The following is a 288,358-nucleotide window of genomic DNA, read 5'->3' as shown; positions in this document are numbered from 1 at the left end:
AGGTCCTTGAACCACACTTAAGGGATAAGACCAAAGTGTTATCTTTCCCAAGGGTGCTTGAATTTAAATCTTGGCTCTTTTAAAGACTGAAAGGAATGACTTAAATTGTGGACTTTGGGCAGCTCTTTGGGTGTGGTATATTAGAGGAGGTGTTTCCAGGGGCATTCAATTATACATACTACCTAGTGGCTATTTTTCCAAGACTAGCATTAGGCAATATTTTCAAAATGAAGATTATGGACATAATCTTCAGAATTTTAATGACTACTACTGAAAGTTAAGAGGGGAAAACATTTTATTTTTCCTTAGTGGATGAACAAATCAAATGGAAGATATAACACAGCTAATTATAGCTAATTCATATGCAGAACATTTAATTTTGTTTCTGTGTTTCTTATTGATGACCTCATGAGAAGAGGAAGGTAATAAATCATAAAAACTTCATATGTGATGTAATCTAGTATTTGAGATACAAGATCTGGTATTAGTCATACTCTTCTACTTTTTCCCCCTTTGAAAATTACAGTGGTTGCTTCTTGATGAGGAGATAATGGAATAAAGAAAAAAATTATAATAGCACTGTCTGTTTGCCTAGATAAAAAAGAAAATATAATTAGCATTGACATCAGGATGTTAATTACAAAAAAAGAAGGAGCTTGCTAAATCCTCACTTAAAGGAAGAAACACATGCCACACACAGTGGAGGCTAAATCATTCTGCCTGGATCCCTTACTACTTAAGTTTAAAAATCATGTTAACCCAGGACTGGCTCAATATGTTCAGATGATTATTTACTATTAAAGGATTTTGGGATTCTTTTCCACTTTAGGATCAGTACGACTTCGTGGCAGCAAAAATCAGTTTGAAGGCACAGTGGAAGTATATGCGAGTGGAGTTTGGGGCACTGTCTGTAGCAGCCACTGGGATGATTCTGATGCATCAGTCATTTGTCACCAGCTGCAGCTGGGGTGAGTGTACCCATCCCTGACCAAATCAGTCTGTTAGTATTTGAGAATAATGCTGGGTGCCTGTCATTGCTTTGTAAAGCTTGTATCTTTGTTTCTTACTGTCACTTTCCTCCTTCTCACTTTTCACAAAAGAACTATAAAGAAAGGGCCCCAAATGGAAGAAATGAATTCTCTCACATGCAAATGTACTTCACATATTACTACCTGGGCTGAACTAGGAAAATGGGCAAATACTAAGTGGGCAAATTTAAAAGCATCTTTTGGTCTTTGTCTTTAACAAAATACAGAGGCCTTTGAAGCAAGTTTTGCCTTTACAAATTCCAAGAATTTGATTCTAAAAATTATAATTTCTTAGAATTATAATGAATTAATTATAATTATTCTAATTATTAATTATAATTAATTAATTAGCACAGCCTTAACTTGTTGTTGTCGTTTGATTTTACCTTTCTACTTTTATGCACACACGAGTTCCATTTGTGTGTGAAAGGGGCAATGTTTACCTGTGCCCTTGTCCTTGATGGGGAAGTGGTGATGTCCTAGGCCTTAGGTTTTGTTGCTGAGGAAGTCCTGTGGAAGATGGCAGCTTCTGTCAGCTCTGGCAATGTCCTGCTGTCCTGAGGAGCTGCCAGCTTGGGAACTGGCTCCACTGTAACCCTAGGCACTGTCTTTACGACAAGTCAGTGTATTTTGAATTCATCAGTCCCAGCATCTTTATTCCTTGTGCCATAGAGTTTCACCAGGAGCAGAAGGCTTCTTTTTGGGACAACAGGTTTTATTTTTGTTTTTCTTATTCTTTTGTTTTTGTGTCTCCTTTATATTTTCTAAGAGCACCTAACATATGTTTTTTCTTGGCCTTTATCACCAGAGATCTTTAGAAAGCATGGAAAATATTTTGTTATAAAAAAATACAGTCTAAAAGACTGAAAAAAAAAAGAAGTTTGCAGTTTGCAAGTATTTTGCATTAATAATCAGAGTGGTAATATGATGACACAAAAGGAAGAAGTAGAGCTTTAATTTACCAGATTTCTCTTGTCTTCCCACTAGGAAGCTGAGGAATGAGTATTGAGTAGAGGCAAAGCTTGAAGGCCTAAATTTTGCTTAGATTTTTGATGCTGTTAGAGCAATAAATAGGGTTATTATAGTAAATTAAAATTAATTATTTTGATGAGTTGATATAAATCAGGATGAAAGAAGGAGTAAGGCCAGAGCCTACAAAGTGTTATGGTGCTTGGAAATGTTAATTACTGATTTTATCATGAATACTTAGTCTGGCAAACAGACATTGGCAGGTGGGCAGGTCACAAAGAATGTTGATTTCATGCTTTTTCCTTTGAGGGGCAAGAGATGTAATAAATTTGTAGGCTGATGTCAATGTCTTCCTTTATATACATACCTATTTGTGCTTTTATTATCCCGGAAAATCAGAAAGGAATAAAATTTTCTGTGAGATACAAAGAAACAAGAACGCTGTAGTGGAGGTGTGAACTACTGTGTGGTTTATTAGTCTTTTGATTGATGAAAGTATGTAAACTATTATTCTGCAAACAAACTTCAGATAAGCTGATCCAGCTGCTTATGTAGTATCATCTCTCAGTAGTCCATTTTAAAAAAAAGGAATTGCACGATAAAATCAGAGAAACCCAGCTTTATTGCTGTGAAGACACATTTACATTTTAGATATACTCCAAATATTTACAGTTTGGTTGATGGAATGCTGCAGCATGGAGACAGTTGTAGAGATTACCATGTTAATCAGATAAGCATTTCATCTTTTTAAAATTTAATGCCAGTTTGTACACAGCAGAGGTTACTTACAAAAATATGTGGATTAGATGAGCTAAAAGCAGAGCCCATCTGTATGCTATTATTTTCATTTTTTTCTTTTAAAAATACTCTCCTGGTATTTGGAAAGAGATGCATGTTGCTATTTTATTAATTGGTTTCAAAGTCATGCTGGCAAATACTATATACAGTGTAAGGTTTTAAAAATTATAAATGGATTGCCTCCCGTGATATTATTGTGCTTGATGTAGTAATAGTAATTTTGAAAATGCTAGCCTGGAATATTACAGTCATAAAGAATCTTCAAGCATCCAGATTTTTCTTTTGACACATTAGAAGACAAAGCCTTCAAGTTACTTGCAGCTTGGCATGACTTTTAGCTGAGTCCAGACTGGAGTCCAAGCCTCACTGAAGCTCGTGACACACCTCTTGCACACAGCCTTACTTTTTATGTCTGCAGTACTTGGCCATTTTCTTCTAAATCAGTCATTGATGGTAAAGGCACATAAAGTAGTTATTCAAGATTGATGAAAAGAATTCCATAGGTAGGCAACCCATATTGTGATCTGATGTTTTGATTTCCTTGAAATTTATGTAGTCTTTTGTGTTTTTCTTCTTTCTTTCTTCTTTTCTTCCATATTCATCTTTGTTGATTTCTTCCATTTTTTTCAAACCCAAATGTTTTGATAAAAAGTTTTGCCTACATTTGATAAACCTAATATCTCTCATTGTACTTCCAGAGGAAAAGGAATAGCAAAACAAACCCCGTTTTCTGGACTGGGCCTTATTCCCATTTATTGGAGCAATGTCCGTTGCCGAGGAGATGAAGAAAATATACTGCTTTGTGAAAAAGACATCTGGCAGGGTGGGGTGTGTCCTCAGAAGATGGCAGCTGCTGTCACGTGTAGCTTTTCCCCTGGTAAAAAAAAGAAAAAAGCTCTGTTGTTTTACTTTCATTATGTTTTAAACATGATTCCAGATGATGAAAGTATCTTAGTTAAATCATTTCCTTAAAGACTTTAATTATAGAAATAAGTCTGAGTCAAAATGTTTTACCATCTAATTAGTCTTCAATATGAGTACGGTTAATTTGAATTCCATTTGATTTTCCAATAGTATCTCATTTTTAACATATTTTCTATTTTATATAATTTGCTTAAATAAATATTGTATACTCTATATGTTATATATATATACTGTATAATATATTGTATATGAAACACATATTTTAGTCGTGGAAAATTATGATGGAATCAAGCTGGAAAGTAATCATGAAAGCAAATATAGAATACAACAAATACAACAAAATATTTTCACTTTGTGTAATGCAATATAATTATGGCATCAGTGTTCTTGGGACTGTAGAGAGCACCTTCCCTAAAAATGGGTTGTTGGCTTGAATGAGGGCTTCTTCCAAGCTCCATAGAGTAGGTATGTGGTAATTATCAGTATGGGTTCAGTGTACAGATATGTTTATATTCATGGAAGTAGAGGAAGGAACAACTGCCTTTAAGATGGTGAAAGAGTTTTCTGGGTACCATGGTGTATTTTAATGAATGATCACAACCTGAAGCCCCCATACTCTCACGGTATCCGTTTTTGCATTTTCCTTGGTGATAGCGGCATGACCAGGACTTGGAATGGTAGCAGTCAGCCCAGGGCAGTGGTTTTTGTTTGAGTACAAGTATCAGGGGGAGGAATAAGGAAGCTCCTACCACAAAACAGAGAGAGACCCAGTTTGGAGTAATTCCTCTGGATTGGCTGGAAGAGCCAATGGAGGGATATAGTCCAGGTGTATGCTCTGAGAGCTGTAATCCTTTTTTTTTTTTTTTTTTACTGGGAGAGGCATACGTTAAACCTTGATGTCTTGTAAGTTTTCCCTTTTCTTCTTTTGGTTCTCTACCTTTGGGTAATGCTACTTTTGCTAAATCCAATGCTGCTTCAAGGATGATGTGAACTGGGCCCAATAATTTATTGCTGTTTGTAGATTATTGGTTTTACTCTATGCTCAACCTGATTGATAAAATGTTTTTCAAGTAGTAAAGTAAAAGATTTTAAAAATAATTATAATTTTTTTTCAGGATATCTATCTACATTTTTTACTCCTTCCACCTTCTATAATCTATTCATCTGTTTATATTCTGGTTGCAAAGATAATTTTATGGTCATCTATAAACATATATAAAATATAGAAAGTTATGATAAATTAGAAGTGAGAATTTAAAAAGATTCTCTCATGGTAGATTAAATGAGAATGTGGAGTTGTATAGCTGAAGTCAGCGAACATTTGAGTTCACCTTAAGGGATAGTGATAGATCTTTAGTATACTTCCCTGAAATCTGGGAATTACACTTAGTATCTTGTCATTCTGTATTTGTAGCTTTTCCAACATTTGCAAAGTAGAAGATTGCATACAGCTTGGAAACAGAAAACAGCAGCAATCTAAATGAAAACATGTGGGGAGTTTAATTGTCTATAAGCTAAATATGAGTCCATTGATTTACTGAATTTTCTTTCAAATGATTTTTGTGTTTGTTGGAAGGATGGGGCTGTTAACTAAATCTTGTCCTTGTGCTTTTCTGTATTTTTTATACTTTAACAGTCATCCAAAAAGAAAAGAAACCACATTTTAAAATAAAACACAACATAGAAAAGTGAAAGGTGGTATGCCATAAACAGTCTAGGTCTTAGATGGTTTTCAATTTTCTCTTAAAAATTTTTGTTTTTCTGTTTTCTCCAAGCTTAACAGGTGGGGAAAAATATATTAAGAAATGTATACATGTTTTTCTGTATTTTTTCTCTGTATTTTGTAAGCTTTTTAAAGGAAAAATAAACATCATAATTTGTGAGAATTATATTACCATCGTTCAGCCATATATATTAAACCTGTCTTTATCCATTAACAAATTGTAAGTGCTAGTTAACTTATACAAGTAAACAGTATATGCAGATAGTCACTAATCTAAATTTCTGCAGCAAAACTCAAATATGAGTGCTTGCTTTGGCAGCACATGTACAAAACTCAAATATGATATTTGAATTTAAGTGTGAATATCCAAATGCCGTTTACTGACTGCTACACTGTGGAAAATTAGAAACATATTTCATACAGATAAATGATTAGTATTTGGCAAAAAGTACAACTAGACTTCATAATAGAGGACCAACCTGTTAATTTTTACCATATTACATCCTTTATTCTAGTAAAATTAGACTGCCTTACTCTTTGCCAGACACATTCAGCTTTGTGCGTCTTTCTTTTGTTCATAATGTTCAAGTGGCCTAAACACGCTTCCCTCATCTCTGACTTCCAAATCCCATCTATCTTGGCCCTCTTAAAAAAACAGCTTTTTCACAAGTGATTCCCTAAGTACCCCCAACCATGAGTAAGGTCCTTTGCTTCTGAATCACTGTAGGGTTTTTTGATAATCTCTTGTCTGTACTCCTTTTATTAACGCCCTTAGGCAGTAAACTTCCTGAGGGCAGGGTCTGTCTAGTGTCCCTTCGAATGCCCTGCAGCACTGATCATAACACCTTGTACAAGGCATATGTCTGATACCTGTTTGTTAATCAGAAATTAATGAATGGATATTGCCAATTATTTTTTCTTGTTTGGGGTATCTTTTATAGGTTTATTTAGCATTGCTTGTCAGTTGAGGCAGTCAATAAATAATTATTATATGCCTCTATATACTAGGTACCTGAAATACATAGGTGTAAAGGAACACAGTATTTCTATCCTCATTCTAGTCAAGAGGAGCGAGACAATTGACATGTAAACAGTAAATCAGTGACTATTTTAGATAAAAGTAAAAACTCTCAGGAAGACAAAATTAGGCAATGTAATAGGAAGTCCCTTAGTATGCTGTCTTATCCAGGGCAGAGAAGAGACAGAGAAGTTCACAGTCTGACAAGGGCTAGCTCAGGGCTGTAGATTATGAGAAGGTAGTCACATCTGATGGTCCTTATCAGCGAAAATGGATATGAGCTGATTCATGCCCAAATGAAGTTTCAATATTGTTCTGTTGAGGTACTGGCCATGATGTCCAGCAACTTGTTATAACGAATTAGATATTAACTTTGACTTGATTTCTACAAATACATAAATAATTCTATACTGAAAACAAGTATGTTATAGACATAAGTGTCATTCTTAATAATGACATATTGGTAATGCTCAAGTTACTGTAAATAAAAACAATGCCACCACCATAATACTGTAAAAATCAAACACGTTTCCAGTAATGCGCAGCTTTTGAGTGTGCCTTTTCTAGTTTCTGAGGTTGTTGGGGAAAAGTGAATTTAAACACATTTCTTCCTAAGAGTTATTTGTATTCATATAATTCAATTTGGGATATTTTAATTGGCCAAGATTACTATAATATATTAGATATATATATGTATGTCCATATCACTGGTGTGGCTTAATAAATATTATTTAATTATTGAGAATGGCAAAAAATATAGAATATACCTAATCTTATCAATCAATGTAAATGCATAGGTTTTGCTTATTTTTAATTTCACATTCCACAGGCCCAACGTTCCCCATCATTCGCCTTGCTGGAGGCAGCAGTGTGCATGAAGGCCGGGTGGAGCTCTACCATGCTGGCCAGTGGGGAACCGTCTGTGATGACCAATGGGATGATGCCGATGCAGAAGTGATCTGCAGGCAGCTGGGCCTCAGGTTTGTTTTTACTACTCTTGTTTTGCTTAAACTTTTGAATCTTATTATTTCCATACCCAAAGGCAGTTGCTGTTTGTTTAAATTGCACATTTCCTTGAACAAATAGAACAAGTTACCTTTTGATCTTTGTAGTAGGGCTGTAGGCTTCCTGAAGAGCAGTTACATGTACTCTCTGTAGGTTTAACCTGCTTGTATCTGAATTAGGCTGATTTTATGTCACTAAGAATCTAAGCTTTTACTACTTCTCATTAGTAGTCTTTACGTTACTCCCAGGTAGTAACCAGCACTGTAAACTATAGTGACTTAATCAAATTCCATATGATGAAAAACTAGTTGTTAGCTTGTAACTCAAATTTAACTTCTAGTCATGAAATATTGTCTAAACTTTTGAACTACACTTCCTTGTTAGGTATGTGCTTAGAACAAAGGATATTTATTAATGTACAAAGGAAATAATTCCCCTGTAGGGTTGGAAAGGAAGCCTATGTCATGAAAACAGCAGTCTGAAAATCAACATTCCAAGTTGACTCAGTTGGGATTATTCTGGAATATTATAATTTTAGACCTTCTAATCCCTCTGTTTAGTGATTCTGAACATTGGTATAACAAGCCTCAAAGTTTCTCTAAAATTATGTTGGGGGATCTTTTAAAAGTTAATCATTTTCTTCAGATTTTTAAAAATATTTCATTTAGTTAATCATTTACTTCAGAATTTAAAAATATTTCATTTAGCACTGAGGGAGCCAATGATGGGAGGCCTGTTCTTCCCTGTTCATTGTGTTCAGTTAACCATAATCCTTGACTGGAGCATGATTGTTGAACCTTGAACAGTTTTTACAGTTCAATTTTTTTGTAATTTTTTAAAATAATTGGCTCTCTTTTTCAAAACTCTGTTATATTTGAAGTATTTTAAAGTAAAATATAGACATTTTAACACTTTGTAAACACTTCAGCATGCATCTCTTACAAATAAGAACATTGTTCTACGTAGCCAAATTATCATTATCACAACTAATTATTGGTAATCATTTTTAATATTGTCTAATACTTCATCTTATTCAAATTTTCGGAGTTGCCCCTACAGTGTCCTTGACAGATGGTTTGTCTGAAGCAGAATTTAGTCCAAGACCAATCTGGATGTTATGTTCCTTAAGTCTCTTTTACTCTGGAAAGGCCTGGGTTTTTTGTTGTTGCTGTTTTTTTGGTTTGGTTTGGTTTTTCCATAATGCTGACTTGTTGAAGAGCCCAGGCCAGTTGTTTTGGAGACTGTCCCATCTTCTGAATTTGTCTCATTTTTTTCCTTCTGGTGTCATTTAGTTTACTCTTCTGGTTCTTATAATTCATAAAATTATAAAGAGTTTAGGTTTAAAGGCTTGATTAGATCAAAGCAAACATTTTGTCTGGAAATCATCACAGGTGATGTATTCTCATCTTGCATATCACCAGGAGTCATGAAAAGCTCTAGTTTTCCCCACAAATGAAGCTGAAATTGAGCACTGGTTTAAGTGACATCAGCCTGATCCTTTACTGTAAAGTTAGATTTCCCCCTGTAACTGACTGTGGGACCTAAATGCTAATTTATAGTTCACATGTGGGACAGGAACAAACACAGCAGATCCTGTGTCAACAGGTTTTGCTGTGATTACTGGCATTGTGTACTATGGTATGATCATTTTCTTTGGGTTGGTTAGGAATATGGCCTCTTGGTTTCTTTTGAAAAAACTAACAAGTACGTTTTCGAGACAAGATTTTTTAAAAGTGTTTTGACTGGGTATCAATTTCAAGAGCAATTTTTCAAAGTTTCCCGGTGCCTGCTGTTGGAGTCAGCATAGCATATGATTATGGGCATGTGTTCTGGACGCTGAAAAACCTGCATTTAAATCCCACTTTTGGAGTTGAGAAAAGCTACAGAATATCTCTTAGTTGCAGTTTTCTCATCTATAACGTATTTCTTAATTTATAGGGTTTTGTGTCTACAAGCAGTTAGCACACATAGTAAGTACCATATACATTGGCTATCAAGGGCACTCTAATTAGGTACTGTTATATTTTAAAGATGTTGTTAAACATCTTTATTGTTTACATTCAAAGTAACCAGCATTTGGTAATGACAGAACATCAAACACTATTCCTCCATCAGGAACTTCTATTTAGTTAGCTCTGTCTATGAACTATATTTTTAAAACACTCTAACGTGTATATATGTGTATTCACTGGGTTATCAGTTATGTGTTCAGTGATATGCTAATTGATTTTCATGTGAGTTACTAAGAAACCTATGTCTTTGCCAAAAATATTAAGAACTTTTAGGGTATAGTAATAGCATTTTTTAATATTACCAGTTACAATATGGGTTATTCTAAGTTTAAGGTAAAAGGCGTTTTTGATTATTAATATATTTGTGGGTAAAGGCAAGCTTTTGTTGCTTAGAAAAATCCATAGAACATTTAAGTGACACACTGAATATTAGTTACATTGCAGTTATTGAAGTGATTCCAAAAATTCATGTTGTGGCCAGGTGCAGTGGCTCATGCTTTAGGAGGCCAAGGTGGGAGGATAGGTTGAAGACTAGCCTGGGCAGTATAGCCAGATCCTGTGTCTACAAAAAAAAATTTTTAAATAGGCTGGGCACGGTGGCTCACGCCTGTAATCCCAGCACTTTGGGAGGCCGAGGTGGGTGGATCACGAGGTCAGGAGTTCGAGACCAGCCTGCCCAACATGGTGAAACCCCGTCTCTACTAAAAATACAAAAATTAGCTGGGTGTGGTGGTGGGCACCTGGGATCCCAGCTACTCAGGAGGCTGAGGCAGGAGAATTGCTTGAACCCAGGAGGCAGAGGTTGCAGTGAGCCAAGATTGTACCACTGTACTCCAGCCTGGGCAACAGAGCAAGACTCCATTTCAAAAAAAAAGAAAAAATTAGCCAAGTGTGGTGGAGCACAACTATAGTCCCGACTACTAGGAAGGCTGAGATGGGAGAATTACTTGAGCCTAGGAGGTTGAGGCTACTGTGAGCCATGATCACATCATGGTACTCTAGCCTGGATGAGACAGCAAGACTGTCTTTCTAAAATATAAAAATAGAAATTCATGTTGTAATGTAGAGTTCTTTTTTTTGTTGTCGTTGTTGTAATGTAGAGTTCTTTCTTGAGAGATAAATATTTTTTTCACTTAAATAGAAACAGTTTTTAAACAAAGGCCATATTGACAAGGATAGTCAGTTACATAGAAAAAATATAGAGATAGAATCCCAAGGAAGGCCATATTAATGTTGAACACACTCATGGGTTAAGTAAAGTATTAACGCCTTTCTCAAACACTAGCTCATTGCTGCTTTTCGTATGAGGGGATTCTTTGGAAAAGTGATTAAAATATACAAGCAAAAATCCTCCACAAGCACTTGTAACAAATAACAATCCAGCTTTATAGAGATTTGTTTTTATTATAAGTACTCTGATGCTCTGAGCTGATATTCTTCGTTTACTTTTCTTGCACTTGATTTTATAGTTCTTTCATAAGTTTGCATTAAAGCAGTACTCTATGACTCTTCTTCCTCTATAATTTGTTTTGCTCATTTAAAGGCTAAGTACTTTCAGATGAGGATCGTTTTTTAATGGCACAGGGTTGATAGCAGACACATAATTGTTGCTTGTCTCAATTTATGATTCATTCTTAAGCAAATTTCATCTCAGTTTTATCTGCCTTGTTGAATTCCCACAGGGAAACTACATCATGCTTTTCTGGAGTAGTGGTTACAGTTTCTTTATGAGATGCTGTCATTGTTGTCCTTCATCTTTTAATGGTGTCTGTATATTTTGGTAGCTGGAAAGCTTCCTAAATACAAAAGGAATTATTATACTTAAGATACTTAAATTTTATTAACCCAGAACATGGAGAAAGATGAGCAGCGGGAAAGGTGGCAGCCAGATGTTAGAAAATTAGATAACTTGAGAACGCATATGTACCCAGTGAAGTTTAGTTGGAGACATTTTAATTAAAGTTCCTTTTTATGTTCTTAACATTAAAAGCATTTTCCATGTCTTTCAAAAACTCTTAAAAGCATAGCTTTGTACTGTGAGATCATATTTTATTTTGTGGATGTGCCATAATGTACTTGGGAATTTAAAAATTGTGGATACTTTCTTTCCTTTTAGGGTGCTTTCATTTTTACATTTTTGCTCTAAAATTATATAGAACCATATTATTGAGTAGTAGAATACAAATTCTTCCCATATAAATTACTCTTTAAAAATTGTTTTTTGTCAGGCATGGTGGCTCACGCCTATAATCCCAACACTTTGTGGGGCTGAAGTGGGAGGACTGCTTGAGGCCAGTAGTTCCAGACCAGCCTTGGCAACATAGTGAGACCCCCATCTCTATAAGAAAAAAAAAATTATCTGGTTGTGGTGGCACGCACTGGTGGTCCCAGCTACTCGGAGGCTGAGGTGGGAGAATCGTGAGTCCAGGAGGTTGAAGCTACAGTGAGTTGCAGTTGTACCACTGCACTCCAGCGTGGGTGACAGAGTGAGACCCTGTTTCAAAAAAAATTTTTTTTCTTTGCTCTTTTATTTTACTGTTCATTAAATTTTAAAAAACGTTGTATGAACCAAGCTTGTCCAACCCACAGTCCGCAGGCCATATGCAGCCCAGGACGACTTTGAACGTGGCCCAACACAAATTTGTAAACTTTCTTAAAACATTATTTATTTATTTATTTATTTATTTATTTTAGATAATTAGCTATTGTTAGTGTTAGTCTATTTTATGTGTGGCCCCAGATAAGTCTTCTTCTTCCAATGTGGCCCAGGGAAGCCAAAAGATTGGACACCCCTGGTATAAACTTTACAACAAAGATAGCCTGGTATATGGAATTACTGAGCAGGAAAGATAACTTATTTAACAGTTGAGGAAGTTAGGCCCACTGAGATTACACAGTATTCCCGAGGTGTGGGAGGCAGAGTCTTGAGGTTTATGGCTCCCAATTTAGGATTTTTTCTGTTATGTTGCATTATTTGTAAAATGGCGAGGTGTTAATAAGAATAAATACAAATAGGGCTGAAAGAAATAAGGAAGTCAAGAGAGAAAGTTAAATTTAAGAAGAAAATGATACTGACCGTGTTTTAGATAGACTGTATTTGAGGTGCCATCAGCCATCAATTGACAGCGTTCCAGGAGGCTACAAGAATGCTCAGTGTTTCGGTCTGCTCTGTAGTCAGACAAACTTTACCATTTAGTAGTAGTGTAATGTTGGACAAGTTATTTAACTTTTGAGCCTCAGTTTCCTTATCAGTAAATTTGGTATAATAGCATCATTGGGTTGCAAGGAGGAAGAAATGAGTTAATATGTCTAAAAGCACTGGTAGACCAGTGCCAGGCATGCAGGAAGCATTTGATACACATCAAACATCATTATTGGAGATGGCGGGGATTGTTTTCTAGAGAGAAATCTAGGATATTAAAAATGAGTTTTTTCATCCATAGATTACAAACTCTGGATATGGCACAAACTGATAATTGCAGTTAAAGAGCCAATCTTTTATAACCTAATAAATAATTATGTTGTACAATAGAATGGCCTAACTCTATTCTAGGTCTACCTCAAAGCAGTAGCTAAGCCTGGGGATTGAGTTAGTCAGATGTTGCCATTTATTTGGCCTTTTTCTGTGTATGTAAGGGGGAAACAGAAGCAAAAATTTTGTATTAATACAATTTGATTAGCTAAATAGATTTAAGAATGTTTTGAATAGGGATCGGAAATAGAACCAGTTCAGTAAGTGTTTATTGAGGATTGCTGTTATGTAGGTCAAATACCTTTACACAGAAAATAATTCAGGGTATTAGATCAGAGTATCTCTGCCCAAAAATTTATTTACAGATTGTCAGAGGGTAAAAAACTAAGCAACAGTAGAGCTTTTATTACAGATGAACTGCTGGGGCTGGTGTGGAAATAATTTCCATAAAGGACAGAGAACACACAGCTTTATCAAATTCACATTTACTTGAACAGTTCACGAGTTTTATGTTGATTTCCTCAGTATTGTAATTCATGACTCTTTAAAAGCAGAGTCATCAATTATTTTGGTATTCTCTTGAAAGCCAGCACAGTTCTGAGTACCAGAAAATGCTAGTGACTGGCTGAAGAAATGTGTGAATATGTAAATACTATTTTCTTAACTTAAATAAACTAAAAAGCCAGAAAACCTAATTTTGTGTTACATTATAGTTTCCTGGTTAATGTTTTTTGTTGTTGTTCTCAAGTTTATTCTGCTGGTTATTCTGATTAGTTTATTTTAAACATTTTTGTATCATTAAAATAATAAAAATACAGAAATGGATGAGAAGAAAATAAAACACCCAGGTAGTGTTTGTTTGTTTGTTTGTTTTTTTTTTAATTTTCAGCTTTTCATGGATATATTGGACCCATGTAATGAGCATGGAACCCACAGGTAGTTTTTCAACCCACATCTCTCATACCCCGGTAGCCTGCAGTGTCTGTTGCTCTCATGTTTATGTCCATGTGTGTTCAATATTTAGCTCCCACTTATAAATGAGAACATGTGGTACTTGGTTTTCTGTTCCTGTGTTAATTCACTTAGGATTGTGGCTTCCAGCTTTGTCCATGTTGCTGCTCATCAATGGTGGATTGGATAAAGAGATATTGGCATGCCTATACCGTAGGATACCATGTAGCCATAAAAAGAATGAAACCGGGCTGGGCGTGGTGGCTCACGCCTGTAATCCTTTGGGAGGCCGAGGCCGGTGGATCACAATGTCAGGAGTTCGAGACCAGCCTGACCAACATGGTGAAACCCGTCTCTACTAAAAATACAAAAATTAGTGGGCGTGGTGGTGGACGCCTGTAATCCCAGCTACTCAGGAGGTTGAGGCAGCAGAATCGCTTGAACCCAGGAGGCAGAGATTGCAGTGAGCCGAGAGTGTGCCACTGCACTCCAGCCTGTGTGACAGACTCCATCTTCAAAAAACAAAAGCAAAAACAAAACAAAAGAATGAAACCATGTCCTTTGCACCAAGTGGTGTTTTCAGAGAGGATTTAAAAATACATAGCATCCCCAGAGTCAAAGTTTGGGGCTTCTACTCTCTTATCTTGTAACCTCCTTTAAGGAATGGGCCAAGTTCAAAGGCAATTAACCAGAACTTTTGCTTTTTCCTTGAATGTGTGTCACATAATAATTAATGTATTTGAAACACAATATACTTCAGCTCCCCTTTCTCCGCCTATCAGAGTATTCTCTCTCAGCCAAAGCATGACTTTAGAGTTTGTTTGTTACTTTTTCTAGGGAATTAAAAAGCCTTCAGTTGGTTGTCTTTCTGCCTAAAAATTGTATGAAAGTGATATTAATATTTTAAATCTCCAAAAATGTGATAGGTAAGCATGCATTATTGTTTAATTTCACCACTAGTGATCTTGAGCATCTTATCCTGTGGTCGTTGGCCATGGATATTTCTTCTTCTGTGCACAGTTGGATCCTCTCTATTGTCTATTTTTTTAAGTTGATTGCTTTGTCTTTTATTAAAATGTAATAATATCCTAGCACTTTGAGAGGCTGAGGTGGGCAGATTGCTTGAGTTCAAGAGTTTGAGACCAGACTGGGCAACATGCTGCAAAAAATTTAAAAATTAGCCAGGCATGGTGGCATGTGCCTGTAGTCTCAGCTACTGGGGAGGCTGAGGTGGGAGGATGGCTTGAGCCTGGGAGGCAGAGTTTGCAGTGACCCAAGATTGTGCCACTGGAATCCAGCCTGAGTGACAGAAGCAGACCCTGTCTTTAAAAAATTATCTATCTATCTAGATATATACACACGCACATATTTATATAAGTAAACTGTAACTGAAATGTGTGTGCATGTGTGTGTATATATATATAAAACAAGTTATTACTATTATTCATTTCTAGTTTTTTTTTTTTTTTGCAAATTGCAACTGTTTCTTCCAGCCTGTTGGTTTGCATTTTGACTCTGATTATGATGTGTTCTGCTGTATGGTAGTTTTCAACTTGTATGTGGTTGAATTTAACTTTTTTAGTTTTTGTTTTCTGACTTCTGGGTTTCCTAGGAATTCTCTCTTACATCCAAGGTTGTAAAAACTATGTTCCTATATTTTAGTCTAGTAACTTTTTAGTTTTCTTTTCTTTCTTCCTTCCCTCCCTCCCTCCTCTTCTCTTCCTCCTTTTTCCTTTTGCTTCTTTCTCCCTCCCTCCTTTCTTTCTTTTCTTTTTTTTCCCCATATTTAAGCCATCTGGATTTCATCTTTTTGTTAACTGTTTGGGATCAAATTTTATATTCTTCCATATTGGTCTCAGGTTTCCTTATAGCACCTAATCATGGCTCAATGAATTATACCCATTGAAATTTTCCTTAATAGATTTTTTTTTGGTGGCATTTATCTCAGGGCAAAGATCCAAGAAGGCTGTTAATCTGCCTTTCTCTAGAGCTTTCCTATCTGGCTTCTCTGTCAGTCATCCTGTCTCCTCCTGTTTTGTCCTTCAGCTCTCAGTGTTCTCAAAGTCAGTTTCCATATTTGCTTTCATTAATCTCTTTCCTCTAGAGCAGGGGTCTGCAGACTTTTTCTGTAAAGGGCCAGAGAGTAAATAGACTTTGCAACTACCCAGCTGGGCCATTGTAGCATGAAAGCAGCCATAGACAATAACTTAGGAATTCTTGTGGCATCATTCCAATAAAAGTTGGTTTCTGGACAGTGAAATTTGGCTCTCACTTGATTTTTCACATCACAAATTATATTCTTATTTTGATTTTTTTTTCCTGGTGTTTATAGAATTTAAAAACCACTCGGCTCACGAGCAATATAAAAACAGATAGCATACCAGATTTGGTGCACAGCTCATATTTTGCTGACCTCTCCTCTAGGGGGTAGGGCTTCTTCTCTCCTATCCTGTATCTTCCCTGTAAAAAGGAATCACAGGTCTCAGGCACACAACTCCAAGCAGTTTTCTTCTTTCAACCAATATTAGTATATTCATAAACATATTACAAATAATACATTTCAGTAACTCACCCTCCATCCCGAAATTGTAGGAATTACAGCTTTTACATGACTTTTGAATTTTATTTTCTGTGAGCATTAAACTGTTCCCTTGTTTAATTTATTGTAATTTTTTTTTTTTTTTTTTTTTTTAAGATGGAGTCTCGCTGTGTCACCCAGGCAGGCTGGAGCGCAGTGGTGCAATCTCGGCTCACTGCAACCTCCACCTCCAAGGTTTGAGTGATTCTCCTGCCACAGCCTCCCAAGTAGCAGGGATTACAGACACCACCATACCTAGCTAATTTTTGTATTTTTAGTAGAGATAGGGTTTCACTACATTGACCAGCCTGGTCTCAAATTCCTGACCTCAGGTGATCCACCCACCTCGGCCTCCCAAAGTGTGGGGATTACAGCTGTGAGCCACAGCACCCAGCCTATAGTAAGTGTTTTATGAACATATTTTCTCTGGGAGAGGATATTTTTTCTACTATAAGTAATCTTTAAAACAATTGAATTTTTTTCATAGCCTTATACACTACTATTGCAAGATCATTTTGGTTTAAAACATATTTTTTTAGAAACATCAGTGCTTTCATTGCACAAAACGTTTTATTTTGGCACAATAACCTTTTTAAATAAAATACTTCATGTGCATTCAAATATTTGAAAATGTTTGCCTCTGATTAGATATATCTCTACCACAGGAAAATCTGAAGTTTAGTGATGCAAGTCAGAGCTTACTTAATAGTCTTCTGGGCCGTAACCTTATAATCTATAATAAAAAATAACACATACATGCATTTGTTCAGTCTCTTATAGGCCATAAATTACTTCCATAAGTATTTCTTTGAAATTTACTTTAAAATAAATAAATAAATGAAACAACATTAAAACCAGAAAATGTTAAGATATTGATTGATTCTCCCTTCCTTACCATTCCCCCAACTTTACTTTTTGGGGATGAAGGAAAGTAACAACCATGGTGTTTGTTTAAACTAAATACCAAATGGTCTTTAGATAAATTGCTTAGCAGTGAAAAATATGTTATTTATCAACTGTCAGGGGTACGTGGGGATTCCTTAACAGTGCCAGAAGAGGGAAGGGAACCAGCATTTATTGAGCTCCTACTTTGCATCAGTTTAATTCCTACAACCCTGCAAGTTAGCCATTATCATCCCTGTGTTCAGCTTTGCATCCTAAGCCTGGAAGGTTTTAGTAACTTCCCCAAGGTAGCCCAGCTTGTTGAAGGTAGAGCCCAGATTGGAAGCTCAGAGTCTGTGTCCACATATACTTCTCCACTTCAAAGATTGAGCTTGGAAAAAATAAGCTTTTTGATATGGTCAGTAATATACAAATATTTATACATGATTAGTGCACTCTTCTCTAGGCATATAGACATACTTTGAAACAACTGAAAACTTTATTTAGAACAATCCTATTCATTGAGCATTTATTGACTCTTTCCAGAGTAGACATGACTTTGTTTTGTCATTACATTTCCCTTAGCAAGACAAACAAATTCACTCACAAAATTGTCATTTTGACAGTATCATTTGTGTTAGGATTCCTTTGTGTTAGGACTCCAATATTATTTGTGTTAGAATTCCAAATGTTTTCCTCACATTTGTCCTATTAGTTCTAGATATTAGTCTTTAATTTTTGTTGGGGCAGATTGCTCAGAGTCCACTGTGTTACAAATATCAGATAGTGATTCAAGTGCCAGGATTCTAAATTTTAAAATGTTAACTCCATGAAAATATTTTGCTTAAGCCGTCTTCTTTTCCTCAGCTTCCTCTATACCTCCTATGATATTCTTTATCCTTCCTCTTAGCACACTCTTTGAATTTTAAACTCAAAGTGAGTCAGGTGATGACAGAGCATTCCCTAAGCATTTGCTCTAATGATATTGTTATTATTATTATTATTTTGAGACAGGATCTCTCTGTGTCACCCAGGCTGGAGTGCAGTGGCATGATCATGGGTCATTGCAGCCTTGACTTCTTGGGTTCCAGCAATCCTCCCACCTTGGCCTTCCGAGTAGCTGGGACCACAGGTGTGTGCCACCACACCTAGCTAATTTTTGTATGTTTTTGTACAGATGGAGTTTTGCCCTTTTGCCCAGGTTGGTCTCAAACTCCTGAGCTCAAGTAGTCCACCCACCTTGGCTTCCCAAAGTGCTGGGATTACAGGCATGAGCCACTGTGTCTGGCCCTTTAATGATATTAAAATAGGTGTTAACTTTTAGATATTTTTGTTTTCTTAGATGTGTTCTTTTAAAAGAAACTTCCATGTTATCTAGTAGAAATAGTCAGTCAGGCTCCTTTTTAGCCACAAAATTGATATCTAAGACTTTACCATTACTGGGGTATTACAGCCATTTAGCACACTTTTTTTTCTTCAATATATTTTTGTTGTAAATTCTCAAGTTATAATGTTATAAGAAAAGAGCAGCTAAAATATGGGGGAATAGATGCAGTATCATTGAAAAACAAACTAAAAATATAAATGCTATAGTCTAAAAATTAAAAGCCTAAAAGGGACTGAAGATGCAATATCTGAAATTATTAATCACTTTGACAGGTTTGTGATCTTCACTTCAATCTGGGGTTCTAAGAATATGCTATTGCTTTGAATTGTGGGAGAAGTAAATTAACTACAGATCAACTTCAGTAAAGAGATGTTTTTGTTAGAAATAGACTTGGCTGTCAGGCATGGTGGCTCATACTTGTAATCCCAGCACTTTTGGGAGGTTGAAGTGGGAAGATTGCTTGAGTGCAGGAGTTCAAGACCAGGCTGGGCAACATAGTGAGACTCCATCTCTACAAAAAATAAAACATTCATTGGCACGGTGGTATGCACTTGTAGTCCCAGATACTGAGGAGGCTGAGGTGGGAGGATCACTGGAGCCCAGGAGGTCAAGGCTGCCTTAAGCCATGATCACGCCACTGCACTCCAGCCAGGGCAACAGAGTGAGACCTGTCTCAAAATAACAACAACATCAAAAAAGAAATAGATTTGGCTGTGAGTAACAAAGAACTGAAAATCACAGCAGTTTGAACAAGTTTAGAGTCGAGTGCATTTTATGTTTAGGAAAAGAGACTAGAGGTAGCCAGATCAAGAGTAGTTTGGTGGTTTAGCAATTATTAAGGCCCCGAATCTCTCTTGTTTGCACTTCTGTCATCCTTAGTATGGGACCCTATGGCCCAAGATAACTTATTAGACTCCAGCCATCCTTGCAGTCAGGAGAAGGAAGTGGAACAAAGATACTTCTATAAGTAATACATGGTACTTCCACCTAAATATCACTGGTCAGAACTTATGGCTGGGTGCGGTGGTTCACACCTGGAATCCCAGCACTTTTGGAGGCTGAAGCGGGAAGATTGCTCGAGGCCAGGATTTCAAGACCAGCCTGGGTAACATACTGAAACCCCACCACTTCAAAATAAAAAATTAAAAGAAAATTAGCCAGGTGTGGTGGCATATACCTGTATTCCTAGCAACTCAAGAGTCTGTGGTGAGAGGATTGCTTAAGCCTAGGAGTTAAAGGTTGCAGTAAGCTATGGTCATGCCACAGCACTCCAGCCTGGGCGACAGAGTGAGACTATGACTCAAACATAACAAAAACAAAAACAAAACTTAGGCGTCTAAAATAGGAGCACAATTTTATTTGGGGATGATGAAAAAGTTCTGGAGATGGATGGTGGTGATATTATACAATAATGTGAAGGTGCTTAATGCACTACAAACCAAAAATCTTTTAAATGGTAAACTTTATGTTATGTTTATTTTACCACAAACAAACAAACAAACAGTCATCAAGATGGAGGGGAGGCCAAAATGTGATCTTAATTTTGGATAGCCATTGTCCTCCTAAAAATCTGAGATTCCATTACTAATGAAGAAAAGGAGGTTAAATATTGGGGAGTACCTAGCTTTGAAACATGTGTAGTACGGCTGAAAATATAAAGGACAACAAACAAATACACAAAAAAAGAAATACAGAAAGTCATGCATGACCTATGAAGTGAATTAATAAGTGGGGATTAATAATAATGCTTTTACTAGGGACAAAAAAAAATAAAAGACCAATCTTTGGTATCTAATCCAGAATCTTTATATTCTTTTATTTGTTCAGTGGCATTGCCAAAGCATGGCATCAGGCATATTTTGGGGAAGGGTCTGGCCCAGTTATGTTGGATGAAGTACGCTGCACTGGGAATGAGCTTTCAATTGAGCAATGTCCAAAGAGCTCCTGGGGAGAGCATAACTGTGGCCATAAAGAAGATGCTGGAGTGTCCTGTACCCCTCTAACAGGTAAGGATTTCACTCCATTAGTATACCAGTTCTTGCCCCCAGTACCATGTGGGCCTGCCACAGCTTCCCTTCTCCTTAATTTCAACAACATTACCAAATGAGCATACAAATAAATACACCAAATAAAACAAACAAAAAGAATGCAAACCGTATATTAAAATACCATCTTTTTATTCATAGTTATCCATGAATTTTTCAATTTAAGGCTATATAGTCTTGTAAAGCTAGATCAGAAAATAGGACTTTGTTGCAGTATATAGTACCCAATAGTCAAAATCAGTGTGCAGTGATGCATTCCAGATATTAGGTGTAATAATTCCATCTTTAGTCCATTCATCTATTAACGTTTCTTGACTCAGAATGTGTTTAGAGCTGATATTGATGCAATTGTTGATTAAAGCACACTGTGAAAGAAACCAAGTTAACTTTGCTGTGCACAATTTTCAGACTATTCCAAATGACAGCATGCCTGTCAAAATGTGTCCTGTGTTGTAAGAAGGGCATATATGAGTACAAACTGGTGTGCGTGTATGTACTTACATGTTTAGGGAGAAGAAGAAGGAAATGGAAAAGGCAAGAGAAATTGACTCATCAGAAACCATTTAGTAAAAAGAACTTGAAGAAAAAAATGTTTTGTTTACAAATTTCTTTAGTGAAAATCAATAACTTGTTAGAATCTATGAAATACCAGATTTATGTCTTTCTCTTCACATACTTCTATACATGCAGTTGTTTTTATTAGCAGATTAACACATTAATACACCATAGAAATATATGTACGCCAGATTTTTAGCCAGAGCACTTCATTTTCTTGAACTGCCATTTTCCCCTCCTTCAAATGAGGATAGTCTTGTAACATTGCTGTGATGCTCAGATGAGATAATACGTGTCATAATGCTTTGCAGACAGTAAAGTATTATATTAATAAAAGGTTTGTTACTCAGAGACCTTTACTTTAAAAGATCCCTGAGACTCATGAAAAGTATGACCCTTACCCAAGATTATTTATATGTTTCATTAAAAGTTTTTGGATTATTTTGGATGGAAATGGCTTTTAAATCTACTTTTTTTGGAATTAAATTTATTGTACTATTTATCTGCTTAGAAGCTCTTTATAGAATTACAGGCAAATTAATTATTATTTGAGTTAATAAGATTCAAATTCAGATCTGTATTATCAATAAAAAAATAAAGGCGAGACATATCTTCCAGTTTTTATAATTCATGAATGCCTAACAAATAATATATGCATTGACATGACAGACTGTCTTTTATCCAGAATAGTTTTTTTCTGTCATCCTATTTCAGTATTTTTTTCATTTGCAGTTAAAATTCTGAGCTATTTCCAAGTTACTATATTTTCTTTTTAAATTTAAATGACATGTATTGCTCTGACTTGAGACGAAAGTTATAGGAAATTTCCCAAATATTATTTAATCTAGAGAAATCTAAACAGATACTTTGGAATTATATCAGGATATATTTTTCTACATAGAGAATAGGAGTACCAATAAAAAGGGAAGAATATATGTATATATATGTGTGTGTGTGTATATATATATATATATATATATTTTTTTTTTTTTTTCCGTGAGACGGAGTCTGACTTTGTTGCCCAGACTGGAGGGCAGTGGTGCGATTTCAGCTCACTATAACCTCTGCCTCCTGGGCTCAAGCGATTTTCCCGCCTCAGCCTCCCAAGTAGCTGGGATTACAGGTACGTGCCACCACACTCAGCTAATTTTTGTATTTTTAGTAGAGACAGGGTTTCGCCATGTTGGCCAGGCTGATGTTGAACTCCTGACCTCAGGTGATCCACCTGCCTCAGCCTCCCGAAATGCTGGGATTACAGGAGTGAGCCACCGCACCCAGCTGGAAAGAATATTTTATTAGGACAGAAATGTGTTATGTCAAACTTCAGAAACAACGTGATAACCTCAGAGGGTCATTTAGCACAGATGTAATATAAGTTTAACAAAAGGCCTAGAGTGAGGCCTGAATATGGTGATATTTCTTATGAAATACAAATGTTGTTTTGCCTTTTTTTGAAAGTTGATTTGCTTAGTCTCTGTATCTCCTCCTTATCACAGATGGGGTCATCAGACTTGCAGGTGGGAAAGGCAGCCATGAGGGTCGCTTGGAGGTATATTACAGAGGCCAGTGGGGAACTGTCTGTGATGATGGCTGGACTGAGCTGAATACATACGTGGTTTGTCGACAGTTGGGATTTAAGTAAGGTTCATTAATATAAAGGCAGTTAAATGCCAGATTATATTGTTAAAAGTCTTATTATGTTAATCCCTACTTGTAATTTTTATAATAATAAAAATACCTGTTCTCTCCTACCTGTGTATGGAAGTACAATAATGAAAAATAATGACATTTTCTAAGATGATGAGTAACCACCTCTTGCTGTTTATTTCATTTACCTTTCCTGCCATGACCCCTCTTCTTGAATAATTAGTTGAAGCCAGGGGTGACCTCTAAGTCCCCTTGTGTCTATTCAAGTAAGACTTTGAATGCTCGTTTTTATTCTGACACGTCATTACTATTGGATGTTTTTCGTTTTGACATCATTGTCTAAAATTGCAGAGAAGTCTAGTGTCAAATGCTTTGGTATTACATTATTCCCTTTCTCAGAATGTGATGATAATTATCACTTTTATTTGAGAAAAACAGCCCTCTTGTTAGGAGATGACCTTTAGAACTTGCTTTTGACCTCCCTCTCTTAAAAGCTGAGTATCACACTTTGGGACATATATTTTATGTCACACACATAATGCATTCCAGAGTGAAGACTTAAGTTGGTCGAAGTAACTGCAAATGATGCTTTTGAGTTAAATATTTGAATGAAAGCTGTGAATGCCCATTCTTTCTTGTTTTTCATATTTCTCTGTCATGCTTGAAGTAATCATCTTATGCTTAAAAAAACTGGCAAAATTATTTCATTTTAGCTTGATTAGAGCTGATTGCAGATATTCACTACACTTTAAAAACATACCTTCATTCAAGCTAGGCAAAGCCATGTTAAACATGTATTTTAAAATTTATAAAAGTAATGTAAAACCATTGAAAAATGATGAAAATAAAAAACTCCATAATTTTTTATCCTTATGCTATCATTATAATTTGGGTACATAACTTCATATCAGCTCTAGTAATGGACATGTAATTTTTATCCACATTTTTAACCTTATATTGCTACAAACTCACAATTTTTAATGATAACAATATCCGTAGAATTTTCATACTGTAATTTACTTAATATTAGGTCAGCTTAATTTTTCCTATGATAAGTAATGCTATCATGAAGATACAATATTCATATAATTTCCCCCTATTTTGTCTTTTCTTGGGCAGAGAAGTTACTGTAATTTTTGTGTAAAAGGGTATGATATGACAGCCAAATAAATACAATATACTGACAATTGATAAGAATTACTTAATAAATATCACTTTATATTTAAGTGGATCTCTATTAGACTGCCAACTATACTCTGTTTTCACAGATTTAGAGAGATTCATAAAATCATGTTATTTCTATTTTCACATTTAGAGAGATTCATAAATCCTGTTATTTCTATTTTTCGTAATTTTTTCTTATTAATGAAAACAACACTGATTTTTTTCTCATATTTTATTTTGTTTCACAAATCTATTCAGAGTATTCACATTTATTAGTTTTAAAAATGTTCTCAATAATGTGTGTAAAAAGCTCTAAATGATTGTGTTAGAAGGTAGTCAAAGCATGTGCTACATTTGCTTCTAGTTTACAAAGGAATTTTTGAAAAAGAATATTCTTTTGTAATGAGAAAAAGTAAACTTTGGGTTTCTTTGTACAAATGCAATTCCAGAGTAAAATGACTTCCTGTTAACTGTTATGTAGTTGCTATGGACAGATGATAATCTAATGTATTTCGTGAAAAAATGGTCTATAAGTTAAAAGTGAGCAATATGCGATTTAGGCTTATTACTTTTCTAGCCAAGGCTTGATTAGTCAGCAAAATAGAAGGAAGAAAAGCCATAGAATAATTTAAAAGTTTCATTGTTTTAATTTATTAAAATATTCATTTTGTCAAATAAATTTAATAAATACTTGCATAAAAAATGACGAAAATTTGTCAGATAGATCTCTTCATATTCTTAGTACAGAAATAATAAAAACATCAAGTAAGAGAATTATTATTATGAGTAAGAGTCGGATCTTACAGACTGTTAGAACTGAAAGACGTCCTAAAGATTTTTAAGCTCTGATTTCTGGAGGTTTGGATTTTATGGAACAAAAGGAAATAAAATTGGGAGGATGAAAGAAGGTGCAGATTGACTTAATTTCTAATTAAAAAAATTTTTCAGATCTCCTATTTCTGCAGCGTATATATTTATTATACATTTAGGTTTTGTTTCTGTAGTGCAGTGTTACACTCAATTGGCACACAAATATAATTGATAAAAATTTTAAAGTTGAATTTGTATACCTTATGAAAAGCTAAGAATATTATAATTCTGATTTTGATGGGCTGAAATCTAAATTTAATCATGGATTAGGTATAGTGCTTGAGCGATCACTAAACTAATCCACACTTTATTTCGAAAGAGAGAAAATCAAAGAGAAGCTGCTAAAATCAAATGAGTTCAGAGGGAGCATCAGAAGCAAAATGAGACAAGTGTTCTCACTTTCTGGTCACAATTTCTATGGTTAGGAATTTGAGATTGATCTCTTTGCATTCTCTCTGATTGGTTTTGTAGACAAAACACAAGAATGAATGGAGAAAAAGTATTAATTTTTCATTTGTTATTCGTTGAAATAAACATTTTTAAGGTGATTAAAACATGTGATGGGCGAACATAGCTCTAAACTGCGTCCCCAAGGTAGGAGAAAGAACAGATACTTATCCTCTTAAGTCATGTCACTGAACTAAGTTGCTTGTGTTAAATGTTTTGTGGTTCCCTGAACCAAGAGACAGAAGTTCTATACATAGTGTTTATTCAATTGTCACAGATACGGTAAACAAGCATCTGCCAACCATTTTGAAGAAAGCACAGGGCCCATATGGTTGGATGATGTCAGCTGCTCAGGAAAGGAAACCAGATTTCTTCAGTGTTCCAGGCGACAGTGGGGAAGGCATGACTGCAGCCACCGCGAAGACGTTAGCATTGCCTGCTACCCTGGCGGCGAGGGACACAGGCTCTCTCTGGGTGAGGACTGGCTGCAGCTCTCAAGTTTCCATCGTTCAGTAGCCATTGCACCTCTAACCAACGGCCTTGAATATGAAGTGTTTCTCATCTTTGGCTTTTTTTGGGGTCTATTTCCCATAACTGTCTAATTTTTAGTAATTTTTATGTGGAGAAAAATAATCTTTTGAGTCTGCACCAACATTTTGAAATTTCTACCCCTAAATTGTTTTTCTTTACTTAGAAAATTAAGTTCCTCACTAACAATGTTTACAATCATCTGTATCTGAAAAGTGGAATAAAGAAGCTGCAATATCTATTCCCCTTACTCCTCGGTCACTTATTCTGATTTTCATTTACCTTGAATTCTAGTGAGCTATTTGGGACAGGATTTAAAATAAGAATATTCTCCTCTCCCTGTCTCATGGTTCATTTCTTCTGTAGTCCTGAAGCCTTGTCATTTGTTGGTCACCAACCATCCTTTGCTCTTTTAAGTTTCTCAGTGGTCTTTTAAGTGGATTAATTAAAGTTAATAGCTCACCCATCTTTCTAGTGTAACTTGTTATTTTAGAAACCCATCAGGGACCTCTGTTACTCTTCATTTACATTTTTTTAGACTGTTTGGATAAAAGGTAACTAGCTCCTCTAACTGTATTGAAATAATTATAGATAAAGATCCTCTTGAGAGTAGATAGCAGTTAAACATTCTTGATAAATTTCTTAATGTCTGTTGAGGAGGGCAGAATATATATGAATGAAAAATACAGAGGGAAATGTTCAAAATACTTTGTTGTATGCTATTACAGCTTTATTATATATCTATCTGTGTGTGTGTGTGTGTGTGTGTGTGTATGTATGTATGTATGAATAGACGTTAAAATAGCCTTAGGTGGTCTTTACTTTTAACCTTGGACTGAATCAACTCATTTGTATTCTCCTGTTTGGAGACTGTGAAGCTGAAATCTTCATGTTATAAAGTAACAACTTTTTGAATCTCAGAGTATTAACCATATTACATACTTTAAATTTGTCAGAGTCTGTGGCTGATTCCTCATTGTACTCTACACTGTGAGAGCTTGGTGACACTGCATTAATCTAGCATTATACCAAGTTGAAATACATGTTTTTATTCCATCTCTTGCAGGCCATATTTCCATTTTTCTTTCTTTTCATTTTGTTCTCCTTTTCCCTTCCCCCTTCTCCTTATGAAAGATTTGTGATCCTCCCAGGATTATGTGGTGGATGATTACATGTGGTTGAGGGAGATAGAACTTGTTTGCTGGAAATGGATTCTGTCAGCCCCAGATAGCAGGTGTTGGAATCGTGGGATGATCTACGCAGATATGCTCTGTGAGCTCCCAGTGATGAAATACTATGTGACCTGAGTTCTCTGTAGGCCTGTGTTGTTAAATATATCATATGGTTGAAATAACTAATCTTTTCTGTTCCCTTGAAAATCTTTTTAATTCTAGGACTTTAGATGTGTTTTTAAAAAATTTAAAAACCTGAGGGTGATAATTATTAATAAAACATATGATCATTATTATGAATCTCTTTGGTTCTAATCTCAGTAATGTGTCTATTAACTAAAGTCATTTGTCCGGAGAACATTATGTCTGAGCCAAATATCCTTTTGGGATAGAATCATATTACTATTGGTTCATTCATAGATCATTACTTCCACCTACTAAAAACTACTATATATTTAAAAGGGAAGCTTAGAGGAGGAGATAACAGAATAACGATATAAATAACAGCATTTAGGAAACAATGGAGATTTTTTACTTCTTTGGCACTGCAATGATGAGCTCTTGGACTACTGCTGTTTTCAGCTATTTGAAGGCTAATTTCTGGATCTTAACTTTATATGTCAAGGGAAACTTTTCTCAAAATTAGTTGTAGCCCTATAGACACTCTTTTGGGTCTGTGGTAGGTGGAATGCTCAAAAGCAGTGTTCTAGATTAGTAAAAGTAATTCTAGTAAGAATACAGTTACTGCGTATGTGAGTTGGCAGAAATTTCTGGGATGGTAAAAATATGGATTTCTCATTGTAATATTACATTAATTCTAAAGTTTAGAGTATTAAGTCCTGGCAAAGATTTCTTTCCCAGTGAGGTTGTTGCCTCTTACTCAATTTTAAAGTATAAAATTAGGCTTAATTAATTAATTAATTAATTAAGACAGAGTCTCACTCTGTCACCCAGACTGGAGTGCAGTGGCGCAGTCTCGGCTCACTGCAACCTCCACCTCCCGGATTCAAGCAATTCTCCTGCCTCAGCCTCCCAAGTATCTGGGATTACAGGTGCCTGCCACCATGCCCGACTAATATTTGTATTTTTAGTAGAGATGGGGTTTTGCCATGTTGGCCAGGCTGGCCCCAAACTCCTGACCTCAGGTGATCTGCCTGCCTTGGCCTCCCAAAGCGCTGGGATTACAGGTGTGAGCCACTGAGCCCGGCCTAAAATTAGGCTTTTACTGTGTATGTATGCAAGTTAGAATTTATCTTTTTTCTAAAAGACAGTATTATTTTATAAAAATAATGTATTATGTTACAGGAAAAATTGAAGAAAACTACTGAAAGTCAGCTTGAGATATATATTAAAGATAACTGTATACCAATAGGATTGTTTAGCTTTCCCAAAAACTTTATATATTTAAGATTTTAGAAATAAAACATGCTATGTATTATTATTTCTGTAACAACACAAACTTAATAGTGACAATGTATGGATGGCATGACTTTTGTCATCCAATTTCCCTTCAAGAATTAAGAATTTAATGATTTTGTAGAATGGCTAAAATTAGGTTCAGAAATATTGTATGCATTATTTTTACAAAGCCATGCAAGTTATACTTTAAAAACACTTCATCATTTTTATTTTCAGAGTATATGAAAATGTGCCTATAAAACTACCAGAATGGAACATGTAGATCTAATTTCATGTGCAAATGTTTTCTTAATTTTGAACCAAATATCCAAAAATATAAAAAGTGAAAACTTTAATAAAAGAATTTCATTTATTTGATTTTGGTATCTGAGGATCACTTCTTCACTTTCTGTTCTTGCAAAGAACTCCCAAATTTCAGATATATTAATGAGAAATACGAAGTTTCAATATTGTGTTTTATGACATAGCTAAAACTCCAAGTTTTTATCCAGCTAATAGTAAGCAGTGCATACACAGAGTGCACGCCATAAACATTTGTTGAGTTTGATTTTGCTCTGTGATTCTGCTATACTGCCTTGTCCCATGAAGTGAACATGATTAGGTCTAGACACTGGGGAGCCAGCAACTCTTGGGGCAACACAGAAGGATGGAGAAGTAAAAAATGGGTCAGAGGAATAAAAATAGAGTGTGTCCATCTTGCTAACAATATTTTCTTTTAGTTAACCAATGTTGATTTAGTAACTTCACATATTGGTTTAAACATATATTAAATAATATATTGTCCATTACCTGCAGACTTCTACCTCCTTAGTTCTGCTGATAATTTTACCATGCTTTATTGTATTCCCTAAATCCTTACCAGCAAATCTTGGCCCTGAAGCTGGAGACTCTTCTAGTAACTAGGTAATCAGATGTGTGAGTATGGGTTGCTATAACAAAGTTCCACAGAGGTAGCTTAAACACAGATATTTATTGTTTCACAGTTTTGGGGGCTAGGAGTCCACAATCAAATGTCAGTAGGGTTGGTTCCTTCAGAAAGAACTGTGAGGGAAGGGCTGTGTGAGAGAGAGATGCTCCAGGCCTCTCTCCTTAGCTTGTATATGGCAGTCCTCTCCCTGTGTCTCTTCACATCATCCTCTTCATGTCTAAATTTCTCCATTTTTGGGGAATACCAGCATATTTGATTAGGGCCCACCCTAATGACCTCACAATTCAACCCATGCAAGTCACAGTGAGGAGTTTTGATTCAACATCATAATTATTGGTGTGGTGATATGTGACACTTTACAAATCCCTTCATTTGTGTTAACTTAGATAAATCTTAATTTGCTAGAGTTCAGTTTCTCAACTTTTAAGTCAGTGATTTTTGTGACTTAATTCTTTCCCTTAAAATCAATAGAAAGCCTTAGATGAAAATTGTTCTTATTTACTGCTTTCTTTTTCTTTTCTTTTTTTTTGCCTCCTCCAGCATTAGACTTGAATCAAGTTACCCAACTACGAATGCCAAGGTTGTGTCTATTTATATCTTTCTAAAAATCTTGTCTTCGGCCTATAAACTTCTAGCTCTGTTCATGGATAAATGAACAGACATGAAGCAAAAACAAACTCAAGTTAATGTTCTTTTACTATTTAGAAGTAAGGTGTAATAAAATAATTCACAGTTTTATAATGCTATTCATTCATCAACAAACAGCAATTGCATATCCTCTCTATATGCCAGGCACTGTTCCACAGTCTGGGGATACAAGGTTGAGCAAGGCGAGCACTTTGAATTCAAGGCTGCAAGAGTGGATAAAATTTTACAAAAGTGGATAAAATTTTTATTGATATATCTCCTCTCTCTCAAAAAAGTATTTCCCATCTGATTTTATAGCTGATTTAAAAAGAACAATTGTGTTTTGTAGAGTCGCTCATGCTTTAAAATCAGTTTGCTTGTTTGGGCTGTTCTAATACTTTTGAATCATGACTTAGGTTTTCCTGTCAGACTGATGGATGGAGAAAATAAGAAAGAAGGACGAGTGGAGGTTTTTATCAATGGCCAGTGGGGAACAATCTGTGATGATGGATGGACTGATAAGGATGCAGCTGTGATCTGTCGTCAGCTTGGCTATAAGTAAGGAAAACCTAATTATTTGGGATGGTTACTGATGAGCATATCTGAATTTTTAAGCTTATTCTAATGAGTTATTTCTTACTTAAACAAGCTTCTGTCATTCATTTGAAAATACTGGCCGCATATTGATTTGATCCAGAATTATAAAGAAGTAATAAGTAGAGCCTATTCACACTTTTCTACTCACAAGAAATATTATGTCACATAAGAAATGTAGCTTTTTATCTAATAACAAAATAGTCTAATAACTCTGACTAGTCATAATGCTGCTTGTATCAGCTTCTATCAGTTAACCTTTTCTCTGTGATTGATGTTTCAACACTGTAGCCTTTTAAGGGACTTTAGAGTTATTGAAATTACTATTGGCTCTCATTTTTCTTGGTAGTTATGAAGTCGCTGTGGACACTGAGTTAGCAAATGCTGAGCCATTGCTCCTAGAGCTGAGGTCACTGCTCTCCCTTCTTGTTTCAGCTTTCATACTTGTAAACAGTTGTCCTCTTTTACAGTCTGTGTGGTGCCGATTTTTTTTTTTTTTTTGCATTTCTGTGCTTTCTTTGCTGATGACTTCACTGTTTAAAATGGCCCCCATTTGTAGTACTGAAGCGCCGTGTAGTGTTCCTAAGTGCAGAAAGTCTGTGGTGTGACTTAGAGAGAAAATGCATGCATTAGATAAGCTTCCCTCAGACATGAGTTACAATAAGAACATGGCACTAAATAGAATATGAAAAGGACACTTTTTACAGTATGAGAGGAGCAAAAAAGAAGGCAGATCATCTGTTCGTTAGACCTCAGCTGGGTAATTTAAAATTTTACTGGCTCTGCATATGTCATGAATGACTGTGAAAGCACCCTAAGTAATGATTTTGAAGTAACAAAAATATGACAAATGTTATAATTCAGAGGGTTATACATTTAAGATAATATATATATAAATTGCCTAGCTCAGAGTAGATTACTAATAGTAATTTGGATTTAAAACTATATCCTTAATTATATATCTATGTGCATCTTAAATATTGAACAGTTCATATGGTTATTTTCTATAAAGAATACGTTTATTTTAAAAAGCATTTCCGTTTTAATAAAAGTTCACATGTTGGGGGTAAACTTCAAAATCAAAGTTGTTTCTGGTTACTCGATATTACTTCAATTTATGGCTCAGTTTTGGACCCAGTTGCAATTCCAGTTGTCCTACATCCAATTAATCCTTCATTTGTGATATAAATTTTCAGTTTTCAAAATATGGGGCAGTAAAGTAGGGAGAGTCTACATTAATGTGAAAGTGAATTTAGTCAGTGGTTAATTTTAAATTTCTTTTGCTCGCTGTGTTTCTATCACTCCTTTTTCCATTTGAAAAAAAAAAATTATTCTTGTTCTTGCATTATATTCCCAGTACATTTCCTCACCCAAAATCAGCCATTAAAAGATACTGCTCTTTGAGACTGGTTTCTTGGCCGTATTTTAATTTATTGTTTTGGTGGAGGTGATCCAAGAAACCTAGTATTACCTTTGGAAATATAAAGGGAAAGATTGGCACCAAAGTTGATCTTCAAATTGTGTGTCTCAGCTAAGTTTAAGGAGAGAAAAATTTTCTAAGCATGTTCATCAAGCATCATCAACACACATACAGTTGTGTGTTATTACTTGGATTTCTTTCTAAATTGTTCATTGCTTTTTATTTATCATCATTGATGTAGTTTGGATATTTGTCCCCACCCAAATCTCATGTTGAGATGTAATCCATAATATTGGAGGTGGGATCTGGTGGGAGGTGTTTGGATCATGGGGGCAGATCCCTCATGAATGGCTTAGGCCATCCCCTTGCTGATAAATGAGCTCATGCCCTGAGTTCACATGAGATCTGGTTGTTTAAAAGTGTATGGCACCCTCCCACCCTGCTTTCTGCTGCTACTTTTGCTGCGTGACTTGCCTGTTCCCCCTTCACCTTCTGCCATGATTGAAAACTCCCTGGGCTTCAGCAGAAGCCAAGCAGATACCAGCACCATGCTTTCCTGTAAAGCCTGTAGAACTATGAGCCAATTAAACCTCTTTTCTTTATAAATTACCTAGTCACAGGTATTTCTTTATAGCAATGGAAGAATGGCCTAACACAATCATTTAGTCCATTTAACATTTAACTCAAAAGTAAGTTTAGCCTCATGTTAGGATGGCTATGATCAAATCAACAAAGGATAACAAGTGTTGGTGAGGATGTGGAGAAACTGAAACCCTTATGCACTGTTGGTGGGAATATAGAATGGTACAGCCACTGTGGAAAATAATATGGAAAATAGTTCCTTAAAAAGTTAAAAGTAGAACTACCATATGATCTAGATATCCCATTTCTGGGTATATGGCCAAAATAATTGAAATTAGGATGTCAAAGAAATATCTGCACTCCCATGTTCATTGCAGCATTATTTGCAATAGCCAAGATATGGAAACAGCCTAAATGAATGGATGAAGAAAATGTGGTATGTATGTATATATATACAGTTACTGAAAGACAAATACTACATGATTCCACTTATATGAGATATCTAAAATAGTCACACTTATGGAAGCAGAAATAGAATGGTGGTTATCAGGGGTTGGGAGGAGAAGAAAATGGGAAATTATTTTTCAATGGGTATAAAGTTCCTGTCATGCAAGATGAATAAGTTCTAGAGATCTACTGTACAATATAGTACCTATTGTTAACAATATGGTACTATATACTTCAAAATATGTTGAGGGTATAGATCTTATTTGTGTTCTTACCAAAGCCAAATGAAAATAGAAACAGAACATAACAAAACAAATCTCAGAAAAGAACACAAGGAAATTTTTGGAGGTGATGAATATATTTAGCACCTTGGTTGTGGTAATGGTATCACAGATACATACATATGTCCAAACTGATGAGGATTTTTTATATCAATTATACCTCATTAAAGCTAAAAAAAAGTGATTTTAGATGAGAAACACAATCTAGATTAAGTGAACAAAGTTTATTGGAGCTTTCAATATTTCTGTAATACTTATTAATCAAGAAAAGCATCAAAAGACTTTATAATTGCATTTTAAATAGTCTCATAAGTAATTCAGTAATTTAATGTTACTATAACAAATTGGATAACATAATCTGCAATTTGCCATCAAATAGCATTTAAATGAGAATTGTTTAGCTATTTGATTAAATATACTTGAATATTTTTATAATTTCCCACTGAAGGGAAATTGGATTTCATATAAGTACATGTATATATATTTTCAGTATATATATATAAAATTATAAACAGGTATGTGACTAGTGCAGAGGATCTTTCTTTCATCATGTCTATTTTGAATCACAAAAAATCTTTAATAAAGTACTTATTTGTAGAAATCAATACAGGAAACTTTGAAGCTATTATAAGGTTTGAGCCTCATAAATAGGAATTTCAGAGATCTATTCTCCAGCCAGTTCTGTGATGCATGAGGATTAGTCCTTGGAAACACTGAGAATCAAAATAGTATTAGAAAGCCTTTTCATAATGGGAAAGACAGAAATGAGATAATAAAAAAGGAAATGTGAATGGTAACTAGTACAGATATGCTTAAAGTGAACAGAAAGTAAAAGGCATTATTTATTGATGCATTACATAATGTCTGACAAAGTCCAGCATATGAGCATATTTTGTTTGTAGATTGTTGATAGAGAATGTGTTGAGATCAGTTAAATTCATTGAGATATACTAAGTAGTCATGTTGGAAATTCCATTCTATTTACACTTTATGTGGATCCATTAGCATATGTTCCAACATAGCATTGTTTTTTAACATGTTTGTTAGCATATTAATCCTTAAAAAAATTTTAAAAATTGTATATTCTCACTGCTTTAGTAGAGATCTAAAATTAAGTATATCTGATATCTATTTTACATTTCAATAGCTGCAAAGGACTTAATTTCTGGTATATTTGTATGACATTTGAATATAAAACAGTTACACCACTCTTAATTATATCCAGTGAAATATAAATATAGTAGTTTGATGCTGCTATCCATTTAAAAAAATACGTGAACAAAAAATACTTCTTTGACCAGAAATTTTACAGTTTTTTATTCTCCTCGAAATTGTATTTTAAATTTTCTTCCCCCACGGAATCTCAATGTTATTATGCCTTAAAAATATGTGTGTATATGTATATATGCACACATATATGCACACACATATACATATACACATGTATGCATATATACAGATATACACACACATAAGTACATGGAGAGAGAGAAATTATGTTAACAAGTTTCAGGTTTCTCTGGATTTTATAATTTCTAGTATACAACTGATAATAAACAGCAAAAAATTTAATAAAATTATTAAATAATTATTAAACATAGAAAATAAAAGTTTGCCAAAGCTCTCATTTCTTAATTAGACCTATGGGTTGGGTTTGTGTTGCTTGGATTAAGGAAGCTTCATTGCTATCATATATTTTGAAATTTTCTTTTGTCCCCTTTAGAGGCTTTCAGACTTTGGAGGAATGCACTGTGGTAGGATTTGGAATGAGTGCAAGATATGCTTTTTGTGAAGTGAGAGAAGGGAAATTTTGAAAGAGAAGTTTGATCTTGATAGCAGCAAGATTATTTTTAAGAAAGAATATACATGAAATTTGAGGATATAAAAATTGATTGCTTTAGAGCCTGTGTATCCCTTGGAAAGTTATTATATACCAGGAGCACTTGACATCCAGTTTAAAGACTAATTATTAGAAACTGTTGTGTCATTGAAATTTTCAGCTATGAATTACAAGATTCAGTAAACCAGTGAGAAGCCTTTCCCTTTTTTCTATGGATGGCAGAGTCCTTAATTGTTTAAAGAAAGAGTAGTCAAAAGAAAATGTTAGATTTCAGTATATCAATGAGAATTTATTTAATCATGTGCTGTTATTTGTTAAAATGTTATCTAATTTCTACTTATTGATATATCTAAAATGGTGTTTTTTTAGTCTGTAAGTTGATCAGTTGCTAAGAAATGATCCTTTTGGTTTATTTAAATAAGTTAAATTTTATTTTCTGTATGTCTGCTTCTACCTGCCATCTAGTTTTATGTTATTTATCATGCTTTATTTTCTGTTTTTTTGGGTAATCATCTGTTTTTTGATTTGCACGATTAATTCAATTTTCAATTTTCATTTTTTTCTCAGTGGTCTAGAAATTCAACATTCTTAATTGTTTTTCTAGAAGTTCTTTTTAAATTTTTAGCAAACATACTGTAACATATTTTCTTAATAATTTCAGAAATTATTATCTGTAACTTCCCCTTCCTGGAAAAGATAAAGACATTTAACATACTGTTGTTTACTTTCTACCTCCACCCATTCTCACCTCTGAAACTGCTGGGAATCATCTGGAATTTTTGTTTCCAAATTCTATTAATTTTTTATTGTCTTCAAATTATGCCGATTTGAATTTCAAATTTCTTTACATTATACCTATACATTATCAGCAATTATTTTTATTTTTAAAGGTTAATAAACAACAATCTCAACAATCTTATGCAATTTTGCCTAAGAAAAAGGAGAGACAATACAAATAAACATAGAGAACAGAAAAGAAATTTAAGCACAGATATATAGAAGGTTAAACAAAAACCTTAGTAGATTAATAATACAGCTGGGCACAGTGGCTCACACCTGTAATCCCAGCACTTTGGGAGGCTGAGGTGGGCAGATCTCTCGAGGCCAGGAGTTCAAGACCAGCCTGGCCAACATGGTGAAACCCAGTCTCTACTAAAAATACAAAAATTAGCCTGCTGTGGTGGCTTATGCCTCTAATCCCAGCTACTCGGGAGGCTGAGGCAGGAGAATCGCTTGAACCAAGAAGGGAGAGGTTTCAGTAAGCTGAGATTGTGCCATTGCACTCCAGCCTGGGCAACAAAGTGAGACTCCATCTCAAAAAGGAAAAAAAAAAAGATTAATAATACGAACTACTTTTAGCAAATACACTTGAAAATCTAGATTAAATGGATGATTATCTGGGAAACTACATTTTCAATAAAAATGTAATTATCAAAATTGATACAGGAGATAGAAAACCCAATTAGATTAATGGCTATGAAAGAAATGACTGATTTTTTTGCTGGACTTTTCACCAGTCCTTAAGGGACAGTTTCTGAATTACATGAATTGTTGCAGAGCAAAGAAACTTATGGAAATCTTTACATTAATTTTATGAAGCTAATTTAATTTGATTTCAAGACTAGGTAAGTAAACACACAAAAAAGAAAACTATACCTCAGTCTAATGAATCTACATACAAAGTTATTTTGCTAACAAAATGTTAGCAAATTTAATTCAACAATGTATTAAGAGCAATATACCACCAATAAGTGGAGTCTGTTGTAGGAATGTAAGAGTGATTCAAACTGAGGCATTCAATTAATGTAATTCAGTGTGTCACCCATAAATATACAATAATTTTAATAAATGATTAAACAAATATGTTCATCTTAATAATGTTGAAAAGTTATAGGATAAAATCAACATTCCTTAGGAAGCTGAGAACAAAATTAAACTGCTTTAATTTTATATCACAAATAAGCATTAAATAGGAACAAAAGAGTGCCTGCCATTACTGCAATGACAGCATTGTCTGGAGGTTGCACTAAAGCCTTAAGAATTGAGGTATCAGTATTGAAAAGGAAGGGTCAGAATATTTATGTGAATAATATAATTGTTCACCTAGAAAACCCAAGAGAATCAACTGGAAAGAGACTAGAACTAGTGTTTATTAATGTAACAAGATAAAACATAAACGCTTAAAAGGCAATGAATGGTCTGCCTATGGGATAAGTAGAAAATAAAAAGAAAAAAAGATTTGTAGAAGTTACAAAAACTAACAACAAAACAAAAACTAGGAATACACTTTGTGAGAATTGAGACCTATGTGAAGAACCTAAGTCTTTACTAAAGCTAGAAGACCTTATCAATGAAGAGACATACCGCAATCCTGAATGTGAAGACAAAATGGAAATAAATTTATACATTAAGTACTGTGCTAGTAAAAATCTTTCATTTTTCTTGGTGTGCATATGGGGTAGGGAGGGGGATTTGACTTCCAAATTCATCTGAAATCCAATCCATGTGGTACTGGCACAGGAATAGTCAAAGAGGTCAGTGACACTGCAGCAGTGGCTATCAACCTTGGTTGTAGATTGAAATCATTTTGGAACTAAAAAAATACTACCCATTCTACTTTAGTTCATGTGAGATGAGGTTCAGGTTTTGCTATATTTTAAGTGTTTTCAAAGGCAATTCTGATGGGTAGCCAAAGTTGTGAATTACTGAACTATAAAGACCAAGAAATGGCTTGTGCGTATATAGCATGATAAGTAAGAAAGCCTTTCAAATCAGCAGGTTATTGGGACAACTACTTTAGGGACAAAAATAAAGCTAGATTTCTTACTAACACTAATAGTAAGACAGAAATAAATTTCAGACAAGAACAGTGATATACAATAAATACATAAAATTAAAAAAGAATAATACAATAAATTATATAATTAAAAAATAGAAAAAAATGGAATAAAACTTTTAGGAAGAAATCTAAGCTGCCCACAAAGATTTATGTATAAGGATATATGTATAATTGTAAGAAGTCTAATAATTTTAAAACACATGTGCAACAATGGATTAATAACTTAGTTTTCTTTGCCAAAGTTTGATGCAGAACTATCTGCAGAAGAATCACCTAGAGCTTTGTTAAAAACAGATTACTTATTTTTTAAATGATTTCTTTGTATATCGTATGCCATTCTTCTCTACTAGAAAGTATATTTACCAACAAATATATTTCTACAAATATCAACTTTTAAATTGATCTTTTCACTTTCCTTAGGGTAGTTTTTAGTAAAGCTGCATTCTTAATTTTTGTTTATCAATTTTAAAATTTATAGTTTATACCCTCTATGTCCACTTTATTAAGTTTTTCCCTAACTTGAGATTTCAAGGGTAGTTTTCCAATAATTCATCTGGAAAGCTTTTGCCTTTGATAACTATTTCATTAATTTATCAGAAATTGAGGTCGAAATATGGCGTTAGTTTGAAATATTTATTTCATTTAAATTTTTTGTATTTGCATACTTTAAAATGTGTTATTAAAACAAAAAATTAATAAACTGAAAGTAAATCTGCCATCTAGTCATGATTCCTGTTTTTCTCTGTCTCTGTTAAAAATTGTACTTTTAGCCCAGGTGCAGTAGCTCACTCCTGTAATCCTAGCACTTTGGGAAGCTAAGGTGGGTGGATCGCTTGAGGTCAGGAATTGGAGATTAGCCTGGGCAACATGGTGAAACCCCGTTTCTACTACAAATACAAACAAATTAGCCAGGCGTGGTGGCATGCGCCTGTAGTCCCAGCTACTTGGGGGGATGAGGTGAGAGGGTCTCTTGAGCCCAAGAGGTCAAGGCTGCAGTGAGCCGAGATCACGCCATTGCACTCCAGCCTGGGTGACAAAGTGAGACCATGTCTTTTTAAAAAAGTAAATAAATATATAAAATTTTACTTTTTTTTTTTTTTTTTTTTTTTTTTGAGACGAAGTCTGGCCTAATAAAATAAAATAAATTAGCTGGGCAGGTTGGCCACCCAGGCTGGAGCGCAACGGTGTGATCTCGGCTCACTGCAATCTGCCTCCTCAGTTCAAGCCATTCTCCCACCTCAGCCTCCAGAGTAGCTGGGACTACTTGCCCAGCTAATTTATTTTATTTTATTTTATTAATTAATTTATTTTGAGACAGAGTTTTGCTCTTGTTGCCTAAGCTGGAGTGTAATGGCACGATCTCGGCTCACTGCAGCTTCCACCTCTTGGGTTCAAGTGATTCTCCTGCCTCAGCCTCCCAAGTAGCTGGGATTGCAAGCACGTGCCACCACGCCCAGCTAAATTTTTGTATTTTTAGTAGAAACAGTTTCACCATGTTAGCTAGGCTGGTCTTGAACTCCCGACCTCAGGTGATCCGCCTGCCTTGGCCTCCCAAAGTGTTGGGATTACAGGCATGAGCCAACGTGCCTGGCCTAAAAAAATTGTACATTTTTCTTCTAAAGGAGGCAAAAAATTAGTTCTTAGCTCTGTAGGTTATTATTTAATCTCATCATTTTCTTTGCAATATTTTACCAATATTAAGAGAGTATTGTACTCTTTAAGAGGGTAAGAAATTTAGAGGTGATTTTTTCCTGCTTAAACAAAAGTTAAAGACTATCATGACTTTTTGATGTGCCATTAAATGTGAGTTTCTTAGAAAAAGCTAAATTAGAGGCAAGTGATGTAATAAAGTAGCTGTGGAGTATGGCAACAGACAAGGTATAGTTATTACCTTTTTAAATTTTTTTAACAGTCATGAAACAAATGGTTTTTAGCACATGCAGATGCTAATTTTAATATGTAAAAATTAAGGAATAAAATTGAATACATGTTGTGATTTATTCAGATATATGATTGACTGATTCTTCACATCATTAAGAATGTTCTGTTTTCAGGGGTCCTGCCAGAGCAAGAACCATGGCTTATTTTGGAGAAGGAAAAGGACCCATCCATGTGGATAATGTGAAGTGCACAGGAAATGAGAGGTCCTTGGCTGACTGTATCAAGCAAGATATTGGAAGACACAACTGCCGGCACAGTGAAGATGCAGGAGTTATTTGTGATTATTTTGGCAAGAAGGCCTCAGGTAACAGTAATAAAGGTAAGTCACCTTCTGGAGCCCTCAAAAGTCAAGGAATACTAATTCCCATTGCATTACTATAAGCAGTACTTTGATAACAGAAATTGAGTACAACAAGAACGTATACAGGCCCATGTCTTGTGCTGTTACTTAGATCCAGTAGTTCTTGGCAAACTTGCCTAGGTGGGGCTGACAGGTAGAACAAGGTTCAGGGGTAGGAGTGGATTTACAGGGCCTTGTAATCTCTGGGATCATCCCCATTTCACTTTTGTAGCCATTTCTGTATGTCCTCTTTTGGATGTAATAAAGCTCTCATGCTTGTTGCTATCTTTGAAGATTCAGAATTGATATTTACTTCATAAAAAGGATAGAAATGAATTAAAGGCATTTCTAAAGTCTTACTAATATTTTAAACAAGGATATTTAAAAATGAATTTCAAAAAGAAAATGATCTTTTGTAGATTTTATTCTCTGAAATTTAAAAATTTAAGGAAAATGATAAGTAATCCTTTCGTATGATACAGTAATGTTTCATACTTTAAATGAATAGAGTTCTTGAAAGCTCTGTGTACATTTAATTTTTTTTTCTTTTTTTTTTTTTTTGAGACAGAATCTTGCTCTGTCACCCAGGCTGGAGTGCAGTGGCGTGATCTCGACTCACTGCAACCTCCACCTCCTGGGTTCAAGCGATTCTCCTGCCTCAGCCTCCTGAGTAGCTGGGATTACAGGTGCCTGCCACCATGCCCAGCTAATTTTTGTATTTTTAGTAGAGATGGGGGTTTCACGTGTTGTCTAGGCTGGTCTAGAACTCCTGACCTCAGGTGATCCGCCCACCTCAACCTCCTGAAGTGCTAGGACTACAGGCGTGAGCCACCGCACCCGGCCTATTTAATTTTTATGAAACATTCTTTAAATGACTGAGAGAATGAGCTATTTTGGAGAAATTTGTGGTACATTTTATGAAAACAGTCACCTCTTTATCTGGATTGAAAGTTTATAGTTCTGATACACTGGATTTTGTTAAAATCAGGTGCACCTATATTTGAGCATTCTCTTTTTCTAACACCTTTTAATAAATGAATTGGATGTTGTTAATATGATTCTTTGCTAAGGGGCTTCTGATTGTGAAAAGAACACTTACAATCCTTTTCACTTTATTTTCTATACATATATATTAAATATATATACATATTTTTATATATTTTTATATATGAACGTGTGTGTATAGATATATGTATATATGCAAATGATTTGGCCAGCCCTTTCCCCTGAATACTGATTATAACTTAATTTGCTAAATTCCCTTTAATAATTTAAATTACCATTACAAATGGGATATAAGTGATTCTTTGAATTATGTGAAATTCCATAAGTAGTTGAAAAACATAAAAAATTCATTATTTATATGTTTGTTTTTAATGCCTTCCTAGAATTATAGCAATATTCTTTTTGATACCTTTCCATGGTTATGGCAATGCTACCATACTTCAAGTAAAAAGATTTCATCTTAGCCTAGCTAGATTACAGAATCTGGCATATTAACCAGTTTATTTTATGTTGATACTCAGGACCTGGTGACATATATAATGTGATTCAAACTGAAGCCATTGGTTATTGGTCATCTGATGGGCTCCGTTTATAAATGAACTTCATTTTTCTTTTAAAAAATTTTAAATAATAGTGTATGACTTTAAATAGAGTTTACTTTCTTGCAGTCTGATTCTTTGCCCCAGAATGATGTAAACTTAAAATTTTGCTTGTTTTAAACATTACATCATTCCTTTTCTTGGCATCATATACATTGACCCAACTTGGAGCATTATTGGAAACATGTTTTTTCTAATATCTTACAATTTGCAGTGTCATCTAGAGGACTCATATTCTAAGAGATGAAGGTTAAAATTTGACAGCATACCTCTGAGATCATTTGGCAAATTAATCATCTTGGTACACATTGTTGAACCTCTTTCTCCATCAAGAAATAACTATTGCTGATTCCCTATTGGGCTCCCTTCTACCTGGTTATTAAGAAAGACCATTAGTGTTGATTAGGTCTTCCTGTTCTTGGCACAGTTCCCACCCTCCTCCTCTTAGATAGAAAAACAGTACATATCTATACTTTATACACATATATTTAACCAAAGAAACAAAGTACCGCTATATAAATTCTCCTATTTTCTCAAATATTTTTTTTCCTTTTATTTATTTATTTATTTATTTATTTATTTATTTATTATTATTATTTTTTTATTATACTTTAGGTTTTAGGGTACATGTGCACAATGTGCAGGTTTGTTACATATGTATCCATGTGCCATGTTGATTTCCTGCACCCATTAGCTCGTCATTTAGCATTAGGTATATCTCCTAATGCTGTCCCCGCCCCCCCCACCCCCCACCCCACAACAGTACCCGGAATGTGGTGTTCCCCTTCCTGTGTCCATGAGTTCTCATTGTTCAATTCCCACCTATGAGTGAGAACATGCGGTGTTTGGTTTTTTGTCCTTGCGATAGTTTACTGAGAATGATGTTTTCCAGTTTCGTCCATGTCCCTACAAAGGACACGAACTCATCATTTTTTATGGCTGCATAGTATTCCATGGTGTATATGTGCCACATTTTCTTAATCCAGTCTATTGTTGTTGGACATTTGGGTTGGTTCCAAGTCTTTGCTATTGTGAATAGTGCCGCAATAAACATACGTGTGCATGTGTCTTTATAGCAGCATGATTTATACTCCTTTGGGTATATACCCAGTAATGGGATGGCTGGGGCAAATGTTATTTCTAGTTCTAGATCCCTGAGGAATCGCCACACTGACTTCCACAATGGTTGAACTAGTTTACAGTCCCACCAACAGTGTCAAAGTGTTCCTATTTCTCCACATCCTCTCCAGCACCTGTTGTTTCCTGATTTTTTAATGATGGCCATTCTAACTGGTGTGAGATGGTATCTCACTGTGGTTTTGATTTGCATTTCTCTGATGGCCAGTGATGATGAACAAGAAATGGGGAAAGGATTCCCTATTTAATAAATGGTGCTGGGAAAACTGGCTAGCCATATGTAGAAAGCTGAAACTGGATCCCTTCCTTACACCTTATACAAAAATTAATTCAAGATGGATTAAAGACTTAAATGTTAGACCTAAAACCATTAAAATCCTACAAGAAAACCTAGGCAATACCATTCAGGCCATAGGCGTGGGCAAGGACTTCATGTCTAAAACACCAAAAGCAATGGCAACAAAAGCCAAAATTGACAAATGGGATCTCATTAAACTAAAGAGCTTCTGCACAGCAAAAGAAACTACCATCAGAGTGAACAGGCAACCTACAGAATGGGAGAAAATTTTTGCAACCTACTCATCTGACAAAGGGCTAATATCCAGAATCTACAATGAACTCAAACAAATTTACAAGAAAAAAACAAACAACCCCATCAAAAAGTGGGCAAAGGACATGAACAGACACTTCTCAAAAGAAGACATTTATGCAGCCAGAAAACACATGAAGAAATGCTCTATTTTCTCAAATATTTTAAAAATTAGTCATACCTGTTGTATTTGCCTTTCTTTCATATACCGCCTTTTCATATATTTTTGATTTAATTCTTCTTTTTTGTATGTTCTTGACAGAAGTCTGTTACCTTGGGAGGTTTGCCTGTATACCCTTAACCATAGTTTACCACTTAAATTGGCTTAGCAAACCCTTTCCGTATGTTGACATGCTAAGTAAATGTAAATTCAGATCAGAATTCTAGCCTGGGAATGTGCTTTGCTCTTCTGAGTTACATTTTCAGATGTGACTTAGAACAGTGTTGTGTGTGGAAAGTAAGTAGTTTAGGCCATTACTGCCTTTGCAGTTCTCTTATTTTGTTTAATGTTCTATACATGTTGTTCCATACATTACACAAAATAGCAGCAGGAGATATAGGCACCTACCAGGATAAAGTACTGGACAGAGTCAAACCAGTCAGCAGCCCATGAACCCTCAGAGGTGAAGAATGGGAAACCTCATAATGTTTCTTGTCTACTTGCAAATTATTGTCATTTAGTCAAATGAGAAAACTATTTTTGTTACAAGAAAAGTTTTAATTTGCAGAGAAAAGGCATTTTGACATAGAGGAGGAAGCATCAGTGGAGTATGTCACTTATCATCTTACCCCTCCATCAGCAATGTGATAGTTTAATTAATGACCTATTTCTGCTTCAGAGTCCCTCTCATCTGTTTGTGGCTTGAGATTACTGCACCGTCGGCAGAAGCGGATCATTGGTGGGAAAAATTCTTTAAGGTAAAAGTTCCTCCAAAAGAGATTTTTTATATTACAGAATTATTTATATACATCGAATGTTACAAACTGGGGGATGTTCTGTTATATAAGGGACTTGTACTCATTTTATTTTCTAAACTAAATTCAGATTTCACTGATAATTTCACTGTCCTTTGACCTATGTTTACTTTGTAAGACCATGTTCTTATACTAGCCTGATTTAAGAGATTAGATGTGTTGCTGAAAAGTTATATGGCAGAAACAAAATAATTTAACAGGATACCTGGAAGTATGTATAACTACAAAGATTCATCTAATTTAGAATGTATTTGTTTCAGACTTGACTCAGTTTAATCTAAGTTTTCTGTTTGTAGAATTTACTAATGGAAAACTTTATTAAATACTTCTTTAGACTGCATAGGCGAGGTAGAGTGAGGAGAGAAATTGCACTTTAAATGATGAAATATAAAGAAGATAACTTGTTTCTAAGAGTGTCAGATAGGTGGGATCTATACAAATGCCTATAAGCAAATCTTCAGAGTTGCTGATGCCGGGCCTGCTCAGAGTTGTGGGGTCTGCTTCTCAAAGTAGGAATGGATTGTATCCTGGAGTCCCTTTTGCTTTCCTTTTCCCCCACCTGCAAGGCATTAAAATTATTAAAGCCATTGCTTTAACCAGTGCTTTCCTTTGCTTTTTTGCCTTTTACTGACATTGATGTGTAGCTCATTTTCTTCTTAGGGGTGGTTGGCCTTGGCAGGTTTCTCTCCGGCTGAAATCATCCCATGGAGATGGCAGGCTCCTCTGCGGGGCTACGCTCCTGAGTAGCTGCTGGGTCCTCACAGCAGCACACTGTTTCAAGAGGTATGTGTCCACCTTCCCAAACAGCCCAGTGTAGCTTCTATTCATCAGTTCTTCCAATCCCCTCATGCTGTACAGCACTCAAGGTATCAGAGCCAGGCTATGAGCCTTCGCTGCTCGTGCCAGCAGCCCTGTAGAATGAGTGAGTGACAAAAGGAGCAAAGAGAGCCCTTAGAAAGCCACTTGCTACCTGGGTGTTAAAGCAAACTCTGGATTTAGGGAGAATAGAAGAAGAGGGGTTTATGGAGAGGAGGCAGCAATGTCAGTGCTCCCCGCAAGAACATATCTGAGGCTGAAATGATATCTTTGTAGCAGTAGAAGAGACCTCGGATTATTTAGTTATAAATGATAAGGAGTAGGGAATGCAGTTGTAGTGTTTTTGATCCTTTGAGTCTTGGTGTTTTGTACCTTTGAGAAAGGTTGCATCTGTTTCATTCTTGGTTTCCTATAGTTTAGTCCTGATTATTTCTTCTTGTCCCAAACATTTTATCAGTCCTTTCTGAAGTCTTCCTAGTTCAGAGGAGAGGTCATGCAGAGTCACCAGAGTCACAGAGCTCATGGTGGCAGATCCTGCAATAGAACCGGCTCTCCTTTCTCTTGTTTAGTGCTTTTTTGTGGGCCTTGGTTAATGGCCCTTTCCTCAGCATTAATTTTGGTATTTAAATATGTATACCAATGCTTGTCAAAATATTGATAATTATTAAAGCAATGTGTTGAGTACAGAGTTTCATTATAATATTTTAATTTTGTTTTGAACATTGTCACAATGAAGTTTTAAAAAAATGTGTACATTGTTGAAACATTTTTGCAAGCAGAAATTTTTCTGTTTTTTCTTATGTGGTATCATATGGTACATACCTTTACCTCATTATGTACTTGTAATCCATCCATGCAGATTTGTTCATTCACTTTAACTGCTGTATGAATTTTAACTGCTATTGAAAGACTGAACTAGTTTATTTATTCCCCTGTTGCTGCGTAGTTAGCTGCTTTCCATTCTTTCATTGATAGAAAACAATGTTGCAATAAACAACCAGGTACAAGTCTCACTGGGTGTGTGCACGTGGGGACATTTTTCTTGGTCCTGGAATGTGGATTCCCTTCAATTTTTCAAGCCTTACCAATTTATCCTTTGAAGAAATTGTGTCAGTTGATAACCCAGCAATGTGTAAGTTCCTGTTTCCTCACGACTCCACCTAAACCTGATACTATCAAAATTTAAAAATTTTGCCAATCAGAAAGTTTTGGGGTTTCTTTTTAATTGTATTTCCCTGACCAATGTCTTCCTCTTTCATGAATTCTTTGTTCATATACTTTGCCTGTTTTTGTATTGGGCTATTTGTCTATTTATAATTGATTTTTTAAACTTTTGGATATGTTTTGTGTGCTAAGTCTTTGTTGTTAGGTGTTACAAGTACTTTTTCCTAGTCTGGACCATGTCCTTTTACTTGTTTATGGTCTTTTTCTTACAAAACTATCTTAATATATTTAAAAGTGTCATCATTTTCTTAAAAGTTTTACAAAAGCTTTGTATTTCTTACTTAAAAAATCTTTGCTTTGCCCCATTTGGTGAAGATATTCTCTTTTTTTTTTTCCTAAAAATTACCTTTATAGTTTTGCTTTTAATATTTAGAAGTTTAATTTTTCCAGTTTATTTTTGTTTATAGTATATGGTATGAAGAAAGGACCTAATCTTATACTTTTCTTTATGGATAGTGTTTGTAGCATTTTTTATTAAATATTCTAGTCTTTACACACTGATTATGCTGTCATATGCCAAGTTCTCATATATCCTTGTTCCTAGGATCTCTGTTTTCTTCCATTTTTGTACTTCAGTAAATATTTGTGCAGTCATCTTCCACATTCAAGGTGCTGCAGAGAATATGTATTTTATTTATTTATTTATTTATTATTATTATTATGTTTTGAGATGGACTCTCACTTTGTTGCCCCAGCTGGAGTGCAGTGACACGATCTTGGCTTACTGCAGCCTCCGCCCTACCAGGTTTAAGGATTCTCCTGCCTCAGCCTCTTGAGTAGCTGGGATTACAGGTGTGTGTCACCATGCCTGGCTAATTTTTGTATTTTTAATAGAGATGGGGTTTCACCATGTTGGCCAGGCTGTCTTGTACTCCTGACCTCAAATGATCCATCCGCCTTGCCTTCCCAGCCTGACCAAACCTGTATTTTACATCACAGTGGCCATTTGGGGATATAATTGAGCTTCAGAGTCCACCTGTTTACTAGTGGGTTTAACACATTCCTGTGTTACCTGAGTGGCATAAACAATAAAGATCATATTAATTCATTCACTTAACAAATAATTATTGAGCCTTAATGTTCTCAGGCACCTGCTATGTACCAGAGATATAGTGGAGAACAAGTCAGATAGAATCCTTGCTACTATGTAGTTACAGGAACTGAGAGGAAGGAGACATTGACTTTGCTGATATGACCAGATAAAGTTTAGGGCACCATTTTTAAAGTGAGATATTTTTACCGCAATGTTAGATTCATTTAGCTTGTTAATAGTCCAGGTTCCTGAGCCCCTGCTCTAAATCTGCTGAATCTTTGGAGATGAGACCCAGGAGTTGCTTAGGTTGAGACCCACTTGCTTAGAGGAGAGATAGTTAAAGAATGATGATGGGGAAGATACGTGGAATTGACAGACGCTTATGTTTGTCATGTTCAACGTATTAATTGCTAAACTGATAAAGAACACTGATGGTAAATTGATTATATTTTTGGGTGCCAGAAGAAGGGGAGGGACAAGTAATATGTTGGAAGGTAGGATCATGATGGCAAAATATCTTTTTTTTCATATATGGGAAGACCAATTTTTAAAAATTCCTTCAAAAAAAAAAAAAAAAAAAACCAGAATACATGTGCAGAACGTGCAGGTTTGTTACGTAAGTATACGCTTGTCATCGTGGTTTGCTGCACTTAATGACTGGTCCTCTAAGTTCCCTCTCCTCACCTGGCAAAATATCTTGATAGGCTGGTTCTAACAAGCAATATGGAATAAGGATGAAATAAAATGCTGCCTTTAGTTCCAGGAAATTTGGCTGAAATACAGCGCAAGTGAAAAACTCACTGGTTTTAGCGTCCTGCAACTTTAGTAAGACTCAGCAATACAATATGGTTGCCCATGCAATTAATTCAGTCTTGGGTAGCACTGATGAATGGTGTCCAGACAAAGCAGTGAAGAACCTTGCTATTCTGTCTTTCTGTGCTCTGGCGACTGTCAGGGAGAAAAGCACTGTTTCCATCAAACAGAGAGAACTGTGCTCAGTTCTGTGTGCCACACGATGAGAAAAGGACATGGTGCTCTAAGAAGGGCAAGCAGAAAGGAAAGATTGTGTGGGTTTGGATTAGATTTGTTGGCTTTTGAAGATACCACAAATGTTAAAGGGAGGTAAGATAATTTTTGTTTTAACACAGAAAAGAGTTTTCTGTTGTTTATTTTTTATTTCTTTGACACGAGGACAGTTCAAAGATGGAATGGGCTATATGTGGGAGGAAAAGTGAGTTCTGTTAAGGAGTCTGTTTAAGCAGAGAGAGGTTAGGTTCATGTGAAGGTAGAGGCTGGTGGTAGATAAGATGTAGTGTTTAGAGTACTGTGGTGAGAAAGCAAAAGCTGTGTTTGAAGGATGGCAATTATTACCTGGAATACAGGATCTGGGATTTGTTAGTGAGCTTAGAAGAGAGAGACGAGAATGGCCTGGGATGCCAGGGTTGTGGATTTCTCTTTGATTTACTAGGCAGTGGGAAACCACTAAAGTATTGAGCCTTGAAAGATGATCAAGGAAGAGTTTTAGGAGATGAGTCATTTGGAGATTTATGGCATCTATCTGAGGGGGTAAGGCAAAGTTATTAATCTAGGGGGCGTCTGTGAATGGGCTTGACATTATGTTAAAAAAATCTTTGTATATGTTTGTACTTACATGCCTTTTTCTGGCAAATTGGTCTGCGTTACCAAATGATTTAAGTAGGAACTGGAGGGACTGTGAGGAAGGGACCTAATTTTATACTTTTATACTGGAGGGAGACCAGTTATAAGATTATTGTAATAATAGAAATAGGTGAAAAGGAAAGGAGGGAGTGAAGGTAGAGAGGCTGTTAGAAATCAGTAGAGCCTGGTACAATACAACAGAAGGAGACTTGGATCTGGCCACCAAGACCAGGGTTACAATTCTAGCTCTTCCAATTGTTAATTGTTTAACTTTGCAGAAATTATTTAACCTCTTGGAGTCTCGGGTTACTTCATTTTACCTCTGTAAAATGAAGATAATAATGTTCCACAGTGAGAAACAAATGATCTGCAAAGTATGTGAAAGTATTTTATAAACTGTAAAATTCAAAACAAACATTGGCTATTTTTATGTTGGAGTTTAAAGGCAAGAATTGAAGACTGTATTGGTGAAAGCAGGGAACTGAGGATGATTTTATTTCACTTACTAATGGAGAAGAATAAGGTATAAAACTGCAAAGAACTTGAAGAAGCCTATTTTGGGGCTTTGAATTTAAGCAAAATAATCTATTATCTTCCTGTTATTCAAGATTTCTTGTCTTTCAAATATCAGCCAAAAGTTACAGTCATAGGAGTTCAAGGCTTAAAGTATTAAAGTAGGAAGATTGCTCAAAAGTTGCACTTGAGGTTAAAAACCTTAACTTTTGGGTTCCCTGGATGGGCTTTTTTGTTGTTGTTGTTATTGTTGGATTTATTTGTTTACATGTCATTATTTCTCCTTTGGCCTGCTCTGTCTACATTATTGCTTAAAGTCAGTAATCGTCTCATTTTTGTTTATACACCAAGTGTCTACTGTATGACTTGGCACATATTAGATACTCTGAATGATTGTTGCATGATGAAAGTGGTGGCTCAGTTGCCAGATAGTGAATATATTTAAGAATGTTGGACTTTTTAGAGGATGATGATGTTTTTAAACCTAGATCAACAGATAATTCCTTCCATATGTCATTTGGAATTTCTTCTCATTATTTGCACAGTTTAAGATAAAAATAGTTGATTAAAGAGCAGAGGATATGCAGCATTTTGATATGCTTTGATATGCTTTGGCTATAATACAAGATTCTTTTAATGTGAGTAGGGAAAACTACTTTGCAAATGTGTTATATATCCTTCTGACTTGGTCTTTAACCTTTGCCGGATTTCATAGACTTCCTGTTTGGAGCGCCTAAGGAGGCTACAGCTCACATCTTTATTGAAGTAAGTTTATTAAAAGGCATACAGCTAGTTAATAGTGATTAGAACAAGCTCCAAATTTTGTTTTCCTAGATTTAGGAACTTTTGCTTAAAACAAATCCTCCTTTCATCATCAGAAACACTGAAATTTGCAAAATAGAGACTGTAATATAGAAGCAATGTAGTAGGGCTCTGAGAGGTTCCTGTCCTTTTAGATGCCAGGTGAAAGATACCTTAGTTTAATATAAGGCCTATAGGTAGGGGAACTGGATTTCATATTTTGAAATTAGCTTCCCCTCACCCCCTTTTGACATTTCCACTGCTTTATCAACTACTGGTCTTCTGTATACCTAAAGATTTCTTGTTCATCAGAGCTTCCTTGGTACCTAATTCTTGCAGTGATGTAGGCCAGTGTTCTTGAGCAGCCATTTCTGGACAATAAGGCATAGATTGTTATTACCATTTGTGTTATTTTATTATACAGGATGAGAACTTTTTATGCTCATTTGTTTGCTTCATAGCATAGTCACTGTTTTATATAATCTTTGTATCAGAATAATCTATGAATGATGGCCTGATGAGGATGAGATCAAAATGCCATAATTCCACTCTGCCATATTAATGCCATAATGCCACTAGCCTCAGTTACACTCATTTCATGTGGAGTAGTCTCTTTAAGGGTGCTTTATGTGAAGGCTGGCAAAGTTTTCATAACTCAACTCTTATTCCCTCATAGCTTTCACACATTTCCTTGCCAATGTAACAAGCACACCTGAAGTAGTTGGTAAATCACTATTTAAAGGCAATCTCATTTTTCACATTTTTCTTAATGTTAATGCAATACATATGGAATGCAGTATCCTGTTGGCAATTTGAAGTGGAAACTTTGATGAATTAAGTTCTTTTGTAGCTGGCTTGTGAATCTTACATAATATAAACTGCTAATTTTTGCTTTCTATTCTAGATTGTAACTAGAAGTACCATGAAATGACCTTGCGTGTCTATTGTGGTGCAGCAAAGTAACTGAGACAAAAGTTTCTGAATATTAATTTCTTTTAATTACTTATTCTGGTAACAAACATGATTTTGCAGGAATAAATGTACCTGAAACAAGGGCTTTCTTATTTCTGTAATTTTACTCCAAGTGGACTTGTTCAAGAATATAACTTTACCTGACTTTATCTCATTGACTTTTTGCCCTAGAAATGCAATAGTAGCTGGAAATTGTTAGAAATTACTAGATATTTCTAATTAGAGAGATGGCCACAGAGGTAATGGGACTTACTTTTTAAGAACACAGTGTGTCAGGTGCCTAATATATGTTTCATCATGACATAGTACATGGTAGAGCAGAGCTCTTGGGAACATAGTCTTTGGTAATACACATATCACCAATCATGCTAAAACTATTTCTGTAGTACACGTAGTATTTATGTGTAAGGGCTAATGCAAGATTCTACTGAGGTTTACTTCTCTGTAAGCAATTGGAACCATTTACATAAACAACTTTAGTCAACTACTTTTTGAGTTTCATCCAGAGAGAGGAAAAACAGATTTTAGTAGTAGCAGATGTGCACGGCCTGATGTAAAATATTGTTTTCCTGTAGAGACGAATCCATGTAGAGAAGAAACACAAAGAATATGACCCTGCAACCTGAATTAATTCTACTTTTAATTCTAGTAATTTGTTGTTGTTGTTGTTTACTTTAGCCTCAGAGTCTCAGAGAAACTTGGACATTGGATTTTAATAAACTACTGTGTCTCAGATCCTCTCTTGCTCAAGCTTGTCTGGGAATTTCATCCAATTTTTATTTGAGGGGGAGTTGAAGGCATTTCAGCAAAGCAAACAACTGAATGATGTGTCAGTCAAAACCTGAAATGTTTGTTTTAGAAGCATTTTTGGATAAAATAAACTCTATCAAAGTAACAAAAGTTCAACTAGAAAGACCTTAAAATACATTGCAAAAGAGGATTGCTTTATATGTTGTCTTGAGAAGCCTAGAACCGTAATAGATACTTCTGAAGTCCACACACATATTGAGTACTTCAGCCAAAGTGTTATCCCTAAAGCATATAATCATACCCACTAGGAGAGGTGACACTAGAAGACAAAAATTTGGTTGGAAAACTTTTCCAATCTTGTGTCAGATGCTCTTCAAATTCTAAGCACAAAATATATTCTAAGAATAATTGGAGTTAAAGGAGTGTGAGACTGCATGCTTAGGTTTAGCTGGTACATTTCCCTAAATTAGGACAACTTTAAAAGTATAGGTACTGACCGGGTGCAGTACCTATAATCTCAGCACTTCGGGAGGCCAAGGCAGGCGGATCACTTGAGCCCAGGAGTTTGAGGCCAACCAAGGCAACGTAGTGAGACCCCATCTCTACAAAAAATAATTTTTGAAAATTAGTGAGCATGGTGGCATGCACTTGTGGTCCTGGCTGCTTGAGTGGCTAAGGCAGGAGGATGGCTTGAGCCTAGGAGATCAAGGCTCGCAGTGAGCCGTGATTGCACCACTGCGCTCCAGCCTGGGCAACAGAGTGAACCCTTGTCTCAAAAAAGAAAAAAAAAAAAAGTGTGTGTGTGTGTGTGTGTGTGTGTGTGTGTGTGTATTCCATATATATATATATATGAACTAACAAAGAACTTCATTTTGACAAGAATGGTACTGTTTGCCTTTTTGTTAGGTAAATATTTTTATTCTCAGTTTAATATTAACTGCTGATTGGTGAGCATACAAATTCTGGGGTTTACCTGCCAAAATCTACTTGATCCAAGAACACAATGTATGTATGGAACATGTATGCTTTTTGCATTTTGGTTTCTATTAGTAATCTCTTAGGATGCTCACTTCATCCAGTGAAATTCTGGGCATGTACGGGCAGGAGTTATGCCCACACTTTTGAGTCTTTGGTTCAGTGGTTCCCAAGTCTAACTGTGGATCTGAACCACCTATGATCCTACACCAGCTGTATTAATTTATATTCTCAGAGATTGTATGGCTTGGACATTTATATTTTTTAAAGTGGTATAGGTGATTCTGATGAATAGCCAGCATTAACAAGAACATTGGATTTTCATGGGGTTTTTATATGAAATAGAAACTTGTTTTGATAGTTTTGTTACAATATGGTAATTGGTAAGATCTCTTTTTAATTTCAGTAAGTTAGGGATGAGAGTGTATGTTCGTGGACATGAATGTCTTTCAAAATTACTCATTCAGTATATATTTATTAAGCGCTTTCTCTGTGCCAAGCACTTTGCTGGGTGCTAAGGATACAATAGTGATCATGGCATGGTCCTTGCCCTTGAGAAGCCTTTAATTAAGTCCTAGAAACTGTTACATATGCATTGAGAGTGTTCAAAAGGATTGGCTAGCTTTCAGGAGAGCAGAGGATTAAGAGGAGCCTCCTAGGAGATCTCTGACTTGATCAGGACAAAATCAGGTTTTGCCATATTAGGATAGAGGGGATGAGAGAAACAACATTGCACATAGTTTGGATAATGACGTGGGTTTGTAAGACAGCTCTTCAAACGGTTTAAATGACAGGAGCACAGGGGCCAGGCTGGTATCAGAGAGGGGAACAAGGACCAGTTCTTAGATGGATTTGCGTATCATTTAAGGAATTTGAATTTCACATAGATTGGGGATCCCTTGAAGGGTACTCAGAAGGAGTTATATTATCAGGCAGAAACATCACTCTGGCGGCAGCATGAGGGATGGGTTGAAAAATTTAAAACTTGAAGCAGCAAGTCCATTCAGGCGACTACTGCAATAGTCTTGGCATGAAATGACACATTAAGGCAAGATTGCCCAGGGCTTTAACATTGATATTATTTTAAAAATAAATTGCCTTTGCTAGTAATGTCCTGTTTCTTTGCTTACTGGCTGAAGACTCAATTTTTATAGATAATGTGGAATAGATTTATACAGCCAGTTTAGCTGCAAAGATTATTTTAGCCAAGCGTCACAGCTGTTTCTTACAGAATGGAAAATATTGTCGCAATAAGACTTAAAACAGAGTGAAATCCTGTCTCAAAAAAAAAAAAAAAAAAGATAAAAACCAAACAGGTCAAAGTACTTTAAATAATATATTTAACATAGTGTATCTAAAATATTATCATTGCAAAATGTAACTAATAGAAAAGTTGAGATATTTAATATTCTTATTATCTATAGGGACAATATTTTAGTTTTTTTCATACTAAGTATTCAAACTTCTGTGTATTTTGTACTTTCAGCACATCTCAATTCAGACTAACAATATTTCAAGTGCTGCAATAACCATGGTTAGCTAGTGGCTACCATATCGGGCACTACAACTCTAGATAATTTCTTAAATTCTATTAAAAAGATAAATGCAACATTTCAGCAGTACTTTCAAGGATGTATTTACAATAATTCTTGTGGGAAAAGTGTTAAATCATTTGGGGTTTTACTTTAAATATGTGAATGTACTGTTAATAAAATTTGATGAATATACTAGTGATATTATTAGCACACAGAAAGTAGAAGTGAAAATAAGTACTTGATTTCTCTCCATGCCTATTACTTTTTACAGTTTCAGTATGTGAAATAATCCTAAATTTTACTTAAATTTTCAAGGAAGCTATAAGAGCATATACTTTAGGCACAATATATTTAAAAGCCTCTGAACTTTAAAGATATGTGATGATTTAAGATTGAGTCTTAAGAAATCACAGATTAACTATTAATATTAAAGATCAACAGTAGGTGGCTATATAAGCCAAATCATCTTTATTGCACTGTTTAGTTTTTGAGTGCTGACAGTTAATATACAAGATAGTCAAGAGTCCTACTTAAGGATTAGAATATTCAGGCATCTCATAACCTCCAGTAATTTTATAGAAGTGGGAAGTTTTATTTTAAATAGACACTAGAAAATGCCAAGCTTTTGAATACCAACTCAGTTCTAAGTTCATATTCAAGTACAGATCTTGTAAACAATAAAAGACCCAAGTTTCGGTTAAAAAAAAATTAAGGTGAAAGTTGTTACATGCATGCCTCCCCCCTTTAACAGTTAGATGCCGGCACAAAATAGGTAGAGCTGATGAAACCAGGCCTGGAGTTTTGGCAGGTAAAAGACAAGCAGGGTAGTTTTTCAAGAGTGATTGTTGTAATGGGCAGACGGTGGAATCCAAGCCAGATAATAAGGGAAGTCATAAAAGACTGAAATGAAAAAATAGCGGGGCCAAAGGATAGAAGTTCAATGGGTTTGAAGGATTTTAGAGCTGTAAAAACAGAAGGCAGAAATATGGTATGTGTGAAATCAAGATTTCAGAGGTGTGTGGTTATCTGGTGAATACAAGGTCTAGGTCTTACATTGTAAGTGGGTGGCTGAGATGAGGTGGAGAATACACGCATTGCAGATGAATAAGTCAGGGAACTACAAAGGAAAAGTTATTGGAAATTAAGTCTTAAGAACGTTATAAGTAGTGGAATGCAATGAGCATGGTGCTCTAGTCTTCTGTGAAAAAGAGGAAGTAACTAGGAGATGGGTTGTGTCATGCATTCTAGGTCAGAGGTTCTCAACTGGGGGCAGTTTGCCTAACGGAACACGTGACTATGTCTGGAGACATTTTTGGTAATCACAACTGGGGATGGAGGGTGTGTGTACCTTGTACCAGTGGCGTCTAGTGAATAGGGGCCAGGGATGCTTCTAAACACACTATAATGCACAGGACAGCCCTCACAACAGGTAATTACCTGGTCCAAAATGTTAATAGGTTCTGGGATTGAGAAACCCTGCTTTAGGTGGGTTCGGTATCAGAATTCAAGTATGATGGCTGAAAGATTGGCTGAGAACTATCCATCTGGTAAATATTGCTTCTACTTTAATGGAGTATGGAAAGTATACATTAATAATAAACATTCACTAACTTAACTAAATCAATTTTTTGCATTCCTAATTAATGGCACAACACTATTTTAGGTGTTTTAGATTAATCAGTGAACACAACAAAGATATCTCTGACCTGGAATAGCTTTGACTCAAGCAGAGAGAATAAATGTAATAAATTGTAAATTAGATAGTTTTGTTAGAAAGTGATGCTTAAAAAAGAGGAAAAGTTGAGATGAATGATATTGGGAGTGTTTGATGATGGGAGGACAAAGAAAGATGGGTTGCAATTTTAAATATGAGGGTGTCAAAGTAGGCTTCATTGAGGTGACATCTGAATAAAGATTTACAAGGGGAAAGGACAGAATGAATATATGTTGATCTGAAAGTATAGTTTGGGTTTGCATTCACTTTAGAGGAAAGGGAAGGAGTTTAAGTCCACCTTGCAAGAGTGAAGTGGATTCTACTAAGTACTTTGGGGGACACAAAGTTAGTTTCTGCCCTCACAGAACTTCATGACAAACTAACAATTCTTGGAAATAACAGAGCAACAAAAATGGCAAACACAGGACAATAATTTTGACCTATTTGTTCCTGTTTTGATCCCTTTTCATTTGGGAAATGACAGGTTAATGATTAGTCTTTATTTTCCACTCATCCTCCACATTTGCTCCTTCTTGGAGAACAGATTACATAGTGAAATGAAGACAAGAGGTTATGACAATGGGTTTGCAGTAGAGGATCAGGAATGGTCGGTCAGATAATGGAAAGGTTGAATTTACAAAAGGGGCTGATGATTTGGAAGAAAGGCTTGTATCTTCATTAGTCTTCCTTCTTGACAATCAATAATTTTCAGTATCTGAAGTAAGTCTCTCATTAGTACTCTCTGCCTCTCAGGTATGGCAACAGCACTAGGAACTATGCTGTTAGGGTTGGAGATTATCATACTCTGGTACCAGAGGAGTTTGAGGAAGAAATTGGAGTTCAACAGATTGTGATTCATCGGGAGTATCGACCCGACAGCAGTGATTACGACATAGCCCTGGTTAGATTACAAGGACCAGAAGAGCAATGTGCCAGATTCAGCAGCCACGTTTTGCCAGCCTGTTTACCACTCTGGAGAGAGAGGCCACAGAAAACAGCATCCAACTGTTACATAACAGGATGGGGTGACACAGGTAAGGCATAATCAAAAAAACAAAGCAGGGCACCTTTTTGTGTCTGGTATCATCCACATATTTGGGTGTGCAATGGGCAGTAAGATCTTACTTGGATTCAGACTTATTTGGAGAAATTTTGCTTAGTGTGAAATGCATGCATGTAATTGAGACTTATATTCTGGAGGTATTGTTGGTTCTAATGAGAACTTTAGCATAAACTGAGAACTCAGTTTAATTCAGTGAAGTATATATGAATTGATGTGCTAATGTGAAACCAGCATTAACGCAGCCTATGCTTTTTAATATACAGAATACGAAAGCCTGCACAAATGTGCTTTCTTAGGTCACCTTACTCTACAAATCCATAAATGTTATTCATTATTCCTCAGACAATTCGGTACTGAGAAATAAATTTGTAAAGGTTAAGATTGTGTCAACATTAAAAAAGCAGCTAACAACAGTACATACCAGTTAGTCATTGCTCATTTTAAACTACACTAATGCCACAACAGGGATTTTATTTTCATGACTATTACATGCTCAGTAACTGTTAAATGTTGTGATGGTTATCTGGAATGCCACTAATCAGGTGTTTGGTCTGAGTAGGACGAGCCTATTCAAGAACACTACAACAAGCAGCCATTCCCTTACTTCCTAAGAGGTTTTGTGAAGAACGTTATAAGGGTCGGTTTACAGGGAGAATGCTCTGTGCTGGAAACCTCCATGAACACAAACGCGTGGACAGCTGCCAGGGAGACAGCGGAGGACCACTCATGTGTGAACGGCCCGGAGAGAGCTGGGTGGTGTATGGGGTGACCTCCTGGGGGCATGGCTGTGGAGTCAAGGATTCTCCTGGTGTTTATACCAAAGTGTCAGCCTTTGTACCTTGGATAAAAAGTGTCACCAAACTGTAATTCTTCATGGAAACTTCAAAGCAGCATTTAAACAAACAAATGGAAAACTTCGAACCCCCACTATTAGCACTCAGCAGAGATGACAACAAATGGCGAGATCCATGTTTTTGCTTTGTGTTGTGGTAAAAAATTGTGTATCCCCTGCTGCTTTTGAGAAATTTGAACATTTTCAGAAACCTCAGTGTAGTGGAAGTAATAATCCTTAAATGAACATTGTCGTCTACCCTAATTTCACTGGAGTGACTTATTCTAAGCCTCATCTATCCCTATTTCTGAAAATCATTCTATGCTGATTTCACAAAAGATCATTTTTACATTTGAATTGAGAGCCCCTTATAATTGAATCAACGGTGTCTGAATTCATATTAAGTACCCGCATTTGACATAAATGCGGTACCCTTTACTACACTCATAAGAGTGGCATATTTATGCTTAGATCTTTTCAAAAGACTTGACAAGAAATCTTCATTCTCTGTAGCCTTTGTCAAGTGAGGAAATCAATGGTTAAGGAATTCCACTATAAACTTTTAGGCCTGAATAGGAGTAGTAAGCCTCAAGGACATTTGCCTGTCACAATATATTCTCAAAGCGATCTGATATTTGGAAACAAGTATCCTTGTTGAGTACCAAGTGCTACAGAAACCATAAGATAAAAATACTTTCTACCTACAGTGTATAAACTAGCAAAATTTGAAAGGATTTCTGGTAACTAAATGCCAGTTGGACATACAACCTAGTTTATCCAACACATTAACATACCTACTATATTTGCTTTTAACAAGTACCTCATCATAGTCCACATTCCCCGACCTTGATGTAAGAGTGCCATCTACTGACACTTCCTTGTAACTGACTTATACCTGCAGGTTTTCCCAAGACCAACCTGATACAATCCAATCTTAAAACATACTAGTCAAAATGCTTTCCCGGCCTACACATTGAAAAGTTCTAATACATACAGCAGTTATAACATATGCCAGGCACTGCATTAGGCAGCTTTGCACATCACTGACAATTTGCAAAAGGCCAGTAGATCTTATAGTAGCAGCCCTTGTTTTCAAATGGGGGAAAACAGGCTTGCCTCAAAGTGAGACCAGTTGGTGAAACACTGATTCCAAACTCCAGAAAAAATGCTGGATTTTTTCCCCATGGTTCTCCTACCTAAATGATTGGTTTCCCTCTGGCTATTTCTCTAAGAGTTAAGGGATAGCTGCTTAACTATGCACCTTTACAGAACATTCTTAGCAATAATGCTCAAATTTAAAAGGCACACTCAAGATACTTCAATGTCATGGATCCTTCCCCAGGTCCCAGTAGTATAAATATAGGTTAGCATGAACTTTCGAATTGTTTTAAGTAATCCTCTTGAATGCCAGTCATTAAAGGACTTTGCCCTTCTACATCAAATTACATCCTTTTCACAAATCCCCATTTCTGTAATAACTGGTGCAAACCTAAAGGTGCTTTATAGTTTTACTACTTTGCAGATTTGCGACGCTGCATGTAATGCAGAAGAGCGTTAAAAACTTTTGTAAAAACTCATGATTTTGATAAAACTTTTAAAGCAGCGTTTATATGTAAATAGAGCTACATATGGCACACACTTGCACAAGGGCTTCAGAAAAACGTGCAATATAGGTGAGAAAAATGTCTATTGAAACTTTCTCACAGGCTGCCCTTATAATTAAACTACAGTGCTGGAGCAAGCAACATCTATGTTTCAAGTAGATCAGGGACTGGCAAACCTAAAAGGCAGCAAACAGCCTGCAGTTTGCTCAATCCTTAAGAATACATGGTTCATACAACATGCTTTTACTATAACCAACTGTTTTAAGTATGACTTTTGAAAGATAAAAGTGTTCTGTGCATATTTGTGTAAATAAATACATAACTTTTCACCTTGTATAGCTGCCTTAAATTTTTGCATGGTTTAAAAAGACTGCTCTCTCCCTTGGGGGTAACCTAGTAATTTTTATATTTTACATTTTTCACAAAGGCTGCAATAACCTTAGAACTGTACGCATTCACACTACTTCCACATGAGCGTGTAACACTAAATAGGAGGTATTATGCTATTAACTACCTTTCCGTCTATTAATCACTCAGTCAAGGAACAATGAGTAGCCACATGAATTAAGCATTTTATTTAATTATCACGGACCACCTTAAATATTACTTTAAAAAATTCAGGCCTGTATTTAAAATACGTGTCCTGATAACTTCCAGGACATTATTCGGAACACCTGTTTCCCCAACTACGATAAGTCCATTGCCGGATGCTGAATAAACTTCGCCCATTACCACTTTGGATTTCTTGATAGTCTGCAAGAGAAAAAAAACAGTATAAAACTCCGAGCTGTGTACTTACCTCACTGTTTTGAGATCTTATCAGCTAATTCAGTTGGTTGTTAACTCTTAAACTACAAAGACAGCAAAACGGGCCAACTTTAGCTTTCCAACGTCCTGGCGCTAAGGCGTTTCAGATTAACTCAAGAATATGAAAAAAGAAATATACTTTATGTTTCCATCATCCATCGTAATGTGTTCAGCTTAGCTTCCTAGAAACATTTGAATAACGGTTTAGAAAAGTTTGCCCAATAACCCGGCACCCTCTAGGTTTTTAACAGTGAATAATGTTACTTGTGCAAGTCAGAATCTGATACCAATTAAATGGTGACAGCTTTGCCAATAAACAAGAATATGCTCTTCCATGGCTAGGAAGGGAGACTGCCACGGCTGACAGGTCCCAAAGATACATGGAGATTCACAATCCAGAATTAACCAGCAAGCAAACTGCTACAGGTTATTACTCACCATCTGGCTCAAACTGACGGTTCTCGGGGTGCCATGGCACAGGAGCGACAGAGTAGACTCAAGATGGCCACATGACACCGACGGCGAAACAGGCTTCACCGGAGTCCCCGAGTGCACGGAACGTTTCCCCGAGGGCCCACGGCCCACGCACGCCGGGGTTCAGGGTCCAGGGCTGCACGTGGCCGCCCCGCGACCTGATGAGCACTCCAGTGCGCGCATGCTTGAAAACTTAAGGGTTTCCAAAGCCGCCCCCGACCTACCAGTATCCTGACTGCGCTGCCTTTTAGGTAAGGCAGTAAGTTTCGGCCCAATTATCATTTTAACTTACGAAAGACAACTGCGTACCATCACCTAACCCCGACGCTTCCCGAATGTGAAAGGCCGAGGCCTTCGGCACACGCTCTCTTATAGAACTGATGACGCTATTCCGGGGGAAGCACCGCGAGGGGCGGAGCCTATGTTGTTTCACTCCCCGCCCCGCCTAGCCCCGCCTAGCCCCGCCTAGCCCCGCCTAGCCCCGCCTAGCCCCGCCTAGCCCCGCCTAGCCCCGCCTAGCCCCGCCTAGCCCCGCCTAGCCCCGCCTAGCCCCGCCTAGCCCCGCCTGGCGCCGCCGCGGCTCCACCTGTTCCTTCGGCCACCCCCTCCGCGGCTCTTTTCCCCTCTTCCCCGCCCGTGGTCCACGTCTGAGCGGGTCTCCTGGCTCCGGTTCCAGACGCATGCGCACATACGAGAGCCAAAAGGTTCTCGCGATAGGGAAACATCCTGACGCTTACCGGTGTAGGTCACGAAAGCGAGAGGGATTTTTTTTGGTGTTTCCTGTTTAGAATACTTATTTTAGACAGTATTAGAAAAAGGGGCCGAACGCGGTGGCTCACGTCTGTGATCCCAGAACTTTGGGAGGCCGAGGCGGGCGGATCACTTGCGGTCAGGAGTTGGAGACCAGCCTGGCCAACATGGCGAAACCCCGTCTCTACTAAAGATACAAAAATGTGAACGCCTGTAGTCCCGGCTACTCGGGAGATTGAGGTGGGAGAATCGCTTGAGCCCGGGAGGTGGAGGTTATGGTGAGCTGAGATCGCGCCACTGCATTCCAGCCTGGGCGACAGAGCGAGTTTCCGTCTCAAAAAAATGAAAGGATGTTAGACCCGATGAGCCCAGGAGACACCCGGTTTCCTGCGCGTGTGCACGTTTCCCATGTTGCAGTCTGACCCTGACCCGCAGTTCGTTGCCCACATCTGGCCGCTCTTGGACTCTTAATTCCTGAAAGCGGAACGCCTAAGTCTTACCCGCTGTACATTGCCTGGAGGATGCAATGAAATAGAGCTATCGCCATTGTAAAGTGGAATTTCCAACCTTTAGGAATAGTTTTGTTAGACACGTGCTTTTAAAAGAACACTGAATTTCTTTTCTGTTTTCGTTTTCCTCCTGTATGAAACAAACCAGGTGAAGTTTTTACTTAGTGCTGGACCATTTGGAGCAGCACACTGTAGCAATTGCTGTTAAGGAAAAAGGTATCAAGACGAGTGAATAAAGCACAGTGGAGATCTACAAAAACATGAAGTCATTACATACTTTTGGGGGGCAAAGATTTAATTAGAGCAGTAGCTGCCATTCGGGTTGGAATGGACAAGCTTATAGGAGACACATTTTTATTTGAGACAGTAGAGCTGCTTCTAAGGCTCACCATATTTCACCCTATCTTACTTTGTCTTCTTACTTCACTCACTTCATTCCACTAATGAACCGAAAAGATAACAAGGCTTGCATACTGAATCACAGGAGGGAGTTCTGCCAAGTTACATTTTATTTAAATCTAAATAATTATCTGTATTAGTTTTCTAGGACTCTCATAACAAAATACCGCAGACCGGGTGGCTTAAACAACAGAAACTTGTCACAGTTCTGTAGGTTGGAAGTCTGAGATGAAGGTGTCATTAGATTGTTTCTTCTGAGGCCTCTCTCCTTGGCTTGTGTATGGCAGTCTTTTCCCTGTGTCTTCATATCGTTTTCTTTTTGAACCTGTCTGTCTCAATTGCCTCTTCTTAAAAGGACACTGGCCGAATTGGATTAGGGCCCACCCTAATGAACTCGTTTAACCTTAATTACCTGTTTAGAGACCCCATCTCCAAATACAGTCATATTCAGAGGTACTGGGGGTAAGGGCTTCTACATATGAGTTTTGGGAAACACAGTTTGGCCCAAAACACCATTCATTTATGCTAACGTAAAAAGTCTGATTGAAGATTTGAAATTAATGTTTCCATTGGCTTAAGGTGTTAGAACACCAATGAACATGAATGACAGCATGTGTGCATGCACGCTTGTGTGCACCCGTGTGTCCTGGTCTTTGACTAGAACTTTGTGTTTTGTGTGAAACAGGACTCTAGAAAATCTGTTCTTTTCTACCCCCATATTTTATGATCTTTTCTCCATCTTGACTACATTCTCATCTATTTTTATCTGTCAAAATTCTACTCAGCTTTCAGTGCTTTGCTTAAATATCGCTTGTTCTATGAAAATTTTCATTACTTCAACTGAATTTGGTTTTTTCCTTTTTTTTAACATACTATAGTACCTAACTCACATTTTTCTTGTGGTGTCTTTATTGTAAATTGTGGTGAAGGACTATGTCTAATTCTTATTTAAAGTGCCTACCAGAATGACTTTCATTATATGAACAGTCAGTTGCATTACCGAATGCTTTGAAATACTCAGTATGTTTCTGAAATCAAAAAGGTTTTATGTTTACTTTAAAAAGCCATTTCTCTCCAGGAGATGGAGTTTAATTCCCCTTTCTGATCCCAGCACCAACTTTATTGTGGGCTGTGCTCAGTAACTTGCTTTCAAAGGGTAGAGTAAGGAAAGAGGAGAAAGCTGAGCTTTGGTGAAAAGTGGCACACATTACAGATTCCAGGTGATCAATATTTAACATCAGTGGTATGGCATGTTGATAATGTGTACTCTGTTACCATGTAATGAGGATACTTCACCTCCATGTTTTTCTTCCTCAAAGCCCATACCCTAGACTAACCATGAGGAAAATGTCACACAAAACCAAATTGATGTACATTTTACAAATTACCTAATACTACTCAAAAACAAGAAAAGTCAGAGAAACTATTATACCAGAGAAAATGATACGTAATGACTAAATGTAATGTGGTATCCTGGCTGGGATCTCCAGCAGAAAAAGGACATTAATGGAAAACTAGTGAATCTGAATAAAGTGTGGAATTTAGGTAATAGTGCCAATATTGATTTCTTTATTGTGACAGATATACCATGGTATTGTAAGATATTAATGGTAGGGGAAGTTGGATGAGGGGTGTGGGGGGACTCCATTTTTGCAAATTTTCTGTAAATGTAAAACAAAGTTTAACTTAAAAAAGCAATTATAACCTTACAGTCTATTATACTTTCATTTTAAGACAAAGTAGTGATTTAGTAGTGGTTTCTATCTACTTTAGTGTGAAATTTGTGGCTGAGATGACAGTATTTCTAAGTTTGACTTGAGATCAAACCCAGTGAATGTAGCTGTATTCAAACCAAGGCTTTGAGCCTTAGGATATTCAGGAGAGACAATGTGGTAACGAATAGAAGAATTAAAAATTGGTTGGTAAATAAAGATTGGCTTAAGGATTTTATTTTATGTATTTATTTATTTAGAAACATTCTTGCTCTGTTGCCTAGCCTGGAGTGCAGTGGCATGATCTTGGCTCAGTGCAACCTCCACCTCCTAGGCTCAAGCGAGCCTCCTGCTAAGCGTGTGCCACCACTTGGCTAATTTTTTTTTAAGATTTTTTTTTTTTGAAAGACAAGCCCTCACTATATGGCCCAGGGTGATCTCCTGTGCTCCTGGGCTCAAGTAATCCTCTTTCCTCGGCCTCCCAAAGTGCTAGGATTGCAGGTGCAAGCCACTGTGCCCAGCCTAAGGATTTTAAAGATAGAGTGCAAGGTGAACCTGTTAGAACTGATCAAATGATGGCTAGGTAACATTTCAGTTCTGCTTTTGGTACATGGAGTGGACAGTTCATTATAGAATATTTATTCTTCAACAATGCTTTTCCCTGCACTGTATCTTTTTTCCTTTTGTGGTTTAGTGTTGAAACTGGTAGTCATCAGAAAAACAAATTTAACATAGAATGGCACATCTGTCATATGAATGCTGAGATGAATAGGAGAAAATATAGTGAGGAAATAACCCATGGACTTATTTCCATCTTAAAACACTTAGGAAATCTAAACTTCCAGTGTATACTAGCAGTGTGATACTTCTGCTATAAAAATTGGTTTTGCTGCAGTAATAAAAGTATAGCGTATTGCAGTATGATCTAGTGTTAAAAAAAAAAAGCATAGTGTCCAAAAGAGAGGAGATGGACGTTCCCTCCTATCTATATTAAAATATTCTTGTCAGATCTGAACATCTTGTTCAGTTGTTAAACATTTACTAGACTCCAGCAAATGTTTATTGAGCAGACATGGCCTTTGCCTCAAGACTTGAGAATATAACTGAGTAACTTATAGTCAGTGCCATTACAATGTTTTCCAAATCATTCAACGTTCAAAGCAAAGAAATTAGTTTTTATTTTTCCCTATCCTCTATTTTCAGTATTTGATATATTTTTGTATCAACCATTGTATTAGTTATCGATTGCTGTATATCAAATTAGCCTAAAGCCTAGTAGCTTAAAAAAAAAAGAAGCACTTACTATCTCAAATACTTTTTGTGGGTCAGGAATCTAAGAGCAGCTTAACTGGCTCAGTGTCTCTTGTGAGGTTGCAGTCAGGATGTTGACTGGGGTTGCAGCCATCTGAAGGCTTGACTGAGGCTGGTATGGCAGGATTCTCTTTCAAGGTGGCTCATTCACAGACCCGACAAGTTAATGCTCATTGTTGACAGGAAGCCTCAGTTCCTCAGCATGTGAATCTCTCCATAGGGCTGCTTGACGGTCCTCATGATTCTCATGGCAGATGGCTTTCCTCAGAGTGAGTGACTCAAGAGAGGAAGCCCCAGTGCTTTTTATTATGGCCTAGTCTAGAAAGTTACACACCATCACTTGTTAGAAGTTAGTTATTAATGCCAACTCACATTCAAAGGGAGGGAAATTAGCCCCATCTTGAGGGGAGTATAAAATTTTGTTGACATATTCTACAAGTGTCACAGTCAGGATGGATGAAGTTGTGCTGCAGTTACAAAAGATCCAAAATCTCTGTGGCTTAAAACAACAGAGGTTTGTTTCTTGTCATGCTTATGTTCATTTTAGAGACCAGGCTAATGAGGCCTTCACCATTTGTAATGGTTCTAGGCAACATAAAGGGAGAAGGGAAAACAGTCATTATGTTCTTAAAGGATTCCATTCTGATGTGACATATGTTACATTGACTCATATTTATGGACTAAAGCAAGTTCCATGACCACACCTAACTCCAAAAGCCTGGGGAAATGGAATCCTACTGTGTGCTTAGAAGGAAGATAATCAGAAGCACTTCAATATATTATTATAGCACTAATGATTTCTACAGTGGCCAAGTTGCAACTGTTTACATTATTTTTATGGTTACCTTTTCTCTATTGTTATATTGTATATTAGTCTGATCTCACATTGCTATAATGAACTACCTGAGACTGGGTAATTTGTAAAGAAAAGAAGTTTAATTGGCTCATGGTTCCACAGTCTGTACAAGAAGCATGGCTGGGGAGGCCTCAGGAAACATTCAGTCATGGCGGAAGGGGAAGCAAGCACATCCTACATGGGCAGAAAAGGAGGAAGAGAGAGCAGAGGGAGGTGCTACACACTTTTAAATAACCAGATCTTATGAAAACTCACTATCACAAGAACACCAAGGGGGAATCAATGATCCAATCACCCCCCACCAGGCCTCTCCGCCAACAATGGGGATTACAGTTCAACACTGGGCAGGGACACAAATCCAAATCCAAATCATATCACACTGCTAATCTAAGAAAATATGTCTGAGCTGTCTCCCTGCATTTCTAATTCTCTCTTCCAATCAACTGAGTATATTATTGAAAGATTAAATTTCCTGAAATATTTTCTACATGTTAAACACTTGTTATAGAAAGTGTAATGACTTTCCTACTGATTATCAGGTAAAATTCCTCATCCCAGGCCAACATACAGTATATGTTACACTAAGCATGCTCATTCCTATTTTTGTTCATGCTATTTCATAGAATAGAATATTCTACCCATTCTTCCTACCCATCCTTTAAGATGCATCTCAGTTCTTATTATTTTTTGTAGTAATCTTTCTTTTAGAACATTAGAAAATGTTGGTCTCATCTCATTTTTGCCATCCTTAATACTTATTCTTTGTACTGTACCTTAAAAAAAATTCTCATCAATAAATAGTGAGTTTCTACTATATGCCAGGTCCTGTCATAGATGCTATGGCTAGAAAAAGTAAACAAAATAGAATTTAAAAAAATTTCATGGAGCTTACATTTAGTGGCAGAAAACAGATGCAAATAAGAGTATTAGAGTTCTAAAGAAAAAAAAAAAGAAAAAAAAAGTATTAGAGTTCTATCAGAATCAGAACTACTAGGAAATACATATGATTAAAATCATATATGTAGAATCTGACCTTACACAATTGTGGAGTGGAGGGACCAAGGAAAATCAGCATCTACAAGAATGAGCTGTAATCCATGAGAATGAACTAGAATCAGGACTAATCTCTTCCTGGTTTCAAGGGTTTAGCTTTGATGATGGGGGTGATCTGCAAGAGAAGCTGATGCCCTTTGTCACAGACTTAGGGGTTGTTGAAGCTGAAACAGAAGATCTGGGATGACTGAAGAAGCTATAGATCTGGCTACTGCTCCACACTTACAAGACGGTTAGTAGATAAGTGATAACTTGCACGATCTGCAACATTGCCTAATGCCCCACACTGACCTACCAAGTGTAAAAAGTGTATGCTGCTTTACTTTCATTTACCAAGTTTCATACAAAATGTCTCCTGTGGCCTTTTTGAACCTGGAATTATTCAGGGAAGGGAAGGGAAATGTAGGACTAGCTTAGCTAAACTAAAGTAGAAGCCAATCACAATATGTAAATTATATGGTATGTTAAAGTCAGTAAGTGCTGTGGAGAAAAACAGATCACAGAAGATGAGAAGTGTTTGGAAGGTAGGAATTATAATTTTAAAAAGGTGTTCAGGGGAAATGTCATTCAGAAAGTGACATTAGGTCAACAATTTGAAGAACATGAGAGAGCAAAACATGCAGACATTTGGAAGAGGAATATTCGAAGCAACCAATGCTTTCTCAGTGGGACCATAGTTGATACAGTAGGCCAAGTTCCCAGTGACCCCACCTCATGTTACTCCTTCTTTTATGTAATCTCTTGAATGGCAAAGTGGTGAAATGTGAGACCAGGTATAAAAACCTGACTTGTGTTTTGCTACCACTTCCTCTTGTGCCTTTCTGTATTGCTTGCTTTGATCTAGCAAGCTGCTATGTTGGAGAGGCCCATGTGGCAAGAAACAGAGAGTTGCCTCTGGCCAACATCCCAGAAGGAACTGAGGCTATCAGACCAGTAGTCCACGAGGAATTGAATTCTGTCAACAACCATGTGAATGAGCTTGGAAGTGGATTCCTACCCAGTTGAGCCCTGAAATGACTGTAGCCCCAGCTGTTGATGGCAGCCTGGGAGGGACACTGTAGCAGAGGATCCAGCTAAGCCACACATGGATTTTTGACCTACAGAAAGTGTGTGACATAATAAATTCTGTGTAAGCTACTACATTTCGGGATAATTTGTTATGTAAGAATAGATAACTCAGCTTGGCATGTTTGAAGAATAAAATTTGGACCAGTTTGGCTGGAATTAGGTAAGCAAGTAGGAAGTGAAGTTAGAAAGGTAATGATAGGCTACCTATGGCCTTATAGGTCCATTATACAGTTTTTAGTTTTTTGGAATAAGTTGGATAGCCTTTGGAGAGTTTTGAGTAGAATGACATGATCTAACTTAGGATTTATATGTTCTCTCTCAAAGCTCTGTTTAGAAAAATTCTAGGGTAGCGATGAGAGAATGGTGTTGGGTTAGTGGTAGCAGTGAAAGAAATAAATGATTCAATTCTGGAAATGTTTTTATGGTACAGCTGACAGTATTTGCTGACAGTTTGGATATAGTAAAGTATATAAGATAAAGGGATTATAGGCTATGAGAAAAATGACTAAGGTTTTTGATTATTTGCTGAGATGAAGACTGCAGGAAGAGCAGGTTTTCTGGGAGAAGTATTTAGGAGCACAGTTTTGTATGTTATGTTTGAGATGCTTTTTAGGCATCCGAGTGGAATTGTTGAGTAGAGAGTTCAATATATGAATATGGAGGTCTGGGGATAGGTTTGGGCTGAAGAAAGAAATATGTGAATTGTCAAACTATAGATGGCATGTAAAGCCATGAGATCAGATAATTGTACCAAGGGAGGATGGATAGATAAAAAGTAGGATAAGAGGCCAGGTGCAGTGGCTCACACCTCTAATCCCATCACTTTAGGAGGTTGAGAGAGAAAACTCTTTTGAGCCTATGAATTTGAGACCAGCTTGGGCAAATGGTGAAACTCCGTCTCTACAAAAAAAAATTTTTTTTAAATTAGCCAGATGTGGTGGCACGCACTTGTAGTCCCAGCTATTTAGGAGGCTGAGGCAGGAGGATTGCTTGAGCCCACGAATTCGGGGATGCAGTGAGCTATGCTCATGTCACTGTACTCCAGCCTGAGCATGAAACCGAGATCCCATCTCTTAAAAAAAAAAAGAAAGAAAAAAAAGAAAATAGGATAAGAAACTGAGCCTTGGAGCCTGTCAATATTAATCTACCAGGAAAAACAGTAGGAACCTGGAGCCTGTCAATATTAATCTACCAGGAAAAACAGTAGGAACCTGCAAAGGATGTTGAGAAGTAATTTAAGGAGAAAAGCCAGCAGAGTGTGATACCTTAAAAGTCAAAAAAGTTTTTCAAAAGAAAATGGTCAATTGTTTATGATACAAGTAGGATGGAAGTTGAGAAATCACCATTGGATTTAGCAATATGAGGGTCACTTGGGACCTTGTTAAGAGTAGTGTCAGAGAGAACAGGAGAAGTATTGGAAATCATGGATTCAGAACACCTCTTTTGAAGAGTTACACTGTAAAGAGGAAGAAAAATGCAGCAGTATCTGGAAAGGGATGTGAGATCAAGAGTGGGTCATTTTTAAAGGATAGGAGAACTTAAAGTATGTTTGTATTCTGATGGGAAAGATCCAGTAGAAATGGAAAAATTGATGATGCAGCAGAGATTTGATGAACTGCTTAGGAAATGAGATGGGATCTAGTGCACAAAAGTAGGGGCTACCCTAAGATAATAGTTTAGGCAGTTTATCTATAGAAATAGGAGTACATGGGTACAGGTGCTCGTGGATGAGTGGGTGGGGTGAACTTTGAATGTTCTCATCTACTAATTTTTTTTTCCGGGGTAATAGGAAACCAGGCCATCAACTGAGAGTGAGAATTGGGGAGAGAGCGTTGGAAATTTGAGGAGAGAGGAAAAAATGTAATTAGGAGATGGCATCAATAAACTTGGAAAAGTAGTAGGTTTCCCTGGTCACATTAGGAGCTCACTTGAGTTCTTGTAATGAATTCAAAGTCAAATCTCTAGCATGATTGCGTATTTTCTCCTCATCATGCTCAACTGCATAGGTGCTGGTATGGAGCTGACAGGGAGCTGGAGTTAACCAAGTTGTAGTTTGCCAAGAGAGTGAGTAAAGTGAGGGAAGGGAAAAGAAATGCATGCAAGGGACTGGTTATATTGATTTGCCATGGCATTTAAGTTAGACAAGAAGAGATGCTAATACTTGAGAACAGTGAGGGACGTTGAAAATGTGGTTTAAGTTGGATCCATGAATTTTGAGGTGATGATGATCCAAGAATTTTGGAGCTGGGATTTTAGAGTGTTTGACATTGTGAAACATTTATAATATAAATTTATTGAAAAGTTTGGCAAGCAACATGGTGAGCCTTTTATGGTTTAGCCTGAAAAATTGGATTGCCTATGTGTTCTATGGTCTCAAACTGGCCTCCAGCACTTTAAGAGTGAATGCCTGACTTGGTTGTAGAAACTTGCACGTCAGTGAGATTCCGCACTTATGTTTCATTAACTATTTAACATCTCAAAAGCTTGACTTTTTCTTTCTTTCTTTAGAAGATGGCTTGTGGTCCTTGCTTGAGTCTATTTCCTAGTGAGGCTTTTTTTTTGGCTTACTTGCCTTTATGCAAAATAAAATAAGAGTGCTATTTATTTTAACATTTAATATGGCATATTAAAAGAGAAGATCTTGTTTTGGAGTATTCATAAACTAACAATTTAAAAACATCTAATGCTTTCATCCCATATCTGTTAAGATAATTTGAAAATTTAATGATCACTTGTTAAAATTCTCCTTTTTCTACACACAATATAGATTATAGATGTCTTAGGATGTCAAACATTTACTCTAGTACCCCAGCTCCAAATTACTTTGGCCCATTATCCATAAGCATTATAAATATCTGTATTAGTGGGAAGATAAACTTATGTTTATGTAAAACTTGATGGAATGAAACAAAATCACATGAAACAACAGTTTTTATGTAGCCACTAGATGGCTCTGTAACATTATTATTTAGGTATATGTTTAAACCCCTTTGAATTTGTTACCTGATTAGGTATGTGTTTAAAGCCCTTTGAATTAAATACGTTTGTTCATTGTGCATGAATGTATTAATGTATATGTGGATAATAACATGAAAATGTCGGCATATCTAGTATCTCTAAAAGCCTATCCTTTGGACTCTAGGTTTATATGATGAATGTCTACAGTGAATATTGAAAACTTCAGGTTCTACCAGAAAGGAACAACTTTCTCCAGATGCATATTCTAAACATACCATTGGAATACACCGGACCTTTTTAATATGTGAACTTGATATACAGATTTTTAACATACTGAATTAATCAATTAGAGATTTAATTCATTTCCTACTGTCTGAACTATTTAATACACTGTTAATGTGCTATATATCAAACTAGACAATGATTCTGTTGGAGAAATAAAATATTTCTGCCCAGTCTACTGGAGGGCAAGAATGTAGTCATATTCATCTTACCTGCAGTAGTACTTTGGAGCATGCTCAATGAAACATTTGTTGAATGAGGAAGCCAGGATGATAAAAGTGAAAAAGAATTCTGGGAAATTATACATGATGTACAGAAGGAAAAATGAATGCAGGGTAGTACATTTAAGCAAAACTGAAAAACGTTTTTGAATGTAGCTTAGTATATTAAGGCAAAGTTGACTAACTCTTTTGGCCTCGGGCACATCTTACCTCTGTCTTTGCTAAAAGGTTTAAATTAAGTCTCCCCGCTGCAGTAGGGCTATATTTCAAATTTTATAATGGAAATCATTTCAGAGAGAAAATTCTATGGCAAACTTTGAAACTAATTCCTATCAGTTAGTATTTATAACTGGAATAGGTCTTCACCGTCTCTACCAAAAAATACAAAAAGTAGCCAGGCATGGTGACAGGTGCCTGTAATCCCAGCTACTCAGGAGGCTGAGTCACGAGAATCACTTGAACCTGGGAGGTGGAGGTTGCAGTGAGCCGAGACTGTGCCACTGCATTGCAGCCTGGGTGACAGAGTGAGACTGCATCTCCAAAAAAATAAAAAATAAAAAATGGAAGATAAAAGACTTCAGATGTTGTATAAGAATAAATCGAATTTAAGTTAAACGATGAGAGCACATGGACACATAGAGGGGAACAGTACACACTGGGCCTACCTGAGGGCGGAGGGTGGGAGGATAGAGAGGATCAGGAAAAATTACTATTGGGTACTAGGCTTAGTACCTGGGTGATGAAATACTCTGTACAACAATCTCCCATGCAACACGTTTACCTTTGTAACAAATCTGCACATCTTGCACATATACCCCTGAATTTAACATAAAAGTTTTTTTTGAAAAAACATGCTATGGCTGATACATGCTATAGATGAAACTCAGAACCATGTCACTAAGTGAAAAGAGGCCAGACACAAAAGACTACATACTGTATGAATCTATTGATATGAAATGTTCAGAAAAGGCAAATTTATAGTGACAGAAAACAGATCAATGTTTGACTGGGGCTGGGTTGGGTGGGGGCAGGGCTTATCTTCAAATGGGCATGAGGAACCCCGTCTATCAGCCTTCTATCTGGGGGTCAGAGATCTGACATCAGATCGCCATGATGGCTGTTCAATTCCATTAATGACTCAGCAGTTGTGAGATGTACACTTCACCTGGGTGAGTTTTACAGTAGCTAATCATACACCCTCAAAAAGTCTATTTAAAAAGTCATAAATGAATAGATTAATTTCTGCCTTCCTGGGACAGTGCTCAAGCAGCCTTTCCATATTCACTCTTTAAAGTTCACTCTATCACCGTGTATTCTACCTGTAACCTGTTTCTGGATTCTGCAAGCTAACACTGCGTTGAGAATTGTGCCTTTTATTCAGGAATATGATTGGTCTATAGATTTGTTTTCTGCCATCTTTGTAAAGTTTCAAACAAAAAGTTTAAAATAAATGTCATACTTACACTATAGAGAGAAAAATAAATATATTTTATCTCCAAATGAACAATCATTAAAAAAACCTTCAACTTAATATGTAAGACGTGTTAGTAGTTATTTCTTAATTATATAAGTAAAACTATAGAAAACTAAGTAGAATAGAACCAGATAAGTGACTTTTGTATTTCTCTAGTTTAAAACCCTTTTATCAGGATGATAATTTATGTAAATGGACAGTATTTCTTAGAAAACAGAAGGTCCAGAAAGAAATCTCTGTAATTGAGCACTTAAATTTGATAAAAACCATATGAGTTTTGAAATACCCACCATTCTTTATGGCACTGAACAGAACTTACTGAAAAGGACTAAGAAGGTAAATTATATAAAATAACACAAAAGGTTCTGAAAATAATTATTTACAGTATTTTTTTTTTTTTTTGAGAAAGAGTCTTTTTCTGTCGCTCAGGCTGGAGTGCAGTGGCAGATTTCGGCTTACTGCAACCTCTGTCTACAGGGTTCAAGTGATTCTCCTGCCTCAGCCTCCCGAGTAGCTGGGATTACAGGCGTACGCCACCACACCTGGCTAATTTTTGTATTTTTAGTAGAGACGGGGTTTCGCCACGTTGGACGGGCTGGTCACGAACTCCTGACTTTAGGTGATCTGCTCACCTCAGCCTCCGAAAGTGCTGGGATTACAGGTGTGAGCCGCTGCACCTGACTACAATTATTTATAGTCTCTAAGGGAGATAGTAGTAATGGTGATAACTAATGTTTATTGAGTGCTTATGTGCTCATTAACTCATTTAATCCTAACACTTGTATGAGCGCTATACAATTATTGTCTCTAATTTATAGATGAATAGATTGAGGCACAGAGAAATAATGTAATTAACCTAAGGTTTAAAGTGGATTTGAATGTAGTCTCACTGGCTCAGAGCCCATGCTCTTAACTGGTGTTGTGTATAAAGGGAGAAAAATGATACTAGATATAAAATAAGTCTGGGCTTTGCTACTTGTGTGACCTTGGGAAAATTATCTATCCATTCCAAACCTGTTTCCTCATCTGTAGAAGGAAACCAGCAGTATCTTCCTTTTGGTATTATTGTTCGGATAACTTATAAGAATTATCTGGTAATTATCATTTAAAAGTTAAGGGTTTTGTTTTTTTGTCCTACATTTAATAATTATTTTGCTAATTTTAATTATTATTTAAAGTTGAATTTATTTTTTGTTATTTAGAAGACAGTTTTAAGTCTTTGATTGGGGAAATATATATTTTTGTTAATCAAATTTATTGATTTTTATGAAAAGTTATACTGTTTTCTAGTACTTAAATGTAAGAACATATGTATGTTAAAACTGTCATCTGTCTTTTCCAGTTACTTATTGTTAAATTAATTAATTCAACAAGTACTTATTGAGCACTTATTATTTCAGAGACTAGACCCATCAATGTGGGGATATACTGATGAAAGAAAACAGACAAATAGTTTGCTTTCGAGAAGCTCATTCAAGTAGGAGAAGACAAAAGATCTAATAAAGTTGGTAAATTATACAATTAGTTATAAGATTATAAGTGCTATGCTTCATAAAAGATTAGTTTGGAGTAATAGGGATCAGGAGTCAGGGTAGGGAGGAAGGGGTGAAATTTTATGTAAGGTTGTCAGGGTAGGCCTTATTGAGAAAATGACATCTGAGCAAAGACTGAACTAAAGTGTAGAAGTTAGCCACATTGATATTTGGGGCATGTTAACACAAATATCTTAAATAAGATAGTCAGCAAGGGAGCCAGTGCAACTGTTGCAGAATGAGAGAGTTTGAAAAAGAGGAGCTGAGGTTAGAAAGGTGATGGATACCAGATCATGTAAGGCCTTGCAGGCCATATAAGGACTGTAGCATGAAAAGTAGAGCTATTGCAGGAATTAAAGTGCTTTGATTTAATTTGTAAAAGGATTGTGTCTGGAAATGGTGGGTTCTTGGTCTCACTGATTTCAAGAACAACACCACGGACCCTCCTGCTGAGTGTTACAGTTCTTAAAGGCGGCGTGTGCAGAGTTTGTTCCTTCTGATGTTCGGTTGTGTTCGGAGTTTCTTCCTTCTCGTGGGTTTGTGGTCTCGCGGCTTGTTTCTTCCTTCTGGTGGGTTCATGGTCTCGCTGGCTTCAGGAGTGAAGCTGCAGACCTTCACAGTGAGTGTTACAGCTCATAAAGGCCGTGTGGACCCAAAGAGTGAGCAGCAGCAAGATTAATTGCAAACAGCAAAAGAACAAAGCTTCCACACTGTGGAAGGGGACCCGAGCGAGTTGCCACTGCTGGCTGGGGCAGCCTGCTTTTATTCCCTTATCTGGCCCCACTCACATCCTGCTGACTGGTCCATTTTACAGAGAGCTGATTGGTCCGTTTTGACAGGGTGCTGATGGTGCGTTTACAATCCCTGAGCTAGACACAAAAGTTCTCTAAGTCCCCACTAGATTAGCTAGACACAGAGCACCGGCTGGTGCATTTACAAACCTTGAGCTAGACACAGGGTGCAGATTGGTGTGTTTACAAACCTTGAGCTAGACACAGTGCTTGACTGGTGTATTTACAATCCCTTAGCTAGACATAAAAGTTGTCCAAGTCCCCACTAGACTCAGGAGTCCAGCTGGCTTCACCCAGTGGATCCTGCACCTGGACCGCAGGTGGAGCTGCCCGCCAGTCCCGTTGCGCCGGCACTCCTCAGCCCTTGGGCGGTCGATGGGACTGGGCGTGGTGGAGCAGGGGGCGGCGCTCCTTGGTGAGGCTCCGGCGGCGGCGCAGGAGCCCACGTGGGGAGAGGCTCAGGCATGGCGGGCTGCAGGTCCAGAGCCCTGCCCCGCGGAGAGGCAGCTAAGGCCCAGCAAGAAATCCAGCGCAGCGCCGGTGGGCCGGCACTGCTGGGGGACCCGGCGCACCCTCCGCAGCTGCTGGCCCGAGTGCTAAGCCCCTCACTGCCCGGGGCCGGCGGGGCCGGCTGCCGGGCCAGGCAGCTCCGAGTGCGGCGTCCGCCGAGCCCACGCCCACCGAAACTGCCGCTGGCCGGTGAACGCCGTGCGCAGCGCCGGTTCCCGCCCGCGCCTCTCCCTCCACACCTTCCCGCAAGCTGAGGGAGCCGGCTCCGGCCTCAGCCAGCCGAGAAAGGGGCTTCCACAGTGCAGCGGCAGGCTGAAGGGCTCCTCAAGCGAGGCCAGAATGGGCGCCTAGAGGGAGTGAGAGCTGTGAGGGCTGCCAGCACGCTGTCACCTCTCAGGATTACCCTGGATGTTGGGTTGATAGCGGATTGTAATACAGATACCTGGAAGCAGGGAGGATAACCAGGATAAAGATTATGGCATCTTTTTTTTTGTTTGTTTTGAGACATAGTTTTGCTCTGTCGCCATGTTGGAGTGTAGTGGCGCGATCTTGACTCACTGCAACCTCCGCCTCCTGGGTTCAGGTGAGTCCCCTGCCTCAGCTTCCTGAGTAGCTGGGACTACAGGTGCGTGTCACCACACCCGGCTAATTTTTTTATTTTGAATTTTAGTAGAGACAGGCTTTCACCATGTTGGCCAGGATGGTCTCAATCTCCTGACGTTGTGATCCACTCGCCTTGGCCTCCCAAAGAGCTGGGATTACAGGCGTGAGCCACGGCGCCCAGCTGATTATGGCATCTTAGAATGAGGTGGCAGCCCTGGATTTGGTGAGAAGTGGTTGGTTTTGGATAGAAGTGAAGATTGAGCCAACAGGATTTCTTGACAGATCAAATGTGGGGTTTGCTAACCAAGGGATTTACTATCCTATGGTATTCACGGTTCATGCCTACACTCAAGGAAATTGGATCATATAAAGGCATCGTCACTCTTAGAGTGTGTCTACCACAAGAATGGAATAGGTTTTTTGGAGGAAGATCATAATCCACAGATGTGCCTCACCTGCAGACTCAACCCTAACTACATCACTGTGCGTACACTGGATCAACTTAACTGAGGCAGAGCCTATCACTAGCCTGAAACAGTAGCTGAGTGCCCTTTTTCCCTGAGTATCCATTGTTGCTAATTGGACCTGAAATGTAATGCTTATGTAGTGCGTAAAAATTCCATAATTCACAACCTGTCCAAAATAGAGCTTTCTTTAGTTTTTAATAATTGGCCCCATTCAAGATATGATTTTTAAATATCTTTTAGGAAAACCCAGTCAAATTCAAGATTCTTCTCTCCATTTCTTCCAAAGGTGGTCATGGCAGTGGACATGAAGTGGTAGGGTAACATCTGTTCTCAGCCATCATCTCTCCTCTGCTGGCATTGGATGAACCTCAACAGGTTCAGTCTTTGTAAAGTGATCTCTAGATTCCACGGTCTAGGCTCCTTTCATGGCCTGTAGTCATCAATCTGTGCAGGTTATTAAATGCCATCTTTGTCCAGCTGCCAGGTCTCTTTGGATTTAAAAGGCTGTTCTTGGTGATTCCTGCAGCTTATCTGGAGAAATGGAACTTTTATGTGTTCTCCTGTGCCACTGTGGAGCTTGTGCAAACCTAGGTATTTATACCTAGGATACCACGAGCTATCTCTACTACTTGGAGGGAGGGCCTTCACCATTGGTGGGCAGAGTACATGGAGGAGGTTGCTGCTTTGCAGAGTTTTAAATGGAAAGTAGGGCACAGCTTTCTCTACTGTTTGATCCTCAGACTTAAAGATCTCTCATCCTCCATTTTTAGGGCTCAGCTTGGTGTCCAGGAGGAAGGCAGGGGGAGAAGAAACCCAAACTTGTATTTACCTCTCTTTTCCTCTTTGCACTATTCCTTCATCTCTAGCCAGGCAACTCCATTCTGGGAGTAGAGTGGGAAGGTGATGGAGGGGAGGTATAGTCTAGCTTCCCACTTATTTTTTTCTAGCCTATTGTTTATGGTGTAAATCTTGGCTTTAAATTACTTCCAACTCCCATGCCAATGGCTCTCATACTTTTTAGTCTGGGGATCCTTTTACATTCTTAAACATTATTGAGAACCCCAAAGGGCTTTTGTTTATAAAACAAAAGCGTTATATTTATCAATATTATAGATAAATTTATCAATATTATAGATAACTATATAGATAATTTAGAGTTATAGTTTTTAATATTTAATCTATTAGAAATCAAAATAGAGAAATTAAAAAACATTAAAAAATAACAACAAACCCATAATAAAGCTATAGTTTTAAAGAAAAAATAGCTATGTTTTCCAAAACAAAAGAAAATGAGAAGAGTGGCATTGTGTTACATTTTGGTAAATTTCTTTAATGTTTGGCTTAATAGAGATTGGATTCTCATATCTATTTCTGCATTCAATTTATTTTGATAGGTTGTTTTGTTGAAGTATATGAAGAAAATCTGGCCTCATACCCATATGTGTATGGGAAAGGAAAGTATATATTTATATACCCATATGTGGGAAAAGAAAGTATATATTTATAGCCTTTTCAGATAATTGTGGATATTTTTCTCTGATACTACATTCAAAATTGACAAGTGCTATTGTCTTAAAGGATATTTTTGCAATGTGGAATCTGAAACAAATCAATGAACTGTTCATACTGTGCTACATTAAAATCTACTGGTTTATCTTACTCTGAGAATAGACCTTTCACTATTATAATGATTATGCTATGTATATGTATACTGTGTATACTATGTATATGTGTTTTGTGACCTCGTGCATTCCTTTTTTGGAAAATGGTTTACTGAGTTATGCTGATCTTTCAAACATTGACACCTTTCATTATATAATGTTAGAAAATTATGTTTTTTAATATCACCACCAATCTCATCAGAAAGATCTTTAAATATGAAGCTCATGGTAGCAATACAAGTTCTACAAAATTCTAATTTTTACTTGAAAGCTGAAATTTTATAATTGGCAAGAAATACTGTCAATTGTTTTTTGTTGAAGTGAGAGGCTCACTTCGTTCAGTTTTAAGAAAACATTTGCCAATTGCTCAAGTCTGAATAACCATAATTCTCTGTCATTCTTTCAAGTAAAAAGGATGTTCCATGAATAAAGTGGCTAGTTCCACTTGCAACTCAAACAGCTGCTCAAGGGCTTTTTTTTCAAGACAACCACCTACTTCAGTATGTAGCAGACATGCTTCAGGCACACTTCACATTTTGTCACATGGAAGATTAAAAAGCATATACTGTAGTGTGGAAATGTAATAATATTAATAATTTTACTGCTTTGTCAAATCATAAGTGACACTGTTTTAAAAAATGAGTGTGATGATGATGAATACAATAGTACAGATTAATTCTACTGGTCTGATTTATGCTAAAGCACCAGCAGTTTTACCCATTATTGTTATTGCACCGTTAGTATCAATATCAACACAATGACGAAGGCATATAATGAATTCACATTATTATAAAAATCGTTTTGACCTTGCAGACCCCCTGAAGAGGACTGAGGTCTGCTCAAGGTCCACAGGATATATTTTAAAACTATTATACTATAGTGCTGACACTCTACACCATAGCAGAGGTCCTGTTTATTAGTTAATCTCTTGGATAATATCCAGTATCTGATGCTGCTTAGATTTCTTGCTTCTGTGGTCCTCCTTCTGGACACAGTTTGTCCTGAATATTTACAGTCTTGATCTTTAAAATGACAAATTATTGTTGTTATACAAGTACAGCAATTCATGCATTTGGAAATAAAAATTTAAATACTTTATCCTGGTCCAGCACTCTAGTCCCACTTATCAAAAGCAACTTGCATTTACCATTTGTTTAAACTCTGCTGATTATCTTCATAATTCCAGTTACTCTTTTACCTTTATTAATTTGTCAACTTTAAGCAGTATCTGTTGGCTCCCCACATGAGGGAGACATTTAGCTCATTTATATTACTGTTTCTCACATTCTTGCTTATCTTCCTAATTTTTGAGCATGTATTTATGTTTTTATTTTTGTTTTTAGCTCTTCTTTTGGTTTTATTTGTGGCTTTAAATAAACGTCAGTGTCTGCTAAACTTAACACAGGCCAAGAGGACCAGGGTGGCTGATATTTGCAGGTAGATCCCAAAGAGAAGTGAGGGAGATAGGTTGAGCTATTCAAGCGGAATTTCTGCTTCCAGTTTTACCACTTAGATAATTCATTGGTTCCTCCTCTATGGGGGAGTAGATCAGAGACAGAGTCATATGTTACAATAATTGATCTACTGGCACATGGTAAACAAAGCAGGGAGAAAAGCATTCCCCCTCCTTACCAATGATCACATGTGACTGCCATTGACAGATGTGTAAATTGAGATCAGAAAAGTCACCTACCCAATGTTACTTAGTAAAGAACAGATGTTCAATTACAGTCCAATCTATCTTTTTTGCTATTCTGATTGCACTGAGGACATCCCTGTAATTAACTGGGAATGAAAACAATATGGTTTTCTCAGGATGATCACAAGTGGGAGGGAGAATTTATCAATATTATATTTTCATAGATTTTTATTGTTTTTAAAATTATAATCTTTAAATTATTAAAAATTTATCAATTTATTCATTTATATGTGAAGCAAGCTTTATTTTTGACAGTATATTTGTTTTGTGGGCTTTTAAAAGTTTTGTTTACTTTGAAGGATTTACAGTAAGTTCTGAAATGATACACTAAAGCACTAGGAGTATATAGCACGTTGAGCTTGCATTTGTTTAATGTGGTTGAAACTGAAAAAAATTTAGATTCAGAATATTATTTATCAAATAGAGAAGACATCTTCTTTGGTCCAACTGTATAAATTATGTATAATATTTAAGAGCAAGGTCTGGTTTCCATTTCAATTATTGATTTGAAATAGAGCATTTTGGCATCAGAAATGTAGACAGCAGACATTTCCTACATTTAATGTATTCCCTCAAAACCAAGAAGCAGCTTGATGTAGACAGTTTTATGTAAGATTTGTCACAGTTTCTGGGTGCTTTCGAACTATCTCACATTTTATTCAGTGTAATTCACTTTTCTGTATAGTAAAATGTGGGCAAATACATTCTTTCTAACAATATCTTGGAGACTTTATGCTGTGAGCATTTAATTTGTAAAATTTGCTTTGACTTCCTTGAAAGGGATTGCTAAGTAAATGTGATGACTAATTTTATGTGTCAACTTTGACTGGGTCACAGGGTACCTAGATAGCTGGTGAAACATTATTTCTGGGTGTGGCTATGATGGTTTTTCTGGATGAGATTAGCATTTCAATTGGTAGACTGAGTTAAGCAGATTACCCTCCCCAGTGTTGTTGGGCATCATCCGATCCATTAAGGGCATGAATAGAACCAGAAGGTGGAGGAAGGTCCAGTTAACTCTGCCTGGCTGCTTGAGCTGAACATTGAACTTCTTCTGTCCTCAGTGCTCCTGGTTTTTAGGCCTTCAAACACAGACTGCAACACTATTGGCTCTCTGGCTGTTAAGCTTTTGAACTACACCTCTGGCTTTCCTGGGTCTCCAACTTGCAGATGACAGATCATGGGCCTTTGCATCCTCTGAAATCATTTAAGCCAATACCTTATAATGAGTCTTTATATACGTATGTGTGTGTGTGTGTATATGTATATGTATATATCTATATACATATGCTTATATGTATATATCTATATCCATATGCTTATATGTATATATATATATGCTTATATGTGTATATATATGCTTATATGTATATGCTTATATGTATATCTATGTATATGTGTCTGCCCCTAGTTTTGTTTCTCTGGAGAGCTGTGACTATAGTATAGTAAAAGAGATATTTGACTTGACTCTGGCAAGTGAATGTCTTTTTTAACTTATTGATACTATTCATGATTCCTCTTTCTCTAAGAGATGCTCCAAAGGAAATGGTGAGCATGTAACTAAATCCAACTTTAGTGATTTATTAATTTTTGTATTTATAACTTTTGGAAATAGACTGAGAAGTGATAGATACTTAAAGATGAGGATAGTTACAGGATTAATGGAAGAAGGTTCAACTTATTTATTAGTTTCAGTACTAACAAATAAATGAATAAATTTTACTCTGTAACATTTATTAAGAGCACTGAGTATATAGAGAACTCTTATAGACAACAAATTAGGGACGATAAATCGCAAGAACTGGTAGCAGCACTGGTTTGGGGAGAAGTGGCCCTCAAATTTTGTTAGGTATCCTTGGCCACAGGTGAAAGGCTTACTCAAAGTAGATTGCAGATTTTTGGGGGGATGGAATCAAAGTGAAACTGTGTGTCTTAGAGTTCTCCAAAAAAGCCGAATTTAATAAGGCTGAGAAGTCTCATAATCTGCTGTGCAAGTTGGAGACTGGGTGGTTAACGGTGTAATCCAATCTGAGACTGAAAGCCTGAGGAACAGGGAAGCCAATGCTGTCAATCACAGTCTGAAGGCAGAAGATGAGATGTCCCAGCTCAATCAGTGAGCTGCGTGTGTGGGAGGCAAGCCTGTGGGGAATTCAGCTGGTGCCCCAAGATAGGGTGGGTTGCAACATGTGAAAAGCTGATGTCTAGAAAAGAAAGGGATTGGAAGAGAGAAAATAAAATTTGTGGAGAATGAAGATAAATGGCTAACTTTACACTCTCAAAATCCCCCCTCCCTCCTTTTTTTGCAGAGATTGTTTTGCCAGATTTTTAGAAAAGAGAGATGAACACCTTTTAAACTCTGAAGAAAGAAATGGGATCATTGGTGTGGAGCAGAACAGAATACTGTGAGTAAGAAATGCTATAATCATTCCTGTTCTGAAGTCCATTTAGTAACAGCTGTGTGATTCTCTTATTCTCTTATTGTAGGGTCCCATAAATGACTTAGAAACTGCATTATATTTATTAGAACTGAAAAATAATCACTGTAAGTAACATATAAATTTAGGAGGAGAAGGATCTGTGAAAGGTTTTATAAATATAGGATAGATATATATCCTACCTGAAAGCTTTCTATCTCTTCATTTTGAATTATGTTAGTAGTATCTGTTCTGTAACCACCTCCCACTCACCCCCAGGCCAAAACAACAAAATACCTGCTGATTACCTAAAATCACCAGGTCCAAACTCTTCATTTTCCTATCAGTTTATTGTTGTACATTCGAGGTACCATGCTACTATCAGAATTATATCCAGGTTTTTTATTTTAAAAAACTCAGAGAAAAAAATGTTTCCAGTAATTTTCATTCAATGTGAATGACAAGAATATTACAGCTATAAACATTGAAATAACCATTTCATTTCTTCCTGAGGAAGTTTCATATTTTAAACAATGAAAAAGGGAATTCTATACAAAGCTAGTTTTAAATCAGATTATCTCTCATTATTCTCTCATATGTATTTATGTTACTTTCAGATTAGCATATTAACCAGTTGGAGTATATAATGTGGAAAGTATGCATGTCCTCTAGAATTTGATGCTGTCTTCAAGACACATTGAGTGGTAAAAAATCCTTTCACAGGTTTGCTGCTCTAGCTAGCATAATACGTGTACTTGTGAATGAATAAATTTTGGTAAGATCTCTTCCTTTTTCTCCTGTCTTTATACAAACATGGAGTATGTTTTTGACATCTATTTAAAAGGATAAGGTGTTCAGTCAACTCGATTTACCTAAACAAAATATGCCATTAGCAGCTTTGCTTAGCAGTTCAAATGTACATCTTACCATTAAAGCATAAATGTATCAGTTTTTCTTTTCCTTTTTTAAAATTAGAATAAATGTTGTTGCCAAATGAAAACATGACACTGTATGTAACTTCTGGGGCCTATTCTCATTATGTTTAACCTTCCTAAGCCAGATTTCTTAAGTTGGTGGAGATGGAAGACTATATTAATTTTCCTAGCACGTCTGGCATGTGCTGCTATAAAAGAGACAGCAGTAAGCATGAAGACTGTGTTTCCCATATTTGTCCAAATGACTTTGATTTTGTTTTTAGAGTCAAGAGTCTTAAAAATTGGTGATTTTTCCAATTCTTTCTGCTAATAGTATATTTAAAAATTAGCATATTCTTTAGGTACATAAAACTTTTAAAAAGTAATTATAATGTACATTTAAAAATTTATAGTAAGTGGATCTCACAATTTGTTTTCTAATTAGTAAGTTTTACCCATGAAAATGACAATGAAAATATTTTTACTATAGGTTTCCCTCTCATTTTTTTCTAATCATACCTTTGATAATATTTTATAAAGGCTTATAATCATAGCAGGGAATTCATTTACTACTTAAATTTTATGTATATGTACAGTACTTTTAAAAATTAAGTAGTCCGGGCATGGTGGCTCATGCTTGTAATCTCAGCACTTTGAGAGAACGAGGTGGGTGGATCATGAGGTCAGGAGTTCAAGATCAGCCTAGCCAACATGGTGAAACCCTGTCGCTACTAAAAATAACAAAAATTACCCGGGCATGGTGATGCGCGGCTGTAATCCCAGCTACTCAGGAGGCTGAGGCAGGAGAATCACTTGAACCTAGGAGGCGGAGATTGCAGTGAGCTGAGATCACACCATTGCGCTCCAACCTGGGTGACATAGTGAGACTCTGTCCCCCTCTCAAAAAAAAAATTAAGTAAATATTAACAGGAAAATAAGTACGATGTATTCTTTTCTTTTTTGGAAACTTTATTAACCATATATATCATTTACAATTTAAATGTAAATATATTTCAAGAGCATGACTTGTTCATCTTTGTACTTCCTGCATTTAATTTAGTAGCTAATCCTTAATTGTACCTATGATCTGTTATCTTCCAGCAGAGTGATGGGTGAAATATTTTCAAAAATGGGCCTCTGCTCTGCTTATGTTTCTTTGCCTTATATCCAAAGTATCACTGCAAACATTAGATTACAAATAATATATTAATTTGTTTTTTGTTATAAATCTCTACATTACATAATTTTATTTTGAACTATCTGGGAAAATGGAATTTTTTAACAACCTAAATGTAAATAGCCTAACCACATCATCTAGGGAAACTGTTTTTAGTTTTAGTTTAATAGGTTTTGTTTTGGGGAGCATTAAAAAAAGCTATTCACATTTAAAAGTCAACCTGTTTCTGGAGATGACACATACCTCAGACTCTAGGCGTGCATTTCTGTAGAACTAGTGAGGACTACTGGGATAGATTCACAGCTTACAGCAAGTGGACATAGAATTCTCAATGATATGTTTTTAGACCCCTACAATTTCTCCCCTTTAGAGAATTCAGTCAGTACACTTTACATTGTTATTTACTGTTTTGGTGTACTCCGTGTGTTTCTATTTACCATCCAACAGCTTTACAGTATATATTTCAGTATAACAATTATGTTGTGATGGAAGAGTTAGTAATTTTTACATATATTCACTAGACTATGTATATGAAAAAATCACTTTTGCTATAGCACTTATCTTTTTTTTGGTGCGGATAAAGCTCATATATAACTTTTCCACTCTGATCTAGCACAAATTATAATTTACAATTATTTCTAAATACTTAAGTGGATTTAAATTTTGGCAAGCATTTTTCATGGGTGTTATGCTTTTGACATTTTATGCTACATTATGATGTTTATTTTGCTTCTTGTTTCATAGGACACTTTATAGAATAAAATAATAAGAAAACATTGTACAGGCAAACAGTGGTCTAAAAACCTACAGAGACACAGTCTTAGTTGATATATAAAAGTGTAAATATTACTATGAAATGGAACAGTTCTGCAGTTGTGTTTGATATTTATGTTGGTTGCAATTGACTTCCACATGAGTGCACAGTAGTCTACAATAATCCCACAGGCTCAGATATGGGTTAAGAGAAAGGCCACAGGCCTCAAGGCTTGTAACACATACTTTTTCTTTTTTTCTAATCATCCACATGCCAGCACATGGAAGAAACTTTGTTCTTTTTTCTCATTTGAAGAGGTATATTTTTCAACTGCCTTTTGGTAGCTTCTGGAAGCTTTGGAAAAGGTGTGTTCTACCTGGACGATGAAGTCTCACGTTTTCTCTCAGTGCTATCTTACTTTCTGCAGCTCCTGTCTCAGCCAGGATGGCAGAGGCTGACCCAGTTTGTGCAGCAGCTTTGAGAGTTCCACATTGTGATCTCGATAGTAGCGTGACAGAAATGTCCTGCTCTAAGTGGAGAGGAGGAGAAAAAAGTACATTTTATTTTGTTTATTACATTTCATACACTTTGACTATGTTGAAATAAGTATCAGGTATACCAGATCTGGATTAAAATTTGTATTAAGCATGTGGACTATTTATTTAGCACATGCTATGATATTTTACTGACGGTCTTGGGTACTGGCATTTTTCTTACTAGGAAGAGGCAAACGGCATGGTGACAGTACTGCCCACTCTAATCCCTCCTACACATTTGTATTTTCATTACCTCTGTGAAGACCTCTTTACTCTTACCTCCTTTCTGGACATTATTTTCACAAAGTCAGCCACTCCCTTAAATAAACCCAATATGGATTACTCAGTAACCTTGTTGAGAAGAAGGGATATCCTGAAAAGTTGTGTTTTTCTTATCTTTCTCTACCACCAAATTTAATAAAGTCTGTGTTAGACCAGAGTAAAATAAAATGCTAAGAAAGATATTCTGCAGTGTCTCTTAAACATTTTAGCTTTAATAAATTTACAGGGAAATAGCTTTGACATAAATGCATATGATATATTTTATATTACTTTCTCGAAATGCTATAGAAATTGTATGTCAATTTCTTTTGGGAAAAGAAGGGTTGTTTTCAAAGTGCTCTGAAGGTATATTTTAATAATCAGCCAAGGAAAATTGGAGTTCTGAAAATGCAGTTTGTTTATCAAAACAACAGAAACTCTCTCTCTCTTCTATATATGATTTAATTATGAGTTTATTGAGGACAGACCCTGCATCTATCAGGCAAGGCACAAAAAAATAGTACTCAAGGTTTTGTTAAAGTATTCAAATAAGTTTAGCCCACCTTAGGATCCTCAGACCATCTTAGGGTTCTCAGTTAATGTAATGTATTAATTGTGGGGGAAAAATCCCAAATCATATTTTAATTTCTGAGATCTAAAAAAAATTTACAAATCAAAATCTACTTGCATGCTTATATTGAAAGTATATACTAACTAGACTAATAATAAATAAAAATATTATTAGTAAATCTTAATATATGTCAAGTAAGCATTAAAGTAAAAATGTGGGGTATAGAAATAGAGAAAACTGTAGCATTAAGTGATAACCATGTCGCCATTCTGAACAGAATAAACAGGAAGTGCTGAATACATACTGCAAAGTGTGTGTCTACATTCCCCGAAGCCTAAATTATCTGCTAGTATGTTAGATGTTGGGAAATACATTGCTTCTTTCATTTTATTAGCATATTAATAGCTCAAAACTTAGTATAGTATATCAGTAATTTATATTACTGTCCAGGGCACACTTACTACAACAGAATGACTCAGACAGTGAAAAAAATAGAATTTTTTTTTTTTTGAGTTGGAGTTTCACTCTTGTTGCCCAGGCTGGAGCACAATGGCGCAATCTGGGCTCACTGCGACCTCCGCCTTCCGGGTTCAAGCAATCCTCCTGCCTCAGCCTCCTGAGTAGTTGGGATTACAGGTCCTGCCACCATGCCAAGCTAATTTTTTTTTGTATTTTTAGTAGAGATGGGGTTTTATCGTGTTGGCCAGGCTGGTCTCGAACTCCTGACCTCAAGTGATCCACCCACCTCGGCCTCCCAAAGTGCTGGGATTACAGGCATGAGCCACCACACCCGGCCAAAAATAGAAATCTTGGTCCTATTTTCACTTTCCAGTGGATATATTTCCTGTCTTGGTTTCAGTTAACATTTATACTAAAATTTTTGTGCAGGTATCATTCTTTTTGGAATAAGATATTATCTCTTTGTTCTTATTTAGAATGTCAAATTCTATTGTTTTCCTTTATTCTTGCATGACAGGTAATAATATATTGTGGGTAAAATCAAAACAAGCAACCTACCTGTACTGAAATTGAAATGGCACTTTTAATTTTTAGAAAGGCTGAATTTTGACTTTAACTAGTTTTTTAAGAAAATAGATGATATTGTTGGTTATCATTTTGCTGATTTAGTTTGTATTTTTAAGCTCTATGCTTACATCAGAATCCATTGGAGGGTATTTTCTTCCTTTGCTCTTTCCAAGGCATTTTGTTTTACCTTCTTCCAGTAACTGACACCAGAAACCTTTATGAGAATCAAACCTAAAAAAATAAAAAATACACACAAAAAAACCAGGAAATCATTTTTCAACCAATTTATATGATATAGTGACCAATACATAAATATTTTATTGGGATAACAATCTATAACCAGAGAAACTGAATTCTTTTTTACTATATTCCTTTGCATAAAGTCTTTTGGCATACTTCTAAATTCTGAGTTCATCTGTCATATTTGTGAGTCTGCCAGGTTCCTAATAGAAAAATTGTCAGCAGGTCTCCTATTAATAGAAATTAATAAGGCTACTTCCTTCATCTGGAAGGAAACAATACATACATTTTCAATTTTTTTTTAGGGTTTAAAAACAAGTCATTCTTTTTCTTTGTAGGGTTTAAAAACAAGTCAGTCTTCATCCATGTCTATGGATTTAGATGCTACTTGTATCATCCAACTAGAAGGTAATAGAAGAGAAAAGGTTTCAGTGTATCATGGAGTGATTACTTTTAGGATTCTCTAGCTATAATCCATTTAATTTTTTTCAGAGCTACTTTCTTCTTTTGGTATGACCTCTGTATTAAAGTAATAGCACCTATAAATGAATTTTTTTCTTTTTCTTTTTTTTTTTTTTTTTTTGAGAAGGAGTCTCGGTCTTGTTGCCCAGGCTGGAGTGCAATGGCACAGTCTCGGCTCACTGCAACCTCCACCTTCCAGGTTCAAGCGATTCTCCTGCCTCAGCTTCCCGAGTAGCTAGAATTACAGGCATGTGCCACCATGCCCAGCTAATTTTTGTATTTTTAATAGAGATGGAGTTTCTCCATGTTGTTCAGGCTGGTCTCAAACTCCTGACCTCAGGTGATCTGCCTGCCTCAGCCTCCCAAAGTTCTGGGATTACACGTGTGAGCCACTGTGCCCAGCCTAAATGAACTTTTTATGCCATAATTATAATAAACAATAATAGCACATTAAAATGTATGTTTTATCTTACCAAAATATTGCATATAACTCTTTCTCATTTGAGGTTTCATTCTAACACTTAAGGATATGGTGTGAAGGATTCTTCCCATTTTATAGCATTTAGCATACTGTTTGGCTCTTGTAAACATTTGCCAAGTATTAGTTGAACACAAAATGAGAAGGGAGAAAATGTTTGTCAAGGTTTATTTACCTTGCACTATACTACTATACACTTCTTCAATATTCAAGTCATGACTCAAGTCTAGGCCTGCTGATTTTAGGTTCAGGGCCTTTTCTTTTTTACTGGTCTCCAAGTAGGTTTTATATTATTATTCACTGTAAATAAAGTACTAATTTGTATGCTCAGGTATAAAAGTGAATGTAATAGCAATGATAATTCCTTTACATAGCTTTTGTTATTCAATAATTATATTGCCATTTTTCTTCTCAATTAGAATTATTTCAGATAACGTTTTTCTTTTGCCTTTTATCTGTTCTACTTCTAGGAATGCTACTTCCAACACTTTGCTTAAAATTATAATGTGAAAACCTGAAATATCTAGGGTGACAGTTAACAAAAAATATGTGCAATGGCTGCACACTTAAAACTATAAAACTTTGTTAAGATAACTTTTAGAAAAAAGGGAGCTATACCATGCTCATAAATCAGAAGACTAGATATTTTTAAAATACCAAGTCTCTCCAAATTTATCTATAGATTCAGTATGATTCCTATCAAAACTCCAGTGGACTATATTTTAAGTAGAAATAGAAAATTATTCTAAAGTACATATAAAAATGTAAAGGAAGTAGACAAGCTAAAACAATTTGAAAACAAAGAGCAAAGTTGGAGATCTCATACTATTTAATTTCAAGATTTACTATGATTCTACAGTAATGAAGACTGCCTGGTGTTGGCATCAGTGGACTGATGGATCAGTGGAACAAAATGAAGAGTTCAGAACTAAATCTACACATCTACAGTCAACTAATTTTCGAAAAATAGCTGCCAAGGTAAGTCAATGGGAAAGGATTAGTCTTTTAAATTTCACAAGAAAAACTGGATATCTATATGAAAAAGCTGAACATTGACCCTTACCTCATGTTGTATATAAAAATTAACTTGAAATGTATTATTGAGCTAAACCTAAACTATAAAAATTTAAGCTAAAAACTTAAAAATTTATAGCTAAAATTATAAAAATTCTGAAAGAAAACTTAGGGAAAAAAACCAGAAAATTTTGCAACCTTGGGTTAGGCAAAGATTTCTTAGGATGAACCATAAGGGAAAAATAATGATAATTTTGAATTTATCAAAATTTAAAATTTTGCTCTCATAAAGACACTTAAGAAAGTGAAAAGGGAAACCACATACTGGGAGAAAACATTTGTAAAAAATATATCTGATACACAACTTGTATTTGGAATATATAACTCAATATAAAAGATAAAAATATCAATAAAAACTGCATAAAAGATTGGAACAGGCTAGGTGCGATGGCTCACGCCTATAATCTCAGCACTTTGGGAGGCTGAGGTGGGCAGATCAGCTGAGGTTGGGAGTTCAAGACCAGCCTGACCAACATGGAGAAACCCTGTCTCTACTAAATACACAAAATTGGCTGGGCATGGTGGTGCATGCCTGTAATCCCAGCTACTCAGGAGGCTGAGGTGGGAGAATTACTTGAACCTGGGAGGCGGAGGTTGCAGTGAGCCGAGATTGTGCCATTGCACTCCAGCCTGGGCAACAAGAGTGAAACTCCGTCTCAAAAAAAAAAAAAAAAATAGATTGGAACAGACACTTCACCAAAGAACACATATGAATGGTCAATGAACAAATGAAAATTTGCTGAACATCATTCATCATTAAGGAAATGCAAATTAAAATTACAAATGAAATAGCACTGTACACTCAGTAGAATGGCTGATTTTAAAAATATCCTGTGTTGGCAAAGACGTGGAACAAATAGAATTGTTGGTAGAAATTAAAAATATTACAGCCTCTTTGTAAAGTTTCTTAGAAATTAAAATACATAACTACTATATGACTCACCAACCCCATTTCTAGGTTTTTACTTGAAGGCAATGCAAATGTATGTCCACATAACTGTTCATAGTAGCTTTGTTCATGATAGCCAAAAAATACAAATTACTCATGTCCATCAACCGGTGAAAGGATAAACAAATTGTGGTACATCCATAAAATGGAGTAATATGTAACAATAATAAAGAACTGACTCCTGATAGATGTAGCAACATGGAGGAAACTCAAAATCATTATGCTAAGTGAAAGAAAGTAGCTTGATGATTCCCAGGGGTCAGGGTAAGTAGAAAGTGTTGACTACAGCGGAGCATGATTAAACTTTTTGGATTATATCTTTTTGTTCTATATCTTGATTCTGGTGGTACATACAACTGTATACATTTGTATTCATTGAACTGCACAATTACAGTGGGTGATTATATGTAAATTATACATTAACAGATTCTGGTGGTACATAAAACTATACATGTGTATTCATTGAACTGCACAATTACAGTGGGTGATTATATGTAAATTATACATTAACAAAGCACTTAAAATGATAGTGTGATCTAATGTGTGTGTGTGTGTGTGTGTGTGTGTGTACGTGGGGGTGTAGTCTATATGTAGTTAATCTTGTAGAATTTATAACTCTAGCCCTATGAAAAGAAAGCAAACCTAGATTTCTGCCTCTGTATGACTGTATTAGAGAGAATAATCACATTCCATTTATGTAAAGCCTGGTTTCTCATCATTATTAAAGCAATTATGTCAGATCAGGACACAACATTTTATGTTTTCATGCTGTTTATATTCTTGTTTGAATCAATAAGGCAACTGAATAAATTAGTGTTATATTCAGAATTACAAAGAGATCATTAATAAAGACTGTGTTATTTAAATAGTCTGCATATTAAAGCCTTTGGGAAAGTCTAATGCAACATTTCTGGAAGTCTGTGATTGATGCAATATTTTTCATTAACATTTTGCTATCAGCAATTTTCCAAAATTGAATTCTGACTCATTTTAAGTATTCAAGTGATCAAAATTCAGAATCCAGAGCAGCTATTACTTTTTGCTAATATACCTTGCTGTAGATAACGTAAGTGGAGCATGCATATGCTGTGTATTAAAATGAGTAGTCTTCTGAGAGAAAGTTTTTCTAAGAAACACGGAACTCCACACATGCTAAAATTAAGAATCAAAAGAAAAATAGGGTTTTCTTTTATGTCTGCCAATTAATTAGATCTTATGCAGCAGGTGTCATGCCGGGCTTCACTGAGAAAAAAAAATTGTGTGTGTAGCTGGCACCTAGCCTAGCCATCTGTATGCATACCCTCATAGGCAATGGTATAAGTGTGTCAGGATGCCAATGAGAAGGAGAAGCTAGAAGGGAAAGCATGTTTATTTACCCAATGGCCTGAGGGACTGGGTCTGGTCCTTCATAGAGAACCATCATAGATGAAGGGACTGCTGTTCACTGAAGGTCTTATGAGTTTGGGACACAAGTAATACTATTTCAGAGCCCAAATGAAGAAGTTTAATAGAAGATGGAGAAAATCTCCCCACATCTATTCAGACAGCAGCACTGTTTCTCTGAAGTCTGGTGGAACAGCAAGGAAACAATCTTTTTATGTAAGCACTGGCAACCATTGCCATGGCTGGGGGCCTCCTTTCAAGGCCTTCAGGCAGTGAACATTTTGGAGGAAGTGTTCGTGTATTGTTTAGTGTCTGCTTCTAGGGCTACCCTAACCTGGAGATGGGGATACTTTGTTTATCATTGTGTCTCCAGAGTCATGCATATAATAGTTATTCAATAAAATTTTGTTGATTTAAAGAGTAAAACAAGAATGGGTAAGAATGGTTCTTAAGCTTGTATGGAATATCATCTGGTATGTTTAGAAATAACTGTAAAAGACTTGTGGGCAGGGGCACCAGGATTCTCCAATGATTCAACCTCTAAACAGTGACTTTCTTTTCTTTTTTTTGAGGTGGAGTTTTGCTCTTTCACTCAGGTTGGAGTGAAGTGGTACGATCTTGGCTCACTGCAACCTCAACCTCCCGGGTTCAAGCAATTCTCCTGCCTCAGCCTCCCAAGTTGCTGGGGTTACAGGCGTGTGCCACCATGCCCGGCTAATTTTTGTATTTTTAGTAGAGATGGGGTTCCACCATATTGGTTAGGCTGGTCTCGAACTTCTGACCTCAGGTGATCCACCCGCCTCGGCCTCTTAAAATGTTAGGATTACAGGCGTGAGCCACCATGCCTGGCTGACATTTTTATATTAATGAAAACATGACTTTATTTCTACCCTCGTGCAGGTTAATTGTACAAAACATTCAGATTACACTTAGAAGACTAAAGTATGTCTGAAATGCCTTTACATCGAAAAACCATTTCTGTGGGTGAATATTGAATTGAAAATAGCAATTCAGTAAATTTCAAAATCAAAATACCATTATTTAGATATTACTAATATAGGATAAGCATAGCAGATTTTTAAAATCAGTTCTCTTCTGGCAAACACGTTTATGATTTAAGGAATAATTTTACTGATATGCATTTTATTTTAGCAACTTTTTTTAGGTATTATTTACATATTGTTAAATATACAATTCAGCACTGTTTAGCAAGTTTATATAGTTGTACAATTATCACCACAATCTGGTTTTAGAACATTTCCACTATCCTTCCAAAACCTCTATTTTTGCAGCCCATTGCAGTCAATCCCTGCTGTCATCCCTAGTTCCAGATAAAGTCTTTCTTTGCCTCCCTCCCTCCCTCCCTCCCTCCCTTCCTTCCTTCCTTCCTTCCTTCCTTCCTTCCTTCCTTCCTTCCTTCCCTTTTTTAGACAGAGTTTCACTCTTGTCACCCAGGCCGGATTGCAGTGGCACGATCTTGGCTCACTGCAATCTCCACCTCCTGGGTTGAAGCAATTCTCCTGCCTCAGCCTCCGGAGTAGCTGGGATTAAAAGCATGTGCCACCACACCCAGCTAATTTTTGTATTTTTAGTAGAAATGGGGTTTCACCACGTTGGCCAAGCTGGTCTTGAACTCCTGACCTCAGGTGATCCGCCTGCCTCGGCCTCCCAAAGTGCTGGGATTACAGCAATGAGTCACCATGCCTGGCCCAGATAAACCCTTTCTAACTCTACATTTGTCTCTTTTCTGGACGTTCCTTTTTTTTCCCCCTGGTGTGGATATAACAAATCCATTCACCAGTTGAAGGACATTTGTATTGTTTCTAGTTTTTAGCTATTATGAGTAATGCTATAATCATTCCCTTACTAGCTTTTATGGACTTAGGTTTTCATTTATTCTGGGGTAGATTCCTAGAAGTGAAACTGGATTGTTGGGTGAGATTCTGTTTAGTTTTTAAGAAACTAAAAAACTGCTTTCCAAAGTGGCCATATATTATGCATTACCATTAGCAGTGTGTGAGGATTCTAGTTTCTCCACGTATTTGCCAACATTTGTGATATGGTTTGGCTCTGTGTCCGCACCCGAATCTCACCTTGGATTGTAATAATTCCCACATGTCAAGGGCGGGACCAGGTGGAGGTAATTGAATCATTGGGGCAGTTTCTCTTGTGATAGTAAGTTCTCATAAGATCTGATGGTTTTATAAGCATCTGGCATTTCCCCTGCTGGCACTCATTCTCTCTTCTGCCTCCTTGTGAAGAGTTGGCTTCTGCCATAACTGTAAGTTTCCTGAGGCCTTCCCAGCCATGTAAAACTGTGAGTCAATTAAACGTCCCCCCCCCCCCCCCTTTTTTTTTGATGGAGTTTCACTCTTGTTGCCCAGGCTGGAGTGCAATGGTGCAATCTTGGCTCACTGCAACCTCCACCTCCCAGGTTCAAGTGATTCTCCTGCCTCAGCCTCCCAAGTAGCTGGGACTACAGGTGCCCGCCACCAAGCCCGGCTAATTTTTTGAGTTTTTAGTAGAGACGGGTTTCTCCATGTTGGCCAGGCTGGTCTCGAACTCCTGACCTCAGGTGACCCATCTGCCACGGCCTCGTGAAGTGCTGGGATTACAGGTGTGAGCCACCCCACCCAGCCTAAATCTCTTTTCTTTATAAATTACCCAGTCTCGAGCATTTCTTCATAGCAGCGTGAGAATGGACTAATACAGTAAATTGGTATTGTCTTTTGGGTTATAGCCATTTTAATGGGTATGTAGTGGTATTTCAATGTTATTTTAATTTGCATATCTTTATGATTACATATTTATGAAGAAAAGTGACATCCAGTGTACCTGGAGATGGATTTTATTCATAATAAAATCTGAGACAGCTTCCATAGCTCATTTTAAGGTTCTAGTTCTTTTTAAGGAAGCACTTCCTGTTAATATGCTATTCACTATTAAAAATTCACAGTATTGTTTTTCTATGGTTCTAACATCCTGTGCCAATATGAAGAACTTAACAGGTTGGCAGTGTAGGTTCCAGAGATAACTTATTGAGTTTCAATCCTGCCTCCTCAACTTACTTGCTGAGTATCTTTTGGCTTAACTTTCCTGTGCCCCAGTTTTTTTTAATCTGAAAAAATGGAGCTAATTGTACATGTCACATTGTGTTTTTATGAAGAGAGAGAGATATATAGGACATATAAATGTATATTTATTTTGAACTGTTACAACCACTTAAAAATTTATAATAAGAAATTAGAGTAGACTATTTTTTTTTCTTTTCCCTACTCAGCATTTCTAGGTGTTCTTTCATGCCATCCAGAGAACCAGCAGATTTTAGTTACTATGGCTACTATAATTGCTAATAAGAAAGTTTTAATGTGGTACTTTTGTACTCAAATTTATCTACAGTGAGTAGGAAAACAATTCCCAGGCAATATAAATTTGGTTGCCAGGGAAGTTACATTAAAAGCTATTGAAGTCCTTCTGAATTTTGAAGCAGCTTCAGTCCTTCATGACTTAGCTAACCTTTATCCACAAAACAAACAAACAACTATACTCAACTCCTGGCTTTCAAATTCTCATTGCCCATTTATTGACGTTTTCAAAGTAAATTAGTACTAAAAATTCATATAACATAGTCTGGTTTCATTCATCTTGACAAATAGGTTAACTGACTGAGACATAAAGATGCCAGGTTCAGGTATTTAGCTAACTAGTATTTCTAAACATGAAGACATCTGTCATTGGCATTTATGGCTAGGTATCATTGTGAATAGGTGTATTCATGGCAAAACTAAAAGTTCATATTTTTCATTTTAGTGTATACAAATTAGCACAATTCCATGCTAAGCATTGTTTTTCCTGTCTTATTTCGAATGATTGCTTCAAAACACTATATAACATGTACCACAAAAACTAAAATAATGTTAGTATGTTAATCCCATTTATTGATTAAGGGTATGTGGAACAAGAGTTGTAAATTATAATTTACTTGATTGAATGAGAAAGTTCTTATTAATATTTTTAAAGCTTATTTTGCTTATTTCATTCACATAATTACTGAGAAAATCAGATTATTTAACATTAAATATGTCATTTAACACCAATTAGACAGTACTAAGTCATTTTAAGACATCACAGATTCTTCAGTGACTTTGTATATCTTTATAAGTCTTGAAAGCTTTCTTTAGCACTTGTGGAAAAGAATAAACAACAATCTTGACATTGGGGGCTTATTGTGATTCTTCTTGAAAATAGTTTTGATGCTGAAATTTTCTATATGGAAGATAATAAGTTTAGAAATCTCTTAAATTGGAGTACTCTTTCATGCCAAGATTGCATAGTAAAACATTTGTATAGACCTTGCTTCATTTATTTATTCTACTATATGCAAAGCACTAGATTTATGTAGTTAGTTGAGAATTCATATTGGTTTGTGGTTTACTATATCCTTAGAGGACTTCCAATGAGAAAAAACAATTTTTTTAAGCACCAATGAGATAGTCATCATTATCGTCAGCAGGAAAATAAGAAGAAAAAATAAGAAGCAATACCAAAGTGTACAAAGTATACAGACTGGTATAAATGGCATTTCTGAGGATATGTGTTTTGTACCTCTAGTCGTCCTCAATATTTCCAAAGCACTACAGAAACAGCTATCAGTATAGTTACTCTAACAGGAGTAACTAAATTGTGAAGACAGGTTTCAGATAAACAACTACAAAGGGCATAGGGGGAAGGATGATCAATTTAGACCCAAGACAATGACATGAAACTTTCCAATATTCTACAACTAGTGCACTGCCAGGTTTTACAAGGTGCGTCAGGCCAATTGATGATTGACAAGAAAATATAAAAAGAAATGGAATGGAAACACATTATCTCCACCTGCAGGGCGAGAGCCTGGGTGGCACTGCTGGAACAGAAACTGTGGTTTCAGGACTACACATATCTTATCTTGCTGTTTCACCCACTGAGCCCCCAACCAGGTTAGAGAATCATATAATCAGTAATTTTAGCTAGATACAGCCCAGGTGCAAAGGGACCTACAGTTCTTTGTATATAGTATGTTGCTTTGATATTCTCTTAAGTTTACACTGCCTTTTCTCAGCAGTGAAGATGAATAAAAAGCTTGCTGCTGAGCTGGCTGCAGAGGGGACAAATACACAGCATGCAGGTCAAGGACCATCCCATAAGAAAAAGCAACTCTGTCTTTATAGAATACTGTACTTCTTTTTTTCTGAAATACAATGCTTTGCTACATACTCTATAAAAAAGACCCACAGATAACCTAACTTGAAATAGGAAACTGTTTAGAAAATAAAAGCTTTGTTTTCTAAGAGATACTTAAAAAGATACAGAACAGAAAATGGTCTCGAATTTTTAAGTGCAAACTGAAATCACTCAGCTTTCTTTAAGGTCAGGTTGAATGTTAAATACCTAAGGCCAATGTCTGTGTTAGTACTTGAACTAAGCTCTACAAAACTCTGACAGTACTCATAGTATAGAAAACACAGAGGTCAGAAGGTTAATAATAACAGCAAAGTATAAATTACTCTTAGGAAGAAAGCTCAAAACTGCAGAGTTCCACCTACTCTTTTGTCCTCTACACCAAAATGCGTCCCTTACGTGTCTCTATATTTGATTTGTAGGAGATATAAGCAGTATTTGATGTTTTTCTGCTAATCTTCTTTTTTTCTGCAAAGTTTGTTGAAAGGTAAAGGAAACCTGTCTCTCACTTTCTAAATTGATGTTAAAGAGTACAAAAAAAAAGGGAAAACTACTTCATCAGTGGAACTGAGTCTTATACTGAAAAATACAATGGAAGAATTCCATGATAGTCTTTTTCAGTTTTTTTAAGGCTCAGTCTATGTAATAAAAAAAAACCCAACTTATGGTGTGAGTCAGGTCCATGACCCAATCCAACTCATATCTTCCAGTTGCTCTACACATGTGGTAGGAACAAATATAATTCTCCTAAATCTGATTGCCAACTATTCTAAATGGACACAGTAAGATAGAGGTCTTCTTCAAAAATGCTAAGTGAAGCCCAGAGTCAGCACTAGGGTGAGGTAAGAGAGGCACCTAGGACACAGCACTCAGTATCAGGCATGGGCACACCTCCGAGAGTGACTGCCTTCTTCAGCCCTAGTGCCTTACTGGTCCCCAGTCATGGACCTTAGAGAGTCAGTTACCTAAGAAAATCAGAGGAAACCAGCAAAAAACCATACAAACAAACAGACAAATCAAACCAGTGCTTTAACTGCTGAGGACTCTGAAGGAGCGGTAACAGGGTCAAATAGTGGATAAAGACAAAGATGCAAAAAATAAAAAATAAGAAGATGTTTGTTTAGGAGCAATAATAGTACATCTCTCTCTGCTTATTCAATCACCTATGGACTATTTCTTGCTGTATGACATTGTTTCTGAAAATTACACAAATGATAGAAGAGTCAGTTCCTAAACTACCTAGTTACTCACCTGTTCATACTTCCAAGAGGCCCCATATTGCCTCTTAAATAGGCTCAGGCTTTACGAACTTATTTCAGATAACTTCTTTTAAGGTTTGTGGTTTAAGATTTACCACTGTTTTATTTCTCTACTTTCCTTTCAGGGAAATCTTTGTACAATTAGGAATTAACACAGGATTTAGGACATTTCTGTGTCACACTGTTGAAATTTTTTTTTTTTTTGGTGGTTAATGTCAAATTGAAAAATAACCAGTGTATAAGGAACAGGTAATCTGACAGTTGTATGACCAAACTGCAATTTCTTTGAAATCAATTCTCTACTGAAATGTCAATAAACTAATTAGAATATAAACTTACGTTAAAGCTTCTGAGTAATTATAATGAGGCGAGACTCCTAGAAACTTCTGTACTTCATCCATCACTGTAGCAGGATCTGTTCTTAGTTGTTGCCCATCAATAATTAGCAACTAAATTATCAAATAAAAAATGCACATTGAAAAAAGACATGTAAACTGTATAATGAAAAATTTCTGCACTCTGAACTCATTCAGTGAGAGACACTGTCCTGAGCAGAATTGCATGCATTGGTGTTAGAATCCAGGTCATCCTCATTAATGACCTGGAATAAGAAATAAATCACACCAATTAAGTACACTCAGGTTTGCAATCTGAGAAGTCACACTATGAAAACAAAAAAGACAGTTGAAAGACCAAGAGAGCTTAGAAAAGTGACTAGAAAATCACAAATGGAAACCAACTTTCAAAACAGACAAAGCAATGATCCTGTCATTCAAGCTGGAAAGTACACAATAGAAAAGAAGAAAGGTTATAATAAACTCAGATGTAATCTGACAGAGAACATGTCATTCCTCATGATTCCTTTCAGGAATAGCACTGTAAGGGTTGAAGAAATATTTCGATCATCTATATGGAGAATAAGGTTAGACCCTCAGGAAACCTGAACATGGACAAAGTTCCTCAAGAAAGTAAGGAGAAGAAGTTGCTTGTTACGCCAAGGAGGGTGAACCCAGCAAGATGAGAGGAGACCAGGATTAAAGGTCACAAAACCTGCAAAGCAGGTCTTGTCTATCCATACCTCTTCTCTGATATTTCTGTTTAGCCTAGACCAGCACTGTTCAATAGAACTTTCTGTGATGATGAACATGTTCTATAGCTGCTGGGTCTAACATTTAGCTATTGAGCACTTAAAATGTGGCTAAAGCAACTGAGGAACTGAACTTTTCATTTTATTTGATTTTAATATAAATTAAAATAGCCATATGTGGTAGTGGCTGTCATACTGGACAGCATAGCTCTAGACTCACAGGTATATACCATGTCTGATATGACTAGATTGCTTACGTGATTCCATGAGGGGCTGATTTTGCAATCTAGGTTGATGCCAGGCAGAAGAAATTCAAGGGGCTGAGAAAAACATAGGACTTATCAAAAATTCAGCAAGGTGGTTCAAAAAGGTAATAATGGCACTTAATTAAGCAAAACATTATTTGTCTTGTGTGGTTAAGAGGTTCTCTTTCAAACTTTATTCTCAGGATAAGAATCAGGGATCTAAAGCTTTCAAAGCTTTTTACAATCAGGAAAGGTATGCACAGCAAATAGAGCAGGGAGAATTATCCTGAAATACTCTTAGAAAATTAAAGTTTTTCTACTTCTGCCTATTTCTCTTTGCCATAGACTCATTATTTACAACTAAAGAGGAAAAACTAATAATAGTTTAACGATTGAAAATTTTCTTAACCTTAAGGCAAAGTCATCAACTTAATGAGATTCTAACATGATGTAAATCCTTATTACTCCATACCTGAAATGGGGGGAAATAAACAAGCCATCTCTCGATGTGGCTGGCATACCACCCTGGGACCAAACATCTCTTCTGCAAGGCTCTGAGCTCCGAGGGTGCACGGGGCCCTGCTGAGATCACTTCGTAGAAGCTAAACTTCAGAGCTGCAGGGTCTTCATGTGATCGCTGATGCTATGATGAAAAGGTGGATAATTAAACTAATCTGAACCATAGGCATCAATAATTAAAAACCAATTTTTGTGACAAGTCTCAAAGCTAAAGAAGTGCCTCACTGCTGGAGAGTTATCTATTTTGAAATTAGTAAAGGAAGAAAATGTTTGCTTGGAGCATCAGGATTTAAAGTTATGATACTTATGGGAGTAAATTTTTGAGAATTTATCTGGTAGAAGTTGAATTCTTATTGATAGGATTCCTTCACCAACATTACTGAGTTGTTTCCTTAGTGTATGTATTTTATTGTGAAAGTAAACTTTTGAAAGCTGTGTTAATGCCCTCTTTCCAGCTCATAAGCAAACCATTTATAGTGTCCAGTGAATATCTATAATAGACAAGCACCATACTATCTCTGCCAAATAGTTTTGCTCCATTTAGTAATGCAGTTTTAGATTAGAAAAGGCCTATCAGCTCTTTTAAATGAAGAAAGTACTAGAAAGTCTGACACGTACATTATCTGAAATCCACAGCTTTTATCATACATTCCCTGGTATCTAAAAGCCAAGATTATTTTGTCTAATGGTAACCTTTGCAGTGAATCAGAATCATTTATTGTGCAGAAAATGCAGAAAGCAGCAATCCAAATAGGAAAATATTTCATAATGGCTCAGGCTTAGGCCCATGGGTTTGAGGAAATCACCTTTTCTTTAAATTGGTCAATAAATATTCAGGCTTAGTGGCGAGTTTGTGGATGTTTACCTCATCTAGTTGAATAGCAAATTTTCTGCAATTGAGATTCAAATCACTGGACTACAAACTCTACTAGACTTTGTTAAGGCCTGCATTTTGCCACTGTGATTTATTTGTAATATTTAGGACATTTTGTTAGCTTGCAGCCTTAAAGCCTTCTTTTTCTGTAAATTCTCTATTTTTCAGGGACTAAGTGGTTGCCAAGCTCCAATTTTCTTCTTTTTCTTGGAGTCAATTAAGGCTTATTTCTCTTTTCTCCAGATACTTGGTGGAAAAGGTAACAGTTGCAAAATCAAATCAGGCGATTTGCAATTTGCTGTATGTTTTGATTTAGAAGATGGCTTCAGGTTTGGCATGAATGATTAGTATAGAATTGTGGATTTTTATGGATCTTAGCTTTCCAAGATGTCTCCACTCCCTATTTTTCAGATTATTATCAAAATGCCTGTCTAAGATTTCATCTGCTTTTATGACCTTTCCCTACTATGTTCCTGCCACAAAACCTTTTCCAACAATCTGTTCTTCCTCTTGTGAATTTCAAAAACTGCTTTTATTAAGTAGCAAAAGGACTCAGTCAGTAATGAGCAACTTTATTCTCTAATACTATAATTGTCAAGAACTTAGCTGTTTTAAATCAAATCAATAAGAATGGAACATCCCACTCTTGTAGGGAGGATCTAAGCTATGTGGGTCACTTTAACACAGGGAAGCAGTCATATATCCAGCCTACTTGCAGATTTCAGATTAGAGGTTTTTGTACATAGAACATTCCACATTTGTCTTAACGTTTTCGTTTCCAAGAAAATAGGACCCTCAGTCTGCTTTTCAGCACTGACCTGATGATAACTCCTTTACATAGCTCTGCTTTGCACCTATGAAAACACTTCTTCATTTTAATTTTACCTAAATTTATCCCCTTAACATATCTTTCCCCTATTTAAGAAAGTGCCCCATGGTTCTGGTATTTGGGCTTCTCTGCGACAGCCATAAATAAATCCATCCTTTCCTAGGTGGTCTTTGTCATTCTGAAGGAGTCTATATGTCAATCGCTTATTACTTTCTAATTTATATGCTTGTTTATGCATATTTCTCCAATTAGGCTGAAAGCGATTTCAAGTTAGCATCACATTTATTTTTCAAATCACACTTAGAACAAAACTTTGCACATGGTAGTCATTAAAATTACTTGATGAACGGATAAACACATGAACCGTAGGAAAGCATTTTTTAAGTTACAAAACTGAGAAATGAGAACTAAGGGTCCTAGAGACTAAAGACATTGACTCTATTAGTTTTACTATGTTCTTATGTTAATTTTGACTGGTTCATATTAAACTCTTCCAACTGGTGGTTAAACTATCACCGAAACAAGTTTTAAAAGATTGTTTCCTATTTGCAATGATTTATTAAAAGTGTATCTGATATATATTATTACTAGAATTTGTTAAATTATTTCAAAGTGATCGTTTCTGTGCAAGGTTCTAACCAACATCAGAAAACAATGGCAATGAGTATACAAGAAACATTTAGACATGTTAGGCTCTCAGGGTTGTAGAATTTCTTTCTTTCTTTTCTTTCTTTCTTTCTTTCTTTCTTTCTTTCTTTCTTTCTTTCTTTCTTTCTTTCTTTCTTTCTCTCTCCCTCTCTCTCTCTCTTTCTACCTCTCTCTCTCTCTCTTTCTACAGAGTCTCCCTCTGTCACCTAGACTAGAGTATATGGTGCAATCACAGCTCACTGCAGCCCCAACCTCCCAGGCTCAGGCAATCCTCCCACTTTAGCCTTCCAAGTAGCTGGGACCACATGTGTGTGCCACCATGCCTGGCTAATTTTCTTTATTTGTAGAGACAGAGTCTCCCTATGTTGCCCAGGCTGGTCTTGAACTCCTAGGCTCAAACAATCTTCCCACCTGAACTCCTGGGCTCAATCTTCCTACCTTCAAAAATGCTTGAATTACAGGCATGAGCCACCATGCCCAGCCTAAAGATTCTTATATATATTAGTTTTGCCATTAAGCTGTTTCTTTAGTACAAGCAGTTATTTAAGCTGTTTTAGAGCCAGAGTCAGCAATCTATGGCCTACTGCCTATTCAGTAAAGTTTTATTGGAACACAATAAATGCTTGTGCATTTACATATTGTCTATGGCTGCTTTCGAAATACAATGGTAGAGTTGCAACGGAGACTGTATAACCCTCAATGTCTGAAATTGTTGCTATCTGACTCTTTATAGAGTACACATGTATTCGATGAAAAAAATGATTTTAAATTATTACCTTTAAAATGCAGATATATAGAAGCAGAGATATAAAAAAGTACATATTTTGTTATATTTTAATTTAATTTCTTTTATTGCATTAATACATTTTATTAAATTAATTAAGTTAATAAAATAAGAACAAAAACTTAGTGGAGGAAATTTCTCAATGGAAATCAAGAAAAACTTGTCCATTTTTCTGTAGATATCAAACAACTAGCAAGTCTCTTTTGTGAAAACCTGAGGTAGTGGGTATTGCTAAAAACAATGCTCCATTGTCCATATTCCACTTCTCCCTGTTGGATTTTATTTGCATTTTCCTTACCTGGTACCAGGAGTATGCTCGGTCTGAAGGGTCAATGAGAATGGTGATAATCTTGGCTTTGGGAACCAGAGAAGCAGCTCTTTTAGGGGCTTCCTCTGAGTGGAAGTAATTGGCACTCTTCTCAAACAAAAAGTCGGTAGTGACATTAGATGGGACTGGGAAGAAATCCATATACCTAGAAAAGGAATATTTTTCTCAAAATAAGATTCTGGTTTATACTCATATTCTGGTGACCAAAGATGTTAAAAGTGTCCCACAAATTCATGTGTTTCCTAAATAAAAGCCTTTCTCTTTACGGCATTTGTCCTCTATAGTTAGCAAGAGAAAAATATCTAGAACACTAATAATGTATTTGGAAGATGTTTTTCCAAGTACATTTTCTTTATGTTTTGCTTATATCAGGAAAAAATATAAGCGATAACAAAAATGTAGACACAGAGTGATCAAACTGCAACAGTGATCGACCTAACTATATCAAATGTGTCTCAATGTAGAAACCCTGTACAGAGAAAAATTCAAGTACTTAAAAAGAAAATTGTATTAAAACAGATGATATGTTCAGTTCAGACATTTTAAAAGGATTTAGAGAAAATATGTTTTACTTTATTGCAAGTGAAATAATTTCTTTTCCACAAATGTATTGTGCCAGTGTTACGTTTAATCACATAGTGTCAAAGATGCAGAGCATATCTGGTATAAATATTGCTTATTTGCTTAATTTTTCTCATATAGAGCCACTTATGTTCCTCTTTAGAATAGTTGTAAGAGAAGTTTAAAAAGTATGTATATTCCAAATATAAAATTCTAACAAATTTCCCAAGGTCATGTTCTATATCCTCATGGGTAGAGAGAATTCAAATTACCAGCAGAATGAACACAGGGATATCTATAGGTTCAAGCACTGAAATGTAGGATTTCATTTAATGTTCCACCTGAATAAAGTTTTCAAATATAACTAATTCAGCATATGATAAGAAATATTTCTGAAGCACTAAGAGCACTTTTTCCTTTTTCCTTTAGAGGAAAAGGGATTTTTTAGAGTGACTGTAAAAATATAGCTTCTGGGGATTCTCAGCCTCCATTGCCACCCCCTTCAATTCATAAGCCATTATCACACTAGGCTACCAAGACAAGGTAGTTCAATAATTACTGAATAAAAAAGTCATTAATATTCATGCAATGACCTGTTTTTTTACAGTGTCTTGTTTTCTTTTGACCAAAAGATCACATGAGATGTTCATAGATTTTTGACTGATATCATATCCTCAAACATGATAAAGCTTCTGGTAGGATTCCAGTTGTTAACATATTGCAAAGCTTAGCTGGTGCAACACAGTGATATCTTGAGATTCAGAGCAGTAAAGAAATCCTTTTATGTTGTCTGGAATTGGCTTGTTGGTGATATGTAATTCTGGCACCCTTTTAGGGAGAAAGAGATATACAAAAATTTCTGGAAGGTTTGATGTGCTATTTGTTCTGGTGTACATTCTATTTACAGAGGGTGCCAACTTTCAGGATACTTCTTATGTAGAAGCTCACACTGGTTCCAGGAGTGCTAAGATTATTTCAAGTGTCTAGTGGTATCTTATTTGGTCCAAGCTTGACTCAAACTTGCTTGTTCTGAAAAAGGCTTCAAAAATCACACAAAAGAGCAGAAATTTTAGCTTCTTAAACCTGCCCTACCTTCCTAGAAGTCTTTTGTATCTGGAACAGTTTAGGCTTTGAAAACCTCCTCAAGCAAGTCTGGATCTTGGACCTATAATGTGTTGATTTTGCCAGGCCCCAGGGGCTCATGGAGAGGGCAGGGCACAACTCTTGTTTGCCTATATGTCCTCTAGTGTAGTGGCTGGCACTTACAGGCACTTGAAAGATGTTCGATGAATAGAGAAGTAAATAAAAGGTTCATATTTTTAGTATGGGAACTTGAAGCTCCACAAATAGGCTCACATTTAGAGAATGTAAATTCAGGTTATTCAAAGAATTAGTGAACAAACTGGAGTGTTTTAACAATTCAGGGGTTAAAAGCAAATGCCTGCATCCCTTAAGTTTTTCTACTTCTATAAAACATAAAACTTCAGCATTTTCTTTTACCTGAAAAATGGGTTTTTTTTTGGCAATACTCCACATTTATTTGTTATTTGGGTCAACCCTGAGTCCGTCCTTCCTTCCTTCCTTCCTTCCTTCCTTCCTTCCTTCCTTCCTTCCTTCCTTCCTTTTTTTTCTTTTTTTTTTTGATGGAGTCTCCTTCTGTCACCCAGGCTGGAGTACAATGGCACGATCTTGACTCATTGCAACCTTTGCCTCCCAGGTTCAACTGATTCTCCTGCCTCATCCTCCTGAGTAGCTGGAATTACAGGCACCTGCCAACACACCCAGCTAATTTTTGTATTTTTAGTAGAGATGGGGTTTTGCCATGTTGGCCAGGCTGGTCTGGAACTCCTGACCTCAGGTGATCTGCCTGCCTCAGCCTCCCAAAGTGCTGGGATTACAGGTGTGAGCCAGTGTGCCCAGCCAGACTTTTTGTTCCTATTAGAGTACCTAGCCACATGATGATCAAAATATATTTTTGAAAAATTTATGGTAAAAAATTAACTATTGCAATAATTTTTTACCATAAATTTTTCAAAAATATGTTTTTTGAAAAAAAATCCTAGAGAATCCAATTATTGACAGGAATGTAATACTAATACATCCCTGTCCACCTCCAAGCAGTTTTTATTCAGTCCTTTTAGTCCTGATGTTAACATTGTTTTATTCTATAATTATATACTGGCATATATATTTGAGTCAGTGATCAGATATAGCTGAAGTAGTCGATGGTTTCTTTCTTTTCTTTTTTTGAGACAGGGTCTCACTCTGTCGCTCAGGCTGGAGTGCAGTGGTGCAATCACAGCTCATTGCAGCCTCAACATCCGTGGGCTCAAGGTTATCCTCCCACCTCAGCCTCCCAAATTAGCTGAGACCACAGGTGCACACCACCATGCCTGGCTAATTCTTGTATTTTTGGTAGAGATGGAGTCTTGCTATGTTGCCCAGGCTAGTCTCAAACTCCTGACTTCAAGTGATCCACCCACTTTAGCCTCCCAAAATGCTGGGATTACACATGTGAGCCACTGTGCCAGGCCACTGTTGATGGTTTCTTGATTTTCCAGCTGTTATGTAACACCACACAATTAATCAATATCAAACCCTGAACTGAAAAATTGGCAGTGAAATATGTAACAATTAGAATATATGTAAATCCTAGTAGGTGCTCAAATTATACTCAATCCATTTCTTTTCCATTCAGACTTCTCATAAGCAGCTCCTCAGGGGTCTGATAATTGTAAAATTGAGATCATGCAATTTGACAACAGAGATACATATGACTATGCTAAAATACATGCAAAATATATTTATGCTGCAGAATTATTATAATTCACTCCTTTATACCACTCTCTGTCCAGCATTATACCTTCATAGCAAGACCTTTAGATACATTTTATGATTAACATATTAGTTTGTAACATCTATCTCTACTACATGACTGTATTTTGTGTATTCTGACATTTTTAGTTTTTAAGTGTTTTCTTCAGATGGTTGATATATTTCTAATTTTGATTCAAAGGCAAGAATTAAATTCTGTGTATTGCTGATAGTTTTTTTTATAGCTTTGATTACTCATGTAATATACAAACATTTCTAGTTTTATTTATTTTTCCTTTTATGTGCCAAAGAAAATAGAAAATTACATATGTTGGCTATAGCATCACTTCATAAAAAGTGCACAAGAAGAAAAAGATATGAAAAATTTTTTTCCTTACAAGTAGAAAGGAATTAAATTTCTGAATATTATGCTATTCTTCTGACTTAATATCTATAATTACCATCAAAGAAAATTAATGCCAATTGAAATTACATGTGATCCTCTTGGGGAAACAAGTCTCTTTATAAACTGAGAAGACTTTGTTCTGAAAAATTTCTGAGCCCCTTTATGATATTCAATCAATTTCCAAGGCACAGAGGTTAACTTTTATTTGTGACTACAAACTTAGATGTTTCTAAATATTAGTGCTAAGTTTATACTGTGCACAGTGCATATACTTTTAGATTTATACTAATAACCCATCTTACCAATCAATCCCCCTGTGGTAGTTATTTCTATTAAAGAACTGTACCTCCTCAAAGGTTTTTGGGCTGGGGGAGTTACTAAGGATGGAAGGATGCATAACCAGGAACAAATACAAAGCAGTGGTACCTGGAAAGACAATAGAGGTTCAGAAATTAATTAAATGAAAACACAATTTCCTATGATTAACACTTTAAAGTCATTAATAAATATTACAATGATCCAAACAGATTTGTTAAAACTACTCCTGGAAATAAATTGAATAGATAATCGGCAGTTTAATAGAAGCAGGTTCTAAAAAATGGAGATAGTGTGGTGTGAAAAGAGGCCTGTTGCAGGGATTGAGAGAACTGGCTTTCAATCTCAGCTCAATGACTGATTTGTCTGTGACTTTGTCTTTTAGCTTCTGTTTGTCTCAGTTTTCTTTTTATCTTTTCCTTCCTTCTTTTCTTTCTTTCTTTCTTCCTCCCTTCCCTTCCCTTCCCCTTCTCCTTCCTTCCTTCCTTCCTTCCTTCCTTCCTTCCTTCCTTCCTTCCTTCCTTCCTTCTTCTTTTTTTTTTCAGCATTTTACTATATTGCCCAGGCTGGAGTGTGGTGGTGCAATCATGGCTCACTACAACCTTGACACCAGGCTCATGGGATCCTCCTGTCTCAGCCTCCCAAGTAGCTGTGACTACAGAGATGCACCACTGTGCCGGGCTAATTTTTAAATTTTTTAAAATTTTTAGTGGAAATGAGGTCTCACTGTGTTGCTCAGGCTGGTCTTGAACACTTGAGCTCATGCAATCCTTCCACCTCGGCCTCCTAAAGTGCTGGGATTACAGGAGTGAGTCACGTCTCCTGGCCTGTCTCAGCTTTCTTAGTGGAAAATCACCTGCCTACTTATTTCATAGATTTTCTCTGAGAATGAAAGGACATGTACTTGAAGACATTTTGACGGTAATAAAGCACTATATAAACGAAATATATTATTATTTAACATATTACATTACCAAAATCAATACTTGGGTTCTCATATTAAGTTCTTCCTGAGGCCTAAGAAAGCTAATTAAACTCAAGACAGAATTTAATCTTTCCACAAGTTTGCTTAAGCTTGAATGTACTTAGTAGTGTCAAAAATTGTTTAAATTGCTAAATTTGAAAAAAAATGGTGCCCTTTCTTAGCAACATAACTTATAGAATTTGCATTTACTAGAGAAGAGAATGGTGTATCACAGGTATGCATATATATTTGTGACTATTGGGGAGCAAGGGCGTGATTTTTCAAAAAGTGAGCAATGTCATAAACTGTACAATTCGAGTTTTATAAGACTAAATGAGGAGATAAAGGGTGCAGCTTAGTCAGATTGGTACAAGAGAAAGTAAGGCAGTTTGGGTTCAGTTTGTCAAAGATTTAGCCATGTATTTAATACTGTAACTATGACTGTGTTTAAAAGATCATAATATAAAAGTATTTCTATATATTGGCTACTCCTAAGAGAGAAATATACTATTATTTACACTATTATACAATCTGTGGAGCAGGACTTGATAATTATATTCCAAGTCAATAGTTAGCAATAGTAATAAGACATGGCCTTATAATATTTCTCTCACCTGGAGAAATTACTCTAATTTTGCTTAGTAATTATGTCATGTTGCCATTTGTACAAAACTTTGAATTTTCTTATTTTTCTGATAAGCTTTCTTTAGTATTTATTTACTTAAATGGTATTAATATGGTATTATTAATAGTACTAATTAAATAATAGTGGTATAAATAATAATATGATAGTATAGTATTTACTTAAATAGCATTAATATGCTAGTATTTACTTAAATAGTATTATTATTATTATTATTTTTTTTTTGAGATGGAGTCTTGTTCTGTTGCCCAGGCTGGAGTGCAGTGGCACGATCTGGGCTCACTGCAACCTCTGCCTCCTGGGCTCAAGCGATTCTGAGGCCTCAGCCTCACAAGCAGCTGGGATTACAGGCGCCTGCCACCATGCCCAGCTAATTTTTGTATTTTTAGTAGAGACGGGGTTTCACCATGTTGGCCAGGCTGGTCTCGAACTCCTGATCTCAGGTGATCCGCTCACCTCGGCCTCCCAAAGTGCTGGGATCACAGGCATGAGCCACTGCACCCAACCCTTAAATATTATTAATATGGAAGTAAGGTAGTATTTTAGTGTTTATTTACTTAAATGGTACAAATATGGCAATATTTAAGTAAATAAATACTATTTAAGTATTTATAAATTAAGCTTTCTTTAATATTTACTTAAATCTACTATATCTATACAATAGAAAAATTGTTAAAATAACTCTGTCAACAGCAATATTGTCTTAAAAAATGAATTGAAAGAGGTAGTCTTCCTAGATTATATCTGAGCCAAACAATGAACAGTTTGTCTGTAATCATAGATCGTTTTAGGGAATAAAACAGTAATCTTTGATATACAAAGTAAAAATGTGCTTCACAAGCTTGCCTTAAAACGGTGGTCCTCTAACTAGCATGTATCAGATTCATCTGGGGGGCTTGTTAAAACACAGATAGCACAGCCCTATCCCAGTATCTCTGATTCAGCAAGCCTTTGTTATAACCAAAGAATTTGCACTTCTTTTTTTTTTTTTTTTTTTGAGACGGAGTCTCGCTCTGTTGCCCAGGCTGGAGTGCAGTGGTGTGATCTCGGCTCACTGGAAGCTCTGCCTCCCGGGTTCACACCATTCTCCTGCCTCAGCCTCTCGAGTAGCTGGGACTACAGGCGCCCGCCACCACGCCCGGCTAAATTTTTATATTTTTAATGGAGATAGGATTTCACTGTGTTAGCCAGGATAGTCTCGATCTCCTGACCTCGTGATCTGCCCGCCTCGGCCTCCCAAAGTGCTGGGATTACAGGCATGAGCCACCGTGCTTGGCCTGCACTTCTAATAAGTTTTCTGGTGATGCTTATGCTGCTGCTCTGGCAACCACCTTGAGAATCACTGACTTAGAATAACTATGAAGCAATATCTAAAATTTATTGGAGGAAAAAAGCTCCATTACCTGAAATCCATAGTAAAGTAGAAAGAACATGTTCTTTGAAGTCAGGTAAATTCTAGGATCAAGATTTTTATTCTTGTACTTACCAGCTGTGTGAATTTGAACAAAAATTATTTAACCTCTCTTGAGTCTTAGTTTTTCCATCTGTGTAGTGGGAAGAAAATACTTAGCTATCACTGTTTTATGAGGATTAGCGAGGTAACCTAGGTGAAATCACCTAAAGAGTGCCATATCTGAATATTTAAAAGGCATTTTTCCAGATAAAAACTTTATTGAGATATAACTTAGAATTATAATAAATAAATACATTAAATACATTTAAATCTCAATTATATACATGAGATATAATCCAGAAAAATGCATGAGGCATTTTTAAAATTAAAAATATCTTTTTGTAAATAAGTATTGCCATTATAATGTGAGAAAAAAAGCAGAGAGATTAATTCCTTTCTTAGATCAACTGAAAACATTCTTTTCTGAATCTTATTTTTAAGAATTGTATTAAATACATTTGTTCACTTTTTTTTTTTTTTTTTTTTTTGAGACGGAGTCTCCCTCTGTCACCCAGGCTGGAGTGCATGCAAGTCCCCCTCGGTTCACCCATTCTCTTGCCTCACCTTCTAGTAGTGGAATACAGGCCCCCACCCACCCCGGTAATTTTTAACAGAAAAAATGGATGTAATCTAATTATTTTGCATAGTCAGTAAAAGGCATAATGTAATTTATCAGTGTTAAAAAATTGTTAAGTTGTGGTTTCTGAATTCTGTCTTTACCTGTACATATTCTTGGGTCTGAATAAACTGTCCCGCATATATATTTTGTCAGTGGTAACTACATAATCACAGACACACATTTAAATAACCATCTGTAAATCTTCAGTTTTATATTTTTGTCAGCCTCAACACTGAAAAATATTTGAATATCCAGATAACTAGAAATCTGTGCAAAATTATCCAGAAAAATACTTTTTATTTTTTGAGACAGAGTCTCACTCTGTTGTCCAGGCTGGAGTGCAGTGATACGATCTTGGCTCACTGCAACATCTGCCTCCCAGGTTCAAGCAATTCTCCTCTCTCAGCTTCCTGAGTACCTGGGACTACAGGTGCATGCCACCACACCTGGCTAGTTTTTGTATTTTTAGTAGTGACGGGGTTTCACCATACTGGTCAAGGTGGTGTCAAACTCCTTACCTCAGGTGATCCACCCGCCTTGGCCTCCCAGAGTGCTGGGATTACAGGCATGAGCCACCACACCTGGCTCAGAAAAATACTTTTGACAAAAGTACAGTTAAAAATGAAGCTATTTAATTCTCATGTAACTGATATGAGAAAATACTTTAAATAAAAAATCAATTTCACAAAATATGGATATATACAGCAACATGAATCTCAAAAGTATTATGCTAAATGAAAGATGTCAGTTACAAAAGACTACACACTACATGCTTCCATTTATGTGAAGTTCTAGAAAAGGCAAAACTGTAATGGTATAAAGTAGTTGCTTGTGGCTGGGTATGTGGTGGGGATCGGGGGGATAGACTGCAAAGGAACAAGGAGAAATTTTTTTAGGCTAACAACTGTTCTGTATTTTGAATGTGGTGGTGGACATAACTGTGTGCAGTGTTCAAAATCCAGCTAATTGTACATTTAAAATGGGCGGATTTTATTGCATGTAAATTATATTCAACAAAACTGGGAAAAATCAATTTCTATAAAAGGTCTTTTCCAGCGACAAATGCCATATCCAAATTGTAACAAACATTTGGAAACCCAATTGAGTGTAAGAGGACAAGTAATAATTCTACCATCTAACCATGATATCAAAATGTCTGCATATCCAGCACAACATGAGAGGAAGCGAATCCTGCAAGACTTTCTAAAGCAAAATGCTACCAAGCCTTCAAGATGTTATCAGTCTTGACAAGGTTATTTGATGACTGGGAGTTCACTGAAGAGATTTTAGTTTAAATGTTTTCCTAGTTGCCTTTTGACTTTAGATAGATAAGGACAAGTGAAATAAATAAGGACAAGAAAAATGTATTTGTCATGTTTATTATTGTTTTCAGATTGATAACTGCAAATGACATTAAGGAAAAAAATGAACATGCTAAACTCCCTGTGTACATTGCACAGAATTTTCCTCAGTTATTTCTGGATCAATGAGGAGAGGGAATGTATTCTCCTTGGCAAGCAATATGATTGTAAAGGCTGTTTTCTGTGAAGCCAGTAATCAAGGGCCCCAAATAATTTATCATGCAGGATATAGCATGAATGTCTGGTAGTTTAAAGCTTCCATGAGGCTTCATTTTAATACTGATTCTTAGAAACAAGAAGTTTATAGGCTGGGTGCAGTGGCTCACGCCTGTAATCCCAGCACTTTGGGAGGCCAAGGCGGGCGGATCACGAGGTCAGGAGATCGAGACCATCCTGGCTAACACAGTGAAACCCCGTCTCTACTAAAACTACAAAATAATTAGCCAGGCATGGTGGCAGATGCCTGTAGCCACAGCTACTCGGGAGGCTGAGGCAGGAGAATGGCGTGAACCCGGGAGGCGGAGCTTGCAGTGAGCTGAGATCACGCCACTGCACTCCAGCCTGGGTGACAGAGCGAGACTCCGTCTCAAAAAAAAAAAAAAAAAAAAAAAAAAAAAAAAAAAAAAAAAATTATGGTGAAAAAGAAGTTTATGGTGAAAAAAATTGCACATCAATTTAAGAAAAGGTGCAAAAGATTTCTCTTGGGTGTGAATAAACACCTTTCTTAGCACAAAGTTTTGTGTATGTCTAGGAATTCTATTTGTGAAATATCTTTTAGACTTTTAAAAAATAGTCATCTCTGCAAGAAATAGTTTACAAATAAACAATATTACGAAAATGGCAGCCTAAGGGACTATTTTTCTAGAAGGGATTTATTATAAAGAGTTATAGGTACTTATCTGTGTCCCTCTTGACTTTTGATACAATCCTGTCAGTGATTAGCTTTGATTTTAGAAGTGTTAATTACAATACTTTTCAATTAAAGCATTTGGGAAAAAAGAAAAAATGTGCCACCAAATTGACTGCTAGATATTTGAACAGTGTGACATCTGTTTTATTCCCTTCCCTTAAAAAACACTTTGATAAGCATTTAGGTATATTACTGAGCTAAATGAAAATTATGTCAGAGAAAAACATGTTATTCATTCATTAGCAGTTATGGGAAGTTTACAAACTTATTGTGACAAGAACTCATTGTCTAGTCATCAGAAATTTTACACTGGTTAATCATAACATAAAAAGTTCTCACCAGTTTTCTGGGGTCCTATTACCAAGAATTTTGGTAAGCGATCACAAGTTTTTTCTTTAGACCAAATGTCTCTGTGGCGTTTGTCATCACAAGGATTCTAAATGGGAGAAGAACATAGAGATGTATTTTTTTTCATGAATGTGTCCATTGTGTGCCAGCTTTTCCAACTTGTGTTCTTTAAAAGTATACCAGGAAACGCTGGGATAAAAAATAGGCTCTTTTAAAAAAATGAAAGCCCTGAAGTGGCATCATGGAAGTTCTGAATAACTCCGTTCCATCTTGAGGTTGAGAGTCTACAGAAGAGGCTGGAGAGGGGCAGTATTTCCACTTTGGGTAAACAGTCTCATAGCATGAAGAGTTTAATTGGCTACTAGCAGTTCTATTTTTGTTTTTTAATAGTTAGCTGACTGGGCAGAGATTATGCTTCCTGCTAACGAACCTAAAAGATTACACAATGTCACTATTCAATACATAACTGAAATATAAGTTGTCAGATCTTTATTCTAAGTAACTTTGAGCTTTCCAGCTGTGCTTCAAAGGGATAGGGATCTGGCCAAAATACTATCTAAAGAGACAGCAGATACCTCTCAGCTGCCATCAAAGGTTGATAAATGTATATCTAAAAATGTAACTTTATAGACTATGATGCTAGAAAGTCCTGAATTTTAGCAAAAGGGAATAATGAGAGTGAATTACTACCTTAGGGATTCTGCTTTTGGTCTATAATATTTAACGCCAACATCCACCACATAAGTCCTGTTTAGAACACCCTTCATTTTAAGAACAAAATATATATTATGTAGAAAAGGAGGAAGAATTACAGTACCCTTTAATATTATTTCAGGAATGGGCAAACAGTACCACTTTTTTATTTCTAGTCAATTAATACCATAGGTATGTGAAGTTAAATAAGACTTTTGCTTATTTTTAATAAGCAACAGATGTTAAGACTAAAGTGAGAGTATTCTTTTTGGCTGTTCTTCCAAAAAAAAAAACAGTTTAAAACTTGTCACCTGAAATAAGGATTTCAGTTTAAAAATAAGGTTAAATTAGCAGGAAAATTGTGTGTCTTTCCTTTGGCTAACATTTGGTGGTGTTTCGTGGTGGTTAAAATGAAAAGATGCTTGTTAAAACAACGGAAAAGTAATATGCAGTCATAAGTCCACAATCACCAACTTTAACTTGCTAAATGTGCAGTTATGTCTCCTCTTGGAGTTATCTGTGTGTGCTCAGGAGGTAATTAACTTACGGTTGAAAGCTGAATGCATTGAAGATAAAGTTCAGAGTTAACAACTTCAATCTGTAGTAAAAATTTACTGAGTTCTACTTCTGATGATTGTTATTGTTTTACTATTAGCTCTGTCTGTAACTCTAGTAGCGTTTAGAACAGTGATTAAGAAGTACAACTTGGAACCAGATGGTCTACAACTGATTCCTGCTGTGCCACACACTAGCTGTGTGACCTTGCTTAATTGACTCAGCCTTTCTGTGCTTCAGTTTCTTCATCTGTAAAATGCAAATCATAACTGTACCTACCACTTAAGGTAGTTGTGAGGATTAAATGAGTTAACACATGTCAAGTGCCCAGTCTGACATATAGTAAGCAATATGTAATTATTTGCCAAGATTATTATGTTTCACAGATCATGGAGTGGACAATTTAAATGCAAAGTTGTTCCTGCAATTCTATGATACATAAGAGTCTATGCTTTGAAATCCAGGTTACCCCCAGAATCATCTGAATATGCCATATTCATGTGGTATTTTATCTTAAGAAGCTCAGTGATTTTCCCATGAAATGCTTTCCCCCGTATTAATCCCCAATTAATACTTTTGAAAGCTGTCCACATTCAGTGGCTGTTGGCTGTTGGTGTACCTCGTGGTTCAGAAGGCAGATGTCAGTTCTGAACTCTTCTCAGAGATCCTTTAATATAGTTTAGTCATTAGAGATATGGGGATGTGTTCAAAGGCTACCTGCCTAACAAACGACCTGTTTACCATCTTCTACTCTTCCAGCCTATTGCAACCTGTAGATTTATCTCTCACTCCTGATTGAAGACTTCATATCCATTGAATCTGTCACTGAACTTTCCAAATCCCGTAATTTCCAATGCGCAAGGGAACAGGGAATTGGGTGCAATATGTAGCAATGATATAAGACTACAGTTTAGGAAGGAGTAGTTTCTCAAATTTACTAGCATTTCAAAAATGCAGGTTTTTTCAGGTGCCTTCACTTTTCAAATTTGGAATATCTCACAGAATTATGTTCCTGGAATTAATTGGTTATATCAATTATTGAATTAATTTTACCTGCCAGAGAGGGTCTTTCTGATCAGGAAACAGCTCAAAATACTTGTGGGCCAGTTGTACTGGAGGCAGAGTCTGAAGTCGCAGGTTGGTCCAGCTTTTCACAAAGTTGGCCAGATTAACAAATGTATATAATCCCAGTCGGTCATTCCCATAGTTGGACAAATGGGTCATGAAAATGCTGATCTGAAAAAAGCAAATGAACTTCAGTGTAAATAACATTTATTTTGACACTAGAGGGCAGTATAATCACAGCCATGCTAGTTTTTTTCCTGAAGTAGTCTGCACAGGGTTTCAATTCATGGCGTGTTTTTGGATTTAGGACATATCCCTCAAACCCTCATATATTAATACATACTGGAGGATGTGTTATCAGCAAGACTTGAGCATTTTTTCCCTGAAATTTTCTTATATTTCATAACAAAAAAATACATTCGACATCAATAGCTGCCGTATACCCATGTTGGTGCAATAAGACTGGTGCTGAATAACAACCTGTATGTTTCCCAAGCCCTTTTTCACATTCTTCCATTATTCCCAGTATAAAACATCTCCTTTAAGAAAAATCTTTAATGCTTGGCTAGATAAAATTGACTCTTCCTATGGAAGCAGCTGACCTAGATTGAATCCATGCATTGAAAGACAATCACAGCAAGTGCGGGAAATTTTTATAATAAAATAAATTTGAACTCTGCAGGTTAGACTGCATTGGTCTGGGATGTAGATGTAGAATGAGTATTTGTAAAGCTATTGCTTTAAGTGAATGCAGATAATTTTTGCTGGTTAGTGTTGACAAATGAATTCTTCTGCATGAAATTTTTAATGGCAAAGAAAACCATTGTGGCATTGATGCTGCTATAAAAAAGATCATAAAATAATTCATGTGATAATAGTACTTTCCTAAAATATATAATGTCATGTGAATGAATAGTAACAATGGTTTACGATAATCATAATAATGAATTTAATAGGTCATTCATTAAGAGGCTGAAAGAAATATTCAAGAAAATTCATTGAGGTAATGTGATAGAGATGAGAGAAAAAGTTATATTAAGATTTAACACAATAAATAAGAAAAATGTAATTACTTAATAACTATGAATAAGAGGAAGTAGTAATATCCTATGGAACAAATCCTGCAGGCTTTTACATAAAAAGCTTCGTTGTGATCAAGAATATTTGCATTTCTATTCACTCTGCCTGAACATATATTAAATCTTTGAACTTTTGCAAACAAAATATTTTGTGATTTAAAATAGCTATCTGTACCAGCAGAGCAATGCAGTCATGGAATTGGGAACTAAGCCTTTTACCATTTTGGGTCTTTCTTAAAAAATGAGACTTTAAAAATTAAACCTTCTGGTTATTTTTTAATGGCAACTTCAATTCTGTGACTTAAATTTCCTCTTTTTCTCCTGTAAAATTTATCAGAACATTAGGTGATTGAGAAACTTATGAAAATCATTCTTAAATTTGGAAGTTTTTTTCTAATGTCTGTTGGAGGTGGTCTTTACTCATTTGTTTTACATGCCACATTTTTCAATGTAGCTTAATAAGGTAGCAAAATGATACTTCTGGTCACCTTTCTCCTAAAAATTTTTTTAAATACAATTTTAAAAATGTGTATTTTTAACCTGGTTAGTAAGTTCAAATTTCTTGCTTTATTTTTATGAAAGATTTGTCAGTAAGTCTATTATGTGTCATATTTCACGTGAATAATATCTGCATGGGACAGAAAATGGGAAACAGAGATACTGTATAACCTCATGATACTAATACATTTGAAATCCCTTTGAATTCACTTTTTAACCTCAGAAAACATTTTATTCTGACAATTAAAGCAGGGAGCTACTCTCTACCTGCATGACGATGGAAAGTAAAAAAAATGCTACTCTTTCTGATAAAGACAGATGGAACCCAAAATGAGTTACGAGCTAGTAAAGAACATTGCTTTTCATGAAACTGAACCTGATTTGCGAGAATTAAGGTGATACTTATAAGGTGTTGAACTTAGTCCTGTAAAAGAAAACCTACTTAGCCTCCAAGCATGGAACTTTTCCCAAATGTTCAATTCTATTTTTATATTCCCACTTTAATATAATGCAAGGTGCACCATAAGCTAAAGGACGGTTTAATGTTTTTGTAATGCATGTCACCTTATGACCCTTTTAGACTCTGTACTCAAGCCTGAGATTTGTTTTGTGCCCCTAAAGAAACACAAGGCCATAGGGAGTATAACTTGTCAGGACATAATACATTTCAATTTCTTTTTGAACTTTTTTTTCACGAATCACAATATTTTCTATAGACATGGAATATTGCATATCTTTTGCTGAACATGTAACCTCTCTAAGTTTTCTTTGTTACTTTTTTGTTAGGAAGATATGCACATTAAGCAACAGAATTGACAAAAACAGATATCTAACAAGAATGTTTTGGTTAAAAAGTTAGCTTGCTTTCTAGACAGCCTTTCTTCCTTACCTATGTACTGACCTATGACATTTATAATGTCATTTCACTTCTTGGCAATTCCTCACCTGACAACAATTTCTGTACAGCATAGAAAGAAACAAAGAAAAGGCTTGAAAAGGCTGCTAGTTCAGGAGAAGCAGATATTAGTCTTTTCCTAAAGATGATACTTTTACAATTTTAAGAGTACTTCAGGACTGAGGTTTTATTTATTTATTTATTTTTTAAGATGGAATTGGTCAAAACAAATTATTTTTATTATACTTGTAGATTCCAATGAGATGGAAAGTGTCAACAGAAGTGACAATTGCATTTATAAAACAATTTTTGCTATAAACACACTATGAGTAATTAGTTGTCACCAAAAGGACTAATTAGGTGCTTAAAACTTACATCATTTGAAACTGCCAAAGGCATAATGTTTATTCAATTAACAACTGAAAAAATTCTTTCTAGTCTGTGAGATATAGATGTGTATAGCAAGATGGCTATCTGTGAATTTTTTTCTGTAAAAAGGGAAAAGGTAAATGTCAAATACCACATACATTAGTATTTATGAGAGAGGAAACAGATACTGTTTGTCAAAGTGTAACTAAGAGAAAAGTGTGGGAAGCTTTATCTATACTTTCTAGCATCAACCCTGTGAATCTACTAAGCTCTAGGTATGGGGGATGCATGGCTCACAACCAAGAATAAAAAGCAAAATATAGGTCCTGGTGCAAAACTGTTGACAATACAGTAAGTATTCTCTTTCTTTAGAGAAGGCTGGGAAGAGGAGAGGAAATGTGGATGTGAAAAAAAGTATGTTATTTATTATAAACTATGCCTTTCATGACCACGCTGCTCAGTTTAAATCCATAAATATTTTTCTGATTATTTTGCTATTTGCCAGATGCTCTGCTTCATTCTCAGGGTGAAAATATAAATATGCTGCTCATTCTTTTAAGTTTTGTTCATGAAAAGAGTCAGAATTCAGAAGGTAGAAGAGAGTTTACAGCAAACTCTTTCTCTCAGCCAACCAGTTTTGTTTTGCTTTAGTATGCTTCTGGGTGACCATGGATTCAAAAGGTTTAGGATATATACAAATCAACTGGGAAGTTTTAAAACATTCTGATCACCAGTCTTTATACTCAAAGATTCTGATTTTTAGGTCTGGAGGAGGCCCTGGGACCTGCATTTTAATAATCCCCAGTGGTCTTGATGCAGGTATCATTGGAATACAGTTTGAGAAAACCTGGCTAGCCCCAGTTCTCCCAGAGGAACTTTTATTTTCCATAGAAACATGTATTTTATTCATATAGGAAAGATTCAGGTCATCAAACCCATTGATTGCTTTGAAGTAGTCCTTTTTAAACACAGTTTAAAAGCAAGCATGTTTTATTAAGTTCATAAATATATTTCAGTGTCCTACACTTAGAGTTGTCCTTAGTACAGAAAACAGCTTGGTAAGTGCCCTTGGCCATGACTTTCGAGGGCTTCTGTACTGCTGACAGATGTGTGGTGACGTTCAGAAGATTGCTAAAAAGAGAACTGGTTCATACACACATGTGAATTTGGCTCCTAATTCCCTTCAATCCTGTTTATTTTATTTTTTAAATTTTACTTTAAGTTCCCGGATACAAGTGCAGAACGTGTAGGTTTGTTACCTAGGTATATGTTTGCCATGGTGGTTTGCTGCCTATCAACCCGTCATCTAGGTTTTAAGCCCCATATACATTAGCTATTTGCCCTAATGCTCTTCCTCCCCAGCCCCCCATCCCCTAACTGGCCTCGGTGTGTGTTGTTCCCCTCCCTGTGTCCATGTGTTCTCATTGTTCAACTCTCTCTTATGAGTGAGAACATGCGGTGTTTGGTTTTCTCTTCCTGGGTTAGTTTGCTGAAGATGATGGCTTCCAGCTTCATGTCCTTGCAAAGGACATGATCTCATTCCTTTTTATGGCTGTATAGTATTCCATGGTTTATATGTACCACATTTTCTTTATCTAGTCTATCATTGATGGGCATTTGGGTTGGTTCCATGTCTCTGCTATTTTAAATAGTGCTGCAGTAAACATACGTGTTCATTTGTCTTTACAGTAGAATGATTTATATTCCTTTGGGTATATGCCCAGGAATCCCATTGGTATTTTTGGTTCTAGATCCTTGAGGAATTGCCACACTGTCTTCCACAATGGTTGAACTAATTTACATTCCTACCAACAGTGTAAAAGTGTTCCTATTTCTCCACAACCTCATCAGTGTGAGATGGTATCTCATTATGGTTTTGATTTGCATTTCTCTAATGATCAGTGATGTTGAGCTTTTTTTCATATGCTCATTGGCCACATAAAAGTTTTCTTTTGAGAGGTGTCTGTTCATATCCTTTGCCCATTTTTTGATGATGTTGTTTTTTTCTTGTAAATTTGTTTAAATTCCTTGTAGATTCTGGATATTAGACCTTTGTCAGATGGATTTACTGCAAAAATTTTCTCGCATTCTGTAGGTTGCCTGTTCACTCTGATGATAGTTTCTTTTGCTGTGCAGAAGCTCTTTAGTTTAATGACAATCCCATTTGCCAATTTTGGCTTTTGTTGCCATTGCTTTTGGTGTTTTAGTCATGAAGTCTTTGCTCATGCCTATGTCCTGAGTGGTATTGCCTAGGTTTTCTTCTAGGGTTTTTATGGTTTTGGATTTTACACTTAAGTCTTTAATCCATCTTGAGTTTTGTATAAGGTATAAGGAAGGAGTCCAGTTTCTGTTTTCTGCATATGGCTAGCCAGTTTTTCCAGCACCATTTATTAAATAGGGAATCCTTTCCCTATTGCTTGTTTTTGTCAGTTGTGTTGATAATCAGATGGTTGTAGATGTGTGGTGTTATTTCTGAGGTCTCTGTTCTGTTCCATTGGTCTATATGTCTGTTTTGGTACTAGTACCATGCTGTTTTGTTACTGTGGCCTTGTAATATAGTTTGCAGTCAGGTAGCATGATGCCTCTAGCATTGTTCTTTTTGCTTAGGATTGTTTTGGCTATATGGGCTCTTTTTTGGTTCCATATGAAATTTTAATTCATTCTTTTTTTCTAATTCTGTGAAGAATGTCAATAGTAGTTTGAAGGGAATAGCATTGAATCTATAAATTACTTTGGGCAGTATGGCCATTTTAATGATATTGATTCTTCCTATCCATGAGGATGGAATGTTTTTCTATTTGCTTGTGTCCCCTCTGATTTCCTTGAGCAGTGGTTTGTAGTTCTCCTTGAAGAGGTCCTTCACATCATTGTTAAGTTGTATTCCTAGGTATTTTATTCTCTTTGTAGCAATTGTGAATGGGAGTTCATTCATGATTTGGCTCTCTGCTTGTCTGTTGTTGATGTGTAGGATTGCTTCTGATTTTTTTGCACATTGATTTTGTATCCTGAGACTTTGCTGAAGTTACTTATCAGCTTAATGAGTTTGGGGCTGATACGATGGGGTTTTCTAAGTGTAGAATCATGCCATCTGCAAACAGAGACAATTTGACTTCCTCTCTTCCTATCTGAATACCCTTTATTTCTTTCTATTGGCTGATTGCCCTGGCCAGAACTTCCAATACTATGTTGAACAGCAGTGGTGAAAGAGGGCATCCTTGTCTTGAGCCAGTTTTCAAGGGAATGCTTCTAGCTTTTGCCCATTCAACATGATATTGGCTGTGGGTTTGTCATAAATAGCCTTCATTATTTTGAGGTATATTTCATAAGTACCTCATTTATTGAGAGTTTTTAACATAAAGGGATGTTGAATTTTATTGAAGGCCTTTTCTGCATCTATTGAGATAATCATGTGGTTTTTGTCATTAGTTCTGTTTATGTGACGGATTACATTTATTGATTTGCATGTGTTGAACGAGCCTTGAATCCCAGGGATGAAGCTGACTTGATTGTGGGGGATAAGCTTTTTGATGTGCTACTGGATCTGGTTTGTCAGTATTTTACTGAGGATTTTCACATCGATGTTCATCAGGGATATTGGCTTGAAGTTTTCTTTTTTTGTTGTGTGTCTGCCAAGTTTTGGTATCCGGATGATGCCGATCTTATAAAATGAGTTAGGGAGGAGTCCCTTCTTTTCAATTGTTTGGAATAGTTTCAGAAGGAATGATACCAGCTCTTTTTTTCACCTCTGGTAGAATTCGGCTGTGAATTAGTCTGGTCTTGGGCTTTTTTTTTGGTTGGTAGGCTATTAATTACTGCCTTAATTTCAGAACTTGTTATTGGTCTATTCAGGGATTCATCTTCTTCCTGGTTTAGTCTTGGGAGGGTGTATGTGTCTAGGAGTTTATCCATTTCTTGTAGATTTTCTAGTTTATTTGTGTAGAGGTATTTATAGTATTTTCTAATGATAGTTTTTATTTCTGTGGGGTCAGTGGTGATATCCCCTTTATCATTTTTTATTGTGTCTATTTGTCAGTCCTGTTTTTTACCAAAGCAGAATGTTTCATTTCTCCGTGTACCTCTCAGATGCACGTTAACTTATGAGTTCTCTATTTAAAAGGCTGCCTTTCACATTCGCTTTTGCTTTATTTCATGGCATTTTAAGAGCTATGTGGCAAAGGAAGAGTATACTGTAATTTACTTTGTGTTCTTCTTTCTCCTTGACTTAGATCCCCAGACCAGAAACACTCTTCACAGAAAAAGTAAGGAAACCAGTTTATTTTTATATAGGGCAATAAACAAACTCCAGAAGTTTCATTTTTATCATCGTGGAAAATATATGAGTTCCATCACTGTCAAGATTGTACTCCATCACATGAGCACATCTCATTCTGAAAAATAAGTATAAAATTCTGAGCAGAAAGGATATTCTAATGATGCTCTGGGCCTGAACTTCCTATACTATAATTCCCTGGCTCGGGCCCTCTCGTAGTGCCTCATTAGCTTTTGAGTTGAATAAAGTTCAGTGTGTCAACCTAAGGCACTACATGGTGCCAGTTTATCTTTTCAGTCTTCCCTTCTGTACCCTTTCTGTGCTCAGGGCAATCCAGCCAACTTGCCTTGCTTGTTGATCTACAATATTCCTTGGACTTGCTTCTCCATGGCTTCGTTTATACAGTTTCTTCTCTCTATTAATACGCTGCCTCACTTCGCTACTTAGCTCAATTTTATGTATTCAAGAGTGTCATGTCCACTGTTTCATATCTCTCAAGGCAAATGCCATGTTTTTAAAAATGCGAGCCCTAGAGCCCCTAGTTTTGTCTTTCTGACATTTTCTTGCCCTGGCTTGTTTTGTGCTTTTTAAACATACTTGTTTTATTCATCTCTAGATTGTAAGTTCCTTGGGGGCTGGCATGGGCCTTTCAACTTTATTCTCTGAACTGTCTGTAATATATTGTATGTGCATTGAGCTGGCTCCAATAATCTTATTTGTAAAGTTGAAAAGGTCTAGGGTCAGTTATTTTTTCAATGCCACTCATTCTGGTAATCTTTTAGCACCATTAAAATTGTGGGCCTCCTCAATGATTTATTCTTGTCTCCTCTAACTTTATCTCCATTCACTGTGTACTCTTCTTTCTGAATTCTGCCTCTCTAGTCTCCACTTATTTTCTTACTGTCCGTTTCCCTCTGTTTTCCGTGAAACCTTACTCCTTTTTAAATAAACTATATCTTTATGACTTTGCCCTTGGCCTGTACAGTGATTAAGAAAGAGGGCTCCGCCACCTACTGGCTCTACAGTCTTAGCAAGTTATTTAAACTCTCAGTACTTTAATTTACTTGTTTAAAAGAAAACAAAAAGGATATAATAATAGTAATTACCTCACAGGGTTGTCATTACAATTAAATGAAAAGTTAAAAAAATTTTAATACACTGCCTGCCACATAGTAATTGCTTAATAACTAAGAGCTATTTATTATTGTTGATATATTATTGTTATTTTGGAGAAACATCATTTCTTATTTACAATTTCTTTCTAGCAGCTCACCAGCCTTATCAGGACAGCCTTCCAGCCTCTTAACGGTCTTATTTTTTTCCTGCATCAATCAATGTGCTTCTGATCACTTCTTCTACCAGGCAAGATTCTATCTGCAATGATTTGAACTTCTCTGCTACCATTACCCTCAGATTCCCAGATCATCTTTCTGCTTTCAGTGCTCTGCAAATATGAGACTTTGGGCCCGTTCTTCCATTTAATTAGTTCACTTCCACATATGGACTCTTCAACACAGCTAGAGAACAAACACACAATAGGACCTATTCATAGCACATAAGCATATGGTCCCCAATCTCAATGTAATCCTTAGCACTACTGGATATTCTTCTTATTTATTCATTGTCACCTTGCTCTTCTGTTCCCTTCAGTAGCTATTTTAAACTTTCATCCCTCTCTGGAGGCCTTCTGTTTAGTTTCCACTCTCCCTATTTTCCCTAATCATCTCCTAATTAACAGGCAGTGCTGGTCATCAGGCAGGAACTCTTTCAAGTCCTTCTTTCTACACATTTGCCTTTTAAAAATTCCTCCTGACACCTGGAGTGTCAAGCAAAGGTGTTCCATTTTGTATTCAAGACTAATATATCCCCCAGTGCTTTTCATCCCATCTGCTTTCAACTCCCATGCGATCTTAATCTATCACATATTCTTCTGTTTTCTTCTACTTTCAGTCCTCTCCACTGGTCCTTCCCTCATACCCGAAAACATATTTCAATCTCTCTCATCTTAGGCTCTCTCTTGAGATTTTGTCTTTTCTAGCCACTGTCCTACCAAGCCAAGTTCTTCAAAGGAACAGTACTCAGGTGCTGACTTTACTCCTCACCTCCATTCACGTTTCAGTCATTTGTGACTTGGGTTTTGTCCCCACCATCCCATGGAAAATGCCTTCTGAAAGGTAAGCAATAGCCTCGTAGCTACATATGGATACTTGGTAGTCATTGAGTTAACCAATCTACTCCATTGAACATGGTTGACCACACTTAAAATTTTATTCTTCCTTGGCTTTTTTGACACTGTTTTCTCCTAGTTCTCCTCTATCTATATTTTTCACTGATTCTTCCTTCTCCACATTACCTTTAGATAGCTAGTGTTTTTCAGGGTTTTGTTCTTTACATGCTGTCTCTAGGTGGAATCACCACAATGATCCCCAAACCTCAAACTACCATTCCTATCTTTCTCCTAAATTTTATACTTAAATGTCTAGTTGACATTTTTATCTGAATGTGCTGTAGCCATCTCACTTTAAACATGGCTAAATTGAGCTCATTATGTGCTTGCAATAGACTGTAAGTAAGCTCCAGGAGAGCAGGGACCTCATCTGCTTCATCATTGCTAGTTTCCTAGCACCTAACCAGCTAAATAATAACTAGCACATAGTAGATGCTCAATAAATAATATTTGAATGAATGAATCTTTACAGCCAGATCTGGTCTTCCTTTTGTATTCCTTATTTTCCCTAAGGTTACTACTGTTCCTATGGTTATCAAGCCAAAAAACTGAGGGCATTCCAGACACTTACCAGATCCTCATTTCTTATTGAACTGGACTTGTTTTGTCAATGCACTCTCTTTTATAACTCCAGCTGATCCTCTCTATCCCTATTTGCACTTGCCTGGTTTAATCTCTCATTGAATCTTACCTGGGTTCTTTAAAAGCTTTCTAACTGGTCTTCCTCCTTCCAGAACTATGTTACTCCAATCTATCCTCTAGAACAATGCTGTCCAATAGATATATACTGTGAGTCACGTGTCTAATTTAAAATATACTTTTAGTAGCCACATGATGAAAAATAAAAATAATTAAATAAAATTAATTTAAATAATATACTTAATTTAATCCAATGTACACAAAAATGTCATTTCAGCATGTAATCAACATAAAAATTATTAATGAGTTATTTCTCATTTTTAAATACGAAGTCTTCAAAATCTGGGGTGGTATTTTATATTTACAGTACATCTCAATTAGGATTAGCCACATTTCAAGAATTCAATTCACATGTGGCTGGCGCAGCTGTAGTCTGTGCCCTAATGCTTCAAGAGTCCATCATGATAATACCTGTACCTTCTTCTTCATCTTCATATTTTCCCGCTTACTTGCTTTTACTTTCCATTCCAGTGTGCATGACTGCATACATTGGTAGATGTTTTTTATTCTACCTGGAATACCTTCCTGTCTCTTTACCTACCATGGCTTTTCCAGTTTGAGGTGACTACTTCCTCTTTGTATCTCCACTGCTCTCTCACAACAACTATTAGGATTAGTTGTTTTGACTTGTTATACGTTCCTTTTGCTAAACTGTGAGCTCATCAAGAGCCAGGGACCAGGTTGTGCTCTTTATTATATCTACAGTCATGTGTATGGTTCATTAAAGAAATGTTTGTTAAACTTAATTTAATTACATAATAGGCTACTGAAAAGTATTTGTTGAATTGAAGTCTATATCATAAGTGATCTTTTTGCTTTTAAAAATTATACAGTCAAGGTAAAAAACAGAAAATGTCAAAAAAAGAGAAAAAAATTCTGAATTGTTTTCATATATAAAAATCTTATATATAGGATTTATATAAAAAAGTGTATATTATAAATTATGTATAAATTATTTTTATATAAAATTTTGTATGTGTATGTTAATGTATGGTATAACTTGATACATAGTGTTTGCTGCTTAGCAATATATCTTTAGCATTTTAATACATTGTTAAAAATACTTTAAAATGTGTATAGATATATTTAATGGCTAAATAGTAATTTATCTTATTAATTATCACAATGTCCTTAGTTTTCTACTCTTGGTCCTTTAGTTCGCTCATAATTTTTATTGTTGTAAACAACACTGGATTGGTCATCATCATTGATACATCTTAGTTTGTATCTGACTATATTCCTGGGAAAAATTTTTAGAAGTCGATGAAATTGCAGGTTCCAACAGAATGCATATTTTAAAGGCTAGTATCTTATGTGCCACCTGTCTTGGGTTCAGAACACTGGCTCAGTGCCCTGGGCTTTATTCCTATTCACCTGGGGCATGAATAAGAACAAATCATAAAGGAAGAGCAGTCTACTGGAGTTCATGAATGGTGACAATTTATGTTCGAGCTGTGAGAAAAATTGTCCTCTTCATGTCAAATCACTGCTTTTCATTTTGCATGATTCTTGCTGGCTGGGAAGCATTATTTGGAAATTGTGTTAGCTTTGACGATTTAGCTTTCAATCAATAATGAACTGCAGATGAAAAAGAAACCAAATGTGAAGAGACTAATAAGGAAGGTAGAAAAATAGTCTTTCATCAGACTATAGGGGACCAAATGTTAGCTTTAACAGCTCCAGATGAATTACATGTGAGGATTCAATGAGATAAGACATGCTAAAAGTTCAATATAGTGTCTGACAACATAGTAAGTACCCAAGAAATCCATGTTACCTGAGATTGGGTAAAATATGATATTTTGACTTGTCTCGAAATTCTTGCACCCAAGGCTAACCTGTTATAATTATTTGATCTATTCTGAGGAAGGCATGTGAGTATACTTATACTTTGGAGCTCATTTGGTTCTTTCCTCATGTATAGAAAAAATAAGTCAGCCATTCAGAAAACTCTTCATCGTTTTTTAAAAAATGTCCAAATCAGGTAGACTTTAAAGGTGTAGGATTGTTCTGCTGCAAATGATCGTAGCATACCCTTGATGCTATGTTGTACAATATTATCGAACATTATATTGGGTATAATAATTTCTTATTTATTTATAAAAGAATGAATGAATAACAAGGCCTTGCTCTGTCACCCAGGCTGGAGTGCAATGGCTCCATCACAGCTCACTGCAGCCTCAATCTCCTGGGCTCAATCTACCAATCCATCTTAGCCTCACCAGTAGCTGGGACCACAGGTGCATACCGCCATGCCCGGCTAATTATTGTATTTTTTTGTAGAAATGGGGTTTCACCATGTTGCTCAGGCTGGTCTCAAACTTCTGGGCTGCTCAAGCTATCTGCCCATCTTGCCCCCACTAAGTGATGGGATTACAGGCATGAGGCCTGGCCTTTCTCTACTTTTAATCCAGACTGTAGCTGCCTCTATCTGCTGTATTTGTAAAAAACAATTAATAAAATGCACATTGTGGCATGTTTTTTCATCAGGTCATCATACAAATTCCAAATGCTTTATTTGCATTGTGAACCCAACTAACTGTATCCCTCATTCAACTTCTAATTAGATCCAAAAAGATGCCCTCTGCTATTCCAACCCTATCTGTCCTAAGGGGATGTTTGATGCAAGAGAAAGTGGAATGGAAAGAAACAGTGGTCCCAAACAAGCTGTGGAAGGGGTCCATAAAAGTGAGGGGCTTTGAGTCATTGCCTTCTGATGTTTCTCACTAAGCCCTCTTCTGGGATGTGGGCAAGCCTGAGGGAAGAGAAGGAGTTCCTCAAGGGGACTCCGTGACACAGGCACATTGTACACTTTACTTGCAGTGTATTATTGTACATGGCAGTTTATGAGAGCCTAGTTAAACAGATTCACGGATTGTACTTTCTATCTTCAATTAAGCTAACCATCACAAAATGTCCAATTGTCTTAAAAAGATTACTAAGAAACCATGGTTCATAGTGAATGCTATTAATAATAATGAAAGCGCAAGAGAAGGAAAGTGCCAGAGCCAATCCCTGTGCTCCTTCTAGTCTGAACTCTTGTCAGCCCCTAATGCGATGAAAACAGTGATGATATAATCACATTTAACAATAGTAGGCTCCCAAATTTCAAAAGTTTGAAGATTATTTGAAATACAGATTTACATCTGTTAATCATGATATGAGGCTATTGTGATTAGCAAGACATTTAAAAATCTTTTTATTTCATTCTTAGAAATTTTATAGTTCTATGTATATTCATGGTATAAAAATCTGAATATAAAATGAATGAAATAGAAATAATTATGTAGCTCATATGTTAAATAATTAGGATTCATGGGATATAATTACTAAAGCAATCTTACTTCTTTTTCCCACTGTCCCTTTAAAATTTGTTCAGTATGGGTAGTTTTCCCTTGCAGAATGGCCTCCCTAATCTCTTGGGTGACAGAAAGTTGCCATGTAGCTTTAAGTCTTGATTCAGTAGTTTAAATCTTTTGGTTCAAAAAACAATAAAAATTCCAAACTTGTTGCAGTTTTAAATCTGCTCCTTTCATCCTCCTGGGACCTGGTGCAGGAGAGAATTTGCAAGAGAGCCTGGAAAGAAAGTCTGATCAATGCTCTGTTCTCCAGTGGGTGATTTTACTCTACTTGCTTACTGAGGTTTCTGATCCCTTAGTATCTGGGACATGGAGATGAAGGAGTGAAAAGGATGCGGGGAATTATTACTCAACTGATACTGTCATATGCATATGTTTAAAATCATCTGAGATCTTTGGAGTCATCACTTCTGGGCCCCATCAGTACAACTTCCTTTGGTAGCCAGTGCCTCCCCTAGTCTGTTGTCAGGAACCCTCTTGAGCAGGGTCCCCCGGTTTTTTTTTTTTTTTTGAGATGGAGTCTCACTTTGTCACCAGGCTGGAGTGCAGTGGTGCAATCTAGGCTCACTGCAACCTCCGCCTCCCGGATTCAAGTGATTCTCCTACCTCAGCCTTCTGAGTAGCTGGGACTACAGGTGCGTGCCACCACACCCAGCTAATCTTTGTATTTTTTAGTAGAGACGGGGATTCACCGTGTTGGCCAGGATGGTCTCAATCTCTTGACCTCGTGATCTGCCTGCCTTGGACTCCCAAAGTGCTGAGATTACAGGTGTGAAACACCGTGCCCAGCCGAGCAGGGTCCCTTTTAAAAGGATCCTAGGCTAATGTTCCTTTTAAGAGTTGCACATTTGGGCCTTGGGATTTGGGAGCCTTTCATCTGTCTTTGGAAAAAAGGGCACATAATTCTCATACGTGGTTCTTTATTCTTTTGATACCACTTTAGCCAATCTCTCTCTCATACTTTGGATTTATTAGTTGTAAGGCAGACACCAACCTACTGTGTCCCCCTCCTGCAGGGAACACCTCTCAAGCTCTCTGATGGTCTCAGTGACCCTCAAGCCAGAGCTCAGCTGAGCAGCAGAGCAGGCAATGACCCCTCTGTTCTCCCATGGGTAGAGGGTGGTGGGATCATGCTCAACACACAGCACAACTCTTTCCAAAAATCCTCCCCACAAATCCTCCTTAATTTCCAGGAACTTGACATTTTTATTCTGGGTGTGGGTAGGTGTTAGAAATTTTGGCATGTTTGTCCCTCTCACAGCTCATTTTGGTGTCTATTGTCTTTCATGTTTTTGTGTAATTACAATGGTCTTATGCTAAAAATTACTTTCACTTTATCACCTTCTCCAAGGGGAGACAAAAGATGTCACCTTAATTTCTAAGGTTTAAATTCATTGAGTACTGTTTTTCTACCTGGCTCGTGCCTTAGTCATCACTTAAGAATCTCAAAGGAAAGCTCAATTGCAGAATACTTTGGCAAAGGGTTCTTAACATTTAGAATTTGGGATCTGATAGGCTTTAAAGGAAAGCTGGAAGGGTAAATCAATTGCTCTCAATTAGGGACAGGTTTCAAAGGTACACTGATGAGGTCAATGTAATTTAAAGCAATTTAGCTTGGAGCAGTTTGTCTTTTTTATAACGTTTATGTCTCTCACTTAATTTTTCTGGCTATACCTTCAGAACTGCAAGTTCAGCCCTTTTATTACAAGCTAATGATTGATGATCAATTAACATTTCTGTTAGATGTCAAAAGTAATTCTATTGGTTTAATGCATTGCTATTACTTTAGCTGCTGGACAAATATTTACATGTCATGAGAACATCTCCAGTTCTCAGATCACCAATTTTCGATTAATTTTGAATTGTGTATCTTGCTCATGCTGTTCTAATGTTCTTTGTGTATTACTCTGAAAGACCCCATTGCAGTTAGTTAGAGGGCAGACAATAGCTGTTCTTGTTCCTTTAGTGTTAGAAAGTGACAGAATAATGAATACAGTTACTTCTTATAATAGATTTAAAAATGATTAATTAATAGAAATCCTTTTTTAAGCAGCAGCATAGCACAAAGGTTATATTCAATTTTGCAATGAAAACATCTTTATTTTCCAGCAGGAAGCATTTTGCTTCTTTGTTTTAAATCACTACCTCCACAATATAATAGATATAGGAAGAGCATTAAATTAAACATCTCTAAATGTGTTTAATTTAACTTCAAAAACTTTCGAGAAAATCGACCTACATGAAAATTTGATTTTGGCTCATATGTGAATGAATTAAATTTAGGTAATCACAAAGATCAGCTTCACTACTAGGAGGTTTCAATTAATTATATTTGCTCATAAGGCTGAATTCACTCTGGGGGGAGAGGGTTATCAAAATACCAAACAAATACCTTTATTTTGTGATTTAAAAAATACTAGGTTTGAAAAAGCTAGTGATTAATTGTTGTTAAGTTTCTAAATATTCAAACATTTACAGTTTTAAAAAATTTATTTATTTTAAGACAGCCCCTCTAATGAAGGAGTTTGTGAAGTGTTGACAAATTTTGAGAGTACTAATTTGGTTCAGAAACCCAGTTCTTTAAGTAGAGAGTAAAGACTCAAAGGACAAAAAGAACAATGTTAAAGAATGAACACTTGCTAGGTATTAACAAAGTCACCCACAAACTGTTCCTTTATTAGAGAGAAAATACTAGGGCTTGACTGGGCCTATGCAAGCCACATCTGTTTTGATTGAAATAAGACATTTTAAGAAGTAAAGTTTGGCACAAAGATAACCTAAGTGAAGTAGTTCTCCCAGGGCTTTGCAGGGATGAGAAGACTGACCCAGATACAAGAGTCAGCTAAGGTACTGTATAAAGACTTAATTAAAAGCAAAATACCTAGAAAGGCATCTCTGCAGAGATGGGGGAAAGACCAGAAATATAAAAAATTTCAAACCTTTATGAGTCAGCACTAGAGGACACCTACTGCCAAAGCTGCTGGCATCTGGAGGGCTGTTTCAGCTGCAGTGAGAATAATACCCTGATAGAAGTTTCTAACTCTGGGGATAAAAGGTGAGAAGTTCATAAAAGACTGTAACTAAACCAGATATCTATTAAAAATTTTGCAGTGGTAGACTCGCATTTGGTTTATTATTTGTTATTCTTGCTTTAAATTATAACTCCTTTAAATAACTTATTGATAGATAAATCAATCTATAAGTTAATACTGTTATGTAGTAAAGGGTTATACTTTCTGAAAGTAAATTATCTTAGGAACTAGCTAAATCAGCTTGTTAAAAAGAACTAGGGTTTATAAATGTTTCCTTTCTAAAAATGTCAACCCTTCCACATAATAGTAAGTACCCAGAACTGCACATAAGAGGCACAAGGAGACTTAATGAGGTTATGAAATCTGAACCATAGATTGAATCTTGACTAAATGTCAAAATTTCATACTGACTTAAAGAAAATTTCCTAAAAATCTTTGCTTGAATATTATTATCAGAATCAGGCAAGCCTCGGATATGTTAGAATTTTGAAAGAATTACACGGATTTTAATAAATGGTTTCATTAAACACTAATGTCTAGGGAATATTTCCTGCTGAATAAGAAAATTCACCTTGTTAGGGAAGGTACATGGGTAACTGGTGAGGGAGGAAGAGGGCACTTCCAGCTGTGAAGGCAATTTTCTATACTTGTCTAAATATCTATGCCATTGGAGCTTTAGATAAAACTTTGAAAGAAGTTTTTTGTTTTTACTGTGTCATCACTTGTGTGACTTTGGGTGAAACAATAAATCTCCAAGCATTTTGGTGCCTGTTTGGCAAAATTGGGATGACAATTATATTCTGCAAACATGATTTCTTACATTTTCTTTCTGCTTAAAGCACGCAAATCTACACTCATCTGCTTCATGCTATAACATGGCATAATAATATTCAATACTGGGCTTTCTACAAATTTCTGTTCTTCTAAGTCCATATTCTTCCTTTATAAATTTTCCCCCACTATCAACTTCTAATAAGTTATCTCTCCAATATTATAGGTACCGCTTTGACTTTAGGCCTTATTTCTTTTAATATTTATTTTGGATTCAACAAGAAGCCACCAATATAATTTGTGTGTGCGTGTGTGTGTGTGTGTGTGTATTCTTACAGAATTTTTTTAAATTTTTAAAACACAGATGGAAGCAAATGGTACACAATTTTATACATTAATTTTTAAAAATTTAATACATCTTAGAGATTGTTTTAATCAGTACATAAGGGACTTACATATACATACATATACATATATGTATATATACGTACGTATATATGTATACGTACGTATATATACGTACGTATATATGTATATATGTATATATATACACGTATTGTATATATATACACGTATATACGTATATATACGTATATATAAACATATGTATATACGTATATATACGTATATATACACATACGTATATATACGTATATATACACATACGTATATATACGTATATATACACATACGTATATACGTATATATACACATACGTATATACGTATATATACACATACGTATATACGTATATATACGTATATATACACATACGTATATACGTATATATACGTATATATACACACGTATATATATACGTATATATACACATATACGTATATACGTATATATATACGTATATATACACATACGTATATATACACATACGTATATGTGTATATATACGTATATATACACATACGTATATATACACATACGTATATGTGTATATATACGTATATATATATGCTGTAATTCTGTTACTATGAATGTGCTGTAAGTTATTCAAGTTCTTATTAAGGTTTTATGCTATTATGAATAACTTTGTATATGCATCACTTCACTCATTCGAAAATATATGAGGATAAATTCTTAGAAGTGGAATGGCTAAGGAAAATGGTATGTGCGTTTGTAATGTTAGTAGAGATTGCCAAGTTGCCTGTCATAGAGATTGTACTGACTTACATTACCACTAGTAATGTGTGAGAGTTAGGCTTTGTTACTTTTTGCTTGAACCACTCTAATAACTTTCTAAATGACCTCCTCACTTTTGTTTCTCCCAGCACTAATATATCCCAAATGCTAACACCAGAGAAATCCTCCTAAAACAAAAGTCCTTTGCTTAGGAAATATCAGTAACTCCTATTTTCCGTCAAATTAAACTTCTTAACCTGGTGCTCAGAATCCTTGACAAAACAGGCCTATATTCATTCTTGAGTTTTGTCTTCTACCACATATACCCTATATTCCAGATAAATTGAATCATTTCTTGTTCTATGCTGTGCTTTAGGCCTGAAACAGTTTCCTCTGTACAGAATGCTTCTCTACATATGTCTTTCAGTCTAAATCCTATCAACTTTCAAGGACCATCTCAAATATTACCTACCTAAAGGTCCAAATAGATTAGCCTTCAGGCTTATGTTCTTTGTTTTGCTAATTAATAGTCTACACTCAGAATAAATAAATACTTCTATTATAATAATTGGATTTTGGTTTAGATGTAATTCAGATCTTCTTGGTTATGTAGTTGCCCAGTTCAGAGATGACAGGAAGGAAAGCATGAGAAGCAGATGAATGTGGGTGGGTGTTGGGTGGTGTGGGTGTTGTAGAGGGTAGTGGCAAGAGACACATATCTATTGAAAGCCCAACTTTGGGAGGCTGAGGTGGGCGGATCACGAGGTCAGGAGATCGAGACCATCCTGGCTAACACAGTGAAACCCTGTCTGTACTAAAAATACAAAAAATTAGCCGGGTGTGGTGGCGGGTGCCTGTAGTCCCAGCTACTCGGGAGGCTGAGGCAGGAGAAGGGTGTGAACCTGGGAGGCGGAGCTTGCAGTGAGCCGAGATCGCGCCACTGCACTCCAGCCTGGGCGACAGAGTGAGACTCCGTCTCAAAAAAAAAAGAAAGCCCAATAGGTGGCCAGTACTGTATATTTGTACTGTCATCACCTATAAGAGGAAACCTTATGGAGGTGGATATTATCATCTCCACTTTATAGTCAGACAAGCTATATAACTAGTAAACAGTTGATCAGGATTTAAACTCAGGTCTATCTGGATGCAAAGCCTAGACTCTCACATTGTACTACATTGACTTATCTGGCAGATAATAGCAGCAAGAAATAACTAGTATCTTGAACTCTATCTCTAAAGTTGAAGAAATAAACACCTATGAAAAGCTGAACAAGAACATTAGCATCACTAACTGGAACCATCTAATGTAGATACAACTGTCCTATACTCTGTGAGTGTCAGTGTATTAGAGTACAATGAGATAAGCAAATTATGAGTGGAATATCCTGATTTAGAGGGCAGGGAAAGGTTTACTGTATATAGGAAGATTTCCATTCTGTTTTTTAAATGATATGTAAATAGATAAACTCAATGTATCTAGCATATGAACTCAATGGCAATGCCTATCATTCTGTAAATAGGTGGTAAATTAGTATGCGTATTGTGTATATTCTTGTGTATTTCTCTGTTGTTCTCTTTGAGTATCTCTTTGTCTATCTCAAGCCCATCTGCATAAATGAAAATCCTCCCCACTCACAAATGAATTTACTGTCACTATAAAGTGGAAGATAAGGCCTGCTCAACTCTAGAGAAATGTTAAGCACATAGAAAGTAGAAGCAATAACATTAACAATATTATTATTAAATTAAAAAGAAATTGAACAACATTTAAAAATTCCAGAATTAACAGCTTTTTACAGTTAACATAAAATGAAGTAAAAAGCAACTGTAATATAATAAACCAATTACTTGTACACAGGTATAGAGTGAGTGAATACTAAAAAAAATCACGGGTTTGTTGACTCTAATTTCACACTGAATATGATAAACAACTATATTCATGTTAGAATTAGCTCTGTTAACTTTCTCTGCTTTCTAAACTAATCAAATTCATTGTTTTTTATCTCTAAGTATTATTTAATAACCACTTTATTAGAAGTGCCAATATCTTAGAGGATATATATAGATATATTTATATTCACAAAGACACATATGTATATACACATATGCACATGTAATATTGTTAAATCAAGTTTATCCTAAAGTTGCTTCCTTACATACTTTAAGTTTGGCTTAAAGATTTCTCTGTACATAGTGAACAGTAACCTCAATGGAAGTTTAAATAGACAGTAACCTACTCTTGTGCCAGTCACCAAATTTTGGCCAGTCAAAGGCAGCCAACTGTTCAAACCATGTTCAAATAAGGCAAATGATGAGCTGTAACCAATCTGGCTGTTTGTGTACCTCACTTCCATTTTCTGTATGTCACTTTCCTTTTTGTGACCATAAATCTTCCACCATGTAGCTGCACTGGAGTCTCTCTGAGCTTACTCTGGGTAAGGAGGCTGCCAGATGCCAGATTCACAGATCATTCTTTGCTCAGTTAAACTCTGTTAAATTTAATTTGTCTAAGACTTTTTTTTTTTTTTTAACAGATGGTGTCAGAAGTGGCATCCAAATTAGAGCTTCCAGTGACCCCCAGGAGCATGGAGTGACCAAGCGAGGTACCTGCAGGGCCCATTGTGTCCATTGCTCTTTCACAGCAACTGGGGATGATGGTAAGTTCTCTCTCAGAATTCAAAGCTCCACGTATTTGTGTTTTGAGCTTTCTGAGTTTGTTTGAGCAAATTTCTGATCCAAACTAGGTTTGGAAGTCACAAAAAAACTGAATTGGGTCCAGAATCTGATTGGATCTGACAATTAACTGGCTTGGATCTAGTTACAGGCCTCTTATGTCTGAATGGGTCAGACAGAAACCAGTAGTAAATGGCAATATTTCAGGGGATGCAAACTTTGGCTTTGGAAATTTATAGGGATTTTTGTGTTCTACCTCCTTTGTTTTTCTTGTGTGCTGAGGTAGGAAAAAATTATTGACTAAATTGATTAAGAGGATCCGAGAATTAAAGCTAAGATTCAAGATAAAAATGGGATCCTTATTTTCTTAAGAACTGAGTAATCTACCTTCTGGCTATGCCTACACTTACATGTATAAGTATTAGGTCCCGGAAACAGCAAACACTTTTAGAAATAGCAAAATCTTACTAAAGGTAATTTAAAATTACAATGGAACATTCCAAAGAAACAACACTGCACTTGAAGAAGTGCAGTTCAGAATGAGGGCTCACAACTCTATGCACACAAATTAGAAAATCTAGAGGAAGTGGATAAATTCCTGGAAGGACACAGTCTTCCAAGACTGAATCAGGAAGAGATTGAAAACCTGAATAGACCACTATCAACTTCTGAAATTGAATCAGTAATTAAGAACCTACTAACCAAAAAAAGCCCTGGCTCAGATGGATTCACATCTAAATTCTACCAGACAAACAAAGAACTGATACCAATCCTACTGAAATTATTCAAAAAATCAAAGAGGAAGGGTTCCTTTCTAACACATTCTATGAAGCCAGCATCAGCCTGGTACCCAAATCTGGCAGAGACACAATTAAAAAAGGAAACTTTAGACCGGTATCTCTCATGAATATAGACATAAAAATCCTCAACAAAATACTAGCAAATCAAATCCAGCAGCATGTTGAAAAGTTAATAAAACATGATCAAGTAAGCTTTATCCTGGAATGCAAGGCTGGTTCAACATATGCAAATCAATAAATGTGATTCACTACATAAGCAGAATCAAAAGCAAAAATGAAATGATATTCTTAATAGATGCAGAAAAAGCTTTTGATGAAATCCAACATCCCTTCATGTTAAAAACCCTCAACAGACTAGGCAATGAAGGAACATACTTCAAAATAATAAAAGCCGTCTATGACAAACCCACAGCCAACATCATACTAAGTGGGCAATAGCTTGAAGCATTTCCTTTGAGAACTGGAACAGAACCAAGATGCACACTCTCACCACTCATGTTCAACACAGTACTGGAAGTCATAGCCACAACAATCAGGCAAGAGAAAGAAATAAAAAGCATCCAGATAGGAAAAGAAGTCAAACACTCCCTGTTTGCTGATGATGTAATTCTATACCCAGGAAATCCTAAAGACTTTGCCAATAGTCTCCTAGAATTGATAAACACCTTTAGTAAAGTTTCAGGTTACAAAATCATTGTATAAAAATCAGTAGCATTTCTATATGCCAATGAAGTCCAGGCTGAGAGTGAAATCAAGAACACAATCCCACTTACAATAGCCAAAAGAAAACGAAATACCTAGGAATACAGCTAGCCAAGGAGGTGAAAGATCTCTACAAAGAGAACTGCAAAACACTGCAGAAGGAGATCAGAGATGACATAAATGGGGAGACATTCCATGCTGATGGATTGGAAGAATCAGTTTCATAAAAATGGCCGTACTGCCCAAAGCAATTTAAAGATTCAACACTATTCCTATCAAACTACCAAAGCCATTTTTCACAGAATAAATGATTCTAAAATATATTTGGAACTGAAAAAGAGCCCCAATAGCCAAAGCAATCCTAAGCAAAAGAATGAAGCCCGAGGTATCACATTACCCAACTTCAAGGCTACACTATATAAGGCTGCACTACTACTACTCCTCCTACTCCACTACTGCTATAAGGCTACACTAACCAAAACAACTTAGTACTGGTACAGAAACAGACAAATGGAAGAGAATAGAAAACTCAGAAATAAAGATGCACACCTACCACAATCTGATCTTCAACAAGGCTGACAAAAACAAGCCATGGGGAAAGCACTTCCCATTCAATAAATATTGCTGAGATAACTAGTTAGCTGTATGCAGAAGAGTGAAAGCAGACCCCCACCTTTCACCATATACAAAAATTAACTCAAAATGGGTTAAAGATTTCAGTGAAGGTCCTCAAACTGTAAAGATCCTGGAAGACAACCTAGGAAATACTTATCTCAAAGTCAGCCTTGGTAAAGAATTTTTGGCTAAGTATGAAAAGCCATTGCAACAACAACAACAAAAAGACAAAAAGGATCTAATTAAACTAAAAAGCTTCTGCACAACAAAAGAAACTATCAACAAAGCAAACAGACAACCTGCAGAATGAGAGAAGATATCTGCAAACTATGCATCCAACAATGGCTTAGTATCCAGAATCCATAGGGAGCTTGAACAAATCAACAGGCAAAACACCAAATAACTTCATTAAAAAATGGGCAAAAGACATGAACACATACTTCTCAAAAGAAGACATACAAGTCACCAACAAACATGAAAAAATGCTCAGCATCACTGTTATCAGAGAAATGCAAATCAAACTGACAGTGAGATAAAATCTCAGACCAGTCGGAATGGCTATTACTAAAAATCCAAGAAACAACACATGCTGGTGAAGATGTGGAGAAAAGTGGACACTTATACACTGTTAGTGGGAATTTAAATTAATTTAGCCACTGTGGAAAGCAATCTGGAGATTTCTCAAAGAACCTAAAACAGGGCTACCATTCATCTCAGCAATACCATTACTAGGTTTACATCCAAAAGAAAATAAATCATTCTACCAAAAAGACACATGCACTTGTCTGTTCATTGTTGCACTATTCACAGTAGCAAAGACATGAGATCAACCTAGCTGTCCATCGGTGGTGGATTGAATAAAGAAAATGCAGTACATATGCACCATGGAATAGTACGCAGTTATAAAAAAATGAAATCATGGCCTTTGCAGCAACATGGAAAATTCAAAACTGCATGTTCTTCCTTATAACTGGGAGCTAAGCATTGAGAACACATGGACATAAATATTGGAACGATAGACACTGTGGACTACTCAAGGTTGGGAGTGGGTGGGTTGAAAAACTACCTATTGAGTACTATATTATGCTTACTACCAGGGTGAGGGAACCTGTACTCCAAACTTCAGCATCATACAATATTCCCATGTAACAGATCTGCACATGTACCCTGTATTTAAAATAAAAGTTGAAATTGAAAAGAAAATGAAGCTTTCCAAATTAGTCTCATCTATGGATGCCTATTGATATGCAGAAGCTTCTAAACTATTTCAGTATTTTAAATTAAAGACTCCTTATAAAAGGCAAATAAAAAGCTTAAATGACTAATAAGAAAAATTAAATCTGCTTACCTTTTTGCTTAGTTACTATACTGCCCCAAAGACAAAACTGAAAGCTATCCTGGATAAACAGTTTGTAAAAGGTAGGCCCTACAGGTGAGTAGAAAACCAAGTAGGCTCTCACAGTACCTGATTTCAGGACTTGGCTTTTAGATGGAATTTCTGGACTTGGCTTAGGCCAGAGGAGAGCTCACTGCTCTGAAGGGTGAGTCCCAGGCCAGGCAGCATTCACCACAAGCTGACTGAAGAGCCCTTGAGCCTTAAAGGAACATGGTGGTAGTCTGGCAGTACTCCCCATGGGCCTGAAGTGGCAGTGGCCATGGGGTGAGGCTTGCTGCATTTGGAAAGGGGAGGGAAGCGTGGGAAGCACTGTGTCTTGTGGTTCGAGTGCCAGCTCAGCCACAGTACAATAGAACACCAGGTAGACTTCTAAGATTTTTGACTCTAGTTTCTGGCTCCTGAATGGCACCTCTGGACCCCCCTGGGGCTTGGGCTTGGAGAAACTTATCACCCTCAAGGGAAGAACATATGCCTGGCTGGCTTTGTCACCAGCTAATCGCAGATCCTCAGGCCTTGAATGAACATAGCCGGTAGCCAGAGAGTGGTTACAGCAGGCAAGACCCAGTTACTTGGTTACTTGGCAAGATCCAGTGCTCTGCTGGTTTCAGGTCTGACCCAGCACAGTTCTAGGGGTGGTGGCTACAGGGGTGCTTGTGTCACTTCACCTCTAGCTCCAGATGGCTCAGCACAGAGAGAGACTGGGAAAAAGTAAAGGAAGAGAACCAGAGTCTCCAGTAATCCAAATAAGTCTTCTGGATCTTGTCCAAGACTATCAAGGCAGTACCTCTATGAGTCTGCAGGAATCGTAGTGTTACTGGTCTTGGGGTCCTCTCTAAAGAAGATATAGCTTAGATCATAACACCCAAGTCCTTTTGAATATCTGGAAATCCTTCGCAGGAAGAATGGGTATAAAGAGCCCAGACTGCAAAGACTACAATAAATACCTAACTCTTCAATGGCCAGATACAAATGAACACCTACAAGTATCCAGACAATCCAGGAAAACATGACTTCAATGAATAAACTAAATAAGGCACCAGAAACCAGTCCTGGAGAAACAGGGATATGTGACCTTTCAGACAGAGAATTCAAAATAGCTGTTTTGAGGAAACCCAAAGAAATTCAAGATAACACAGAGAAGAAATTCAGGATTCTATCAGATGAATTTGACAAAGAGATTAAAATAATTAAAAAGGATCAGGCAGAAATTCTGGAGTTGAAAAATGCAGCTGGCATGCTGAAGAAATCATCAGAGTCATTCAATAGCAGAGTTGATCAAGCAGAAAAAAGAATCAGTGAGCTTGAAAACAGGCTATTTGAAAATACAGTCAGCGGAGACAAAAGAAAAAAGAATAAAAAACCATGAAGCACACGTACAGGATGTAGAAAATAGCCTCAAAAGGGCAAGTCTAAGAGTTATTGGCTTTAAAGAGTATGTAGAGAAAGAGATACGCATAGAAAGTTTGTTCAAAGGGATAATAACAGAGAGCTTCCTAAACCTAGAGAAAGGTATCAGTATCTAAGTACAAGAAGGTTACAGAACACCAAGCAGATTTAATGCAAAGAAGACTAACTCAAGGCATCTGGTAATTCAACTCGCAAAGGTCAAGGATAAAAAAAGGTTCCAAAAAGCAGCAAGGAAAATAAACAAATAATGGAGCTCCAGCACATGTAGTGGCAGCCTTTTCAGTGGAAACCTTACAGGCCAAGAGAGAGTGGAATGACATATTTAAAGTGCTGAAGGGAAGAGAACTTTTATGCTAGAATAGTATATCTGGTGAAAATATCCTTCAAGCCTGAAGAAAAAATAGACTTTCCTAGACAAAGAAAAGTTGAGGGATTTCATCAACATCAGACTTCTTTTACAAGAAATGCTAAAGGGAGTACTTTAATAAGAAAGGAAAGGACATTAATGAGCAATAAATAATCACTTGGAGGTACAAAATTCACTAGTAATAGTAAGTTTGCAGAAAAACAGAATATTATAGCACTGTAGATGTGGTGTGTAAACTACTGTTATTTAAGGAGAAAGACTAAATGAATTACCAAGCAAACATAGTAACTACAACAACTTTTCAAGACATATTACAATAAGATATAAATAGTAACAAGAACTTAAAGCAGGGGCACAAGGTTAATGCATGAAGTCTTTGTAAATTTTCCTTTTGTTAGTTTGTTTATGGAAACAGTGTTGTTATCAGCTTAAAATAATGGGTTATAACATAGTATTTGCAAGCTTCATGATACCCTCAAATCAAAAAACATACAATGGAGACACAAAAAATAAAAAGCAACTAACTAAATCATATCACCAACGAAAATTACCTTCACAAAAAGAAAGACACGAAGGAAAGAAAGAAGGAAGAGAAGACCACAAAACAGCCAGAAAACAAATCACAAAATGGCAGGGGTAAGTCCTTACTTATCTATAAATTGAATGTAAATGGACAAAATTCTTCAATCAAAGGACATAGAGTAGCTGAAGGGATAAAAAAACAATGAGGCCAGGTGCGGTGGCTCACGCCTGTAATCCTAGGACTTTGGGAGGCTGAGGTGGGCGTGTCACTTGGTCAAGAGATCAAGACCATCCTGGCCAACATGGTGAAACCCTGTCTCTACTAAAAATACAAAAATTAGCTGGGCATGGTGGCGCGTGCCTGTGGTCTCAGCTACTCAGGAGGCTGAGGCAGGAGAATCACTTGAATCCAGGAGGCAGAGGCTGCACTGAGCTGAGATCGCGCCACTGTACTCCAGCCTGGTGACAGAGTGAGACTCCATCTCAAAAAAAACCCCAAAAAACAAAAAAACAAAATAAAAAAACACACCAACCCCCCCCCCAAAAACCGAGGCCCAATGATGTGTTGCCCACAAGAAACAGACTTCACCTATAAAACACACATGGAAAATAAAGGGATGGAAAAAAAATATTTCAAGTCCATGGAAACCAAAAAAAGAGCAGAAGCAGCTATATTCATATCAGACAAAATAGATTTCAAGACAAAAACTGTAAGAATAGACAAAGAAGGTCACTATATAATGATAAGGGGTTCAATTCAGCAAGAGGATATAACAATTTTAAATATATATGCACTGAATGCTGGAGCACCTAGATGTATAAAGAAAATATTATTAGAGCTAAAGAGAGAAGTAGACCCCAATATGATAATAGCTGGAGATTTCAACATCCCACTTTCAACACTGCATCAATCTTCTAGACAGAAAATCAACAAAGAAACATCAGACTTAATCTACACTACAGACCAAATGGATCTAATAGATAGTTACAGAACATTTCCTTCAAAGACTGCAGAATACACATTCTTTTCCTCAGCATATAGATTATTCTGAAGGACAGATCATATTTTAGGTCACAAAACAAGTCTTAAAACATTAAAAAAATGGTAATCATATCAAGCACATTCTCTGACCGCAATGGAATAAAACTAGAAATCAATAACGAGGAATTTTGAAAACTATACAAACACATGGAAAGTAAACAATATGCCCCTGAATGGACCCGTGGGTAAACGAAGAAATTAAGATGGATATTGAAAAATTTCTTGGAAAAAATGATAATGGAAACACAATGTACCATTTTGTTGTATGGAATACAGCAAAAGCAGTACTAATAGGGAAGCTTATAGCTATAAGTGCCTACATTAAAAAAAAAAAAAACTTCAAATAAACAACCTAGTGATGCACCTCAAAGAAGCAGAAAAACAAGAGCAAACCAAACCCAAAATTAGTAGAAGAAAAGGAATAATAAAGATCAGAGCAGAAATAAATGAAATTGAAATGAAGAAGACAATACAAAAGATCAATGAATCAAAAAGTTTTTTAACGATAAAGAAAACTGACAGACTTTTAGCTTGCCTAAGGAAAAAAAAGAAGACCCAAATATATAAAATCAGAGATGAAAAAGGAGATATTATAACTGAAATGTAGAAATTCATATGATAATTTGTGGCTACTGTGAGCAACTATATGCCAAAAAATTGGAAAATCTAGAAGAAATGGGCAAATTCCTAGATGCATACAACCTACCAAGATTGAACCATGAAGAAATCCAAAACTTGAACAGACCAATAACAAGTAACATGATTGAAGTTGTAATTAAAAATCTCCCTGTAAATAAAAGCCCAGGACCCAATGACTTCACTACTGAATTATGTTAAACATTTAAAAAATAACTAATAGCAATCCTACTGAAACAATTCTGAAAAAATAAAGGAGGAGGAAATACTTCCCAGAACATACTATGAAGCCAGTATTACCCTGATACCAAAACCAGACAAAGACACATCAAAAAAAGAAAACTACAGGCCAATATCTCTGATGAATCTTGATGCAAAAGGCCTCAACAAGGTATTAGCAAACCAAATTCACTAATATATTAAAAAAGATCATTCATCATGACCAAGTGAGATTTATCTCTGGCTTGCAAGGATGGTCCAACATACACAAATCAATCAATGTGATACATCACATCAATAGAATGATGGACAAACCCATACGATCACGTCAGTGGATGTTGAAAAAGCATTTGATAAAATTCAACATCCCTTCATGAAAAACCCTCAAAAAACTGCGTATAGAAGGAACATACCTCAACATAATTAAAACCATATGTGACAGACCCATAGCTAAAACCATACTGAATGGGGAAAACCTGAAAACCTTCCCTCTCCCATCTGGAACATGACAAGGATGCCCACTTTCACCACTATTATTCAACATAGTACTAGAAGTCCTAGCTACAGCAGTCAGACAAGAGGAAGAAATAAAGGGCATCCAACTGGAAAGGAAGAAGTCAACTTATCCTTGTTTGCAGATGGTATCTTATATTTGGGAAAACCCAAAGATGCCACCAAAAAACTATTAGAACTGATAAATTTTGTAAAGTTGCAGGATACAAAATCAACATACAAAAACCAGTAGTATTGTACATGCTAATAGTGAGCAATCTGAAAAAGAAATCAAGAAAGTAATCCTAATTATAATAGCCACAAATAAAATTAGATATGTAGTGTATTAGTCTGTTCTCAGGCTACAATTTATTTAAGGCCTCTCTGGTCTCTGTATTGGATCTTGTTTCTCCCATGGGAGCTTCTCAGTCAATTGAAACTTCTCCAACCCATGCTAACTAAATGCTCAGCCCTTCTGTTTGCTTCGTTTCTTGTCGGCATGATTTTTGCTGAAGATAATGTGGAACTTCACTGGACTTTTTGGGAAACAAGATGTCAAACTGGCTCCTCTCAGATCTGTTCTTTCCATTTCCTGCTCCTACTTCTTCCCTTTTACCATCGTTTATCTTCCATCCAGTTTCCTTGCATTCTTGATACGTTTCTTTTCTAGCCCCTACCTCCTTCATTTGGTGGTCAGGAGATGGGAAATTACTAAGAGGAAATAGAGTTCTTGTGGCTACATGAAGAGACCTAAAGGAGACTTCTGGTGACTCTGATACCCTTTGAGGAACACAGGGAAGGTGCCACTGATTTCTTTTTTGGAGTACTCTGTCTTCCTCATGGAGCCCTGAGAATCGTGAGTAGGTTCCCCTCAAGTCTGAAGCTTTGCTCTCCTTTACATTGAGATACCTGATTTCTTTGGCATTTTGGGTACCAAGGATTAGTTTGTGCTATGAGGTGGCACTTTGCCTGATGAGTCACTGGCAAGAGCTATAGTTTTAAAGGTAACTGACAGTGGTTACAGCAAATGGTTATTACTGCAGGGGGCACAAACTCTGGCTTTTGGAATTCACAGGTATTTGGTTTCTTTCCTCTTTTTCCTGTGTGCTTAGGTGAGGGCACTTAAGAGATATTAGAGTGTTCATCACTGAAAAATAAGATGCCTGTAAAAGTATAAGCTGGTCAAGAAATGGGCTACTTGACATTAGGTCACCCACTCGCCTCTAGAAAATGTCTGTACAACTAGGTACACTGTAGATGCACTAACTGACCCAATCCTGTGGCGCTTTCTTCTTAGGCTTTTATCTAGGCTCTGAGAACACTCAAGATTAAACCAAAGCTAAATTGAAAAGTCACCTATCTAACCAAATTTGTCTCCAAACTATTACTTTCTGGCATTTAGTGGGTTATTTTGAACAGGCTACTGAATTGTCTCCTAAGTTTATCTGTGTACTTCTTTGTACCACTCAAAGAGGGACACCATAGAATATTACACAGCCATGAGAAGCAATGAAATCATATCCTTTGCAGCAAGATAGATGCAGCTGGAGGCTATTATCCTAAGTGAATTAATGCAGGAACAGAAAACCAAATACCATATGTTCTCACTTATAAGTGGAAGCTAAACGTTGGATACTCATGGTCATAAAGATGGCAACAGTAGACACTGGGGACTGCTAGAGAGGGGAGGAAGGGAGAGAGGCAAGAGTTGAAAAACTAGCTGTTGGGTCCTATTCTCAGTACCTGGTTGATGGGATCGTTTGAACCCCAAACTTCAGCATCAGGAAATACACCCAGTTAACAAACTTGTACATATATACCCTGAATCTAAAATAAAGGTTAAAAAAAACCGGCCGGGCGCGGTGGCTCACGCTTGTAATCCCAGCACTTTGGGAGGCCGAGGCGGGTGGATCACCAGGTCAGGAGATCGAGACCACGGTGAAACCGCGTCTCTACTAAAAACACAAAAAAAACTAGCCGGGTGAGGTGGCGGGCGCCTGTAGTCCCAGCTACTTGGAGAGGCTGAGGCAGGAGAATGGCGTGAACCCGGGAGGCGGAGCTTGCAGTGAGCCGAGATCGCGCCACTGCGCTCTGGCCTGGGCGACAGAGCGAGACTCCGTCTCAAAAAAAAACAAACAAACAACAAAAAAAAACCCCTATTTCTTTGGCTTTTACCTCTCGTCTTCCTCCACTCCCCTTCTATTTTGACCCTAGATGTGTTAAGAACCATGTTAACTGGAGGCGTAAGGTAGGAAATAGAGACAAAGTCTATCACCCTCATTTTCCCATTGAAGGTCCTTCCTCGTAGTAAAGTAGAGCTGTAGGATGAGGGCAGGGGTTAAAAGTTTCAACCTTAAATTACATTTAGCGCTTTGATTATTATAAAATATTGGATACATTACTTACTAAATTGAGACTTATTCATAACTAAAGTGACTGGAGAACTTTTTAGTATATGAGAATAACCAAAAAATGTTGAGGCTTACTTGAGATTTTTTTCTGGGGAGGTGGGAGGAACTAGCCCTACAGATTGGCTTACAGGGATGGGCACAGGAAAAACAATGAGGCTGTTTCTGGATTTTATTAGTCTTGCTCATTTAAGCCAAGGATACATATATATTAAACACAATAATAGGTTTAAGACTACAGGGTTTTACTTCATTTTCCAGACACTAAAACTTCTCTAGTTTTTAAAAAAGTTTAATTGGGAGTGGACCTCCACCTTCCCTCCCTTAGCACTTCCAAATTCTCACCATTGATCAGATAACTGAAGTTAGATTTCTAGTAATTATGGAAGAATGAGGGCTTGGATTATGATGTAATTTAATAAAAAACCTAATTTTTGCAAACCTCACTTTATAGATTACTATTCATATCTGATTTACAGGAATAAATGTTTTCTTATGTAGTACTAATGTTAAAAATATGTGAAGTTATTCATTATGGCATGCCTTCAATGGGTCTCTCATTTAGGTAAATCTTAAAAGCAAATATACTGACTGCCTTTTTTTCCCTGGACTATCTTTTTAAGGATATTTGTAAAGTAAACAGCCTTGGAAGAAAGGAATAGTGTCTCCCCCCAGGGCAAAGGTCAGGTTTTTCTATTGTCCACCATAATAAAAATCATGACTCTTTCTAGGGCAAAAGTCAGACAGGTTTATTGCCTATTATGTGAGATTTGGGTTCTCTAAAGTTGGAGTTCCTCTTAGGTAATATATCTGATATTCTGGCTATTGCTATTGCTGTCCTTTATATTTAACCTCTTGCCTTCTTCCAGCATCCATGAATTGTAGCTGGCAAACTTTTAGCTTGCATGTAGGATAAATCACAATATTTGACAATCCTAAAATAATCTCAAAATTATTAGGATAGCTACTGTCAAAGCAACAGGAAATAATGTGTTGGCAAGGTTGTGGGAAAGTTGGAATCCCTGTGCACTGCCGGTGGGAATGTATAATGGTATAGCTGCTATGGAAAACAGTACAATGATTCTTCAAAAAATTGAAGATAGAATTACCATATGATCCAGCAATTCTGCTTCTGGGTATATACCTAAAACAACTGAAAACAGGGTCTTGAAGAGATGTTTGTACACCCATGTTCACTGCAGCTTTTATTCACAATGGCCACAAGGTGGAAGCAATGTAAGTGTCCATCAGTGAATGAATGAATACACCAAATGTGATATATACATACAATGGTATATTACTCAGTCTTAAAAAGGAAGAAAATTCTGACACATGCAATAATATCAATGAACCTTGAGGATATTATGATAAGTGAAATAAGCCAGTAACAATAAGAAAAATACTGTTTGGTTCCACTTAAGTGAGGTACCTGGAATAGTCAAGTTTATAGAGACATAAAACAGAATGGTAGTTGCTAAGCATTTGGGGCAGGAGGAATACGGAATTGTTGTTTGATGGATATAGAGTTGCAGATTTGCAATATGAAAATGTTTTGGAGATCTGTGTCACAACAGTGTGAATGTGGTTAACACTACTGAGTTCTGTACTTAAAAATAATTAAGATGATAAACTTTACATTATGTGTATTTTATCACAATTAAAAATATTAAAATAACACATCCAGATTCTAATTTCAGCCTTGTTATATGGATGTCATAGATATAATACAATTTTTAAAAGGACTTATGCTTTTTTTTTCCTGTGGGCCCTTGAGACCCGCGGAATATGCTTAAGAAATTAAAATAGGGTGTGTGTGGTGACTGAATTAGTTACTCATTCAACTTAACTGTAACTATCCAACTTTATTTCTCATTGTTCTCCAGTATTAGATTTTCATTTCAGTAAAGCCCCTCCTGGATTTTCTAAACATTCCAGGATTATTCTTCCTGCAGATTGTTGCATTCTCCAGTCTTTCACCTAACCGAATCATGACCATCCAGGAAAACTCATTCAAATCTTCCATTCTTCATTGAGACTTCAAGACTCATAAGAATGTTTCCCTTTAAAAAATCCCTGCAGCACTTGTGTTGCAGCCTTGATATACTTTATAATCGTGATCCAGGATTACCCCTATTCTGAAATATTTATCATGATCCGAAACCCAGAACTTAAATGATAATTCAAAAGCAAACTCCATTCATAAGTTCTTTTGTTGTTAAAATATGTCTGGCTCCATTGTTCTTAATAGTTGTGGTGGAAAAATCTATAGGGTCATGATGTTTTCCTGTAATCTTAAACCAAATTAAAAGAGGCTGACATTGATTGAGGGTATTCAAATTGGGATAAAAGAGCATTTTAAATATTATCCAAATGAAAACTGATAAAAGCAGGGAACCCAGTGATTTCATCAAAGACAAGAAAAAACTCGGTAGAAGGATGCTTTTGCATTTGATTTGGTGATTAATCTTCTAGAAATAATTCATGCTGTACAGCATAGAGGATGCTGAATAATCTGCATGCCATTTTAATGAGAAAGAGGCAAATGGCAAAATCCTTCCTAAGCTGTCTTTATCCTAAGAATCCTATCCTATTTACCAGGAGCCCTTACTGTCTCTATATTTCCCAGTACCTTCACATAATCTTCACAAACTTGATCTTTGACACAACCCTATGAGACTGACATTTTCCCTATTTTTTTAATAGTTAAGAAACTTGATATTTGGATTATTTAAATGATTTACTTGTGACTGTTGGTTCTATCACCTGATTTGCTTATTACTGTCTTACGGCTTTCCTCTTCCTTGTCCTGAATGCCTCCTCACTTCCTCACAATTCATAGATAATTCATTGTCTATTTTCACTTTTCATTTAAATCTAAATTAAGATTTCAACTTAAATCTACCTTCTCCTTGAAGACCTCTATTATTGATGAAGTTCACATAGTTTTTTTTACTTTCAAATTTCAAGCTGATGCTGCATAATTCAATCTCAAATTCCATTGATTATTTTTCAGATCTTTCATCAGATTATTTCATATCTCATAAAGTAAAATGTAAATTCTTTAAGAGAAAGGGTTATGGCTTACAAAGCTTTTTTGTTCTATTGGTTAATGTAGTGGGTGTCTCGTATTAGAAGTTTAATAAATATTTCTTAATGTAGCCTTTCTTAACCAGTTTTTGAGAACATTCCACATTCTCTATATTATTATTTCTCTATATTATTATGGAGAAAATAATTCAACTGCCTATTTTCATAATTCTCACAACAAGGGTACAAAGCTATGGATTCATAAGAGCATTAGGGCTTAATTCTCCCAGGTTGAGAAGAATAATTTAATGAGCTGACCATAATCACCACCAAGATGAAAGGTTAGATAATAAGTGACCTTTGGTCATAATAATATGCAACTTTCTATCTGCATATAATGTTATGAAGGCATAGTGTAAAGTAATTTAAGAAGAAACAGTTAAAAGAATTTATAATGTTAAATGTATGGATGAAGTATGAGAAAATATGTAGGGGATAGGTTTGCTTGCAGGTTTTTTAAAAAATTTTAAGTTCTGGGGTACATGTGCAAGATGCTCAGGTTTGTTACATAGGTAAATGTTTGCTTGCAGGGTTTTTAAAATTTTAAGTTCTGAGGTACATGTGCAAGATGTGCAGGTTTGTTACATAGGTAAATGTTTGCTTGCAGGTTTTTTTTTAAGACTTAAATTCAAGAAAGGTAACTAGAGTAATTATATAATTATTTTAATCTAAATAATTAGATATTCGAGGAGTGCAAAAAATTGCCAAAAATTTTAACCTTTAATATGGCAAACTTTTTACTAAAGCTAATAAAGCATAATGATACACATTTGCATTTTTTGCCACTTTGGAGGTAAGAATGTGCAATGTGTTGGCTAAAGTGGAGTGAGGATAGCACAGACCAGCTAATCAGTCTCTAGTCACCTGAAATTTGGCACAGAGAAAAAGACATACAAACAATTGTAAACATGGAAGAACAATTCCACACTGAGAACACACATTTACATAAAGTCTCTTCTCCAGAGGCTTTGTAATTCACAGTGGAAATGCCTGTTTTAGTGGGCGTCAAGCTCTTTTCCAGCACAGGTCCAGGCTGAGAGAGAAGTTCGTTAAGTCTACATGCCCTCAGGAACAGGCAGAGGCAAACCACACAATTGAGGTTTTTATCAGTTGCCACAAGGATATGGTTTAGCTTCACCTCTATCAAGGAGGGCCCATGGTGTGTGCCTCCCAGTGTGCGAGATAAGAGAGGGTAGGTGTAATTGTTACCTAGAAGAGTCATTTTAATCTTTTTATGATAAGGTAGGGGGAGAAAAGATACTATTCCAAAGTGTTGTCTAGGAAAGAAAAGAACATAGATGAGACAGAAACTTTTAAGTCAGAGAAGTTAGTAAATGTGGGCACTACTTAGTGATGGATGACTAATTATTATTAATGTATGATATTAATCTGATTTTAGAGAAAATAATGGTAATAAAAGGAACTGAGAGTAAGAGGAGGCCTAAGTTACTAGAGGAATGAAAATAAGTAAAAACTAGGCAAGACAAAGGTGGGAAAGAGAAAAGAAGAAATCAGAAGAAAAAATTAATGGCTTTACAGTTAAAGGGAGTTTACTTGGGAATACTGGCATAGATAGGCTATTAAGTGAAAAAGGCAGAAAGATTCTGTTGGAAAAAATCTCTAGGTACCTCTGTGAGGCCAGAAAACAATGAAATCAAGGATAAACACTGGAGCATTGAATTGATGAGGTACACCAGAGGGTTTATAGTCAAGTCTGAGAGAGGGCTGCTGGTAAAATATGGGGTATTATCAAGGTAGCATGAAGTCCTCTGTAAGACTGTATTTGGTCAGAGTTCTGGTCATGGATTTTGGCTGTTAATCTTATGAGGATTATAAAATGTGAAAGGAAGGGATGGCTTTTAGCATAGCAAGCTGGTTCAGAGCAAAAGAAATGACAAAATTATAGGTGACAGTGGAGAGGCAGGCAAGAAGGCAGTCACAGAATCCGACTTTAGTCACAGTCGGATTCTAAAATGAGCTACCAAAGATTAACTCAAGGACACTTGTACCTGGGTGAGCAACTACAGAGAAAATTCTTTCAAGGCTCAAAGAGTCAAGGAGAAGTAAAAAATTAAAATGAAACAGTGCCAAATGTTTTCTGAATGCTCATGAGTCTTCTTGTCTTGGAAATGGTGGTTGGGAGCACTTAGACACAAAAATTACATTAAACAAAAATGTTTAAGTTAGCAGCATGCTGTCAAAATATTCCATCACCTTTCACTTGGAAACATACATGCTTTAAGATCATGCTGGGCAGCACTGTTGAGATCTCTGTACAGTGATAGTTCACAGTCCAGCCAGCTGTATAGAATTATAAATATATATTTCAAAATTTTCAACAAAATAATGTGTTACTTCCTATATAGTTCATCAGATCTGATTTCTCTTGTAAATATAAGTAGGGATCATTTGCAAAATAACAGAGTAGAATTTCCTGTGCAGACAGATGCTTTTTATATTTATAAAACTTGAGCTCCTTTTTTATTTTTCTTTTTAATGTTCTGGGAAACTGGAAACTGATATGATTTTTCATATCAAGTTTAGTTTAACATATGGCAGTGAGCTCTCTGAGACTGTCTCCAAACTTTGCAGTTAACAGTTTCCAGCCTACACAGGAAACGAAGCTGTGCTTCTGACGCATTCCCATTATATGGGAAGACCGCAGAGAACAGCCTAAAGTTAAACCACAAAAATTATGTTTATACAAAGCGCAGCATTCAATTTAAACCACAGTTGCACAGAAATCTTCAGTTGATGCTTCAATTCCAGTTTTAAGTTGTTCTAGTGAAATGTTTCAAAGCGTATCAATAACCAAGTCACTGCTTCATCTATTCTTCAGCTTTTAGTTAGGTAGATAAGCAAAAAGCAAGTTCTGACTCTGGATATTGCTTTCTCAGTTTAAGAATCAGCTTGTGTTTGTAGATCTTCTTTCTGCTGGAATTGTATGTATTACAATAGCAAAGCAAGACAAACCAATGAACAAAACCTCATCAAGCCAGAACCCTTAAAGGGAAGAGCGGCAATACCCATTGTGCAAAATAATTTTTATATATTACATTCCTCCTAATACGTATACATACTGTATACAGAGTGTGTACATACAGAGTATATGGAAAATAAAGTACTGAATACGATGATTACCTCAGCATGACATAGAGTTGTATATTCTGTCATAAAATAGTTCCATACTGCTATATAGCTATGCTTTTTGAGTTCTTGGGCTGCTTTTTAATAGGGTTGAGTTTTGTTTTTGTTTTTTTTTTTGGTGGTTTACTCTTTTGTCAGCTTTCATTCCCCATTGCTATTGCTCTAGCATTCTTTCTCTTCTTTCTGTCATGTTCTAATGTTTGTGTATACTACATGCCTTAGGATAAGAAACCAGTCTAAGAAGTGTGACCAAATTCTGTTTAAAAATGAGGCTATCTAAGGCTATGAGTGTGGGCCAGGGATAGTCTATCAACAAAGCACAATGACAATGGAAAGAATGTGGACTTGTTTCTTAGTTGTTTTCCTTTGGTCCAATTATGCAACTTCTTTGAACCTCAGTTTCTTCATCTATCAGAATTTTCAGTTTCCTCATCTAACAGAATTGCTGCTAGGGTAAAATAAGATATGTATATATCTTATTTTATCATACACACACACACACACATATATATATGCCTCGTGGAGTTGTTGTGAGGATTAAATAAGGTCATTTATGAAAGCATGTAGCACATTGCCTGGCACAAAGTAGATTCCTTTTGTCTTCTCTCCCTTCTCAAGGGGCCTTTCTTATTTATTTCCTTGTTCTTGTCTGCAATCCATACAGTTGTTATGGCGAGAAGTACAACTGCTGATAGTTTACATATTATTATTAGTGTTTTACCTCTCACACTATGGACTTTTAGAAAGAGTTAATGTTTTGAAATGTGAAGAAAAAGATTCCTTATGTACTCAAAAAGTATCATTTTAATGAACCTCTTAATATACTATCTTTTTTTTTTTTTTTATAAAGAAAAGAGGTTTAATTGGGTCACCATTCCACAGGCTGTACAAATATACTATCTTAAAATGAGTCATATAATGTTAGTATGATTCATATAAATGTTAATACATAATTAGATAGGAATAATCATTCTTTGCTAAGAACTCATCTTAGCACTTTTAATCAGTGCTTTATCCTTCTTGTTAGAAAAAGTGATACAAAATCATTAAAGGAAAATTAAAAAATACAGAAGAGCAGAAAGAAAAATATGCCCAATCCTCAACATTCAAAGATCCATATCTTTTCGTTATTTTAATGACGTTTTGTTTTAAAACTTTGCCATTTATGTATAATTTTGTATTCTTTGTATACATATCTCTCATACCTCATGTTATTACCAAATTATTCATAAGCATAAATTTTTAAGTCTGTACAATCATCTACAAAGTGAATATGATTTATTTACACATTTTCCCTTCAGTTGGACATTCAGGTTGTTTCTATTTTCTGTCGCCATTACACTTTACACTTTTTCTCTATTTAGAACTCTTTCCATAGGAGACATCCCTAGAAGTGGAATCATAACATTAAAGGATACCAAGATGTTTAAGGCTGTTGCCAAGTTGGAAAACAGCAATCTCAGAATCACAATTTTACTACAAAGGACACCTGGCCAAGCCTCCCTGGCATTTGTCCTATTTACACCAAATGAATGCCTCAGCCCTTTATTTTACTACGGATAGAGAATATCACCTTGACCATGTTCAACTACAATGAGCATTGAGATGGCCTGATAATACTTTTTGAAACCTTGATTTCTAATGTCTACTAAATAACCAATTTCTCATAAGAGAGACCTCTATTATTATTGTAGTGTTATTGACATTTTTACAGAAGAGGACATGGAAGCACAGAGTAGAATCAGCAAGACAACTGAGGTGTGTATGTTTCTCCTTTGTCATCCCAGGACACCCACATTGCTTACTGGCCCATATCTGGCTGTGAGCTCCTGACATGCTACATTTACTAACAAGCCCTACTTAACCCTAGGTTTGCTAGTTTGCAAGAAAAGATGTGGCAAACCCACTCCTTTTGGAAAACAGAGAGGGCCCAATTATTCAATTATCTGTGTTACTAATACCTCCCTCGAAAGCAGTATCGTATGACCTTCAGAAGGACCAACAATTCCGCTGACATCCAAGACCAAAACATCAGGAGCAAATACACTCATATGCAAATAAAGCTTTTGTGAGGGCCTCCACGCAAGATAGGAAATTACTAACATCTGCAACAGGTCAGCCCACACTCTAGGGCCACAGGGAAGTGAGGTCACTCAGAGCACCAAGCAGCATTAGCCTAAGCAACCAGACAAAAAAACCCCAGTGGATTAAACTCTGCAAAGTAAAATCTTAAGAACCTGCTGAGTTATGATAGGAAATGCCTCAGCAATCTAAATCTCAGATATGATACAATATCATATGCCCTGGAGGTAAGATTGAAGCTGAGCATTAAGCATCCTAAGGGGGATACCAATTTAGTGAAACTCCCAATTTGAATGTAACTGGGACCTTTTAAAAAAAAATGTCCTTGCCAGGATTGCCTCTCCTGGGCCAAATTTGTAGGCCTTTTTGGAGGTAGTGAGAAATGATTTGGCTTTGACTGAGTTCTTTTAGGGCCGAAGTTTCTACTACAAAGAAAGAAATGAGTAGGCAGGGACTTGAGGTCAAAATAGGAATTCTCTAAGAAGTGTACACAAAGGTTTAAGTAGAAGATATTTGAAACATCAATTAAAAGTAGGAAATTGTAAACAACTTGCTGTTTCTAAAACACCCCAAGCACACTCATGGGGGTTTTGTACTGGCTGTTTCCTTTGCCTGGAGATAAAATCAGAGAGGTAAGCTTTGGGAATCACACAAGATCTTGTAGGCCTTGGTAAGCAGCCTGCCTTCTACTCCGAAGAGAGAAGATTGGAGGGTTGTGAGCAGAAAAATAATGCTATCTGACATATATTTTACCTTCTTTTCATTTAATTGAGAAAAATATCCTAAATCTGTAGAAAAGGCAAATAATTAGTAGAGTGAACATCTGTATAACCTTTACCTATTCTCTGATTACTTGCAGTTCACCACACTTAATTTTTGTTTGTTTCTTTTTTTGAGATGGGGTCTCACTCTGTTGCCCAGTCTGGAGTGCAGTGGTGCGATCTCGGCTTACTGCAATCTCCACCACCTGGGTTCAAGCGATTCTTCTGCCTCAGCCTCCGAAGTAGCTGGGACTACAGGTGCACGCCACCAAACCTGGCTAATTTTTTGTATTTTTAGTAGAGATCGGGTTTCACCATATTGGCCAGGTTGGTCTTGAACTCCTGACCTCGTGATCTGCCCACTTCTGTCTCCCAAAGTGCTGGGTCTGCCTCCCAAAGTGCTGGGATTACAGGCGTGAGCCACCGTGCCCGGGCTCTCTCTTTATTTTTTATTTTGCTGAATCATTTGAAAATCAGTTGCAGATATCAGGACACTACCATTAAATCTTTTGGCATGTATCATGTAAGAATAAGTACATTTTTTATGTAACCAAATCTCATCATCACACCTAAGAAAACTGGTTATTAATTCAGTATCATCTATTATACAGTCCAGATTTAAATTTCCCCAATTGCCTCATTGTTGTCTGTGGTAAATTCTATTTTCCAAAAATGACTACCACAATTTCTCTTTCTTCCAGAATGTTGTCAGTCTCCTATAAAGAGAGAGAATTTATTTCTTCTCTGTTTGAATGTGGGCAGGCTTTTGTGACAGCAAAAGTGATGCTGTGACTTCTGAATCCAAGGCAATTCTGCTTCTGCCTTACTTGCTGCAACACTTGATGGAGCCTTGAAGCTGTCTGATTGTTCAGGGAAGAGACCCAGATAAGCCCCCTGGTAAAGATCACATGGAAAAGCCCTGGGACTACATGAAGAGATGCCCACCAGCTCACAGATGCTGTAGTCACTGTCACCTGGTTTTCCAGCTCTAGTCACCATCTGACTACAACCTCATGACAAACCTGGAGCCAGGATCACCCAGTTCAGCTCTCTCTCTCTTTTTTTTTTTTTTTTTTTTTTTTTTGAGATGGAGTCTTGCTCTGTCACCCAGGCTGGAGTGCAGTGGCCTGATCACGGCTCACTGCAACCTCCACCTCCTGGGTTCAAGCGATTCTTGTGCCTCAGCCTCCTGAGTAGCTGGGATTACAGGCGCCCACCACCATGCCAGGCTAATTCTTTTATTTTTAGTAAAGATGGGGTTTTGCCATGTTGGCCAGGCTAGTTTCAAACTCCTGACCTCAGGTGATCTGCCTGCCTCAGCCTCACAAAGTGCTAGGATTACAGGCATGAGCCACTGTGCCCGGCCCAGTTCAGCTCTTTCTGATTTCTGACCTACAGAAATCATGAGAGATTGTAAAATGATTAATGTTTTTTTAAGCCTCTTTATTTTGGGGTTAAAAAATAAAAGTGACTTTTATAGATGTATATTTTTAAAAATTCCAGATCCAATGAAAGCTTAAGCTTATAAGTTACATTACGTTATTATGCCTTTTAGTTTCTTTTAAGCTAGAATAATCCTCTGTCTTCCTATTTTTAAAAAACATTATATTGTCCTTTTTAGAAAAGTCCAGACTATTTGTTTTATAGAATATATCAGTGTTTGCATTTGTCTGATTATTTCTTCATTAGATTAAGAATACAAAAAGATATTTTAGAAGTTCTTTCTTTTTTTCTTTTTAAAAATTGTGGTAAAAAAATATAACAATATAATGTGAAATTTACCCTCTTAAAAATTTAAATATACAGTACAGTATTGTTAATTATAGGTGTGTATGTTGTACACTGGATCTCTAGAGGGTATTCATCTTGCATGATTGAAAATTTATATCCATTGAACCCTCCCCAAGCTCTTGGCAATCATAACTCTACTATCTGCTTTTATGAGTTCGACTGTTTCAGGTATCTCATGTTAAGTGGAATCAAGCAGTATTTGTTCTCTGTGACTGACTTATTTCACTTAGCATAATGTCCTCAATGTTGATCCATGTTGTCACACATAGCAGGATTTCTCTGTTCTTTTTAAGGCTGAATAACATTTCATTGTATGAATATACCACGTTTTTTACCCGTTTGCCGATTGATGGACATTTAGGTTGTTGCCTCATCTTGGCTATGTGAATAATACTGCAGTGAATATGAGAGTGCATGTATCTCTTCAAGATCCCAATTTCAGTTTTTTTGGATGTATACCCAGAAGTCAAATTGTTGAATCATATGGTAGTTCTATTTTTAATTTTTTGAGGAACCTCCATAGTTTTCCATAGCAGCTGTACCATTTTACATTCTTACCAACTGTGTACAAGAGTTCTAATTTCTCCACATTCTCACTAGCACTTGTGTGTGTATATATATATATATGAGATTAGTGACTTTTATATATATATAAATTTCTCTACATTCTCACTAGCACTTATTTATATTTATATATAAATTTATATAAAAATTGATAGTTAGTGACTTTTTTTAACATCTATATTCATCAGGAGCGTTGGCCTATAATTTCTTTTCATATACCTGTCGGTCATGTCATCTTTGGAGAAATGACTATTCAAGTTCTTTGTTTATTTTCGAATTGGATTCTTTGTTTTTGTTTTTTGCTATTGAGTTGTAGCAGTTCCTTTTATATTTTGAATATTAACTTCTTATTAGACATACAATGTGAGGGTATTTTCTCCCATTCCATAGGTTGCATTTTCCCTCAGTTGGTTATTTTATTTTTTTTAATGTACAGAAGCTTTTTAATTTGATGTAATTCCACCACTTGTCTATTTTTGCTTTTGTGGCATGTGCTTTTGGTGTCATATTCAAGAATCATTGCCAAGACTAATGTAATGAAGTTTTTCCTTTATGTTTTTATTGGAATGTTTTACAGTGTCAGGTCTTACTTTTAAGTCTTTAATCCATTTTAAATTGATTTTTGTGTATGGTGTATGATAAGGGTCCATTTGAATATTTTATATGTGAATATTCAGTTTTCTCAACCCCATTTGTGGAAGAGACTATCTTTTCCTCATTGTGTATTCTTGATGCCCTTGTCAAAGGTCAGTTGACAACATATGCATAGATTTATTTCTGGGCTCTGTATTCTGTTCCATTGGTCTATGTGTCTATCTTTGTACCATCACCATACTGCTTTAATTACTATATCTTTGTAATATATTTTCAAATCAGGAAGTAGGATGCCTCCAGCTTTGTTCTCCTGTCTCAAAATTGTTTTTGTTTTTTGGGGCCTTTTGTGGTTCCATGTGAATTTTAGGATTGTTTTTTCTATTTTGGTAAAAAATGCCACTGGGATTTTGATAGGGTTTGCATTTAATCTGTAGATTACTTTGAGTAGTATGGACATTTTAATAATATTAACCTTACAATCTATGACCATGGAGTATCTTTCCATTTGTTTGTAGCTTCTTTAATTTCTTTTGGGAATATTTTGCAGTTTTCAGTGTACAAGTTGCTTACTGACTTGGGACAGTTTATTTCTATGTATTTTATTCTTTTTTATGCTATTATAAATGGGATTGTTTTCTTAATTTTCTTTTTGGATAGTTTGTGGTTAGTGAAACATAACTCATTTTTGTATGTTGATTTTGTATCCTGGAACTGTTAATTCTAACAGTTGTTTTTGTGTGTGTGTATGCATGTGTGCCTGTGCATGTATGTTTGTGTGTGAAATCTTTAGGGTTTTCTAAATATAAGATCATGTCATTTCCAAACAGAGATAATTTTACTTTTTTATTTACAATTTGGATGTCTTTTTTTTTTCTTGCCTAACTGCTATGGCTAGTACTTCCAGTACAATGTTGAATAGAAATGATGAGAGTGGGCATCCTTGTTTTGTTCCTCAGACAAGTTTTCAGGTTTTTACCACGAAGAATGAGGTTACTTGTGGAGTTTTTCATATATGGCTTTTATTATGTTGAGGTAATTTCCTTTTATTCCTACTTCGCTGCAAGTTTTTATCATGAAATTGTATTGCATTTTGTCAAACAATTTTTCTGTATCTATTGGGATGATCGTAACATTTTTACCCTTAATTATGTTATTTTGGTATATTACATTAACTGATTTTTGTATGTGGAACCATCCTTGCATCCCAAGAATCAATGCCACTTAGTCATGGTGTATAACCTTTTAATGTGCTGTTGAATTTAGTTTGCTACTATTTTTTTGAGGATTTTTGTATCTATGTTCATCAAGAATATTGTCCTGTAGTTTCTCTTCTCATAGTATATTTGTCTGGCTTTGGTATCAGGATACTGCTGACCTCATAGACCGAGTTTGGAAGTGTTCCCTTCTATTCCATATTTTTGGAGAGTTTGATAAGGATTGGCATTAGTTCTTTAAATGTTTGATATAATTCACCAGTAAAGACATCTGTTCCTGGAAGTTTCTTTGTTGGAAGCCTTTTGGTTAGTGACTCAGTCTCCTTAGTAGTTACAAGCCTGCTCAGATTTTCTATTTCTTCAAGATTAAGTCTTGGAGGTTGTATGTGTTTAGAAATATATCCATTTTTTCTAGATTATTCCAATTTATCAGTGTATAATTGTACATTATAGACTATTATGTTCATCTTTATTCCTGTGATCAGTTGTAATGTCTTCTCTTTCATTTCCAATTATATTTATTTGAGTCTTCTTCCTTTTTTCTTAGTAACTAAAGGTTTGCCAATGATGTTAATCATTTCAAAAAACCAATTTCATTGATTTTTTTCTCTTATTTTTATATTTTCTATTTCATTTATTTTTGCTCTAATCTTTATTGTTTCCTTTCTACTAATTTTGAGTTTAGTTTGCTCTTTTTTTTCTAGTTTCTTGAGTTTCCCTGAGGTAGAATTAAAATGTTTCTTTGACTTCTTTCTGTTTTTAAAAATGTAGACATTTATCACTATAAACTTCCCTCATAGTACTGCATTTGCTGCATTCCATAAGTTTTGGTAGGTGTTTTGTTTTTACTTATATCAAGGTATTTTTAAATTTCTCTTTTGATTTTTTTCTTATACCCAAATTGTTATTGAAGAGTGTTTTATTTAATTTCCACATATTTGTTAATTTCCCATTTTTCCTTCTGCTATTGATTTTTAGTTTCATTCCCTGTGGTAGGAATTGATACTTGGTATGATATCAGTGTTCTGAAAAGAGACTTATTTTGTGATCCAACATGTAATCTATCCTAGAATGTATTTTGTGTGAGTTTGAGAAGCATGTGCATTCTGCTGCTGTTGAGTAAAATGTTCTGTATCAGTCGGCCAGGTCAATTTGGTCTATAGTGTTGTTCAAGTATTGTTTTCTTATTGATTTTTGGTCTAAGTGTTCTATTGTTGAAAGTAGGATGCTGTCGTCTACTATTATTGTGTTACTGTCTATTTCTCCCTTCAGTTATCTCAATGATTATTACACATATTTGGGTGCTTTGAATTTGCATGCATTTATATTTATAATTGTTATATCTTCCTGGCTAATTAACTTTTTAATCACTAGATTATGTCCTTCCTTTTTTTGTGATAGTTTTGGACTTAAAGTCCATTTTTTCTGATATGAATATGGCTACTTTTGCTCTCTCTTGGTTAACATTTGGATGGAATAAATTTTCCGTACTTTCACTTTCAGCCTGTGTGTACCTTTAAATCTAAAGCTAGTGTTCTGTAGACAATATATAGCTGGAACTTGTTTTTGTTATCCATTCAGCTACTGTATCCATTTTGATTGAGGAGTTTAATTTATTTTCATTTAATGTAACTACTGATAGGGAAGCACTTACTATTACCATTTTGTTAATTGTTTTGTCTTGTAGCTTTTCTGTCCATCTTTTCTTCTCTTGCTGTCTTCCTTTGTGTTTTGTTGATTTTTATGGTGATAGGCTTTGATTTCTTTCTCATTTATTTGGTCTGTTTTTAAAAAGTATTTTCTTTGTGGTACTGTGGGGCTTACATAAAACATCTTATAGTTACAACAAATATAAAGCTGATATTTTAAGCTGATAACAACTTTAACTTAACTGGATATAAAACTCTATTCTTGCACCTCCCTTGCCCTTTTTATTATTGTCATATAGTTATAGTGTTTCTTATACTTTTGCCTTCTGAGTGTCAGAATTAAAGGTGATTTATACACAGCCATTAAAATATTACAGTATTATCTATTTTTCTGTATATTTACCTTTACCAGTGAGCTTTATGGTCTCATAATAATTTCTGCTGCTGCCTAGGGTGTTTTCATTTCAACTTGAAGGACTCCTTTTAGCATTTCTTGTAAAGGCGATATAGTGGTAATAAACTCCCTCAGTATTTGCTTATCTAGGTCTTTATTTCTTCTAACTTTTAATTTTAGATTCAGGGTTACATGTGCAGCTTTCTTATATAGGTAATCTCATGTCATAGTGGTTAGATGTACAGATTATTTCATCACCCAGGTACCCAAGACTGGTACCCAAGAGTTATTTTTTCTGTTCTTCTCCCTCCTCCCATCCTCCACCCTGTGGTCAGCCCCAGTGTCTGTTGTTCCCCTCTTTGTGTCCATGTGTTCTCATCATTTAGTTCCCACTTATAAGTGAGAACATGTGGTATTTGGTTTTCTGTTCCTGTGGTAGCTTGCTAAGGATAATGGCCTCTAGCTCCATCCATGTTCTTGCAAAGGATGTGATTTTGTTCCTTCAATGGCTGCATTGTATTCCGTGGTGTATATGTACCACATTTTCTTTATCCAGTTTACCTCTGATGGGCATTTAGGCTGGTTCCATGTCTTTGCTATTGTGAATAGTGCTGCAACAAACATATGCATGTGTGTTTATGATATAACAATTTATATTCCTTTTGGTATGTATCCAGTAGTGGGATTGCTGGATCAAATGGTAGTTCTGTTTTTAGCTGTTTGAGGAATTGCTAAACTGCTTTCCACAATGATTGAACTAATTTACATTCCCACCAACAGTGTACAAGCATTCCCTTTTCTCTGCAACTTCACCAGCATCTGTTATTTTTTGACTTTTTAGTAATAGCCATTCTGACTGGTATGTATCTCATTGTGGTTTTGATCTACATTTTTCTAATGATCAGTGATGCTGAGCTTTTTTAATATGCTTATTGGCCACATGTATGTCTTCTTTTGAAAAGTGTCTGTTCATGTCCCTTGCTCACTTTTTAAATAAAGTTGTTTTTTTTTTTTTTCTTGTAAATTTGTTTAAGTTCCTTATAGATGCTGCATATTGGACCCTTGTCAGATGTATAGTTTGCAAATATTTTCTCCCATTTTGTAGGCTATTTACTCTGTTGATAGTTTTGTTGTTGTGGTTGTTGTTGTGCAGAAGCTCCTCCTTCATTATTGAAGGACAATTTTGCAGGCTATAGTATTCTCAGTTGGCAATTTTTTTTCTTTCAGCATTTTGAATATATCTCCCTTCTCCATTTTGTCCTGAAAGGTTTCTGCTAGATATCTCCTCATAGTGTTATGGAGGCTCCCTTTTATGTGATGAATCAGTTTTCTTTTTCTGCTTTTAACATCCTTTGAATTTTGACCTTTTTATTATAACCTTTTTTGGTGTGGTTATCTTTGGGTTCTTCCTAGTTGGAGTTGGTTGGCCTTCTTGAACTTGGATCTCTACTTCCTTTTCCATATTTGAGAAGTTTTGGCCATTATTTCTTCAAATAAGCTTTCTGCATTGTTCTCTCTTTCTTCTCTTTTTGAGACTCCCATAATACAAATATTTGCAAACTTGATGGTGTTTCCTAAGTCCCGTAGACTTTCTTCACTCTGTATTTTGTTTTATTTTATTTTGCTTTCTGGGCAATTTCGGATGACCTGTCTTCAGGTTCCCTGATTCTTTCTTCAGCTTAATCATGTTTGCTATTAAAACTAGGTAGTGATTTTTTCACTTCAGTTATTTTATTCTTCAGGTCTGAGATTTCTATTTGATTCCATTTTTAATATTTTCTATTTCTTTGTTGAAATTCTCACTTTGTTCATCCATTTTTCTTCTGAGTTTATTGAACAACTTTATGATGATTATTTTGAATTCTCGTCAGGTAGTTTAATCTCTCCATTTCATTAAGTTGGTTTCTGGAGACTTATTTTATTCCTTGGATTGGTCTATATTTTCCTTTTTCTTAATGTGCCTTGTTACCTTTTGTTGGGGTCCGTGCATTTCAAAAAATAGCTTCCTCTCTCACTGTGTAAAAAACAAGCTTTGTATAGGAACAAACCTTCACCAATCAGCCAGGTAAGAGATTCTGAGGTCCTCTCACCTCTAGTCTGCGGATACATCTGCAATAGACTTGTGTGTGTAAATTCTCAGTTAGAGGGATTTACTGGTTGATTTTCTTCCAAGACCTTGTAATCTATTACTCCTTCTGGTGTTCTCTGGAGCTGCTATAAGCTGCCAAGCTGTTTTTTTTGTTGTCAGCAGCCCCTGGCTTCTAGAATATGTTGGGTCCTGTCAGCACTTGGAGACAGATAAGATAAAAACTAGTTTCTTGGGCAACTATCCACCCACCCTTCTGCCCCTCTGTCCCCTGCCAAAAGCCTAAATGTTCAATGTACAAAAAATGTACAAGCCAAGTCTTTCCCTCTTATGGGACTGTGGGAGAAGCTAGAAGCTGGGAGTTTTCTTCCAGTTGCTCTCTGCTGAGTCAGTGGAAGGGACTATGGCAAGTGAGTGTTGTGAGTTTTTTTACTGGCCTCTATGCAGCTGGTTTTGTGCTTGCCTGGGGTCCAGCAGTGTCTTAATTTGTTTCTGGATTTTTCACAAAGGGAATTAATTCATGTATTGTTGTTCAGTTGATGACTTGATGGAAGGAAGGAGGATATGGGACTTTCTATTTCATCATTTTGCTGATGTCACCCTACTTTATTTTGTATTGAATCACAATATGAAGTGCGTAATATCAGCTTATCTTAAGTTACTCCAGCTTTGGTGATGTTAAGTCTGATCACTTGGGTACTGTAAGAAACTGTCAGATTTCTCTATTTTAAAGAATGATTTTTCTCTTTGTAATTAATAAGTAATCTATGGAATTAAACCTTAAGGCTGTGTAATCTTTCACCCAAAAGTTTCAGCAACTATTGATGTTTCTTTTTTCAATCGTTTTCATTGGTGTCTGCAAAATGATGATCTTTGAATTCCATCATTCTACCTGAATTCATTAGCTGGCAGTGGCGTTCTTTTCTATAGAAGAACTCACCTTCTTTTTTCATACTTTGAGTATGTCTATAACCTCCATTTTTTTTTGATGCTAAAATTATCTCATATCAAGAGCACTTTTAGCTGATTTCTGTCCTGTTTAATACAAGCTTGTTAGTCTTTGAGTGTTTCCCTTTTTTCTGGTACAAGGTGTTCCAGACTCAATTTGTACTTTCCATGTATCCGACTTGAATTTAGCCTTTTCTCCAAAAAGCCCACTTACTTTTGGGGAGAAATAGTATTTAGAAATTAAAATTTGAGCACTAGCTGAGCTCTTTGCTACTAAGTGTCATTGATTCTAGATAGAGGTAGGAAACCTTAAGTTCTTATTAATCTCCTCATTTCAAATTTAAATACTCTAATTCTCTCTTATTATCCTCCTTTCCATATTTTTATTCTTTGTTTTACAGCAAAAACTCAGTTCCCAACAGCATCAATATATTCATTTATTTTTTTCTATCTGACAATACATGAGAAATGTTTCATAATTCAACAAAAATTTATTAATAAAGTTTATATTTTCCATGCAGACTTTTGTCCTATATTTCACTAAATGTATGCAGGTAGAATACTGTACTCGAAATTATTTTAATTAGTTATTTTGTGTAATATATTACATACACATCCATGTTAGGTTTATTTGTTCATTTGTCTTCAATTTTCAGGTTTGCTTATCTCCCCCTCATCCTTTTCATTTATTATTTTGACTATATGTAAAACATTTCATGGTTCAAAATCAAAGCTATAGGCTGGGCTAGGTGGCTCATGCCTGCAATCCCAGCACTTTAGGAGGTTGAGGTGGGCGGATCACGAGGTCAGGAGATCAAGACCATCCTGGCTAACACAGTGAGACTCCGTCTCTACTAAAAATACAAAAAATTAGCCAGGCATGGTGGCACCTACCTGTAGTCCTAACTACTCAGGAGGCTGAGGCAGGAGAATCACTGGAACCTGGGAGGTGGAGGCAGTGAGCTGAGATCACGCCACTGCACTCCAGCCTTGGTAACAGAGCGAGACTCTGTCTCAAAAAAAACAAAAACAAAAATAAAACTATGTAAAAAATGTACTTAGTGAAGTGTTTCTCCCACTCACCCCCTTACTTTTCTGCTCTCATCCCACATCCCCCTTTTTTAAATGTAATTTTATTTTTATTAATAATTTAAATTTTTAAAATTTCTATTAATAATTAACAAAACCCTTTTATTATTTTTGGTGTGTTTTTCCTGTATTTCTTTTTGTACAAGCAGGCATATATCAATATGTATTCAAATTGCCCACTTTTTCCTCCCTTAATATATTGTGGAAATCACAGCACATCAAAATCTTCTTAATTTTATTTGTATAGTAGTCTCTTGTATGGCTATACCACAGATTTTTTAACTAGTCTCTTATGGATGAATGTTTAGGTTGTTCCCACTGTTTGATGTACAAATAACTGAATAAATAATAAATAATAATAATAATATATAAAATAAATAAAATAAAATAAAATAAAATAAAAATAAAATAATAATAAATAATAATAAATAACTGAAAAAATGGTTTGCACTCAGATTGTTCATTTAAAAAATTGACTTGGTGGTAATTCCTTCTTTAAGGTAGATCCTAAAGGTAGAATTTCTTTTTTTTTTTTTTTTTTCGAGACTGAGTCTTTCTCTGTCCCCCAGGCTGGAGTGCAGTGGCGCGATCTCGGCTCACTGCAAGCTCCGCCTCCCGGGTTCACGCCATTCTCCTGCCTCAGCCTCCCGAGTAGCTGGGACTACAGGCGCCCGCCAACACGCCCGGCTAATTTTTTGTGTTTTTAGTAGAGACGGGGTTTCACCGTGTTAGCCAGGATGGTCTCGATCTCCTGACCTCGTGATCCGCCCGCCTCGGCCTCCCAAAGTGCTGGGATTACAGGCTTGAGCCACCGCGCCCGGCCAAAGGTAGAATTTCTGCAGCAAAGAGAAAGTGCTATGTAGATTTGTTAGATGTTGTTAAATTTCTTCCATTAGGGTTGCACCATTTGCTCACGCACTAGGATGTATGAGAGTACCTGTTTTCCCACAGACTTGCTAACAGAATATCTTAGCAATCATTTGAATTTTTGTTAATCTGGTAGGTAAGAAATAGTATCTCAATATAATCTTACTTTGCATTTTTCTTATTATGAGTGAAACTGAGCATCTTCTCATAAACTCAATGACTTCAATAAGATGCCATGTTGGGAGACAATAAAAACCCAGTTACTGAAACTCTCTGTAATCAAGTGAATTCTGTGGTGAGGTACTTCCAAGGCAACCAAATTTTCTTTCAAATTCCAAAGATAGTATGTATGTAGTCATGGGAAGTCGTGGGAAACACATTGTCTTTTATTTAGAACCTACTATGTGCCAAAACTTTTGCAGTGTACTGTGAATGTAAAACAGAATAAGGCATGATGTCTTCCATCAAGGAAGTCAAAAATTACTGGAAGGTAAAGATAATTGATTATAGGACTGTAGGCAAATTATAATTGGGTTATGCCTGAGTACTATGAGAACATAGAGGAGAAACGTTAGAAATCAAGCTGGAGGGTTGGGGATGTCTTCTTTAAAAAAATGATGTATGAGTTCAAATTTGCAGGAGGGCGTTCCAGCTTGAGGTGATAGCACTTTAAGACATAGAGTGAGATAGTACAAAGTTTTGTTCAGGGTACTATGAATTATTCTGTATGGGTGGAGTGAAAGGTGCATATAAGAAATTATTGAAAAAAAGGATGAGAAAAATGGACAGGAGCCAGATTTGATTTATTTTTTTCAAGTGAAGAAATTTTCTGTCTATCCTGAATGCTAGAAACAGTATTTAGGAATTAAAATCTGAGCACTTTGTATTTAGTATTTAGGAATTAAATAAATAGTATTTAGGAATTAAAATCTTTGCTACTGGGTGTCATTGATTGCTATGGGAAACTATCAAAGGATTAAACAAAGAATGACATAATATTCATTTCTCCAACTTAATATCTATTTTCTTACATTTTAAGATAATATCCATTCCAAAAACTTGAAAGTTTTTCATACTCCTATTTTTCTTAACTATGGAGGTCAAAAAAAAAAAGCACGACTTAATCATGCTTTCTTGTGGTTTTCTTAATCTCACAGTGACAAGTAATTACAGTAAGTTCTCACTTAATGTTATTGGTAGGTTCTTGGAAACTGAAACGGTAAACAAAATGACATATAACAAAACCAATTTTACCATTGGTTAAATAATCTAAACAAGAGTTAATTTCCTATGACATATTTCTGGCCCCCAAAACCTCACCCAGCTTCTAAATAGGAACCAGAGAACTTTAATATTAAACATTGGAATAAACGTGAGCTCTACATATACTTAGGAAAGATTGATAAAAACAAGTAAGATAATCATTTACCCAGTTATTCCAGTTTAGGATTGCTTGGGGGCCAGGGCCTATCCTGGCAGTTCAGGGCACAAGGCAAGAACCAACCCTGGACAATATACTATTCCATCACAATTTATACAGGACAATTAACCTGATATGCACATCTTTGGGGTGTAGGAAGAAACCAGAGTGTCAGGAGAAAACCCACATGGACATGGGGTCAATGTGCAAACTACACACAGATTGGTCCTGGATGGGAACCGGTTTTTTCCTTATTAACATTATAACTAAGTGATATTAAATGAAACAACATTATTTAAGGACCCGCTGTATATAACACCACAGTTAGTGATGAAGAACATTAATAATAGAAAAATAGGGCTAATACGGAGGATAGCAAAAAAATGAAATAAAATGTTTTGGCTTTATAAATTTAAAAGTCTTACCATTTTATAAGTAACATCAATACAATGTATTGGTTTAAGATAAAGAGAACATAGTTCTTTATTAGTAGTTCTTTAGAAGTACATTAGACATTTTTCCTTAACTGCAAGCGCTTATTACAGCTTTTCTCAAAAGCACTAATTTTTTGCTTTTTAACCCTACATGGAGATGGTTTGCTTTTTCTTAGACAATAGCCTGACATGTTAAACCACTCACAGATTTTCCCAGTACCAGGTCACTGACTCATATTAAGAAGGAATGTGCATCATGTCAAGACCAATTTAGCCAGGAGTGCAGAAACAGTGTGTTGTAGTGGGTGAAGCGGTGAACTAAGAGTCAGGAAGAACAGAGTTCTGGTCGGAATACTACAGAAATGACCTGCAGCGAACTAAATAATCTTTTTGGAATTCTAGTTCTCCGTCAAAAATTAGGAGATTGATAGATAACCTTCCTGGTTTTTTTCCAGTTTAATAGTCCTTTGTTCTGTGTCAGGTAAATTTCATCATCACTTATGAAAATCTGCTAAAGATTTAGGGCCATTCAAACATTTTCTGAAGTCTAAATTTCATTTACTTGCAAGCAGAGACTCTGCCAAATGTAGTTTTATTAAAACTAGGCTTGCTATTCACATTTGGATATACCTTAAAGCAAGTCATACCCCTGAAATATAACTCTTCATGCATTTAGTCAATCATTAAAATACATTTAGCAACCTCTTATTAGGTTCAAACATTGATCTAGACACAATGGAAAGCGCAAAGATGAAACACACACAGATTACCTCTGTAATAAGAATGCCCCATTATACAGTAGAAAAGATGCACACACAAATAATCACACTGTGGGGCAGGTGTTAGGCAACATATGAGACTTACAGATACAGAACAATTGGAACTGAGTAAATAGAAATTCTATTCCTGATGCACCAACGACACAAAATAATTCCATTTTATGTACATCACTATTAGGTGATTATTATTTTTAATGTAGCATTTATTGTGTAACTCTGTGTGTGTTGTGTCTCTGTGTGTGTACATGTCCATGAAGTTTCTGATTATAACACTAATAGGTGTTCACTATAGATATTTTATAAAAATTAGAGGAAGATAATGGAAATCATCTTCAATTGTATGATCTAGGATAACTACTGCTAACAATCTGCTGAATTCTTTCTAGTTTATTTCCATACTCGTATCTCATTTTCTTTTAATTTACTTTTCCTATTGAGAAGATCATGAATATTTCACGTCATTAAAATTATTATTACTATTATTTTAGACGGAGTCTCTCTCTGTTGCCCAGGCTGGAGTGCAGTGGCGCGATCTCGGCTCACTGCAACCTCCGCCTCCCGGGTTCAAGCAATTCTCCTGCCTCAGCCTCCCAAGTAGCTGGGGTTACAGGCATGCACCACCACGCCCGGCTAATTTTTGTATTTTTAGTAGAGACAGGGTTTCACCGTGTTGGCCAGGCTGGTCAGGGAACTCCTGACCTCAGGTGATCCACCCGCTTTGGCATCCCAAAGTGCTGGGAATACAGGCATGAGCCACCACACCCGGCCAAAATTATTACACAACAATGTTTTTAAATGCCTGAATGTGCCTTATTATATAGCGTATTTTATTACGTAATGTATTTTATTACATAAGGGTGAACATAATTTATTTTGCTACTGGCCACTCCCCCTCTCCCTTTTGGACATTTAAATTCATTTATTCATTTATAAAATATTTTTTAAGCACCTTATAATGCCAAAACTCTTCCTTGTGTTGAAGTTTAGAGTAAACAAAACACAAGATATAAATGCCCTATTGGAACTTGCATTCCAAGTGGGTATGGAGCAATACATATAATAAAATGATAAAATTAACTGGTCCCATCTAAGAGAGCTACTTATTCTACTTAGACTTTACAAGCTTCAAAATGAATCTTTTGAGCCTCTCCAAAGAGGTTCAGCTTACTCCCAAATCTGTGGGATTTGCTAGAAACCGTAATGGCTGTTCTCACAGGATTCAGATCAAGCTAGATAGCTGCCATAGCACCTGCCCTTGCAAGCCTTTGCTGGAAGGTTGGTTCTCAGGCAGCCGTTGCTCAGTCATAGTTTAGAAGTGGGGGCATGTGGGGATATGAACCAAGAATGGACATTTCACAGAAGGCCAGGACTTATATGGGCTGACTCAGAAAGGTGAGCTGAAGCAAGTGGATTCCCTTGCTTGGAAATTCGACCTGAGAATCCAGAGGATGAGGCAGTCAGCAGTTAAAACTGGAGCTGAATCCTGATATGGAGAATATCTGATGCATTCATATTGGGCCATTTGTAAGATTAATTAATGGGCCTGCAGAAACTGTAAACAAGCAGCACTTCTTTTGAAGGAATATATAATGTAGTCAGGAGTACAGAAAAGAGAAAGTTAGACATGTGAAAAGCATCTGTTGGGTTCAAAATAAAGCACTAAGGCAAGATTAATATTAGCATTTCTCATTTTTTTTCTTTACCTTGTTTAAAGTTTTATTTTATTTCTATTTTAAGTAAAGTGACCTCATCAGAAAAATATTGACAGTAGGCCCCTTATCCAGGGTTTTGGTTATCAATTGTCAACCATGGTCCAGAAAAATTAAATGAAAAATTTCAATAATATACAATTCATAAGTTTTAAAGCAATTCTCATTTTTATGGACCTTACAGCTACCTTGGACTCAGAACACCCTCTAGGTCCTATGATTCCTGAATGTGTAGCTTTCTGGAGTCCCACATTGCTTGAAGTAATATTACTTTCTGGAGTCGCATTACCTGAGGTAACTTGAATGAGCCTCTAGTCTTTAAACTATATGAACTCAACACAAATGAGTCTCTATACAGGAAAACAAATGCATGTGTAAAGAACAGAACACAACAATACATAATTCAGCCCCATTGAATTCAGGAAACAGGTTTTCCTTATGCTTTTGACTTGAGAATTTTCTTACTAGGATTTGGATTTCCTTTTATGAATAGATTCATTTTTCTTTTTAAATCAGGTCATTAGAAAAGTTAATTTCTCTTCCTTAACAAATATATGCTAAATAAAAAACTAGGTACAACGTATTATGTTTAGACACTGGGATAGTTTTGGAAATGAAAGACACATTCTCTACAACCACAAGCGTACAGGCTAATACAACCCACAGTTATGATGCAGGATAATAAGTACTTTGAAAGAGTCTGCAGAGGATGCTATAGAAACGCAAGGAGGGGCCTCTAAATCAAAGTAGAAAAGGTTTCCTGAGGAAGGTGACCCCTACGCTAAGTTTTTAAGATGAACAGCAGTAAACACTATTTTAAAATCCAGTTTAAGGTAGAGTTCTCTGGTCACTTAGGAAAACATTAATTCTTACTGTTTTTTAAAGTTCTATTGCAGATTTGGAGTCATTTTCCATTCTGAAACCTTGATTCTAGGTCTACAATTTCTATAACAGTTTTTGGTAATCTTTGATTATCAAAATTACTTCTCCGTTTTCTTCCTCGGCAATATTTCTCTATTTGCCTGATCCTAAGATTCACCTAAAGCACATGGTGAGTATGCAGAGCCCCCAGGTCAACCCTAGAGATTCTGATGCATTAAGTCCGGATTTCTAAAATTCAAGCATCTCAGGCAGTACTCACTATTAGGCATGTTCAGGAATTACTTTTCTAGGTCTAAAGTTATTATCATTTATTTATTTTTCAGCAAAGGGTTTCCTGTTATTAGAATGTGTTCCAGAACTAGCAAACAAAAAAAGAAACATAAAACTTCCCATTAGGACAATATATTATTTCCTTTCAGATGAATTTTATAGAAAAGCACATACACATATACAAATTACAGTATTTTTTTTTCAATTTCAATGTGGGTTAATTTCTTTTTATAAAGGCTTTCTTCTTGAGTGAATTCTGTTTTTTATTTTAGTTGTAATCAATCTATGTGTTAATTCTAGTTTAAGATATTCACTCTATTCACATCCATGTTTATAATAACAGAAACACAATTTAGATTTAACTTTTAGGGATTTGAGTAGGAGGGTATGTAGGGTATGGTGAAAGTATGCTATATCAAATTGAGAAACAGAGAGACAAAAAGCATTTAATAAAATGTGTGCATAAAGGGGTTAGCTAATGGTTCTGTGGGATGGTTAATGGTTTGATGAAGGAGGCATAATATTGTTACATGGTTAGGGATTTGCTTCACCTGAATTCCAAGCAAGTGTAGTATCGGCATGCATTTTTTTTGTGACGGAGTCTCGCTCTGTCGCCCAGGCTGGAGTGCAGTGGTGTGATCTCAGCTCACTGCAACCTCTGCCTCCTGGGTTCAAGTGATTCTCCTACCTCAGCCGCCTGAGTAGCTGGGACTACAGGTGCCCACCACCATGCCTGGCTAATTTTTTGTATTTTTAGTAGAGTCAGGGTTTCACCGTGTTAGCCAGGATGGTCTCGATCTCCTGACCTCATGATCTGCCCACCTCGGCCTCCCAAAGTGCTGGGATTACAGGCATGAGCCACTGCGCCCGGCCCATCGGCATGAATCTTGTGGCAATCCACAGCTGCTTTTTTGGATTAATAGGTAAGCACTGACTTTATTATCAAGCGTGTTGAAGCGAAGCAAAGTGTTCTATATCTCTAGTTGTTAATGACTCAATACCTGGAGTCTATTTATTCAACAAGTGCATAAACAAAGACTCATAACATATTGTGATTAGAAATAAGAACACTGAAGCAAAAAAGTGACATTTTTGTTTAGTGCATTTGAGATGATAATATGGCTCCCACAAGAAGTACAAACCTGTCTAAGCCAGAACTTTTCCAATCAGCATATTAATTATTACAGCATATTAATTAACTATTACTACAGCATATTAATTAACATATTAATTAGCTCTTAACATATTAATTAACTATAACTACTATTACAGCATATAAATTAACTATTAACTTATTACATATTAATAAGATAGGTGGAACTGGAAACTTGTTAAAATGAACACTATAGTCTTACTAGTTCCTTTTGTCTAAGTATATATGTCATATATTATATAGAGTTTTATTTATTGAGGGCAGATGCAGTCATTGCCAATTAATCCTTTTTGTTATCTTCATAAGTTTTAGTTCTTAGTACCCTTCTACATATTATTTTATATAAGTATCTAAAGTAAATAGAATCTCACAATTTTTGAAAATATATATGAGTACTCTGTATAATTGTAAATTGATCAAGAATGTTTGTATCTGGGCATATTACATGTTTGTGTAGAAATCTCATGCCTGTGTGTTGCTAGTGGTGACTCTGGGGTACTTCCAGTGGCTCTCTCCCATGGTATATCATGAGGTAACTCTCATTACCAACCTGAATCAACAAACAATTTGAGGTCTGTTTCTGACCAACAGGCTCCAAAACCTGAAGCACACTTGCAGAGAGAGTCAGTTTTTTTCTAGGGCAGAATCAAATTAGCAAAAGCTCATGAAACCAATAAATAAAAGCAGGATACCATCTATTAGTTTAAAATGGGTAATTGTAAATTAGAGAGGAACTGAAATACTCTACATTTACTGTCTATACAATTAGAGGGCTCTTTCCAGGTAGTCCGGTTACATGGGAAGTATTGATCAATTAAAATAAAACTTATAAAATTATATTGTGAATTATTGTCCCAGAGAGTACAAGTTCCTATGATTAACATATTCTTTTCCTATAGTAGGATCTACGTGGGAAAGTAAACCATAATGAGGAAGTCATCAGTTGGGTTTAGAATCAGGAAAAGTATAATTAGAAAAATTGAAATCTCAATGGTTCCAGGCTCAGATAGCCTGCTAGGTCCACCTCCCCCAAATGGATCTAAACCTCAAAGTCTATTAATCAAAACCCCTGCATCCAACCTACGTGAGAGGTGTCCAGGCCTGTGAAATTGGAAAAGCTCATTTAGAGATGACCAAACTTTTCTCTCCCCCAGACAGTGCTAACATTTGTCTTTGTAATTCTCTATTTTGTTAAATTCACTTGATTGATACTTCTTTCTTTTACATGACAAATATTTTGGTAACATTACAACATTTCAGGCCAGAGAGTTATTCTGTTTAGCGGTTTTTTCACCTTTGCTGTGATCTTTCCAGTTTAACTCTGAGGGGCACCTTATTGTAACCCTTTCTCACCCCAGTACTGGTAAGTTATTATAGCACCTTGATATTATATTGACATATGGGAAAAACTTAAAACCCTCATTAGTTAAAGTCCTGTTTATATTTTCGTTTTCAGCTCAAATGTATGTAAATGTATTTAAGTGCCATGTTTCCAATACACATCTATCTTTTTGTAGTAAACGATAACCTCACTTGGCATTCTCAGAAAACGGCACTTCTAATTGAGGCTTGGGGGTATTACTTAAACTTACAATGGCTATCTTTCAAATCCACTATAATTAAAATTCATGACTTTCCTGCAGCTAATGTATACTTTGATTCCATCAAAGGTTTTCTCATTTCCATCCTGGCCTAATAAAAAATGTCATCTGCTAAATTACTGGCATGCCTTACTGCATCTGGATCTTCCTTAGTTTCAATACAAACTTTGTCCAAGCACTTAATTTCAGGATGGAGAATTCATGGGAAACATGCCACTACTCCTTACTCTGTTCTCCAAGACAGACATCACTAACTAATGATAGTAGTCTGGCCTCCGGCTAGACGTGGGCTGAATCCAGATGTGTGCTTCTTAACCTCTTGTTTCCAGGTGAGTAGAATTGCTTCCAATATTAGAGTTGGTGTGCCAGATAACGTTAGCTTTGGATTCCTTGTCTATCTTGTGGCATCTGACAAGATTTGTCATTTATTTTGAGCCTAGGGATTTTTTTCTGAAAGTAATTGTCTACTGAAAGTTTTCTGAATCAGGAAAGAACAAGTTTTGTGCGGCTCCCCCAACTTGCCACCTTTATTCCTGTGAATCTCCTCCTCAAGACATAAAATTGCCAAATATGATTGATAAAGGCCTGAAAAATAGCGAGGTTTGTTAAAGAATTTGCTCAGTTAGTCCAATTAGTGTCCAAGATTAACATAAACTTTACTGTAAGGTTTTTAAAAACAAAGACAATAGTTTGGTTTTTAAATTAATAAAAAATGTAATATTTCTTATCACAAAATGGATGAAATTCTTAGTATAAATCCATTGTATATGAATGATTTAACTTTGAATTTCTTCCATACTAAATGAAACTCATTTGGTTTAGAAATTCGGAGATAAAATCCTACTGTGAACTTTTAAGAAGTTCATGATTATTTGTTAATACTCCTGTTGCTCTATGATGAAAGTAAATGTGAAACATCAGAATTTTACAGATGGTAGATTAAAGTGCTTAAAATTATTGGTGAAAATGTTAGCATTTTAAGAGTGTTTTAACTGCTTCTTCAGTTCATAACCAGGCATTGGTTTAACTCTTTTTGACTGTATATTACTATACTGGCTGAATTGAGAAAAAAGAGGAGAAAGCTGTATAAGGCGACTCAAAATACTTCCATTTGTGAAAATAGGTAAGTTAGAAGAGTTATTATATTTCTGATGTTCAAACCAGAGTTATTTGTGTTTTTGGGATCTGAAGGTTGATAAACTTTCAAAAGTCCAAATATCACACTCCTCCAAACTATCCCCATTTTTGAATACACGAGCAGGGTTTGTCCAAAGATGAGTTAGCCTTTCTTCTATCCCATTTTCTAGGAGTTAAAACATAGGTATAGTGATGAATACAAGCAGAACAGAGCACAATAAATCTCCTTGAATACAAGTAGGTGGTGAACACTATCTGCAATTTTATTTGCAGGGACTATAAAACTAAGGTCAAGAGAGGGGTTTTGCAAATTTTATTCAATTTATCCCTATCTTATCCAACTTTTTCCACTGATAATTTTTTTTTTGGAAATAATAATTTTTTTTTCCATTTTCAATATTGCCAATGCCAGGGGCAAACCCATACATCTTCTGATAAATAAACTTAGCTTTACTTTTTATGATAGTGATTTTCAAAAGGGAAATAAAATCCCTTCTTTTCCTCATACAGCTTACTTCCATTTGTTTTTTCTCTACACAACTTTCTAATACTTGCCTCAAGCAGAAATATATGCAAATGGTTCATTGTGGAGCTGACACACAAGTATGAAGAAGTAAAAGAGTAGCCCAGCCGGGCGCGGTGGCTCATGCCTGTAATCCCAGCACTTTGGGAGGCCGAGGCAGGCAGATCACAAGGTCAGGAGATCAAGACCATCCTGGCTAACACAGTGAAACCCCGTCTCCACTAAAAATACAAAAAATTAGCCGGGTGTGGTGGCGAGCACCTGTGGTCCCAGCTACTCGGGAGGCTGAGGCAGGAGAATGGTGTGAACCCGGGAGATGGAGCTTGCAGTGAGCCGAGATCACGCCACTGCACTCGAGTCTGGGCAACAGAGTCAGACTCCATCTCAAAAAAAAAAAAAAAAGAAAAAGAGTAGCCCATTAAATAGGCCTGCTCTGCTTCAGCCTATGACCTAGCAAGACGAGATGTAACATGAAGTAGAAACTATCACTATATTTGCTTACCTAATTTCTCTACTATTTTGCTTCTACGTTAACTTTAAACAGTAAAATAAAAAGAAAAATAGAGGTAACTGTTGTCTAAATGGAAAAAAAAATGGTTCCCCGTGGAAATAGGAGAGTTTTACAGGTGAAAAATTTTATTCTCCATAAAAGCCTCTGATCACTTTGCAATGCAAAGGAGGATCCGCTGGATCACTTCCCTGGTTCTGCCATGAGTTCCTCATGTTACTGCTACTTGTAGAATTGGTTTGTCCCCATTTCTAGATATGGTTCCATTTAGTTTTTACTACTGTTTCAGAGCTAGAACTTCATATTGGCTTGGCTGATGACTGCCCAATCCCTAGCCTCTTTGCCAGGGTAATTTTTGCCAGCCCTATCATTTTTCACTATTTATTTGGAGAATAAAGTACTTACAGGGTTGAGGACGACAGTGAAGAAAAGTTCTCCTCCTTGGATACTCTTATCCAGCTCTTTAGGACCCCCTGGATATTCTTTGTAGAAAATGGTGTGAGTGAAAAGCCCACAGGTTTGTCTTGGGAGAACCTGAAGGAAAAATGAAAAAAGTAAGGAAAAGCTTTTTTTTTTCAATCAATTTGTTGAAACTTAGCTTTTTGCTCACGCAAGATGATGCACAAGCTAGTGAATTATTCAGGTCTAACTAGGGCCTGGACAATCTATCATACTTTAGGCAAGAGAAGGTGGTGTTAATATGGAAGGAATAGTGAAGATAGTTGAAGAAATATTTTAAAACTAAAATAGGTGTTGTGTTATTTTAGGTACTTGTCTGTTTTAAATATCAAAGTGAGTACTTCTATTATGAAGCCTAGTAGGTTCTAGCATCTTAAGAGATTAAAAAAAAGAAGTAAAAATGAGACTTTAAGTATTGGAATGTCTATGCTATACTGTAATCCTAATAGGCAATAATTTTAAGAAAATATTTTCTGCCAAATTCTACCATGCATTAGAAAATGAAGTCAATTATCAATGTGCTTCTTAGGGAATGACATTTTAAATTAGAACGAATATTTGAGACACAAATCACAGTATCTGTTCTCGTCTGAAAGGACTACTGCAGGCTATAGTAATTACCTCAGATTCTAAGTGTGAAGCCTGCCAGTTCCTACAGTAAGAAAGAGATTATCCACTTGGTTTGTTACTTTTAGAAAGTGTAACAACAAAATCATAAAAGGTCATTTAGTAAGAGGTCTTCTCTTCATCCTTTGTATATATATTGTCTGCTTCAATTGTATACACTTGTGATAAGTTTTTTCAAATTTTTATAGCCTTTTGCAGTTATAAAAGAAGGTGTGAATTAAAGTTGTGCAAGATGGTAAAGCCTTAAGCAGAATCTTTTACAATGACTTCATAGTGACCTGTGTTTGTCACTATACATTTGAAGTAGCAGAACATTAATGAGTATACTTCAGAGAGCTACAAATGTTACAAAATCATATAGGGGCAGGTCTTCTGCTTATTGTCCTAAGTAAATAAATCTTCATGTTTTATGTCTTGAGTCTTAAAGCACATTTGGTTCAGTAAATGCTTTCAAAATATTACCTGTCCAGGACTTCCCATGTTTTGCAACCCTGTAGAAATATACTAGTTTTTAGTTCAACCATTGTGGAAGTCAGTGTGGCGATTCCTCAGGGATCTAGAACTAGAAATACCATTTGACCCAGCCATCCCATTACTGGGTATATACCCAAAGGGCTATAAATCATGCTGCTATAAAGACACATGCACACGTATGTTTATTGCAGCACTATTCACAATAGCAAAGAGTTGGAACCAACCCAAATGTCCAACAACGATAGACTGGATTAAGAAAATGTGGCACATATACACCATATAATACTATGCAGCCATAAAAAATGATGAGTCCATGTCCTTTGTAGGGACATGGACGAAACTGGAAAACATCATTCTCAGTAAACTATCGCAAGGACAAAAAACCAAACACCCCATGTTCTCACTCATAGGTGGGAATTGAACAATGAGAACTCATGGACACAGGAAGGGGAACATCACACACCGGGGACTGTTGTGGGGTTGCGGGAGAGGGGAGGGACAGCATTAGGTGATACACCTAATGCTAAATGACGAGTTAATGGGTGCAGGAAATCAACATGGCACATGGATACATATGTAACAAACCTGCACATTGTGCACATGTACCCTAAAACCTAAAGTATTAAAAAAAAAAAAAGAAATATACTAGTTTTTTTTTTTTTTTTAGTTTGACTGTGTATTAAAATAAATTTTCATCTAGCCCTTGGACAGTATTATATAATACTGGTTATATAATACAATCTATTGTATAATCTAGTCCTTGGACGGACAGCTCAATCAGTATATATGCATAAATAAAAACTCTATATATCCTATTTATTTTGGTAAGTTGGTAGAAGTTATATCCTTAGAAGCTATTTTATCTTAATAAAATAGTTAAAAAACTTCTGTTTAAGCACAAAATATTAGCTCTGATCATGTCTATGTTTAAAAGCATTATGCATCCTCATGATCCTATCTATACACAAAAATAATAACAAAAAACAACTAAATGCAAATGCATTCTAATGGAATTAAATGTATTTCCTAACAACTATTATAAATGTAATATTTGGAAATTAAAAATGAAATTTTGAATTTGGAAAGCATTTGGAATACCTTATATAGCATTTATTCATTTATTTAACAAATATTTATTCTAAACTCTATGCTAGCCCACAGAGTAGATTTAGGTAAGTGCTAGTGGAACTAGCTATGGACTCTATGTTAATATGTTGCATGGAGTTAGTTTTATGCTAGAATACTAGATCCATATGATAGTTCCATGCCAGCCCATGTGAGAGAACACAAAGATATATGTTTTCTAGTCTTGAAGGATTTAAGCTATATTGGGGTAATGAGAAAGACCCAAAAGCTAAATAATAAAATGCTCACATGTGTTAAATGCCATCTAACATTTTAAAAGTGTATGACTATGACTGAATCACTTCTAGGGTTCAGTTTGAATATTTTGCTTGGAAAATTATAGGATATATACAGAGCCATCTTTGGGACTTGATTGCCTAGCTGATTCTGTGCAAAACGGAGAGAGAAGCAAAAAGATATTTGAATTTTGTCTATTTCTCAAATTATTTGAATTTCAATGCAGTGAAGAGAAAGTGGCAGGCTTTACCCTGCAACTGCAGGAGCACTACTCCTGCTGAGGGTATTAACCCCATAGAGAGCCCTAGGGGAGTCAGTGGACCACTACAGGAGGCTAAGGAGATGATCAGGAGTGTGATAAAGGTCATATTCCACTGCCTTGCTCCATAAATGCAGTGGCACCGAATGATGAGCATGTTCCTTGAAACAGCTTTTTTATGCTACAGAAAGGATGAGAAACATTTTTAGGCATTCTGCTGTGGACTGCCCCCTGGAATTGGTTCTGGGAATGTAACAGTATCAAAGTCAAACTTTGAGATGCCGATGAACCCCTGGGAGCCCTATTGCTGCTGAAAATAACTGGGAGTTTATTATGAAAGCCATGATCAGCAAGAATCTTGGCCAATGGGGACTGAAGCCAATATCCTGTACCTAAGGCTCAATCAGGAGCAACTGCCAACAAATAGTTCTGGGGGGATACCAATAAAGACCACTTAGAGGGTTTACAGCAGGATTAATGACACTCTCTACCAATGGGCATTTCCATTAAAAACAGTAAGTAGATAGGATGTGTAGTAATTTCTTAGAGGTCTCTGGCTGATATGGTTAGGGTTTGTGTCCTCACTGAAATCTCATCTTAAATTGTAATCCCCATAATACTCATATGTCAAGGGAGAGACCAGGTGGAGGTAACTGAATCATAGGGACAGTTTCCCACATGCTGTTCTTGTGACAGTGAGTGAGTTCTCACAAGACCTGATGATTTTATAAGGGGCTCTTCCCCATTTGCTCTGCACTTCTCCTTCCTGCTGCCTTGTGAAGAAGATGCTTTGCTTCCCCTTTGCCTTCTGCCATGATTGTAAGTTTCTTGAGGTCTCCCCAGCCATGCTGAAGTGTGAGTCCATTAAACCTCTTTCCTTTATAAATTACCTAGTCTTGGGTATTTCCTCATAGCAGTGTGAGAATGGACTAATATACTCGTTCTTTCCAGAGAGTCATATTCACCAACCAGGGATTAGAGTAGAGAGTGCTGGTTTCCATCAGGTCTTGGCTGAAGGAAAATGACTCAGTTGAAAATGCAATAAAACTAGGGGTCCAGAGACTTTGGTTAGGGCTCCAACAGCTTAAAATGTAATTGGTGTTTATGTTCCTGATGAAAATACAAAATGATGTGTTGTAGGAATTCAGAGGAGAATAAGATCCCTGTAAGTATGAGTTAGGTATTGAGTTGCTATATACTAAGGTGCTTTGTTTTCAATTATTTAAGATATGGGACTCGATACTAAAGAATAAAGGGAATAGAAATAGGGAGACAGTGGCCAGAAAGTCTCTCAAGGTGGAAAGAATGACACAGGCATGGTAACAGCAATACTATTATGGGGTTTGGTTGGAGTGAGTGTGCTTCAGCTATAGGGAAATAGGAAATAGAAAGGTTGACAGTCCAGATGGTTTTCAGGTACCTAAAGGGCACATTAGGGGATATGGAAGCAACTGGAACTAATCAAGGTTAGGAAGGCCAGGATGAAAGCAGCATTTTAGAAAGATTAAAAGGTTGGCACTGTCTATGGGATAGACTGCAGTGAGGTGGTGGATGGAACCTGTAAATAGATAAAGTAGGAAGCAGGACCAGAGTTCACACATGAAAGTCAAGGAAGTAAATTGAGATGGTGGCAGTGGGAAAGGAAATAATAAAGATATAAAGGAATTATTTATGAAATGTAGACACTGATTGGAAGTGGTGGTGGGGGGATAGAATGATGTTTGAATTACAGAACTGAATTAAGGATAATAGCACAATCAATAGCCGGTTCGAAGGGAAGATAATGAGACCTTTTGAGTTGGATTTGGGAATGGATCATCAGAAAGAAGTTGCTCTCATACAACAAAATAAGAGTGTGATCTAAAGTTCACTCCTCAGTTCCCTATTTCTAGATGCATTCTCTCCCTAGGAGGACATATTGGCTCCTGTGGTCTCTACTTGCTTCTCTGTTTGGATGGCTCCTAGCCCTATTTTCTCTTGCTTATTGTGTAATCAACTGTCTGCTGAACATTTCCCACTTGGAAACTCTCATCCAAGAGCCCACAAGCCAAATATAGAAGGTTTCCACAGATTGCTGCAAAAGCGGACCCACAGGTACAGTTCCATCAAAACAGGAAATCTGTTAGAGCCTTGATTACCTGCATGATTCATGCATTTATAATACAGATAAAATGTGTTTTCAGGAGAAATGAAAAAATATAACCCAGGTCTTCTAAACTCCCCCTGGTCAGAATGCTGGCAGCTTGAGCCACAGTAAGTTCATTTTCAGTACAGAGGAAGGGCAAATTGGGATAAAATGTGGCCATTATGTCCCCGTCTATCATTTACAACAGTTTTTATTGAGGGAAAAGTCAAGATGGGAGATGATCTAAGCTATATGTCTATCCACTCTGTAATTTTTGCAGACATTGAAAAACTGTCTGAAAAGAAGTCAGTTATAACCTAATTCTAAAGGGTAGACATCTCCTCAGACATCAGTTCGACAGAGTGTTACGGTGGCTCATCACATAGTGTTTTTCTGTGGTGTTTCTTCCCAGTGTGTGATTCTAAATTAGGAGGCCCATTCCTAGCTTTACCAGGACTTTCTTAGGATTTTCTGATTTGGGAATAAATTAGGATTTAATTGCTTACTTTGGGAGGTAGTAGCATATTTTGACAATATACATTTGCCGAAATTGTAAAAAACAAAACAGAGAAGCCCAGGATAGAATTAGATGGTGTATGCAAATGATTTAATTAACATCACCTGTCATTTTTACTCTATGTTATTATATGTTAATGATTATGCAGGGCTTCACATGTGGCTTCTGGCTGCAAATGGTTGAGTTCTTTTTTAGCCTGGCATGGTAAATAGAAGAACACAGTTTGACTGGCTTGTCAAAGAGCAGCATGGTTAATATAGACAGAGTTGGTGTTAGTTTTTCATACTGAATAACATTTTGAAGAAGTGATGTCTACTAAAAATTATCTGCAAGTTAAATGTAATTTTTTTTAGTATTTTAACATCAGTGCCTGCTTACCAGTGGTAATGTCAGTAACAAAACCTTGTTCAGTTATATTTGAAGAATTGAAAAGAAGTGATTTTAATTAAAACATCTTCTGCTTAGATATGACAAATATGCTTCTTGCAGCATGGAGCTTTTCCTACATTTATGCTTCTAACATTTGTTTTTTTCTTTCTTCAAGTGAGGAATGTAAATCTCGCAGAATTAGTTGTACCCTATGCATACCGGAGGAAGCTCACCATGATGTTTTTGTGGATAAAACCCCTTCGGTATCTAGCTGGCTTCAGATGTGGGTATTCTTCAGTGCTGGTGATTTTAATATTCCAGACCTTCTTCCAGGCCTCGTAAAGCTGAACATGTACAGGGTAGACACCCGAATGGTGAGGGGCCACAGCATAGCCCATGTCCGTCGGAATGCCGTGCTCCTAAGACCAAGCAAATGTTAATTAGAGCATGCAAAGATTTATCTTGGTCCTATTTCTACAGTAAGATTTTCAAATGTACTGTAAATATATATATTTAAATGCATCATTACTTAATTGCGTGTTAAAATTAAAGTGATAAGTATTAACACCTCTAGACGTCATGAAGCCTGTTAGCCATTTCACCAGTCTTTATGTTGATACATCTGTGTTTGAGGGGTGGAGAGACAGAACTAGTGATTTTAATGAATAATTTGAAAGAGCCTCTATTTTGCACATCCTTGTCGTAGCCACCTGTTTTCCTATTGCCTATACGTCAACAAGTTAAATGTTAGACACTTATTACAAACAAAACTAAGCACTTCCCGCAAAATAAAACCAATATTTATTAGAGGAACAGAACACATTCCAAGTTCATTAGGCTGCTGATAAGATTTTATTTTGTCTGCTCTACAGTTTCTACCAAGTTTGCCACATTTCTGTTGTCCCCTCAGCATGTGGGCCAGCAGTAACAATGTTCCCTGCCTTAGGAGAAGCACACACTTTTGATTGGATAATTTGGTAAAATTCAACAGAGTAATTTTTTTTTGAAGTAGAAGCCCTTATAGTGAAAGTTGAAGGTACTGAAACAGCCAAATATTGTGGGAACTTAATTGATTTGAAGTCAAGCTCTTGTACATAAAACGACTCCAGTTAAAAAAAAAAAAAGGCATAGAGGAAAATTACACAGGAATACAAAATGAAACGTGTCTTTTAGAAATAGAACACCCATGGCTTCAGTAGTTGACAGGTATTTTTTTCTCCAAAATTATTTTTAATTTTTCTGTTTATATTTTTCAATTGCTTGGAAAAAATCTTCAAAAATTCCACTCAAATAGGTTCTTTTAAATTAATGACTGTCTTCATGCCAAATAACAATTTCACATACATAGAATCACAGTATCAGGCTGCTAAATGGTTTAAATTGCAGAACTATGCAGCCAACTGATATGGAAAAAGTTAGAGATATGGTTAGCTTGGTTTTTAAACCTAAATAATAACAGGAGGGGAAGAAAGTATATGAAGTGCCTGAATGCAGAAAGAAAACAGCTTGCCAATGGTTTGCCATTACCTAAATACTTGTTCAAATTCCTTGATATGGCATAAAAGGCCCTCAAAATTTGGTCCCAACCTACCTATATAGCCTCATCTCCTATCAGCACTCATCGCCCCAATTTCTGATGATTTCTTTCATGTCATTGCTGTATACTGTACACACTGTCTTCCTCAATTGGAATGCCCTTTTCTTATATTGTAAACTCTGTTTATTGTTCAAAACTCAGTTCCGTCAGCTGTAGTTGAGGATGTCAAAAACGGGAGCCACTATCTTGCTACTGTGAGAAAGAGGATGGGTGGTATTGGAGGTTGAGTGGACCATTCCTGTGTTTCTGAAGGGTGAGAGGTAAAGTTTCATATTCTTCATTTTATTTGCATCATTTGCAGAAATTACCATAACTACATAACCATATTTAGAACTCCACTAAAAATTGAATTAAAATATCTCATTGCTTTTTTCTTACTGGTTTTTAAAAATTCAAACTAAAGTAATTTTTTCCACTAGACATCCCTCATCAACACATAATTTGTGTTCAACTAAAGGCTAGGGGTATGGTGATAAAGACCAGATGAAGAAAAATGAATTCATATCACAAACATTAAAAAATGAATTATAGGTTAACAACTTTAAAAAACGTGCTGAAGTAACTTTATTATTTCTGTAGTGGTTGTTAAATAATATTCTTTTATTTTAAATTTCAACTTTTAGATACAGGGGGTGCACGTGCAGGTTTGTTACATGGAAATGTTATGTGGTGCTGAGGAGGTTAACAACTTTTTGAAGAGTATGGGAAGAACCAAGAAAGAAATTCACAATGACAGGAGCTATGTTATACAATTCAAGTATCTGCAAATCTGTAAGAAATTATGCTGTTCAAAAGCTCAAGGTAGTTTTCAATACCTGCGAGTAGTCAGCTATGTCTTCAGAACCCACATGTCATGAAAGGATGGCCCAGCATAGCAGAGACATTTCCCTTATTTTGGATTTAAAAATATTTGGCAACCAATGTATATACAGTTTTTACTCTTTTTTTTCTAGCTTTAACACTAAAAACTACTGTGATTTTTAATTAATTAATTAATTTATTGAGACAGGATCTCATTCTGTTTCCCAGGCTGGTGTACGGTGGTGGTGATCATAGCTTACTGCAGCCTCGACCTCCTGGGCTCAAGCAATCCTCCCACAGTAGTTAGGACTACAAATGCACACCAGCACACCTGACTAAATGGGTTTTTTAGTTCCATCTTTTATTTGTGTGCTGGTGCAGTGTGGCATAGTAGCAGAAAACATCGCTTCTGGAATCAGACATATCTGGCTGTTCATGCTCTCATTCACCAACTGCATGGCCTTTGGCAAACGACCTATGAGCTCTAAGCCTTGTTTCCTGTTCTCTAAAATGCTAGTCATAAGGGCATTACCTCAAAGGGGTTCAGAGGTAATTTTGGAAGGCAGTTAGTATAGCTCTGGAAACATGATACACATTTAATGAATTTTTAAAATTATTGTTGTCATTACTACCCTGCCTCTATTGTTTTTAGATGCTATGATCCTACCACCCAAGTATAATGTGGAAATTATGAAACTACTGGGCCACTTATTTTCCACTAAAGGAGACAGACTGTATTTTCTAATTTCACTGTAGATTTTGAGATTCTTTCTCATGAGGCTTCTGTGGTGAACTCTGACTTCTACCCCACTACCCCTTCCTAAGCCTGCTTCTGTTCTGATTCCTCCAAATATGCTTAGCCACTGCCAAGTGGTTCCAGCTTGTGAGTCATTCAGTTAGTAGGGGGCCGCTTTTAAATTCATTTTAGAAAAAGGCAACATAAATTTGCTCCCAAATTTGCATTCATCACCAGAGAGAACACTTGAAACGTTATTGTATAGAAAAGTTTGGGCTAAGATTGCAGGTAGTATGATCTGGAAGGCAGACTATCATGTTTTAAAAGCTTTAGCCATCATGCTAAATTTTTGGCTGATTACTCTCCTCTGGATTGTTCAATCTGAGATTAAGCAAAAATTATTTTTTAATCTGCAGCAAAAAGTCTACCTTAAAAGTGAATTCTAATTAGTCTTTTCATTGATCCTTGATTGAAAGTAGCATCTTAGATCCAGGAACTCTGAAATCTATGTTAAGATTTTTCTAGTGGAGGACATGGTTCAAAAACACTGAGGAATATGGCTATGTAACTATAGAATGTAAATGAAGTATTTGGAACACAAGTGGAATTAATAGTCTCAATAGTTGAGCTCATGATTTCCACATCTAAGCCCTACCAGATATTCTCTTTCTCCCTGGTTTCTTCATGTCATTAAATGACACCATCAACCATCAACAAACAAGTTGCTGTGTTGAAAGATAGATAGTTTTGACACCTCCTCTTTCCTCTTTTCTAAATCTAGTCCACTGTAATGTCCTATCAGTACTATCTCTGGTATATATCTTAAATTTAGCTACTTTTCTTCAATTCTGTCATTATCATCACCCTAGTCGAATCTACCATCTTATCCCATTGCCTTTTGGCATAGAATCCCATTCCCTCTCTTGCTTCCTTCCACTACATTCCCTGCAAAGTAATATTTAAAAGACACAAATATGATTATGTGACTGTCTACTCAAAATCTTCCCCTTATTTCCCTTTCCACTTAAATTACAAAATTCTTAGCATGATCGCAAGCACTGCATATAATCCTTGCTTCTTTGTCTAGCTTTATCTTGCACCACTCTCCATCCTTCACTGAATTTTAGTCACATGAACCTTTCCCTGAAACTCACCAAGCACTTTTCTACCTCAGCATCTTCCTATATATGGTTTCTTCCCCTGAAATATTTCTACTCCAAATCTTCACCTGGATAAATCTGAAGGTAATTTATTCTGTCATGTCTTCGGAGAAGACTTTACGGACAAGTCCCAATCTAAGTGAAGTCAACATTAAAACTTCTCTTAGTAGCTTTCCTTGGTTTTTCATAGTTTGTAAGCATGTTTTTTTTTTTTTTTTGCATAGAAAAGATATTTATGTAATATCTCTCTTTTTCATTAAACAATAAGCTTCATGAAATTTAGGTTCCATTTTATCCACTGCGATATGCTCAGTGTCTTGCCAATGGCAAGTACTCAACAGATACTAGTGAAAAAGTGTGATCTGATTCTGACTACCTCCTTCTCATTCCAATTTTCACTTTCTCAATTATCTTCATCACACTGCCTGTTCATCTGAAGAATAAACATATGGTAACTATCAGGGAAATTTTAATATCTATGTAAATAATACTTGAAAGCATTTTTGAGACTGCAGTTAAAAATTATGAGGGCAGAGCAAAATGGCAGAATAGAACCCTACACCATTTTTATCCCCTGCAGGAAGACCAAATTTTAACAACTATCTGCATACAGAAAAGCAGCATCAGAAAAACAAAAAATCAGGTGAGCAATCACAGTACCTCGTTTTATCTTCATAGAAATTAATGAAAATGGCATTGAGGAGGGTTGGAGAGACAGTCTTGAATCGCCAGTGCCACCTTTCCCCTATCTCCCGGCAGTGGCCATGCAGTGCAGAGGGTCTATGTATGTGGGGGAGGGAGAGCACAGTGACTGGGGGACTTTACATTGAACTCAGTACTACCCTGTCATAGCAGAGAGCAAATCCATGCTCTGCTCAGCCTTTACTCACACATGGAGGGAGCATTTGGACCAGACTTAGCCAAGGGGAAGTTATGCATGTCATCAGTTAGAGCTCGAGTTTCTTGTCAAGTCTTGCCACCATGGGCCAACATGCTCTAAGGTCCTTGGTAAACTTGAAAGACAGTGTAGCACACAAGGACTTCAGTTCCTAGGCAATTCCTAGTGCTGGGTTGGGATTAGAGCCAGTAGACTAGGGTGGCATGTGACCTAGGGAGACACTAGCCAGAGCAGCTAAAGGCTTGCTTGCGCCACTCCGCCCCCAATCCCAGAAAGTGCAACTCGCAGCAATGAAAGTGTCTCCTTCCTTCTGTTTAAGGGGAGGAGAGCAAAGAGTAAAGAGGACGTTGTCTTGCATCTTGGATACTGGCTCAGCCACAGTAGGAGAGGGCACCAGGCAGAGTCATGAGGCCCCCATTCCAGGCCCTAGCTCCTGGAGAACATTTCTTGACATACTCTAGGACAAAAGGGAACCCATTGTCTTGAAGAGGAAGATCCAGTCTTGGAAGGATTTATCACTTGCTGATTAAAGAGCCCTTGGGCCCAGTGATAGCCAGGGAGTATGCTGTGAGCCTTGGGCACTTGGGACGCGCTTACTACATGTGTGACCCAGCACATTCCCAGCAGTGGTGGCTCTTGAACAGCATTTTGGGACCTTCGCTGGGTCAGAGGGGAACCCACTGTGCAAAGGGTGAATCCCAGGTCAGGCCGCATTCACCACAAGCTGAGAAGAACCCTTGGGCTTAAGTGAAAATTGCCGGTGGCCTGACAGAACCCTGCCAAGGGCTGCTGGTGGTGGTGCTCAGAGGGAGAGGCTCTTCTCCCTGTGGAAAGGGGAAGGAAGAGCAGGAAGTACTTTATAGTATGGTTTTAGTACTAGCTTAGCCATAGTAGAACAGAACGTCAGGCAAATTTCTAATGTTTTTCACTCTAATCCTTGGCTCCCAGACAGCATCTCTGGGGCCTGCCTGGGGCCTGGGGGAACTTGCCGCTCTCAAGGGAAGGACACAAACTTGGCTGGCTTTGCCACCTGCTGATTGTAGTGACCTAGGGCCTTGAGTAGCCAGGTAGTGGTTATAGTGGGCCTTGGACAAGACTCAGTGCTGTGCTCACTGAGTCTTTAGGCCTGACCCAGTGCAGTCCCAGTTATAGTGGCCATAGGGGTGTTTGCATCACCATAATCCCAGTTCCAGGCAGCTCAGCACAGAGAAAAAGACTCTGTTTGGGAGAAACTAAGGGAAATGAACAAGAATCTCTGCCTATTAATCCAGAGCCTTCTTCTAGATCTTCTCCAAGACCACCAAGATGGTACCTCTATGAGTCTGAAAGAACCACAGTGATATTGGGCTTGGGAACCAAGCACCTCTAAATATCTGAAAAGCCTTCTCAAGGACAAGCACAAACAAGCCCAGACTGCAAAGGCTGTAGTAAATACCTAACTATTCTATGCCCAGACACAGATGAACATCTACAAGCATCAAGATGATCCAGGAAAATGACCTCACCAAATGAACTAAATAAGGCACCAGGGACCAATACTGGAGAAATACGGATGTGTGACCTTTCAGACAGAGAATTCAAAATGGCCATTTTGAGGAAACTCAAAGAAATTCAAGATTAACACAGATAAGGAATTCAGAATTCTATCAGATTAATTGTACAAAGAGATTGAAATAATGAGAAAGAATCAAGCAGAAATTCTAGAGTTGAAAAATGCAATTGACATACTGAAGAATGCATCAGAATCACTTAATAGCAGAATTGATTAAGCAGAAGAAAGAATCAGTGAACTTGAAGACAGCCTATTTGAAAATACACAATCAGAAGACACAAAAGAAAAGAAAAACAAAACAAAACCAAAACAACATAGCACACCTATAAGATCTAGAAAATAGCCTCCAAAGGGCAAATCTCAGAGATATTGGTTTTAAAGAAGAAGTAGAGAAACAGATAAGGGTAAAAAGTTTATTCAAAGGAATAATAACAGAAGACCTCCCAAACCTGGAGAAAGAGATCAACATTCGAGTACAAGAAGGTTATGGAGCACCAAGCAGATTAACTCAAAGAAGACTAACTCAAGGCATCTAATAATCAAACTCCCAAGAGTCAAAGACAAAGACAGAATCCTAAATGCAGCAAGAGAAAAGTAACAAACAACATTCAATGGAGCTCCAATACATCTGAAAGCAGACTTTTCAATGGAAGCCTGACAGGCCAGGAGAGGGTGGCAAGACATATTTAAAGTGCTGAGGAAAAGAACTTTTATGCTAGAATAGTATATCTGGTGGAAATATTCTTTAAGCATGAAGGAGAAATAAAGACTTTCCCAGACAAACAAAAGCTGAGGAATTTCATCAACACCAGACCTGTCTTATAAGAAATGCTGAAGGGAGTTTTTCGATCTGAAAGAAAATGATATTAATGAGCAAGAAGAAATTGTCTGAAGGTAAAAATACTGGTACACTAGTAATAGTAGGCACACAGAGAAACACAGACTATGATAACATTGTAATGGTGGTGTGTAAACTACTCTTATCTGAAGTAGAAAGATTAAATGATGAACCAATCAAAAGTAATAACTACAAAAACTTTTCAAGATATAAACAGTACAACAAGACAAAGAACAACAAAAAATTAAAAAGTGAGTTGATGAAATTAAAGCGTAGAGTTTTCTTTCTGTGTTTGTTTATGCAATCAATGTTAAGTTGTCTTCAGTTTAAAATAATGAGTTACAAGACAGTATTTACTAGTCTCATGATAACCTCAAATCAAAAAACAACAGAAACAAGCAAGAAGTTAAAGCACAAGAGAAAACTATCTTCACTAAAAGGAAGACAGGAAGGAAGAAAATAAGAGAGAGAAAACCCCAAAACAACCAGAAAACAAATAACAAAGTGGCAGGAGTAAGTTTCTACAAGTAAATAATAACATTAAATATAAGTGAACTAAAGTCTGTGATCAAAAGACACAGAGTGGCCAAATGGATGAAAATACAGGACTCTATGATCTGTTGCCCACAAGAAACACGCTTCACTTATAAAGATACACATAGACTGAAAATAAAGGGATATAAAAAGATATTACGTGCCAATTGAAATAAAAAATGAATGGGAGTAGTTATCCTTGTATCAAACAAAATAGATTTGAAAACAAACACTGTGAGAAGAGACAAAGAAGTTCACTATGTAATGATAAAGGAGTCAACCCAGTAATAGTATGTAACAATTTTAAATATATATGCACCCAACTCTAGAGCACACAGCTATATAAAGAAAATATTATTAGAGCTAAAGAGAGAGATATATCCCAATACAATAATAGTTGGAGATTTCAACTTTCCACTTTCTTTCTTTTTTTTTTTTTTTTTTTGAGATGGAGTCTTGCTCTGTCACCCAGGCTGGAGTGCAGTAGCGTGATCTCGGCTCACTGCAAGCTCTGCCTCCCAGGTTCACACCATTCTCCTGCCTCAGCCTCTCCGAGTAGCTGGGACTACAGGTGCCCGCCACCATGCCCAGCTAATTTTTTTGTATTTTTAGTAGAGACGGGGTTTCACCGTGGTCTCGATCTCCTGACCTCGTGATCCGCCCACCTCAGCCTCCCAAAGTGCTGGGATTACAAGCGTGAGCCACCGCGCCCAGCCCAACTTTCTACTTTGAACATTGGACAGATGTCCCAGACAGGAATTCAACAAAAAATATGGGACTTAATCAGCACTATACAACAAATGAATCTAATATATATTTATAGAACATTTCAACCAAAGGCTACAGAATACATATTCTTTTTCTCAGCACTGGATCATTTTCAAGGATAGACCATATGTTAGGTCATAAAACAAGTATTAAAACATTTACAAAAATCTAAACAATATCAAGCATCTTCTCTGACAACAATGGAATAAAACTAGAAATCAACAAGAGGAATTTTGGAAACTATACAAACTCAATGGAAATTAAACAGTATGCTCTTGAATGATCAGTGGGTCAATGAAAAAATTAAGATGGAAATTGAAAAACTTTTTGGAAAAGAAATGATAATGGAAACATAACATACCAAAACCTATGGGATACAGCAAAAATAGCACTAAGAGGAAAGTTTATAGCTGTAAGTGCCTACATCAAAAAAGAGAAAAACCTTCAAATAAATAACCTAACAATGCATCTTAAAGAACTAGAAAAGCAAGTGCAAACTGAACCAAAAAATAATAGGAGAAAAGAAATAATAAAGATCAAAGCAGAAGTAAATGAAATTGAAATGAAGAAAACAATACAAAAAAGTCAATGAAACAAAAAGGATTTTTCTAAGATAAACAAAATCAGCAAACTATTAGCCAGATTAACAAAGAAAAAAAAGGGTGAGGACCCATATAAATAAAATCAGATATGAAAAAGGAAACACTACAACCGATACTGCAGAAATTCAAAGGATCAGTAGTGGCTACTATGAGCAACTATATGCCAATAAATTGAAAAATTTACAGGAAATGAATAAATTCCTTGGCACATACAACCTACCAAAATTGAACCATGAAGAAATCCAAAACTTGAAAAGACCAATAATAAGCAATAAGATTGAAGACATAATAAAACATCTCCCAGTAAAGAAACACCCAGGACTTGATGGCTACACTGCTGATTTCTACCAAACATTTAAAGAAGAACTAACAGCAATCCTACTGAAACTATTCCAAAAAATGGAGGAGGATGGAATACTTCTAAACTCATTCTATGAGGCCAGTATTATCCTGATACCAAAACCAGATAAAGACACATCAAAAAAAGAAAACTCAGGCCAATATCTGTGATGAATACTGATGCAAAAATTCTCAATAAAATTCTAACAATCCAAATCCAACAATACATTAAAAAGATCATTTATCATGACCAAGTGAGACTTATCCTTGGGATGTGAGGATGGTTCAATATACACAAATCAATCAATATGATATATCATATCAACAGAATGAAGGAGAAAAATCATACAATCATTTCAATTCATGCTGAAGAAGCATTTGATAAAATTGAACATCCCTTCATGATAAAAAACCCTCAACAAACTTGGTATAGAAGGTACATACCTCACCATAATAAAATCTATCTATGACAGACCCAAAGCTGGTATCATACTGAATTGGGAAAAACTGAAAGCCTTTCCTCTAAGATCTGGAAGACAACAAGGATGCCCACTGTCACCACTGTTATTCAACATAGCACTGGAAGTCCTAGCTAGAGCAATCAGAAAAGAGAAAGAAATGAAGGGCATTCAAGCTGGAAAAGAAACAGCTAAATTATCCTTGTTTCCAAATGATATAATCTTATATTTGGAAAAACCTAAAGACTCCACCAAAAAACTATTATAACTAATAAATTCAGTAAAATTCAAGATACAAGATCAACATACAAAAACCAGTATCATTTCTATACGCCAATGGTGAACAATGTAAAAAACAAGTCAAAATGCAATCTCATTTGTAGTAGCCACAAATAAAATTAACTACCTAGGAATTAACCAAAAAGTGAAAGATCTCTACAATGAAAACTGTAAAACACTGATGAAAGAAATTAAAGAGTACACCAAAAAAATAAAAAGATATTCTATGTTCATGGATGAGAAGAATCAATATTGTTAAAATGTCCATACTAAACAAAGTAATCTACAGATTCAATGAAATCTTTATCAAAATGCCAATGATATTTTTCACAAAATATACAATATAACCCAAAAATTTATATGGAACCACAGAAGATCCAGAATAGCCAAAGCTATCCTGAACAAAAAAACAAAATTGGAAGAATCACATTACCTGATTTCACATTATACTAAGGAGTTATAGTAACCAAAACAGCATGCTACTGGCATATGAGCAGATACGTAGACCAATGGAATAGAACAAAGAACCCAGCAACAAATTAATACACCTACCGTGAACTCATTTTTGACAAAGGTGCCAAGAATATACGTTGGAGAAAGGACAATCTCTTCAACAAATGATGCTTGAAAAACTAGATTTTCATATGCAGAAAAATTAAGCTGAACCCCTATCACCATATACAAAAATCAAATCAAAATATATTAAAGACTTAAACATAAGACCTCAAACTATGAAACTACTATAAGAAAACATGGGGGAAACTCTCCAAGACATTGGTCTTGGCAAAAATTTCTTGGGTAATACCCCACAAGCACAGGCAACCAACAAAAAATGGACAGATGGGATCACATCAAGTTAAAATGCTTCTACACAGCAAAAGAAACAATCAACAAAGTGAAGAGACAACCCACAGAATGGGAGAAAATATTTGCAAACTCCCCATCTGACAAGAGATTAATAACCAGAATATATAAGAACTCAAACAACTCTATAGTAAAAAATCTCGTTATCTGAATAACTAATGGACAAAGGGCTTGAATAGACATTTCTCAAAAGAATACATACAAATGGCAAACAGGCATATGAAAAGGTGCTCAACATCACTGATCATCAGAGAAATGCAAATCAAAACTATAATGAGATGTCATCTCACCCCAGTTAAAATGACTTTTCTCCAAAAAGACAGGCAACAGCAAATGCTGGAGAGATGTGGAGAAAAGAAAACCCTTATATGCTGTTGGTGGGAATGTAAATTAGTACAACCACTATGGAGAACAGTTTGGAGGTTTCTCAAAAAACTAAAATTAGAACTACCATATGATCCAACAATCCCACTGATGAGTATATACCCAAAAGAAAGGAAATCAGTGTATCAAAGAGATATCTGCACTCTCATGTTCGTTGCAGCACTGTTTACAATAGCCAAGATTTGGAAGCAACCAGTGTTTATTAACAGATGAATAGATAAAGAAAGTGAGGTATATTATGAGGTATAAATATATATATATATATCTATATACACACACACACACACACACACACAGTATAATAGTACACAATGGTGTACTATTCAGCCATAAAAAAGAATGGGATTCAGTTACCTACAACAATATAGATGGAACTGGAGGTCATTATGTTAAGTGAAATAACTGAGACACAGAAAGACAAACATCACATGTTCTCACTTATTTGTGGTATGTAAAACTCGAAACAATTGAACACATGAAGATAGAGAGTAGAAGGATGGCTACCAGAAACTGGGTAGGATAGTAGATGTTGCAGGGGAGGTGAGCATGATTAATGAGTACAAAATATAATTAGAAAGCATGAATAATATGTACTATTTAATAGCACAGCAGGATGATTATAGTCAAAATTATATAATTATTTGAATTTGTGAAGCATTTTCAAGCTTCTAATGACGATTTGTTTTCCTAAGGTGACACTGATGGGCTACACCACAATTCAGCTTATAAGAACCTGTGGAACCTCTGGCACCTGCAGAAGGAGTCCGCAATCGCTGGAAGAAAGTAAGAAATGGCATGACTGTTGGCAAAGTGGCCTAATATATGTAAAGTTGCTATTCAAAGGAAGCTGACTGTCTTCTTAGCCTACAACAAAATAAGGCAAGTCAGGATCATTAGATTAGGGAATTTAGATTTGGTACTACATGCAAAGATTATTAAATATTAGACTATGTTCCTGTGATAAATGATAATATTTCTGGTATGGTTTGAAATGAAAAATCTTGAAAGAATTAATTACCTTAAGCACAGGAATCTGATTTTACATTTTCTAAAAAATTGTAAAATAAAGGGGCTGTACAAGTGGTCACTAAAGTCCAGGTTTACAATTCTGTGTTTCTTCGACATAATCTTTGTGGTTTTAGAAATGATTTTATATTCAGATGCTAAATATGAATGTACTATTTTTAATCCATGAACAAATTTAAACTCCCATGTACAATTTTCTTTCTACATACTTAAGGATGGAATAATTTCCTAAAATATGATAGACACAGTTACATAAATTTGGTTAATATTTATAGATTTGACCACTATTTCTCTAGTTTTCTTACATGGTGCTCCTTGATTTATAATATAAATTTTGGTTTGCTGGGTGGTATGTGAAAAAATTTCTGTGATGACAATGTTGTTTTTAGTAGATTTGTTTTAAGGGTTCAAGAATCATCCCCTGTTGGCAGCTATTGTATTAATAAAGAATTTGTCTGGTCTTCCTTATCCCTGATTCCTGGGAGATAACTCCTAACTCTGTGGAATTTCCTGAGTGATAGAAATGTCTTTGTTATTTACGGTGAGACCCTGAAATTATATTTGAGTTTATGCTAACAAGATGACTCAGGATGAAGATTAGTCATGCCAGGAAGTCCCACCATGTAGTTAGAGAATGAGAGCTTTGAGCCAGGTGATATCAGCCTGATCTTAGTGTAGGCGAGAGGAGTTGGAAATTGAGTTCAATCATGTGGCCAATAATACAATCAAACATGCCTATATAATGAAACCCTCATAAAAAAATCTGGAACTTGAGGTTTAGGTGAGTCTGTCTGGGTAGTGATATTCCTATGGATCCAGAAACCCCAGGAAGGAGATATTCTTTGTCTCACAAGATAGCAAAAAATATGGCTATAAAATAAAAGTAACAAAAGTCTTTGGATAAAAGTGTTAAAGGTGTTAATAATGAGATCTTGTAAATCTGAATGGCATTATAGCAACTTATAAAACAGAAGTGTCACCTTATCACTCTGGAGTTACTCATCTCCGGAAAAGAGATGAGTGTATGGTGTTTAATTTAGTATACAGTGAGAAAAGAGTCTTATTCTTTCAGTATCTCAAAATAGCCAAACCCATGACAATGAAATTATCCTTGTACCAGGAATCCTAGGGATAGAGAGTAGGATAGTATCATGAAGAGAGTACCGATTTAGGAGAGCACAGATTTGAGTCCTGGGCTCAATCTCAGTGCTTCTCTTCATTGGTCCCAGGACCGTGGCAGATTATGCAAATTCACCATGCCTCAATTCCCTCATTTGCCAAGTAAGGGTAATAAAACTAATGATTTCACAGAGTTGTCCAGCATGAAGGATATAAACGAAGTTATTGGTCAAGTGTCATTTCATTTTCTTTTATTTAGTTAACAGTATTCTTTATTTGGGGGAAACAAAAACAAGCAAAACAAAAAAACCAAGGTAAACTAAGATTCGTCTAACCATTACTTCCATCCTCAAATAATTCAGAGTGCTTATTTCAGAGCAGACATTCCTCAAAGAAGATACATTATCATTATCAATCATGTCTAAAAACAAAGTCTTATTAAACAGTATACATTTCTTCTATTATACATACTAGATATTACATATAAAGTGGGAGGGAAGGAATACCTCTGGTGTACCATAAATTTGATAGAGCTGTAGCAATAACATAAGCAAAAACCTCTTCTTAACACCACATATTCCTCTTTAAGTATTATCCCAAGTTAGCAGCTAAATTATTTCAAGAAATGGAATGACATTTTGTAAGCCAAACGTAGTAAGAAATTCCAGTAACAAAAGTTAAGCTAAAAATGTAGTACCAATACTGAAAAAGGGTTACAAAAGGTAGCATACTTGGCTTTACTTTTCGTTTTCACTTGTAACCTTTACAAAAAGAACTATTTGGGGGAGAGTGACAGATTTTCTCCCAGTATTCCCTAACAATTACAACATTTATTTCAAGTACATTTTCATTTAACCGAGCATGTTGTTTTCCTCTCTTAGAGTTCCCTCCAGAATTTTTGAAGTGTTGTCATATCTTTGTTGAGTGTCTCATAAGTAAACATAGCACTAAAGGATGCGCTTTTGTGAGAATACTCAAAAGAATCATGTAAACACTTGTACTTTGCACAGTCCAGGTTGGTATTTTTGAATTGCTGGGGTGTATTCAAGTAAACACAAGAAAAGCTTTATGGAAATGTAAAAAAAATGAATTTATGAAGCCTTACTTTTTATGCTGTAGCAAAACAACTGAAAAGAAAAGTATCTGGATTCATAATGGAGGAATTGAAAGTTTGGTTTAATTCAGCTTTCTCAGAGTTTGAAGTTTATGTGGACCTTTGGGGTCTTTGAGAGGTAAGAAAGCTATAAATAATCCAGGACAGCCTCAAATTCTCAGAGTACTTGCACACACATTTAATCTCTCTGAAAATATGCAAGATTGATTAGGAATCTTGAAGTCTATATAGTACTAATTTTAAGTGAAGTTTAATGTTTCTGAAAGCATAAAAAGTTGATATCGATTTTTTTATAACCACTGTATACCCTCTGGTATTTATAAAAGCCACCAGGACAGTAATGCTTGCAGCACTGTGATCACAAACACAAGAAACTACATAAATCCTATAGACAGCTCTTTAGGAGAAAAACATTGTAAAAAGTCAGATTGTATTCTGAATTTGTGTAAAAATATAATTCCTTAAAGAAGTAATAACGTTTTGATTATGAGATCTGTGTAACAGCAATAACAGTATCAATGGCATGGCTACTTGTTAATTTTACAAACCATGGTTGTTACATGGGCTTTGGAATTTGACAGACTGGGGATAAAACCCTTTCTCCAGCTTTCACTGGAAAATTTATATAAGCTCTCTAAACCTTGCTTTCTTCATTTGCAATACGAGAATAAGCAACCTCACAGGTGGTTGGGAGAATTAACTGAGGATGTATGGAAAGCCCTAAGCACAATGTCTAGTAAATATTTTGGAGCTCAACAATTTCTCTTCCTACACTTCCTTAAGAGAGTCAAGAATCTTTCTCACTGAACCGTAAGGTTCTGTTTCATGCAAGGGAAACAGAATCACAGAATTTCAAGTTTCACGTTTCCTGATCTGAGCAAAAATTAAAGGAAAAAACGGGAAATCGGGGAGACTAGTTTGGAGGCTGCTGCAATAATCTAGGTGTGGGCTGAAAATTTGGAAGTGAAGTAGGGATGGAAAATTTTGAAAAGTAGCAGGAGCTGGTACAAAAGAAAAAAAAACCTGAAAGAAATTGTTAAATGCGTGGGAACATGGAGTGGGAGACACAAAAATGCCAAAGCGGAGCCAAGGTGAGCACTCATGCGGAATTGACTCTTACTTCTTCTTCTGCCATCACTTCCATCTCTGCCATGTTTATAACCACCTCTCAGAATGCAAGTGCCCCCTCCATCTTAAGTAAATGAAAGGCGTAAAAGGAAAGAACAGTGAAAATTCGGGAGCAGCAGGCATGGATCTGGAAATAGACCTCCCCCACCCTCATACCCACATCTGACTCCAGCCCACTAGTATGAGTTTCTAGGAGAATTCATAAAGGCTGTTAGTTCATTTTGTGTCCACATAAATTTGGACAGTAAGGCACTATTTTCATGCAGTACATGTTCTAAATTTATCTTTCTTTTTATGAAATCGTTTAAGTTACCAGATAAATGTGCTGAAGATGAAATCTAGTATTTCTGTTAGAGGAAAAAGGGAAAGGAATTGAGGAATTCTTTCTACAATGTCTATCTTGTTAGAGAGTATGGAGTCTTCCCATAGGATGGAAAAGAAGGTAATCTGGACAGGAATTTACAAAGAAAAGAATTCTAATCAAAATCACTTTCAAAAGTTCAATGATATATCCAAATGAGAATACATTTTGCACCACTGTAGATATGGGTAAGAGGGGTTATCCTCATGTAGGTGAAATACAGAACTTCTAAAGAAAAAGCAGCAGTTCACATTTGCAAAAAGCTTAAAGAAATACACACAGATAGAAAAGCGGGAGGCTTAAACCCTGATGTTATTTTTGACCTGTTATTCTCTTTTGCTTCCTCATCATCCATCTGATTGAAAACCTTATTGAATCTATGTCAGAAATACTTTTCACATCTCACTTCTTTATGATCCCACTTCCACTGGTTTAGTTAAAGCTGGGTTTTATTTCCTATTCTTTGGTTAATTTATTAGTAATCCAGTATGTCTACTTACATCTAATTTTCCCCTGCTTGTCTTCATCCTAAACACTCCTCTAATGTTCTGTGATTCAACCACCTATGTGGAGGTGCTAGAACTTAGGAGTAGATGACAGTGTTATCTTGGAGTTCAAGATACTTAAAATATGTAATTCTAAAAATAATTAGATATGATGTTTCAATTTAGAAAAACAGATTTTAAACTATTCTGGTGAAAAAGTAGATGTGAAACAATTGCTAGAAATATACCAAGGGAACACAGCTAAAGGATATGTATTGCTCTACCACAAATCTCTAACCATCTTAATATGTTCAACAATACTAATAACTTGAAGATGCAAAAGTCATACTTGTAAAATATAGGGATTACACAAAGCTAGGAAAGATATAAAGCATATTAAATAACAGAGTCAGTTTTTAGCAGGAGGTTGATATACTAAAACACTGAACATATAACAAATATGGAATATTAAAGGGACAATTGTAATTCTAAGGCTAGCATTTAGTTTAAAAAATCAACTGGATAAAAATAAATACTTGAAGGTTTAATAAACGGCTCATGGACAGAGGGCCAGGCAGACACAGGTGTGATATGATGGTGTAAAAATTTAATGTGATCTTTGGCTACATTAATAGAAGTAAAGTGCACATGAAAGAAAAAATATTTTACCATTTTCTGCTTTGATAACACCACGTCAGTGGACAATAATGTTCAGATTGGGGCATATATTGGGAAGAAGAATGACAAATTAGAAATTGTATGAATATGACAGTTGGGATGATGAGGGGCTTTGAAAACCTGTGGAATTGCTTCAAGATACATAACCGGGAGAAAGCATCATGCCTCTTTATTTTCTGTATTTCTGATGCTTTGATATCTGGGCCTTGCTGACCCTGGAGAGATTGCTGTTCCCAGGCTAGACAATTCCAAGAGATAGCAAACACCACCCTGAGAGCACTCTCAAACGTAAATCAAGCAATTCAGAGCTCCTACCCTCGTCTTCTTCCTTTATCAGACTCTCATATGTTCAGCAACTATCTCTTTGATCTAATCACCCCAGAGCCAAGTATTAGATGACTAAAGACAGCTCTTACACCTCAGAGCATACTGAAATTATTCAAAGTAGCCAATCTTGAGCCTGCTTACCCTGTCTTGCCTTACCTTTCCTGCAGAAACCACAGTAAAGGCTCTTACCACATTTCCACCCTGCTCCCTCTGCCTCCTGAGCAACCCTGGTGCTTCCCCTTGTGGCCCTGCATCCATGGCACACTCCCTCTCTTGGGAGCTGTGAGTAACAAACTAACCTTTTCAATGGCAATCATCTCCTGATCTATTGGACTCATCATACCTGAATAATAATAAAACCTACCTTTTAATACAGTAATGATAGAATCTTAGGAGCTAGAAGAAATGTTTACTTTTATTTTTATTTAGCAAACATTTACTACCTACTAGATGTCAAGCACCATTCTCTATACATAACTTATCTAGATTGGAAGAACTCTACTTCTTAAATCTGTATGACTTCCATACCTTTCCTTATAAATATACTGATTCTAGTCTCTTCTCCATCTTAAGACTGACTATCTTCTGCAATGATAACGAAAAATATCTACCAACCAGCATGCCACTCCACTGACCAATCAGAACTGCTGCCAGCTGGACAGCTGGAGCTCCGTGCTGGAGACTCTTTTCTGGGCCAGGCCCCTTTAGTTCCTGACTAATGGGGGAGATTTGGGACACCTTGGGGAAGAATCTGATGTGGTAGCAGGATAGGGGTAAAGTATTGTCACATTTCAATATTTTAATAACTGGCATGGCCATACCAGTACTCTTAGTTGAATAGTAGCCTTGATAATATATCCCTTAGTCTTCTCTTTTATCTCTTGCCTTCTTGAATTTCCTTCAGCTATTCATTTTATGAAGTAAATTATAGACTTCATCATATTGGTCATTTTGCTCTGAACAATGGCCAATGTCTTTCTTAAACCGTGCTGCTTGGATTACTCTAAAGTGGCCTACCAGCTGAGTGGACTCTTTGCAACCTGACTGGAATTCTTTATTAGGATAACTAGAATTATACTTTGTGTTCAATGTCAATAAAATGAAAATCTCATATGCCTTTTCATAAAGTGTATCACTGAAATAAAAGTGGTAGTATTCATTCATTCTCTAGCTGACAAGCAAACTAATTAAAAGATCATCATATATTCCTTAAGCCAGCAAGTCTTTCAATATATTTTAAATTACATTTTGATACTATAATCTTTATTTCCATATTGGAAAAGCTAACACGCTCACTAATCTAAAAAGTTTTATAATTGACAATAGACATCCCAGCTAATGTAAATTAACAGGTTCTGCTGCACTTGGAAAAGAGAGGCAAAAAGGACACCATTTAAAAGAATGATGATGATGCAGTTAGAAGTTCAGTCTTCAGTAAGATTTTATGTTATCAGGAACATTGTTCTACTACTACTACTTTTAATAGTATTGTCTATACAAGCATTAAATATCTGATATTGGCAAAGAGTTCTATGATAGAAATATCTATTAACTATTTTATCATTAAAATTTTAACAACCACCATTTTCCAAAATTTAGATACAGTTCTTCAATTGAGAGTATATACTATTGAAGACTTTTTATTTTATTTTATTTTTTAATTTTATTGTTATTAAAATTTAAGTTTTAGGGTACATGTGCACAACATGCAGGTTTGTTACATATGTATACATGTGTCATGTTGGTGTGCTGCACCCATTAACTCATCATTTAGCATTAGGTATATCTCCTAATGCTATCCCTCCCCCCTCCCCCAACCCCACAACAGTCCCCGGTGTGTGATGTTCCCCTTCCTGTGTCCATGGGTTCTCATTGTTCAATTCCCACCTATGAGTGAGAACATGTGGTGTTTGGTTTTTTGTCCTTGCGATAGTTTGCTGAGAATGATGGTTTCCAGCTTCATCCATGTCCCTACAAAGGACATGAACTCATCATTTTTTATGGCTGCATAGTATTCCATGGTGTATATGTGCCACATTTTCTTAATCCAGTCTATCGTTGTTGGACATTTGGGTTGGTTCCAAGTCTTTGCTATTGTGAATAGTGCCACAATAAACATACATGTGCATGTGTCTTTATGGCAGCATGATTTATAATCCTTTGGGTATACACCCGGTAATGGGATGGCTGGGTCAAATGGTATTTCTAGTTCTAGATCCCTGAGGAATCGCCACACTGACTTCCACAATGGTTGAACTAGTTTACAGTCCCACCAACAGTGTAAAAGTGTTCTCATTTCTCCACATCCTCTCCAGCACCTGTTGTTTCCTGACTTTTTAATGATCGCCATTCTAACTGATGTGAGATGGTATCTCACTGTGGTTTTGATTTGCATTTCTCTGATGGCCAGTGATGATGAGCATTTCTTCATGTGTCTGTTGGCTCCATAAATGTCTTCTTTTGAGAAGTGTCTGTTCATGTCCTTTGCCCACTTTTTGATGGGGTTGTTTTTTTCTTGTAAATTTGTTTGAATTCACTGTAGATTCTGGATATTAGCCCTTTGTCAGATGAGTAGGTTGCAAAAATTTTCTCCCATTCTGTAGGTTGCCTGTTCACTCTGATGGTAGTTTCTTTTGCTGTGCAGAAGCTCTTTAGTTTAATTAGATCCCATTTGTCAATTTTGGCTTTTGTTGCCATTGCTTTTGGTGTTTTAGACATGAAGTCCTTGCTCATGCCTATGTCCTGAATGGTATTGCTTAGGTTTTCTTCTAGAGTTTTTATGGTTTTAGGTCTAACATGTAAGTCTTTAATCCATCTTGAATTAATTTTTGTATAAGGTGTAAGGAAGGGATCCAGTTTCAGCTTTCTACATATGGCTAGCCAGTTTTCTCAGCACCATTTATTAAATAGGGAATCCTTTCTCCATTTCTTGTTTTTGTCAGATATATCAAAGGTCAGGTGTTTGTAGAAGTGTAGTATTGTTTCTGAGGGCTCTGTTCTGTTCCATTGGTCTATATCTCTGTTTTGGTACCAGTACCACGCTGTTTTGGTTACTGTAGCCTTGTAGTATAGTTTGAAGTCAGGTAGTGTGATGCCTCCCTCTTTGTTCTTTTGGCTTAGGATTGACTCGGCGATGCAGGCTCTTTTTTGGTTCCATATGAACTTTAAAGTAGTTTTTTCCAATTCTGTGAAGAAAGTCATTGGTAGCTTGATGGGGATGGCATTGAATCTATAAATTACCTTGGGCAGTATGGCCATTTTCACTATATTGATTCTTCCTACCCATGAGCCTGGAATGTTCTTCCATTCATTTGTATCTTCTTTTATTTCATTGAGCAGTGGTTTGTAGTTCTCCTTGAAGAGGTCCTTCACATCCCTTGTAAGTTGGATTCCTAGGTATTTTATTCTCTTTGAAGCAATTGTGAATGGGAGTTCACTCACGATTTGGCTCTCTGTTTGTCTGTTATTCGTGTATAAGAATGCTTGTGATTTTTATACATTGATTTTGTATCCTGAGACTTTGCTGAAGTTGCTTATCAGCTTAAGGAGATTTTGGGCTGAGATGATGGGGTTTTCTAGATATACAATCATGTCATCTGCAAACAGGGATAATTTGACTTCCTCTTTTCCTAATTGAATACCCTTTATTTCCTTCTCCTGCCTGATTGCCCTGGCCAGAACTTCCAGCACTATGTTGAATAGGAGTGGTGAGAGAGGGCATCCCTGTCTTGTGCCAGTTTTCAAAGGGAATGCTTCCAGTTTTTGCCCATTCAGTATGATATTGGCTGTGGATTTGTCATAAATAGCTCTTATTATTTTGAGATACGTCCCATCAATACCTAATTTATTGAGAGTTTTTAGCATGAAGGGTTGTTGGATTTTGTCAAAGGCCTTTTCTGCATCTATTGAGATAATCATGTGGTTTTTCTCTTTGGTTCTGTTTATATGCTGGATTACATTTATTGATTTGCATATGTTGAACCAGCTTTGCATCCCACGGATGAAGCCCACTTGATCATGGTGGATAAGCTTTTTGATGTGCTGCTGGATTCGGTTTGCCAGTATTTTATTGAGGATTTTTGCATCAATGTTCATCAAGGATATGGGTCTAAAATTCTCTTTTTTGGTGTGTCTCTGCCAGGCTTTGGTATCAGGATGATGCTGGCCTCATAAAATGTGTTAGGGAGGATTCCCTCTTTTTCTATTGATTGGAATAGTTTCAGAAGGAATGGTACCAGTTCCTCCTTGTACCTCTGGTAGAATTCGGCTGTGAATCCATCTGGTCCTGGACTTTGGTTGGTAAGCTATTGATTATTTCCTCAATTTCAGAGCCTGTTATTGGTCTATTCAGAGATTCAACTTTTTCCTGGTTTAGTCTTGGGAGGATGTATGCGTTGAGGAATTTATCCATTTCTTCTAGATTTTCTAGTTTATTTGCATAGAGGTGTTTATACTATTCTCTGATGCTAGTTTGTATTTCTGTGGGATCGGTGGTGATATCCCCTTTATCATTTTTTATTGCGTCTATTTGATTCTTCTCTCTTTTCTTCTTTATTAGTCTTGCTAGCAGTCTATGAATTTTGTTGATCTTTTCAAAAAACCAGCTCCTGGATTCATTGATTTTTTGAAGGGTTATTTGTGTCTCTATTTCCTTCAGTTCTGCTCTGATCTTAGTTATGTCTTTCCTTCTGCTAGCTTTTGAATGTGTTTGCTTTTGCTTCTCTAGTTCTTTTAATTGTAATGTTAGGGTGTCAATTTTAGATCTTTCCTGCTTTCTCTTGTGGGCATTTAGTGCTATAAATTTCCCTCTACACACTGCTTTGAATGTGTCCCAGAGATTCTGGTATGTTGTATCTTTGTTCTCACCGGTTTCAAAGAACATCTTTATTTCCGCCTTCATTTCGTTATGTACCCAGTAGTCATTCAGGAGCAGGTTGTTCAGTTTCCATGTAGTTGAGTGGTTTTGGGTAAGTTTCTTAATCCTGAGTTCTAGTTTGATTGCACTGTGGTCTGAGAGACAGTTTGTTATAATTTCTGTTCTTTTACATTTGCTGAGGAGAGCTTTACTTCCAACTATGTGGTCAATTTTGGAATAAGTGCAATGTGGTGCTGAAAAGAATGTATATTCTGTTGATTTGGGGTGGAGAGTTCTGTAGATGTCTATTAGGTCCACTTTGTGCAGAGCTGAGTTCAATCCTGGGTATCCTTGTTAACCTTCTGTCTCGTTGATCTGTCTAATGTTTACAGTGGGGTGTTAAAGTCTCCCATTATTATTGTGTGGGAGTCTAAGTCTCTTTGTAGGTCACTAAGGACTTGCTTTATGAATCTGGGTGCTCCTGTATTGGGTGCATATATGTTTAGGATAGTTAGTTCTTCTTGTTGAATTGATCCCTTTACCATTATGTAATGGCCTTCTTTGTCTCTTTTGATCTCTGTTGGTTTAAAGTCTGTTTTATCAGAGACTAGGATTACAACCCCTGCTTTTTTTTGTTTTCCATTTGCTTGGTAGATCTTCCTCCATCCCTTTATTTTGAGCCTATGTGTGTCTCTGCACGTGAGATGGGTTTCCTGAATACAGCACACTGATGGGTCTTGACTCTTTATTCAATTTGCCAGTCTGTGTCTTTTAATTGGAGCATTTAGCCCATTTACATTCAAAGTTGATATCATTTTATGTGAATTTGATCCTGTCATTATGAGGTCAGCTGGTTATTTTGCTCGTTAGTTGATGCAGTTTCTTCCTAGCCCTGATGGTCTTTACAATTTGGCATGTTTTTGCAGTGGCCGGTACCGGTTGTTCCTTTCCATGTTTAGTGCTTCCTTCAGGAACTCTTTTAGGGCAGGCCTGGTGGTGACAAAATCTCTCAGCATTTGCTTGTCTGTAGAGTATTTTATTTCTCCTTCACTTATGAAGCTTAGTTTGGCTGGATATGAAATTCTGGGTTGACAATTCTTTTCTTTAAGAATGTTGAATATTGGCCCCCACTCTCTTCTGGCTTGTAGAATATCTGCCGAGAGAGCCGCTGTTAGTCTGATGGGCTTCCCTTTGTGGGTAACCCGACCTTTCTCTCTGGCTGCCCTTAACATTTTTTCCTCATTTCAACTTTGATGAATCTAGCAATTATGTGTCTTGGAGTTACTCTTCTTGAGGAGTATCTTTCTGGCGTTCTCTGTATTTCCTGAATTTGAATGTTGGCCTGCCTTGCTAGATTGGGGAAGTTCTCCTGGATAATATCCTGCAGAGTGTTTTCCAACTTGGTTCCATTCTCCCCATCACTTTCAGGTACACCAATCAGATGTAGGTTTGGTCTTTTCACATAGTCCCATATTTCTTGGAGGCTTTGTTCATTTCTTTTTATTCTTTTTTCTCTAAACTTCTCGCTTCATTTCATTCATTTCATCTTCCATCACTGATACCCTTGCTTCCAGTTGATCGCATCGGCTACTGAGGCTTCTGCATTCGTCACGTAGTTCTCGTGCCTTGGTTTTCTGCTCCATCAGGTCCTTTAAGGACTTCTCTGCATTGGTTATTCTAGTTATCCATTCGTCTAGTTTTTTTTCAAAGTTTTTAACTTCTTTGCCATTGGTTCGAATTTCCTCCTGTAGCTCAGAGTAGTTTGATTGTCTGAAGCCTTCTTCTCTCAACTCGTCAGTCATTCTCCGTCCAGCTTTGTTCCATTGCTGGTGAGGAGCTACATTCCTTTGGAGGAGAAGAGGCACTCTGATTTTTAGAGTTTCCAGTTTTTCTGCTCTGTTTTTTCCCCATCTTTGTGGTTTTATCTACCTTTGGTCTTTGATGATGGTGACGTACAGATGGGTTTTTAGTGTGGATGTCCTTCCTGTCTGTTAGTTTTCCTTCTGACAGTCAGCACCCTCAGCTGCAGGTCTGTTGGAGTTTGCTAGAGGTCCACTCCAGACCCTGTTTGCCTGTGTATCAGCAGTGGCGGCTGCAGAACAGCGGATATTGGTGACCCGCAAATGCTGCTGCCCGATCGTTCCTCTGGAAGTTTTGCCTCAGAGGAGTACCCGGCCGTATGAGGTGTCAGTCCGCCCCTACTGGGGGGTGCCTCCCCATTAGGCTACTCGGGGTTCAGGGACCCACTTGAGGAGGCAGTCTGCCCGTTCTCAGATCTCAAGCTGCATGCTGGGAGAACCACTACTCTCTTCAAAGTTGTCGGACAGGGACATTTAAGTCTGCAGAGGTTACTGCTGTCTTTTTGTTTGTCTGTGCCCTGCCCCCAGAGGTGGAGCCTACAGAGGCAGGCAGGCCTCCTTGAACTGTGGTGGGCTCCACCCAGTTCCAGCTTCCTGCCACTTTGTTTACCTAATCAAGTCTGGGCAATGGCAGGCGCCCCTCCCCCAGCCTCACTGCTGCCTTGCAGTTTGATCTCAGACTGCTGTGCTAGCAATGAGCGAGACCCCTTGGGCATAGGACCCTTCAAGCCAGGTGTGGGATATAATCTCCTGGTGTGCTGTTTTTTAAGCCCGTTGGGAAAGCTCAGTATTAGGGTGCCATCTGTCACCCCTTTCTTTGACTAGGAAAGGGAATTCCCTGACCCCTTGCACTTCCCAGGTGAGGCAATGCCTCACAAGCTTCAGCTTGTGCACGGTGCACTGCACCCACTGTCCTGCACCCACTGTCTGGCACACCCCAGTAAGATGAACCCGGTACCTCAGTTGGAAATGCAGAAATCACCCGTCTTCTGCATCGCTCATGCTGGGAGCTGTTGACCGGAGCTATTCCTGTTCGGACATCTTGGCTCCTCCCTATTGAAGACTTTTTTGAGGTTTAAATAGAATACTATTTTACCTGTCTAATGATATGTTATTCTATTTTAAAAACTGTACAGTTAATATTTTAAATTTTGTGGTAGGTCATTATTAATGATACATTTAATCTTTGTCTCAGAATTTGTACCTTTCAAAAAAAAAAATCCCCTGTTGAAATTGCAGTTTAACCCCTGAATTATCCTATATTTGGTAACTAAAAATTTTTTCCATTCAACCTCTAAAGCTGCATTTCCTGATGGGTGTAATCATCAAATGCAAGTTTGCTTAAAGGATTTACTTGACCTTTCATAATAAACTATTAGAGCTTTCAAAGCCAAATTAAAATAGACATCAAATTTGTTTGTGAGTCAGATGTGTCCACATTGTGCAAAAGGATAATAGATAAGATGTATTTGTTAAAACACAATGAAAATAGCAGGTATTTGGCTGTAAATGATGATAGCAAAGGCTGAAACCCAAAAGTTTTAGATCAGAGTCTCAGAAATTCTCTTAGCTGGAAGGGTACTTTAAATGACCTCTAACCCAGTTACCCATTTGAGTATTGCATCCATAACCTCCATTCTTGTTTGAACACCTATTTGCTCCCAAGACAGCCCACTGCTTCTTTGCATGTTCTTTCATTTTCTTCATTGGGAAGTACCCACACTCATTTTAAAATCAAGAGCCTCCAAGCTGGTAGAGAAGAGCAGGATATAATCCAATTTAGAAATGCAATATTAGCACAGGTTAAACATTTGCTTGTTCCATTTAGTGAGTTGAAGTAGAATTTTCTCCAGAGTACTTTTCATTGAATTAAAGTGGATTCTGTAAGTATACGTGATAAGTGATATTTGGTCAAGTGGAAATTTCCTCAGATTTAGTTTTTTGTCTCCCCTACCCCTTCGACCCCCTCCAACATTTTAGAGACTCTGCCTATATTAGGGAACTTCAGGGAATCCGAGGGAAAAGTTGCCCTGTGAGTTCCACCTCAAGTTCTCCATTTCCTTTATATTACCAGCATAACCAGATATTCCCTTGTATTACCAGCAGAAAAGAAATCTTGATTCACACCTGTGAATTGGGTTGGGAGGCTAGGGAGGAAGTCTGAGGGGGCACACTTTATGCCACATTAGAAGACTTAACACTGCAATTTATGCAGCATTAAGATTTCTGGTCTTAATTATACTGCTAGTGAGTTTTATAATCATGAATAAGTCACTGCATTTCTCTGATTCTCAGTTGCTTCGTCTATAATGGGAAAATAAATAGACCTACAATTCCGGGTTAATTTGAGAATTAAAAGAAATAATAAAAATATGTTGAAATTGGAAACCCTTTATCTTTTCTTACTGTATCTTTAAAGTCAGCAACAATGCAGTTTTGTAACCCTAATGCTTAATGGAAAGTAAAAGAGTTAACACATACTTAGAAATTGGGTAAAATTCACATTAAACAAATGCCATCCCAATACAAAGTAAACTTTTAAGCTTAAGGATTTTTGTCCCTCTTACCTGTCAGTCCAAACACCTCAGGAGCCTAGGCAAAAATTAAAGATGGCAATTTTATGATACTAGATATAATGATAAAAACAGCAGCTGCTATCTATTGAGTGTTATATGCTAATTGCTGTTCCCAAATGCCTTATATATATGTGCTCTTTCATATTGTTATGGCTGGGGAGGGCCTGGTTCTGGATTCAGTCTTTTTTCATATCTATCCTCTTGCAACAAAATAAATTCTATTAGTCCTGGATTTGATTAAACACTAAATAATATATTTGGTCTTATTTCTGAATATCTATTACAACTACCCTCTTCTGCTTCAAAAACAATAATTTGAATTGCCAACATGTAGTTAGGAATGACGCTTCTAAGAAATCTGCTTCGCTTGACACTTAGGTGGTTAAGAATGACCAGATATTGTTTTTGAATTATTCCTTTACGCGTGATACTTTTTAGTTGGGAATTCTAAAAAATGCATATAACTCCTGTGCATGCCTGTTCTAGCATATGTATTAAGTATATTCTTTTTTTTGTTTTTTCTTCTTTTTTTGAGAGGGAGTCTGGCTCTGTCACCCAGGCTGGAGTGCAGTGGTGCAATCTCGGCTCACTGCAAGCTCCACCTCCTGGGTTCACACCATTCTCCTGCCTCAGCTTCCTGAGTAGCTGGGACTACAGGCGCCCACCACCACACCTGGCTAATTGTTTGTATTTTTTAGTAGAGACAGGGTTTCACCATGTTAGCCAGGATGGTCTCGATCTCTTGACCTTGTGATCCGCCCACCTCGGCCTCCCAAAGTGCTGGGATTACAGGCATGAGCCACATTAGCCCACCCTAATTATATTCTTAGGATATGTACTTCCAAACATCTGCAAATGTTTTAAACATAAACATAATATTGGCATTCATTGATTTGTTCAAGTAATAATAGAACACCTATTGTTCTAGATACTATTCTAGTTTCAGCAGATATAACAGTGAATGACATGTCTTTTATCAAAGCTGCTTTGGTACATTATTTTTGGAAAGCTATCAAAACAACAACAACAACAACAACAATTTCACTCCTCACTTCTTAGTATCTTATCTTTTACTGGTGCTTTACTTTACTGTATTTGTGTATTTTCTTCTCTCACAAATCCCTTTCTCTTTTTCTCAACAGATTTAGAAATAAACCACAAAGTAATTTTTTCCCCACATAATTTATTACTGATTAACATTGTCAATATCAACAGTCTAGATTTCTGAAAATGACAGAATTAATGTCTGCTGTTTCGAGATATGAGTTTTAGCACTTTCTATTACAAATTCTGGTGCTGTTTTACCAATTTTACATGCTGTTTATTATTTGTTTATTTTTTTAGGAAAAAAGATGACTCTCCTTCTCACAGCAGTTTGCATATACCATCAAAACATTTTCACAATATCAGCATGGAGGAGCACTATTCTTGCTTTCTTGACAAAATATCAATATGTAGCAAAGGTGCACTTCTTTATTTGGGGGAGTAGATTGAAGCTAAAAGACAAATATGGGCCCCTGATGCCACCATAAAGTATTTGGTCTTGTATATCCTGAAGAAAAAAAATATAGTGTATACATTCTAACCTTGTCTTGTATATGTTTAAGTAAGGTACTGTGAGAACCAACTAAAACTTCTTAGCTCTAACAGTTGGTGTAGAAAACCATTCCATGTAAGTGTACCTCCGTACTCTCTCTGATCACAAGCACATTTTTTTCATAATGTGCTTATTTAAACTTTTACTATAAATTTCCCTGTCCTGAATATAAACCCTTCAGTATTACATGGTGTACCTTGCTTCAGCCAAACAAATGTTCCATCCACACAACATATATGTTTGCAATGCTTTTAACTGTTTAGATTGAGTCTTTATTACCGCATACAGTCATTATGGTCTCCTACCTGCTCTTTTCCCTCAGCCTCATTTCATTTCAATTAATCCTGATCCCCAAGATTTATTCTTATTTCAGGATGTATCTAAAATCTCATTTCCAGAAGAACCCCTCTTGGGCTACTCCCAGTGATACTTATTTCTTTGAACTGTGGGTTTTGTGTCTGTAAGGTTCGTCATTAGGTCTTGAAAAAGTATTTCATTTTTGTTGGGGAATTGTTTAATGTACACATTTCTGCCTTCTCAGTGCAGCAGGAAACTTCTGGACAGGAGCCATGTCTTAGGTGCTCTGACCATAATGTCATAATAAATCTTGTATCTTGTGAAGTCCCTCTCAAATTAGATCCTTCAAAACATTAAGCATAGTGGTGAGCACTCAATACAAACTCAAGAGCCACATACTGAAAGGCGGCAATACCAAAATCTTCTAAATGATCATATGGAAAAGCCACTTAAAAGCGCCACTATGCCACAATATAAGAACCTTTTCATTTCTCCAATCAGTGTACACTACTTCAATGCAACAGTCAAAGTGAGTTACTTACTAAGGCAAATTTTTTGTTGAGAATCATCTGCTCCACCAAAGATGACTCATTGTGGAAGAGGTGGGGCTGCATATGGCTCCACATGTGAGGAAACCACCAGAACTCATCCACAGACCCCAACAGACAGTCATCTCCTTCATCTTCCTCTTCAGTTCCTTTGGGGGGGAAAAGATTATCCAATTAATTCCAGTTACACTGATCTATGATCAATCAATCAATCTACCTATCTATTTAATCTATTCTCATATATGTATTTAGAAGACATCATTTATTCTGTTTTATGTATAAGGCTTTAAACCCAAACATATCAAAGGAAAATCTGTTAATCAGGAAATAATCAGAGACCATGTAAAACTCTTAAATGTTATTAAACATGAGACATGGATATGAAATCACTGTAAGATGGAAATATATAACCATTCCCAAGGATATTAGAACTCTTAACTTTTAGCATTTTTGTGCAATTTGTAGTCTGGAGAGAATGGGGGATAAGTAGGAAATGTAATTGAGGAAATATGAGCAAGGAATATGTGTCACAGCCTCAGTAGTAGTAGGTCATTGTGACATGGGCTGTGTATACAACAAAATAATTCTTTTATTCGGGTTCCTCCTTAGGTCTGGGAAGAAGCTACTCAGTATTTGGTGAAAAGTGACACATAAAAAGGAGAAAAGAAGGAAATGTGGAAATTGTTGTTGGGAAAGTTAGAGAAAACTGAAGGATAAAAAAGAAGAAAGGGTGAAGGTGATGGACAGAAGTTGCAAAGTGGTGAAATCATGGTCACCACTATCAAAACAATCCAAGCTGCTCTTTGGTGGTACACTCGTGTTCCATATGCTTGTCCTTTCTCTCAAGTTGTTCGAAGAAGATTTTCCATCACGAAACTCTTTTTTCCTTAAGGGTCAGCCTTGTTGTTGTTTCTTGGAGGTTTCATACTTGAACTCATTTTATTTCCTCCCATTTTCCTTGGCCTGCAGTCCAGTTGACTGTGGGAAATTTCACTGTTCTTTTTACTTATTTGAAGGGGCTAAGAGTCCTTTTTGTACTTCCCTAGGCATATCTTCTGTACTATAGCATAAAATAAGAGCAGTATAAGGTGCTCACTACTGTCCTGGAATATCATAAGATAATACTAGTCATTACAAAATTAGGCAGCCACACTTGAATTTTAGCCACAACATTGAATCCAATAAGCACCCTAAGTAGTGGGTTCTTCCTATGATGTCCTTTCTGTGTGGAGAAAAATCTCCTCCCATGTTTTCAATGGCAGGTCTGATGTGATTTGTTTTATTAGAGCCCTACAGGATAAAGATGGAGAATGGACTGCTACCCTGGACCAGTCAAATAAACCCAGTTCCTGTTAACATTGTTCATTCAATTTCCCAAGAGAAGGGAGGCAGAGCCTATTGGCAGGAAAAGAATCAGGTCCTGTGATTTGGTGGGCATTGAAAACCTTTACTAGAGATAAAGGCATACTATGAGGTTTCATGGTCATTCAAATGTATACAGAAGAAACAAAGATTAAGTGCTATAGAGTGAGTGGAATAGCATAATCCTTCAACAAGGGCAGTCTTCGGTTTCACTTTCATATGCTTAAGTACTCTACTGATATGTACAAAGATTACATCTTTAAATCTAATGTTTTATTTTCTTTATTTTTTCTTCTTCATATACACTTATGTTACCATCGTATAGTAGAACAAATGTAGCCTTTGGAGTCAGAAGGTTTTAGTTTATTTGTAGGTTCCAACACATTTGAGTTGTGTGGCGAAGTCACATGACCTCTTTAATGTCTGTATTCGTGTAGGTAAAGAGATGGACGGCAGTACCTATTTTATTTTTGGGGGGAGGTAGTGTCTACATAATTCTGGCAATATTGGGTAACTTATAATACCCCTTTCTTTTCCTCCTGTATTTCCTACTTCTGTTCTTCTTGTGTTTCCTTGCATGTCTCCTTGAGTTTTTTTTTTCCTCATTATAATACTACATGAAAGGAGAAGGTAGTTTCCACAGGTGCTATGTGGCAGAGGTGACATTATGTTCAAGAACTGACCAAGTCATTATATTAACTCACTGGCCTGATTAATGAATGAGTCACCAGCATTCTTGGCGCTTCTGAGTGGTTATCTTATGGCTCAGGGAAGCTTCATAGCGAGAAAGGCAAGAAAAATAGGAAGATGGATTCAGGGGTTTAGAAACTCTGATGATCCCAACCATAGCAGGTTCTTGAGTCCTTCTAAATTTGAGGTGATAAATAACGTGACCTTTGTAAAGAAGCATTTTGTAGGTGTGACTGGTGATCTTAAACACGTTTTGCTTGACATAAGAATGATGTCATTTAGTTTCCCTGCATTTAAATATCTCTGCTTCTAACCAAGATACTCCCCTGTTGCTTAACATTTTGTAGTCTCCAGGACGCTGTATTAGTGTCAGTTATTTGTTGCCATTTTATTTTCTCACATTGAGAGCAGGCGGAGTCTCTTGGAGTTTCCCAGAAATCAATTCATTCCTGATTTCCACATACCCTGCAATGTCAGTGAGCTGAGATTCCCTAGTTTATGAGAAGTCTCCTCTCCCACTGCTTTTAAGCTCTATTCCCTGTTGCCTATAATTCTTATCCTTCCTTGCAACTTTCCTGTCATCTCCCTTTATTCATGTTTTTTTAGTTGGCCTCTGCTCAAATATTATTTATCAGAACAGAGCAGCAGATCTCAGGGTTCTTTGAAAAGATAGCTCAGGCATTTGTTGTCCTTTCCTGAATATCATGGTGAAATCTGTGACTAAAATATTCATATATTTGAATCATGCAAGAGTTAGACAAATGATATCTGCCTTCTGACATATTTGTCTCAGTTCATGTTAGGCACAATTTTATGTCTAATCTTCATAGATTAGTCTTATCTGATTTCTTTTAATCCTACTTTGAGAATGTTTTACATTAGAATTACATTGAAAACAAATGTCAGTTGCTTATTACTTTAAAAATTATGGGCTGGGCGTGGTGGCTCATGCCTGTAATCCCAGCACTTTGGGAGGCCGAGGCAGGGAGATCAAGAGGTCAGGAGACTGAGAACATCCTGGCTAAAAAGATAGCTCAGGCATTTGTTGTCCTTTCCTGAATATCGTGGTAAAATCTGTGACTAAAATATTCATATATTTGAATCATGCAAGAGTTAGACAAATGATATCTGCCTTCTGACATATTTATCTCAGTTCAGATGGGATGGTGAAATCCCGTCTCTACTAAAAATACAAAAAAAAATTTAGCTGGGCGTGGTGGCAGGCACCTGTAGTCCCAGCTACTCAGGAGGCTGAGGCAGGAGAATGGCGTTAACCCGGGAGGCAGAGCTTGCAGTGAGCCGAGATGGTCTTGCTACACTCCAGCCTGGGCGACAGAGCGAGACTCCGTCTCAAAAAAAAAAAAAAAAAAATTATGATTAAAAATCAGTTGAAGTGTAATTAACTATGGGTTAATTACATTTGGTTGGACTGTTGTGGCCTCTTGCCAACTCTTTGCTTCCCCACTTTGTCCACCTTTGTCAGAACTGGAGAAAGAGAGAAGAACAAGAAGTCAAATTCCTCAATTTTAAGTGCCATTTCCTTTTTCTGGGAAGATGCAGATTATATGTATTTTATTTTATTTTCAACTTTTATTTTAGATTCAGGGGGGACATGCAGGTTTGTTACCTGGGCATATTGCATGATGCTGAGGTTTGGGATATGAAAGATCCTGTCACTCAGATAGTGAGCATAGTACACAACAGTTAGTTTTTCAACCTTTACTCTTCTCCTTCCCTCTCTGCCATTAGTCCCCAGTGTCTACTGGTGCCGTCTCTATGACTATGAGTACCCGATGTTTAGTTCTCACTTATAAATGAGAACATGTGGTAGTTGGTTTTCTGCTCTTGCATTGATTTACTTAGGATAATGGCCTCCAGCTGCATCCATGTTGCTGCAAAGAACATGATTTCATTCCTTTTTTAATGGCTGTGTAGTATTCCATGGAGTATATGTATCAGATTTTCTTCATCCAGTCCACCATTGATGGACACCTAGGTTTGTTCCATGTCTTTGCTACTGTGAATAGTGCTGTAGTGAACATGTGAGTACATGTGTCTTTTTGGTATAATGATTTTCTTTCTTTGGATATATAATAATATCCAATAATGGCGTTGCTGGGTTGCATGTTAGTTTTGTTTTAAGTTCTTTGAGAAATTTCCAAACTCCTTTCTACAGTGTTAAGTGCCATTTCTTAACTTATCACAAAACTATGCTGAAATCTTATAAAGTTGTTACAAACTATAATTTATTTTTTAATATATTTATTTAAATAACTTGTTTCTACACGATTTTATCTGTAGTATTTGCTATTCTGATATATTTAAAATCATCATTGATTGAGAGTTTATGTTGTGTTGTTATGTCAAGCACTGTGTTGAGTACTTTACAAACATCATTTCACTTAATTCTCAAAACAACCTCATGAGGTGAGTGCTGCTGCTAACTTCATTTTACGGATAAGGGAATTGACATTTGGAGAGGTGAAGTAACTTGTTCCATCTCACTGAGAAGTTTGAGACAGAGCCTGAATTGAAATTCTGAGTTCTAACTCAGATTGAGCAACTCCAAATTCAGGGCTCTTAACTATCATTCACTGGCCAAACGTTGAGTCTAAAAATAAGATCAGCATTTATTCATTCAATATAACATTGCTCTTCCCATTGTTAATTTATTCTATAACATAAATAGAATGTACAGGTACTACTGGATCTCAGTGATTTGGGGAAACATAAAAAGCTAACAAATCTATAAATAAGGAGAATCTTTTGCCATTCGGCTTCCCTAGTCAAGGATGGGTTAAGACTAATTTTCCACACTTCACAAGCTATGTGACCTTGGGCCCCTTTAAGTTTCTATGTTCTTATCTAGAAAACAAGTTAACACATTCTTTAACTTCTAGGATTCAGTGAAAAAGTACATGAAAAGTGTTAACAAAGCACTAAAAGGGAACTATGATTTTTATGTTTTACCCCTTTATTTCTCACATAAATGCACATACCTTCAAAAATTAAAATAAATCAAACAAGATAAAGCTCTCTTCTGACATAAAGTGTTACTATTATGACAATGCCACTTTTCTTTTTCCCTTCAAGACTGAGTAAAATGGATAGAATTTTTTTATAGAAAAAGGAATAGCAGTTTCTTCATTCAGAAAGGAAGACAATATAATTCAATTACTTTTTATCCCATCTAATTTTTGAAATATCAAATATTAAATTTTGTATCTTTTCCCTCTAGAAAATGATTTAACTGGTCTTAGACAACCCTGGTTAAGTTTTGTGGAAATTCTCATATTATACACAGATAGCAAGACCCTTTCAAACCTTGGCCTCTGTTTCCATCTGTGTTGTACTTTCTCTCACTTAGGGAGAGGATACTCTTATTATGAGCTGTGGGAAGTGCCCAAGTAAAGAAAGAGGACAAACCTTGCAGAGATGAGAAGGAATGACATGAATTGGCTAGCATCATTCCCCAGTATTCAACGATGGGCAAAAAAATAACGGAGGTGCCAGGAGTGTTTTCTTGTATTTCTTGAGCAAATCTAGGCTGTCCTGGTTTTGCTGTGATGTCTCTTCCTACTATCTATCTCCTTCTCCCCCTAAACATACCATATATTTCACCCTAATTTTGCCATGGTGGTTTTTTATCCATATGATAATTTTCCTATATTCAATGGATGTCAAAGAATCTAAGATAATTATCCTGAAGTTAGGATATCCTAACTCAGAAGTTTAGGAAGAGGTTATGGGCAGTCTTCTGTTTCCTTAAGCTCTTGGGTCTCTCCATTGTGAAAGTTAGTGATGCTATGAGTCCAGCTTCGCTAGAAAGATGAACTAACTAAACCTCTGCACATAAAGAGAAAGTTCTCACTTCACATATCTATTGCCAAGGCAGAAGAACTTTCCTGTAAGCAAAAGATTTAAAATAGATGTCTAACTATGTTTTTATTTTCGAGGTTACAATAAGAACCAACTCACTGAATCATAAAACAAAGTCAAACATAATCATGAGGTTCCCAGTTGTTAATATTTAAAATAATCACAGAAAATGCGTATTTTATATATTGATCTAAGAAATTCAGGGGAATAAAAGCTTCAGAGCTTCTTATGTTAAAGTTATTCTTAAAACCTATACAATTTTCAAATTGATAGGTGAAAGTTATATGTAGTTGTATGATTATACATATTGTATTCATTACACAATTTTACAATAGGAAAATACTATAGTCAAGTCTCATGGCTCTCTAACTTCCATGGAAACAAATGGAAATTGACTTACTCTAGAAATACAGTATACTTCTATCTAAAAATAAAATTACTATTTATGTTGTTTATGTGCATATGGAGATTATATTGATGTTAGTAGTATATAGATAGAATTCTCAGCATATGTTTATTAAACCCTTGAAGGTACTCATCAAATACATACAAAGTAACTCTTGCTTATATTATCAAATGAAAAATTTGAAAAGCATTTGCAATTGTAGAAAACTGATAAACTTGATTAAATATGATATCACTTTAAAAAATTACTTATTTGTTTATTCATTTAGATCTAACACACATGTATGTTATAAAATGCAAAGGCTCAGAAAAAATTTAGTAAAAAGTAACTCTTCTTTTCATCTCTGTTGTTTGATTCTCAAATTCTCTTCTTACTGATATGGTTTGGCTCTGTGTCCCCACCCAAATCTCACCTTGAGTTGTAATAATCCCCATGTGTCAAGGGTGGGGCTGGTTGGAGATAATTGAATCATGGGGGAGGTTTCCTCCATACTGTTCTCATGATAGTGAATGAGAAGTCTCGCAAGATTTTATGGTTTTATAAATCAGAGTTACCCTGCATTAAGTTACCAAGCCCTCTTGCCTGCTGCCATGTAAGACACCCCTTTGCTCTTCCTTCATTTTCCGCCATGATTGTGAGGCCTCCCCAGCCATGTGGAACTGTGAGTCCTTTAAACTTCTTTCCTTTATAAATTACCCAGTCTCAGGTATGTGTTTATTGGCAGCACGAAAACTGACTAATACATTCATGGTTACCCATTCCTATCAGTTTATTATGAATTCTTCCACAGATATCCTATACTTGTATTAATTAGTTCTTATATAAAAAATACTTAATTTTAGCGTCGTTCAGTTTATCATTTTTTTCTTTAATGGTCAGCCTTTTCTATCTTATTTAAGACATCTTGCATAGCACAAGTTACTTAACTACTCGGTAACTGAGTTTTCTAAGCTATAAGAGTTCTATACGTAGAGTTGTACAGATTTCACCTCCTCTTTTATTTTTATACAAATGGGAACATATTCTAATCACTGTACTATACCTTGATTTTTGTATAGCTTTTATCTTCTTTATTTTTATACAAATGGGAGCTGTACTGTACACTGATTTTTCAGTGTTTCTTGAGAGCTTTTTCTATATGGTTTACATTTAAAATTATCTCTTTTTAATGACTGCAGAGTATTCCATTATATGAGTATACCAATACATGTAATCAGTTTTTTTAACTTCTAAAAATACAGATTAATGCTTTCAATCATGAAATTGTGTTCATCTATCCTAAGGCAAGTCAAAATATCTTTACTCATTTTAATTATGATTGTGAAAAAACTTTTTAATTATTCTCAATATTTAGAGTGATTTCTTTTCACATTTAATAGGGAAATCCAGAATGAGAGTCCACAGTTACATGGCCATATAATTTATGATAATAATGACACTATGAAGCAGTGGGAAAGGATGGTCTTTTCAATACTGGGTGCTAATTAGATGATGATGATGATGATGATGATGATGATTATTTTGAGATGGAGTCTCGCTCTGTCGCCCAGGCTGGAGTGCAGTGGCGCAATCTCGGCTCACTGCAAGCTCCGCCTCCTGAGTTCATGCCATTCTCCTGCCTCAGCCTCCCTAGTAGCTGGGACTACAGGCGCCCGCCACTGTGCCTGGCTAATTTTTTGTATTTTTAGTAGAGACTGGTTTTTCACTGTGTTAGCCAGGATGATGATCTCGATCTCCTGACCTCGCAATCTGCCCGCCTCGGTCTCCCAAAATGCTGAGATTACAGGCATGAGCCACCACACCCGGCCAGTTAGATTTTTTTTTTGAGAGACAGATTCTTGCTCTGTTGCTTAGACTGGAGTGCAGTGGCATGAACATAGTTCATTGCAGCCTAGACCTCCTGAGCTCAAGTTATCCTCCCATCTCAGTCTCCCGAGTAGCTGGGACTACAGGCACATGTCACCATGTCTGGCTAACCAATTAGATATTTTGGTGCATACCCCTATTTGATATATGCACAAAAATCAATTCCAGATGTATCACAGATTTATACATTGCCAGCCTAGGCAACATATTGAGACCTCTTCTCTACAAGAAAATTTCGCCAGTCATGGTGGCATGGGCCTGTAGTCCCAGCTACTCAAAAGGCTGAGGTGGGAGGATTTCTTAAGCCTAGGAGGTTGAGGCTGCAGTGAGTTGTGTTTGCAGCACTGCACTCTATCCTGGGCAACAGAGCAAGACCCTGTCTCAAAAAGAAAAAAAATTCATGTTCTTGTAGTATGCAAAGATTTCTTAAATAAGATAGAAAAGGCTGACCATTAAAGAAAAAAATGATAAATTGAACGACCTAAAATTAAGTATTTTTGTTCATTAAAAATGCCATAAGGAAAATTAAAAGACGCCAGACAGCAGAAGAAAGTACTTGGAACACATGGAACTGTAAACTTCAAGGAAAGAATTTCTACAAATCATTAAGCAAAAGTAGAAAACCCAGATACTCCTCAAGAGAGGATATCCAAATAGCCAGTCAACATATGAACAAAGATCATTTACTGCTCTTCAGAGAAATGTACATTAAAACCCTAATATGATATCTCTACATGTTCACCAGAAAAGCTAAAATTAAAAGGACAAACAATATCAAATATTGGCAAGCAAACAGAGCAACAGGAACACTCATACTGTTGGGAATATAAACAGGTACAACCATTTTGAAAAACTGGCAGTTTCTACTAAAGCTAATTATAAGTGTGCCACATAACTAGCAGTTCCATTCCTAGTTGATGATTAACAGAAAAGAATACTCAAGTCCTCTGAAGGACAGGTATAAAAATGTTCATAACAGGAAGTTATGAACATTTCTTGAATTAGTTTTGCTTGGCTTTGAGTGGTATGTAAAAGGAATCATACAGTGAAGATTCATCTGTATCCAGCTCATTTTGTACAATGTTATTTTTGTTTCAGAGATATTATTGTCTATAGGTTATAATTCTTTCCTTTTCCTTGCTGTACAGTATTTCATTGTTTGAACATACAAAATTTACTTGTATTTACAGGAAGTTATGAACATTTCTACTCAGAAAAACTCGAAGTCTGGAAACACCCAACCATCTACAACTGAATGGAATAGACAAGTAAATTTTATATGTTCAAACAATGAAATACTGTACAGCAAGGAAAAGGAAAGAATTATAACCTATAGACAATAATATCTCTGAAACAAAAATAACATTGTACAAAATGAGCTGGATACAGATGACTCTTTACTGTATTATTCCTTTTACATACGACTCAAAGCCAAGCAAAACTAATTCATGATATTAGAAGTCAGGATACTACGTTTCTTTGAGAGAAGCTAGTTATTGTGAGGGCACAAGAAGTGGAGATTTTGGAAGTGTTCTTTTTCTTGATCTGCCTGTTGTTTACACAGCTGTGTACACTTTGAAAATTCACTGAATATCACATTTACTATTTATGTACTTTTATATATGTAAATTATAATTCAATAAAAATGAAAGGCCATCAGATAGTTCCATAAACTTTCAAACCATTAACATTTTACAAAAATTAAAAAATAGCATGTTAAATGGAATTGAATGATAAAATGCTGGGGAGGAACATAGGGAATGTAGGAAGATGTGGGCAGGAAAAGTGTGCAATTTTAAATACAGTGATCAGAGAGGCCTTAATGAGAACAGTTAATCCCTTTTTCTTACCTGTATGGTAAAATTTCCCTGAAAATCCCAGGTTGAATGTAAAATTTGTGATTTGTGCACGCAAAAGATTCTGAGTATCAAGCAGGGCCTGAAATACATAATGTAAAAAATGTATCAGGTAAAGAATGGCATTAAAAAGTTTCCAAAAGGTATATCCTTTTTGCATTCAGAGGATAAAACCGGTTCCTTATACATGTGAGAATTAAATTGTGGAAAATAGTTTCTTTATCACTTTAAAACTAGAGAGATACTTTTGAGTTTACATGAAACACATACATTTATTTATCCTTTAGCTTGCAATAAATCAGCAAAAAGTGTCATTTGGAAAAAGGAAGTTAAATAAAAAGAGTTTATTCTGTATGTATCAAAGGAACTACGATCTAGTACATAAAATATATCCAATTTACCCTTCAGGCATATAGATCACCAATTGCCAAAAGAAGGGCACTCATTTTTAGTGAAGCTATGCAAGAACCTATGTTGAAAGAAACAAATTATTTCTCAGACAAGTCTTCGGTTTTCAAAATCAAAATCTGAGATTCCCAGAAGATAATGGTTGTTATTCAAAATGAGATATCTTAGTAAAGTAGATCTCTAATTTGCCCTTTCATTAAAAAACGGACTAATAAAGTATCCTACTTCTGATAAGTAAAGCTATTTTGAATTAGAGTTTTAATTGTTATATCCTATAAAATATTTACCATGCTGAGTGTTTAATGTACTTTTCTTTCTTCTTTTTTCTTTCTCAATCTTAAAGTCTGATTCTTATATTCCCTCTCTCTGTCTCCTTCTCTGTCGCTGTCTCTCTCTCTCACTCACACACACACACACACACACACACACGGTAGTTGAGTGTTCACTTCAACTAGGCAGAAAGTAATGCTGTTAGATTTGTAAATGATCTTTCATAGATGAAATTAGTGGTAGATCCTAGTTTAAGGATATAGATCCAAATTAGGTACTCCTTTTACTCTATCACACCTTATCTTCTTTCTCCCTTTCCTTAATACAGTTGGGCCCACAACTAAATCTTATTTTCTTAATCATAAAGCTGGCATCTGGAAGGTCTGCCTCATCATGTTTATGGTCCCAACTTTTTTGGAGCATAAGCAGATAGAGTTTTTTATTCATTGACTACCCCATGATTGTATGCTTTATCTGAATGCAAGAGATTCTTCCTGATTTTAAAAGCAGAGGTAGAGAACTTCTGGGTTCAAATTTAGACTCATCTAGCCAATGGCAAGTTTTTGAAATTTAGCTATCTAATTCTTTTGGTATCACTACTCTCTTAACATAAGCAAGCTTTTTGGTGTGCACAACTGAACCATGTAATATGTGTGTCCTGATGACACTCAGAAATAGAAGACAGGCCTGTTGGTGGATCTCTACACCTAACTATGGGAGCAAAAGAATAAACTGACAGCAATGTCATCAGGGACAGGTTAGGTCCTTACAAGGTGGGGCACGATTTGGACAAGGTGGGCCAGCTGGACATGATGAAGTTACGAATGGGACTTCTAGGTCAGATGCTGGACCCTGGTGTGGGGAAGGATGTGCCTAGGTGTAAGATATGTAGTATACATATACAAGTGTCTGTATATGTGTACTGCTGATAATTATAATACACACACATTTTGTATGTATATATATATACATATGTGTGTGTATATATATATATATATATGCTGACAATTATAATATCTTCCCTTTCTTTCTTCTCCCCTTCTTCCTCTCTCAATTCTTTTGTTCCCCAGTTGAACATTCTAGCCCACCCTTCCTATCTTTCCTTCCACTTAGATCATATCTTTCTTCTTTTTCCATTTTACTCACTTCATTTCAGTCTCTTATTTTTCTTCTTTCAGTGGTTAAAACATAGATTCCAAATCTATTTGAACATATTTTTTGTGTGTTCAATGCTTTAAGTCTTACAATTTGGTAAGATGAACATTCTTTTTGCCTTTCTTTTTGTTCAAACTTAATTTGAATTCGAACTTTGCTTTGTGATCCTTGATTGCATTTTTAATGTATATTTACAAAACTTGATAAGAAAAACTATATATAAGAAACCTGTCTTGTTCTTAGGCCTTAGAAGCTAAATAAAGTTCCTGTGAACTAAGCTCTTAGTCAACTAGAATACAATGATTTAAGTTACTAAATTAGCCCTGAATTTGCAGATTTGAGTTGCCATTTTACCTATTTATTTGATATTCTAGAAACAAACACTAAACACATAAAAGATACATTGAAACAGATGGCAGATACTAATTAAGCCTATATATGGTAAAGAGGGGAAATTTATTTCTAGATGATATTTTATATACTTAAGATAAGCAGTGATATTTGTCATCCTTTAGGTTGTTTTTATCAACCAGATTTCGCAGATGTTTATGAGAACAATATTATACATTCATCCATTATTCCCACCTTTTAAAAATGTATTTGTTACTGGCCTAACCTTTGTAAAAAGCTTAAGCACCCAGCAATATTCTTAGATCATATCCTTTTCACTAAACCCTTCATTACCAGAATGATTTTATTCAGCATTATTCTATTTTAAACTGAAGTAGTCTACTCATTACTATGAACAAAATATAAAAATGATATAAAATTATACTTTATTCTATATATGCAACATGTCTAAAACGGTGTGATCATATCTAAAATTCTAATTATAATAAATTAAGTCAGTGCTCCACCACCACAGACAGAAAACCACATGTATTCTGGGCAAGCAAAACCCATCTGATAGAGTACTGTGATCATGGAGGAGGTAAGGAATCATGACTGTCTGAAGAGGCACAATTTAGTGGTCTCCTCAAATGCCAATCCAGGAACCCTAAGAACATAGATTTTTACCTTCAAAAGTGGCTTGATTATTGAAAAATGGGACTTTTGTTCTTAGTTTTTCCAAAATACTGTACTATATATAGGAAGGTAATTTACAATTCCATGTATCAATTATTATTTTTAAAATAACATTTTTTTCTAATTAAAAGTAATTAAAATCACTAATAAAAGTATTATGATGTGTTTTCTTTCCATTTTTCTCAGTAAATAAACCTATATAATGATATTTGCAGGCATATAGGTATATAGGTAAATTAGTGCCATAAAATAAAAATTAAAGCTATACCAATCAGGATTAAACATACAGAGTTTCGAATTTTTCATTTGACAGTATATCATGGGCTTTCTCCTGTCACATTAATCTTCCAAAACCAAATTTTCTAATGAATGCAGAATATTGCATCAAATGAGTATACTATAATTTATTTACCCTTATCCTATTTTTGTACATTTAAGTTGTTTACTTTTTTGACTAATATAAATACTGCTCTGTGTATCAACACATATTTATGTAGTTATGAATCTCATAATGATGTTTCAGTCAACAATGTAGCACGTATATTTTGGTGGTCCTAGGTGTGTAGCAGGCTATACCATCTAGGTTTGTGTAAGTATACTCTGTGATGTTTGCACAACAACAAAATTGGCTAATGACACATTTTTTAGAACACATCTCCATCATTAAGCCACTCATGGCTACAGCAATGAAGCAACCATTTCTGCAGCAGAAAATAATTATTTATCCTTTAGCAAACAAAACATTTGAAAATGCTTATCAGAGTGTTAGAAGGGAACATAATGTGCAATTTAATTATATGATAATTGCATTTCAAATACAATTTAACACAAAAATTTCAAAATTATCTCTCCAAATTTTAATCTGTATGCTACCCCACTAACTTTGTTTTTTTTTTTCCAAGTCTTCACTCCGCAAAGCTAAGAAAGTTTGCAGACATTAAAATATCTAGTTGAAGACAAAAAAGAACTAATTTAAAGAATCTGAGTTCTGAGAACTGAGCAAAATGATAGCCTTTGAATTTTCTCTAACGTTTGTTAGCAGAATAAATCAAATAAATTAAGAGGCAGAAATTGAAATTAAAAGTAATTGCAAAGAAGTTTTATGTGAAGATTTATGTTAGTGTTCATGACACGTGTGGCATTCTTGGTGGAACGTCTTGATAATTTTTTTCTTTCTTATTTGTGCTTCTTAGATTATATTTTGGCATATTTTAGCAGATAAAAATATTTTTGTTTGAGCACAGTACTTTTAGAGTTAATATTTTATAGTCAATCATATACTATTTAGAAATATAAATGTCTATATTTGCTAGAGTAAATGAAATCAATTAAGCAGCAAATGATAAGCTCCTATGCCTATGTGTCTATCCACACACACACGTGTACACACACTCATACCTCCTCCAGGCATCAGATATACTTAGTATACTAGAGATTATTATTCCCATTTCAGAAGTGGTAGACATGATTTACATAGTTTCAGTGGCTTTCCCTTGGTCACAAAGCTGTTTAAGAGCTAAAGAAGTGACTTAACAAGGATTTTGGATTTCAAAGCTCACTGCTTCTGTTATCCATGGAAACAACAAGAATACAACATGAACCCTGTTATCACTGGCATACAGAACTGTGGTGACATAATCTTCCAGAAACAAAGCCAAGGATGCTCTTTTTTCCACTTTCAATATTTAACTGTCACTTTTAGTTTCAAAGCCTAAAGGTATGAGGGGAATGGGAAGACTAGATTGGTCAGTTAATAGTCAGCTATATTATTTAGGATTTTCCAGAGACAGGACCGATAGGAAATAGATATGGATATAGATATAGGAGGCCATTTATTACAGGATTTGGCTCATGTGGTTGTGGAGGCAAGCTGGAGAACTAAGAAAGCTGGTGATATAATTCAGTTTGCATCTGAAGGCCTGAGAAATTGGTGGTGGTGGTGGGTGATGGTGTAAGTGGCAGTTTGAAAGCCTGAAGCCAGGAGCGCCTATGTCTGAGGCAGATAAAGACGGATGCCTCAGCTCAAGCAGAGAGAGTGAATTTGCCCTTCCTCCACCTCTTGGTTCTATTCAATCCCTCAGTAAATTGGATGATGCCCCCTACACTGGGGAGGGCCATCTGCTTTACTCAGCTCACCAATTCAAAAGCTTATCTCTTCCAGAAACACACCCACAGACACACCTCAAATCATGTTGTAGCAGCTATATGGGCATCCCTTAGCTTAGTTACATTCACACATAAGATTAGCCACCACACCAGCCAAACTAGTAATGTTTACCCACTGGCATCCAGATTAAAGAACACTTACTCATTGTACCATCTGCAGAATTGGACTGCAGGACACTGGAGCACCATGAAGTGTTCCAATGACCACCTTAGTCTCTCTCTGACCAGATTTAGAACTGGAAAGGCTATACAAGACTTGTGCTTGGACAAGAAAAACATTGAAATACGCTGAAAACAGTTAATTAGGTTAATATTAGAGTAGGGCCTCAGGAACAATTAGAGGAAAGATACCGTTAGAGGAAAATAATAAATAATAGGGCCAGGATCAACTTTACTATTTGACCTACCTACACAATTGACATTCAGCAGGGAAATAAGAAAGAATGCAGGAAAGATGGGTAAGCTAGTGGGAAGCATAATACCCGGTCAGTTTTTGCAACAGTATTTAAACTCCCTTGACAAGAAATCTATAGACGTAGTACTGCATTATCTAACTTAGTAACACTCCTAATGGCAAAACAATCACTCAGCCCATATTCTAAATGTGAAGTCTACATATAAAAATGTAGAAACTGTATTTATCCTGCCAGATTAAAGTAGTCTTAAAGACCAAAGGCTGGACTGTGTTTTCTATGAGCTTTCACCTAGGAATTTGCTAAGTACAGTGAGGAGTCTTAGAGATTATCTTTGCTCTTGTTAAATTGCCTTAGGCCAAGGCCACCATCTGCTGAATGCCCAGTTCTTGTGCTTGGCCTCACAAACATGACCATGACAGAACAGCAGGAGATTGAAATCCGAGTGACTTAGGACTCTGGCTCTGCTACTTGATTACTACGCAGTAATAATACAAAGCTTGGACAAGTTACTGAACCTTTCCAAATCACAGTTCCCCCTTGGAAAACAAGAATAACAATATGTAACTCCCAGGTTTTGTATGAAGATCAAATGAGAAATGGATATATGGTCTTAAATCCTTTCCTAATACACAGAAGTTGAGTTTTAGCTTTGTGAATGAAATCCTTTGTAATTCTGCCAACTTTAAAATGTCGTTATTGTCCTGTCAGAAAATTCCATGTTCTATTATTTTCTGTTACTCACATAAAAACATCAGGCATATGCCTAAAATTTTAAACTATGTTTTTAAATTGAGCCTTAACACTTTTGGGGTTGTCTAATCAGCACTAAATGGGAAGATAATCCAAGTAGCTGTATTATAGTAACTTCACAGGGCTTTATATCGCTTGGTATTTTTTCTAAATGACATTAGTGAATTTTCATTCTTCACCTGAATGCTTATGTATTTTATTGTTTCTATTGTAGTAACAGAGTAAGGACAAAGGTTTGTGTGAAAGCAGAGGAAAGAGTTATAGAGCAATCTTGAGTTACTTCTGTTACATACTTTAACTGGTCTTGAGCATACATTATATATAACCTCTAAATTATAGCAGTGAAGAATGATTTTCCCAGAAGATTTCTTGAGCTGAAATTGGCAAATAATGATAGGTTAGTGGGGAAAAAACTATTAAGTAAGTGCTACCATCACTAAGTATTCACTTGAAATTGTTATGCATATGCTATTTAGCTTATGGTTGACATGCTTAGTCAAAATACTAACGTACTTTTTAAAAGAAAATAAGTGTTAAAAATAGTTCATTATTTTTTACTATATAGTATCTCTAGGAAACTATTAGTTAAATCTCATTCATTCAATTGTGCAGAAAAGGGATGTTTATATATTACTATAAACATAATTTTAATACCTTAATTTAAAATATTTGCTTTTAACAGGAAAGCAGAAAAGGAAACAGAGCTATAAGATTTAAGATTTCACATGAGGGGACTGAGGTGTCTCAATCCACTTACTGTTATTGCAGAACAAATTAGATTTCCTTTTAGTTGCAGAGGTATGAAACTCCTTAAGTAGCTCATCTGTTCTGCTCAAGACATGAAAATGCTAAATACTTAAAAAAAAAATCACCACAATAATTAAATGTTCAGCAACCCACCCCCTTCCAAAAAAAGGTTTGTGTTTTGTGTTAAAAACAAAATGTGAGATTAAAGCTGGACTATAAACTCTATGAGCAATGTCTATCCTATTCACTGCTGCATTCCCAAAACCCAGCATGATGTCAAGAACAGAAGGGAAAGTAGGTATTTATTCAATGGGAACATGAATGAATTTCGATTAATCTAATAAGGCAATAAACTCATAAAGATTTGAAAATGGCCATTGTAGAACATTTATTTACTATTTTATTTTCATAAACTGTTTTGAATCTTGGTGAAGAATTTCAACATAATTCAAATTGGAAAAAGTAATTAGAAAACATTTGATTTCAATTTATTTTGAAAATTGCTAAAATAAAAGCATTTCCTATCAGTGCTTCCCAACCTTCTATGTACATAAAGATTATCTGGGAAACTTAACAAAATGTAGACTTCCGGGTCCTAACCCAGAGATTCAGAACAATCATCCTGAACAAGGGCAATGTACCCTGGGTGATTTTGATATAGGGGACATTATACCACACTCTTAAGAATCACTGTTCTATTCCTTGATTTCAAATCGTTCAAGGTAGTTTCTCATTTATTTATTTATGACTTTTTCTTCCTTTTGAGTATGAAATCTTTGATGTTCACTTCTTGGTACAGTTACTGGTACACAGTAAGGAAATAATTCAGCTAATCAATGATTTCATAAGCCTCATAATTAATAGATACTGTGGATTCTCCAATAAGAAATACTCTAGACAACATGGGATATATAAGGGCCATCTGAATTCAGTTGAGGTCCTAAAAATTGTGCTGGCTCAAAAGTACTCTGTGAGGGTTAACATTACATGAGAACTTGAATGAGCTATGGGGTGCCCAGATAATTGGTCAAACATTATTATGGGTGTGTCTGTGAGGATGTTTTGGATGAGACTAACATTCAATTAGTAGACTGAATAAAGCAGATTGCCTTCTCTAAAGATGGTGGACCTCATCCAATCACATGAAGTCTTAAGTAGGACAAAAAGACTATTTTGCAAGTAACACGGAGCTCCTTCTGCCTGACTGCCTTGAGCTGGAACGTTGATCTTTTCCTATCTTTAGACTTAAACTGAAACATTGACTCTTGAGTATCGAACCTGTCAGATTTTAGACTGGAATGCACACTATCAGTTCTCCTGGTTCTCAGATTTTCAAACCTGGACAGGAACTACACACTTGGCTCTGCTGGATCTCCAGCTTGCTGCCTACATATCTTGAGATTTCTCAGCCTCCATAACCACGTAAGCCAATTCCTTATAATACATCTGCCTATCTATCTATCTATCTATCTATCTATCTATCTATCTATCATCTAATCTATCTATCTATCATCTATCTATCTATCTATCTATCTATCTATCTATCTATCATCTATCATCTATCTATCTATCTATCATCATCTATCTATCTATCTACTCTAGCTATAATGGAGTATGTATTGGGGCTCTCTAGTGAGATATCTATCTAGGTAGACAGAAGATTATCTATCTATCTAGATAGATAATCTATCTAGATAGAAGATTATCTATCTAGATAGATAATCTATCTAGATAGAAGATTTTCTATCTATCCATCTAGAGAGAAGATTATTTATCTAGATAGATAGAAGATTATCTATCTAGATACATATAAGATTATCTATCTATCCGTCTATCTTTTATATGTATCATGACTAGAGTAGTTTGGGTTAGAAATTATACAACAGAATTTTAGCTTCTAAAGTTTAGCTTTATATTTTTATTAATTTTATTTTTCTTAGTTTTTCTAATTAAAGTCCATTTCAGCTGGTTTGGGAGAACCAGCTAATAAGGTTATCAGTTTTGGCAAAGTATGATAACTCAGTATAAACAGCTCCAATCCAGGGAAGATAAGGTATGAGGAAGCAAGAGCTTGCAGAGAACAGACAAACCCTGATTTATGATGGTTCAAGTGAAGATTTTTCAGCTTTATGATGGTGTAAAAGTGATATGCATTCAATACATGAGAATATAATCCCATTGTATATCAAGGAGCATCTGTATATAGAGGTGGTTTAAGAATCAGAGTGCTGTGGGACTGTAATGTGGTTCAGCCCCTTTGGAAAACATTTTGGTGAGTACTCAAAAAGTTAAACATAGAATTACCATATGATCTAGCAATTCTACTTCTAGGTATGTACCACAAGAACAAAACACAGTGTTCAGACAAATACTTCTACATACATGTTCATGGTTGTACTATTCATGATAGCTAAAAAGTAGAAACAATTGAAATGTCCATCTCTGGATGAATGGAGAGACAAATTTGGCTATGTACATATAATGAAATATTATTCAACTATAAAAAGAAATTATGTACTGATACATGTTATAACATAGATGAACTTCAAAAACCATTATGCTAAGTGAAAGAAGCCAGACATATATGGCCACATATTGTATGCTTCTATTTACAAGAAATATCTAGAGTACGTACAGCCATAGATAGAGAGAGTAGATTGGTGATTGCCGGTGTAGGGGAAAATTGGGTGCAACTGATTAATGAGGATGGGTTCCTTTTGGGGTGATGAAAATGTTTTGGATTAGACAGAGGTTGTAGTTGCACAATACTGTGAATATACTAAATGCTACTGAATTGTTTACTTTAAAATAGTTTATTTTACGTAAGTGAATTTCACCTGCATCAACAACCACAAAAAAAACAGAATGTACAACTGTGAGTACTGTTGTCTCCATGTTTTCTCCCGAATTTTATTGAAATAGTATCATGCAAGTTACCCTTCCAAAATTATTTGCAATACATGTCCTATGCTCTTTATACTGACTGTCCAGAAGTAGCACCAAGTCAAACACACAATGAACTATTGGGAAGTAGTGACAATTGATGTTCAAAAATCCCTACATTACTTGGTCCTTGCCTTAGGCCTTATATTCTATCATTTCCTTTCCTACTCACTGTGCTCTAGACATACTTGCCTTTATGCTACTCCTAGAACATATCAAGTGTGTTTACACCTCAAGGTTGTGGTCTTTCTGTTTCCTCTTAAGGATATGCTCTCCCCAAATACTCATGTGGTTTACTTCCTTACTCTTTCAGGTCTCCACTTACACATAACCTCTTTGGTGAGGCTTTCCTTGACCACTCTTTTTTCTTTTTCTTTTTTTTTTTAATTTGCACCCAGCTCTGTTAAGGTATAATTGACAAATAAAAATCGCATATATTTATAGTGTACAAGGTGATGTTTTAATAAATGTACTTGTGAAATGGTGAAATTAAGCTAATTAACAGGTCCATCACTTCACATGCTTATATATTTTTTGTGACCACCCTCTTTTAAATAAATGCTCAGCCTATCACGCTATACCTGGATTCTCTGCTTTATCTTTTTCATAGAATGTATCGCTATTACTATTGGTGTACATTTATTTAAAGCCATCTATTTAGCTCTTACCCTTAGAGCTATTCATTTAGCTAACAGAATAAAGGTAACCTCTGCCTCTACAATGCTAAATATGCAGTGCCCAGAGCAGTGCTTGGCACGCAGTAGGCTCCCAATAGAGTCTTGCTGAAAGAATGAAAGAATAAATGAATTACTGGTAATGCCAAAAAATTCTTAGTCAGAAGAGGAAAGAATAATATTTGACTGAAAATTTGTATAGTGTAACTAAAGGGTAAACAGAGATAATGACGTCTGTGGAAAGGATACATTAAGTGTACCCCATTACAAGAGGCCTATTTACAATCATGTTGCACCAAGTGGGTAGATCATCAATATTGGATGGGAACCCTTGCTTCAGTGAGGAAAAAGAAGGGCTCAGACAAACCTGTAAGCTATGGATACTTCCGGTAAATGAGATCAGTTTGGTTGTGATGAATAACCTCTTAATGTGGCTTTAGATTATACCATAGATTCTATGTTTGATGGGATGAAATGCTTTATAATTTTCTTTGGATGCAAGTTGGGGGAAAGGCACAATTGTATACTGTGACTAACAACTTTAATCCACTAGAATTACATTGCAGATGCAAAAAATAAGCATAATGCCTATGAGATCAGAACAGCTGTCAGGAAGCAAGTAGTAAAGTTATTGAATTTTGCTATGGTCTGAATGTGTTCCCCACAATACATATGTTGAAACTTAATTGCCAGTGTGGTAGTATTAAGAAGTGAGGCCTTCAGGAGGTGATTAAATCATGAGAGTGGAGCTCTCATGATTGGGATCAATGACCTTATAAAAGGGCTTGAGGAAGTGGGCTTGCTTCTTCCCATCCCTTCTGCCATGTGGAAATACAGTGTTTGTCCCCTCTGGAGGATGCAGCAACAAGGTTCCATCTTGGAAGCAGAAAGACTTAACCCTTACTAGACACTGAACCTGCTGGTGCCTTGACCTTGGAATTTCCAGCTCCCAGAACTAAATTTCTATTATTTATAAATTACCCAGTCTGTGGCATTTTGTTGTAGCAGTACAAATGAACTAAGGCAAATTTATTCTTTGAGAAAGGGTTTCATGCTCTCGCTTAAAAGTCACTTTATTTTACATACATATAGGTCTAACAGGCCTGTGATCTGGTTTCCAAGAATATAGCAGATTAGATACGATAAGTTAGGAATATACATAAACTGATTGCAAAGAAAGATGTTAAAGAACTTAATGGAAGAGTTAGGCAGAAAAAGTGTAAATCACCACAAAAATTAGATACATATATAAGTTAGGGTGCAGGCAAATGGCTGGATAAATCTTTATAGCCTCTGAAGCTTCACTGAATTATAGTCCCATCACTGATGTTCAGTAATAATGAACATGGTAAAGGTGAAAAATTAGAAACTGTGCCACAGAATTAATACATCAACTAATTAATTCCATATACATTTATTGAGTGCTTACTATGCATCATGTCTTGTGTCAGTTGCTGGGATAATCAAATCAAATTAGACCCATCGTTCAGTGACAGCATGTTTTGAGGAGAAAAGGAGATAATATCTGGGAAAAGGCTTTTTGTTCTGTGAAGCACTAAACACATGTATAAAAAATTAATATAATCTAAAATAAATTTTCTGGAAAATGGCTCATATTTTAAAAGTCAAATGCCATTCTTGAATGAATTATAGATGAGTCAAGCAATTTTAGGAATCCATTCATTCTCACTCAGTTCCAGCGCACAGCCCTTCTCATTGTTAGGGAAACACAAGATTATTCCTCTTTCTGGGCCTTTGCTCATGCTGTTCTTTTTCTCTGCCCCTAAGTCTCTTCCTCAGAGCATCACTTTTAAATTCACATTTCTTTTATGTCTCCGCTCAAATATTACCTTATCAGACAGGCTTTTCCTGGACATCCTTATAAACTTAACAGCAACACTCCTCTATTTTCTGAGGCTCAGACTTCTCTATTTCCTTTGCCCTACATTATTTTCTCCACAACACCTGCCAGTGTCTGATATGTTATGCTATATACTTACTTGTTTAGTGTTATCTATTCCTATTGAACATAAGAAACATGAGAGCAGGGAGCATGTCTGTTCCATTCACTACAGTTTGCCCAGTGCTATATAGTAGGCACTCATAAATATTTATTGAATGAATAAACAAATTAATTAATGCTTCTGATCTGAAGTTCAGAGTAGTTTAGACCTGAAGCTGAGGTACATTTCTGGGGCCAAAAAAGGAACTAAAATTTTGGAAAGATATTTCCAGAGAAGATGGACTGGAAGTTTGGAGGGTCAGTGAAGGGACAGTAGAAAAAGCAAAAAGATAATGACTCCAGAAGGAAAGAGAAAAGGCTAGCTGACTTGAGGAATCAGAATCAGAAACGGCCTGCTATCTGACAAAGATTTCATGCCTAATCAAGTACCAAAATAACTTATTGTGGCTTTCTGACAATATTCTAATTGGAAGATTCTTGAGAAAGATAATTAGTAGTATGGTTTTTAGAGGGAAGTTTCCTGGGCTCGAATCCCAGCTCTTAGGACACTGAGTAACTTTTCCCCTTGGCAAGTGCCTTTCTCGAGTCTTAGTTTCCTTGTTCTAAAAAAAAAAAAAAATGAAAATACCTCCCTTAGGGATAGGATTAGGAGATATACCTAATGTAAATGACAAGTTAATGGGTGCAGCACACCAACATGGCAGATGTATACATATGTGACAAACCTGCACATTGTGTACATGTACCCTAGAACTTAAAGTATAATAATAATAAATAAAAATAAATAAATAAGAAAATACCTACCTCACAGAGTTGTAAGTTTTGGACTACATAGTGTTTAAAGCCTTGTAGCTGGAAACATAATCATTACAATAAAGTTTTAATGCTCTATCCCAATTCTATAAAAAGGATTTAAAGTCATCATAAGTATGTATAACAATAAATATGATAGACATTGCATATAAGTGATTAAGAAAAAGAAAAAATATAGTAGAGAAAGAAAATGAAGTCAATTATAATACAAATTAAAAAATACACAACAATACTTTGGGCACTAATATTAGGTCTATATGGGATCTACTTCAGTAGATGTGGTGGTGATAGCGGGGCACAAACACATTACTACTGTAACAGGAAAGAGTAGAGATCCCAGGAGTTCCTTCATAGAAATACTCTTCCATTCCCTCAGTGAGTGAAAGCAGGAGAGGTTTGGCCACCAGAACCTGAGTAGAGAATCCTCTGCTTGGGGTCAGAGTAAGGATGCATCACATTACTCATGATTATCACAAAGAAGGATTTAGAGCTGGAAGATACCTTTGAGACTGCCGTGCTCAATTTCTCAAACTGTTGCAGGGAAGCTTCTCTCACTAAACAGGAGGATGAACATATTACTGCCTATCCCTCATACTCCTGAGACCCTGCTGTATAGACTGACATGGTTTCTACAAAGAAAAATATTTTTGAGGGATCTTATGCTTTATCTGCAAAATCCTAGCAGATTTTGCAATGATCTGCTAATGATCCCCAAATTTTTTTTTCCAACTTTTATTTTAGGTCCAGGGGATACATGTGTAGGTTTGTACATGGGTAAATTGTGTGCTGTGGGGGTATGGGGTACAAATTATTTCATCACCTAGGTAATGAGCATGGTACTCAATAGGTAGTTTTTCATCCTCATGCTACTCCCACTCTTCACCATCAAGTATCTATATCTGGTATCTATATCTACTGTTCTCTTCTTTGTGTCCATGTTCTAACAGCATTTTTTTTTTGTTTTTGAGTTGGACTCTCTCTCTGTCACCTAGGCTGGAGTGCAGTGGCACGATATCATCTAACAGCATATTTTTAAATGTTCACCAGTTAAGGCATAAAACCAAAAAAGCAAAACAAGAAAAAAAGTTTTTGTTTAATTTGTAAAATATAATTGTAACTATGTACATATTTTATCTCTTTATATCTCATCCAATCAGACCCTTTCATAAAACTCTTCTATGTTATAAAGGCTCTAGAATTTTTGTCTGAAATTCTGCTAGACTAAAGAAGCCTCTTTTAATACTGAGACCAGCTCACAAGACATTTGAAAATTGCTTATGTCTGACCTATATATCCAAGGAGAAATAGCTCCTTTTTTTTCCTGATGTTTTTTCTTCCTTCTGAGTGAAGAAAGATGAAAAATCGCAGGTTCAAAATAAATAATGAGATCAATATCAGTATGCAGATTTCAACATCATGTTTTGTATTTATTTGTTAGTGAAAAAATAGCATCTTGTTATGATTGTTATCCCAACTTGTACCATTTCAGTCCTCTGTTGTAAATAGAAAGAAAGCTCTTTAATTCATATTTTGTTTAATTAAAGGTCAAAGAACTCCTAGCCAATTAACACAGAATTAAAAAACTCCCATTGCTGACTTCATATTCATCTCAGGGACATTGATAGGATGGGGCAATCCATTCCAGTTTAGAATGAGCCTTTCAACTGTTTATAAATGCCTCCTAAACAGATTTCCCAAAGCAGAACCAAATTTTAAATTATATTTGCTCTCAAACTTTAAATTGCTGTTTAAAATATTTGATATTCACCTCTTTGTGAAAAAAGTAGGATCAAATGCAGAACTGCTCAGTGCCCTCCAAGCTCTGTCAGCAGGAATGTGCTAGTTATATAGGTGTAGGTATAGGTGGTTTTAACGGCTTCTTATTCCTAATGGGGATGTAAGGAATGCTTTAAGACAATGCCATGAGGATCAGATGGTCCTTTGTCATTGTTGCCCTATGGACTAGGGAAATATATTTGTTTTATTCATTTGTGCTAAGTGGCAGGTGGTCTTTTTCTATTGGCACTCTAACCCTTTGTGCCTTTTCCTCTTAGGTGTGCTCTTTGAGTAAAATCAGGGCTGACATTTATCTCCATGATGGAGTAAGCTTGACATGGGCTTCTTCTTTGACAAGATATTCTTTTATAGTTATCACCTCTGCTTTCACCTTGTTCTCAAAGTTTATGTCTTACTTTTCATCTGCTCAGGATGAATAATGTGCTCCTCCTTACATAAAGCCCTTCTCACTCTATATATATCACCTTTTATAAAATACTTTTTCACAGCTCTTTCATTTGGGAAGATGTTGGGAATACACTCCAGATCTTATGTATAATTGGTGTGGGGCATTCAAATATACACAGGTGAAGCATAAAACATAAACTTCAATGTTTTAGTCTTTGAAATAATTAAACAATATCTAAGATCACATTTGTTTATGTTGTAACCTCAGACCAATCTCAGGATTTCTTCTAATAATAACTTGTAGGTTTGATTTAAATTTTGAGTTATAATTGGTCAGATGACTCTTAAACTGGGAAAGATACCACGATTTTACCTATTTAGGCCACCACATAGTCATTTGCTTTCAGTGACCCAGTTCAGATGTAAATCAGTGACCTTTTAGTGACACCAGAAGTCCAGGATAACATGTATTCCTTAATGGGAAAAGTATTTTTTCTTTACAAAGATAACTTCAAAAAAATGTAGTAAATGATAAAATTGTCTAGGTAACTATGTAGACCCCTTAAGTTCTACATTACTGTCTGCATACCCCTGGAGAACATAATAGATGTTCTATTACTAAGGAAGAGAGGATTTAAAAATCCACTTATTTTGTTTCCAAATAAATTATATCTTAATTTAAAATTCCAAATTTATATCTTTAGGAGTTCATTTTGTCCATGTCTGTGTTTACTGTAGAACAATGATTTAGAGAAAAACTGGTTAAGAAACTTTCAAAATACTTTAGAACATGTTCCTTTTCCACAAATGTTTCCAATCACAAATTCCAGATAGGAGTTAAATTGGTCATTTCCTGAAACTATGAAAATCAATTGCTTTAATTGAATAGACCTAGAAACCTATAGTTTTCTCTTGTCTGTCTTAAGGGGACTCTAATGATAATATCATAATAGAGACAATTAACTATCAGAGAGCCAGCAACAGTCTAGACATGGAAGCTGTGAGTTAATACTTAAACTTCTCAACCAAGGCACAACTGAGTGTCAAGAAAGCTACCATCCATCTTGTTCTTAATTTTTCCGTTTGAAAATGTGGATGAAAATATGCACACTGACTTAGAAAGTGTATTTTAGAAAGACCCCTCATGAAAACGAGTCTTATTGGTAATTTGAACACAAACATTTTAGAGTTACCCCAAATTGACAAAAACTAAATTGCAGTTTCTTTGTTTCACAAGCTTGCTACTATGGGTTATGTAAAAGCTAATGTCATTCCAAGAAAAATTGTAAAGGCGCTGACTAGACTAGGAGTGAAGTGCTGTTTCTTCAGGTATCCTGGTACTGTGAGAAGGTATAATGTGCAGCCGATATTACCTTGGCTACTCATTATTTTGAGTCAGCTGAGAAAACAAAGTGCATTTGGTTGATGTAATTTTGAGTTTCATATTATTTGTATTCTGTAATTCTTTCCATCCACAATAAATACCTTTAGATCAGCCTAGGAAAAAACACATTTTCTATTTGGACCAAAGTTTTAGTCACAGAAAAGTATTTGAACACGAGTAACTGAAGATAACCCTAAAATTTTACTTTCATCAAATTCTGAATAGTGATTATTTTAAGAGAGTATCCTTTAAAATATGATTTAAAATTCTCTAATTGCTATTATTTTTATTCACAGTACATATTTTTAAAAATGGTTACTACTCGGGCTTACTTACATGTCTGTCATTCCTGTTACTTGACTGGCATTTCACAGAAAATTCAAGTTAGTGGCTAAGGTTTTATTGCCAACTGTTCCACTTATTTTCAGCTTCATCTGAATAAAGGCGGAAATTGAAACCAAAGAAAGAAAAAAATGATACAACATTATAACTCTCCTCTAACATCCCTCATATGGTGAGTTTCCTTGTTATGAGAGATAGTCTCCAATTGAATCTAACTACATTCCACAGCTTCTACGTGGAGAAACCTATCCCAGTCAAGAACTGGTAAGGCCAACCTCACATGCATTAAAATCTAGACTTCTGAGCTTGGAACTGCCTCTGCTTGAGAGAAGTGTCACAAGTCTGTACTGGCCTTAAGTGTGTACTTTCATTTTCTGTGTGCTGTCCTTTGTAACAGAGAGAGAAAACCTTGTATGCAAGGTTTGACTTACGCATTTTAGAGACACACATTCTCATCCTCCCTCCCCCTTGCCCAATCATACATGTCAAGTATGGACATGGGAGAAGCTCTAGGTTGGCAGCCAAAATTTCAATTCTAGTAGATAGTGATGATTTGTGCCAGGCCCAAATTCCTAGGATAATCTGGAACTGATTAGAGATATTCACAGCTGAGAGAAATGTGTGTCTGAGAAACACAATGGGACTTTCTTTGAGGTTCCATGAATCTGTGAATGTATAGGTGGAAGCGCTGACGAGAAGGGAAAGGATATGGAATATAGGGGATCTTCCAGGATTCTTTTTATCAGCTAGAAAGAGTTAAGACTTTCCCTGTCTTCCTAGTGATCTTGCAAAAACAGTAGCCAACTCAAATGAGATGATATGTAAAAGCTTTGAGAATTATAAGCAATTAGACAAACATAAAAGTTACATTGTGCTTTCACATATCATCTATGTGATCTTTAAAACAACTCAAGAGAGAGAAGGCATGGACGATTTCACCACTTTACATTTAAGGGAACCGAAGCTCAGATATATTAAGAGATTTGCTTAAACCCACACAGTAAATAAGAGGTTAAATGGGAGATTTAAGCCCATATTTCCATATGGTCTAAGCTGTCTTGTCTAGAAACAAACAAAAAAAAAACTAAAAATATCCTGACCAATATTTCTAGTTATAACAATTTATCTAGGCAAATCTTTCAACTCATTTTTCGACCATAAAACCACCTTTCCTGCCATAAGCTCTGCTTTTTAAATAACTTTCCACATGAATATTTTTGTATTAGCATAGAAAGATAATGTGTTTTGCTAATATTATGTTTATTTCTTAGTCCACATTCTCTCCCTTAATATATGTATAATCTTTCCTGAATATGAATTAGCCTTTCATTTTCAACTACAAAAAGCATTTAAAATGGTTTTAGGATTATTAGGCCAAGAAGCTTATCCAAACTGATGAAAGCATAGCATTTATGAGTTCCCTCATTTGTAGTATAGACTGTAGCTTAAGGCCTGATGTCCTGCGAGTTAAGGTCCTAAAGTGCTCTATTGTGATTTTCCAACAAGCAAGAATGACTTTTACTTTGACATTAAATGTGATTTTTTGTCCTTAGGCCAAGATGGTTGGCAGATTGCTTTTATGTAATTCCTGTGAAGCTGGCAGGAGGTGACTCATATACATAAATGCCTCTTTCAATCAGGAAGAAGGTGTCAGAGGGCGGGTGGGTGGTGTCTGAGTGACTAAGTTTTAAGATGTTAGGGGTACTGAAAAAAAAAGGGATTAAATTGAAGGTTTCTAGGGTGATGCACACAAGAGGATCTGGATCAGATCAATAAATGAAAGACAAACTTTGAAAAGATTTTACTACATAGCTTGAGTTTTAGTCTACATTTTATAACTCAATGCAAAGAAAAATTTCCAAAACGATTCATAAATTAAAAACAGCCCAAAGTTTAAACAAGGTCCAGGAATCAGACTTGATTGCAAGATGCTAAAATTGAAATGTAAGTAAGTACATTGCGTGAAGGGGACAGAAGATTTATGGGTTTGAAAAAGCTATGAGAAAGTCACCTAATTTTCAGGTACAGCTACAGGGGAGGAGTATGTTCCTGAAAAAATAAAGACCTACTCACTGCCGCATTCAAGTAAAATAACAAAGCTTTCTCACAATGGTAGTCATATGGAACAGAATAAAAATGTCTGTTGAGAGAACAGAGGATTCCATATAAATGCGAAGTAATGACATGACCACATTAGCTAGGCAGCAGCCCATAATGGCTGATGTTCTCAGTAAATGCTCAGTGGAACACATAAAAGCCCATACGGTGATTGAACTCCCAGGGAAAGCTAAACAGGTTGACAGAGTGAAATTCTTCATTTTATGGCTTTGTGTTCTGGTTTTCTCATGAGACCATGTTATGTATCTGTTGTGTTTTTTTCCTCTAAAAATTTTAAAGAAGGCAAAGCAAACCAAAAACAAACAACAACAACAAGCCACTACCTAACCCAAAGGGAAGCACATATAAAATTGTTACCCAAAACGAGAGTGTTCAACTTGAACAAGGGTTGGAGTTTGGATTCAGCAATGTTATCAACAAAAGGTTGCAGCATTTTTGTCACCACTTATCATTCTGCATATTGTGTTTATTGATTGGCATGCCCAATATTATAACATCAATCTATTATTTTCAGGAACTGTGTGATTATACTTGCAATTACAAACCAGAACAATTTCTATTAGTATTTTTTTTCTCTTAATATCTGTGTAAAGATTATAGAGGAATTCTGAATGTCTTCAGGCAGTTCTGGGACTGTTGTCTGAACTCTACTACTAGGAATTTATTTTATTTTATTTTAAAAGTTTCTTGATGTGGAGCATTTTTGAGAGAGCTAGAAGCATTATTTCAGAAGACTTTTGATATGGTCTGCTACTGTCAATAAAGATTTTAGGAGATACAAAACTTAATTCTGCATACTTGATTCTAATGTTAAGATTATTTCCCTATATTGGTTTTCATTCCAGTTTTTTTTGTTGCTCTTGTTGTTGTTGTTGTTGTTTTTTTTTTTTTTTTTTTTTTTTAACAGAGTCTTGCTCTGTCGCCCAGGCTGGAGTGCAATAGCGTGATCTCAGCTCACTGCAACCTCTGCCTCCTGGGTTCAAGCAATTCCCTGCCTCAGCCTCCAGAGTACCTGGGAATACAGGCGCCTGCCACTATGCCTGGCTAATTTTGTTTTTGTATTTTTAGTAGAGACAGGGTTTCACCATGTTAGCCAGGATGGTCTCGATCTCATGACCTCATGATCCACCCACCTCGGCCTCCCAAAGTGCTGGGATTACAGGCGTGAGCCACCGCGCTTGGCCCATTCCAGTTGTTTTTAAATAATGTTTAATTGGCGTTTGGGCAGAGTTGGTAAGAAACAAAATTCCTATGGAACTAAGTTAAAAAGGTATGTTTTTAACCTTTATTTGTTTGTGTTAGTGTAATAGTAAGAGTCTATCTCTAAGAGTAAAAGACAAGTTCTTTCATTTTCCTGAATGAGGATTTTGTTATTATTGCAGGCTTATTATCACTTCATATTTTCTGTTTAATGTAATGCCCCTTGTAAAAACAACATACAACAGAACAGAGGTCATGCTTGCATTTCTCAAAGATGTCACACTGTCATTAAAGTTCCTGAGAGATATTTCAGAAACACTAAACTAGGAATCAGATACTTTCAAAAAGAGTGAGGAAAACATGTTGACTGAGCCTATGGATCCAGAAATAGGCTTTGGTACAAAAAGGGGCATTTGGGCCATAAGTTGCTCAGGCCTAACACATTGTGGATACTATTTTTTTAAAAATAAATTTTATTGTGTATAATTAAGATAAAATGATGTCATGGGATACATATAGATAGTAAGATGATTACTATAGTGAAGCAAATAACATATCAATCATCTCACATAGTTACCTTTTTTTTGTTTGTTTTTATAGCAAGAGTAGCTAAAACCTACTCATTTAGCAGGAATCCCCAATACAGTACAATTTTATTCGCTATAGTTCTCATGTTGTACATCAGATCTTTAGACTTGTTCATGCTACATATCTACTACTTTGTATCCTCTGACCTACATCTTGTCATTTCCTCAAAAAAGGTCAAAAATGAAGAGATGGATATCATTTTTAGAAGAACACAGGTGGAGGCATAATCTCTCTTTCCACTGCGAACCTACTGTTCTCATTGGCAATGGAGTCTACAGAGTAGAGAGGATCTTCTGTCACAAAGGCATAGTCAGTCCCAAAAGATAGCAAGATTGTTCAGGAAAATAAGACTGAATGGTTAAAAATTGTAAAGGCATAGAGTCAGGCCAGAGTGAGACAGGGTTTGACTCCTGCTTTTCCATTACAAATGGTGTGACCTTCAGTAATGTGTGAATCTCAGTCCACTCATCTAAAAAATAATGCATTCTTTATGAGAATGCTGTTAAGAAGGAAAGAAATCATACATGAAAGCACTACGTCACATAGTCAACTAAAAACACATAAGTCTTCAAGAATATTACTTCCTTGTATCTCTACCCTTTCCTGATGAATGCCTCTATACCAACAAAAGGCAAACCAGAACTCCCAAGGTACATTTGCAAGTGGGCTCAATGGTGGTGGTTTAGTGAAGCGGGTATTTTGAGTACCTCTCATCAAAGTGTACTTACAGTTAATTCTAATTAAAACTAACATTTATGGAGAAATGAACACTTAATGAATACCAGGCTCTGTGCTAAGCATTCTACATGGACTATCTCATTTAATCTACTCAATAATAAATCGAATTAAGTATTATATTTATTTCATTATACAGGTGAGGAAATTGAGTTACACATTGATTAAGTAAATTTACTAAAAATTGAATCTCCATCTAGTTTAAGAAAGGATTTTAGGGTATTCTTTGCAAGAAGACTGTGATTTTGGGATTACATATTCAAGTTACTAAGTCCATATTAACTGTAAAAACTCATGTATTGAAAACACTATTAAATTGTAATACACATTCATGAAGAAAAAGCATCAGTGGTGTTTTAAAATATTTCATGGTACTTGATATGGTTTGGATTTGTGTCCCCGCCCAAATCTCATGTAGAATTATAATTCCCAGTGTTGGAGGAGGGTCCTGGTGGCAGGTGACTGAATTATGTGGGGTGGATTTCCTGCTTGCTGTTCTGGTGATTGTGGGTGAGTTCTCATGAGATCTAGTTGTTTAAAAGTGTGTAGCACTTCCCCCTTACCTCTCTCTTCCTCCTTCTCTGGCCTTGTACGATGTGCCTACTTCCCCTTTGCCTTCTGCCATAATTAGAAGCTCCCTGAGGCCTCCCCAGCCATGCTTCCTGTACAGTCCGAGGAACTGTGAGTTAATTAAGCCTCTTTTCTTTATAAACTACCCAGTTTGAGGTAGTTCTTCATAGCAATGTGAGAACAGACTAATACAGTACTCTTACATTTATGCATGTCTTGTAGGCAGAGACACTTAGTGGATTTGCTCTGTATTGTTGTTTCGAGGACATCTGTAAAAACAGCCTCAGAAGATAGAGATAGTGTCTTTCTTTTTAGTAAAGAACAATTTTGTTTATTTTGCAGCATAAAAAGACAATATTTACTTCTGTGGCAAAGGTCACTCAGGCTTACTGTCCATTATAAAATATTTGGTTTCCCTAAGCTTAGAGTTTGTCTCCTATAATGCAACCCATTATATGTGCAGGTATCATCTGGCACTCTTCACATCACCCTGTGGGAATTAGAACTTGGAGAATCAGTTCAAATGCTGCTACTCTGGCTGATGCTAATGCTGTAAGTAGTAAAGTCCTTTTCTCTTTGATCTAAGAGTGTTGCACCTTCTGCCAGCAATCATGAAACTATGTCAGGGTGACTTGTTAGTTTGCAAGTGAAATCTCAAGACTCTTCACTGCTCTTGACAAGTGGCAAAAGGAAATTTGTAAGTATCCATGGACAGCAAAAGATACAGTTTATTTAAGGTATTATCTGAAGCATTGGCACAAGGATGTAAAAATACTCAGGAAAAATAATCACCCCCAAAGGCTGTGTTTTATGATGTACCAGAGAGACTTTGTGATAGGAATTTGTGTGTGTGCTTGCAAGGAAAAGGAGAGGGTAAAGAAATCACATTGCTTGAAACAACAGAAAACTAATAAATATACATGGCTGTAAACAGCTTTCTAAAGGCAGGTACATTGTGCTGAACATGATTTATATATGTTTGCTCCTGGCTTGAAAATGAGCATTGGTACTAGATTCACCAAGGCTGTTAAATTCTTCTGAGGCTCAATGCTGCAGGAAATTGTTCCATATCTATATTCTCAGGAAGCCAGTTGGCTGGCTTGTAACTTTATGCAACTTTTTTATCTGACAAATTGAGTGGAGAAAGAAGGGTTAATTTACTGGGAGGTATAATTCACAGCTAATAAATTGTAACAAGTATCAGGAAGTAAAGAGACAGTAGCATAATGGGGACACAGCAAAGAGGCATTTTTTTCCCTTTAAATGTACTTAATTAGCACAGTTCATCCTCTGGGGGGCAGGAAATAGTGAGACCATAACAGCCTTTGCCTCTGGATGCTGTTAAGTCCGTTTAAAAGCAGCAAATTACTACAGTGTAAGAAATCCCTTCTGTTACATATGAAGGATCTTGTCACACATATATTTTCATTAAGAAAGAAGTAAATTTATGTATGTAAAACTAAGTACATTTTTTATACTGCAATGTACTTTCGTATCAACAGATCTCTCACACACACACGCACACACAATCACTTGCATTGTATGCATCATTTAAAAAATAAACTGAGTTTTATATGCACATAATTGTGAGCTGTGTCCTGAGCATAATGAATTCATAAGTGCAAAAACCTTGCATAAAAATGTAGTATATTTTTTAGGAGAGATAAGGAAACTAATACGTGAGTATCTAATTTATGCCATAGAAGATATGGGTTCTTGAACTTTAGGGTTCTTCTCCTATAATGCCACACATTGCATGTGCATGCATCACCTGACCCTCTTCCATCACAAAACTCATTTAGACCTTTTCAAACTCCATGAGGTAGGTATTATTACCATTCCTATTTTAAAGATGAGATGGGTTCACATGAGTAAGTAAATTGTTCCGGCTTCACAACTTATATAGATGGGAGATTTGAGCGCAGGTTTGCCTAAGTCTAAAGCCTCATTATCTTTTCACTTTACATCCCTTCCTTGTGCAGTAGTAAAAGATAGGTTTTAGGAAGATAAGTTTATTTACGAGCTTAGATTCGTCTCTGGTTTTCCACAGGGTTCACATTTTCTCCCTAATAAAATGAGTTCAGTTTATCTTCTTCCTTAGAGCAAAATAATTCATGTCTTCAGTAGCTAGTCCTTTATATGGTGCCATGGAAAAGACAGATTATTCATCATAATTTCTTTAAATAATTATCCCAACAGACATTTATTAGGGAGCCTATGTGTATTACTCTGTGCTAGGAACAGTGAAGGACATTAAAAAAATACGGCACATAACATCACCATGAGGGACCTATAATCTGATGGGAGAACATACGGGTGAAATGTAAAATGGAGGGCAGTTTGTGATCCAGAACTTCAAATGAAACTTTCATGAATTAATTTAGGAATAGGATGTTCCCTAAAAATAAAGAGTGAAATAAAGAATTCATTCACACTCTCAAGTCATTTCTGTGACATCTAAGTATATGTGGCCATGACCTTCATGGTGACATACCCCAGGGATGATCCTCTTTTACGCTCTTCTCTACTGTCTTTTCCTAGATGATTTTATCCAGTGGCAGGAATTTAAATACTATCAATATGCTATTGAGTTCCTGATTTATATCTTTCCTCCCGACATCTCTCTGAACTCTAGACTTGAATACCCTACTGCCTGCACATCTCTACTTGGACATCTAAAAGGCATCATAGACGTAGCAACTGTAGAAGAGAATTCTTGCTCCCACCCTCCCCATCCCCTTAATAATAACTAACAACAGGTACTGTTTTAAGTACTTTACACGTGTTTATTAATTTAATCCATAAGGCACATCTAAGTAATAAGTGCTGCTATGATTCTAATTTTACCAAAAAGAAAACTGATACAGAGGACCAGGTGATGAAGAGGGGATGCAAACTTAGTGTTTGTCCACAGTGCATGTCTCACAACTACTGCAGTACAGTCTCTTCTCTAGGGCTCCCCAACTGGAGGAACACACTACTGTCAGGCCAAAATCCTAGGAGGTATCCTTGATTCTATTCTTTCCTAGTGCTTCCCACATACCGTCTATAAGCAAGTTCCTTTAGCTACATTTTCAATATGTCTCAAGCCCATTAACTTCTCACCATCTTTATTACCACCGCTATCACTTGTTGGGTCTAATTCAGTAGCCACCTGACTGGACTCTCACCTTCCATTATTTTTCTACAGTCCATTCTCCATACGACAGCCAGTAAAATTTTAAAAGAAACTAAATCAGATCTTATTATTCCCTTGCCAAAGATATCCACTGGCTGCTTCCTGAAATCAGAATAGAATCCAAATTCCTCTCCATGGCCCACCAGACCCCACATAATCTGGTTCCTGTCTGTTTTTGTGAATTCATGACATCCCAGGCTCCCTCACATTCACTGTGCTCCAGGCACACTGACCTTTCTTCTCTCTCTCTTGATTACACCAGGCTTGTTTCATAATAGGGCCTGTTTCTTTTGCATAGAACTCTCTTACCTTAGGTATTTGTGTTTATTGTAGGCTATTCTCCTCTTTCATGTCTCAGCTCACATGTTATACCAGAGAAGATTTCCCTTTCAGCTTCTCTAAATCAGCATTCCCCTTGTGCTCAACCTGCCTGGCATATTCCACCACTCTGCATCCCACTGACCCTGTTTCATTTTCTTCATAGCTCTCTTATTCCTATAAGATTATTTTATTTTCTCAGGTGCTTATGTGTTTCTTGTATTTTTCCTCTCATTAGAGGTAAGACATATGTAAGCAGCAGACTTGTCCATTTTGGCTACCTCTACACCACCAGCTCCTAGAACAATGCCTGGCACATAGTAGACACCAATTAATATTTTTTGAGTGAATGGCCAAAAGTGGTCTAGTTTTCTTGTAGCTGACTTTATACTTCTGAAGATTTATAAGAATTAATTTTACTCATTTTAGTATTCCTTCCAAAATGCTGCTCAGATATATTCTCCCAGTACATGTTATGTTCACAGTAAAAAAAAATAGTGTAAATATTGAAGGCCAACTGGTATTAGGCATTTGACATAGAGAGTCACTCTCACATTCATGCTATGAAGTAAGTGTGATTCTTATTTTAAAGATATGGAAACTGATGGTGAAGTGGGTTAAACACTTGCCTAGGTTTACTTAAATAGAAAGGGGCAGACTTGATATTTGGACCCACACTGATTTTTTTTTTTTTTTTCAGAGTCTGGCCCTGTTGCCCAGGCTGGAGTGCAATGGTGCAATCTTGGCTCACTGCAACCCCCGCCTCTCAGGTTCAAACGATTCTTCTGCCTCAGCTTCCCGAGTAGCTGGGATTACAGGCATCTGCCACCACGCCCAGCTAATTTTTGTATTTAGTAGAGACAGGGTTTCACCATGTTGGCCAGGCTGGTCTCGAACTCCTGACCTCGTGATCCACCCACCTCGGCCTTCCAAAGTGCTGGGATTACAGGCGTGAGCCACCGTGCCCGGCCACTGATCTTAACTCTCAAGATATTTTCAGCAGGAATATTATATTCACCTATGCAACTGGCTAGAAAATGTAAATAATCAGAAAGATGAAATGATGAGAAGCCTTTCAGTCTATAAAAATGTGGAAGTAGGGGAGTTTGGGTCAATATGGCAGACTAGAAGCAGTTCACGTGTGTCATTTTCACTGACTAGTGAACACTGACCCTACAAGCTGATCACCTAAAAAACCACATTGGGATCCATCAAGGCAGCAGGGAGACATAGAGAGCAGAGAGGAGTGAAGCTGGGCACCAGCCTGTCTGGACTGAGTGCAGAGGCCAGAACAACCTCTCCAAAATGGGAAAAGGCAAGTGAGTGAGAGCCCCGTGGGGTTCTGTGCAAGACTGGGAATGAAAAAATCCCCTGGCTCTCCTCCATGCCCCCTCCATCCCCCACACTTCTAAACTGAGGCACAGAGCCACCCAGAAGTTTTACAGGGCAACTCTTGAGTCCAAGGGGAGTGATCTTCTGTTGTCCTGAAAATCACCTGGACAGAAGGGCAGGCAACCCCACCCACTCCTGCCACTGGTAGCCAGGTGGGCCATGCCTGCTAGAGCTTACAGCCCAGCAGACTGCTTCTACCTGAACTCGGCAGGTAAGCACAATCCCATGTTCCCCAGGAAGTACTTGGATAGCAGATTAGGTGGGCTCCACCCACTCCTGCTGCTCCTAGCCAAGTGAGACTTGCTGGCTTGGGTGGTGCCCAAGCAGGGAAGAGCCCTCACTCTTGGATCACTGAGAGAGATGAGATGCCACAGGCCAGTGGAAGCATGGGGTGTACCTCCCTCTGAAAGGCCAGCTGGTCAAGGATATTACCTGTCTGCCAAATGTGGTCCCTGCCTGAGGGACCTCTCTGGACCAGAACACCCAAGAAAAGAAATGCAGGCATAAAGCCAGTGATTGGAGGGGGCTCCTCCAAGACCCAGGAGCCGATTAGGTGAGGGTGTCATCTTTCTCCCCTGCTACCACAGAGTATAAAGAGCCATGCAGCCAAGAGTCTATCTGCTAACACTCTTAAGCGCCATCTACTGGACCACAGCCCAAAATACAACACCAAAATATTTTGCCAGTGTGTAACATCTGAAAACTAAGGCAGAGGTTTTTGCTGGCACCCCACCCCAACTGACGCATGTGCACCCCAATGCACCAATGCAGCTGCTGGCACATGTGAGTGAGTATGGATCCTGTTGCCATTGCCCCAGTGAAGCACTTTGGCTGGCACCCCCCAATCAGAGTGTGGCCAGTGGACTAAGAACACATTGGCCCCTACTGCACAGCAGGTTCCTTAGCTCAAGAGGCCAGATAACAAAGCCAGGGGCCCTGTACCGATTCCTCAGAGTTAGAGCATGTAGCCCAAGAGTGCTGAACTGAGCCTTGGCTCCCTGAAATCTTTCAGAATTGAAGCCAGTCAATTGAACCAACCTTATACCACAATCAAACCTCAAAGGGTACCAAAGAAGATAAAAGCAAAAAACCCATCAACAACATCAAAGATTAAATGATCATCAGCTCACACAAATGAGAAAGAATGAGTGCACAAACTCTGATAACTCAAAAAAACAGTGCCCTCTTACCTCAAAACGACTGAAGTAGTTTTCCAGAAATGGTTCTTAACCAGGCTGAAATAGCTGAAATAACAGGCATAGAATTCAGAATATGGATAGGAATGAAGATGACTGAGATTCAAAAGAAAGTGTAAACTGAATCTAAAAACTCTAAGGAATACAACAAAACAATACAGGATCCAAAATATAAAACAGCCGTTTTAAGAAAGAACCAAACTGATCTGATAGAGCTGAAAAACTCACTACAAGAATTTCATAATATAGTTGAAAGTATTAACAGCAGACTAGACCAATCTGTGAAGAGAATCTCAAAGCTCTAAGACTGGTTCTCCTAATTAATTCAGTCAGATAAAATTAAAGGAAAAATAATGAACAAAACCTCTGAGAAATATGGGACTATGTAAAGAGACCACATCCATGACTCACTGGCATTCCTGAAACAGAGAGAGAGACAGCGAGCAACTTAGAAATCATATTTGAGGATTTCATCCACAAAGATTTCCCCAAACTTGCGAGAAAGGCCAACATTAAAATTCAGGGAATTCAGAGAACCCCTGTGAGATACTATACAAGATGAACATTCCTAAGACACATAGTCATCATATTCTCCAAAGTCGACATGAAAGAAAAAGTATTAAAGGCAGCTAGAGAGAAGGAGCAGGTCGCCCACAAAGGGAAACCTATCAGGCTAACAGCAGACCTTTCAGAAGAAACCCTCCAAGCCAGAAAAGATTGGGGGCCAATTTCAGTATTCTTAAAGAAAAGAAAATCCAACCAATAACTCATATCCAGCCAAACTAAGCCTCATAAGCAAAAGAGAAATAAGATCCCTTGCAAACAAACAAATACTAAGGGAATTTGTTACCACCAGACCTGCCTTAAAAGAAGTCCTTAACTTCATGACTAAAACACAAAAAACAATGGCAACAAAGGCCAAAATAGACAAATGGGATCTAATTAAACTAAAGAGTTTCTGCACAGCAAAAGAAACTACCATCAGAGTGAACAGGCAACCTACAGAATGGGAGAAAATTTTTGCAATCTACCCATCTGACAAAGGGCTAATATCCAGAATCTACAAAGAACTTGAACAAATTTACAAGAAAAAAATCAAACAGCTCCATCAAAAAGTGGGCAAAGGATATGAACAGACACTTCTCAAAAGAAGACATTTATGCAACTAACAGACACATGAAAAAATGCTCATCATCACTGGTCATCACAGAAATGCAAACCAAAACCACAATGAGATACCATCTCACACCACTTAGAATGGCAATCATTAAAAAGTCAGGAAACAACAGGTGCTGGAGCGGATGTGGAGAAATAACACTTTTACACTGTTGGTGGGAGTGTAAACTAGTTCAACCATTGTGGAAGACAGTGTGGTGATTCCTCAAGGATCTAGAACTAGAAATATCATTTGACCCAGCCATCCCATTAGTGGGTATATACCCAAAGGAATATAAATCATGCTACTATAAAGACACCGCACATGTATGTTTATTGTGGCACTATTCACAATAGCAAAGACTTGGAACCAATCCAAATGTCCATCAGTGATAGATTGGATTAAGAAATTGTGGCACATATACACCATGGAATACTATGCCATAAAAAAGGATGAATTCATGTCCTTTGTAGTGACATGGATGAAGCTGGAAGCCATCATTCTGAGCAAACTATCGCAAGGACAGAAAACCAAACACCACATGTTCTCACTCATAGGTAGGAATTGAACAATGAGAACACTTGGACACAGGGCGGGGAACATCACACATCAGAGCCTGTCATGGGGTGGGGGGATGGGGAAGGGATAGCATTAAGAGAAATACCTAATGTAAATGATGAGTTAATGGATGCAGCAAACCAGCATGGCACAGGTATACATATGTAACTAACCTGCACATGGTGTACATGTACCCTAGAACTTAAAGTATAATAATAAAAAAAGAAGTCCTTAAAGGAGTGCTAAATATGGAAATGAAAGTCTTTTGCTGGCCACCACAAAAACACATGTAATTATACTATATAGCAACTACACAATCATATATGCATAATATCCCACCAAAAACACAATGAGAGGATCAAACTTGTACATATCGGTATTAACCTTGAATATAAATGGGCTAAATTCCCCAATTAAATGGCACAGAATGGCAAGTTTGATAAAGAAGCAAGACCCGGCCGGGCGCGGTGGCTCACTCCTGTAATCTCAGCACTTTGGGAGGCCGAGGCGGGTGGATCACGAGGTCAGGAGATCGAGACCATCCTGGCTAACATGGTGAAACCCCGTCTCTACTAAAAAAAAAAATACAAAAAATTAGCCGGACGTGGTAGTGGGCGCCTATAGTCCCAGCTACTTGGGAGGCTGAGGCAGGAGGATGGCATGAACCCGGGAGGTGGAGCTTGCAGTGAGCCGGGATTGTGCCACTGCACTCCAGCCTGGGCGACAGAGCAAGACTCCGTCTCAAAAAAAAAAAAAAAAAAAGAAGCAAGACCCAACTGTATGCTGTCTTCAAGGACACATCTCACATGCAGTGACACCCATAGCCTCAAAGTGAGGGATGGAGAAAGATCTGTGAAGCAAACAGAAAACAAGAAAAGCAGGAGTTGTTATTCTTATTTCAGACAAAACAGCCTTTAAACCAACAATGATCAAAAATGACAAAGAAGGGTATTACCTAATGATAAAAGGTTCAATTCAAGAGGAGTTAACTATCCTAAATATATTTGCATCTAACAGTAGAGCACCCAGATTCACAAAATGAGTTCTTAGAGATCTATGAAGGGACCTAGATAACCACATAGTAATAATGGGAGACTTCATTGAGGCAGAAAACTAACAAAGATATTCAGTACCTAAACTTGACATTTGACCAAATGGACCTAATAGATATCTACAGAACTTTCCACCCAAAACCAACAGAATGTCATGTTTCACATTTGCACATGGCATATAGTCTAAAATCAACCATACAGTTGGCCATAAAACAATTCTCAGCAAAATTTAAAAAACTGAAATCATACCAACCAAGCTGTCAGACCACAGTGCAATAAAAATAGAAATCAATACTAAGAAGATCATTCAAAACCATACAATTACATGAAAATTAAGCAACCTACTCCTGAATGACTTCTTGGTAAACAATGAAATTAAGTCAGAAATTAGGAAACTATTTGAAAATAATGAGAACAAAGATGCAACCTATCAGAATCTCTGGGATACAGCTAAAGCAGTGTTAAGAGGAAAGTTTTTAGCATTAAATGCCCACATAAAAAGTTAGAAATATCTTAAATGTAACATCACATAAAAAGTTAGAAATATCTTAAATGTAACATCACACCTAGATGAACTGGAAAAACAATAGCAAACCAACTGCAAAAGTAGCGGAAGACAAGAAATAACTAATATTGGAACTTAACTGAATGAAACTGAGATGTGAAAAAATGAAATGAATAAAATTGAGACATAAAAGAGCATGTAAAAGATCAACAAAACCAGAAGTTAGTTTTTTGAAAAAATAAATAAGATCAATAGCTAACTAGACAAATAAAGAGAAAAAGAGAGAAATCCGAGTAAGCAGAATCAGAAATGACAAAGTGGACAATACCACTGACTCCACAGAAATACAAAAAACCCTCAGAGACTATTAAGAACACCTCTATCCACAAAAACTAGAATACCTACAAGAAATGGACAAATTTCTGGAAGCATGCAACTTCCCAAAATTCAACCGGGAAGAAATTGAAACCCTGAACAGACCAATAATGAGTTCTGAAATTGAATCAGTAATAAAAAGCCTACCAACCAGGAAAAGCCCAGGACCAGATGGATTCACAGCTGAATTCTACCAGACATAGAAAGAAGAACTGGTACCATTCCTACTGAAACTATTCCAAAAAATTGAGGAGGGACTTCTCCTTAACTTATCTTATGAGACCAGCATCATTCTGATACCAAAACCTGGCAGAGATACAGTAAAAAAGAAAACTTCAGGCCAATATCCTGGATGAACACAGAAGCAAAAATCCTCAACAAAATATTAGCAAATCAAATCCAGCAACACATCAAAAAGCTAATCCATCACAATCAAGTAGGTTTTATCCCTGGGATGTAAGGTTGGTTCAATATATGCAAATCAATAAATGTGTTTTATCACGTAAACAGAATTAAAAACAAAAACCACATGATTATCTCAATTAATGCAGAAAAGCTTTCGATAAAATTCAACTTCCTTCATGTTAAAAACCGTCAACAGACTAGGCATTGAAGGAACATACCTCAGAATAATAAGGGATATCTATGACAAACCCACAGCCAATATCATACTGAACAGGCAAAAGCTGGAAGCATACCCTTTGACAACTGGAACAAAACAAGGATGCCCACTGTCACTACTCCTATTCAACATATTCTCTGGAAATCCTATCCAGAGAAATCAGGCAAGATAGAAAAACAAAAGGCATCCAAATACAAAGAGAGAAAGTCAAACTATTTCTGTTTGCAGATGATATAATTTTATATATAGAAAAACCCAGTATCTGCCTAAAAACTCCTAGATCTAATGAGCAACTTCAGCAAAATTTCAAGATACAAAGTCAATGTACAAAAATCAGTAGCATTTCTGTATACCAACAACATCAAAGCTGAGTGCCAAATCAAGAACACAATCCCATTCACAATAGCCATTCACAAACCAAAATACCTAGGAGTACAGCTAACTAGGGAGGTCAAAGATTTCTACAAGGAGAATTATACAACACTGTTGAAAGAAACCAAAGATAACACAAAGAAAGGAATAGCATTCCATGCTCATGAATAGGAAGAATCAATATTGTTAAAATGGCCATACTGCCCAAAGCAATTTACAGATTCAGTGCTATTTCTATCAAACTGTCAATGATATTCTTCACAGAATTAGAAAAAAAACTCTAAAAATCATATGAAACAAAAAAAAGTGCCCGAATAGCCAAAGCAATCCTAAGCAAAAAGAACAAAGCTGGAGGTATCACATTACCTGACTTCAAACAATACTAAAAGGCTATAGCAACCCAAACAGCACGGTACTGGTACTAAAACAGACAGATAAGCCAATGGAACAGGTTAGAGCACCCAGAAATAAAGCCTCATACTTACAACCATCTGATCTTCATATAAAAAATGTTCAACATCCCTAATCATAAGAGAAATGCAAATAAAAACCACAATGAGATACCATCTCACACCAGTCAGAATGGCTATTCTTAAAAAGTCAACAAATAAAAGATGCTGGTGAGGTTGTAGAGAAAAGATGACATACAGTGCTAGTGGGAATGTGAATTAGTTCAGCCACTGTGGAAAGCAGTTTGGCAATTTCTCAAATAACTTAAAATAGAACTACCATTGCAACCGTATTATTGGATATATACTCAAAGGAATATAAATTGTTCTACCTTAAAGACACATGCATGTGCATGTTCATGGCAGCACTATTCACAGTAGTAAAGACATGGAATCAACCTAGATTCCCATAAGTAGTAAACTGGATTAAGAAAATGTGGTAAATATATGCCATGGAATATCATGCAGCCATGAAAAAGAACTAGGTCATGTCCTTTGTAGAACACCCCAATGGATGGAGCTGGAGGCCATTATCCTAGGCAAACTAATGCAGGAAGAGAAAGCCAAATACTGCATGTTCTCACTTATTAATGGGAGCTAAACAATGAGTACATATGAAAGCAAAGAAGAGGGCAATAAACAACAGCACCTACTTGATGGTGGAGGGTAGGAGGAGGGTGAGGATCAAAAAACTAGCTATTGGGTATTATGCTTATTTCCCGAGTGGTGAAATAATCTCTACACCAAACCCCTGTGACATGCAGTATACCATATAACAAACTTGCACATGTACCCTTGAAGCTGAAATAAAAGTTATAAGAAAATATGAAAGTCAAGATAAGAATGGTTGAGGTCAACAATTATAAATCATGCTGCTATAAAGACACATGCACACGTATGTTTATTGCGGCACTATTCACAATAGAAAGACTTGGAACCAATCGAAATGTCCATCAATGATAGATTGGATTAAGAAAATGTGGCACACATACATCACGGAATACTATGCAGCCATAAAAAAGATAAGTTCATTTTCTTTGTAGGGACATGGATGAAGCTGGAAAGCATCATTCTCAGCAAACTATCACAAGGACAAAAAAACAAACACCTTATGTTCTCACTCATAGGTGGGAATTGAACAATGAGAACACTTGGACACAGGAAGGGGAACATCACACACCAGAGCCTGTCATGAGGTGGGGGGAGTGGGGAGGGATAGCATTAGGAGATATACCTAATGTAAATGATAAGTTAATGGGTGCAGCACACCATCGTGGCACATGTATACATATGTAACAAACCTGCACATTGTGCACATGTACCCTAGAACTTAAAGTATTAAAAAAAAAAAAAAAAAGAATGGTTGAGGTCTACAGAATTGACGGTTGAACACATTGATGACAGATTTGATAAGAACCACAGGCTGGGAAATTTGTTTCAAATTAAAAGTAAGCTTATGGACTGTATCAACATAATAGACGGCAGGGAGTAATCATATGAATACCTACAGAATCTTTTAAACAAGTTATATACCAGATGGATAATGTTATTCAGGGAAACCAGAGAGTCTTGAAATTCTCAGCTCACCAGAAGTCAGGGAGGCCAACCAGCCTTCTCACACATGCATTCAGTGGGGCTTTTATGTAAAGCATACCATGTGGAGGAAGGATGGGAATCCTAATTCTCAGAAGCAGTGTTCTGTTCACCCTATTTCACCATATAATTACTCTGCTCAAGTCAATTGGTGCTGGACTTTCCTTAGTAATGTTTTAAAGAATTTCACAGAGTTAGAACTGGTCGAGACCTTAGCAATGATTAAATCTAGTTGTCTAATCCCAGGAAAAGAAACAAACCCAGAGATAAAGATTTATGATTTGTAAAGTGCTTTCACACTCACAGGTTCGCTGCATTCTTATTTCATTGCCATCTTTGCAGGGGAGAAATGAGCTCTGAGAGTACACATTTCAGTAAGTTGCTCACTGCAGGAACACTGTGCCAGGTGCTACAACCTGGTATCTTTTGAAAGAGGTTGTATCAGCCTTCCCCCTCTATGATATTAATAAAACCTTTTAAACTTAATTTGTAAGAATTAAAACTTTCTGGGAATATAAATACAGAAGGGTTAAATAACAACAAAGGAACATGCTGTTCCATTTATGGAGTGTGAAATAAGAGAAAAAATAATAACTGATTGGTCAAAAACAAACACCCCAATGGAAAACGATTGACAAGAAACAATTCTCAAAAGGGAAATACAAATGGACAATAAACATAAGTGTCCATATTAACTCTTTCTTACAAATACAAATAACAAAAAATGAATGAAATTAAAAATTTTACCTATTAGATTTGCAAACATTAAAGATTGACTAAATCCAGCGTGTAGAGAGACTGAGGAGAGAATTGCTTTTTGCTTTCTTCTTTGTAGTTTTCTATATTAATTATTTTCATTACAAAGTGCATGGATTGTTTATATATTTAAAACAATAAACATTTATTTTCATTTTGGACATGTGGACAAAAAACCCCAAACAGGGCTCACTCTAATTGTAGTTTCTCAAAGGCAAATGTTTAAAGCTTCCCAAGGTAAAATTTCTTCATTCAAAATTACTTCTCTTGCTAACATTTTAAAAAATCACCTAATGGGGTACTCTATCCCACCTATATAATTCAACCTCAGATCTCTTTTGTAATTTCTTTGATATTTCATTAGAAGCACATTCAATTAAACATGAAGTATAATTAACCTCTCTCTCTCTGTTCCTTCCCCTTTAGGAAAACAATTCCCATTTCTCTATCCTAATTCTTACACCTCCTGATCATAACCTTCTCTACTGGAATCTTTCTTCTGACTGATCTGATGTACAGGTTCCTGAAAGATCACAGAAGCAATGTACCTTTCATTACTTTGTCAAAATTATCCAGTGTCCTCTTACTAGGCAATACGAACAAGTCATCCACTTATTGGAATTACTTTCTTCAATCTTCTGTTTCTTGTCCCTTCGTGTAAAATCCACTCTACTGATCTCCATAGGCAGTCTCACATGTACACATATTTGCCAAAATATTATCACACTGCCCTGGTATATGGTTCAAAATAACTAAATATAAGAACTCTTCCAGCATCAGATTAAACTCAGTCACAAAACTATTAATTCTATTGTGACCTCTTTCCATTATATATTTGCTTACATATGTAAAATTAAATATTTTTATACAACATGATTTTAACATACTTTCTACAGGGAAAAATAATAGGACCCAGGTCTTCGTATTTTACAATAATATCAAATGTAGTCTATTTAAACTCATGTTTCCCCAAATATGCATTTCTCCTACCTGTATTAGAATCATCTAGGTGATCTGGGCCCCTCGCTTCCCCCTGATCTACCAAGACAAAAATCTTTGAGTGTGGAATTGGGGAATCTGCATTTTTAAGCAAACATTTAAAGTGATTTTTCTTGGCTTTTCCGTAGTTTGGAAACTCATGAAAATTGTCTTATATTGATAAGTGATTAAATGCATCTGAACATCACAGAGTAAAAGAATGATTAAGAGGAAACTAGTGACAAATTCTTGGACCATTTCTTTAAAAAAATACAGTAGGACTTTGCTTTCTGTTCATTTACAAGTTAACAGTAGATTCATCACTGGTGCCCAGTAATATCTGTGTTTTAGGTTCATCAACAACAAAAGTACAGGTATACTTGGGTGTGCTGGCATGGGCCTGTGGTTTTAACTACTTGGAAGGCTGAGCTTGAGCCCGGGAGTTCAAGTTCAGCCTGGGCAACATGGTAAGACTCTGCCTCAAAAAAAAAAAAAAAAAAAGATCAGGTATAAGCTGTTGACTATGTCATACGTAAGTGACCAGAAGGATTAGTTTTAATTAAGTAATAACTTTGCTCCTTAGAGACATTCAGTTACAACAGGGAAATAATCTGAAATCTGCTGATGGCTTGAAAACAAAGATAATTAATTACTCTCATAGACTTTCCTTGCTTTTGAGGATGTTGCATTGAAATTGTGTCAATTTCTTTTCTTTTTTTCTTTTTTCTTTTTATTTATTTATTTACTTACTTTAAGTTCCAGGATACATGTGTAGAACGTGCAGGTTTGTTATATAGGTATACGTGTGCCATGGTGGTTTGCTGCACCTATCAATCCGTCACCTAGGTTTTAAGCCCAGTATGCATTAGCTATTTGTCCTGATGCTCTTCCTCCCATCACCCCCACCCCCCACACTGACATTGTGTCAATTTCTAAGTACGGAGCAGTGAACATAGGCCCTCCTAGGCCTCTTCAGAGGCTCTGAACTATTCTGAAGTTTGATGAACAGCCTCTTGCCACTGGCATCCTTAAAGATAGATTCCACTTAGGTAAACATAACTTTTTTGAATACAATGAACAGCTGTGTCTTCTTTGAGACTGGTGACTGAGTACTAATTAGTTCTTGCAAAGTGCAAATGACAATGCTATTGGAGATATGCTTCTAGCAGGACAGTCCTAGCAAGAAGGAAAAGTGCGTCTTTAGTTTTCCATTGTTCATTTGCCCCTCAGTTAGAGCAATGACAGTGTCCCTGTATCACATAAGAAATGACATAGACTGGGAAAGTATTTTCTCCCTGTACTTCCTTTAAATACTTGTTGCATTTCTAGAGCAGATTAGCAAATTATGTCGAGATCCTTTGAATATTAACCTAACTTACTTTTTTAAATCAATCACACTAGAGTTAAAATGAGTTTTCATTATAATGTCTTTTTCCTGAAAATATTGTCAAATAATTTTTGTTAAATGTTATACAAAATTTCCTAGAAGTATTTTTCAGCATATCAGAAATCTGAGTTTGGCAGGATATAACTATTCATTACCCCATTGGCAGCAGCTCTAATCTTCATTTTATTGTCAAAACCACTTGAATTCATTTATTCAAGAATATCAAGTAAGTTGTCTTTCTCTGTGAACTCAAATACTTTGTCTCTTAGGATTCTTAGATAAAAATGGCTCTGTTATATGTTGTTCTAGCACCATATATATAATATATATATACAACATATTATATATACTATATATACTATATATATAGTATATATAATATATAAAATATATATAATATTTTATATATTATATATATAAAATATATATTTTAATCCAAAAGAATAGTGAAGGACTTATTATTATTATTTTTGAGGATAGATCTTTGTTCAATGCCTCAACCAGTTGGTCTAATTTCTACATGCAATGTTTTTCTTTCCCAGAAATCTGATTCTACTCAGTTTATATAGTCAGAGAAAAAAATAGAGATAAGTAGTTACATAAAATAAAGATGTATGTATGAAGGGGGAAAACAAGTTACATTACTGCACCAGGCACCAGGATATCAAAGCAGGGGAGATAAAGACAGAAGGGATGAACAGATAAAACACCATTGTTGTTTTTAGGTTGGGGTAGTTAGAATAGAAATTCCAAAGGGGGAAAGGCCAATACAATAAGGGCACTGAAACTGAGGTGGATGCAGAAACATAAATCAAAGAGAACAAAATAGAAAAATAAAAGTATAATGAAATGGTAACAATGAAAATGGTAAACTGTGCTTAGGTGACTACGTGGTAGTCCTAATCAACTGGCTTTCAAAACAGTCTCTAGTCTCATAATTGATGCACTTCTAGAAACATAATATTAGAAACTCCTAAAGTAGTGAATTGATGATAGTCACACATCTGCTCCAACCAAGCAATCTTTGGAGAGGTACATTTCTTAAGAGACCTAAGTGAAGGAAGGGTTACTTGCTCCCCTGTGTTAACCTCCTGTGTGTAAGGGATATGAAGCGTTTAACAGCACAATAATTTAATTTTCCCTAGTTAACTACTGTTGACTCAGAGATCTAGAGTAATTGTTTGAGCATGTATGTGCCATCAAGATTTCATTTCCCAGTGAGGAAAACAGTAGTAAAGTAGTAGAGTTTCTTGTGGGAGTTGAGTCGTTGTAAGAATTGTAGCATGATTACCTGAAGAGCACAGCTTGTGGTACACAGAATAATATCTCCTTTACCTCCCCCGCCAAGAAATCCATGTCCTAATCCCTGGAACCTGTGAATGTGAACATTACATGGCAAAAGAGATTTTGCAGATGTGATTAAGTTAAGGACTTTGATATGGGGAGATTATTCTGGATTATCCAGGTGGGCCATACCGGTCCTTAAAGGCAGAGAACCTTTTCCAGTTTGAGAGAGATGTGGCTATGAAATAAGGCACAGAGAGCATTTCTGGCTTTATTGATGAAGGAAGGGAACACGAGCCAAGGAATGTGTGCAGAATCTAGAAGATGGAAAAAGCAAGGTGATGGGTTCTCCCCTAGAGCCTCCAGGAAGGAACACAGCCCTGTGGACATCTTGAACTTAGCTCAGTAAGACCCATGTTGGATGTCTGACCTTCAGAAATGCAAAATGACAGATTTGGGTTGTTTTAAGACACTAAGTTGGTGGTAATTTGCTTTGGCATCAATAGAAAACCATACATAGCTATTTTAGTAATTGGTGTAACTAATAACTATTAATAATCATGTGTAATCATTATAACTATTAATATTAAAATGAGAAAGCATATAATCTTTTAAGGTAAAATTCTAATATGTATTTTATACGTAAATTTTAATTTTAATTTTAAAAATTTCAGTTAATCTAGAAGTTTAATAAGTTGGGTATATTTCTTTGGTTATAAACAGTTTATAAATTATGTCAAGTAGATCTCATGATTTATTTTATATTAACATCGTGATTTTAAGATCCATTTTATATTTCAGTCTACAGTTTCATTATTCATGGAAGCCTATAAAAGTTAAGAATAAAAAAGTGCTTTAGCTACTAATTCATGTTTCCCAGCGACTAAGTGACAATATGTCAGAATTTCCTTGACTTTTTCTATTTTGTTTGTGTGCTTTAAAAAAATGTTAGGAATGCCTTCATAAAGCACTTTACAACATCACACAGACTTTAAAATCTGAGTACATACAGATAGGAAAAGTGAAATTATCAGAATTATGGGCAATTTTGGTTCTTTAATTGATTGAGTGCCAGAAGGGCCTGTCACTATGCTGTCACTTTGCCACTCTAATTCATCCAAAACTTATTTCAGCCCAAGACATTTCAAGAAGTGACTAATACTAATTTTTGTTCCAGACTTATCAGTAAATCTAGGGCAAAACTTCAGATACAACCCATCAAACTACAACAGAATCTGATAGGATGTAATTTACCGTAAAGTAGAGCTTGGTAGGAAGAAATTTTTATGGATACCACCTAACACCAGTTGTGTTAAGCTCACAACTGTGAAGCACATGAGGTGGAAAAGCTCAGATTTGGGAGCCAGATAGATCTGCATTTTGTATTCTAGGAATGCCACTTACTAGTTGTAAGATCTTGGGCAAGTTAGTCACAATCTACCAGCCTCAGTTTCTTTATGTAAAATGATGCTGCTTATAATCCTTGTTTTATAGGATTTCTATGAGAATTAAATGATGAAGCAAAGCACTTAAAACAACGTATGTGCTCAATAAGTGTTACCTATTTTGGGAGTAACTTACTGCAGTTTGTACAGGTTTAAACCATCAGCATAGAGATACGAAAATGATTTTTTACATGCTGATTTATTTTCTAGAAACATGGAATGTTAGAAGAAATAAATTCTCTTAACCAAGAGAAGGACATAATCCAGTAACTGGCAAATAGTACAATTTTCTCCAAGGTTTTTGATTTCCTTTATCAAAAATGTGTTTCATTATTCATCAGCATATCCTTTGAAATCTTATGACATTATTTTAACAGTAAATGTGCATAATTTTCTTAATATCTCTAGAACCTAAATCTCTGTTCTGAATTTGCCTCTTGTATTCTTCTGCTACTACAGTGCGTAGAACTCATCATTATCTGGTTGAGCTTTGGTACCATCTATGACAGCCCTCCTTATCATGTGTGGGCTGGATTCATTGCATCAGACCTTTTTTTTTTTTTTTTTTTAATGGAGTTTTGCTCTTGTTGCCGGGGCTGGAGTGCAATGGTGAGATCTCGGCTCACTGCAACCTCCACCTCCGGGGTTCAAGCTATTTTCCTGCCTCAGCCTTCGGAGTAGCTGGGACTACAGGAATGTGCCACCACTCCTGGCTAATTTTGTATTTTTAGTAGAGATGGGGTTTCTCCATGTTGGTCAAGCTGCTCTTGAACTCCCGACCTCAGGTGATCTGACCACCTCGGCCTCCCAAAGTGCTGGGATTACAGGCATGAGCCACTGTGCACAGACTGCATCAGACCTTTAAAAAATGTAATCAGTCACCAAATATCCTGTTTACATATTCATGTGTTCAGTAACAGCATTTTGCTTTCTTTAAATAATTTATAACTCATTCTTTTAGAATGTCATTGCATAACAAATTACTCCTTAATAGTAAAGAAACATTCCATTTCACAATGTAACAACAAATTTAATACAATATATTAAAAGTAAATAGATTATGAATATGAAATGATTTTTCCCTTTGCTAATCTATTTTATGATTTCCCCATGTTAAATTATAAAATTATTTCCTTAAAATAACTATATAGTTGTATAGTTGCTAGCACACTATGGCTATTTGAATGTGATAATAATATTGACAGTAATTTATTTTCTTGTGTATTTTTAATATGATCATATTATATCAAATGTAGAAATAAGTATTCCACCAAACAGAGAGAGAGAGTGAGGGAGAGGGAGGGAGAGAAGAATGGTCTCAAATTGCCTAATATTGTGACAATCATAAAACTATTAGGGACCAGTGGAACTGGACATTCTATTACCAAAAATGTTTAGGTGACTTCCAGGGAGGACCAATCTTCCCAGTATGAACAGCAATGGATATATATGAGGGAACTGTTAACTAGGCATTGTGAACTCAACCAAACTATCTTTTAAGGATGAGGGAAAGTAAAGACATTTACAATGCATAAAATCTGAGATGGTTTACCATGAATAGATTTTCATTGAAGGAAGTCTTTAAAATAAAGTTTAGACTAAAGCCGCCGCCTTACATAATTTCAGTTCGGCCTAAAGGTTTTTCTGTACATTGTGAGCTATAACAAGTGGAGGTGTAAACAGGCCATAGTCTACACTTGTGCCAATCACTGTGTTTTGGCCAGTCAATTGTGTTCAAATTATGTTCAAATAAGGCAAACACTAACCTGTAACCAATCCAGCTGTTTCTGTCCTCACTTCTGTTTTCTGTATGTCACTTTCCTTTTTCTGTCCATAAATCTTCTTCCACCATGTGGCTGTGCTAGAGTCTCTGAACCTACTGTGGCTCGGGAAGCTGCCCGATTCATGAATTGCTCATTGCTCAATTAAACTCCTTGAAATTTAATTCAGCTGATGTTTTTCTTTTATCATGTCTACAGGATATACTTCAGAAAGAATGCAATTCATTCATTCAACAAATATATACTGAACCAGGCACATTTCTCTGTGCTGGAGATACATCAGTGAACAAAATAGATGAAAAAAATCTTGCCCTAATAAAGCTTACATTTTAATAGTCCAAATAACAAAGTGGTGGCAAAAACCAGAATTATTTTTGCACCAATCTAATAAATTAGTAAAATACATGGTATGTCTGGTAGCATGCTGTGAAGCCTTTAACAAGTGGGTCTCTGTGAATAAAAAGCCCAGATTTGTCACATTTGTCCATTTTATGGTGTAAATACTCCTTCCATAAAGCTAGGAAGAGATGCACAAAATTGACCTTATAAGCCAATGTGAGCCAGTTTTAGCACATCATTGGTGATCATAAGTGCCAGAACAAAACACTCTCAGGGAAAGATGGGAGATTTAGAGGTTGCAACTTTAAAGAGAATGGTCAGAGAAGACTTCAATGAGAAAGTAACATTTGAGTAAAGACCTAAAGGAAGCAAAGAAGAGGGCCATGCACCAATCTGGGGGAAGGACACTTTAGGGAGAAAGAACAGCAAGTGCAAAATTCTGAAACAGGATCGAGGAACAGCAAGGATACTAGAGAGGCTGCAGTAGAGTGAGTGAGGGAAAAGGAGCTGGGCATGTAGCAGAGATAAAGACACTGGAAGTTGCTGGAGGGTTTTGAGGAGAGGGGGGTCATGATCAAAATTATGTGTCAATGGCATGACTCTGTCTGCTCTTTACAAAAAGGGGTAAGGTGTAGAAGCTGAGAATCACATCAGATGAGAAAAGGTGAACCGTTGGCAAAGAAAACAGTAGAAATCTGGCAAATCTAATAAAACTTTGATGGTAGTAAAAACAACAGTGCCTAATATTGGGGGTTAAACAACAACATTAACATCTAGAACGAGAATAACCAAATCGCCAAAGGAGAGAGAGCATTATTGGAGATAAAGAACTTTGTACTTTTTGACTGAGATATGAAGATATTGGCACTTGTTTAGAGCATATGTTTAAATTTTTGGAGAAACTACTAAAAAAAAAAAAAGAGATAAAATACATTCATTTAAACCAGGAATGGATAGAAAAAAGAAAGAAACTGACAATGCAAATGAAGGTAAAAAGGAAGAGAGAGAAAGAAGAGAAGAAATATAACAAGTGGGGCAAATATGAAGCACAAAATAAAGTAGCTGAAATAAATCCATATACATTGATAATCCAATTAACTATATGTAGTTTGATCTTGTTAATTAAAAGACAAATATTGACAGAGTAGACAAAAAGCAAAGTTCATCTAGGAGCTGTTTTGAAAGCTGATTTACAGTGCAAAGATAGGAGAGAGATTAAAAATATATAAAAAAGGGGTAAGATATTTCTCAAATAGTAATCAAAAGAAAGCTGGTATAGCTGTATTAGCATTAAGCAAAACAAAGGCAAAACAAAATTAATAAAGTTAAAAAGATAACATAGAATGAAAAAACATTAAAATACAATTTCAAAATATGTGCACTTAACGTAGCTTCAAAATATAGAATGCAATAATTTTCAGAACAAGGAAATATTTACAATCAACCATCAGAGTTGGAAAATTAAACATAACTCTTTTGATAGCATCAGGGAAACCATTCCATTCCCTCACCCCCCAAAAAAGAATACAGTAAGAAGACAGATTTGAAAAATGTAGTTAACAAGGTTGTGTTGATATACCTTGATTAGAGAACATATGTTCCTGTCAAGTACATGAGGCATCTTGTATCTAGTTATAAAGTAAATCTAGCAAATTTGAAGTATTGGTATCAAGCAGATACATGCTTCTATAGCATAATAAAATTAAATGAATATCAGTAAATAAGAGATAAGAAACATCAGATATAATGGAAAGGAACTCAAGAAATACGAGTTAAGAGAAAAATGACAAAACATTAATACTATGTACAGTGTACAGATCTTGACATTCATACAGAGCTATGTGAATAGTGAACTGTCTGGAGAAATTTTTGCTATCCTTTTATGTGTACTTATGACAGAATAATTGATTGCAGTTGTGTTTTCCTCCTCCTCCCAATATTTGGTATTTTGTTATTTTTTAGTGATTTTATGAAGCCTCTGGCTTCCCCTTAGCTGGGGTGGTGAATATTCGTGGTGAAATCAAGCAGCACAGAGCGCACCTTTACATTCCAATTACAGCTTCCCACAGTCAGCCCCAAGCAAGACTGAAAAGTCAGCCCAGTTTGTCTTCTGAGCTTGATACCTCTTATTTTTCACAGTTTTCTGGCTTCCCACTTCTATTTTCAGCACTTTCTTTTCTCTAGGTACTCTTGGATCTTCCATTAAAGAGGAAAATAATGATATAGCCACTCATGACATTGTATTAAAAATTTAAGAACTTCCCTTTCTTCTGGAGCCACCTTAAAAATGTAGATTTTTTTAAGGGCTAATCCACAAATAGACAAGTTATGGTATATTGAAATGCAAGAAAATAGTGAGAAAGGTCTGGGGTAGTTAAAAAAGGAAAGTGGCTGTTGAGTACCTCCAGAAAGAAGTACAAGGTGCTCCAGGAGGAGCCACAGTTACCTCTTCAGTAAGCTCAGATGTGACTGGGCAGGTTCTTCATTTACCAAAGAATGTTAGGAATTTTCTCAAAGTTTGAAAGGAATGTGTACCTATTACAGAAATAGAAGAGAGAGAGAGAGGGAGAGATGCAGGAGGGAGTGATAAGTAACCTCTTTTATGCATTGAGAGTATTCAACAGCAAGTTCAGCAAAACCCTGAAAGACCACCTTTTCCAGAATCTTCTCATTCGACTTCTCAGATGTCTTGGGAGATAAATGTTATATGAAATGGTAGGTCTAAAGGTATAATGGATCTTACAACAAGAGTGAGTTAATGCGCCTAAACGATCATATGGGTTGTTAGTGTTCACTGGGTCATGAAGTGCTTTCATGTAAAACTAAAATGCTTTATTTTTTTATTTTTTTATGGTTTTTTAAAAATATATTTTGAGACGGAGTCTTGCTCTGTCGCCCAGGCTGGAGTGCAGTGGTGCAATCTCGGCTCACTGCAAGCTCCGCCTCCCGGGTTCACGCCATTCTCCTGCCTCAGCCTCTCCGAGTAGCTGGGACTACAGACGCCCGCCATCACGCCCGGCTAATTTTTTTTTTTTTTTTTTTTTTTAGTAGAGACAGGGTTTCACCGTGGTCTCGATCTCCTGACCTCGTGATCCGCACCTCTCGGCCCCTCCCAAAGTGCTGGGATTACAGGCGTGAGCCACCACGCCCGGCCAGTTAAAAAGCTTTAATGGTAGAAGCTTTTTTTAATTGTAGAAACATCACTTTCTCTCTCCCAAAACCCTTAGTCGGGAAGTTTGAGGGTAGGTTGTAGATCACAAGGAACTTGAAATTTTGAACATCACTAAAACTCATCCAATAGTCCAATGGAACACGTTTGCATGCATCCGTGCACAAACACACACACACACACACACACACATACACACACCTTTTCCTGACTTCAATTTCACTGAAATTTGTCCTGCCTTTTTAAAGGAATATTTGAATTATCTAAACAATTTTCCTGTTTGGTTCTTTACAGGCTATGGCTTGTAGCTTGCATATTCCTAGACAAACGAAGACCTCCACTTAGGTCTGTTTTTTTTTTTTTTTTTTGTGGCACAAAGAATGAAACACTTTGTGCCATGTCACAGTTTCTTCTGTGGCTTTGAGGCTCTTTAAAATATGCTCATATTATTCAACATCTAGGTGGGTAAAGCTGATATTGCATTGCTATTCAAATCTTCCCATTAAATAAGGAAGCACATTTTCTGTTCCCCATAAGAAAAAAAAATAACATCCATGCAGTGACTAGTTTGCTAGTTAAAATTTATGTCTTGCACTCTCCTTCCAATTTTGTACTTAACAGTTTAGGTGACTTTTGATTTTCTCACATTCTTTTAAATTTTCCCAATACTTCAAATAGGGAAAATATAATATTTGCTCATAAGTGGTAATAATTAAATAAAATAATTGATTTAAACATTTATACTAATTAGATACTCTTAATCACAAAATTTATGATTTTTTTTTAGACCTCATGATTTTTGATTATTTCTTCCTTTATCTGATTTAGTTAGGTCACCCTATCTAACTCTTGGACTCCACGTTTTAGCAAAAAATACTCTCAGTCCTGGACAAACCAGGACAGTTGGTCTTCCTAGAACCAGTCTACCCTCTAGCTAATTTCTCTTTTTTCCTTCATACAAATATTTCTCCACTGAGTGCTCTACACTCTCTTTCTTCACATCTTGACCCCCTTAGTTAACTCCTGACTGCAACTCACTGCAAATGGGCTTCGGTCTCTATTATTCCATTCACATAGATTATGCAAGAGTCCCCAGCGATCTTTGTCTTTTCCCAAAGGAGACTCTCCAGTCCTTAACCCAGTGGACCCTGCTATTGGGTTTTATACTGCTGATCACACTTTTTCTGAAGCTATAGCATCTCAGCTTCCTGGTCTCTGACTGTTCTTTTAAACTCTTATTCAAGGGATATTTCCCTCTACTTGTCTTCTAAATGGTGATTTTCCTCAATATTCTACATTTGATCATCTTCTCTTATCACTCTATACATTTTTTCACTGGCTGAGCTCACACACTTTCATGCGGTGAATGTCTCCCTATAGGATGATGGATTTGAAATCTGTATTTCCTACCCAGACTTTTTCTGTGAGGCAACTACCTATGAAATGCCTCTGCGTCCCACATGCACTTTAATAAAACTGAAATTTTTATTATGACCTTTAATGATCTTCACTATGATCCTCTTACTTATTGTTGTTGACATCATCAACAATTATCCACCTATGCTAAAAATCCTAATGTCATCCTTATATTCTCTTTCATGACAAATTCTAGTGTCATGATTATATTGTCTGTCATTTCCATTCAGCCAATTACTAAGTTGTTCAATTTTACTTCCTAAATAGATCTTAATTTGGTCCTTCCTTCTCCATTCTTACTCCAATTTCCTGGTTTCAGGAAATTGCTGTCTTTGTCTGAATTACTGCTACATCTTTCCAAATCATCACATCAATCTGGTCTTGCCTTAGAACTCTGTCCTACATACTTAATAGTTACAGGTACACAGTACACACTGTAGTGTTTCCCACAACATAATTTATATGAAACTGTGTAGATATGTTTGCTATTGTGCTTACCATGTTGCAAGCTATTTACCTATTTATCGCCCCCACGAGACACTTTATCTTTGTATCCCTAAAGTCTGCCTCTATGCCTGGAATGGGATATAGCCATATCAAGTACTGAAAGGATAGATGCTCAGCACAATGTGCTTTCCTGTGACTCTACTCTCCCCTGCCCCTCTTCTATGGAATGGACTGCAGTTCAAGATTCTATCTGTAAGTTCCAAAAAGTGCTTCACATGTAGTACACACTTAATAACTAGTTACAGAATGAATACATGAATGACTTTATACTCTCAGGGCAACTAACTGCAGTAAATTAGTGTTTTGAGACACAATCACAGATGCAATTTAGAAGTAATTTAAAAAACCCAGATTATTCAAAACATATTTTTTAAAAAAGCATTTAGGTAGTTTAGAAAATATATTTCTATCTAAATATGAGCAGTTCATAAAGTAGACATGCCAAATTTTTCTTTAATGTGTTCAATAAGCCTCTAATTTTTCATACCCCTGAAAACTGGCTTAACTTCTGGAGCACAAATGGCATTTTGTATTTTGTATAATATTAGGGGAAATGGGGGGCTACATAAAAAACTCAGGGATTTATTTACCATATTTTAAAATTCCATAACAATATATATTTGACAGTTTCAAACAATTTCACATCAGAAATATATTCATATTGAAAACATTTCTCCCAAAATCTTTTGAAATGGAAAAAAAATGCAAGAATTATGTATTGCTTGTAATCTTCAAACACCTAATAAATGCTTAAACTACCAGCTTGGTTTTAATTTAGCTATATTTTCCAAAGTAAGTACAAAGACTTAATGGAAACTTAAATACAGCTTCTTTATTAATTAATTTCTGTTTAGCTAAAAGGAAGAGACTAAAATAATGCCAAGAATATGGAAGTTTTTTTTCTTTTCAGTCTTCACACTCTCTTATAGTAACATTTAATGGTCCTTCTGGTATTCTTAGCCCACTTAACTAGTGTGATGAACATTACTTATTATTTGCCAGATGCTTAGTGACTAGAGAAAAGAACAAAGTTTTCAAGATGTATTTTTTGCTATCTGATTTGGTTCTAGATATTCTACCAAAAGCTCAAAGCTGTAGAATAAAAACTATGTATCAAAAGCCTCCTTTTGTGAGAAATCAATATGTAGTATAACAGAGATAGAATCCTATGACATTTCGAATGGGAAACTAAGACAAATGAAGATAACTAATTTTAAAATTTTGTAATAGTAAACAATCAGCTGTTTATGTAACACAATCAACTCATAATAATGACAAACTATTTCAAATAATTGTTTTCTGTTTAAGGGCAGCAGTTTTACACCATGAGAAATGTAATACAATTTAAATTCAGCATGATTGGCTTCATATATGTGTCAGAAGTGTTCACTGAAATCAAGTTAAATCCTCATGTTTATATGTGAATAAATATGCTTGTACAGTCATTGATCTTCATATTTAGTAGTACTGATTTTCAGTTTCAGAAAAACATGATAAGAGAAAATGCATTGCATATTTGACTTCCAAAAGTATCTGAACTTGCTACTATGAGATCTGTCTTTCTTGAAATTTGTGGAAATATTTATTATCATTAAGACAAATTCACCTTAATTTCATATTTAAATGAGCTAAGTCTGAGATTAGTAATAGTTTTTTTTTTTTGAGGTAGATAGTTTCTGGAAAGTAATTAAACAAAATGACTTCTACTCTAGTTGTAAATACATGTAGAAAACCATTTCAGGATCCTGCTACACTCAATCTTTTAGTAAAAGCTTTATTTTTCTTGATTCAGATAGAAATATATAATCCTCTTAGTTGATTTAGGGTGAGTGATAATCCTAGATTGCCCAGACTTTCCCAATAAATCCCATGTCCTGGGTAACCCAGTTGTAGTACAAACTGGGATAGTTGTATCCCTGCTGGGAGATGAACTGAACTTTGAAACTTGAGAAAATAGAGACTTACCTTTACATCATTGGTGTTCATTCTTGTTCCCTCTTTTCCCACAAATATATCATCAATATCCACAAGAATGTACCTGTCCAAGGACAATGTCAGCCTCTTCCCTGATAAGAAGGAGATGGCATCTATGAAGATGAGCTTGTGCAGCCAAAAGTTCAAGTTGTTGCCAAAAAGAACCCTTTGAATTCCATCATGAAGCCCCAGGTCATGTATGATAGTGGCATAAAAAGCACCTTCAGAGATGGAAGGAGAAAGGTTTTCTGGGGTCTTTACTTTGGCAAATATTACTGGTTGATAGGCTGAATGATTAATCTGAAAAACTGTCCAGTCAGTTCCAGGTAAAGAACCTTTTTCAAGCTTGGAAGATTTGGTCACATGAAGCAATGGAGAATGAGGATTAATACAACAATCTTTTACTGCAAGATTTCCATATATGGAAAAAGGGAAACCTTTTAACTGAAAGCTCTGTACACTCTTCTCACTAGTTTTGTGGAATCCAATGACACCCACACCGTACTCTACACAGTATTTATCTAGAAGGCTTCGATTCCAGGAGTCCATATTTATATACTTTAAAATATTCTCATAAATAATGAGAATGTATTTGCCTTTCATTTTGTCTATAAGCACTGGGAGATCTCCCTTTCCAGGGGCAATTTCAATGTGATACTGGAATCTACTTGATTCTAGAACCATAATGATGTCTTGACCAAGAGATGAGTACTGGCTCTCTACAAATACTAGGACTGTGGGGTCTGTCCTTGAGGCATCAAAAAGCTTCATTGCTTTCACTTCCATTAGCCGATACGGTAGGTGTTGGAGGTCGCCACAGTCAACTTCTGAAGCCGTCTCAGAGAGTTCATTTTCCTGTTTGTAGCCACTGTACAGGTAGTAAGCAGAAATGATAATGCTCACCATACAAAAAGTGGCAAGCAGAATGACTGTTCTTTGAAAGTGTCTGTGAAGCTTCATGATAAAACTCATGTTGTAGGTACTTTCCCCAACTATGCCAATAGAAGCACCATAAAAAGTTAAAAGAGAAGATGGTGTTCCAGCTACTTTTCCAATCTCAGTCAGAGTTTATGTCACCATTGCAGCTCATTTGTATCACTTGATCAGGACTCACAGAAAATACAGTCTGAAAAATAGAAAAGAGTATAAAACAGTCAGTTTGCAGCATTAAAATAAGCAAGTTTTTATCTTGTTGACTAGCATAAGTGGCAGAGTATTTGGCAGATGAACTGGTGTATAGTAAATTCGAAGCCCTCCCTTTTCTTCTCCCAGATCTGTGTGAGGACATGGGACTGATAGAAAGAGGAAAAGGGGTCCATTGAGCTCTCTATCCCTAGTACAAAAAAGACTTTGGGCTAACAGAAAATTTCATGATATTCACTGTGCTTTGCATAAAACTCTGTAGATACTATAGAACAAAGACCATGGAGAGGTCACCTAAGTCATACACTGCCATTTCTTGCCATCTGGCTATACATTATGTAACACATACTCAAGCTGTTTGTTTTTAATTACGGGTACTGAATGTTTATGCCATAATTAAAACATGGTTTTTTTCTTTTCTGCAAAGTCGATGGCACAGTCAATTTTATCATTGTATACACATTTTACATTCATTAGAGAAACAACCTTATGATAATTGCTCTCATTAAAATAACCCTTTCAAAATTCATATATGATCCCACAATGCAATTAATTATTTTAGAACTGCATATTTTCATAGTTGCATTTTCCAAAAATCAAAACAGTCATGTGGTAAGATGACTATGAGGAATAAAATACTTCCCAGGGTTTCTGCAAATCTGGTGTGAGACCATTGGGAATCATATACTCTTGGAGAAGAGCAAATTTACCTATTGATTCACTTTCTATACCATTCTATTTCCGCTTTTTGAGAAGGAGTTTAGTAATTATGTGAAAAACTACTCCAAAAATGTTTTTAAAAATGTAATGAAAACAACTGAGACTTCATGAAACACTTTCTTGTACAATAATTTGAAATCCCTTTCAAGTCTTAGTAACCTTTGAAAATTTAGTAACTTTGAAAAATAATAAGAAAGAAACATGAGTGCTTCTTTTTTTATTTGGGTGTTCTACATTTATTAGGATTACACTTCCTCTAGTATCACAGCACACTGATACAGATTTACTGTTAAGAGTATTTTGAGTGCATGAAGGTTAAGCAAACTGTATATATCTCTGTCAACTGAACAATATTTTTTCTCAGATAGTTGAACTAATGGGAAACAAACACATATTTCCTGGCTAGTCAAATTCAAAATAATGTACAGCCATGCTTGGATTTACCTGTGCACCTAAGGAATTCTTTTCCTTTTAAAAAAATTCAACCGTTATTTTAGAGGGTACACATGCAAGTTTACTACCTGGGGATACTGTGGGATGCTGACATTTATGGTATGGATCCCATCACCCAGGCAGTAAGCACAGTACCCAATAGGTAGTTTTTCCACCATGTATGTCCTCCTTCCTTCTTCCTCCTTCTAATAGGCCACAGTGTCTATTGTTCTTGTGTATATGTCCATGTGTGCTCAGTGTTTAGCTCCCACTTATAAGTGAGAACATGTGGTATTTAGTTGTCTGTTCCTGAGTTAATTTGTTTAGGATTATGTTCTCCAGTTGCATCCATGTTACTACAAAAGACATGACTTCATTCTTTTTTATGGCCACATAGTATTCCATGGTGTATTTGTACCACATTTTCTTTATCCAATTCACTCTTGATTGGCATCTAGTTTGATTGTTTATCTTACTATTTTGAATAGTGCTGTGATAAACATACAAGTGTATGCATCTTTTTAGTAGAATGATTTATTTTCCTTTGGGTATATACCCAGTAAAGGAATCTGTGGTCAAGTGATAGCTCTGTTTTAAGTTCTTTCAGAAATCTCCAAACTTCTTTCCATAGTGGCTGAATTTGTTTACATTCCCACCAACAGTGTATAAGCATTCCCTTTTCTATGCAGCCTCACCAGTATCTGTCATCTTTTAACTTCTTACTAATTGCCATTCTGACTGGTGTAGATGATATCTCATTGTGGTGTTGATTTGCATTTCTCTGATGATTAGTGATGATGAACATTTTTTCATGTTTGTTGGCTACTTGTATGTCTTCTTTTAATAAAGAGACTATTTTGGCAGGATATTTAGCATTTTCTAGGTATAGAATCATATCATCAGCAAAGAGAGATAATTTGACTTCTTTTCTATTTAGATGCCTTATTTCTTTCTCTTGCCTGATTGCTTCTTTGAAGAAACATCTGCTCATGTCCTTTGCCTGTTTTTAAAGGAGGTTGGTTGTTTCTTTCTTATTGATTTAAGTTTCTTGTAGACTCTGGATATTAGACCTTTGTTGGATGCATACTTTGTGAATATTTTCTCCCATTCTGTAGGTTGTCTGTTTACTCTGCTGATAGTTTCTTCTGCTGTTCAGAAGCTCTTTAGTTTAATTAGGTCCCACTAGTCAACTTTTGTTTTCATTGCAATTGCTTTTGGGAACTTAGCCAAAAATCCTTTGCCACGGCTGATATCATAAACAGTATTTCTTAGATTTACTTCTAAAATTTTTATAGTTTGATGTCCTGCATTTGAATTAACTTGCTTACTTAATTTGCTTAGGATTACAGCCTAGGCAAATTACCTTGAGTTAATTTTTGTATATGGTAAAAGGTAAGGGTCCAGTTTCATTCTTCTGCATATGGCTAGCCATTTATCCCAGCACCATTTCCTGAATAGGGAGTGCTTTACCTATTGCTTGCTTTTGTTGGCCTTGCCAAAGATCAGATGATTGTACATGTGTGGCTTTATTTCTGAGTTTTCTATTGTGTTCCATTGGTCTATGTGTCTGCTTTTGTACCAGTACCATGCTGTTTGGTACTGTAGCTTTGTAGTATAGTTTGAAGTCAGGTAGTCTGATGCTTCTGGCTTTGTTCTTTTTGCTTAGAATTGCTTTGGCTATTCGGGCTCTTTTTTGGTTCCATGTGAATTTTAGAACAGTTTTTTTGTATTTATTTAAAAATAGCATTTGTAATATGATAGGAGTAGTGTTGAATCTGTAAATTGCTTTAAGCAGTATGGCCATTTTAATGATACTGATTCTTCTAATCCATGAGCATGAAAAGTATTTCCATTTATTTGTATTGTCTTTGATTTATTTCATCAGTGTTTTTTAGTTCTCCTTGTACAGATCTTTTACCTCCTTGGCTAGCTGTATTGTTAGATATTTCATTTTATTTGTGGCTATTGTACATGGGATTGTATTCTTCATTGGACTCTCAGCTTTAACATTATTGATATATGTATAGGAACACTACTGATTTTTGTATATTGATTTTGTATCCTGAAACTTTCCTGAAGTCATTTATCAGTTCTAGGGACCTTTTGGCAGAATCTTTAGCATTTTCTAGGTATAGAATCATATCATCAGCAAAGAGAGATAGTTTGACTTCTTTTTCTATTTGGATGCTTTATTTCTTTCTCTTGTCTGATTGCTCTGGCTAGGACTTCCAGTGCTATAGGAGTGGTGAGGGTGGGCATCCTTATCTCATTCCAGTTCTCAAGAGTAGTGGTTCCAGCTTTTGCCTGTTCAGTATGACATTGGCTGTGAGTTTGTCATAGATGTCTCTTATTATTTTAAGATATGTTCCTTTAATGCCTAGACTGTTAAGGGTTTTTATCATGAATGTATGTTGGATTTTATTGAAAGCTTTTCTGCATCTATTGAGATGATCATATGGTTTTGCTTTTAATTCTGTTTATGTGGTAAATGACATTTATGGATTTGCATATGTTGAAACAGCCTTGCATCCTAGAAATAAGGCTGACCTGACTGTGGCATATTAAGTTTTTGATGTGCTGCTGGATTTGGTTTGCTAGTATTTTGTTGAGAATTTCTGCATCTATGTTCATCAGAGATATTGGCCTGAGTTTTTTTTCTTCATCGTGTCTCTGCCAGATTTTGGTATCAGGCTGATGCTTGCCTCACAGAATGTGTGAGGAAGAAGCCCCTTCTCCTCAATTTTTTGGAATAATTTCAGTAGGATTGGTACCAGTTCATTTTAGTATGTCTGGTACAATTCGGCTGTGAATCCATCTGCTACAGTGCTTTTTTTGGTGGGTAGGTTTTTTTTTATTATTATTATTACTGATTCAATTTCAGAGCTTGATATTGGTCTTTTCAGAGTTTCAATCTCTTAATGATTCATTTTTGGGAGATTGTGTTTCCAGGAATTTATCCATTTCCTCTAGATTTTCTAATTCATGTGAGTAGAGATATTCATAGTATCTTTAAGGATATTTCTATTTCTGTGGGATTAGTTGTAATGTTATCGTTGTCATTTTTGATTGTTCTTTTTTGGATATTCTCTTTCTTTTTCTTTGTTATTCTAGCTAGTGGTCTATCAGTCTTGTTTATTTTTTTCTAAGAACCAACTCTTGGTTTCATTGGTCTTTTATATGGATTTTGGCATCTCAATTTCATTTAATTCTTCTTTATTAGTTATTTATTTTTTTTCTGCCAGCTGTGGGGGTATGTTTTTTCCTTTATTTTAGTTCCTTTAGGTACAAAGGTAGATTGTTAATTTGAGATCTTTCTAACTTCTTGATGAAGACATTTAATGCTATAATCTTTCTTCTTTACACTAACTTAGCTGCATCCCAGAGATTTTGGTAAGTTGTGTCCCTGCCTTCATTAATTTCAAAGAATTTTTTGATTTCTGCCTTAATTTTGATGTTCACCAAAGAGTTATTCAGGAGGAAGTTGTTTAATTTCCATATAATTGTGTAGTTTTGAAAGACCTTCTTGATATTGATTTTTTTAATTGAACTGAGGTTGGTTAATGTTCTTGGTATGATTTCAGTTTTTTAAAATTTATTGAGACTTGCTTCATGAACAAACATGTGGTCAATCTTAGAATATGTTTTATGGTGCAGATGAAAAATATGTGTATTTTGTGGTTGTTGGGTGGACTAGTTCTGTAGGTATCTATTAGATCTAGTTGGTCAGGTGTCAAGTTTAAGTCCGGACTTCATTAGTTTTCTGCCTTAAGTATCTGTCTAACATTGTGAGTGGGGTGTTGACATCTGCCATTATTATTGTATAGTTGTCTAAGTTTCGTTGTGGGTGAAGAAGAACTTGTTTCATGAATCTAGGTGCTCCAATGTTGGGTGTATATATATTTAGGATAGTTAAGTCTTGTTGTCGGATTGTACTCTTTATTGTTATGTATTGCCCTTCTTTGTCTTTTTAAATTTTTATTGGTTTGAAGTTTGTTTTATCTAATATAAGAATAGCCACTCCTGATCTTTGTATATTTTCCATTTGTATGGTATATCTTTCTCCTTCCTTTTACTTTGCACCTGTGGGTACCATTACATGTGAAATTGGTCTCATGAAGACAGCAAATGGTTGGATCTTGCCTTTTATCTAGCTTGCCACTCTGTGTCTTTTAAGTGGGGCATTTAGCTCATTTACATTCAGGATTAGTATGGATCTGTGAGATTTTGGTCCTGTCATCATGTTGTTAGCTGGTTGTTATGAAGACTTGATTGTCTAGGTGGATTATAGTGCCTGCAGGCTATGTGCTTAAGTGTGTTTTTGGGGTAGCAGGAGTTGCTTTTCAATTCCATGTTCAGCACTCCCTAAGAACCTCTTGTAAGGCTGGTCTAGTTGAAATGAATTCATTCAGCATTTGCTTGTCTGAGAAGGATTTTATATCTGTTTCTCCTAAGAAGCTTAGTTTCGTGCCATATGAAGTTCTTCGTTGGAAATTTTGTTTTTAAAAATGCTAAAAATAGGGTCCCAATCTCTTCTGGTTGTAATGTTTCTGCTGAAAGGTGTGCTGCTAGCTTAATGGGGTTCCCTCTGTACATGACTTGACCCTTCTTCTCTCTGGCTGCCTTTAAGATTTTTTCTTTTGCATTGACCTTGGTGAATCTGATGACTGTGTGCCTTAAGGATGGTCATCTCATATAGTATGCAGCCTAGGTTCTCTGTATTTCTTGAATTTGCACCTCAACTTCTCTAGTGCGATTAGGGAAATATACTCAAATATATTTTCCCAGTTGCTTATTCTGTCTCCTTCTCTCTCAAGAATGCCAATGAATCATAAATTTGGTGTCTTTACATAACCCATATTTCTCAGAAGTTTTGTTCATTTTTAACAATTATTTTTCTTTAGTTTTTTCTGACTGAGTTGGCCCAAAGAGCCAGTCTTCAAGCTCTGAAGTTCTTTTCCCAGTTTTGTCTATTCTGCTTTTAATACTTCTAATTGTACTATGAAATTCTTATACTGAATTTTTCAGCTCTAGTAGTTCAGTTTAGTTCATTTTTAAAATGGATATTTCATATTTCAGCTCTTGGATAGAATGAATAAATTCCTTGAATTGGGTTTCAATTTTCTTCTGAATCTCAACCTTTCTTGCCATTCAGATTCTAAATAATATGTCTGTCATTTCAGTCATTTCAGACTGGTTGAGAACCACTGCTGGGGAGCTAGTGGATTCATTTGGAGATGAGGAGACACTCTGACTTTTTAAATTGCCAGAGTTCTTACCATGATTCTTTCGCATCTAAGAAGTCCAGTGTTTCTTTAACAATGACGTAATTTGAGTACTTCAGTTGGATTTGTTTCTGGATGTTTTCACATGCCCAAGCCTCTCTATAGGGCCTTTATTTGTGGTTGAATTCTTGCCCTTGGTTTCACAGGGGTGTATAGTAACAAAATATTTTTGGCGTTGTAGTTTGGGCTGGGATCCAGTAGATGATGCTGAAGAGTAATGGGCAGTAGATAGTCTCTTATCTAGCTGCATGGCTCCTCTGTATTTCTCACATTTGCAGCCGTGCTCTGCAGTGGGCAGGGAGAGAGCTGACCTCCTCACCATGTCCACTCTTGGACCTTGGGGGAGCCCGTCTGATCACTGACAGTGTGCCTGCATTTATTTTGTTAGGTGGTCTGGGCTGCAGGGCTCCCTGGCCCGAAGTTGCAGCAGGTAGATGGGAGACAACCTTTCCTGGCGAGTCCTGTGGAGGGAGGCATGCCCCCTCCCACTCCAGCCCATGAATGCGCATCTCACCCCTCTCAGTGCTTTGAGAGTGTGAGCTCCTCTCCCACTTGAGTGCCAGCCACAGAACTTGGCTTGGCATTCCTGAGCTGGCTGCTGCAGCCCTCGGGCACTTGGATGGGATTGGGGCTCCATCCTTCAGGCACTTGGAATTGGATTCTGGGTGCTCTGAGGAATCCAACGTGCTCCCAAGCCACAAGGAACATAATCAGGTGGAGCAAGGCACCCAGGCTGGGCAGCAGAGGCTGTACTGTGCATATGTTCCTGCAGGGCTGCTAGGGTGTGGCCCTGAGAGGGGCTGGCAGGCTGGAAGGCCTGCAGAACAGACATGATCCAGTTCCACAGGGAAGTCAGCTCTACTTTCTTCTGGCCCAGTAGTCAGCTGCGGCTAGAGCTTTTGGAGGGAGATGGGGAGACCTGGGTTATGGACGCCTATTACCATGTTCTGCCAGAGCTGCACCATGTACAAAGGCTACTGTTCCATTCTGGATGAAGCTCTGTCTTTGTCTACTCTCCAATCAGATCCTCTTGTCAGATCAAGTGTCCATGGGGGATGCAGGGCCCTCTAAGCCAGGATCGCATAGGCCCATGGTGAGGGTGGGCAGTCCCACAGTCCCATCATGAACCTATTCCCCCGGAGCTGTTGAGGGCCAGGGACTAGCCCCAGCATTCCAGTACCCTGTGCCTGCCTTCTCCCTTCTCAGCCTCAGCATCTGCATTGCATCTCCATCTACTTTAAGCATTTTCTCTCTAGAGATCTGTCCAAATTATGTTGATTTACTCAAACCCTTGGTTTTTCTCCGTGGGAGTAGCACTTCTTTGCTGCATCTAGTTGGCCATCTTGCCTTCCCCCTCTGGAATTCCTGGGTGCTTCTTAGAGCAAAACCTTATTAGAGTTTTATGGTCCTGGAACTTTGCAAGAAATTATAATGGAACATAAAAAAATTAAGACAGGTCTTGTGACTGTACATAAGGCAGGCTAAAAGCTAGCTGGTATAACAACAAGCACAGGTGAAAAATACTGTATTTAGTGTGTGTCATAAGATTAGAGTCTATTGTACATCTGCTTCTTATTATTGTGTCATTTGGGCCCCTGTACCAAGTAAAATGATGAAGTTAGAATAAATGATCATGAATAACATTCTGCTTCCAAAATTCTATGACATAAACAATGAACAATATTTTGAACAATATGTTTATCTTTATGAATAATATAATATTCTAGAATAGAATTGTAGGATATTTATAGGATATTCTATTTACAGGATAAATGTGTTGTTTATCTTTTAAATTATATATTGTAGTTCATTCATTAAAATATTTAGGGTATATATGTCATGCATTCAAATATTTATGGGGTAGCTCTCATGCTATTTAAAATATAAATGTTCAGCAGACTGAATTTATTTAAAACGTTCTAAATTATAAAGCAGAGATAGTGACAAGAATGATAATAATGTGAGGGTTGTGGATTAGAGACAATGACTATAACAGGATGAGAGAAGAAAGAGACCATGGCAAGTGGGTGAGTCTGTGGAATGCTCCAGGGGGTGGTGAGGCTGTACTGTGGAATAGGATTTGGGTAGAGCCTTGAAGGATGGGAGTAATTTGAAGAGACATTTGAGATAAAGGGAATGTTACAGAGGCAGGAATGAGCACAATATGGGGAAAGGATCATGAATAACGAGTGGGAGGAAAGAGTGAGAAATACTTAAAAAATAAATTTGACTATGTATGGGTAACCCAGATTATGGTAAGACTTCAGAGTACAGAGGTTGTGAAAGATTGTAGGGAGATCTTATGGTTTGTATGTGTCCCCCAAAGTTTGTGTGCTGGAAATTTAATTCCCAATGCAATAGTGTTGGGAGGTGGGGCCTAAGAAGAAGTGAGTAGGTCATGAGGGGTCTGCCCTCATGAATAGATAAATGTCATTATCTTGGGAGCAGGTTACTTATCTTAAGAGTGTCATAAAAGCAAGTTTGGCTGGCTCTTGCTCTCTTGCCCCTTTGTGGATGCTGTCTTGCCCTTCAACCTTCCACGAGATGACACAATAAGAAGGCCCTCACCAGATGCCAGCACCATGCTCTCAGACTTCCAAATCTCCAGAACTGTGAGCCATATAAATTGTTAATGTTTATAAATTATCCAGTCTGTGATATTCTGTTAGAGACACACTACTTTCTTGATTAGGGGGATAACATAACAGATTTTTCTGGGACAAGAGTTAATAACATGGAGAATATCATAGAGCAATCTTACAGAGTTGATCTGGCAGGCCAGTGCAGTCTCATTTCTCACAATGCAGTCGTAAACTGTTAATCATCACAGGTGAGGAAGAATTGTAGGGAAAGGGCAAATCTTACAAACACTGCAGAGAAAGGGGGACGAGAACTTGGCCTGCCATGTGAGGTCTCTTTTAAATGCTCTGGTATAGATACAGATGATATTTAAGCAAATAAAAATTTACCTGGACAACAGAGTTTTCATTGTAATTATAGTTATTTCATTTTGATAAGTAATTGCACCTTTACAGTTATGTACGTGCTTATGACTATAATATTCTGGAGCATAACAGCAGAATACAAAATCTCATATCTTCCCATTTCTATGTTTCAATTTTACCTGTGAAGTGTTTTTGACTAGACATAAAATGTATTGCTACATTTTCCATTTTAGATAGCAGCATTTTACAATTTGTCCCCTTTGTCAAAAGTGAAAGGCATGTAACTTATACAATTCTTATCTGTGATGAGGCAGAGTGGTGAGGAGTATTTGCTCTCACTATTTAGGACAGATATTAGGAATCTATCAAAGTTACCTTCTCTGTAAGCCATTATAAAACGCTGAAGGACATTTCTTTTCCATTAAACTCTTCAAGTTTCCTTCTGACGCTAAAGAAAAAATTCCAGTGCATGTCCCTGAGGAATTGGTCTAACATATTTAAATGCATACATTAAAATTATCCTGTTTTCTGCAAATCTTTTTCAATTGCACATCTCACTTTGCCATGCCAACTTCAGTCTATGGTGCAGATTCTCAGAGCTTTCTATTCATACTACAAACTCATCCAGGGACAGCTGCTTCCCATTCTCTTCCATGTTTCTGTTAGCTCTGAAAACTTCAGGATGGACTGACCTGTTGCTGTCACTCCTCCTGTGGAAGGTGGCACCATAGCAGTAGGCAATGGCAAAGGTACAGACTTCACCTGAGCCCTTCACTTGTGAGGCATCATGCAGATGGATGAATATGGAAATTAAGCTCCTCGCCACAACTGCCCTGTGGTGCCTTCTCTGACTTTCCAAACTTGGTAAGACCAGTGGGTATACATGGTCTTTGTGAAAAGAGCATCTCCTTTGTACTTATTGCCATAATTAAAATTTTGTTTAAAGTCAGACTCTCTGTATGCCTGGAAGCTGCAAGAGGGTAGAGATAGTACCTTTCTTTTGCCTATCATTGCACCACTTGTGCCAGGAGCAGTGACTTTTTGTGGAATTAATGCAATACAATGGCATCTTACGCCTGTAGGTTAATTTGACACTTTTACTTTATTCTAATGCTTTAACTTATCTTTTGAAGTTACAAATACCT

The 288,358-nt window shown here is 36.4% G+C and overlaps 2 protein-coding genes, 1 long non-coding RNA gene and 1 other non-coding gene across 7 annotated transcripts in view; 1 reads left to right on the top strand and 3 right to left on the bottom strand.

Moving 5' to 3' along the window:
- PRSS12 (serine protease 12) overlaps positions 1-60,563 on the top strand; it is a 74,756-nt gene extending 14,193 nt beyond the window's left edge. The window contains exons 2-13 of the mRNA XM_032146373.2: positions 830-968; positions 3,494-3,672; positions 7,290-7,440; positions 20,575-20,753; positions 22,844-22,985; positions 25,753-25,949; positions 30,566-30,707; positions 40,207-40,412; positions 44,603-44,681; positions 45,399-45,521; positions 57,484-57,764; positions 58,353-60,563. Of these exons, the coding sequence (XP_032002264.1) occupies positions 830-968; positions 3,494-3,672; positions 7,290-7,440; positions 20,575-20,753; positions 22,844-22,985; positions 25,753-25,949; positions 30,566-30,707; positions 40,207-40,412; positions 44,603-44,681; positions 45,399-45,521; positions 57,484-57,764; positions 58,353-58,660 (2,126 nt within the window). The 3' untranslated portion in view covers positions 58,661-60,563. The remainder of the gene's footprint in view (positions 1-829; positions 969-3,493; positions 3,673-7,289; positions 7,441-20,574; positions 20,754-22,843; positions 22,986-25,752; positions 25,950-30,565; positions 30,708-40,206; positions 40,413-44,602; positions 44,682-45,398; positions 45,522-57,483; positions 57,765-58,352) is intronic.
- A 218-nt stretch (positions 60,564-60,781) lies between these two features.
- LOC131383110 (uncharacterized) lies at positions 60,782-61,943 on the bottom strand. Its single transcript, XR_009212880.1, has 2 exons — positions 61,475-61,943; positions 60,782-60,982 (listed from the first exon to the last, which is right to left on the bottom strand). It is a non-coding gene; the product is annotated as an uncharacterized LOC131383110 (long non-coding RNA).
- Positions 61,292-61,422, bottom strand: LOC116466192 (small nucleolar RNA SNORA24). The gene has a single exon (XR_004247431.1). It is a non-coding gene; the product is annotated as a small nucleolar RNA SNORA24 (small nucleolar RNA).
- Positions 61,944-83,005: 21,062 nt separating the features above from the next.
- LOC116463311 (bifunctional heparan sulfate N-deacetylase/N-sulfotransferase 3) lies at positions 83,006-277,735 on the bottom strand. Of its 4 annotated transcripts, none has more exons than XM_032146354.2 (14): positions 276,683-277,735; positions 226,432-226,519; positions 216,373-216,527; positions 186,832-187,017; positions 180,812-180,940; positions 118,094-118,276; positions 115,784-115,880; positions 109,482-109,605; positions 105,369-105,543; positions 101,889-102,059; positions 100,424-100,533; positions 89,148-89,250; positions 87,044-87,154; positions 83,006-83,567 (listed from the first exon to the last, which is right to left on the bottom strand). In XM_032146354.2, exons 1-14 carry the CDS (start codon positions 277,661-277,663, stop codon positions 83,517-83,519), a joined length of 2,664 nt encoding a protein of 887 aa, XP_032002245.1. In that variant the 5' UTR covers positions 277,664-277,735; the 3' UTR covers positions 83,006-83,516. The 4 variants fall into 4 exon arrangements, with proteins under 4 accessions (XP_032002245.1, XP_032002241.1, XP_058292680.1 ...); XM_032146350.2 differs by having other exon boundaries at positions 87,044-87,149; XM_058436697.1 differs by having other exon boundaries at positions 87,044-87,149; positions 276,756-276,866.
- Between the last annotated feature and the right edge of the window lie 10,623 nt (positions 277,736-288,358).

The sequence above is a fragment of the Hylobates moloch genome, unplaced genomic scaffold (assembly GCF_009828535.3).
Source record: "Hylobates moloch isolate HMO894 unplaced genomic scaffold, HMol_V3 SCAFFOLD_3, whole genome shotgun sequence".
NCBI classification, from domain to species: domain Eukaryota; kingdom Metazoa; phylum Chordata; class Mammalia; order Primates; family Hylobatidae; genus Hylobates; species Hylobates moloch.
This window is presented reverse-complemented; position numbering and strand designations above follow the sequence as displayed.

Coding starts and splice junctions, on each gene's coding strand:
- LOC116463311 (XM_032146350.2), bottom strand. CDS start 277,663: ATGAGTTTTATCATGAAGCTTCACAGACACTTTCAAAGAACAGTCATT. Junction 180,941..186,831: donor TTATCCACAAAAACATCATG/GTGAGCTTCCTC, acceptor TTTTTCCTTCAG/GTTCTCCCAAGACAAACCTG. Junction 115,881..118,093: donor AGAAAGACCCTCTCTGGCAG/GTAAAATTAATT, acceptor TCTCCCATTTAG/AATCCTTGTGATGACAAACG.